The sequence below is a fragment of the Bufo bufo genome, chromosome 4 (genome assembly GCF_905171765.1).
Source record: "Bufo bufo chromosome 4, aBufBuf1.1, whole genome shotgun sequence".
Classification (NCBI taxonomy): Eukaryota; Metazoa; Chordata; class Amphibia; order Anura; family Bufonidae; genus Bufo; species Bufo bufo.
Genome location: NC_053392.1, coordinates 166,648,213 through 166,936,570, shown reverse-complemented (window position 1 = coordinate 166,936,570; position 288,358 = coordinate 166,648,213). Strand labels below are relative to the sequence as shown.

The following is a 288,358-nucleotide window of genomic DNA, read 5'->3' as shown; positions in this document are numbered from 1 at the left end:
GGTCTGAGGAAAGGGCAGGGCAGACACAATGCTTACCCTAAAACAGCCCTAAAAGACTGCTCAGCCCAGGGTAACCTCCTGATGGTGGGGGTTCCCTGTCCCCGAACCTAAGACTAACAAATCCCTAGATTGACCCTAGCCAGGGAAAAATAGATGGTATGCAAAAACAGTAATGGGGATAAATCGGGAATGGAGGGTGGTTCAAAATAAATGTGGTCACCACCTGCCCATTTCCGAAAATCAAAAATACAGGTTATACAGACAGTATCAGAGTGGAAGGGGGTCCAGATACTGAGGAGATCACCATTCCACTCCAAAATACAATACGCACGTTTTAAAATATGCACATCTTATTACATCCACCTCGACGCGTTTCACCTGTAAACAATCAGGCTCATCAGGAGGTAGGTAGAAATTTGGACTAGGTCCAGCTAAGATATAGATGTGATCGATGATACAAGGGCGATAGTATAAATAGAATGATACTTAGCTACAGATGTTCAGTAGGGAAGGCTTAGATACAGCATTACCAGAAGGCATGATGATTATAGCCACAATGGAGATACCTAAAACAATGTATATATAAAAAGAGGACACTTAGATATAGAGAAAAACTCATCACAGCTCAGGGGATAACAGTCACAATAAACAAAAAAAAATAAATTTTTTTTTTTTTTTCGAGACCTATAAAGACTTACATGATATTAATGCTGGCCATTAGCTCCCCCAGTAGCCTGTGTTGGGCCCAGGTGCAGAGCCAGTGGAAATTCAACCCATTTATAGGGTCAGATTCATGCGTCCGGGCGCCGGAAGAACACTTCCGGTTTCCTGGAACGCATGGTGGAACGCAATGGGGCTTCCGGCCTACGTCACTTCCGGCGCCGTGGAACGCATCGTGAACCGCATATGGCTCGATGCCGGCGCCGGAGGACAGCAGGGGCCATGCTGTTCAGGTGAATAGGAGCACAGGGGGTTTGTATATTGTTATTAAGAGCTATGAAAAACCATGTCCAGAATTCAAAAAAGTGCCAACCGATAAATGATGTAACCTGGGGGCACAGGAGACCCTCAGGAACAGCCCCCCAAAAGACAAATATGTATCACACAACGAACGATATATAATAATAGCAGATGTCAATCATGATACAGACTACATAGAAACCTGCCTCTAGAATAATATTGATAAGATTAAGAGGTGACAGGTAGTATTTAAAGATATGGGGAGTCAATTTTTTATACCCCATTAATAACATAGTGCTTTTCGCACTGATAGGCGCAGAAGCCATGGGTCACATACCAGTAATACTGAAAACTATTACTCAGGAACGTCAATATTAACACAGACAAGGAGGATATTAAATAAAACATGCAAAATTGAGTCTTTCATTGAGACCGAGGGGGGACTGGGATTGAAAACGATAAATCCAGGAGGACTCTTTTTGAAGAATCCTTCTGTCCCAGTCGCCCCTCCTCTCAGAAAAGGGGACCACCTCCAAAACCGAAAAACGAGCCAGCCTCACATCACCTTGGTGGCAACTATTAAAGTGATGGGCCACAGGAGTATCTTTGGATTTTTTAATATCATTTAGATGTTCACAGATTCTTCTCCGTAATTCCCTCTTAGTCTTGCCAATGTAGTCCAATGGGCAACTACACTGGCAAATATAGACTACGCCTTTGGTTTTGCAGTTGGCGAAGTCACGGATCGCAAAGGATCGTTGAGTCACCGAGCAAATTATTGATTTGGATGTGTTGATGGAATTGCAAGCTTTGCAGGAACCGCATTTGAAAACACTGAGGGGCCTACGGTCTAACCAAGTGCCTTCTCTCTTTGGGCCCTCATAATGGCTATGGACTAGCCGGTCTCGTAGGCTTCTCCCTTTACGGTAAGTTACCTGAGGATAACTCCTAATTACCTGTGTGAGGTCAGGGTCCATAGTTAAAATTGCCCAGTGCCTTCTAAGTATGGATACCACTTCCCCGTTCCCAGAGTCAAAGGTGGAGATGAGACGTATCAAATTATCATCCGTGTCTCTACTTCTTGGTATTAGAAGTTCTTCTCTTTTCTTTGACTCTGCGAACTGAAAGGAGTCCCTCAGGATCTTTGAGGGATAACCCCTTTCTCTCAATCTCTTCCTGAGTTTTCCTGACTCTTGATAAAAGTTACCTCCCGAGGAACAATTCCTACGAACCCGCAGGTATTGTCCCCTTGGGATCCCCTTTTTGACCGCGGTAGGGTGGTGGCTCTCCCAGTGGAGGATACTATTGGTTGCCGTGGGTTTCCGGAAAACCGAGGTGTTTAAGGTACCCTCCACTTTAGTCACCACCACGTCCAAAAAGGTGATCTGTTCTAGTTGGGTTTCATAGGTAAAACTCAGGCCGATGTCATTATGATTGAGGGTATCGATAAAGCTGTGAAAAGCTGGAATGCTTCCTTCCCAGATCAAAAAGACATCGTCAATATAACGAGTCCAAAAAGAGATGTTTTCACTCCACCAGGGGTGCTGATCTGGGAAGACGACGGTATCCTCCCACCAGCCCAGGAGGAGATTCGCATAGGTGGGGGCACAGGAATTCCCCATTGCGGTCCCCCTGAGCTGGTGGTAGAAGGAGCCGTTAAACAAAAAGAAATTATGAGTAAGGATATATTCCAGTAATTGCAAGATAAAACCATTATGTGCAATAAACTGGGTTCCTCTCGTATTTAAAAAGTAATTCACAGCTATGATTCCTTTATCGTGTGGAATCGAGGTATAAAGCGATTCCACATCGATGCTTGCCAAGATACTTTTCGGATTTATCGTGAGGGTTTCAATTTTACGGAGAAAATCCATGGTATCATGGGTGAACGATGGTAAACTAGAGACAAAGTCGCGGAGTACCTTATCAAGGTAGATTCCACCGTGATGTGTCAAAGAGTTGATGCCCGAAACGATGGGGCGGCCTTTCATGGGATGTATCCCCTTATGAATTTTGGGAAGGCAATAAAAAGTGGCCGTTTGGGGGGTTTTTGGAAGGAGGAAATCAAATTCAGTCTTACTGATGACACCCTGTTGAAGGCCCTGATTGAGGATTCCCGCAAGATCAATGAGGAATACCTCTGTAGGGTCCACAGGGATTTTTTTATAGTTGTTTTTGTCATTCAGTAATGTCAAACACATTAATTGATATTTGTGGTGGTCCAGAAGCACCAAATTGCCACCCTTATCTGATTGTTTGATAATCAAATCCTTGTTGTTTTCAAGGTTTCTCAGAGCCTGAAACTCTGGTGCCGAAAGATTTGAGTGAAGGGGCATACCCTGTATTTTCTCGATGTCGGCAATGACGAGACGTAAAAAGATATCAATATGTTCTGTACTAACAGGAGGTGGCAACCTGGTGCTTCGTGGCCGTAATTCAGTAAAAGGACCTTTTCCCGGGACCCTGGTTCCCTCTTTATAGAGATCCATCAGATTTTGAAGGTCTGGGAAATCATCTGGGCTGATTCCCAGCTCCAGACATGTTTTTTTATTATAATTTTTAAAGAATTTGTGCCATTTCAATTTTCTGGCGAATAAATTCAGGTCCTTTACCCAGGTAAAGGTGTCATATTTGGTTGTCGGCACAAAGGACAGGCCCTTCTGGAGTAAACTGGTCTCAGTGGGGGTCAGGTTGTACTCTGACAGATTAATTACCTGCAGCTGATCTGTTAGTTGTTTCGACTGCGGTCCCTTAGTTGGTAGGCGGCCTGGCCCTTGGCTAAAAAAGAAGCAGAGGAAGATGAAGAGGAAGATGAAGGAGGGTTGAGATCCACTATAGGGGCGACAACAGTTGCAGTATTGTTTGGAGGCAGGCCTTGATAGGAAATATATTGGGAGGGATTGTCCATTTGCGTACGATACTGAGGTCCTGGTGGTCCAGATCCTTTGTTTCCGGATCCCCGTCCCCCCCAGTAATTGCCTCTCTGCCCCCTTGGTCCTCTCCATCTTTGACCTGATCCTCTCCCTTTTGAATAACGACTTCCTCTAATAGTTCCTCGTGTATAGGATACACCGGTAGTCTCTGAATCAGAGAATTCCTGATCAGAGGATGATATCTCAGAATCAGTCACCGAGATTTTAGTGCTCAGAGTGGTGTAAGCTCTATTGTCTCTAAATTCACCTAGATCCTTGATAAACTGACGATGTTTCCTCTCCTTGATGAGGTTCTGGAACCTTTCAACAGCCGATTGCAGTGAGGATTCCCTTTTATCAAAATCGGGATCTGATTTGAGTTTTAACGCTGACTCAATGAGTCCCTTTAGTTTAGATGATGTACTATCAAAGATTAGTTTTTCCTCATCAAGGAGAAGTGACATCAGTCTTAGGGAGCTAATAGTGATCTCTTGTTCCCACTTGGATATAAATTCTGGAGACTGAACACGTTCTGCTGGTCTAAGGGGGATACGCAGGCCTCTCGGTACGATCTTATGCTCTAGATAGTTTTCTAGGGACTTGATTTCCCACCACGATTTAATGTTATCCTTATACCCCTGATAAAGGTCTTTAAACACAATTTTGCAACTGGCTGAGGAGGTCAGTCCAGCAACCTCCCTGTCTGAGAAAATGTCCTTGACTTCGTTAATCAGGTCCTCAGTAAAAATAGTACCCGTCAGGAAACTGGCCATACTTGATTTCAACCAATTGTCTTATAATTAGATTTTTGTTAGATTTTTTTATCACGTGGGTTTTATATAGATTGCTATTTAGAATTAGTGACTTTTAAAAATACCTTTATTAGTGATAAAGTGGGTATAGGTATGTATATACCAACAGAGTGTGCTACAATTTCAAAAGGATTAAATATAAATTTCTTTTGACAGGGGAGTAGTGACCCCTAAACAGAACATATATTAGTGATACAAAATGTCGGTAGACTTAGACAGTTCGAGGATCATATCAAAAAAGATGAGACAGGGTCTGAGGAAAGGGCAGGGCAGACACAATGCTTACCCTAAAACAGCCCTAAAAGACTGCTCAGCCCAGGGTAACCTCCTGATGGTGGGGGTTCCCTGTCCCCGAACCTAAGACTAACAAATCCCTAGATTGACCCTAGCCAGGGAAAAATAGATGGTATGCAAAAACAGTAATGGGGATAAATCGGGAATGGAGGGTGGTTCAAAATAAATGTGGTCACCACCTGCCCATTTCCGAAAATCAAAAATACAGGTTATACAGACAGTATCAGAGTGGAAGGGGGTCCAGATACTGAGGAGATCACCATTCCACTCCAAAATACAATACGCACGTTTTAAAATATGCACATCTTATTACATCCACCTCGACGCGTTTCACCTGTAAACAATCAGGCTCATCAGGAGGTAGGTAGAAATTTGGACTAGGTCCAGCTAAGATATAGATGTGATCGATGATACAAGGGCGATAGTATAAATAGAATGATACTTAGCTACAGATGTTCAGTAGGGAAGGCTTAGATACAGCATTACCAGAAGGCATGATGATTATAGCCACAATGGAGATACCTAAAACAATGTATATATAAAAAGAGGACACTTAGATATAGAGAAAAACTCATCACAGCTCAGGGGATAACAGTCACAATAAACAAAAAAAAAAATAATTTATTTTTTTTTCGAGACCTATAAAGACTTACATGATATTAATGCTGGCCATTAGCTCCCCCAGTAGCCTGTGTTGGGCCCAGGTGCAGAGCCAGTGGAAATTCAACCCATTTATAGGGTCAGATTCATGCGTCCGGGCGCCGGAAGAACACTTCCGGTTTCCTGGAACGCATGGTGGAACGCAATGGGGCTTCCGGCCTACGTCACTTCCGGCGCCGTGGAACGCATCGTGAACCGCATATGGCTCGATGCCGGCGCCGGAGGACAGCAGGGGCCATGCTGTTCAGGTGAATAGGAGCACAGGGGGTTTGTATATTGTTATTAAGAGCTATGAAAAACCATGTCCAGAATTCAAAAAAGTGCCAACCGATAAATGATGTAACCTGGGGGCACAGGAGACCCTCAGGAACAGCCCCCCAAAAGACAAATATGTATCACACAACGAACGATATATAATAATAGCAGATGTCAATCATGATACAGACTACATAGAAACCTGCCTCTAGAATAATATTGATAAGATTAAGAGGTGACAGGTAGTATTTAAAGATATGGGGAGTCAATTTTTTATACCCCATTAATAACATAGTGCTTTTCGCACTGATAGGCGCAGAAGCCATGGGTCACATACCAGTAATACTGAAAACTATTACTCAGGAACGTCAATATTAACACAGACAAGGAGGATATTAAATAAAACATGCAAAATTGAGTCTTTCATTGAGACCGAGGGGGGACTGGGATTGAAAACGATAAATCCAGGAGGACTCTTTTTGAAGAATCCTTCTGTCCCAGTCGCCCCTCCTCTCAGAAAAGGGGACCACCTCCAAAACCGAAAAACGAGCCAGCCTCACATCACCTTGGTGGCAACTATTAAAGTGATGGGCCACAGGAGTATCTTTGGATTTAAGGTATAATGGAAAGATTCGCACCTGTTCTGTGTTTCTAACTGCCTATCCTTGTCTGCAAAATGAACAAGAATAGGACAGGTTATACATTTTTTTTTTTGCGGACCATGGAACGGTGCTACGGATGCAGACAGCACACGGAGTGCTGTCTGCATCTTTTGCGGCCCCATTGAAGTGAATGGGTCTGCATCCAAGCCGCAAAAACAAAACAATGGCTGATCCTAGGGAGACCAGCTACAGAAAACACTGTGGAGCCTCATTTAAGAGTCTCGACACAGCAATCCAAAGTGCAAAGCTCCCTGGAAAACAGTAATATGCAAAATAATTGTGGAGCCCCAGTTATGGGTCTTCATCACAGTGAAAGCCAGATATCCCTAAAAGGAAGGAAAACCGAGCAAAGGGGTGTCCCCATTACAGAGATCACCAAATCCACCATATTAAGTGGCCCCTATGTCAAGATACCGCTCTTTTGCAAGCTTTAAGGATTGACGGGGAAGACCTAAGCCAGTTATCCATCCACAGACAGCTGTTTCGGGGTGTTGCCCCTCATCATTGTGGAGTAGGATTCTGGCTAACCGGGAGCAATGCCTTGGAGACTACTCAAACAAAACAATGGCTGATCTTAGGGAGACCAGCTACAGAAAACACTGTGGAGCCTCATTTAAAACTGGGGTCTCGGATGCAGACCAAAACAACGGTCGTGTGCATGAGGCCTTATCTAAAGTAAAGCTAATTGCCATAGCTAGCCACGTTCACTTTCCCACCCACTCTTCTAAACTGGAATGTGATGAAAAAAAGCTAAATTTTGCACAAGTGAGTCTAAAAAGTTGCTAAGCCCGTATTTTTCTAATTCTTTAAGCCAGATTCTTGAGTACAGGACGTGATAAATTCCCTCCAAAGTCTGTTACTCTATGCCTCTGTTATAGAAGGGGGTTAGAAGTTGTGACAGTTTCCCTTTAAAGGGCTTGTCTGACAGAATAAATTAAAATTCAGACAACCACTGCAAAGTGTTAAAATAAAAAATATATGTACTCACACAGGCTCGGACTGGCCCACCAGGGAGGTGGGGGATTCCTCGGTAGGTCCCCAGTCTCCTGCGCCCGGAGATAAGCCTACGTGCACACGAACGTTGTTTGTTTCCGTTCCTTTTTTTTGCGGATAGAATGTGGACCCATCATTTAATGGGTCCGCAAAAAATGTGGACTGCACACCGTGTGTGTCTGTTCCATTGCCCCGCAAAAAAAATTGTGCATGTCCTATTTTTTTCTAGTTTGCAGACAAGGATAGGCATTAATACAATGGATCCGCATAAAAACGGATCCACAAAAAAAAACGGATGCCATACGGAACATCATTCGTTTTTTTTGCAAAACACATACGGTCGTGTGCATGTAGCTTAAGACGGAGGAGTAATTATTTCTCTTGTTTCTCAGGAGATAATTATTGTAGCCACTAGGTGCCAGTATCGCACAGTGATGCAGCCTCCTAACAGTGTAAATTGTACAGGAAGCCCCACAGTATCTTCTAAACTTCCTGGGCTGCTGGCAGTGAAGGAGGAGAGAACATGTCTCGCCATCCTCCTGCCCTCCCTTCTGTCAGAAAACTGTGGCTGCTGGAGAAAAGGACTCCTCTGTGGTGCTGGGCTGATTTCTCAGGTGTGTGACAGTAGTGAGCTGTAGGAGACTGTAAGGGGGAAATAGGGGATTTGTTTATAGTAGACTCAGATCTGTGTATGTGTACTGCTCTCTGCAGAGTTCAGAGTGGCATTGGGGAGACTTTGCCCTAGGTCCCCTCCAATGCCTCTGCTTTAGGTGCACCCCCATTAGTGCCACAGCTCCAGATGCCCCCCAATGCTCCCACTCTAAATGCACCCCTAATATTGCCTTTTCTCCAGTTGCCCCCTAATACCTCTTCTGCAGAATCACTAATATTACCCTGCCTCAGATGACCCTAATACCTCTGCTTTAGGTGCACCCCCATAAATGCCCCAGCTCCAGATGCCCCCACTCTAAATGCACCGCTAATATTGCCTCTTCTCTAGTTACCCCTGCTCCAGGATCCCCACTATTACCCTGCCTCAGGTGACCCTAATGCCTCTGTTTCAGTTATGACCCTCCGTTTGTGCCCTTTGCTCATGTTGCTCCTATAGAACCTTTGCTTGGGCTTTGTTAAAGGTTATGATCTGCAAAGGGGGTTGGACTGACTGAAAAATTCTGCACTGTGCGTCACATTCTCCAGTATTGACATGTATGGTTTACATGGCGGTATTGATGATATTCAGTATTTACAGGCATCACTGCTGCCATGTAAAGGGATACTGGTGGTGGGGTGGTGGAGTGGTGGAGGATTTAAAGGGGTTGTCCAGGTTTTCAAGTTATCCTCTTCACACCATAGGGCATAACTATATGATTAGTGGGGTCCGATTCTGCGCCCCCCACTGATCCCAGGAACGCGTCCTGTTCCCCCTTTTTGATGGTGTGGCAAGCTACACATATGCCCTGCTGCTCCATTTATTCTCTTTGGGACCACTGGAAATAGCCAGTGCTGTATTCTGCCATCACCAGTGACCACATAGAGAATGGATGGACAGGCAGAGCATATGCTCGACCTGCCACTCAAACAAGAACGGGGATCAGTGGGGGCTCCAGCGTTCAGACCCCCACGGATCACTTAGTTATCCCTGATCCTGTGGATAGAGAATAACTATCAAAGAGGACACAGGTCCTTTAACAGGCGAGCATTTCTATTTTAGTTTGACACATATTTTGGGCCAGATTTTTTATTTTTATTTAATTTTTATTTTTTCACCCAAAGAAAACCTTTAAGGATAGGGAATGTGAAAAGGTCCAACAGCTATGACACGACAGGTGATAATTGTCTGATTGATGGGACCTGAGGTAGTTGGTTCACTAGGACGTGTGGCTGTGGCAAAACGGCTACGTCCTCTCCCAGCACCAGAGGGTCCACTAACACCACCACGACCATGTCCGCGTCCGCGTCCCTTACTAGATGTTTTCCTCATTGTTACCGTTCACCACAATAAGAAAAAAATTATTTGGCCCAATGTATTGAATTCAAATTCAGGCCTTTTTTTACAGGCACCTAACACTATCTGGCTATCTATTTAGGTACCATATTACACTAATACAGGCACAACAGTAACGACAGATTTAGCTGAATATAAATTTGAGGCCTATTATTTAGGCGCTGGGTGACAGGTATACGTTTACGGACAGAATTAGACTTGGATATGCACAATAGCGTGTGTGTGAAGTTATTGAGAATGACCCTATCAGCACCTTGAATCTAATATACCCTTTTAGGGATAGATTTAAAGTAGGCCTGATACAGCAGAAACCACTAATTTAGGAAATTGCTAGGTTGGGAATTGTATTTCAACCCAGAACAAAAACTGTGCTTTGACGGACACAAAATAACTTGACCAGCTACAGCAATAACCACAGATTTAGCTGAATATAAATTTGAGGCCTATTATTTAGGCGCTGGGTGACAGGTATACGTTTACGGACAGAATTAGACTTGGATATGCACAGTAGCGTGTGTGTGAAGTTATTGAGAATGACCCTATCAGCACCTTGAATCTAATATACCCTTTTAGGGATAGATTTAAAGTAGGCCTGATACAGCAGAAACCACTAATTTAGGAAATTGCTAGGTTGGGAATTGTATTTCAACCCAGAACAAAAACTGTGCTTTGACGGACACAAAATAACTTGACCAGCTACAGCAATAACCACAGATTTAGCTGAATATAAATTTGAGGCCTATTATTTAGGCGCTGGGTGACAGGTATACGTTTACAGACAGAATTAGACTTGGAAATGCACAGTAGCGTGTGTGAAGTTATTGAGAATGACCCTATCAGCACCTTGAATCTAATATACCCTTTTAATGAATAGATTTAAAGTAGCCCTGATACAGCAGAAACCACTAATTTAGGAAATTGCTAAGTTGGAAATTGTATTTCAACCCAGAACAAAAATATATTCTTTGCCAGACAGCAGACAGTATTACAATTGGCTGGCCACAGCTGAAACACCAGATTTAGGGTACTGCTATTTTGGCATTTGTATTTCACCCATCAATAAAATAGCAAGCACAGCCAAATAGGTGTAGGATATAGCAAAAAAAATAACCACACTATTGATGGTTAAATGGACTTGGTGGCAGCTTGCCCCTGATGTAGGATATAGCCAAAAAATAACCACACTATTGATGGTTAAATGGACTTGGTGACAGCTTGCCCCTGATGTAGGATATAGCAAAAAAATAACCACACTATTGATGGTTAAATGGACTTGGTGGCAGCTAGCCCCTGATGTAGGATATAGCCAAAAAATTACCACACTATTGATGGTTAAATGGACTTGGTGGCAGCTTGCCCCTGATGTAGGATATAGCCAAAAAATAACCACACTATTGATGGTTAAATGGACTTGGTGACAGCTTGCCCCTGATGTAGGATATAGCCAAAAAATAACCACACTATTGATGGTTAAATGGACTTGGTGACAGCTTGCCCCTGATGTAGGATATAGCAAAAAAATAACCACACTATTGATGGTTAAATGGACTTGGTGGCAGCTTGTGCTGGCGCACCACAAGCCACAAAATGGCCGCCGATCACCCCAGAAAAAAGTGACTGAAAAACGCTCTGGGCAGCCTAAAAACAGTGAGCAATTGAATAGCAGCAGTTCAATGATCCACAGCTGTAGATCGATCACTGACTTAAGTGTTTTGGAGGAGTTAATCACTGCCTAATCTCGCCCTAACGTCGCAGCTGCAACCTCTCTCTACACTAAGCACAGCAGAGTGACGTGCGGCGCTACGTGACTCCAGCTTAAATAGAGGCTGGGTCACATGCTGCACTGGCCAATCACAGCCATGCCAATAGTAGGCATGGCTGTGATGGCCTCGTGGGGCAAGTAGTATGACGCTTGTTGATTGGCTGCTTTGCAGCCTTTCAAAAAGCGCCAAGAAAACTACGAACACCGAACCCGAACCCGGACTTTTACTAAAATGTTCGGGTTCGGGTCCGTGTCACGGACACCCCAAAATTCGGTACAAACCCAAACTATACAGTTCGGGTTCGCTCATCCCTATTCATGGTCTGATCATGCACCAATTTCGTGCTCAATCACCCAAATTCTGCCTGTCAATACTCAAAAATCCTGGAGGAATAACACCTTTCTCCTGCGGCACCCCAAGTATAAACCACTCACAGAATACACCATAGTAGACTATTTCTCTTTCAATGATACTGAAAATATTAACACTTTTACTCTGTGGCAGGCTCATAAAGCCACCATTAGAGGAGAATTAATAAAACAAAGCTCACACTTCAAGAGAGCACGTGAGGCTAAGCTCTCAGCCCTTCTGGATGAAGAAGCTAGGCTAGAAGAGCGGGTCAGATCAGATCCTGTCAACATTGTGTTCATCACATCAGACTCCAAACTGTACAAGGGAGGAATGGATGGCCATCAAATCACTGAAAGATGACTCTACATGTATTATCAAACCTTCTGACAAGGGAGGTAATGTGGTGGTTATGAATCGGTTGGATTACGAAATTATGTGTCATCAAATCCTGAAGGACAAAGACAACTATGCTGTCTTGCCCTCGAATCCAACCGACTCATATCTGACCGAATTAAGAAAGATCCTTACAGAAGCTAAGAGTGACCGCTTGATCAGTGATGCTGAATATGACTTCCTCTTCCCTAGGTTCCCCATCATAGCGACATTCTACAGCCTTCCGAAGGTACATAAAGGGACCAAGCCACTGAAAGGTAGACCGATAGTGTCTGGAATAGGAAGTATCTGTCAGAATCTGGGCATTTATATAGACAAAATCCTTATGCCATTTGTCATCTCACTTCCTTCCTATGCAAGGGATACAACAGATCTGCTCAAAAGGCTAGAGGGTATCACTGTAGATGCAGACTCGTGGTTGGCCAGCATAGACGTAGAGGCCTTATATTCATCAATTCCCCATGAGGCAGGCCTAGGGGCGGTACAACATTTTCTGAGTATGAGGGGACAGCAGTATACTCAACACAATAACTTTGTTTTGAAACTGCTGCGATTTCTCCTCACAATAATTTTTTCCTCTATAGTGGAAGGATTTACCACCAGCTCAGGGGCACGGCAATGGGTTGCTCATGTGCGCCATCCTATGCCAATTTGTTCCTGGGCTGGTGGGAATCTACCACTGCTTTCTCTGAGGAGGGGTCGTCGAGTACCGGGAACATTTTACTATGGGCCCGGTACATCGACGACATCTTCATTATCTGGAATAACTCCAAGGAGGCATTTACTGAGTTTGTTGGTAGGCTAAACTGTAACTCTGTGGGCCTGAGATTCACCCACGAGATAGAACGGAGGTCATTACCATTCTTAGACGTATGTATATCTAGGGGGGAATCAGATGAAATACAGACCACGATTTACAGGAAGCCCACATCCACAAACTCAGTACTCCACTGGACTAGTGGACACCCCATACCGTTGAAAAAGGGTATCCCAGGTGGACAGTATTTGCGCCTGCGTCGCAATTGTTCTAATCATAATTAATTTGTTAGGCAGGCAAGAGACCTTAGACAGAGGTTTCTCTCTAGAGGTTATCCGGATAAGGTGCTGCGACAGGGCTACCAAAAAGCTATGGCAGTACCCCGTATTAATCTCCTGTCACCTAAAGAAAAAACAGCTGGAGATCATAAAATTCGTCTAATCGGGACGTTTGATAATATGTCACACAGTGTTAGGCAAGTACTACAGAAGCATTGGCCCATTCTTCTTATGGACCCGGACATCCGAGACAGTGTCCATGACTATCCGCAGATCACGTTCAGGAGGGGGCAAAGTTTGAGGGATGTTCTAGTCCACAGCCACCTCCAGCCTGTACCGGCAAAGGGTACCTGGTTAGACCGTAGACCTTTGGGTTGCTTCAGATGTGGTGGTGACTGTGTGGCATGTGGCACCCTCAAACCCAGTAAGACCTTTGAGAGCACAAACCTACAACGCTCCTTTGAAATACGTGACTTCATTAATTGCCGCAGCAGCGGTGTAATATACAAATTAACATGTACATGTAAAATGGAGTACATAGGGAAAACTAAAAGGGAGCTGCGTAGACGCATAGGGGAACATTTGGGAGATATAGCGAACAAGAGAGACACAGCAGTCTCGAGGCATATACATGAAGCCCACAATGGGAATTCCAAATGCCTGAGCGCCACAGGGATCGAACTGGTTAAACAACCATTAAGAGGAGGTGATTGGGATCGTTTACTGTTACAGCACGAGACCAGGTGGATCTTTAGGCTGCGGACGGTTTCACCAACCGGATTGAACGAACAACTCAATTTTAGTTGTTTTGTTTAAACATCCCAATCATCCTTCCAAAAATGAACCCTAAGCGGACGTCTCTGATTAACGCTTCTGATAATACATACACAAATGGATTAAGTGAATTTCTCCCCAATCATGTATGTGAAGCGCGTATCATCACAATTATTATCAGTTATCATAGTATACGCGCACACTCAGGTCACTGGACCAGTATTATAAACTTTATGTAGTAACATCTGTCTGTATCCATCCAATTGCTCGATTCTCATGGATCTGAGTTCTGAACTCCAGTCCCCTTATCCTTGTATCATTTACCCGTGATTAATATGCCGTAAATGCCTTTTTACCTATTGAGGTCTATATCACTAGACCGACCAGCGACTGGTTGCTGGGGACGCGCCCAGCTCCATGGCAACCAATCCCAGCTGACCGCCCTGTTACCACAGGACGAGAGGACGCGCTCACGTCATCTAGCTTGAGCGGCGCCCCACGTGACCACTGCCGAGCGGGACCAGAGCGCATGCACGGCCGGTATGACGCGCGAGTCTGATCCCCAGCCTTTGCGCATGCGCGTAGGTCCGAGCCGCGTCAGACGCATTGAACTAATGACGCGGCACGCTGGACAGGTGAGAGCCGTATCTGGCGTTTAAATTCTGGCGGAAATAGAGCGCGGGTGCGATTTACTGCCCGTGGCTTATCTAAGGATGCCCGTTTTTGAGGTGGAGCATTATCTAGTACTCCACAAAAAAGTCCATCTACGATCAACTGATGAGATTACCATTTACCATCACTGATCGTTAAAAGCCTTTAGAGTCCTATACATCTCCCCTGATGATGCTATCTTGCTGAAATGTGCATGTAGGGAGCGGGACTAGAGTAGGGCCATTCAGGGCCAGGCGACAGGGCAAGGTTCCGGACGGGGTCGCCCTTTTAAGGACGAGTGCCCTGTGGTCAGGCTGCTATCCCCCACTAGTATCAGGGCAAGCCATAGACCACTTTCATAGGGCAAACCAGGGCCATAGCTGCACCCGCCATCCTTACAGCAGAACAGCGTCTTCTTAGGAGTCAAACATCGTGACATCATCTGGACGCATTCTGCACCCTGGACGCAGACTACAGAGTGGTAGGAGCACGGGTTTTCTTTCTTGGGTGCCGCCGAGCATTCCCTCAATTATATTTTTATTGGGTGCCGCCGTGCACGACTACCTGTTATACCGCCGCTCTGGTTATTAATTGTCTATCTTTGTATTTTTGGGCCTATTATTCTAAATTACCTTTATTAAAAGTTATGTTTTAAACGTAATCAACAAATCACTAACCCTGTTATTCAGATCAGATCCTTCCTTATCTCTCCACAAGAATTTAATGTCCCTGAGACATGAAATCCACTCCACCCTACAAATGGATTACGACCGCCAATTAACATCTATGCGGCTTTCATACTACCAATCCTATAATAAACCGAGTAAGTTAATGGCGAGGAAAATAAAACCAATATCTCAAAAGATAAATATTCCCTACTTAATTGCACCTGACAAAATTTATATAATTACTCATCCAAATGAAATATCAGAAGCTTTTAGCCATTTTTACTCTAAGTTATACAATCTTAATAAAGATCCATCTACTTATCAACCATCCCTGGAAAAAATGAACTCCTTTCTTCAAAAAGTGCATCTTCCCTCTTTAAATAGTGAACAGGTTGATGAGTTAAACTCCCCAATTTTGGCTTCAGAAATTGAGGCTACAATCAGATCTCTTAAACCAAATAAATCACCTGGCCCTGATGGGTATTCCAATGAATACTACCAATTGTTTTCACCCCTGTTACAACCTCATCTTGTGCAACTTTTTAATAAGGTGTTAGTTGGAGAACAATTCCCTTCGGAAATGTTGCAGGCTACGATAGTTACCATACCGAAGCCAGGGAAACCGACCGACTCCCCTGCAAACTTTCGCCCGATTTCTCTCCTCAATTGTGACGTGAAGATCTATGCAAAATTGATTGCCCGTAAGCATTTGAAAATATTGCCTTTGTTAATACATACTGACCAGGTGGGCTTCACAAAGGGTAGGGAGGCACCGGATGGTACCCGTCGGATATTAGGTCTGTTGCAAAAGGCTGGGGGTTGAAGACGCCTTCTCTGCTTCTGACTTTAGATGCAGAGAAGGCGTTCGATCGTATACATTGGGGTTTTGCGTCAGTGGTTTTGGATAAATTCCGCTTCCGGAGCCCTATCAAAAATGCGATTCAAGCATTATATTCCACCCCATCAGCTAGGGTATTGGCTAATGGCTCCTTCTCTTCCCCTTTTTTAATTACCAACGGTACCCGTCAAGGTTGCCCTCTCTCCCCTTTCCTTTTCTTAATGGTAATGGAACCCTTCGCAGAAATGGTTCGGATGTCAGATTCGATTTGTGGCATTTCAGCAGGTAATAGACAACACAAGATAGGACTCTTTGCTGACGACGTCATTTTGACCGTAACTGACCCCTTGCCTTCACTGAGGGCTACATTGCAGATAATTAGGGAATTCGGAGAAGTTTCCTACTATAAAATAAACTAATTAAAATCCCAAATCCTAGCTGTTAAGGTTTCCCCATCTTTAAAGAGGGCATTGGAGAGTGAATTTCCCTTTCAATGGGCAGTAGACTCAATCACATATTTAGGCGTACAAATTTGCTTCCCCCTCTCACGGTTAATTAAAAGTAACTATGATGTTTTATATAACTCCCTCCAAACTGATATAGATCGTTACTCTAAACTGGACCTATCCTGGTTAGGGCGAATAGTAATATATAAAATGATGGTGCTTCCAAATATTATATACCTATTTCTTACTCTACCCATCCCAATACCCACCTCAGTCATAGCAAAATTTAAGTCTCAAATGCTTTCATTCATTTGGAAAAAAGGCCCTCACAGAATAGCGGCTTCAATACTCTACAACCATAGATCCCACGGAGGATTAGTAGTTCAGAATCTTCAGGGTTACTATGACTCCTTTGTCTTCAAACAACTGAGATATTGGTGTAGTCAGAAACAGACCCCAAGCTGGCAACAGATAGAAGTGGACCTTAACAAAGGGATTCCACTTTATTCTCTTCTTATATTACATGCTATAGATCCTAGCTTTCCGCTTCCCACAGCACAGACTCTGAAATCATCTATACAAACGTGGAAACTATTATTACAACGTATTGATCAGACATCTCCAAAAAGAATTGTTCAGGTTCCCATTGAGATCCTGCAATATTATATAGTAGATTTCTCGGTGAGTGGCTGGCGGAAAGCGGGGATACAGGTAATAAATTACTTTTACGTTAACGATGTTATGAAGTCGTTTTCCGACTTACAGGTTTCCTTTAAGATACCAGACTCTTACCAGTATAATTATTCTAGGATTGCTCACTTTTTATCGAATTGGCCCAACAGGGTTGTAATGCTTCCAGTTGTTCTTCTTAATTATTTGCTGTGCACGCAAGGGGTGTCGCAGATTCCCACAAATGCAATATACAAAACCGTGATAGGAGATGTACACTTGTCTGACAAAGCACACTTCTTGAACTGGGAGAGAGATTTACGGATCTCATTTCCGAAATCTAAATTGTTAACAGCGATCAAAATTACACACCACGCTACAAAATGCTCTAACTTATTGGAATGCTATCACAAACTACTCACTCGGTGGTATTTTACTCCCTCTAAACTGAGTAGATTTTACCCCAATGTTGAAAATGTGTGCTGGCGCTGTCAGAAATCTCCAGGTAATCTATTGCATATCTTCTGGGAATGTGTCACGCTCCAACCCTTCTGGACAGAAGTTGGAGACCTGATGAGAGAGGTGACAGGTCACAAAATTTCTCTATCCCCGGCTATGGCACTCCTCTCATTGGATCTCGACCTGATTCTAAGACAATTGAGTTTACTGATTTGCCATATATTACTAGCAGCTAAACTCTTAATTGCTAAAAAATTGAAAACATCCTCAATCCCCTCCAAGAATGACCTCATAGAAAAAATTTCTACCCATGCTATATTCGAACATCTCTGGGCTCAGCGGACAGACAGGATACGTTATTTCCATTCATATTGGTCTCCTTGGCTTGCAAAATTCCCTATGCCTAGTTAACTTAACCCTTCTTATCTGACCATAGAAAGGTTCTTCTACATGGATCCGGTTCTCTAATGCAACTAATTAGCTGACCATCCATTTTACCACTTTTATTTCCTTCTTTTCTTTCTTTCCTTCCTTTTCCTTAGTTTGTCATTGTGTGTCCTGACTTTCCTTCCCCCTGTGTTACCTTATCTTAAATGTCTCCATTCTACGTTGGCAGCACCCAAGCGGGTGCCGTAGGACAAGTTGTCTGTTTAATATTTGGAGTAAGGCAATTCATTAGTGGCTGCGCCCACTCTTTAATGGTTTGATGTATATGCATTTCACCATATGTGGCTGCGTCCACAAAGAAGCTGTTGTATTTCAATTATTGCCATTTTAACAATAAAACATTTTTGTGGAAAAAAAAAATGTCTTCCAATATAACCAACCAACAAGTTGAAGATCTTATCAATAGCAGTTGACGAGTCTTGTGACATAAATGACACAGCGCAAGTTTCACTTTTTGTAAGATTTATGTAAACTACAGGTCCTAAAGAAGAACTTTTAGGATTATTGCCACTGAAAGGTCAAACACGTGGAGAGGATATAGCAATTATAATTACATTGAAAAAAATCATATTCCACTCTATAAAATTGTCTCAATTGCAACAGACGGGGCAAAAAGTATGACCGGCATAAAAAAAGGTTTTGTTGCTATTATGAAAGAAAAAATTAGTCACAAGATACTTACATACCATTGCATCATACATCAAGAAGCACTTTGTGCGCAGACATTTCCAGAAGAAATGTGCAAAGTTATGGAATTGGTGATTAAGATGATCAACTCCATTATAGCTAAAGCTCTTAATCATCGCCAATTTAAAGAATTTTTAGTTGAAATGGAGACTGAGTACGCAGATCTTCTGCTGCATAACCAGGTATGTTTGTTATCTAGAGGAAACGTTTTGAAACGTTTTGCTTCCTTATTAACAGAAAAGCATTTTTCCTTGAGAAGGGTGTTCACTATCCAGAATTAACGAACGATCAGTGGATCCAAAAACTGTATTTCATGGTAGATATTACGTCCCATCTAAATCAGCTTAATCATAAACTACAGGGGAAAGGAAACACAATTTTTTCTATGTTAGAAGAAGTTATTTTATTTGAAAAGAAATGATCTGTTTTTGCTCATGATTTTGAAAGAGAAACTTTGATTCACTTTCCTGTTTCCAAGAAAATAATTCTGATATTGAAATTTGCTATTTTAAAACAGCACTTTTAAATATGAGGGAAGCTTTTCTCAACAGGTTTCAGGAATTCAGAAACAGCAAAGCGACGTTAGCCTTTGTTAAAAAACCTCTGGATGCTACTGTAACAGAATTAAATTTTTCGCTTTAATATTGACATTGGCAACTTTGAAATGCAATTGCTGGATTTAAAAAACAAAGAACTGTGGAGCTCGAAATTTGAACTGTGGAGCTCGAAATTTGAACGTCTTTGTGCTGATTTAGAAATATTGGAGAAAAACAAATGTGAACTTCGTTCACAGCACAAGTGGTCTGCTTTGAAAGCCTGAAGAAGGAAGATATGTTGATTTTTAACACCTGGAATAGTATTCCTGACTCATATAATCAACTGAAAAAACTAGCGTTTGCTGTTCTTTCCTTATTCGGGTCTACATATTTATGTGAACAATCATTTTCAAGCATGAACCTTATCAAGAGTAAATTGAGAAATCGTCTTATCGATGAGAACCTGGAATCGTGCCTAAAATTAAAAACAAAAACATACAAACCTGACTTACTCAAACTTTCCAAAGAGATGCAAGGCCATTGTTCACATTAGTGTTTGTCAGTCATTGTCAGGATTTAATTTTCTGTACATTGTAAGGCAAATTTTAAGGAATTTAACTTTATCGATAAATAATATTGTTATAAAGTCTTTGTTTTATTAGTTGTGTTATTTTAATCCTCCTATGTATACTTACATGCAGAATATTCTCAATAAAAACTTATTGAAACTAAAAACAATGTACCTTCCTATATATTTTATGGTTTAAAAATTTTGGTTTTGTTGATATATTTCTCAGTTGACTAAAAAGTTTGCCCACCACTGGTCTAGGAAGGGATTTAACATTTAGCACAATAAAAGTTAAGTTTTATTAAAGTGAAAATAGGCACATGTTAAAAGAAGGCAAATTAATAGTCAGTAGACTAATTGTAAAAATAGTGTTAAGGGTCCAAATTATGTAGAAAATGAATTCAGACTACTGTATATCACCAACGGCAAGTACCAGTTGTGTTTCGTACATTTTTTGGATTTGTTTTATGTCAGTGCGGGTTCGGTCTCAACTCAAAAATATTTGAGACAATTGAAAAAGGTCTTCCTGTAGGATCAACAAAACATTTTGACTTGGTACCTGAGAATCTCAGGATCGGAGTATTCTACATGCTTCTCAAAATACATAAACTGGATAATCCAGGGAGGCCAATCATCTCAGGTGTGGGAACCCTCACTGAAAAAAACTCTGAAGACATCCTCAAACCATTAGTGAGGAACACAACAAATTGTTTACATAACACCATAGACTTATTGAACAAACTGTCAGTCATTGGTCCCCTCCCTAAAGGCACAATATTGGCCACCATGGATGTGGAATCTTTGTATTCAAATATCCCACACGATGATGGATTAACTGCTTGCCAACTGTACCTACAGGCTAATAGGATTGTCTCAGAGTCTGTACTGCAACTCACCAAATTCATCCTCACCTACAACTATTTCACTTTTGGCAAGGAGATATATTTACAATGCAGTGGAACCACCATGGGCAGTAAAATGGCACAGCAATATGCAAATCTTTTCATCACAAAACTGGAAAAAGACTTCTTGTTATCCTGCCCCATAAAACCCTGACTCTGAACATGAACTGATAAAATGTCATGACCGATTCAATAAATTTTATCCCACCATAAACCTGACCCTCAGCTATTCAAATACAGAAATCAGCTTTTTAGACACCACCATAAAACTTCAGAACAGCTCAATACAGACATCCCTATATCAGAAACCTATGGATCAGCCTATGTACCTCAAATCAGACAGCTTCCACCCCAAACACATTAAAAAGTCTAACATCTATAGTCAGGCCATCACATATATCAAATCTGTTCCAGCCCATCATACAGGGATGAGCATTTACAACCCCTGAAAAGGACATTTTTACATCAGGGCAATCATCCTGCTTCAATTGAAGATCAGATCACAAGAGCAACCAAAATCCCCAGAAGTCAACTTCTACAATACAAGGAAAAGAGAGAGAACAAGCATGTACATCTGATAGTGACCTGTAACCCACAACTAAAGGTACTGAGAAAAGCTGCCCAAAATTTACATCATGTCCTACCGTACTTAATCACTTCACATCCGGGCCATTTGCCCCCTTCCTGACCAGGCCTAATTTTGCAAATCTGACATATCTCACTTTATGTGGTAATAATTTTGGAATGCTTTTACTTATCCAAGCCATTCAGAGAATATTTTCTCGTGACACATTGTACTTCATGATAGTCATAGATTTGAGTCAATATATTTCACCTTTATTTATAAAAAATCCCAAATTTACCAAAAATATTGAAATATTCACAATGTTCTAAATTTAAATTTCTCTGCTTTTAAAACAGAAAGTGATACCTCATAAAATATTTATTACTTAACATTCCCCATATGTCTACTTTATGTTGGCATCATTTGGAAATGTCATTTTATTTATTTAGGACGTTAGAAGGCTTAGAAGTTTAGAAGCAATTCTTAAAACTTTTAAGAAAATTGCCAAAAATTGCCAAAACCCACTTTTCGGAAGTCACTTTGTGGGGCTTACATAGTGAATACCCCCATAAATGACCCTACTGTAGAAACTACACCCTTCAAGTTACATAAAACTGATTTTACAAACTTTGTTAACCCTTTAGGCGTTCCACAAGAATTAAAGGAAAATGGAGATCAAATTTAAAAATTTCACTTTTTTGTCAGATTTTCCATTTTAATCAAATGTTTTCTTTCACACATCGAGGGTTAACAGCCAAACAAAATGTTATACTTATTACCCAGTTTCTGCGGTTTACAGAAACACCCCACATGTGGTTATAAACTAATTTATGGGCACACGGCAGGGCACAGAAGAAAAGGAGCGCCACATGGTTTTTGGAAGGCAGATTTTGCTGAAGTGGTTTTTAGATGCCATGTCCCATTTGAAGCCCCCCTGATGCACCCTTACAGTAGAAATTCCCAAAAAGTGACTCCATTTTGGAAACTAGGGGATAAGGTGCCAGTTTTATTGGTACTATGTTTGGGTATATAACAAAATAATAACAAAGACAGGTACACTCAAACTGATTTTAAAATTGAGAGATTAGCCAACATGTCCTACGGTGTAGGACATGTCTGAGCCCAAGCACCGCGCCAAGGTTTCTCAAGTAGCTCGGGGACCTAACACTCACCTACCTGTGCCATATGGCAATACCAGGAGCCAGTAGGCAAATTACAGGAGCATGAGGCCGACTCACAAACAACTCACCAGTTACCTCCAGCATGTAACCATGCTAGCAATGGGAGGAGGGAGGAGTCTGCGAGTCCCACTCAAGACTGGCTGATATGGCCCAGGCCTCACAGGTGCACCTAAATGTAGCCTGTTGATGGAAAGCAAGCACATTTAAATTGGAGTTTATACACCTCTAGACATCTATATATATACAAACTGAAAAGAATGGCGTGGTATTAAACAAGCAGGAAGTGCTGAAACCCACATGCAATTGTGCATATACACTCACCTAAAGAATTATTAGGAACACCTTTTCTATTTCTCATTAATGCAATTATCTAGTCAACCAATCACATGGCAGTTGCTTCAATGCATTTAGGGGTGTGGTCCTGGTCAAGACAATCTCCTGAACTCCAAACTGAATGTCAGAATGGGAAAGAAAGGTGATTTAAGCAATTTTGAGCGTGGCATGGTTGTTGGTGCCAGACGGGCCGGTCTGAGTATTTCACAATCTGCTCAGTTACTGGGATTTTTACGCACAACCATTTCTAGGGTTTACAAAGAATGGTGTGAAAAGGGAAAAACATCCAGTATGTGGCAGTCCTCTGGGCGAACAGCTTTGTGGATGCTAGAGGTCAGAGGAGAATGGGCCGACTGATTCAAGCTGATAGAAGAGCAACGTTGACTGAAATAACCACTCGTTACAACCGAGGTATGCAGCAAAGCATTTGTGAAGCCACAACACGCACAACCTTGAGGCGGATGGGCTACAACAGCAGAAGACCCCACCGGGTACCACTCATCTCCACTACAAATAGGAAAAAGAGGCTACAATTTGCACAAATTGGACTGTTCGAGACTGGAAAAATGTTGCCTGGTCTGATGAGTCTCGATTTCTGTTGAGACATTCAAATGGTAGAGTCCGAATTTGGCGTAAACAGAATGAGAACATGTATCCATCATGCCTTGTTACCACTGTGCAGGCTGCTGGTGGTGGTGTAATGGTGTGGGGGATGTTTTCTGGGCACACTTTAGGCCCCTTAGTGCCAATTGGGCATCGTTTAAATGCCACGGGCTACCTGAGCATTGTTTCTGACCATGTCCATCCCTTCATGACCACCATGTACCCATCCTCAGATGGCTACTTCCAGCAGGATAATGCACCATGTCACAAAGCTCGAATCATTTCAAATTGGTTTCTTGAACATGACAATGAGTTCACTGTACTAAAATGGCCCCCACAGTCACCAGATCTCAACCCAATAGAGCATCTTTGGGATGTGGTGGAACGGGAGCTTCGTGCCCTGGATGTGCATCCCTCAAATCTCCATCAACTGCAAGATGCTATCCTATCAATATGGGCCAACATTTCTAAAGAATGCTATCAGCACCTTGTTGAATCAATGCCACATAGAATTAAGGCAGTTCTGAAGGCAAAAGGGGGTCCAACACCGTATTAGTATGGTGTTCCTAATAATTCTTTAGGTGAGTGTATATAGGGGAGCAAATCCTACACTTGTGGCCCGTTGCTAATGACGATCCCCAGCAAAAATGCATACAGTGGAGGATGCCCGCAGCGAACCACAAGTACCACAATAAACATCCTACACAAGATAGCAATTATGTGGATGTGATAATTAATATAGCAATATAACAAAATAATAACAAAGACAGGTACACTTTGCGGTATTACTAAACCCTCAAACTGAGATGCCTGGAGGTGTATAAACTCCAATTTAAATGTGCCTGCTTTCCATCTACAGGTAACTGGTGAGTTGTTTGTGAGTCGGCCTCACGTTCCTGTAATTTGCCCACTGGCTCCTGGTATTGCCCATATGGCACAGGTAGGTGAGTGTTAGGTCCCTGAGCTACTTGAGAAACCTTGGCGCGGTGCTCGGGCTCAGACATGTCCTACACCGTAGGACATGTTCGCTAATCTCTCAATTTTAAAATCAGTTTGAGGGTTTAGTAAGACCGCAGAGTGCACCTGTTTTGTTATTATTTTGTTATATTGCTATATTGATTATCACATCCACATAATTGCTATCTTGTGTAGGATGTTTATTATTCTTTAGCATCCTCCCTTACTATGTTACCGACAACCTCTAAATCTGAGAAATATTCTAATCAGAAGTTCATTGCCATGTACCACACAAAAAGGAACTCACCCCTGTAATATAAAAAAGATGCGAAACCTTTCATTCATGTGTACTACATCCAATGTTATGTACCTGATTATCTGCACTAAATGTCCTGTTGGGTGTCTCTATGTTAAAAAATAAATAAAAAAAGGACAGAAACTTAATGCAAGGATGAGGTTGCACCGCCACAATATTAAAGAGAAAAAGGTGCATTTTCCTGCGGCAAGCATTTCTGTATCCCAGGACACACTGAAGAACAAATGAAAGTAGTCATATTAAAGGGCCAGACAAATTTGGAAATACACATTTATAACACTACTTGATACATTTAATATTGGACTGAATATGGCACATTCCAAAATCTAAAGAATCTTCTATAGACATAGTGGGGGCACCAGGTCTCTGAGATAACATCAATTTAGAGACCATAAAAATTTCCTACCGGCTTATCTGTAAGATAATTAAGGGCTCATTCTCATGATTTTTGATATTCTGTTGTTTTTCAAATGTCCATTCATTACACCATGTCTCTGTTCTTATTGTATATACTGTATTTTGATGTTTCTTCATACATTCTTGTAGTACCCCTAAATGAAGGGACTGATTTGGTCACGAAAGCTCGCTGTGTAACATCATTGCTTATATTTTCGCTTCCATTCAGAACTGCAATGAGAGCAGGCTTCTCTTAATGAGAACACTAAACTCGTTTTCTACTGGCTAACATGGTACTAGACCTTTTTTCCCCCCTTTTAACCATTAGTCAAACATGGCAGAGGATAGATGTAGGTTTAGGGGAGTATAACAATACCTGGAGTTGATAATTTTTTATTGAATGCATCATGACAACCCCTTTAGATTAAATTCACATGGGCGATGTTTCCATGTAGATTTGGTCTGTTTTGACTACAGCATCTATACTGAACAATGACATTCAAGGGTCCAGTAAAAAAAAGAAAAAAAACTGACAGCATGTGTTTGTCACCAGCAAAGCAAAGGTACCCAGATACAGTCCACTTTTTCCTGATGGTTAATAGAAAATGCTGTGTTTTATTCTTTAGTTTAGTATTCTTTATTCTTTAGCATGAAAAACACCATGCTAAATAAACATCCTGTGACAATCAGATCCAATCCGTACGGAAATAAATGGAAACACTGAATGCAGTCGTAGACAAAACTAAGTCATCCTGCATGCAAAATCATCCATTTTTTAAATCAAAACCTATCCTATTATACCCTAGAGTCCTACCATGGCAGTTATAATGGTATTCCTAGCATGACAACCGCTTGACATCCTGCCATTGGGTTCTCAGGGAACAGATGAACTGTCTGAGGGAGACCCCATAGCATCTCCAGTCATGGCCTCTCTAGGTGGGTGTCAGCTGTGTGATACAGATGGTACCCACTGTGTTTGCCGAGGATTCATCTCCTAAGGCTACTTTCACAGTAGCGTTTAGGTTTTCCGGTATTGAGTTCCGTCATAGGGGCTCATTACCGGAAATAAAAACGCTTCAGTTTTGTCACCATTCATTGTCAATGGGGACAAAACTAAACTGAACAGAACGGAATGCTCCAAAATGCATTCCGTTCCGTTTAGTTGCGTTCCAAGACCGGAGAGCAAACTGCAACATGTTGTATTTTGCTTTCCGTCCTAGTATGCGGAGCAAGACGGATCTGTCATGACCCCTAATGCAAGTCAATGGGGACGGATCCATTTTCTCTGACTCAATCTGACACTATAGAAAACAGATCCGTCCTCCATTGACTTTCAATGGAGTTCATGACGGATTCGTCTTGGCAATGTCAAAGATAATACAAACGGATCTGTTCATAACGGCTGCAGATGGTTGTATTATCAGTAACGGAAGCGCTTTTGCTGAACCCTGCCGGATCCAGCAAAAACGCTAGTGTGAAAGTAGCCTAAGCCGGCTCCATATGCTCCTTGTATATGTGCATGTAAGGGTTAAGTTTATGAAGAGAAATGATAGACCTAAAACCATCTATATAAAACATTCAATAGAAAATCTTATTTTCCCTTCCACTCCCAGCCAACATCTGGCTACCTAAATCTGTAACACTAGAAGAAGCAAGGAATGAACGCTGTTAGAGTGTGGTCACCACCTCTTTGATACACTAAGAACAATATAAGCAATGTCGAGTCATTATTCTGCGGAGTAGATCTGGGCACCGAGGCGACTCTGCTGATTTATTTTTTTCTCTTCTCAGTAAGTAAAAGCACGCCGTTCAAAAGCAGGATTTTGGTGGCATCTATTGAAAGGCTACATGGGATCTTTCAAACCCATACATTATTTCTTAAGTCCAGCTGTGAACAAAAGCTCTAATCCTCAGTGCATGCAGAGGAGGCGCTGAAAAGCTCAATGGGACCTGACAATAGCCTGCCGCACCATGTGAACGGTTTTCTTTTTCAAGTGCTGCCAAAGGTGCTGAGGTGGCGCAGCCCATGATTTAAGGACACATTTTGACAGACAGAGAAAAAAGTGTCCTTAAATGACTGGTACTGAGTCTAAATACGGGAGCGCATGAACCAATTAATAAAGTGAGGGCAGTCCTTTCAGTATCCATCCTCTATAGTCTGTGGCGCGAAGCGCGTAATGATATGCATGCCATTTTTCTTCAAACTGTAAGAACATACAGTGCAGGGTCTACAGGTCCGCTGCATTATCTCATCTCAAATTTATTCCCTCATAGACAAAGCTGCCATCTGCACTCAACCTACACAGCCCTCACTTGAACATTTTTAATCTGACTTGTATCATGGAAAAAATTTATAGAATTTACGTTAGCTGCATGTATTTATTAATGTATACCACTCAAAATAATAAAATCAGGTCATTTGGATTTAAACCTCTTTTATAAGTTCAAGCACATAAAAAATAAATATAATTGTATTCTTGCTTGCATGGCCAGCTGGATGATTTTGGGCCACTAATCTACAGTCTGAAGACCTTTAGATCTTGTCTTTGGATTTCTATTTCGTGCTTTTACCATTGCTTCTAGCCTTGCCACTTACTCAGTGCCCTTTGGCCCGGTGTGTCGAGGGAGCTTTAAGTATGCATATCAGTAATGCAGTACTGGTGACCTCTATATGGTCCGTCCATGCGATGGCATAATGACAACATATGTGAGACAGCAAGGTCACAGTGCCGGCACGGCCTTTATATGGACACAGACTGTTCAGATGGTAAAGACAAGTTGCCATGCTGGATACATGCCTGAAGGGCACTACTCTTTCCTGGGCCATTGCTCCTGGTAACCTGAAAGCCAGAAGTGAATTTAGTGACATTACCTCTAACTGCAGAGATAGATGCTTGACAGGGAGTTGTCATTCCTTGCAATCATGGACATTTTTTCTCATGTTCACCTCTTCATGCCCTGAACATCATTGAAAGTTTGCTACCCTTACCTCCCTCAACATTCTCTATATAACATTATCAGATAGGAATACCCCATTTACATGTTAGCATTTTAATATAACTAGATCATCTCCTTTGGATCTTGAGATTTACTTAGGATGCATATAGGAGGATTTATTGATACATGGATGCATTCAATACCAGGTACCAGGAAGGGGAAGAAAAACCTTTGTTATGTGAATTACTGTATGCAGCCCCTTTAAGTAAACGGCAAGGGGGCAGAAGCTATATTATTAGTGACACTTTATCCTAGACAGTAATGGTATCATTAGTTTTGAAGTTGATGACGGTACTTATGCTCACTAGAGCAATTGTGCCCCTCACAGTAGCAATTCCCTCAATGTGGCCTCTCACAGTAGTAATGCCCACATTTTGCCCTTTTGAGTAGTGCCCCCTCCATTAATAAAATAAAAAAAAAACACTGAATACTCACCTGTTTCTCTGATGATCTGATCACATCCAGCATTCCTCAATCCTCAGCAGCAGATATGATCACACGCACATCTTGCATGATAGGCTGTGTAGAAGGCTGATTCCCAGGCTGCACGCTCTTTTTACACAGCCCCTATGGTATAACCCATCCCAAAGGTATAACAGGGTAATCTAGGGCATTGCTTTCCCTTAGTGCTACCACACAGTAGTTATGTTCACATTGTGCACCATCACAGAAGTAATATCCACATTGTGCCCTCTCACAGTAGTTATGTCCACATTGTGCCCCTTCCACTAGTTATGCCTACATTGTGCCCACTCACAGTAGTTATGCCTACATTGTGCCCTGTCACAGTAGTTATGTCCACATCATGCCCCGTCACAGTAGTTATGCCCACATTATGACCCGTCACAGTAGTTATGTACTCATTTTGCCCCGTCACAGTAGTTATGTCAACATATTGTTTTGTAGAGAAAGAAGGCTCCATCACTCATGGTAAAAGTTTTTCGGTCCCGGTCTTTATTCCACCAAACTTATAGTGTACAAACACAGTGGCACTCCTCCCCACTCCCCCCCAGATTTACGCATTTCGAACACTTCTGTTCTTACTCATAATCCAATGTGTCTGTTCTCCCAATGAGTTTATATAGGCTGTGCTCCTATCCGGCCAAAGAAAAAGGGGGGAGGGGAGCTCAGACCTCATCATTAGCAACATGTCAGACACCTGTTCAAACATAGTACAAAATACACCCGTGATAGGTAAGGTAAGTTAAATTAAAATAATTCATATGGCTCCGTGCGAGAGAGTTAGCATCATGGATGTTGTGTCATTGTATCCATCCATCCCTCATGCAGTTGCCCTTTTAGCACTGGAGTATCATTTGCACAAATACAGTAAGCATTCCCACTTGTTCATTGATTATATTTTGGAAATAACTTCATATTTGTTGACACATAACTACTTTTTGTTTGATGGGGTCTTTTATGTTCAAACCGCAGGAGTGTCCATGGGGGCCAAATTTTCCCCTTCTCTAGCCAATCTCACTATGGCCTATTGGAAGGAGAGATACATATTCTCAGTGAACAATCCCTTTTCGGGATGTGTGGTCTGGTATGACAGATACATCGATGACCTGCTCTTTGTTTGGGGCGGCGATGTGTCTGCCATACCAGATTTCTTGACATATGTCAATGACAACTTGAGATTCGTTCATGCACAACATGCTGAGAGGATCAATTTTTTGGATTTAAAACTAATAGGGATCCCAGACCAAATAATCAACACCACAACATACAGAAAAGAGATATCAGGGAACACAATACTAAAAGCAAACAGTCATCACCCCACCCATACAATTAAAGGAATACCGGTGGGGGAATTTATACGTGCTCGTAGAAACTGTAGTTACTGATACAGCATTCAATGAAGAATGCAAGATTATTTGGAAACATTTAAAAACGAGAGGATATCCCCGGTGGAGGCTTTCTAGGGGTCTTCATATTGCTAAAAACAAGCTAAGATCTGTCCTATTAGGTCTAACATCAGACTATAATAAAAATCATAATAAGAAAAGAGTCAACAATACTGATAGGAATCAAATAAATACAAATACCAAACCCAATAAACCCCTCATGAAACAGAAAAGAGATCCTAAACTCACTCTTGTGCTAACATACAGGCGCCAATTCCCCACAATAAAGAAGATTGTTGAAAATTGTCTTCCAATTTTATATGAGGATGATACACTACGTGAGATATTAAGGGACGGATGCCAGATAGTGTCCAGAAGACCAAACACTCTGGGCACTACGCTGTCACCGTCCATGTATATTTCAGCACAAAAACAAACACCACCGACATGGGTGAAATATACAGGTTTTGCAAAATGTGGGAGTCATCCCTGCAAAACCTGTAATGTATCGTGCATGACTAAAAACTTTCATGATTCAACACATTCAGAAATTTTCCCCATTAAAAGTTACATTAACTGTAACACCACAGGAGTAATTTATATCATCCTGTGTACATCATGCGATCTGATGTATGTGGGCAGTACAAGTCGAAAATTTAAAGAGAGACTGAGGGAACATTTAAATTACATCTCTAACCCTATAGCTACTGGAATATGAAATGCAGCAAACCAAGACATTAATATACACAACCGTAACATCATTAGTTTCAGTACATTTGCTTTTGAAAGGGTTACAGTTCCAAGAAGGGGAGGGGATATTAAACAGAAAATCCTCTCACGTGAAGCCTTCTGGATCTGGAAACTAAATACCAGATATCCACGGGGTCTGAACATGAAAAAAGAACTGATGTATTTATATTGAAATTGTTTTATATTAGTTACAATCAAATTTCTTTTTTCTGTATTGCTTTTACATTGTTTTTATATATATTTTTGTTTGTTTGTTATTATATGACTATGACTCTGTGTGACCGAGTATCCATCATATCGCAGCATCACAGAGAAATAAATAGTGGCCGTATCTGTGCAACTGCACCTCTTCATACCATGTTCCCACCATGCGATTTATTATGAATCCACATAGCATTGGTATTATATGGGAGCAACAAATTGAATAGAGATTCACATAGGACAGCTCCTAGAATTATATTTCCGTGATGTGATTTATTATGGCTTACCCAAGATAGAATCTGTGAACTATACTATATTATTATATGATGCATCATGAGAGTTTTTATATGTGGATATAAATCACATGTTCTTACCTTGATTAACATGCTTATTATTATATTGTTATTTTTTATTTTTCTACCATCCCTGCCATGATGCTAACTCTCTTGCACGGAGCCATATGAATTATTTTAATTTAACTTACCTCACCTATCACAGGTGTATTTTGTACTATGTTTGAACAGGTGTCTGACATGTTGCTAATGATGAGGTCTGAGCTCCCCTCCCCCCTTTTTCTTTGGCCGGATGGGAGCACAGCCTATATAAACTCATTGGGAGAACAGACACATTGGATTATGAGTAAGAACAGAAGTGTTCGAAACGCGTAAATCTGGGGGGGGAGTGGGGAGGAGTGCCACTGTGTTTGTACACTATAAGTTTGGTGGAATAAAGACCGGGACCAAAAACTTTTACCACGAGTGATGGAGCCTTCTTTCTCTACAAAACACATGATGTCTGGACTGGCTTGGGTCTGTTCCGTGCACAGTGTCACAGGATGAATACAGGTGAGCTGGATCATTTCCAATTTCTATTTCAAGTCAACATAGTGCCCAGTCACAGTAGTTATGCCCACATTATGCCCCCTCACAGTAGTTATATCCACATCGTTACCCATCACAGTAGTTATACCCACATCGTGCCCCGTCACAGTAGTTATGTCCACATTATGTCCCAGGAAGAAGTACATCAGCGACTTAAAAAGATTAAATTAGAGAAATCGCCAGGACCGGATGGCACACACCCCCGTATCCTAAGGGAATTAAGTAATGTCATAGCCAGACCCTTATTTCTGATATTTGCAGACTCTATACTGACAGGGAATGTCCCACAGGATTGGCGCATGGCAAATGTGGTGCCAATATTCAAAAAGGGTCCAAAAACAGAGCCTGGAAACTATAGGCCGGTAAGTTTAACATCTATTGTGGGTAAACTGTCTGAAGGTTTTCTGAGAGATGCTATCTTAGAGCATCTCAACGGAAATAAGCAAATAACGCCATATCAGCATGGCTTCATGAGGGATCGATCATGCCAAACTAATTTAATCAGTTTCTATGAGGAGGTAAGTTCTAGACTTGACAGCGGCGAGTCAATGGATGTCGTATATCTGGACTTCTCCAAAGCATTTGACACTGTACCACATAAAAGGTTAGTATATAAAATGAGAATGCTCGGACTGGGAGAAAACGTTGTATGTGGGTAAGTAACTGGCTCAATGACAGAAAACAGAGGGTGGTTATTAATGGTACACACTCAGATTGGGTCACTGTCACTAGTGGGGTACCTCAGGGGTCAGTATTGGGCCCTATTCTCTTCAATATAATTATTAATGATCTTGTAGAAGGCTTGCATAGTAAAGTATCAATTTTCGCAGATGACACTAAACTGTGTAAAGTAATTTACACTGAAGAGGACAGTGTCTACTACAGAGGGATCTGGATAGATTGGAAGCTTGGGCAGATAAGTGGCAGATGAGGTTTAACACTGACAAATGTAAAGTTATGCACATGGGAAGGAATAATGCAAGTCACCCGTACATACTAAATGATAAAACACTCAGTAACACTGACATGGGAAAGGATCTAGGAATTTTAATAAACAGCAAACTAACCTGCAAAAACCAGTGTCAGGCAGCTGCTGCCAAGGCCAATAAGATAATGGGTTGCATCAGAAGGGGCATAGATGCCTGTGATAAGAACATAGTCCTACCACTTTACAAATCGCTAGTCAGACCACACATGGAGTACTGTGTACAGTTCTGGGCTCCTGTGAACAAGGCAGACATAGCAACTAAAGTAATAACTGGAATGGGTCATTTACAGTACCCTGAAAGATGATCAAAATTAGGGTAATTCACTTTAGAAAAAAGACGACTGAGGGGAGATCTAATTAATATGTATAAATATATCAGGGGTCAGTACAGAGATCTACTAATGCCCATTAGGACTGGATTACACCTATTGATCCTGCACCTACCAAATTAACTAAGACTTAACTTTTATTAATAATACTAATAATACTTTGGTGAATATCAAAATCATTAAAACTTCCAGCATTCACTGGCCTTGAAGTATCAGTTAAAGTGCCCTGTCAGGATGTCACCTGACCGGGTTTGTCTGCTACTATGTAGATACACACTAGTGCCTAACTGGCTGCGCGCTGACAATGTGTAATATGTAGGCACTGTGTGATTTCTTAACACTGTAATGATAGGCTGCAGCGATATGCTGTATTAAAATTAGAGCTTCACGCTGCCCCCCGACATGTTTCGCCGTGTACCAGCGTCTTCAGGGGTTAGGGCCTGCATATCGCTGCAGCCTATCATTACAGTGTTAAGAAATCACACAGTGCCTACATATTACACTGGCAGCGCGCAGCCAGTTAGGCACTAGTGTGTATCTACATAGTAGCAGACAAACCCGGTCAGGTGACATCCTGACAGGGCACTTTAACTGATACTTCAAGGCCAGTGAATGCTGGAAGTTTTAATGATTTTGATATTCACCAAAGTATTATTAGTATTATTAATAAAAGTTAAGTCTTAGTTAATTTGGTAGGTGCAGGATCAATAGGTGTAATCCAGTCCTAATGGGCATTAGTAGTAATGAATAGTGATGAGCTTGAGGTGCCATATTCGTTTTCGCGATATTTCGCGAATATTCGTTAGAATATTCGTATTCTATCCTCAGAAATCGAATATTCGTACGTTAGCTAATAATATGCGCATAATATGCGCATAGTTATATACGCGTAATATGCGCATATTATGCGAATTCGCAAATTTCTAAATGTCTTTAGTGTTCAGTGGTGTACTGTTCACTGTTCAAATTATACAATAAATGTTTTGAATATTCTCTATATTGCAATATAAAATCAGACTAGAACACAATGTTATTGCAATATAGCCTAGGCAATATTATTCATTTTCAATAGAAAGATTTCGAAACTACTAATGCCTTATATCCGCTTTGTTTTTTACGAATATTATAGATATTGTAATATATCATAGATTTCGAGTGATACGAATATTCTAAAACCTGATATATCATTAATTTTATCGAATATTCGTTAACATACAAATAGCTGAAACGGCACTGACATTTTCGTATCATTTTGCGCATGCGCGTGATTTGTTCAAAACCGGAAGTAAGCGCCGTTTTCAACCAGAATTCAACTTGCGTCAGTTTTGTGCGGTTGAAAAATTTATGCGCTCAGTTTTTACGATGGTGGCCAGCAAGTTCACTAAAGCTGAGGAGGAGCTGATCGTCATAGTAAGTATAATCTAATTGAACATTTGTTCGCATACACGCTTGTTTCGCATATCTTAGTAATATTCCTATGTAGGTTTATTGAATTGAATTTTTCGGATGTATTTGTTTAAACTATTTTCGCATGGCATTAAAATTCGGATAGTACATACTTTGATTACATATAAATGATAGTTTGAAACAAGTATTGTTGACATTCCAAAGTAATATATTTTTCAGATAATCATTAACATCTACTCATACTATATATAATGTGATTTTATCTATATTACTAAAATAAATAGTTAAGCATTTTTGATCTCATAAATGGTTTTAATGGTCTGCCATCAAAGCAGTATCTCACTGGCATCTGCTATATATTTATATGCTATTCATACATACATGTGGCCGACGTGTCATTATGTATGGATAGCAATGCATACAAATATATATATCAGATGCACATTGTACATCTAATTTCCTGCCTCAGACAATATACCCACACTGCATACCACCAAACCCCCCCTCAAACCCCCCCCCCCCACCTGACCTCCCCCAACACACAAACACACACACACAGTCTATTCAAACAGCGGTCCTCCAGTTGTTCTAAAACTACAACTCCCGTCCCATTATGTCCTTCTATAGGATGATAGCTGTAGGTTGTCATGGAATGATGTGAGTTTTATTTTTGCCACAGCCGGAGGGCCGCAGTTTGCAGGGGGGCCGCAGTGTGCGGACGGCTAGTCTAAATATTCAAATAAGTGTCCTGTTGGTCAGGAGAAGTAATTTTTTACATTATACAGTATATTTGCTGGTTCATTTAGCGTTACCCAGGGTGCACCACGTGGAGGCGGACCAGCTTTACACCCCAAACTATGCCGTCACTAGACAGGTACATCTCTCCTCAGATGGACAATATCTAATAGCTTATACCCCACACACATACAATTTCACCACAATTAGATTTTATACGGTTACGTTAAGTTAAATTGTAGTATTTGACTCGCAAATAATAATAATTTTTGGTTTGGTATTTGAGATAATGATGACATGTTGGTGGTCAGTTACTGCGGCATCAAGGCAGCGCACGGCGAGCGGTTCCGTGTAATTAAACTACAACATGCAGAGCTTTTAGTTAGACTGCCTCTGGCCGTGTGCTGACTTGCTGCTGCTGGAACGTTTCCCTCGACACCAGTGGTGTAGCTGCAGGCCCGGCAGCTGTTCCATCCGTTTTGTTAACTGTCTATACTGTCACTGTGTTACATAATTTCATTGTGTAATACTACCGAGGGGGCCATGACGAAATCTTTTAGTCCTCCTTTGTGGGATGGGCCTCTTCTGGGTCAGGGCCGCAAAGCAGACGCTTCTCCTGCTTCCCGGATAGTTACACCCCTGGCCGCCATTATTATAGTAAATGTTGACGTATCGTCATTCTTGTCGCTGTGGCGTATTTACAGGGCATGCTTGGGGGCCCTGACCCAGAAGGGGCAGATCCAGGAGGAGGAGGTCTAAAAGATTTTTTCAGGGCCCCCTCAACAGTATTACACAATAAAATTATATACAGTGACAGTATAGACAGTGTATAAAATGGATGGAACAGCTGCCGGGACTGGTGTGAGAGAGCAATCTTTACTAGCCACAGTTATGTGGGTGGCTTGAAAGTAATGCCTTTTTGAAAATTTGTGGGTGGTAGGTAGGTTGTCCCCATTAAAAAAAATTTGCTGTGGGGCCAAGTCATTTCTAACTACGCCACTGTCTGGGGGCATAAGTGAACTAGCGGCAGGAAGGATCTGACCGCTTGTTCAACTTCCTAGAATAGCCTGACGTACTCCACTTGTGCTAATGTTAAAGTTCCTTAATCTTAGTTTTATTAAATAATTTTTATAAAATGCTTCTTTTCTTAATCACGCAGCGCCTGTTAGAGCAAGGTTATGATGAACTACGCTCTAACAAATCAAAACACGCCATAGTAAGGGAGCTGAGGAAGGAGATGAGGAGGGTTCATGAGGGCAAACATGAAGCCTTGGCCATTTGCAAAAAGTGGTCGGACCTGAAGCGGAGACATATGGCCAGAATCCGCAAGATCCGTGACGAGCACTGTCCAGGTACAAACATTATTGAGTGTTGATGAAATAAACAAAAGTAACGTAATGGTGAGGTACATTTATTATTTGTGATTTTTATTTTTACATAAGTATTAATTTGTAATTATAGGGGCTCGCCTTCCGTCTGTAAAACACAGGCCTGCCAGCAGGGATTCCTGGGAGCTGTCGGCGTCTGAGGGGGAGCAGGAGCAGCAGGCAGGACCCTCAGGGACATCAAATGACCCACCACCACCACAGGAGGGGGAGTCAATGGTGGAGGAAGAGGCTGGACCAGCAGCCCTACCTGAGTTGCCCCCCCACATTTTTGAGGATGAGGAGCAGGAAGAGGAGGATGATGACGGGGTAGTCACCACCCCACACAAGGAGGGTAAATATGTGTGTAGTGGAGGGGTAGCACGATCCACAAGGTCTCCGCTGGGAGCCTGGAAACAGGAGCAAGCTCTTAAAAGAGCTTATACTCAGGGGAGTATTGTGATATAGCAATCCCCAAGAGTGTAGTTATTCCATCCCCCAAACAGGAGCCAAGACTTCATTAAGGAATAAAACAGGAACTCTTTATTGAGGGCTACCCCCCCTATGCAGCTCCCCATCTAGTGTACACGCCCCTAGTGGACAAGAAGCAAGACTGCTACACAGGACAGATATGCAGCAACTTAGGATACACAGACACAACACATCCCCACAATGCATCATGGTTTCATCCTCTCTGGCCTGGAGGGGAGAGGAGTAATCCAATTATCTTTCAGGACAAAGGGACATCGGCAATACACATGTGAGAACAACAGAACAGGAATCCCCACCCAAAAACACAATGTCACACCCTCCCAGCAACACAGACATTTAACATATTCCAAGATAGCTGAAGTCTGAGTGCATATCATTAGGTGAATGCCGCTCAGAATACACAAATACAATACAAATAGCTATCTGGGTGCCCTCACATAACAACATACAATTGCATCAATGCTGGCGGTTTTCATGCAGCCAGCCTAGGAACTTTACAGCCCACACGAACCATATTACACAAAACATCTATACGCTTGATTCTTTTAAGTGGCATACACATATGCAATAACGTCGTACATACAGGAATGACAATATACAGTGGCTGAGTTTGCCACCATGTGCTTTTGTTGTTTAAACTTATTCACACACACATGTATTAGTTTAGTTATATTGGATAACATAAAGTGCCAAACTTACAGTTCATTACAAGCAGGGTAAAAAGACAGTACTATCGAAACACACTACTGTCTGTCACCATTCTGGTTCCTTTCTTAGATTGTTCTGCGTTGGGATGGCCTGTCCACAATTTATCTTAAAATCCTTTTTAACAGCACCGTTATGAGAACATAGGATGGAGTACGGATGAGACATGTCCCACCCAATGTCTATGTTAACTATTTTAACCCCGTTCAAAAATCAATATTAAAGACAAAACTCCAGAAACAAAACAGGTGTGCTTATTCCCGACGTACAGATTAACGTAAATTTGTTTATCTTTTTCACACTTTTCAATCTTGTCGTTGCAATATTATTCAAAAATCTATTGATTATAAAAAGTATAATAATAATAAGAACCCTATCATTTATACCAATAAATATAAATTAATTATACAAATCAAATATCATATGTAAATTATGACCTCAATGACATAGACTATTCATGGACTAATGTTAGGTTAAAAAAAATTTTTTTTTAATTTTATATAGACGTTTAAAATGAAAAATATATTTTTCATATTTTTTTTCACCTACAATAGTCAATAGTGAACAACTTTATACAATATTCACTAAATTGCATTTAATGAGATGTCAAACAAATAAATACATATTTAAAATGTACTATATATATTATATATATATATATATATATATATATATATATTTAATTATATATTTTTTTCTTTTTAACAGTAATTAAATCCCTCAAGGAGAAGGTTCAAGTCCTTCAGAGGGACCATGTTTCTCTGTTGAGGAAGTGCCGGGAGCAGCACTGCCGCAAATTACGCCAGTTAAGGGTGCAGTACTCCCACCAAATGGCTGTCGTGGAGGAGCAGCACAACAAGGCGGTTGGGGAGATACTCAACATTATTAATGTTCTGAAGGCCTTGCCTTAAGGCCAATTTTACTTTTTTTTTGTTGTTATTTAAATATTATAAAAAATATTATTTTATTTGTTGATCTATATATTGTGTGTTTGTTTTTATTTTATTAATTGAAGTTTTGCAATTCATTTCAAAACATTTGTTTACAGTGAGGCCCCTATACTATACACAAACTCATCAGTACACTGACAAACATCAACCGGAATGTACATATAAAATTGGCATTTTTTGTCCCACCCAGAAGTTCAACGCATATTTATAATAGCAGTAGTCCTTGATAATCGTTGAGTATGTTGCCTACACATAATTATTAAGCAATTGGATAATATGAGCATTTATGGTTGTTGTAGGCCTTATAATCCACCGTTAATCTCTTATTTCGAACTAATTGTGTATACCCCACAAAAAAAAAAAAAAAAAAAGTAGATATAAGTAAAATGGTAAAGGCATGTTGTAAAAACTAAACAGCACGTATCCGTAATAGTGCACTTATTACAAAAAAATTTAAATGTCCTGGCATTGCTTCCGCCAAACAGACCAAAAAATGTGCTTACATGACTCAGAGTATAAGAATTCTCCAACAGTTGAGGAACATTATATAGTACGTATTTTTAAATTAAATTTTTTTAAAGCTGTGTCTATATATATTTAGCATGTGCAAATCATCATTACATTATTGTCAATATTTAAAAAAATAGATAAAAGTAAATATCCCTATATACATGTGTCATTCAGGCTTCATTATCAAAACCGGATTGTCACACGGATGAGTCTAACGCCAGTCAGACCCAACCATGTAGATAGGTCAACACGGAAGTCGGCCACCCCTCCCAGGACAACAGACACCACCATGTTAGAACCTTAATCCGTAGGGAAAAAATAAACTTAAATAAAATCAAATAAAATTGTTTCATTAGGTTCATCAATAAGTCGAGTACTATTTTTATTGCACAAGACCTTTTGACAAGGGAAAGCCACATGCGGTCCACAACTTGCTACATCGTGAACCACAACATTGGCCCCCCAAACCCAATTTTTTAAAATAAACCAAAGAAAATAAAATAAAGTTAAATAATTTAATTTTGTAAATGAAGCCAAACAACACTTTTTATTTTATTGTGTTATTGATATACTTTTTTCTTATTTTAAATATTGACAATACATAAGTGACACAGCACATGCATGAATATTAACAATCCAAAACAAGTTTTGAGAATTCTACACTCTAGACTTGTTATAGTGCAAAGTAGAAAAATTGATCCATGCTGGTTGCCTACGCACGATTAAGAACCTTCATGTTTTACAGTTAACACTGTAGTAAAATGCAGACTCCAAAGTTATGATTCATAACTCTGCAGAATAATTGAATTAAATAACGCTTAAGTAGACTGTTATTTAAAAAAAATATATAAGGTCTTAAAGGTCTCAAATAACTTGTTTGTACATGGATTTAAATTAGGTTTAATGCTCCCTGAACAAATAGTTCACATTTGATACAATATGCATGATGCTATTGTCTTATTCTAGACTGTTCATGGCATCACGGAAGAAAACATTAATTAATGTATTACTAACATGGTCAGTTGATCTGTTGATTTAGTCTTTTCAACTGATTCATTAAAAACATAATGTTGCTCAATGATGAACATAGACTGGGACAACTCTAGCAAAGGCAGAATATAGCACTGGACCAACAGGCTTGTACAGTAGACACTAGTCATAATGGGTGAATGACTTCATCTTCATCTTTTTTGGTTGAGCCTATCACTCGGGAACCTGTTAAATCTTGAATCATTCAAAATCAAAAAATTTTGACATAGCTCCAGATTACGATTTTTAAGCTCCTTAGCATGAACATTTTTTAGATATCAAAATAAAAACTATATTATATATGTTTTTTCATGAGGGTATTGTCAAAAAATGTTCAATAGCAGCAGCAGTAGATCCATTGTTTTAATCCACCTAGATGACTAGGATATATCAGGAGTCGTGACAGGTTGCATCATCCACCATAGGTTTTTTGAAAATGGTATTGAATGAGCCCCACATATAGCTAGGCCCAAATCAGCAGAACATGAAGCTGCAGCAGTAGATTGAGTGTTATAATGCCCCTAGATGACTAGGATAGATCAGGAGTCAGGACAGGTTGCATCATCCACCATAGGTTTTTTGAAAATGGTATTGAATGAGGCCCACATATAGCTAGGCCCAAATCAGCAGAACATGAAGCTGCAGCAGTAGATTGAGTGTTATAATGCCCCTAGATGACTAGGATAGATCAGGAGTCAGGACAGGTTGCATCATCCACCATAGGTTTTTTGAAAATGGTATTGAATGAGGCCCACATATAGCTAGGCCCAAATCAGCAGAACATGAAGCAGCAGCAGTAGATTGAGTGTTATAATGCCCCTAGATGACTAGGATAGATCAGGAGTCAGGACAGGTTGCATCATCCACCATAGGTTTTTTGAAAATGGTATTGAATGAGGCCCACATATAGCTAGGCCCAAATCAGCAGAACATGAAGCTGCAGCAGTAGATTGAGTGTTATAATGCCCCTAGATGACTAGGATAGATCAGGAGTCAGGACAGGTTGCATCATCCACCATAGGTTTTTTGAAAATGGTATTGAATGAGGCCCACATATAGCTAGGCCCAAATCAGCAGAACATGAAGCAGCAGTAGTCGATTGAGTGTTATAATGCCCCTAGATGACTAGGATAGATCAGTAGTCAGGACAGGTTGCATCATCCACCATAGGTTTTTTGAAAATGGTATTGAATGAGCCACACACAAGCAGAACATGAAGCAGCAGCAGTAGATTGAGTGTTATAATGCCCCTAGATGACTAGGATAGATCAGGAGTCAGGACAGGTTGCATCATCCACCATAGGTTTTTTGAAAATGGTATTGAATGAGCCACACACAAGCAGAACATGAAGCAGCAGCAGTAGATTGAGTGTTATAATGCCCCTAGATGACTAGGATAGATCAGGAGTCAGGACAGGTTGCATCATCCACCATAGGTTTTTTGAAAATGGTATTGAATGAGCCCCACACAAGCAGAACATGAAGCAGCAGCAGTAGATTGAGTGTTATAATGCCCCTAGATGACTAGGATAGATCAGGAGTCAGGACAGGTTGCATCATCCACCATAGGTTTTTTGAAAATGGTATTGAATGAGGCCCACATATAGCTAGGCCCAAATCAGCAGAACATGAAGCTGCAGCAGTAGATTGAGTGTTATAATGCCCCTAGATGACTAGGATAGATCAGGAGTCAGGACAGGTTGCATCATCCACCATAGGTTTTTTGAAAATGGTATTGAATGAGGCCCACATATAGCTAGGCCCAAATCAGCAGAACATGAAGCAGCAGTAGTCGATTGAGTGTTATAATGCCCCTAGATGACTAGGATAGATCAGTAGTCAGGACAGGTTGCATCATCCACCATAGGTTTTTTGAAAATGGTATTGAATGAGCCACACACAAGCAGAACATGAAGCAGCAGCAGTAGATTGAGTGTTATAATGCCCCTAGATGACTAGGATAGATCAGGAGTCAGGACAGGTTGCATCATCCACCATAGGTTTTTTGAAAATGGTATTGAATGAGCCCCACACAAGCAGAACATGAAGCAGCAGCAGTAGATTGAGTGTTATAATGCCCCTAGATGACTAGAATGGATCAGGAGTCAGGACAGGTTGCATCATCCACCATAGGTTTTTTGAAAATGGTATTGAATGAGCCCCACACAAGCAGAACATGAAGCAGCAGCAGTAGATTGAGTGTTATAATGCCCCTAGATGACTAGGATAGATCAGGAGTCAGGACAGGTTGCATCATCCACCATAGGTTTTTTCAAAATGGTATTGAATGAGGCCCACATATAGCTAGGCCCAAATCAGCAGAACATGAAGCTGCAGCAGTAGATTGAGTGTTATAATGCCCCTAGATGACTAGGATAGATCAGTAGTCAGGACAGGTTGCATCATCCACCATAGGTTTTTTGAAAATGGTATTGAATGAGGCCCACATATAGCTAGGCCCAAATCAGCAGAACATGAAGCAGCAGTAGTCGATTGAGTGTTATAATGCCCCTAGATGACTAGGATAGATCAGTAGTCAGGACAGGTTGCATCATCCACCATAGGTTTTTTGAAAATGGTATTGAATGAGCCACACACAAGCAGAACATGAAGCAGCAGCAGTAGATTGAGTGTTATAATGCCCCTAGATGACTAGGATAGATCAGGAGTCAGGACAGGTTGCATCATCCACCATAGGTTTTTTGAAAATGGTATTGAATGAGCCCCACACAAGCAGAACATGAAGCAGCAGCAGTAGATTGAGTGTTATAATGCCCCTAGATGACTAGGATAGATCAGGAGTCAGGACAGGTTGCATCATCCACCATAGGTTTTTTGAAAATGGTATTGAATGAGCCACACACAAGCAGAACATGAAGCAGCAGCAGTAGATTGAGTGTTATAATGCCCCTAGATGACTAGGATAGATCAGGAGTCAGGACAGGTTGCATCATCCACCATAGGTTTTTTGAAAATGGTATTGAATGAGCCCCACACAAGCAGAACATGAAGCAGCAGCAGTAGATTGAGTGTTATAATGCCCCTAGATGACTAGAATGGATCAGGAGTCAGGACAGGTTGCATCATCCACCATAGGTTTTTTGAAAATGGTATTGAATGAGCCCCACACAAGCAGAACATGAAGCAGCAGCAGTAGATTGAGTGTTATAATGCCCCTAGATGACTAGGATAGATCAGGAGTCAGGACAGGTTGCATCATCCACCATAGGTTTTTTGAAAATGGTATTGAATGAGGCCCACATATAGCTAGGCCCAAATCAGCAGAACATGAAGCTGCAGCAGTAGATTGAGTGTTATAATGCCCCTAGATGACTAGGATAGATCAGGAGTCAGGACAGGTTGCATCATCCACCATAGGTTTTTTGAAAATGGTATTGAATGAGGCCCACATATAGCTAGGCCCAAATCAGCAGAACATGAAGCAGCAGTAGTAGATTGAGTGTTATAATGCCCCTAGATGACTAGGATAGATCAGTAGTCAGGACAGGTTGCATCATCCACCATAGGTTTTTTGAAAATGGTATTGAATGAGGCCCACATATAGCTAGGCCCAAATCAGCAGAACATGAAGCTGCAGCAGTAGATTGAGTGTTATAATGCCCCTAGATGACTAGGATAGATCAGGAGTCAGGACAGGTTGCATCATCCACCATAGGTTTTTTGAAAATGGTATTGAATGAGGCCCACATATAGCTAGGCCCAAATAACTAATATGATAATAATTAAACAAATATTGATAAAATTATGGATTTTACATTAAAAACAATTAAAAAACAACGTATTGGAGGGAGAGCAAAGGAGAGGGATGAACAAGGGACCCTTCAGCGCCCTGAACCGACAGCGGGGGCCAAGAAGTCACTGCCGATCCAGGACTCATTCATTTTTATGAATGTTAGTCTGTCCACAGAGTCAGTGGACAGACGGGTCCTCTTGTCGGTGACCACCCCACCTGCCGCGCTGAAAGTCCGCTCAGACAGTACGCTGGAGGGGGGGCAAGAAAGTATCTCCAGCGCATACTGAGCGAGCTCGCGGCAGGTGTCCAGCCTGGCAACCCAGTACTCCATGGGGTCGTCGGTGCTCATGCTGTCGGAAGCACCAACGGACCCCATGTAGTCTGCCACCATGCGGGCCAGCCGCTGGTGGTTACTCATGCTGCTGCTGCTGGTACTGGGTCGCGCAGACTGGTAGAACAGCCTCATCTCACCCTCAAGGTCACCTGCTCGGCTGGTGCTGGTGGTTCCAGACACCTGCTGGGTGAGATGGGCGGGGAGAACTGGAGCGTGAGGCATAGGGTTTGCCTCCTCCAGCCGGTGGACCAGACAGGCCCGCAACTTTTCAATACGGGCCTGCCTCCGGCTGGCTGGTAGAAACTCCTCCAGTTTCCCCTTGCAGCGAGGGTCTAATAGGGTGGCCAACCAAAACTCATCCCTCTCCTTTATTTTGATGATCCGGGGGTCCCTCCTGAGGCATCGCAGCATGTGGGCAGCCATGGGGAAGAGCACAGCCCGCTGTGACTCTTCAGAGCTGCCAGAGACCATGACCTCTTGGTCCTCCTGCTGCCGATGCTGCTGCTCCCGGTCGGAGGTGCCCCACCCCCGGACTATAGGTGCCCCCAGCACCGGCTCTCCCTCCTGACCAAGCCCAGACTCATGGATGTCCACTAATTCATCCTCCTCCTCGTCCTGGGCCTGGTCCAGGTGGAGCATGGTTGACTCTTCATGCTCCACCAAGGCACTCTCCCCAGCTTCAAGCAGGCGATCTAGTGTCCTGTCCAGCAGGAACACTAATGGGAGCACATCGTTGAGGCCGACATGCTCCCTGCTAACCATCTTTGTCGCCTGCTCGAATGGGGCCAACACGTGGCAGACTTGCTGAATCTGCCCCCACTCCGCATTAGTGATGTAGGGGAGTGAGTGTGTTGGCCCTGCAGTGCCTAGCTCCAGCAGGTATTCCCTCACCGCCCGTCGCTGCTCCCACAACCTCTCCAGCATGTTGAGGGTGGAGTTCCACCGCGTCACACTGTCCATAATCAGCCTGTGGGTGGGCAGGCTGTTGTCCCGCTGCAGTTTGGACAGGGACGCGGTGGCGGTTGGGGATCGGCGGAAGTGGCCGGCAATCCTACGTACCCTTTGCACAATGTCACTCAACCCTGGGTAAGTGCGGAGGAATTTCTGCACCACAAGGTTGAGGACATGTGCCATGCAGGGCACGTGTGTAAGACTGCCAGCCTGAAGGGCGGCGAGTAGGTTGCTGCCGTTGTCACAGACAACCATACCTGCCTGGAGCCTTCGGGGTGTCAGCCACTTCTGGACCTGAGCCTGTAGTGCGGACAGAACATGAGGTCCAGTGTGTCTCCGTTCCCCCAAGCTAACAAGCTGGAGCACGGCCTGGCAGCGGACGTGCCCCACACTTGCGTAGCTACGGGGACGCTTGCTTGGGGGCTCAACAGCCGTGGAGACAGTGGCTTGCGGGAGAGGAGTAGTTCTCCCATGGACACCCCGGGGCGGCACCACAAACTCAGATGCCGCCGTTCCCTCCCCGGCGCCTCGGAGGGAAACCCAATGGGCTGTGAAACTTAGGTAGCGACCCTGCCCATGCCTGCTGGTCCAAGCATCCATTGTGAGATGCACCCTGTCGCTGACAGCATGATCCAGCGACAGGCATACATTCTGCACAAGGTGCTGGTGCAGGGCAGGGACACCAGTCCTGGCAAAGTAATGGCGGCTGGGGACACGCCATTTGGGTTGGGCCTGCTCCAACATCTGCCTAAATGGGTTGCTGTCAACCAGATTGTACGGAAGCAGATGTTGGGCAATAACCCTTGCCAGGAGCCCATTGAGTGAACGCACACGTCGATCCCCTGGGGCGTAGGGCACGGTACGTTCAAAAGCATCAGCAATTGTTGGCTGGCGCCGGACGGCAGAGGAGATAGAGGAGGGTGCACTGGTTGCAGAGGGATGGCTGCCGGTACCAATACCTCTACTAGAGGAAGCTGGTGGGTGGGAAACAGTAGTGGCAATATAGAGGGGGAGCTGCTGTACAGTGGCAGGAGCTGCTGTCCCCTGAACACTGGCGTTGCTGCTACTACCACTCTTACTGTGTTCCCACTCCCGCCAGTGGTTCAATCTCATGTGCTGGTTCAGGGCTGTGGTACCCAGCCGAGAAACTAACCTCCCTCTCCTCACCCTGGCATGGCAGAGGTTACAAACAGCAACAGTAACATCATCTGTTGCCAGGGTGAAGAAAGCCCAAACAGGAGACTTCCGCACCAACCTCCTGTCCGATGGCATGGTGCTGGCTTGCGCCTGTTGGGCCTCAGTGTGCACAGGCGGAGCATGCTGCTGCTGTTGCTGCCTGATCCTCTCGACAGTAGAGCCCCTGCCAATGGGCTCCCTGGAGACCTGCCGCACCGTTTCCCTCTGGTGCCTACCTACTTCAGTGCTGCTGGTACTTGACAAAATAGGTGGCACCCATTCGGCATCACCCTCCTCCTCATTTTCAACGTCAGACCCGGTGCCAAACTGTGGTGGACTGAGGGGAACAGCTAACATGGAGCCCCTGACTGTTCTCCGCTGTCCCCTTGCTGGCGCCTGGGTCTGACTAGATGCGGGAGTTGTGTGGCTCAAACCACCCGCACCTGTTGGAAGGGATTCCAAAGGCGTATTTATTGACGTTGCCCCCTCCTCCTCGTTATCACCCATCCCTTCCAAAAAGTACTGCCCATCTTGAGGGCTGAACTGTAAATCACCCTCCTGAATAGCCTCCCCCAGAATGTCCAGCTCTGTGTCCTCGTCTTCAAACATGAGCGGGGACAATTCTGTGGGAGTGGGGGTTGCTAGTACAGGAGGCGTAGATCTGCCGCTACTGCTGCTGCTATGAACTGGGGCTGAGGACTCCGTGTCATTCGAGTCAGCCACCAGAGCCATCACTGTCTCGGCGTCCTGGGAAAGTATGGCCCTTGGACGGCTGCTAAAATTAAAAAAATCACGGATCAGGCGGACACCACTGCCACTGGCACCTGCCTGTACATGACTGGAGGAGCGGCCCCGCGCTGTCGGCGGTCCAGCAACGGAACTGACTCCTCTATTTGCCCGACCGCGGCTGCCTGCACGGCCCGGTGCACTCATAATTTACGTACAAGTGATTGGGCCAAAGGTTTATTGTGGTAGGGACGTGTGTCAAAAAACAAAATAGATTTAACTTGTAATGTAAACCAAAAAAAATAATAAAAATAAATTAAAGTAATAAACGGAAAATAAATAAAACGCCTAACTTCAAAACGAGACTAATTTAGAGTAAGTATAATTTTTTTTTGATTTATTTATGAAAAAATAAGAAACACAGAAAACACGCACACAATCAGATGCAAAGACAAGACAGATGTAACAAATCTAAACACAAAACTAAACTTTTTTTGTTTTTTTTTTCTTTTTTCTAACTATAAAACAGAAAAACGCGGACAATCAGACGCAAAGACAAGACAGATGTAACAAATCTAAACACAAAACTAAACTTTTTTTGTTTTTTTTTCTTTTTTCTAACTATAAAACAGAAAAACGCGGACAATCAGACGCAAAGACAAGACAGATGTAACAAATCGAAAAACAAAACTAAACTTTTTTTTTTTTTTTTTTTTCTAACTATAAAACAGAAAAACGCGGACAATCAGACGCAAAGACAAGACAGATGTAACAAAACTGAAGTTTTAAATTAACTATAACACAGAAACACGCAATCAAACAGAAGTTTAAACAAGGACGGACAGACAGAAAATTACACTAAATCCCTAACTGACCTAACCTAAAATCTGTTCTAAATAGCCCTAAACACTAACCTAAACTATTAATCTATATCTAGAGGTCTTTTCAAGTCCCTAACTACCTATACCTAATGCCCTACACAGATCCCTGCACTAAAACCTATCAGCTAACTGTATCTTGTATCTTTTAACTAACTAATCTAACCTATCTAATAATTCAGACCCTAAAAGATATTCCCTAATCACTACCTAACACTAACTAGCTAAATGATAGAATAATTCAAAATTTCTGGATCAATAGAATAGCACAGCACAAAACAAGCAGCTCCTATCTCTCCAATAACTAAACCCACAAAATGGATACCGGGGAGTGCCTCGATTTATATAGTGAGAGGTAGACTACTTTCCTATTGGTTGCTAGGGATGTTGCTAAGCTGTGACAATGCCTTCCCATTGGCTATAAGCAAAAATAGGGAGGGGTGAACAATAACCTCACATGGAAAACAAGGAAAAAAAAATGCGAATAGGCAGTCACGAATAATTCGCAATAATATACAATTCGCAGAAGCAGAATCCATAGTCGAATGGCCTTATAGGAATAGATTTATGCGAATTTTTGAAATGTCCGCTTTTTTTCGCATTACAGGAACCGTTGTAAAATAGGCTACATTAAATGGTATTTCAAGGGTCAATCAGTAAGTACACGATAGGATGTCTGGTAATATTTAGGTGCCCATTATTCTCTCAATAAAGGCTATATGTGAAATACTCAATAACACTAGTTTAGGCGGGCGGGAAAAACATAACACGAAAAGTATTTTTTTGCGAATGTTATGGCAGCGGATTTTCGCATACAATATAATATATTGAAAGTGTTACAATTAAATGAGTAAGGATCCTGAACGGTTTTGGACATGTCAAGTAACTTCTGGGCTAGATTGCTTGTCATGGAACATAATTTAGGATTGGCGAAAAACCGTATTTACAATATGCGAGTAGATCGGATCGCATACAAGCTGTAAGGAAAAAACAGCTAACAGTGGTTGGGATATTATATGCGAAAATTCGCTAACATTAAATGCGTAAAACAATTCGGTTCGTGTAATGGTAACTAACCATTACGCGAACAGAATTTTTTTGCGCATTTAATGTTAGCGAAATTTCGCATGTAATATAAGAAAGTTAAAATTAAATGAGTAACTGAACGCTTTTGACATGATTGTCAAGTGAATTCTCAGCACGGTTGCTAGTCATGGAACATAACCTAGCCTTTGCGAAAAAAAAAAAGTCTTTAGAACATGCGATCCGCACACAAGCTTTAAGCATTAGCAATAAGCATAGTAATACTTGACTGATGGAATGACTCGAAATTTTTCGAAAATAGTGCTATATAAGAAAATCTAGAATATAGCACTATATTCGAAAACTACGGAATTCCGCATTTTTCAAATATAGTGGCATATTCTGGATTTTCGTATATAGCACTATTTTCGTAAATTTACGAGTTATTTCATGAGTCAAGTATATGCTTATTGCTATGCTGCTAATGCATTGATTGCATATATATTATATGCGAAAATATTAAATGCGTAAAAAAAATTCTGTTCGTGTAATGGTTAGATGGCTCTTTCCAAGTTGTGAAGAGCCATCTAACCATTACACGAACAGAATTTTTTTACGCAATTAATATTTTCGCATATAATATATATGCATTAGCATAGCAATAAGCAGCATATACTTGTCCTTGACTGATGAAATGACTCGAAATTTTTCGAAAATATTACTATATACGAAAATCAAGAATATAGCACTATATTCGAAAAATACGGCATTCCGTATTTTTCGAATATAGTGCTATATTCTTGATTTTCGTATATAGCATTTTTTTAGAAAAATTTCGAGTCATTTCATCAGTCAAGTATTACTATGCTTATTGCTAATGCTTAAAGCTTGTGTGCGGATCGCATGTTGTAAAGACGTTTTTTTTCGCAAAGGCTAGCAACCGTGCCGAGAATTCACTTGACATGTCAGAAGCGTTCAGTTACTCATATGGTTTTGACTTTCTTATATTTTATGCGAAAATTCGCTAACATTAAATGCGCAAAAAAAATTCTGTTCGTGTAATGGTTAGCTGGCTCATCCAAACTACTGTTAGTTAGCTGCTTTTGCTTACAGCTTGTGTGGAATTTATAAATATGTGAGTTGTTCTAAATGCATTGGGACTAATCAATTATATTTCTATTGTTTTATTAGCTTAAAAGGAAACGAAATTTCGTTTTAACGAATATAGAGGCAAATATTCTAATTGTTCGCGAATTCTCGAAGTTACGATATTCGCAATAAAAATTCGCAAAACGGATATTCGCGCTCAACACTAGTAATGAATTGTTGTATAACACACCACATCCTTGCACTTAAAGGGAAAGTATAGTATTTGAAGTACAGAGATCTATCCCATCATCTATTTATCCCCAGGACTGTGACTGTGACGAGGGGACATCCTCTCCGTCTGGAGGAAAGAAGTTTTTTACACAAACATAGAAAAGGATTCTTTACGGTAAGAGCAGTGAGACTATGGAACTCTCTGCCTGAGGAGGTGGTGATGGTGAGTACAATAAAGGAATTCAAGAGGGGCCTGGATGTATTTCTGGAGTGTAATAATATTACAGGCTATAGCTACTAGAGAGGGGTCGTTGATCCAGGGAGTTATTCTGATTGGAGTCGGGAAGGAATTTTTTATTCCCCTAAAGTGGGGAAAATTGGCTTCTACCTCACATATTTCTTTTTTTGCCTTCCTCTGGATCAACTTGCAGGATAACAGGCCGAACTGGATGGACAGATGTCTTTTTTCGGCCTTATGTACTATGTTACTATGTTATTGTGACCATTCACAGTAATTATGTCCTCATTGTGCCCCGTCGCAGTAGTTATGTCCTCATTGTGCCCCGTTGCAGTAGTTATGTCCTCATTGTGCCCTGTCGCAGTAGTTATGTCCTCATTGTGCCCCGTCGCAGTAGTTATGCCCACATTTTGTCTCCTCACAATACGATACACTTTATTGATCCCGAAGGAAGTTTCAGTATCACAGCAGCACAACATAGACATGGATCACAGTAGACAATTGACAGTATAATCCCATATATTATCATTCATGACAGGCCAGTACATAGCACCATTGGTATAACAATAACACAACACAGTCACTTGAAGGATTTCACCCTTAGGTAGTTGTTATACATTCCCATAGCAGTCGGCACAAATTATTTCCTGTATCTTTCTTTTTTACACCTTAGTAGGATTAGGGTACTTTCACACTAGCGTTATTCTTTTCCGGCATTGAGTTCCGTCCTAGTGGCTCAATAATGGAAAAGAACTGATCAGTTTTATCCTAATGCATTCTGAATGGAGAGCATTTTATCTCCGTACAAAATTCCGGAACACTTGCCGGAATGCCGGATCAGGCATTTTTTCCCATTGACATGCATTAATGCTGGATCCGGCCCCAAGTGTTCCAGCAAAACAGATCCGGCATTGCGGCAAGGGGAAAAAAATAAAGTCCGGATCCATTTTTCCGGATGACACCGGAGAGACGGATCCGGCATTTCAATGCATTTGACATACAGATCAGGATCCTGATCCGTATGACAAATGCCATCAGTTATGAAGCGTTTTGATGGATCCGGGCAGGCAGTTCCGGTGACGGAACTGCCTGCCGGAATCCTCTGCTGCAAGTGTAAAAGTACCCTTAGACGGTTTGCTGAAGTTCACTGTAGTTATGCCCACATTGTGCCCCTCTGACGGTAGTAATGCCCACATTTTGCCGCTTTCAGTACTGCCCCTACCATTAACCCCTTAGTGACCACCCATACGCCTTCTTACGGCGGTCACTAAGGGGCCTTGGGCTGGGCTGCTGCCTTTTCACTTCGGCCGATCTAAGTGCTGCTTGGGACCCCCATGCAGCGGAGAACGGGGGTTCGGCTCTCATATGAAAGCTGTGCTCCTGCTCTAACGGCCTGGACTGGCACGAGTGAGGATCCAGGCTGTTTAACCCCTCACATGCCGTGTGCTATGGTGCCTGTCACGAGTAAGCGGTGACAGAGGAAGCAATCACATTTGCGGGGTGCCGACGTGTGTTTAGGCTGGCTAGGACCTGGTGGACGCCCCAAGCCTGCCTTGAGTGTTCCCCAGCAGGCTGCCCAGAGAGTCCATTAAAAGGCATTGCACTATAGGAAATTGGAATAGTGCATTGTATTTTAAAAGTAATCAAAAGATTGCCTGTTATAGTCCCCTTGCGGGACTATTAAGTAGTTAAAAAAAGTTTTAAAAAATAACATTTATCAAATAAAAAAAAATCCAATTAAAAAAATGCTTTTTTTCCCTTTTAAAATACACTTTTCAATAAAATAAATAGCAAAAATAAAATCTCCCCCACATGTTTGGTATCAAGCCCGAATGCTTTGGGGGTGTTTTTCAGCCAATGGACCAGGGAACCTAATCACAGTAAACGGCACCATTAAAAAAGAGCAATACATGAGGATTCTCAACGACAACATCAGGCAGTCTGCAGAGAAACTTGGCCTTGGGCACCAGTGGACATTTCAGCATGACAATGACCCAAAACACACAGCAAAAGTGGTGAAGAAATGGTTAGCAGACAACAACATTAACGTTTTGGAGTGGCCCAGCCAAAGTCCAGACTTTAATCCAATTGAGAATCTGTGGAGGGAGCTAAAGGTCAGGGTAATGGCAAGAAGACCCTCCAACCTGAAAGATTTGGAGCTCATTGCTAAAGATGAATGGGCAAAAATACCTGTGGAGACATGCAAAAAGCTGGTCTGCAATTATAGGAAGTGTTTGATTGCTGTAATAGCCAATAAAGGCTTTTCTATTGATTATTGAGAAGGTATGAATAATTTTGGACTGGACACTTTTTGCTCAAATGTAAATAAAAGCTGAGAAATGTTTTTTTTCCACAATAATGCCTCTTGTACATCGTCTTATTATCTTTTGGGAGACACCTGTGTCATTTCCCATCAAAAAATTACTTGCTGGTTGAATAAAAGTAACTTGAAGTAAAAATTTGCCAGGGGTATGAATAATTATGGGCAGCACTGTACATAGAGGTAAGAATAAAAAAGTTATAGCTCTTGGAAGCGACGATGAAAAAAGGAAGAAAAACGCTTGGTAGGTAAGGCCCAAAACAGGCTGGTCACTAAAGGGTTAATAAAGTTAAAAAAACAAACTCAAACCCATAAAATACTCACCTGTTTCCCCAATGATCGGGCACATCTGGCTATCCCCAGCAGCAGCACAATGCGGTCACACACACACACATCTCGCATGCTGGGCTGTTCAGGAAGAGGCTAATTCGAGCATCGCAATGTGTGGAGCAGCACAGCTGAGCTGAACGGAGAAGCTTCATCATCTAAATTAACTTCCCGAGCGCCTCCTCAGCCCTCTGTGCCTAGGTCACATGCCCCACTTGCCCCCTTCTCGCATATCTGTTACTTGTATGACTCTGTCAGCGTGATCCATGTCCTGATGGCCTTGTATTTGATGGTAATGATGTGGCAGCCAGGAAAACATAGGGATGACTAAGCTGCTCTCTGAAATGCTTTTATTTTATACTGTTTCTTGGATGAGTTTTGCTGTCTTCCTGTGGGGTTGTCTCTTTTTCTGTATACCACTTTTTCTGATTATTCTTATAAGAAGGTCACAGTGTTCTCTTCAGAAATATGGATTTTGGAAAAACTGAAACTGGGAAAAGGAATACAAAGTTAGCGTACTGCATAAATTAGTAGCTGGTCTGCATTGATACATACATCTAGCCAATGTAATGCAGCAGGTGTGGACCCGCTGTTTCACTTAATGAATCTGTGCGCTCCGTGTTTTTCACCCTCTCTCCACTATACAGGGATCTAGTCTACACTACAGGAAACCACCTGGCCGCTGCCTCTAGGACAGGGGTCTCTATCTTAGGATATATGGGCTGCACACAGAATTTTTTTTTTTAGTTGACGGGCCTTGATACAATACATTATTATTGTTACCACATACCTATTACATCCAATGACATCTCTTCTGATGTAGGCGTTCTCTTTCCTCATCTTCTCCATTCAGATCCGACCGCCCATAATGACTTCTTTCTGATTTCTGCAGAGTTTGACACACAGCTGTCAAGATTCCTCACTTTTATATCTTCATCCCCTTCCTGGTGATCCAACATTGTCATTCTGCTGCTACCCCCAATACTGTGCCCACTGTGCTCACCAATTCCCACAAATACTAGACAGATATCTCCCAAAATATCCCCCCAAAAGTAATAGTATGCTCCTATACTGTCCTCAATAATAATAGTGTCCCCTACAGTACCCCCCCCCCAATAGCGATAATACTCCCCAAGAGTAGCAATGCCCTCCATTGGGTGCCTAATTATAATGCCCCTACAGTACCCCAGTAGAAATAATGCCACCACAGTGCCTGAACAGTAACAAGGCCCCTATCTAAGGCACCCCTATAGAACCCACAGTAGTAATAAAGCCCCTTGTCTCCAGTTTAATTTCCCCCCTTTAGTGAACTCAGTATTTATTATGCCCCCTGTAGTATCTCTAGTATTATAAAATTATAATTTCCCCCCTAAAGTTCTAATGCCCTCTTCTAGTGATAACCCCTCTCTAGTGACCACTATATTATTATGCCCCCTATAGCGCCAGTATGTATAATGCCCCATTGTAGTATCCCCTGTAATGCTCTGGCCTATATTAATGCTCTCATCCTTGTAGTGTCCCTTGTATTGTAATATACACCTGCAATGCTCTGGCCCCTATTATTGTCTCCTGTGGTACTCTGACAAATATTAATGCCCCGCTTGTAGTGTCCTCTGTATTATAATGCCCTAACCCGCCGTAGTAGCAACATGCCTCCAATTCGCCGTCTGCAAAGCAGGCCACGGGCTGGAAGAGTTGCCTCGTCCCAATGCAGGTGGTTGTGATGACATCACCTCAACTGCCTGCATCGGGTCTCATGCGATGACGTGATCACGTGAGACCCGGCGCAGGAGGTCATTGTGATGTCATACTAATAAGGGGGTAGATAGTGTGGATAGAGAGTGGGATATAGGAGGGGACAGTGGGGATTTAGTGGGGGCTGGGGTTAGTAAGGAAAGTAGGGAGAAGACTGGGCAGAACTATACACCAATGAAAAATAGAACTGATGGCAACAAGAACCTGTTGCATACAAACATCAACCAAGGTAACCAAAAAATCCCGGATATTCACTTTACAGGTAATAGTAATTTAAAATGTATTTTCACAAATGCCAGAAGTCTAGCAAGCAAAATGGGGGAGCTGGAGGCTATGGTACTAGAAGAACACATAGATGTAGTTGGTGTGGCTGAGACATGGTTGGACTCTTTGCATGACTGGGCTGTTAATATTAAGGGTTTTATACTATTTAGGGTACTTTCACACTAGCGTTTTTCTTTTCCGGCATAGAGTTCCGTCCTAGGGGCTCTATAGCGGAAAAGACTGATCAGTTTTATCCCCATGCATTCTGAATGGAGAGCAATCTATTCAGGATGCATCAGGATGTCTTCAGTTCAGTCTTTTTGACTGATCAGGCAAAAGATAAAACCGCAGCATGCTACGGTTTTATCTCTGGCCAAAAAAACTGAAGACTTGCCCCATAGGAATGTATTAGTGCCGGATCCGGCAATCAAAATACTGGAATTCCAGATCCGCAGGCGCAGACCGGTAAAAATGTTTAAAAAAATAAAAGACGTATCCGTCTGTCCGCATGAGAAGCGGAGAGACGGATCCGTTCTTGCAATGCATTTGCTGTCCGCATCTGCATTACCGGAACGCAGCCCTGAATTTCCGGTCCGCGGCTCGGAAAAAAATAGAACATGTCCTACTCTTCTCCGCAATTGCGGACAAGAATAGGCAGTTCTATGGGGGTGCCGGCCGGGTGTATTGCGGATCAGCAATTTGCGGATCCGCAATACACTACGGATGTGTGAATGGACCCTAAGGCCTCATGCACACGACCGTTGTTCTAGTCCTCATCCGAGCTGCAGTTTTTGTGGCTCGGGTGCGGACCCATTCACTTCAATGGGGCCGCAAAAGATGCGGACAGAACTCCGTTTCAAAAATGATATTATTGTGTAAAACTTAAATAAATAAAATAAATCATACATATTAGGTATTGCCACATCCGTAACGACCTGCTCTATAAAAATATCACATGACCTAACCCCTCAGATGAACACTGTAAAAAAAAAAAAAAGTGTCAAAAAAGCAATTTTTTTGTCACCTTACATCACAAAAACTGTAATACCAAGCGATCAAATAGTCATACGCACCTCAAAATAGTACCAAACAAACCGTCATCTCTTTCCACAGAAAATTAGAACCTAACTTAGACAATCGCCCAAACATAAAAAAAACTAGGGCTCTCAGAATATGGAGACACTGAAACATGATTTTTTTTATTTAAAAAATGCTGTTATTGTGTAAAACTTAATTAAATAAAAAAAGTATACATATTAGGTATTGCCACGTCCGAAAGAACCTGCTGTATATATATGTAAATATCACATGAACTAACCCCTCAGGTGAACACCGTAAAAAATTAAAAGTGAAAAGTAAGTAAAAAAAAGCCATTTTTTGTCCCCTTACATTACAAAAAGTGTAATACCAAGCGATTAAAAAGTCATACGCACTCTAAAATAGTACCAATCAAACCGTCATCTCATACTGAAAAAAATTAGACCCTACATATGGAGACACTAAAAAAAAAATTATTTTCAAAAATGCTTTATTATGTAACACTGAAACAAACATAGTCATATTTGGTATTGTCGCGTCTGTAACAACCTGCTCTATAAAAATAGCACATGAACTAACCTGTCAGATGAACGTTGTAAATAACAAAAAATAAAAACGGTGCCAAAACTGAAATTTCTTGCTACCTTGCCCCACAAAAAGTGTAATATAGAGCAACCAAAAATCATATGTACCCTAAAATAGTACCAACAAAACTGCCACCTTATCCCGCAGTTTCCAAAAAGGTGTAATTTTTTGGGAGTTTCTACTCTAGGGGTGCATCAGGGGGTCTTCAAATGTGACATGGCAGCTTAAAATTATACCAGTGAAATCTTCCTTCCAAAAACCATATGGCGTTCCTTTCCTTCTGCGCCCTGCCGTGTGCCCGTACAGCAGTTTACGACCACATATGGGGTGTTTCTGCAAACTACAAAATCAGGGCAATAAATATTGAGTTTTGCTTGGCTGTTAACCCTTCCTTTGTTAGTGGAAAAAAATGGATAAAAATTTAAAATCTGCCAAAAAAGTGAAATTCTGAAATTTCATGTCCATTTTCAATTCTTGTGTAACACGTAAAGGGTTAACAAAGTTTGTAAAATCAGTTTTGAATACCTTGAGGGGTGTAGTTTCTAAAATAGGGTCACTTTTTTGACGTTTCTACTCTAGGGGTGCATCAAATGTGACATGGCAGCTTAAAATTATCCCAGTGAAATCTGCTTTCCAAAAACCATATGGCTTTCCTTTCCTTCTGCGCAATGCTGTGTGGCAATACAGCAGTTTATGACCACATATGGGGTGTTTCTGTAAACTACAGAATCAGTGCCATAAATATTGAGTTTTGTTTGGCTGTTAACCCTTGCTTTGTTAGCGGGAAAAAAATTGATTAAAATGGAAAATCTGCCAAAAAAGTGAAATTCTGAAATTTCATCTCCAATTTCCATTAATTCTTGAGGAACACCTAAAGGGTTAACAAAGTTTTTAAAATCAGTTTTGAATACCTTGAGTGGTGTAGTTTCTAAAATGGGATTATTTTGGGTGCTTTCTATTATGTAAGCCCTCACAAAGTTACTTCAGACCTGAACTGGTCCTTAAAAAGTGGGTTTTGGAAATTTTCAGAAAAATTTCAAGATTTGCTTCTAAACTTCTAAGCCTTCTAACGTCCCCAAAAAATAAAATGGCATTCACAAAATTATCCAAACATGAAGCAGACATATGGGAAATGTAAAGTAATAACTATTTTTTGAGTTAATACTATCTATTATAAAAGTAGAGAAATTGACATTTGGAAATTTGCTAATTTTTTCACACTGTCTTGAAGTACAATATGTGATGAGAAAACAATCTCACAATGGCTCGGATAAGTAAAAGCATTTTAAAGTTATCACCACATAAAGTGACACATGTCAGATTTGTTAAAAATGGCCTGGTCCTTAAAGGGGTTGTCCGGGATTGGGGACATTGCTCTAATAGTATAAGTGTGGCATACACATTACATACAAGCAGGTAATACCTTTGTCACAGATTTCTGCAGCCCCGTTTTCATCTTTGAAATTCATGGCCGGAAGTTACTGTTTTCTTCTCCTCAGTGACGTACCGGGTCCCTTGCAGGCAAGCAAAGCTTCCTCTTCCGCTGCTCAGGGAGCCCGGTGATGTCACTGGCAGCAAATGAATCGAGGTGAATATTGATGAGGGGCGGAGTTACAGCGGCTGGCCGACATCCCACTCAGCCCCGCCCCTCCAGTCCGGTGAGCTTCAGAATGAATTGAGGTGAATATTGATGAGGGGGCGGTGTTACAGCGGAGCAGAGAGACAGCTGTAACCACCTGATGCTGCGCTGCCCCAGGACCCACAGGGCCAGTGGCGTAACTACCGGGGAAGGGGGCCCGGCGTCCCGGCAGCGTGTGTGACAGTTTATTTACAAGTTCGTTAAATATCGATGTCTTGCTGTTCAGGGCCCCTTCACAGCAGCTGACCAGGCCCCCTCGCTAATGTGATCTAATCTTACTGTCTCCTAAAGTCTTCTGATGTGTCTGGGATTCGAACCCTCAACCTCCAAAGTCTGAGTGTATCAGAGGCAAAGCATTTACCCTCACAACCATAAAGGCTGCATTACTGACTGCATTACTGACTGCATTACTGACTGCATTACTGACTGCATTACTGACTGCATTACTGATTGAAAAAATATGAGACTTCTACTGTTATAGCTGGCTAAGTGTACATCTATACACATGACAGCAGCCCCAACACACCCAGCACTGCTATATCTCTATATGACAGCTGTCCCAGCACACTCAGCTCTGCTATATCTCTATAAATGAGCAGCTGTCATGTGTATAGATGTACACTTAGCCAGCTTTTTTTCAACCAGCAGCAAGGCATCTCTTATGGTCTAGAGGTTAGGTGCTTTGCCTCTGATACAGAAGGTCGTGGGTTCGAATCCCAGCAGAAACCTTTTCTGAAATACAAGCACTGACTCCATATATGGACATACAGGGCGGGACACAGGAAGAGGCTGCATCGCATCGCTGACATGGAGGTAAGTAGAAGTGTTTATTATTTTTTTTTAATACCCGACTGTTACTGCCATGGGGGGAGCGGGGGGCACTTGATACTGGCACATGGGGGGGGGTTCGGGGAGAGGCACCTGATACTGGCATATGATACTGGCACATGGGGGGGAGGGGTTGGCACCTGATACTGGCACCTGGGGGGGAGGGGGGGAGGGTTGGCACCTGATACTGGCACATGGGCGGGGGGGAGGGGTTGGCACCTGATACTGGTACCTTGGGGGGGGGGGGGGGGGGTTGGCACCTGATACTGGCACCTGGGGGGGGGTTGGCACCTGATACTGGCACATGGGGGGGGGGAGAGGCACCTGATACTGGCACCTGGGGGGGGAGAGAGGCACCTGATACTGGCACATGGGGGGGAGAGGGGTTGGCACCTGATACTGGCACCTGGGGGGGGAGGGGGGGTTGGCACCTGATACTGGCACATGGGGGGAGGCACCTGATACTGGCACCTGGGGGGGAGGGGGGGTTGGCACCTGATACTGGCACATGGGGGGGGAGAGAGGCACCTGATACTGGCACATGGGGGGGGAGAGGGGTTGGCACCTGATACTGGCACATGGGGGGGGGGAGGGAGAGAGGCACTTGATACTGGCACTTTTTTTGTGGGGGGGGGAGATGGCACTATGATACTGGGACATGGGGGGGAGGAGAGAGGCACTTGATACTGACACCTGGGGGGGAGGGGGGGTTGACACCTGATACTGGCACATGGGGGGGGAGAGAGGCACCTGATACTGGCACCTGGGGGGGGAGGGGGGTTGGCACCTGATACTGGCACCTGGGGGGGGGGGTTGGCACCTGATACTGGCACATGGGGGGGGGGAGAGGCACCTGATACTGGCACCTGGGGGGGGAGAGAGGCACCTGATACTGGCACATGGGGGGAGAGGGGTTGGCACCTGATACTGGCACCTGGGGGGGAGGGGGGGTTGGCACCTGATACTGGCACATGGGGGGGGAGAGGCACCTGATACTGGCACATGGGGGGGAGAGGGGTTGGCACCTGATACTGGCACCTGGGGGAGGGGGGGTTGGCACCTGATACTGGCACATGGGGGGAGGCACCTGATACTGGCACCTGGGGGGGCGGGGGGGTTGGCACCTGATACTGGCACATGGGGGGGAGAGAGGCACCTGATACTGGCACATGGGGGGGAGAGGGGTTGGCACCTGATACTGGCACCTGGGGGGGGAGGGGGGGGGGGTTGGCACCTGATACTGGCACATGAGGGGGGGGGGAGAGGCACTTGATACTGGCACTTTTTTTGTGGGGGGGGGGTGGAACTATGATACTGGGACATGTGGGGGGGGGGGGAGGAGAGAGGCACTTGATACTGGCACATGATGGGGGGGCATTATGGGGGACACTAGGCCGGCAGCCTATCAGAGGCCGGACACTGAGGGGCATCTACTGGGGCACTATATATGGGGCATTTTATACTGGTACATTATGGGGGGCACTAGCAGGAAGGGGGGAGAGGAGCACTATGGGGGAATTTACTGGGGGCACTATATAGGGGTATTTTATACTGGGACATTATGGGGGCACTATGGGGACATCAGCTCAACTGGGGGCATTACAAGGGGGTATTTTTGCACAGTCACATTATAAGGAGAATTATTACTACTGGGGGGGGGGGGGCATTATGGTGGGCTTTATTATTCCCCCATGGTATAACCCCCTAGTAGCAGCACCAGCCTCCCCCTGCTCTGCGACCCCACTGCCCCTTCTCCAAATACTTATTATGAAATCTTTCTCATTAGGATAAAGCACAACATCAGCTCCGCCGAGCCCCCGGCCAAAGTGTTGAAGTGGCGTCCGAGATCCCCAAGGGCCGAGCCAAGTAACTGTAAGTTTTCATGTGAAATATGTTTATGTTATACACATATAGCATCCACTGTGCCCCACAATATACAGTATACCGCTACACTGTGCCAAAGGAGTGGGGTTTACACAGGAGGAGGGAGGTGCGAAGCGCGCTGGGGGGGGGGCCCTTACAAATATTTGCTGTGGGGCCCAGTCACTTCTAGTTACGCCCCTGCACAGGGCAGTGCAGCCGGAAGTCAGGTAAAGATAAACAGATATATAAACAATGAGTGGGGGACCGTTGGAGCCACATAGAAGTGGCAAAAATAGCTGAAAATGTTTGGAGGCCTTTACTTAGATGTACATTGTGAGTAAACGTGTTTTTTTTTAAAAAACATTTGGTCCCGGACAACCCCTTTAAGGTGAAAAAGGCTGGGTCCTTAAGGTGTTAAAGAGCTCAGTTCAATCATTGATGTGTGATTGAGGGACTATATACAGGAGTATGTGACTGTAAATAATATTATAAGTGATAACCAACATGGGTTTACCAAGGACAGAAGTTGTCAGACTAAGGGCTCGTTCACACAAATGTGTGAAGCCCATGCTGTGGACCGCAATATGCAGGCACGTGGGGATCGCAGACGCATTCACTTGAATGGGTCCGCGATCCTTCCGTTCCTCAAAAAGATAGAGCAAGTTATATCTTTTTGCGGTGCGGAAGCACGGAACGGAACCCCAGAAAGCACTCTGTATTGCTTCCGTAGTGTTCCGTTCTTTCGTTCCGCATCTCCGGATTTGCGGACCCATTGAAATTAATGGGTCTGCATCCGTGATGCGGAATGGCCACGGAACGGTGCCCGTGTATTGCGGATCCGCAAATGTGGTCAGCAATACGGCAACGGGCATCACAGGTTCGTGTGAATGAGCCCTAACCTGATTTGTCTTTATGAGGAGGTAAGTAGTAGCCTGGACAGAGGGGCGGCTGTGGATGTAGTGTTTCTGGATCTTGCAAAGGCTTTTGATACTGTCCCTCATAGACTTTTAATAGGTAAAATAAGGTCTATAGGCTTGAAAAGTATAGTTTGTAATTGGATTGAAAACTGGCTGAAGGACCGTGTCCAGAGAGTTGTGGTCAAGGATTCCTATTCAGAACGGTTCCAGGTTATAAGTGGTGTTCCCCAAGGTTCAGTGCTGGGTCCTCTATTATTTAATTTATTTAATAATGATATCAAGGACGGAATTAAAAGCACCATTTCTATTTTTGCAGATGATACTAAGCTGTGTAGTACTGTACAGTCTATGGAAGATGTCCATAAAATACAAGCTGACTTGAACACTGAGTGATTTGGCATCAACTTGGCAAATGAGGTTCAATGTGGATAAATGTAAAGTTATGCATCTTTGTAGTAATAATATCCGTGCATCATATGTCCTAGGGCATGTAACACTGGGAGAGTCACTTATAGAGAAGGATGTGGGTGACCTTGTAGATGGTAGATTAAATAACAGCATACAATGTCAATCAGCTGCTTCTAAGGCTACCAGGATATTGTCATCCATTAAACGAGGCATGTACTCGCGGGGCAGGGATGTAATATTACCACTTTACAAAGCGTTGGTGCCGCCTCATCTGGAATATGCAGTTCAGTTCTGGGCACCAGTCCATAGAAAGGACGCATTGAAACTGGAAAAAGTACAGAGGAGAGCAACTAAACTGATAAGGGGCATGGAGGGTCTTAGTTATGAAGAAAGATTAAAAGAATTAAAATTATTTAGTCTTGAGAAGAGACGTCTAAGGGGGGACATGATTAACCTAAAGAAATATATGAATGAGTTATACAAAAAATACGGTAAAAAACTGTTCCATGTCAAATGCCCTCAAAAGACAAGGGGGCACTGCCTCTTACTGGAGAAGAAAAAGTTCAGAAGCGTCAAAGCTTCTTTACTGTAAGAACTGTGAATGTGTGGAATAGATTTCCTCAGGACGTGATCACAGCACAAACAGTGGACAGTTTTAAAAAGGGTTTAGATGAATTATTAAAAGTAAATGACATTAATGCTTATGAAAACGTGTAGAAATCTAAGTTTCACCTCCTTCTGGGATTCGCATCCCCACCTATCCCTTGGTTGAACTTAATGGACTAATCTATTTTTATAACCGTATTAACTATGTAACTATTGCAATCTCCTGTGCAGTTCTACTGCCTCATAGGCACTTCAGGCCCAGTGGCTTGTGGCCTATGAGACAGAAGCCATAGGCTCCCATAGCCTGCTGTAGACTGAGGGGGTCACAGGCCGCAGATACAGTAGGTGCCTCAGGGACCGCATGGAGCCCAGCCCATGGCCTTGTTTTTGAGACCCCTGCTATAGGAGTAGTGTCAGCTGCTTACCCAAGAAGGTCGAGAGCAATCGATGTGAAGCTCCAAGGGTGAATGTAGTAGTTCATTCAATTTAGTAAGCAGGTAATGGGTCACGGTGGGCAGCCCAGGTTCAGTACGTTCAACAGGCAGAGATCATAGTGGGTGGAACCAGTTCAACAAGATAAATAGGCAGTGGTCAGGCAAACGAGTTCAATTTAGACTAGTCCTTTAAGATCTAAGGAGAGGGTGCACCTGCACCCAACAGGAACATAGGAACATAGCAGGTAGACAGTCCATAAGAGGCCTATAGGGGTGAGTCGGCAGAACTCCTCTGGCCATGCCCACTAGGAGGAGAGTGCTGTACGTAGGTGAGCATAGAATGCTGCCATACCATTCTGGTGGCAATGCCTGCCGGGAGATGACAGTGGGTACAAACCTACAGCTTTACAGCCAACTGCTAAATGAAGAAAATTTTTTAAAATGAAACAAGCAAGAAACGTCTTTCAAGTTCATCAAACTGACACACATAATGGGTCTTATAATGGGTCTTATAAGTAAATCTGAGTAGCACGTTTTCCGACACTTACTAAGTGCTGGTAAAAAGAAGCTGTGATATGTCTATAACTAAAGATTTATTCAGTTGAGTAAGCTAAACTGTTATTTAGTTTTGGCTATATATCTCATGAATACACACCTGCCATACGTTTAGAATGCAACAAAATAGTTTTACATAAATTCCTTCTAAATGTGCCCTTGACAGTCCATGACAAGCATCATAAGTTCTTCTAATCTTTTTGTAATAATAAAATGCTAATATGTAAAAGGGCTCTTCAGGGGCGGATTGTCCATAGACCTTATGTCACACACACAGGGAGTGGGGAAGTGACCACTGAGCTCAACCCGCACCCCTGTCCCTGCCTACTTGCCTCGCAAGTCCTAGTGACAAGTGACAACTGGTCGACAAACCCTCAACTAGGATAAGTGCAGGGAAGACGGACAAAACACACAACAGAGCAGTCAAACGAGCCGAGTCATTAACCAGGAGAGCAGCAAAGTACTAGAGCAAACAAAGGATCGTCAGGAGGAAGCCGAAGTCAGAACCAGGAGGAAACGTCAAGACCAAGGGATGAGACGGATGGGAAGTATAACACGAGCAGGAGAACAACAAACCAGGTAAGTAATCGCAGGAAGGACCTCAATAACAGGCAATCTGTGGCCATCAGATTGCCTGTTTAAAGGGATTCTGTCATTATTAACACACACAGACACTACACACAGGCAGCCAGGCAGTGGCGTAACTACCAGGGAAGCAGGTGCTTCGGGGCCCGGCGCCCCGGCACCGTGTGTGACAGTTTATTTTCAAGTTAGTTAAATATCGATTCTTGTCTTAATGTTCAGGGCCCCTTCACAGCAGCGGCAGCATTTACCCACACAGCCATAAAGGCTGCATTACAACTGATTGAAAAAAATATGAGACTTCTACTGTTATAGCTGGCTAAGTGTACATCTATACACAGGACAGCTGCCCCAACACACCCAGCACTGCTATATCTCTATATGACAGCTGTCCCAGCACACTCAGCTCTGCTATATCTCTATATATGAGCAGCTGTCATGTGTATAGATGTACACTTAGCCAGCTATAACAGTAGAAGTCTCATATTTTTTCAGTCAGCAGCAAGGCAGCTGTTATGGTCTTGTGGTTAAGTGCTTTGCCTCTGATACAGAAGGTCGTGGGTTCGAATACCAGCAGAAACTTTTCTGAAATACAAGCACTGACTCCATATATGGACATACAGGGCGGGACACAGGAAGAGGCTGCATCGCATCGCTGACATGGAGGTAAGTAGAAGTGTTTATTATTATTTTTTAATACCCGACTGTTATTGCCATGGGGGGAGCGGGGGGAGCACTTGATACTGGCACATGGGGGGAGGGGGGTTGGCACCTGATACTGGCACCTGGGGGGAGGGAGAGAGGCCCTTGATACTGGCACATGGGGGGAGGGGGGTTGGCACCTGATACTGGCACCTGGGGGAGGGAGAGAGGCAGCTGATACTGGCACATGGGGGGGGGAGAGGGGTTGGCACCTGATACTGGCACATGGTGGGGGGGGGAGGGAGAGAGGCACTTGATACTGGCACTTTTTTTTGTGGGGGGGGGGAGATGGCACTATGATACTGGGACATGGGGGGAGGGAGGAGAGAGGCACTTGATACTGACACCTGGGGGGGAGGGGGGGTTGACACCTGATACTGGCACATGGGGGGGGGGGAGAGAGGCACCTGATACTGGCACCTAGGGGGAGGGGGGTTGGCACCTGATACTGGCACCTGGGGGGGGGAGAGACACCTGATACTGGCACATGGGGGGAGAGAGGCACCTGATACTGGCACCTGGGGGGGAGGGGGGTTGGCACCTGATACTGGCACCTGGGGGGGGAGAGGCAACTGATACTGGCACATGGGGGGGGAGAGGGGTTGGCACCTGATACTGGCACATGGGGGGGGGGGGGGGAGAGAGCCACTTGATACTGGCACTTTTTTGTGGGGGGGGGAGAGATGGCACTATGATACTGGGACATGGGGGGGGTTGGCACTTGATACTGGCATGTGGGGGGGGGTTGGCACTTGATACTGGCACATGGGTGGGTTTGGCACTATGATACTGGCACATGGGGGGGAGAGAGGCACTTGATACTGGCACTTTTTTGGGTGGGAGGAGATGGCACTATGATACTGGGACATGGGGGGAAGAGAGAGGCACTTGATACTGGCACATGGGGGGGTTTGGCACTATGATACTGGCACATGGGGGGTGGGAAGGAGAGAGGCACTTGATACTGGCACATTGGGGGGGGGAGATGGCACTATGATACTGGGACATGTGGGGGGGGGAGGAGAGAGGCACTTGATACTGGCACATGATGGGGGGGCATCTATGGGGACACTTACTGGCACGTTATTGGGGGGCATTATGGGGGACACTAGGCCGGCAGCCTATCAGAGGCCGGACACTGAGGGGCATCTACTGGGGCACTATATATGGGGCATTTTATACTGGTACATTATGGGGGGCACTAGCAGGAAGGGGGGAGAGGAGCACTATGGGGGAATTTACTGGGGGCACTATATAGGGGTATTTTATACTGGGACATTATGGGGGCACTATGGGGGCACTATGGGGACATTAGCTCAACTGGAGGCATTACAAGGGGGTATTTTTGCACTGTCACATTATAAGGAGAATTATTACTACTGGGGGGGGGGCATTATAGTGGGCTTTATTACTCCCCCATGGTATGACCCCCTAGTAGCAGCACCAGCCTCTCCCTGCTCTGCTATCCCTCTGCCCCTTCTCCAAATCCTTATTATGAAATCTTTCTCATTAGGATAAAGCCCAACATCAGCTCCGCCGAGCCCCCGGCCAAGTGTTGAAGTGGTGTCCGAGATCCCCAAGGGTCAAGTAACTGTAAGTTTTCATATGAAATATGTTTATGTTATACACATATAGCATCCATTGTGCCACACAATATACAGTATACCGCTACACTGTGCCAAAGGAGTGGGGTTTACACAGGAGGAGGGAGGTGCGAAGCGCGCTGGAGGGGCCCTTACAAATATTTGCTGTGGGGCCCAGTCACTTCTAGTTACGCCCCTGGTCACCAGGATTAACGATATAGCGATATTCATATGTGCCCATTAGTCTCCATGCAGTGTTTAAAATGATCCCACTGTTTATGCTCTGTGTGTGTTAGATTCTTATAAAAACCGATCTTATTGATATGTAAATTACCTCTGTCAGGAGCCCAAGGGCTTGTCCCACGATATGTTGGAGCCCAGCTGCGCCCATCGATCCGGAGCCCAGCACCGCCTACCACTTAATTTATTCATTTCACTATCCCTGATGTCAGTTCTTCTCAGTGCCGTAATCTCGCGCAGGCGCAGTGGACACTGTAGTCTGCGCCTGTGCGGACTACTGGCACCGGCTTCGACGAGTCAACTGCGCGAGATTACGGCACTAAGAAGAACTGACGTCAGGGATAGTGGAGTGAATAAATTAAGTGATAGGCGGTGCTGGGCTCCGGATCGATGGGCGCGGCTGGGCGCCAACATATCGTGGGACAACACCTTGGGATCCTGACAGAGGTAATTTACATATCAATAAGATCGTTTTTTATAAGAATCTAACACACACAGAGCATAAACAGTGGGATCATTTTAAACACTGCATGGAGACTAATGGGCACATATAAATATCGCTATATCGTTAATACTGGTGACAGAATCCCTTTAAATAGGGCGCCAGTGGAGTCATGTGATGCGGCCAGCGCCACATGACTCCTGAGTTCCAATCCCACCGAGCGACGAGTGAGCTCACTCGGTGCTCAGCCCTATTGCGGTTACCACGGGAACGGGCGATGCTGGGTGCGCTGATGACGCAAGCGTGCCCCGGCCATCCCCGCCTCCTGGAACCCCGCACAGAGCTCACCGAGACAGTACCCCCTTTTACGCGGGGCCACCGGACCCAAGGCCCAAGGCGACAGCTTCTCAGGATGTTCCACATGAAATTTTTTAACAAGTCTAGAGGCATGAACATCCTTAGCTGGTACCCAGGACCTTTCCATAGCCTTTCCAGTGCACCAGGACTCTCCTAATATCCAATATCTTGGAAACCACAAACTCTATGGAATCATTTACCAGTACCGGCGGCGGAGCGGACTGTGAAGGAACAACAGGTGCAACATGTCTCTTAAGCAGAGATTTGTGGAAGACGTCATGAATGTGGAAAGACTCGGGCAGTTTCAACCTAAAAGATACTGGGTTAATTACCTCTGTAATCTCGTACGGACCTATAAAGCGAGGTGCAAACTTTTTGGAGGCCACCTTAAGAGGCAAATTTTTATAAGATAGCCACACCTTCTCCCTAACCTGAAAATCCATCCCCTTAGAACGTTTCTTTTTAGCTTTGATTTTAATACTGTTTTGAGCTTTTTCTAGGTTCGACTTAACCCGAGCCCAAACTGTGCACAGTTCTGACAAGACCTTATCCGCCTGGGGGTTAGACGAGGAGACGGATGATCCAGAATGAAAATGAGGATGGAAACTGTAATTACAAAAGAATGGGGAGACACCAGCGGAGGAATTAACATGGTTGTTTATAGCAAATTCTGCCAAAGGAAGGTACTTAACCCATAATTGTTGATCATCGGAGACGTATGACCTGAGAAACTGTTCCACAGACTGATTAAGTCGTTCAGTCTGGCTGTTACTATCAGGATGATAGGCAGACGAGAAAGACAATGAAATTTGGCACCTCTGACAGAAGGCTCTCCAAAATCTAGACACAAACTGGACCCCCCTATCAGATACAATGTTCTCAGGAATACCGTGCAAAAGTACAATTTGTTCTACAAATAAAGAGGCCAGAGTCTTAGCATTGGGAAGCTTAGGAAGAGGAACCACTACCCAAACCACAGTTTTACCCTTCGCAGGTGGCAGGTCCGTGATGAAATCCATAGAAATATGGGACCAGGGTTTACTGGGAACGGGTAGGGGTCGCAACTCACCAGCAAGGCGAGTTCTAGGGGTTTTAGACTTGGCACAAACCTTGCAGGCTGACACATAGGCCTTGACATCCTTGAATAGGGTGGGCCACCAGTAAGACCTTAATACCAGTTCTTTAGTATTCTCGATACAAGGATGTCAGAATCATGACACTCACCCAACAGCTGGAGACGGAATTGTTCGGGGACAAACAACTTATCTGTTGGTGTGGGTGCCGGGGCCAGATGTTGTTCTGCCTTAATAAGAGCCGTAAGATCTTGGGACAAGGCTGCTAAAAAGACATTAGCTGGCAGTATGGTTTCAAGCGGTGCGTCCGTAGGCTGAAACGCACAAAAACTCTGATATAAGGCATCGGCCTTCACGTTCTTACTTCCTGGCCTGAAAGTGATGGAGAAATTAAAACGTGTAAAAAAACAACGCCTATCTGGCTTGACAGGGATTCAACCTCTTAGCAGACTCAAGAAACATTAGATGTTTGTGGTCGGTGACAACGGTGCCACAATGCTTAGCCCCTTCAAGAAAATGCCTTCACTTCTCAAACGCCCATTTAATGGCTAGCAATTCCAGATTCCCCACATCATATATTTCTCTATATTTATCTAAATTTTCTGGAAAAAAAGGAGCAAGGTCTTAAATTGGTAAGAGTAGAGGGGCCTTGTGAGAGGACCGCCCCTACTCCGTCCTCGGAGGCATCCACCTCCACAATGAAAGGTCTCTCTTGGTCCGGCTGAATCAAAACAGGAGCGCTACTGAAGGCCTTTTTAAGAGTTTCAAATGCTTCAGTAGCTTCAACAGACCAGTTATCCAGGTCTGACCCTTTTTTGGTGAGGTCAGTCAAGGGTCTAGCAATCACCGAAAAATTATTTATAAATCTACGGTAATAATTAGCGAACCCCAAAAAACGTTGTAAGGCCTTTAAGGACGATGGCCTTACCCAATCCATAATTGCTAATACCCTGCTAGGATCCATTTTAAAGGTGTGAGGAGTGAGAACATACCCGAGATATAATATCTCTTGTACCCCAAAAATACATTTCTCCTGTTTGGCTGCCAAATGATTTTTCCTCAAAATCTCCAACACTTGTTTAACATGAAACACATGACTCTCAAGATCAGGGGAAAAAAATCAACACATCATCAAGGTAAACAATCACAAATTTACCCAAGAATTCTCTGAAAATATTATTGGAACACCGCTGGCACATTGCTGAGTCCAAAAGGCATTACAAGATATTCGAAGTGTCCAGCTGGAGTATTAAAAGCTGTTTTCCACTCGTCTCCCTCCTTGATTCGAATTAAGTTATATGCCCCCTTCAAATAAATTTTAGAGAACCAGGAAGCCCACTGTACTTGATTAAACAAATCGAGAATCAACGGGAGGGAGTATTGATTCTTAATCGTAATCTTATTTAATTCCCGATAATCGATACAAGGTCTGAGGCCTCCATCCTTCTTTTTGACAAAGCAAAATCCCGTCCCCATAGGAGATACAGAAGGCCTAATGTGCTCTTTACTGAAACTCTCTTTAACATAATCCTCCATGGCTTTGTGTTCAGGCCTAGAAAGATTATAGATTATAGGAAAACCTGGCACCCTCTACCAAATTAATGGCGCAATCGTAAGACCTATGGGGTGGTAGAGACTCTGGGTCAGATGAGGAGAACACATCCATATATTCCTTAATGACTAGAGGCAATGTATCGGATTCTGCTGAGACCCCAGTTTGCACCACAGACAAGCACGAGTCGCATTTAACCCCCCATTTCACCAGTTCTCCCTTGGTCCAGTCAACCTCTACTGGTAAGTTTTCAAGAACTAACAAGGAGCATATTTCGGAGTGACACTTCCCCACAGTCAAGGATATCTCAGAGGTGAAATACTTCACGGTACCACCCACCAGGGGGGTGGAATCGATCGCCATAATGTGGATGGGAGTGGGTAGTGTCAAAATCAGAATGCCCAACCCTAGTGCAAATTTATGATCAATAAAGTTGGTAGCAGAACCAGAGTCGATAAAAGCATTACCAGAACATTTGTTATTACCCATGGAGATAGTAATAAGTACTAATACCTTACTTTTGACCACGTTTGGATATACCTGGTTTTTAGGCTCCCCTGTCTTGGTCGATTTACCGGAGGAAGGCTTCTTGGAGCACTGGTTAATCCAATGGTCTGAGTCTCTACAATAGAAACAAGCCCCATGTCGGCGACGCTGATCTCTACGAGTCATCCCAACCTGCATGGGTTCCTCAGAAGAGATATCGGCTCTGCTCATAGGACAGACCTCTGGCTGGACTGTCTCCTGGGGAAAAAGCAAACGTTCCTGCCGCCTCTCCCTAACACGTCTGTCAAGTCGAACAGCGAGTGTCATAGTCTCCTCCAATGTCTCAGGAAGCTGATAGTTTACTAATAGGTCTTTAAGATTCTCGGTCAACCCTGACCTGAACTGGCTTTTAAAGGGAACCTGTCACCTGGATTTTGGGTACAGAGCTGAGGACATAGGTTGCTAGATGGCCGCTAGCACATCCGCAATATCCAGTCCCCATAGCTCCGTGTGCTTTTATTGTGTAAAAAAAACCTATTTGATACATATGCAAATTAACCTGAGATGAGTCCTGTACGTGACTCATCTCAGGGACAGGACTCATCTCAGGTTAATTTGCATATCTATCAAATCTTTTTTTTACACAATAAAAACACACAGAGCTATGGGGACTGGATATTGCGGATGTGCTAGAGGCCATTTAACAACCCATGTCCTCAACTCTATACACAAAATCCCCGTGACAGGTTCCCTTTAAGGGCTGGTTCATTCCAGCTAGAGGGAACACACAACCTTCTGAACTGGGTGCAATACTCTTCTGCAGGTTGATCTCCCTGAACCAGAGCTTCAAGAGAGGTTTCAGCTACCATGGCCCTGTCAGGTTCATCATACAAGGTTCCCAGGGCCTGAAAGAACCCCTCGACGGAACTGAGACAACTAGCATCGGAAGGCAAGGAAAAAGCCCAATCCTGGGGGTCCCCCTGTAGTCGGGAGATAACTATGCCCACTCATTGGCTCTCAGAGGCGGATGACAAGGGGCGTAAACTGAAGTAAAGCTTACAGTTCTCTTTGAAGGAAAGAAACTTTTTACGCTCACCAGAAAATGGTTCCGGAAGCTTAATCTGGGGCTCCATATAATGACTAGGTGAATGCAGAGTGGAGGCACTCTGTCTGACTCATGTAAACAGAGTTTCTCTCCCAATTCCTGAACCATCTGAGTCAAATTAGAAACATGCTCCGTCAGGGTAACCAAAGGATTCATGGTAACAGTGGTAATTTGGGCCTGTTATTCTGTCACACACACAGGGAGTGGGGAAGTGGGCAAGTGACCACTGAGCTCAACCCGCATTCCTGTCCCTGCCTACTTGCCTCGCAAGTCCTTTTGACAAGGGACAACTGGTCGAAAAACCCTCAACTAGGATAAGTGCAGGGAAGACGGACAAAACACAAAACAGAGCAGTCAAACGAGCCGAGTCATTAACCAGGAGAGCAGCAAAGTACCAGGGGAGCAAACAGAGGATCGTCAGGAGGAAGCCGAAGTCAGAACCAGGAGGGAACGCCAAGACCAAGGGATGAGACAGACGGGAAGTATAACACGAGCAGGAGAACAACAAACCAGGTAAGTAATCGCAGGAAGGACCTCAATAACAGGCAATCTGTGGCCATCAGATTGCCTGTTTAAATAGGGTGCCAGTGGTGTCATGTGACGTGGCCAGCGCCACATGACTCCTGAGTTCCAATCCAGCCGAGCGCCGAGTGAGCAGCTCGGCGCTCAGCCCTATTGTGGTTGCTACGGGAACAGGTGACGATCCCCACACAGAGCACAACGTGACACCTTACAGGGGAATTTCTTGGTGGGCTGATGCCAATAGGGCCATCCTAGCCCTCTTCTCTGCTGGTGGCCAGGTACATAATGAGCTCTCAGCAGTAATTAACGTTGTGAGAATCAGGTACTCATGTACCTGACCAGCGACCGCACATGCCCTCCTGAATTCAGCTGCTGTGGCCCATATCTCACATCCTAAGCTTCCTGCTCGATATCTTAATCAGAGACGACTGGAGGAGGAGGACAGAAAATGGCATCTATTGATAGCCACCACAGAGGGGCAGCTTTTGGGGCAGTAGATTGTGCTGCACTGTGGTATATGGTTCTGTTTGGATGGGATTTTGCACTATGGTATTGCTGACCCTGGCTGCTTGTGTTTGCCCAGCCTTCTGTCAATGTTGACCCCTCTACACCATGGGGCCACTTTTAGTTTTTTTTTTCCCAGGGCAATTTTAAGTTCCCAGTCCGCCCCTGGGGCATTCGACATTCAGAGCACCTTGTAGGGGTTGTGCAGTCAATAAAATAAATGGAGCTTTAAAACTGTCCTCATGTTACACAAGTTACTGCCTAAATACACTCAAATTTCAGTTTGGGCTGTGACTCCACATTTGCAGTAGCAGTCATGTGACATGAAGATTCTGGCTTTCACCATTGCAGCAAGATGTCCCATCTGCTGATCATAAGATCGCTGTTGCCCTGGCCACATAAACTGCCTGCTAATTATAACAGCACAAGTGTACTGTATGTCCCAGCACTGCTCTGCTCCCATCAATGTTCATGGCTCGCATTCTCTTAGGGCGCAACAGAGATCACATGATCAGCAGATGAGAAGTTTTGCTGCAATGTTAAAATCCAGAATCTTCATGTTATATGACCACTGATTAGAACAGGGAGATGCAGCCCAATTTGAAACAAGAGTGTATTTAGTAAGCTACTTGTTTTGAGGATAATTTTAAAGCTTTGTTTTTTTTTATTGATTGCACAACCCCTTTAAATGGGTGCCTGGTTCAGATAATCCTTGTTAAATAGTATTGTGATGAATACCACCCCTCGTGCCCGCTGACGTCAACCACGTCGAGCTCACGAGACCTGGTATGATCACAGGGTTTACCAAAAACGTGAAGTTACGCCCTCCAGGGGAGCACGTAAGGTCAGGTTGGTATAGCTTACACACACCTTCTGTCCACGCGGGCACAGAGAGGCAACAAGCTGAGAGAGCCTGGTCACTGCCGCAGTGAAACAGCGACTCCTCAGCCTGGGTATCTGCCACCAGTTCTAGTTTGATATAAACCCGGTCCACTAACGGGATTATATAGGGTCAGAAACCAACCCGCGGTAGCTTATAACTAGGCCAAAACACGGACGTGGGGATTCGTGATCGAGATACAAGATAACACAAGATTAAATTATAGATTTAATCGCCGTATGGGCACACTAGATAATACACAATATACACAGACAATATATACAGTGGTCTGAGGTTACAGATTACAGGTTATATGGTTACAACAGGGTTAAGCAGGGTAAAAGTCAGTTACCAAGTATGATGAAAGTTCCTTGGAGATGTTCTTTGCTGCAGTCCACATGAAGGGCCATGAACTCAGCTATTTCCTGGGTCCCTCTAAACACATGTGTAGGATGTGACCCCTCTTCAGAGAAAGACGCGCCTACTTGCTGGCACCAGACTTTTAACCTGTAGCCGGCCCCTCCCCTCCCGGCCTCAGGGAGGGGTCCACTCCCCCTCTTCTGGGCTGGCAGCAAATGACCCACAAAACCCTCTAGGGTTCACAGCTCCAGACCAGAGGGTCATAGGGAGATGGTTCTGGGACCAATGGACCTGCCTGGGTTCCAGCTACAAGTAGAGCCCAAACATGGTACCGTCATGTGGTTTCTATGGGGAGATATGGATATCTCTCTACCCTGACCTCGTCTCATTAAACAAAGACATTGGGAACGTACCTCGTGGCCACCGGGACACAAATATGTATCCGGTTTGCGCCTGCGATGGCCAGGCGGTTCATAATTCCTTATGAAAGGTAGGTGCCACCATGTCTGGGAGGTCTCATTGATCCTGGGCAAAGGCAGATACCACCTGCTGGGGGTTTTCCTGCAATATTCTGTTGGCTCCAAACTGGTGGAGATGAGGTGTGACCTTCTCCTTGAAGCCTGGACCCCCTGCTATCTGTCAGCACATGGGGGTGTGAGGACATGGCTGACAGTAAATATTAATCCATATTCCTCACACCTCCCCCTTTTAGAGGGCGCCAGGGGGCAGCACATTCCTGTGTTCCCCCGTGCGCCCATCCGCACCCTCTCCTTGTCGGGATAGCCCATCGGCGTTCCCGTGGTCACGGCCCCTTTTGTGGCGAATGGTCAAGTGATACTGCTGGAGAGCTAGGCTCCAGCGTAGCAGCCTCCCATTCGTCCCGGATACAGTGTTTAACCAGCTGAGGGGGTTGTGGTCGGTCTCCACCGTGAAGCGGCGCCCGTATAAATACCGCTGCAACCGTTGCAGGGCCCAGACAATTGCCAGGCACTCCTTCTCCATAGTGGAGTACGCCACCTCCCTCGGCAGGAGCTTCCGACTCAGGTACAGAACGGGGTGTTCCTGGCCCGTAGTGTCAACCTGGCTGAGTACGGCACCGAGGCCAAAATCACTGGCGTCGGTCTGCACTATAAACGGCAGCGTGAAGTCGGCCGCCTGTAGTACAGGGAAGCTCGAGAGGGCGGCCTTCAGCGCTCGGAAGGCCGTCTCGCAGTCGTTCGTCCAATCGACTGCGGAGGGCAGCTTCTTCTTGGTGAGGTCCGTCAAGGGCTTCGCCAGGCTACTATAGTGGGGGACGAACCTCCTATAGTACCCGGCGGTGCCCAGGAAGGACATCACCTGCTTCTTGGTCCTGGGGGTGGGCCAGGATGCGATAGCATCCACTTTCCCCGGCTCTGGCTTAAGGGTCCCCCCGCCTACCCAGTGCCCCAGGTAGTGGACCTCGCTCATGCCCAGCTGGCACTTTTCCGGCTTGATGGTCAAGCCTGCCTGTTGGATCCGCCCCAGCACCTGCGTCAGGTGCTGTAGGTGATCCTCCCAGGTGGGACTGAAGACAGCAATGTCATCCAGGTACGCGGCCGCGTACTCTTCAAGTCCCTTAAGCATGTTGACCATCCGCTGAAAAGTGGCAGGGGCATTCTTCATGCCGAACGGCATCACTGTGGATTCGTACAATCCAAAGGGAGTGATAAAGGCAGAGCGTTCCCGCGCCTCCTGGGTCAGGGGAATCTGCCAGTACCCCCTGCTCAGATCCATGATGGTCAGGTACCGGGCCCCGGCCAACTGATCGAGCAGGTCATCGATGCGTGGCATAGGGTACGCATCGGTGACCGAGACAGCGTTGAGTCCCCTGTAGTCCACGCAGAACCGGGTGGTCCGGTCCTTCTTTGGGACGAGGACCACAGGCGAGGCCCAAGCGCTGTTGGATGCCTGGATGACCCCCAGCTTCAGCATCTCGTCAATCTCCTGGCGCATGTGTTGCTGCACCTCCAAGGAAACCCGATATGCTGAACGCCGGATTGGGGGGTGATCCCTAGTGTCCACGTGATGGACGGCCAACTCAGTCCTTCCGGGCTTGTTGCTAAACAACTCCCAGAAGGGGTGAAGGGTGGCCCATAGCTGGGACCGTTGGTCCTTCAAGAGCTGTTGGCCCACCTCCACATCCTCGATGGACCCACCCGCCTTCACCTGGGTGAGCATGTCCAGGAGGGTTTCCTCCTCCCCCTCTTCGGGGAGGTTGCAGACAGGGAGGGCACATGCCTCCCTCTCATGATGAGCCTTCATCATGTTCATGTGGAAGGCCTTCTGCCTTCCTCGGGCGTGGTCCAGGGTGACCAGGTACGTCACGGCATTGAGGCGCTGATGCACGAGGTACGGGCCTTCCCAGGCTGCCTGAAGCTTGTCCTGAGGTACGGGGACCAGTACCCATACCTTCTGACCCACCTGGTAGGTCCTCTCACAAGCATTCTGGTCATACCATCGCTTCTGGTCGGCCTGGGCCCGCTCCATATTATCGTGCACCAGCTGCGACAAGGCCTGCATCTTGTTCCGGAAGCGCATGACATACTCGACGACCGACACTCCAGGGGTGGCTACCTCTCCCTCCCAGGCCTCTTTCACCAGAGCCAGGGGCCCCCGCACACGTCGCCCGTACAGGAGCTCGAAGGGGGAGAACCCCGTGGAGGCCTGTGGGACCTCTCGGTAGGCAAACAGTAGATGTGGGAGGTACCGCTCCCAGTCACGCCCGTGGGAGTCGACCAACATCTTAAGCATCTGCTTTAAGGTGCCGTTAAATCGTTCACACAGGCCGTTGGTCTGTGGGTGGTACGGGCTGGTCACCAGATGTTGCACCTGTGCTTGCCTACAGAGGGACTCCATCAATTACCGCCTCCGGGTACCGGGTGGCATAGTCTACTACCGTCAATATGAAGCGTTTCCCGGAGCTGCTGGGAATGGACAGCGGTCCAATGAGATCCACAGCCACCCTCCTGAAAGGCTCTTCAATTATGGGCAGCGTTACCAGTGGGGCTTTGGGGCGCCGCCCCGCCTTCCCCACCCGCTGGCAGGTGTCACATGAACGGCAGTAGGCAACCACATCAGCCCCCATCTTTGGACAGTAGAAATGCTGGGCTAATCTGGACCTTGTTTTAGCGATCCCTAGGTGTCCAGCCATCGGAATCTCATGCGCAACCTGCAACAACTCCGTCCTGAACTGATAGGGTACCACTAGCTGTCGGTCCCTAGGCCACGCCTCCCGTGAGCCCGGCTGGACCGTGACCCGGTACAGCCGTCCTTGGTCCCAGACCATCCGCTCAAGGTCTGAGTCCGAAGGGGGCTGTTCCGCTTGCTCCTTGAGAGCGCTCAGGCTGGCGTCAGCCGCTAACGCTGCCTGAAACTCCTGACTGGACGTGGCCAGAATAGACGAGACTGCCACGTCCCCTGTCAGGTCCCCGGGACCTGTCTCCTGGCCTCCCTCTGACTCGGCAGCCACTTGGTCGGAAGGGGGAAAGCCATCAGACCCCTGAGGGGCCCCTAGGGCCCCAGCACTCCCACTGCGCGTGACAGCAGCTATGGCCGCTGCCACTGCTGGTAGTGCCTGCTTTCCCTTGGCTCCCGACCAAGTCGCCAGTCCAGACGAACTAACCTGGCCCTCGGACATCCCAGTGGGGGAGGAACCCTGCACTGAGGCTTCACCTGGCAGCCCTACTTCTCCTGGGACAGCCCTGACCTCATTTGCATCCTCTTCCCCCGCAGCTGTCTGCCCCCTGCTTGTCCCCTCAGTCACCACACTGGAGGACAACAGGGTCCAGCAGACTTGCTGGCCACAGCCTGGGGTTTCAGCCCAGCTGGCAGCAATGACCCCCTGACCACTAAGGGGAGAGGCACTCATTACAGCCCCCACCCCCACATCCTCAAAAACAGGCATGATAGGTACATTCACAGTATCATCAGGAGGGGGCATTACAGGTACATCACATTGTGGGGAATCGGACATCGGGGGGTCAGCGGCCACATACTTAGACACAAGCCGCCCCAGGTCTGTCCCCAGCAAAACACTGGCGGGGATATTTGCGGATACCCCCACCTCCCTTACTCCTCGACCGGCGCCCCAGTCCAAATAGACCTTGGCGACGGGCAGTGCCGGTTCTACTCCTCCAATCCCGGAGACAATGAGGGATCTCCCGGGCAGTAAATCATGGGGTGCCACCAGTTCAGGCCGTACCAGTGTCATTTCAGCGCCGGTGTCTCTAAGTCCCATGGCCACGGCCTGGCCCACGGTGACCGGTTGAACATTGTCAAGGGACCTCCCACCACCCCCACCCACACACAACACAGTGGACGGTTTCCGGGTTGATGACTGGGACGGATCCCTCGGGCGCTGGGGACACATGGCTTTGAAGTGTCCGGGCTGCTTACACAGGTGACACAGGCGGGGTTCCCCCACCGACGTGGAAAATGCAGCAGGGGCCGGTGCCCACTTGGGCCTAGGGGCAGGGGTAGCAGGTGCAGTGTGCGTCTTACCCCCTCTCCAGCCGACCGGTTTCCGGGCCTCTGAAGTCCTGTTGTTGGTGTATTCATCGGCCAGGGCTGCTGTTGCGGAGGCCCCCTTTGGCTTCCGGTCACGGAGGTACTGCTGGAGATCCTCTGGGCAGTTCCACAAGAACTGTTCTGTGGCGATGAGCTCTTTCAGCTGCTGGACGGTGGAGAGCTCCAACCCGGTGGTCCATTGGTCGATCGCTCTCAGCAAGGCCCGCATGTGATCGGCCCAGCTCTGGGTAGAACCCCGCTGCAAATTCCTGAGCCTTTTCCGGTACGACTCAGGGGTTAAGTTATACTGCCTGACCAGAGCCTGCTTGATGTCCTCATAGCTCAGGAGGGTCTCGCTGGGCAGGTACCCGAAGATTTCAAGGGCTTTTCCCCTGAGCCGTGGCGTGAGGAATCTGACCCACTGGTCCTCTGGCAGCTGGTATTGATGGCAGGCTGTCTCAAATGCCAACAAAAAGGTGTCCAAGTCCCCATCTTTGTCCAGTAGGGGAAAGTCCTCCGCCCGCAGTTTGGGAATCCGGACCTCTGGAGATTCAGCTTGGGCTGGGGAGGGCTGCTGGAATTGAAGCTTCAGCTGGAGCATTTGTAGCTGGTGCTCACGCTCGGCCTGTGCTTGCTCGCGACGCTCTGCAGCCTCTGCTCGCTCGCGACGCTCTGCAGCCTCTGCTCGCTCGCGACGCTCTGCAGCCTCTGCTTGCTCGCGACGCTCCGCAGCCTCTGCTTGCTCGCGACGCCCTGCAGCCTCTGCTTGCTCTCGACGCTCTGCAGCCTCTGCTTGCTCGCGACGCTCCGCAGCCTCTGCTTGCTCGCGACGCTCCGCAGCCGCGAGGAGGAGCTCAGAGGCTGCCTGGTCTCCAGCCTGAAGACGGTCCATGGCAGCTTGTAGGAGAGCAGCTGAGCCAGCTTGGCTGGGGGGATGGGCAGGTGGAGTGAGGTCCACCGCGGACCTCACCTCTGGCGACTGGCTCCTTGGGGGGCTTTGGCTGTGCTCCCCCTCGCCTTCCACCTCCTCTCCGCCACCATTCAAAGCATCGGCCATCTCCCTCGCTTTTCTCCTTGTGATACTGGCCGTCATGCAACCTGATGCCCACACACCTTATTGTATCTGCACTCAGACTGTCTAGTGTTGAGCTGATCTTAAGACTCCAGCGGCAAGAGCTACTGCTGGTTGTCTTTAGTGTCTGGGAGTATGGGTCTCACACTCACACACACACTAGTATCTCGATCCCACTTTGCTGCCACCAATATGTGATGAATACCACCCCTCGTGCCCGCTGACGTCAACCACGTCGAGCTCACGAGACCTGGTATGATCACAGGGTTTACCAAAAACGTGAAGTTACGCCCTCCAGGGGAGCACGTAAGGTCAGGTTGGTATAGCTTACACACACCTTCTGTCCACGCGGGCACAGAGAGGCAACAAGCTGAGAGAGCCTGGTCACTGCCGCAGTGAAACAGCGACTCCTCAGCCTGGGTATCTGCCACCAGTTCTAGTTTGATATAAACCCGGTCCACTAACGGGATTATATAGGGTCAGAAACCAACCCGCGGTAGCTTATAACTAGGCCAAAACACGGACGTGGGGATTCGTGATCGAGATACAAGATAGCACAAGATTAAATTATAGATTTAATCGCCGTATGGGCACACTAGATAATACACAATATACACAGACAATATATACAGTGGTCTGAGGTTACAGATTACAGGTTATATGGTTACAACAGGGTTAAGCAGGGTAAAAGTCAGTTACCAAGTATGATGAAAGTTCCTTGGAGATGTTCTTTGCTGCAGTCCACATGAAGGGCCATGAACTCAGCTATTTCCTGGGTCCCTCTAAACACATGTGTAGGATGTGACCCCTCTTCAGAGAAAGACGCGCCTACTTGCTGGCACCAGACTTTTAACCTGTAGCCGGCCCCTCCCCTCCCGGCCTCAGGGAGGGGTCCACTCCCCCTCTTCTGGGCTGGCAGCAAATGACCCACAAAACCCTCTAGGGTTCACAGCTCCAGACCAGAGGGTCATAGGGAGATGGTTCTGGGAGCAATGGACCTGCCTGGGTTCCGGCTACAAGTAGAGCCCAAACATAGTACCGTCATGTGGTTTCTATGGGGAGATATGGATATCTCTCTACCCTGACCTCGTCTCATTAAACAAAGACATTGGGAACGTACCTCGTGGCCACCGGGACACAAATATGTATCCGGTTTGCGCCTGCGATGGCCAGGCGGTTCATAATTCCTTATGAAAGGTAGGTGCCACCATGTCTGGGAGGTCTCATTGATCCTGGGCAAAGGCAGATACCCCCTGCTGGGGGTTTTCCTGCAATATTCTGTTGGCTCCAAACTGGTGGAGATGAGGTGTGACCTTCTCCTTGAAGCCTGGACCCCCTGCGGGGGGTGGAAACAAATTTTGCATGTACACTGAGTATGCCAAGAGGCCTGGGGCTTTGAAGCAGGGAAGCAGGGCCCTCCTGTGGAGTTCACTCCCTCTGCTATCTGTCAGCACATGGGGGTGTGAGGACATGGCTGACAGTAAATATTAATCCATATTCCTTACAAGTATATATATGGATTATGAGATAACTAAAGGCTGTATTACACTGGCTGACATTTCGGCCGATAATCGTAGAGATCATCTTATGGTATAATACTGCTTCCGATTGCATGCTTAAAAATTAGTGCTTGCCGGCGGCAGATTGTCCTGTCTAATATAGATTTTATCTTCCACTGGCAAACCACTAGACAGTATGGGGACGAGCGATGGCATAGCGATTGCTCCTCCCCATGCTGTGGAGGAAGTCGCTGCATGTAATAGCAGCGGTCTCCTCCGCTAGCTAGCAAGCGATTGCCAGGAGGGAATACTTCCTCCCGACAATCGCATGCTGAACTGCCTGTAAAGTACAGGCTTAAAGGGGTTGTCCGGGTTCAGAGCTGAACCCGGACATATGCCCATTTACACACAGGCAGCCCCCTGACAATACCATCGGAGCAGTTCAAAGGCATTTTCTGGAATTCCGGTGACCTACCGGGCTCTCCATAGGGCTGCCAGGCGGAGGCTTCCGTCCAGCAGTGAGCCTGGTGATGTCACCGGCACTGATGGGCAGGCTTTAGCACTGCCCTAGCCTGTTAAACGGAAGCCTCCGCCAGGCAGTGTGTTATTGTAAATAAAAGTGCCCTTGCCCTGCGCGATCCAGAGCAGGGCAAAGGAGAGCATCGGAGCATGAAATGCTCCGCTGCTAACATCAGGGGGGCTGCCTGGGTGAAATTATGGGTATGTCCTGGTTCAGCTCTGAACCCGGACCACCCCTCTAAGAGGGAGATGGTCCCTTGTATTTACATCAATTAACTGGAGTGAATATTGGTTACAAACAGTGCTTCTCTCTGGACTCAGTAGCCAAACATTTCATGGATGGTCCATTTATTTCTCTTGGTGGTAGCACAAGAACTGAACATTTGATGATGGAGTTTACTGCATATTACTTCTGAGGCAAAGGTGAGCACAGCATTGGATAATGACAGTAGTATTCAAATAGGTCATGCAGAAAGTAAAAAAAATCTAAACAAATAAGTACTGTCTTAGCCGTATTATATAGCATGTGAAGTATGCTTGGTCATGAATATTGTACATGACGTTTTAAGTGAATGCACATAATAAAGTGGTCTCCTACTATTTTCAAAAAATTTTGTAAGGCACAGTCAAGAGATATTAAATTTGGATCTTGTCTAGTGTATGAATTAATTTTGGCTTCTGAATTAATTTAGGGTCTGGACTGAATTAATTTGAGGGTATAGATTTATTTAGGGCCTGGTCTGGATTTGCAGTGGCCAGGTTTGGGGTGGCCCCAACGCTACACCAAGTGTTGCTGCTCTCCAGAAGGGATGGTAAGGCGTGGTGCACCCCAATGGGAAATATGTCCAGAGGGTCAGGGTCTACAGTAACCAGGGTGCTTCTTTACTGGAGGGATTCAGGTGCAAAACAATACAGGCCAGGCATAAGGCTGGCTTCTCCAGTCTTCTCCTTGGCAGAAGGGTTTGATGCTGAGGAAAGGCTTGACCTAGCTGTCACCCTCTCTCTTCAGAAGGATGGTACCCTGATGCAAGGCTGGTGATCCAGGGTCTGTGGCAGAGTATCCCCGTCTCAGCATCTTCTTCTGGTCACTCAATAGTAAACATAGAAACATAGAATGTGTCGCCAGATAAGAATCATTTGGCCCATCTAGTCTGCCCAATATACTGAATACTATTAATAGACCTTGGCGCTATCTTATATGAAGGATGACCTTATGCCTATCCCATGCATGCTTAAACTCCTTCACTGTATTTGCAGATACCACTTCTGCAGGAAGGCTATTCCATGCATCCACTACTCTCTCAGTAAAGTAATACTTCCTGATATTACTTTTAAACCTTTGCCCCTCTAATTTAAAACTATGTCCTCTTGTAGCAGTTTTTCTTCTTTTAAATATTCTCTCCTCTTTTAGGCTACTTTCACACTAGCGTTCTGCTGTCCGCTCAAATGCCAACAAAAAGGTGTCCAAGTCCCCATCTTTGTCCAGTAGGGGAAAGTCCTCCGCCCGCAGTTTGGGAATCCGGACCTCTGGAGATTCAGCTTGGGCTGGGGAGGGCTGCTGGAATTGAAGCTTCAGCTGGAGCATTTGTAGCTGGTGCTCACGCTCGGCCTGTGCTTGCTCGCGACGCTCTGCAGCCTCTGCTCGCTCGCGACGCTCTGCAGCCTCTGCTCGCTCGCGACGCTCTGCAGCCTCTGCTTGCTCGCGACGCTCCGCAGCCTCTGCTTGCTCGCGACGCTCTGCAGCCTCTGCTTGCTCGCGACGCTCTGCAGCCTCTGCTTGCTCGCGACGCTCCGCAGCCTCTGCTTGCTCGCGACGCTCCGCAGCCGCGAGGAGGAGCTCAGAGGCTGCCTGGTCTCCAGCCTGAAGACGGTCCATGGCAGCTTGTAGGAGAGCAGCTGAGCCAGCTTGGCTGGGGGGATGGGCAGGTGGAGTGAGGTCCACCGCGGACCTCACCTCTGGCGACTGGCTCCTTGGGGGGCTTTGGCTGTGCTCCCCCTCGCCTTCCACCTCCTCTCCGCCACCATTCAAAGCATCGGCCATCTCCCTCGCTTTTCTCCTTGTGATACTGGCCGTCATGCAACCTGATGCCCACACACCTTATTGTATCTGCACTCAGACTGTCTAGTGTTGAGCTGATCTTAAGACTCCAGCGGCAAGAGCTACTGCTGGTTGTCTTTAGTGTCTGGGAGTATGGGTCTCACACTCACACACACACTAGTATCTCGATCCCACTTTGCTGCCACCAATATGTGATGAATACCACCCCTCGTGCCCGCTGACGTCAACCACGTCGAGCTCACGAGACCTGGTATGATCACAGGGTTTACCAAAAACGTGAAGTTACGCCCTCCAGGGGAGCACGTAAGGTCAGGTTGGTATAGCTTACACACACCTTCTGTCCACGCGGGCACAGAGAGGCAACAAGCTGAGAGAGCCTGGTCACTGCCGCAGTGAAACAGCGACTCCTCAGCCTGGGTATCTGCCACCAGTTCTAGTTTGATATAAACCCGGTCCACTAACGGGATTATATAGGGTCAGAAACCAACCCGCGGTAGCTTATAACTAGGCCAAAACACGGACGTGGGGATTCGTGATCGAGATACAAGATAGCACAAGATTAAATTATAGATTTAATCGCCGTATGGGCACACTAGATAATACACAATATACACAGACAATATATACAGTGGTCTGAGGTTACAGATTACAGGTTATATGGTTACAACAGGGTTAAGCAGGGTAAAAGTCAGTTACCAAGTATGATGAAAGTTCCTTGGAGATGTTCTTTGCTGCAGTCCACATGAAGGGCCATGAACTCAGCTATTTCCTGGGTCCCTCTAAACACATGTGTAGGATGTGACCCCTCTTCAGAGAAAGACGCGCCTACTTGCTGGCACCAGACTTTTAACCTGTAGCCGGCCCCTCCCCTCCCGGCCTCAGGGAGGGGTCCACTCCCCCTCTTCTGGGCTGGCAGCAAATGACCCACAAAACCCTCTAGGGTTCACAGCTCCAGACCAGAGGGTCATAGGGAGATGGTTCTGGGAGCAATGGACCTGCCTGGGTTCCGGCTACAAGTAGAGCCCAAACATGGTACCGTCATGTGGTTTCTATGGGGAGATATGGATATCTCTCTACCCTGACCTCGTCTCATTAAACAAAGACATTGGGAACGTACCTCGTGGCCACCGGGACACAAATATGTATCCGGTTTGCGCCTGCGATGGCCAGGCGGTTCATAATTCCTTATGAAAGGTAGGTGCCACCATGTCTGGGAGGTCTCATTGATCCTGGGCAAAGGCAGATACCCCCTGCTGGGGGTTTTCCTGCAATATTCTGTTGGCTCCAAACTGGTGGAGATGAGGTGTGACCTTCTCCTTGAAGCCTGGACCCCCTGCGGGGGGTGGAAACAAATTTTGCATGTACACTGAGTATGCCAAGAGGCCTGGGGCTTTGAAGCAGGGAAGCAGGGCCCTCCTGTGGAGTTCACTCCCTCTGCTATCTGTCAGCACATGGGGGTGTGAGGACATGGCTGACAGTAAATATTAATCCATATTCCTTACAAGTATATATATGGATTATGAGATAACTAAAGGCTGTATTACACTGGCTGACATTTCGGCCGATAATCGTAGAGATCATCTTATGGTATAATACTGCTTCCGATTGCATGCTTAAAAATTAGTGCTTGCCGGCGGCAGATTGTCCTGTCTAATATAGATTTTATCTTCCACTGGCAAACCACTAGACAGTATGGGGACGAGCGATGGCATAGCGATTGCTCCTCCCCATGCTGTGGAGGAAGTCGCTGCATGTAATAGCAGCGGTCTCCTCCGCTAGCTAGCAAGCGATTGCCAGGAGGGAATACTTCCTCCCGACAATCGCATGCTGAACTGCCTGTAAAGTACAGGCTTAAAGGGGTTGTCCGGGTTCAGAGCTGAACCCGGACATATGCCCATTTACACACAGGCAGCCCCCTGACAATACCATCGGAGCAGTTCAAAGGCATTTTCTGGAATTCCGGTGACCTACCGGGCTCTCCATAGGGCTGCCAGGCGGAGGCTTCCGTCCAGCAGTGAGCCTGGTGATGTCACCGGCACTGATGGGCAGGCTTTAGCACTGCCCTAGCCTGTTAAACGGAAGCCTCCGCCAGGCAGTGTGTTATTGTAAATAAAAGTGCCCTTGCCCTGCGCGATCCAGAGCAGGGCAAAGGAGAGCATCGGAGCATGAAATGCTCCGCTGCTAACATCAGGGGGGCTGCCTGGGTGAAATTATGGGTATGTCCTGGTTCAGCTCTGAACCCGGACCACCCCTCTAAGAGGGAGATGGTCCCTTGTATTTACATCAATTAACTGGAGTGAATATTGGTTACAAACAGTGCTTCTCTCTGGACTCAGTAGCCAAACATTTCATGGATGGTCCATTTATTTCTCTTGGTGGTAGCACAAGAACTGAACATTTGATGATGGAGTTTACTGCATATTACTTCTGAGGCAAAGGTGAGCACAGCATTGGATAATGACAGTAGTATTCAAATAGGTCATGCAGAAAGTAAAAAAAATCTAAACAAATAAGTACTGTCTTAGCCGTATTATATAGCATGTGAAGTATGCTTGGTCATGAATATTGTACATGACGTTTTAAGTGAATGCACATAATAAAGTGGTCTCCTACTATTTTCAAAAAATTTTGTAAGGCACAGTCAAGAGATATTAAATTTGGATCTTGTCTAGTGTATGAATTAATTTTGGCTTCTGAATTAATTTAGGGTCTGGACTGAATTAATTTGAGGGTATAGATTTATTTAGGGCCTGGTCTGGATTTGCAGTGGCCAGGTTTGGGGTGGCCCCAACGCTACACCAAGTGTTGCTGCTCTCCAGAAGGGATGGTAAGGCGTGGTGCACCCCAATGGGAAATATGTCCAGAGGGTCAGGGTCTACAGTAACCAGGGTGCTTCTTTACTGGAGGGATTCAGGTGCAAAACAATACAGGCCAGGCATAAGGCTGGCTTCTCCAGTCTTCTCCTTGGCAGAAGGGTTTGATGCTGAGGAAAGGCTTGACCTAGCTGTCACCCTCTCTCTTCAGAAGGATGGTACCCTGATGCAAGGCTGGTGATCCAGGGTCTGTGGCAGAGTATCCCCGTCTCAGCATCTTCTTCTGGTCACTCAATAGTAAACATAGAAACATAGAATGTGTCGCCAGATAAGAATCATTTGGCCCATCTAGTCTGCCCAATATACTGAATACTATTAATAGACCTTGGCGCTATCTTATATGAAGGATGACCTTATGCCTATCCCATGCATGCTTAAACTCCTTCACTGTATTTGCAGATACCACTTCTGCAGGAAGGCTATTCCATGCATCCACTACTCTCTCAGTAAAGTAATACTTCCTGATATTACTTTTAAACCTTTGCCCCTCTAATTTAAAACTATGTCCTCTTGTAGCAGTTTTTCTTCTTTTAAATATTCTCTCCTCTTTTAGGCTACTTTCACACTAGCGTTCTGCTGTCCGCTCAAATGCCAACAAAAAGGTGTCCAAGTCCCCATCTTTGTCCAGTAGGGGAAAGTCCTCCGCCCGCAGTTTGGGAATCCGGACCTCTGGAGATTCAGCTTGGGCTGGGGAGGGCTGCTGGAATTGAAGCTTCAGCTGGAGCATTTGTAGCTGGTGCTCACGCTCGGCCTGTGCTTGCTCGCGACGCTCTGCAGCCTCTGCTCGCTCGCGACGCTCTGCAGCCTCTGCTCGCTCGCGACGCTCTGCAGCCTCTGCTTGCTCGCGACGCTCCGCAGCCTCTGCTTGCTCGCGACGCTCCGCAGCCTCTGCTTGCTCGCGACGCTCTGCAGCCTCTGCTTGCTCGCGACGCTCCGCAGCCTCTGCTTGCTCGCGACGCTCCGCAGCCGCGAGGAGGAGCTCAGAGGCTGCCTGGTCTCCAGCCTGAAGACGGTCCATGGCAGCTTGTAGGAGAGCAGCTGAGCCAGCTTGGCTGGGGGGATGGGCAGGTGGAGTGAGGTCCACCGCGGACCTCACCTCTGGCGACTGGCTCCTTGGGGGGCTTTGGCTGTGCTCCCCCTCGCCTTCCACCTCCTCTCCGCCACCATTCAAAGCATCGGCCATCTCCCTCGCTTTTCTCCTTGTGATACTGGCCGTCATGCAACCTGATGCCCACACACCTTATTGTATCTGCACTCAGACTGTCTAGTGTTGAGCTGATCTTAAGACTCCAGCGGCAAGAGCTACTGCTGGTTGTCTTTAGTGTCTGGGAGTATGGGTCTCACACTCACACACACACTAGTATCTCGATCCCACTTTGCTGCCACCAATATGTGATGAATACCACCCCTCGTGCCCGCTGACGTCAACCACGTCGAGCTCACGAGACCTGGTATGATCACAGGGTTTACCAAAAACGTGAAGTTACGCCCTCCAGGGGAGCACGTAAGGTCAGGTTGGTATAGCTTACACACACCTTCTGTCCACGCGGGCACAGAGAGGCAACAAGCTGAGAGAGCCTGGTCACTGCCGCAGTGAAACAGCGACTCCTCAGCCTGGGTATCTGCCACCAGTTCTAGTTTGATATAAACCCGGTCCACTAACGGGATTATATAGGGTCAGAAACCAACCCGCGGTAGCTTATAACTAGGCCAAAACACGGACGTGGGGATTCGTGATCGAGATACAAGATAGCACAAGATTAAATTATAGATTTAATCGCCGTATGGGCACACTAGATAATACACAATATACACAGACAATATATACAGTGGTCTGAGGTTACAGATTACAGGTTATATGGTTACAACAGGGTTAAGCAGGGTAAAAGTCAGTTACCAAGTATGATGAAAGTTCCTTGGAGATGTTCTTTGCTGCAGTCCACATGAAGGGCCATGAACTCAGCTATTTCCTGGGTCCCTCTAAACACATGTGTAGGATGTGACCCCTCTTCAGAGAAAGACGCGCCTACTTGCTGGCACCAGACTTTTAACCTGTAGCCGGCCCCTCCCCTCCCGGCCTCAGGGAGGGGTCCACTCCCCCTCTTCTGGGCTGGCAGCAAATGACCCACAAAACCCTCTAGGGTTCACAGCTCCAGACCAGAGGGTCATAGGGAGATGGTTCTGGGAGCAATGGACCTGCCTGGGTTCCGGCTACAAGTAGAGCCCAAACATGGTACCGTCATGTGGTTTCTATGGGGAGATATGGATATCTCTCTACCCTGACCTCGTCTCATTAAACAAAGACATTGGGAACGTACCTCGTGGCCACCGGGACACAAATATGTATCCGGTTTGCGCCTGCGATGGCCAGGCGGTTCATAATTCCTTATGAAAGGTAGGTGCCACCATGTCTGGGAGGTCTCATTGATCCTGGGCAAAGGCAGATACCCCCTGCTGGGGGTTTTCCTGCAATATTCTGTTGGCTCCAAACTGGTGGAGATGAGGTGTGACCTTCTCCTTGAAGCCTGGACCCCCTGCGGGGGGTGGAAACAAATTTTGCATGTACACTGAGTATGCCAAGAGGCCTGGGGCTTTGAAGCAGGGAAGCAGGGCCCTCCTGTGGAGTTCACTCCCTCTGCTATCTGTCAGCACATGGGGGTGTGAGGACATGGCTGACAGTAAATATTAATCCATATTCCTTACAAGTATATATATGGATTATGAGATAACTAAAGGCTGTATTACACTGGCTGACATTTCGGCCGATAATCGTAGAGATCATCTTATGGTATAATACTGCTTCCGATTGCATGCTTAAAAATTAGTGCTTGCCGGCGGCAGATTGTCCTGTCTAATATAGATTTTATCTTCCACTGGCAAACCACTAGACAGTATGGGGACGAGCGATGGCATAGCGATTGCTCCTCCCCATGCTGTGGAGGAAGTCGCTGCATGTAATAGCAGCGGTCTCCTCCGCTAGCTAGCAAGCGATTGCCAGGAGGGAATACTTCCTCCCGACAATCGCATGCTGAACTGCCTGTAAAGTACAGGCTTAAAGGGGTTGTCCGGGTTCAGAGCTGAACCCGGACATATGCCCATTTACACACAGGCAGCCCCCTGACAATACCATCGGAGCAGTTCAAAGGCATTTTCTGGAATTCCGGTGACCTACCGGGCTCTCCATAGGGCTGCCAGGCGGAGGCTTCCGTCCAGCAGTGAGCCTGGTGATGTCACCGGCACTGATGGGCAGGCTTTAGCACTGCCCTAGCCTGTTAAACGGAAGCCTCCGCCAGGCAGTGTGTTATTGTAAATAAAAGTGCCCTTGCCCTGCGCGATCCAGAGCAGGGCAAAGGAGAGCATCGGAGCATGAAATGCTCCGCTGCTAACATCAGGGGGGCTGCCTGGGTGAAATTATGGGTATGTCCTGGTTCAGCTCTGAACCCGGACCACCCCTCTAAGAGGGAGATGGTCCCTTGTATTTACATCAATTAACTGGAGTGAATATTGGTTACAAACAGTGCTTCTCTCTGGACTCAGTAGCCAAACATTTCATGGATGGTCCATTTATTTCTCTTGGTGGTAGCACAAGAACTGAACATTTGATGATGGAGTTTACTGCATATTACTTCTGAGGCAAAGGTGAGCACAGCATTGGATAATGACAGTAGTATTCAAATAGGTCATGCAGAAAGTAAAAAAAATCTAAACAAATAAGTACTGTCTTAGCCGTATTATATAGCATGTGAAGTATGCTTGGTCATGAATATTGTACATGACGTTTTAAGTGAATGCACATAATAAAGTGGTCTCCTACTATTTTCAAAAAATTTTGTAAGGCACAGTCAAGAGATATTAAATTTGGATCTTGTCTAGTGTATGAATTAATTTTGGCTTCTGAATTAATTTAGGGTCTGGACTGAATTAATTTGAGGGTATAGATTTATTTAGGGCCTGGTCTGGATTTGCAGTGGCCAGGTTTGGGGTGGCCCCAACGCTACACCAAGTGTTGCTGCTCTCCAGAAGGGATGGTAAGGCGTGGTGCACCCCAATGGGAAATATGTCCAGAGGGTCAGGGTCTACAGTAACCAGGGTGCTTCTTTACTGGAGGGATTCAGGTGCAAAACAATACAGGCCAGGCATAAGGCTGGCTTCTCCAGTCTTCTCCTTGGCAGAAGGGTTTGATGCTGAGGAAAGGCTTGACCTAGCTGTCACCCTCTCTCTTCAGAAGGATGGTACCCTGATGCAAGGCTGGTGATCCAGGGTCTGTGGCAGAGTATCCCCGTCTCAGCATCTTCTTCTGGTCACTCAATAGTAAACATAGAAACATAGAATGTGTCGCCAGATAAGAATCATTTGGCCCATCTAGTCTGCCCAATATACTGAATACTATTAATAGACCTTGGCGCTATCTTATATGAAGGATGACCTTATGCCTATCCCATGCATGCTTAAACTCCTTCACTGTATTTGCAGATACCACTTCTGCAGGAAGGCTATTCCATGCATCCACTACTCTCTCAGTAAAGTAATACTTCCTGATATTACTTTTAAACCTTTGCCCCTCTAATTTAAAACTATGTCCTCTTGTAGCAGTTTTTCTTCTTTTAAATATTCTCTCCTCTTTTAGGCTACTTTCACACTAGCGTTCTGCTGTCCGCTCAAATGCCAACAAAAAGGTGTCCAAGTCCCCATCTTTGTCCAGTAGGGGAAAGTCCTCCGCCCGCAGTTTGGGAATCCGGACCTCTGGAGATTCAGCTTGGGCTGGGGAGGGCTGCTGGAATTGAAGCTTCAGCTGGAGCATTTGTAGCTGGTGCTCACGCTCGGCCTGTGCTTGCTCGCGACGCTCTGCAGCCTCTGCTCGCTCGCGACGCTCTGCAGCCTCTGCTCGCTCGCGACGCTCTGCAGCCTCTGCTTGCTCGCGACGCTCCGCAGCCTCTGCTTGCTCACGACGCTCTGCAGCCTCTGCTTGCTCGCGACGCTCTGCAGCCTCTGCTTGCTCGCGACGCTCCGCAGCCTCTGCTTGCTCGCGACGCTCCGCAGCCGCGAGGAGGAGCTCAGAGGCTGCCTGGTCTCCAGCCTGAAGACGGTCCATGGCAGCTTGTAGGAGAGCAGCTGAGCCAGCTTGGCTGGGGGGATGGGCAGGTGGAGTGAGGTCCACCGCGGACCTCACCTCTGGCGACTGGCTCCTTGGGGGGCTTTGGCTGTGCTCCCCCTCGCCTTCCACCTCCTCTCCGCCACCATTCAAAGCATCGGCCATCTCCCTCGCTTTTCTCCTTGTGATACTGGCCGTCATGCAACCTGATGCCCACACACCTTATTGTATCTGCACTCAGACTGTCTAGTGTTGAGCTGATCTTAAGACTCCAGCGGCAAGAGCTACTGCTGGTTGTCTTTAGTGTCTGGGAGTATGGGTCTCACACTCACACACACACTAGTATCTCGATCCCACTTTGCTGCCACCAATATGTGATGAATACCACCCCTCGTGCCCGCTGACGTCAACCACGTCGAGCTCACGAGACCTGGTATGATCACAGGGTTTACCAAAAACGTGAAGTTACGCCCTCCAGGGGAGCACGTAAGGTCAGGTTGGTATAGCTTACACACACCTTCTGTCCACGCGGGCACAGAGAGGCAACAAGCTGAGAGAGCCTGGTCACTGCCGCAGTGAAACAGCGACTCCTCAGCCTGGGTATCTGCCACCAGTTCTAGTTTGATATAAACCCGGTCCACTAACGGGATTATATAGGGTCAGAAACCAACCCGCGGTAGCTTATAACTAGGCCAAAACACGGACGTGGGGATTCGTGATCGAGATACAAGATAGCACAAGATTAAATTATAGATTTAATCGCCGTATGGGCACACTAGATAATACACAATATACACAGACAATATATACAGTGGTCTGAGGTTACAGATTACAGGTTATATGGTTACAACAGGGTTAAGCAGGGTAAAAGTCAGTTACCAAGTATGATGAAAGTTCCTTGGAGATGTTCTTTGCTGCAGTCCACATGAAGGGCCATGAACTCAGCTATTTCCTGGGTCCCTCTAAACACATGTGTAGGATGTGACCCCTCTTCAGAGAAAGACGCGCCTACTTGCTGGCACCAGACTTTTAACCTGTAGCCGGCCCCTCCCCTCCCGGCCTCAGGGAGGGGTCCACTCCCCCTCTTCTGGGCTGGCAGCAAATGACCCACAAAACCCTCTAGGGTTCACAGCTCCAGACCAGAGGGTCATAGGGAGATGGTTCTGGGAGCAATGGACCTGCCTGGGTTCCGGCTACAAGTAGAGCCCAAACATAGTACCGTCATGTGGTTTCTATGGGGAGATATGGATATCTCTCTACCCTGACCTCGTCTCATTAAACAAAGACATTGGGAACGTACCTCGTGGCCACCGGGACACAAATATGTATCCGGTTTGCGCCTGCGATGGCCAGGCGGTTCATAATTCCTTATGAAAGGTAGGTGCCACCATGTCTGGGAGGTCTCATTGATCCTGGGCAAAGGCAGATACCCCCTGCTGGGGGTTTTCCTGCAATATTCTGTTGGCTCCAAACTGGTGGAGATGAGGTGTGACCTTCTCCTTGAAGCCTGGACCCCCTGCGGGGGGTGGAAACAAATTTTGCATGTACACTGAGTATGCCAAGAGGCCTGGGGCTTTGAAGCAGGGAAGCAGGGCCCTCCTGTGGAGTTCACTCCCTCTGCTATCTGTCAGCACATGGGGGTGTGAGGACATGGCTGACAGTAAATATTAATCCATATTCCTTACAAGTATATATATGGATTATGAGATAACTAAAGGCTGTATTACACTGGCTGACATTTCGGCCGATAATCGTAGAGATCATCTTATGGTATAATACTGCTTCCGATTGCATGCTTAAAAATTAGTGCTTGCCGGCGGCAGATTGTCCTGTCTAATATAGATTTTATCTTCCACTGGCAAACCACTAGACAGTATGGGGACGAGCGATGGCATAGCGATTGCTCCTCCCCATGCTGTGGAGGAAGTCGCTGCATGTAATAGCAGCGGTCTCCTCCGCTAGCTAGCAAGCGATTGCCAGGAGGGAATACTTCCTCCCGACAATCGCATGCTGAACTGCCTGTAAAGTACAGGCTTAAAGGGGTTGTCCGGGTTCAGAGCTGAACCCGGACATATGCCCATTTACACACAGGCAGCCCCCTGACAATACCATCGGAGCAGTTCAAAGGCATTTTCTGGAATTCCGGTGACCTACCGGGCTCTCCATAGGGCTGCCAGGCGGAGGCTTCCGTCCAGCAGTGAGCCTGGTGATGTCACCGGCACTGATGGGCAGGCTTTAGCACTGCCCTAGCCTGTTAAACGGAAGCCTCCGCCAGGCAGTGTGTTATTGTAAATAAAAGTGCCCTTGCCCTGCGCGATCCAGAGCAGGGCAAAGGAGAGCATCGGAGCATGAAATGCTCCGCTGCTAACATCAGGGGGGCTGCCTGGGTGAAATTATGGGTATGTCCTGGTTCAGCTCTGAACCCGGACCACCCCTCTAAGAGGGAGATGGTCCCTTGTATTTACATCAATTAACTGGAGTGAATATTGGTTACAAACAGTGCTTCTCTCTGGACTCAGTAGCCAAACATTTCATGGATGGTCCATTTATTTCTCTTGGTGGTAGCACAAGAACTGAACATTTGATGATGGAGTTTACTGCATATTACTTCTGAGGCAAAGGTGAGCACAGCATTGGATAATGACAGTAGTATTCAAATAGGTCATGCAGAAAGTAAAAAAAATCTAAACAAATAAGTACTGTCTTAGCCGTATTATATAGCATGTGAAGTATGCTTGGTCATGAATATTGTACATGACGTTTTAAGTGAATGCACATAATAAAGTGGTCTCCTACTATTTTCAAAAAATTTTGTAAGGCACAGTCAAGAGATATTAAATTTGGATCTTGTCTAGTGTATGAATTAATTTTGGCTTCTGAATTAATTTAGGGTCTGGACTGAATTAATTTGAGGGTATAGATTTATTTAGGGCCTGGTCTGGATTTGCAGTGGCCAGGTTTGGGGTGGCCCCAACGCTACACCAAGTGTTGCTGCTCTCCAGAAGGGATGGTAAGGCGTGGTGCACCCCAATGGGAAATATGTCCAGAGGGTCAGGGTCTACAGTAACCAGGGTGCTTCTTTACTGGAGGGATTCAGGTGCAAAACAATACAGGCCAGGCATAAGGCTGGCTTCTCCAGTCTTCTCCTTGGCAGAAGGGTTTGATGCTGAGGAAAGGCTTGACCTAGCTGTCACCCTCTCTCTTCAGAAGGATGGTACCCTGATGCAAGGCTGGTGATCCAGGGTCTGTGGCAGAGTATCCCCGTCTCAGCATCTTCTTCTGGTCACTCAATAGTAAACATAGAAACATAGAATGTGTCGCCAGATAAGAATCATTTGGCCCATCTAGTCTGCCCAATATACTGAATACTATTAATAGACCTTGGCGCTATCTTATATGAAGGATGACCTTATGCCTATCCCATGCATGCTTAAACTCCTTCACTGTATTTGCAGATACCACTTCTGCAGGAAGGCTATTCCATGCATCCACTACTCTCTCAGTAAAGTAATACTTCCTGATATTACTTTTAAACCTTTGCCCCTCTAATTTAAAACTATGTCCTCTTGTAGCAGTTTTTCTTCTTTTAAATATTCTCTCCTCTTTTAGGCTACTTTCACACTAGCGTTCTGCTGTCCGCTCAAATGCCAACAAAAAGGTGTCCAAGTCCCCATCTTTGTCCAGTAGGGGAAAGTCCTCCGCCCGCAGTTTGGGAATCCGGACCTCTGGAGATTCAGCTTGGGCTGGGGAGGGCTGCTGGAATTGAAGCTTCAACTGGAGCATTTGTAGCTGGTGCTCACGCTCGGCCTGTGCTTGCTCGCGACGCTCTGCAGCCTCTGCTCGCTCGCGACGCTCTGCAGCCTCTGCTCGCTCGCGACGCTCTGCAGCCTCTGCTTGCTCGCGACGCTCCGCAGCCTCTGCTTGCTCGCGACGCTCTGCAGCCTCTGCTTGCTCGCGACGCTCTGCAGCCTCTGCTTGCTCGCGACGCTCCGCAGCCTCTGCTTGCTCGCGACGCTCCGCAGCCGCGAGGAGGAGCTCAGAGGCTGCCTGGTCTCCAGCCTGAAGACGGTCCATGGCAGCTTGTAGGAGAGCAGCTGAGCCAGCTTGGCTGGGGGGATGGGCAGGTGGAGTGAGGTCCACCGCGGACCTCACCTCTGGCGACTGGCTCCTTGGGGGGCTTTGGCTGTGCTCCCCCTCGCCTTCCACCTCCTCTCCGCCACCATTCAAAGCATCGGCCATCTCCCTCGCTTTTCTCCTTGTGATACTGGCCGTCATGCAACCTGATGCCCACACACCTTATTGTATCTGCACTCAGACTGTCTAGTGTTGAGCTGATCTTAAGACTCCAGCGGCAAGAGCTACTGCTGGTTGTCTTTAGTGTCTGGGAGTATGGGTCTCACACTCACACACACACTAGTATCTCGATCCCACTTTGCTGCCACCAATATGTGATGAATACCACCCCTCGTGCCCGCTGACGTCAACCACGTCGAGCTCACGAGACCTGGTATGATCACAGGGTTTACCAAAAACGTGAAGTTACGCCCTCCAGGGGAGCACGTAAGGTCAGGTTGGTATAGCTTACACACACCTTCTGTCCACGCGGGCACAGAGAGGCAACAAGCTGAGAGAGCCTGGTCACTGCCGCAGTGAAACAGCGACTCCTCAGCCTGGGTATCTGCCACCAGTTCTAGTTTGATATAAACCCGGTCCACTAACGGGATTATATAGGGTCAGAAACCAACCCGCGGTAGCTTATAACTAGGCCAAAACACGGACGTGGGGATTCGTGATCGAGATACAAGATAGCACAAGATTAAATTATAGATTTAATCGCCGTATGGGCACACTAGATAATACACAATATACACAGACAATATATACAGTGGTCTGAGGTTACAGATTACAGGTTATATGGTTACAACAGGGTTAAGCAGGGTAAAAGTCAGTTACCAAGTATGATGAAAGTTCCTTGGAGATGTTCTTTGCTGCAGTCCACATGAAGGGCCATGAACTCAGCTATTTCCTGGGTCCCTCTAAACACATGTGTAGGATGTGACCCCTCTTCAGAGAAAGACGCGCCTACTTGCTGGCACCAGACTTTTAACCTGTAGCCGGCCCCTCCCCTCCCGGCCTCAGGGAGGGGTCCACTCCCCCTCTTCTGGGCTGGCAGCAAATGACCCACAAAACCCTCTAGGGTTCACAGCTCCAGACCAGAGGGTCATAGGGAGATGGTTCTGGGAGCAATGGACCTGCCTGGGTTCCGGCTACAAGTAGAGCCCAAACATGGTACCGTCATGTGGTTTCTATGGGGAGATAAGGATATCTCTCTACCCTGACCTCGTCTCATTAAACAAAGACATTGGGAACGTACCTCGTGGCCACCGGGACACAAATATGTATCCGGTTTGCGCCTGCGATGGCCAGGCGGTTCATAATTCCTTATGAAAGGTAGGTGCCACCATGTCTGGGAGGTCTCATTGATCCTGGGCAAAGGCAGATACCCCCTGCTGGGGGTTTTCCTGCAATATTCTGTTGGCTCCAAACTGGTGGAGATGAGGTGTGACCTTCTCCTTGAAGCCTGGACCCCCTGCGGGGGGTGGAAACAAATTTTGCATGTACACTGAGTATGCCAAGAGGCCTGGGGCTTTGAAGCAGGGAAGCAGGGCCCTCCTGTGGAGTTCACTCCCTCTGCTATCTGTCAGCACATGGGGGTGTGAGGACATGGCTGACAGTAAATATTAATCCATATTCCTTACAAGTATATATATGGATTATGAGATAACTAAAGGCTGTATTACACTGGCTGACATTTCGGCCGATAATCGTAGAGATCATCTTATGGTATAATACTGCTTCCGATTGCATGCTTAAAAATTAGTGCTTGCCGGCGGCAGATTGTCCTGTCTAATATAGATTTTATCTTCCACTGGCAAACCACTAGACAGTATGGGGACGAGCGATGGCATAGCGATTGCTCCTCCCCATGCTGTGGAGGAAGTCGCTGCATGTAATAGCAGCGGTCTCCTCCGCTAGCTAGCAAGCGATTGCCAGGAGGGAATACTTCCTCCCGACAATCGCATGCTGAACTGCCTGTAAAGTACAGGCTTAAAGGGGTTGTCCGGGTTCAGAGCTGAACCCGGACATATGCCCATTTACACACAGGCAGCCCCCTGACAATACCATCGGAGCAGTTCAAAGGCATTTTCTGGAATTCCGGTGACCTACCGGGCTCTCCATAGGGCTGCCAGGCGGAGGCTTCCGTCCAGCAGTGAGCCTGGTGATGTCACCGGCACTGATGGGCAGGCTTTAGCACTGCCCTAGCCTGTTAAACGGAAGCCTCCGCCAGGCAGTGTGTTATTGTAAATAAAAGTGCCCTTGCCCTGCGCGATCCAGAGCAGGGCAAAGGAGAGCATCGGAGCATGAAATGCTCCGCTGCTAACATCAGGGGGGCTGCCTGGGTGAAATTATGGGTATGTCCTGGTTCAGCTCTGAACCCGGACCACCCCTCTAAGAGGGAGATGGTCCCTTGTATTTACATCAATTAACTGGAGTGAATATTGGTTACAAACAGTGCTTCTCTCTGGACTCAGTAGCCAAACATTTCATGGATGGTCCATTTATTTCTCTTGGTGGTAGCACAAGAACTGAACATTTGATGATGGAGTTTACTGCATATTACTTCTGAGGCAAAGGTGAGCACAGCATTGGATAATGACAGTAGTATTCAAATAGGTCATGCAGAAAGTAAAAAAAATCTAAACAAATAAGTACTGTCTTAGCCGTATTATATAGCATGTGAAGTATGCTTGGTCATGAATATTGTACATGACGTTTTAAGTGAATGCACATAATAAAGTGGTCTCCTACTATTTTCAAAAAATTTTGTAAGGCACAGTCAAGAGATATTAAATTTGGATCTTGTCTAGTGTATGAATTAATTTTGGCTTCTGAATTAATTTAGGGTCTGGACTGAATTAATTTGAGGGTATAGATTTATTTAGGGCCTGGTCTGGATTTGCAGTGGCCAGGTTTGGGGTGGCCCCAACGCTACACCAAGTGTTGCTGCTCTCCAGAAGGGATGGTAAGGCGTGGTGCACCCCAATGGGAAATATGTCCAGAGGGTCAGGGTCTACAGTAACCAGGGTGCTTCTTTACTGGAGGGATTCAGGTGCAAAACAATACAGGCCAGGCATAAGGCTGGCTTCTCCAGTCTTCTCCTTGGCAGAAGGGTTTGATGCTGAGGAAAGGCTTGACCTAGCTGTCACCCTCTCTCTTCAGAAGGATGGTACCCTGATGCAAGGCTGGTGATCCAGGGTCTGTGGCAGAGTATCCCCGTCTCAGCATCTTCTTCTGGTCACTCAATAGTAAACATAGAAACATAGAATGTGTCGCCAGATAAGAATCATTTGGCCCATCTAGTCTGCCCAATATACTGAATACTATTAATAGACCTTGGCACTATCTTATATGAAGGATGACCTTATGCCTATCCCATGCATGCTTAAACTCCTTCACTGTATTTGCAGATACCACTTCTGCAGGAAGGCTATTCCATGCATCCACTACTCTCTCAGTAAAGTAATACTTCCTGATATTACTTTTAAACCTTTGCCCCTCTAATTTAAAACTATGTCCTCTTGTAGCAGTTTTTCTTCTTTTAAATATTCTCTCCTCTTTTAGGCTACTTTCACACTAGCGTTCTGCTGTCCGCTCGTGAGCTCCGTTTGAAGGGGCTCACGAGCGGAGCAGAACGCTTCCGTCCAGCCCTGATGCAGTCTGAATGGATGCGGATCCGCTCAGACTGCATCAGTCTGGCGGCGTTCAGCCTCCGCTCTGCTCGCCTCCGCACGGCCAGGCGAACAGCTGAACGCTGCTTGCAGCGTTCGGGTGTCCGCCTGGCCGTGCGGAGGCGTGCGGATCCGTCCAGACTTACAATGTAAGTCAATGGGAACGGATCCGCTTGAAGATGACACCATATGGCTCAATCTTCAAGCGGATCCGTCCCCCATTGACTTTACATTGAAAGTCTGAACGGATCCGCTCAGGCTACTTTCGCACTTCGAAATTTTTCTAAGTTATTAATGCAGACGGATCCGTACTGAACGGAGCCTCCGTCTGCATTAATATGATCGGATCCGTTCAGAACGGATCCGATCAAGCGCAAGTGTGAAAGTAGCCTTACCTTGTTGATTCCCTTTATGTATTTAAAAGTTTCTATCATATCCCCTCTGTCTCGTCTTTCTTCCAAGCTATACATGTTAAGGTCCTTTAATCTTTCCTGGTAAGTTTTATCCTGCAATCCATGTACTAGTTTAGTAGCTCTTCTCTGAACTCTCTCCAAAGTATCGATATCCTTCTGGAGATATGGTCTCCAGTACTGAGCACAATACTCCAAATGAGGTCTCACTAGTGCTCTGTAGAGCGGCATGAGCACCTCCCTCTTTCTACTGGTAATGCCTCTCCCTTTATACCCAAGCATTATTCTAGCATTTCCTGCTGCTCTATGACATTGTCTGCCTACATTTAAGTCTTCTGAAATAATGACCCCTAAATTCCTTTCCTCAGATACTGAGGTTAGGACTGTATCACTGATTTTATATTCTGCTCTTGGGTTTTTACGCCCCAGGTGCATTATCTTGCACTTATCCACATTACATTTTAGTTGCCAGATTTTTGACCATTCCTCTATGTAACAATGGCAGCTGGCAGCCGCCAGCGTGCAGCACATCCTGCTATGTACCTCAGTCGAACTGCATACAAGGCTCCTCTTCTCCGCTGCAGGCTCCGGACCTGCTTTCCTGCACTGTCGCGGGCGGCAACAGCTTTAGTTGCACCTTGTAGGAGCCACACGCGTCCTGTTTTTTTAAGGGTTCATGCACGCCCCTGATTCCGCCTTCTCTCCAATCCCGGCCAGGCACCACCTTTATAAGGGTGCTTCCCCCTTCCTGTGATGCCTGAGCAATATTGTCGTTTTCTACAGCGAAGGTTCCAGCTTGTTGTTCCTGTGTTGATATCCTGCTTACGACCTTAGCGATTGGCTGACACCCATATATAAACCATGTCTCCCAGTGATGACGCTACCCCCAGACGAAGGTACGCTGAAACGCGCGTTGGGGTTGGCGCCATCCTGGAGGAGACACAGTATGGGTAATTGTCCTATATTCCTGTTTTCCATTTATGAATTTTTGCATATGCACTTTAGTGAATAATCATGTTGGATGAACAAGGACTTGTATCCACTGTATGTTTCCTCCAGTGATGTCGTTTTTTATCTCCTGCACCAATTTCTTTTAATTATGTATGTAATTAATTGTGATTTTTTGTAATAAAGGATTTAATATAGTACAAGCGGTCTGGCATTTTCTATGTAGGTTGTGTATCCTGACCTCGTCTCTGCCTGATCCTCCTGTACCTCGCTGCTCTCAAGTGTATGATTCGGATTGTCGACCACGCCTCTGTCTGCTGTTCAGCTTGTTACACCAGCTGCACCTGAGCTACTCAGCTTTGCTTCATCTGACTCTCCTTCCATCCAGTGACAGCTCGCTCCACCTGCCTGTATCCCCAGTGCTTGCACTGGGGCGCTCTAGTCTGCTTGGCCAGCTGCCACTGAACCGGGACCACTCTTGCGGTAGCGACCTGGTGTCTCCCCTGCAGCTAAGATGAGCTTCCGCATCTTGGAGCGGGATAAAGGGTGAAAACCATGGGAACACTTAGATTCTGCTCGCAAGTTTGGCCCAAAGTCAAACCGGTAAGTGGCACAGCGGGTCCACGCCCGTTGGAGCGTTACACTCTAGTTTTCCTAAATCCTTTTCCCTCCAGAAACATCAACCCTGTTACAAATCTTTGTGTCATCAGCAAAAAGACACAACAATATGGGTCCCAGAACAGATCTCTGAGGTACCCCACTGGTAACAAGACCATGGTCTGAATATACTCCATTGACTACAACCCTCTGTTGTCTGTCCCAGCCACTGCCTAATCCATTCAACAATATGGGAGTCCAAGCTCAAAGACTGCAGTTTATTGATAAGCTTTCTATGTGGGACAGTATCAAAAGTCTTACTAAAATCTAGATAAGTGATGTCTACTGCACCTCTGCCATCTATTATTTCAGTCACCCAATCAAAATAAAATCAATAAGATCAGTTTGACATGATCTCCCTGAAGTAAACCCATGCTGTTTTTCATCTTTCAATCCATGGGATTTTAGATGTTCCACAATCCTCTCCTTAAGTATGGTTTCCAATAATTTCCCCACTATTGATGTCAGGCTTACTGGTCTATAGTTGCCCGATTCCTCCCTACTACCTTTCTTGTGAATGGGCACAACATTTGCTAATTTTCAATCTTCTAGGATGACTCCTGTTACCAGTGATTGGTTAAATAAATCTGTTAATGGTTTTGCTAGTACACCGCTAAGCTCTTTTAATAGCTTTGGGTGTACCCCATCAGGCCCCTGAACTTATTTGTATTAATTTTAGACAGCTGACTTAGAACCTCTTCCTCTGTAAAGACACATGCATCAAAAGATTCATTAGTCTTCCTTCCTAACTGAGGTCCTTTTCCTTCATTTTCCTTTGTAAAAACTGAACAGAAGTATTCATTGTGCAGTCAGCTAGTTCTTTATCTTCTTCCATATACCTTCCTTCTTTTGTTTTTAATTTGGTAATTCCTTGTTTTAATTTCCTTTTTTCATTTATGAATCTGAAGAATGTCTTATCATCCTTTTTCACTGACTGAGCTAATTTCTCTTCTGCCTGTGTTTTAGAAGCCCTTATAACTTGCTTGGCCTCTTTCTGCCTAATCTTATAAATGTCCCTGTCATCCTCATTTAGTTTTTTATAAAGGCTAAATGCTATCTTTTTGTTTTTAATGATTCTCGCAGAGTCTCCTCTTCCAAGCACTGTTCCCTAACTGCAGCACACTAGGGGCTCTGAATGTTCTCCTTATATACAGTTTTACCTAGACTAGAACCTTTTAGTGGGAGGGGTGGGGTGGAGAAGCTCAGTACAAACAGATACATTGTAACACTTTCTGTCTCTCATAGACTTACATTAGAGCTTCAGTGATACTCAATGGCAATGACACAGCAGTTCTTCCAGACAAAAACAAGTTTCCAGACATATCGTATTTTTCGCACTATAAGACACCCCCCCCCCAAAAGTGGGAGGAAAATGGCAGTGCGTCTTATGGGGCGAAGGCTGCCATTTTTACACTGATACACCACCGACCGCAAGCTGCACAGCGCGGCCGGCGTGTGTATCAGAGAGGAGGGGCTGGGGGCCGGCATTTAGTTTTGTAATGGCAGCGAGGCCCGGTGCAGTCACTGTATTCTATTGCACCGGGCCCCGCTCACTGTACTAATGGTATCTACTGTAATGGCAAGCATGCAATGGTTAACTATAGATATGTTCGATCCAGCACTGAGCAGCCTGTACTTACGATCATAGCAGGCTGGAGGCAGGAGGCTGGGCGGGCGGGCACTGGCAGCGTAACTTCCTACGCCATGTGCCTGCTCCGCCCACTTTATGAATGAAGCAGGCGGCGCAGGCACAGACCCCCATAATAGTGTCATCCATAGACGCCCATAATAGTGTCATCCACAGACCCCCATAATAGTGTCATTCACAGGCTACCATAAGTTCAAAGCCCACCAAAAGCACACCTTTTGGTTAAAAAAAAAATTCTTCTTATTTTCCTCCTCAAAAACCTAGGTGCGTCTTATGGGCCGGTGCGTCTTATAGGGCGAAAAATACGGTAACAACATGGCTAAAACCAGACATTCAAAAGGTCTGACTGTCTGCTTTTGGTGGTAAACAACGTCTGGCTTTTTCCCTCCAAAACATGGTCTTCTTTAACTCCTTAGTGACCAGACTGTTTTTGGCCTTACCGACCAAGGGTTTTTCTTCCTTTTCTCATCGTCACGTTCCAAGAGCTGTAACTTTTTTATTTTTCTGTCTATATAGCTGTATGAGGGCTTGTGTATTGTGGGAAAAGTTGTAGTTTTTAATGTAGCCATTTTGGGGTACACAAAACTTTCTCATTAACTTTTATTAACTCTTTCTGGGAGGCAGATGGGAAAAACAGCAATTCTGCCACTGCATTTTTGTTATAAATTGTACAGCGTTCATTTTTCGGTATAAATAACAATATCTTTATTCTCTGGGTCAGTACAATTACAATGATACCAAATACATATAGTTTTCTTACATTTTTACTACTTCCCCCCCCCAAAAAAACTTATTTTAAAGGAAATAAAATGTTTTTGCAACGTTGCTTCCCAAGAACCATAACAGTTTTTTTTTTTTTTTTATGGAGTTGTGTGAGGGCTTGATTTTTGCAGGACGACTTGTATTTTTCATTGGTATCATTTTGGAGTAAATGACGCTTTTTGAACGCTCGTTATTAAGTTTTTTTTGGTGGCAACTAAGAATAAATTAGCAATTCTGTAAACATTTTTATGGCATTCACCGTTGGGAATAATTTACATGATATTTATGTAGTCCTGGTTGTTATGGATGCAGCAATACCAAACATATGGGGGATTTTTTTTGCAGTTTTTTTCATTGAAAAGCGCATTTTTCAATGGAAAAAAAGCATATTTTTTATGGAATTTTTTTATTTAATAAACGTGTTTTTTCTTCTTCTTTTTTTAACCACTTAATAGTCCCACAAGGGGACTATAACAGACAGTATTTTTCTGCTTTTAAAATGCAATGCACTATCCCTATAGTGCATTGTATTTTAATGGCAATGCTATTCTGACATTGACCAGCAGGAAATTACTCAAGGTTGGTCTGGGGCCTATAACAGGCTCCAGCCAACATTCACACAAATTGGCACCCCACGATCGCATTTGCGGGGTGCCGATGGAAGACAGAGGGAGTTTGCTTACTCTGTCGGCACTTTACATGCGGCGGGCGCCATTGCCCGCGGCATGTAAAGTGTTAAACAGCATGGATCAGGACTCCTGTCGGTCCGGGCTGTTAGAGCAGGGCCGCGGCTCTGTGAAAGCCAGGCCCCCGCTCCCCGCTGCACGGGCGGTCCAGCCTAAGGCCCCTTAGTGAACGCCGTAAAAACACGTATGGGTGGTCATTAAGGGGTTAAACTCTATGGCAGCTGTGGAAAATTACCAGCTTCTAATTCAAAATTCTAAAAGTCTCTCAATGTTCCCTAACCCTTCCCACAGAGCCTTGCAAATACAGTGCAAATTAACAGGATATATCACAACATACATATAAAATACAGTAACACAGTAATAAACAGTATAAGTTACCTTTCCAAGAGAAATAAAGTAAGAAGTTTTAACCTAGCGTAGGGGAAATAGGCAAATGTAGACAAATGTCCAAATGTCAAAGTACCCCCTGCTTAAGAGAACTACAGGTTCTCATGAATTGATTTAAGGGTTTTGTTTCGGGTCCCTCACTGTCTTAATTCATTTTAGGTCTGAATTTGTGTTCCTATAGAGGCTAGAGCTAGTTGTAGAGGTAAAGAGCCAAAGATGTCTGGGAATTTTTTTCAGTGGTCAGGAGAAGTTGTAATAGCAGTCTGGCCTGGCTGAAGAAGAAAAAGAGAATATCTACACTCAGAGGTGTCCTGCAGTGCTGGGGTCCTGAAGTCTAATCTGATCAGGGACAACATCTGTATGTTCTCCCTGTGGGAGGAAACTGGGTAATTGGTTTCCTCCCACACTCCAAAAATATGCAAATTGGTTTCCTATGAAATTGATCCTAGTGAGTGTTGTGCGTTGGGGTTTGGGAGCATCTTTTCTGTATTGTGCTACGTTATTTCTCCTTGAAATGTATGAATGGTAGCCTGGGCTACATGAAGACTTTTTGTAGCCCAATTGATTTGTGCAACTACAGCTGTAGGAAAACATACATGTAAATCTTGTGGATTTCAGCTGTCATATTTTGTGGCTTCATCTGTAACATACTTACCTAGAAATCATCCAGCAGCATCTATCCATGGTGTTTTTCCCCTAAAGAGAAGGTGTTGGCAAAATACCAAAACTGCAGGAGCAAACAAACGCTGGTGAATCCTGTGTTTCATATTTCCCATAGACCTTGAGCTAACATCTGAATCTGACCTATTTAGAGCAGAAAACACAGGTGCAAAAATGCCACTAAAAAGTATGTGTGAATGCACCCTAAGGAATGTACAAATATATCCAAACACAAGAAAATAATGGTTTGTCCCGACTGCACTGTATATACCTCATATATGTCATAGTAGACAAAAACAGGACTAATTTAGAATTTTATTTCATTGTGAATAAAAACAAACAAACAGGGTTTATACAAGAACATAGTAACATAGTAACATAGTACATAAGGCCGAAAAAAGACATTTCTCCATCCAGTTTGGCCTGTAGATGGAGTTGATCCAGAGGAAGGCAAAAAAAACCAACAAAAAAACAAAAACCCTGTGAGGTAGAAGCCAATTTCCCCCACTTTAGGGGAATAAAAAATTCCTTCCCGCTATTCTTTTCTTAAACAGCAATTGGATGAAAGACTGAAAAAGGAGAATGATGAGACTTAGATTCTGGTTTCAGAGAATAAACTTTATTCCTTGTGTAAAAATGTTATACCTTTTTCCAATATTCTCAATTTATCAATTTCTAATGATTTTCAAGATCCCTGTTTGAAGTTATTCAATATGAGCCTTCGTTGCTTACTGTCCTGATCATATGATGGACACATAGTTGCATGGCTTGTTACAGTTACAGTAGAGTTAGTGTCTAGAAACAAATACAGATTTCCATCCCCTGGAAATAAAAATTGAAGTTTTTATTGAATTACAACAAACAGAGATTCGGAAAGCCAAGGAGAATTGATACAGAAAGTACAGGATATTGGAAAACTGTAGAACTTTTCTATGTAATGGGGTGGGTTTTTATAGCACTGGATGTATTATGGGGAAAGAAAATGCAATTGGTTTTCATTAAACATTTTGCTCTGTTGGTCTACTGAAGCTTGTATGTGATCTCAGACATTGCAGGCTGCTCAGTCCCATTCACTGTGATATCCATCAGAGGAGTTCTCTGATGGAGACATCTGTAAGCTGCTCTCTTGAACTCCATTAAAACTGACATCCCTTTTGATTCAAATTTATGTTATTTGGTTGCAAAGATGTCAGCTTAGATTTGTGCTCAAGACAGTAAAGAGAGAGCTATATACTGAGCCGTAAGACACAAACTAAGGGAACATTCACATGACATGGCTGTTAAAAGCTGACACTATCAGTTTTTCATGGCCATTTTTCATCCATTCGTGCATCCATTTTCTGGCTGTCTGTCTGATTTTAAAGAGGTTGTCCGTTATTTTTATTGATGACCTATCCTGCTGATGAGCTGGTTGAAGAGAAGGCGTGTGCCGTGCCAGCGCTGCCTTCTCTTCATTATTTACCTGCTGCAATAGCAGCGGTGAGCAGGTATACTGTAACTACAAAAAGTAGTACCATTCACTTCAATGGGATGGCTCATTCCTATACACTTGAGAAGGCAGCGCTGGCACGGCGTGCACCTTCTCTTCAACCAGCTTATCAGCGGGATTTCTGGGTGTCAGACCGCTACTGATCTGATATTGATGACCCATCCTAAAGATAGGTCATCAATAAAAATAACTTGGACAACCCCTTTAAAGTTATTTTTTTGTTCTTTGTATGTATCTAACTTGGCAAATGTAAGGACTTTACCATGCACTTACTGCATCTCCAGTTGCTGCTTTCTCAGATTTCACTGAGGGTCACATGACCTGTGATGTTTCGTGCACAAGCCTGAGAGAGCAGATATGTGCCTGTACACGAGAGATGACTGTGCTGGCCACAGCCCCCTGCACTGCTACTTATTGCACTCTCCCTGGATTCTTGAGGAAAAACATTAACCCCTTCAGCTGCACAGACTCAGGGCTAAAGGCTTTACTGAGTAGCTGCAGGCAGTGAACAGACAAATGCTGTGCACAAGAGCTGAGAGAGGAGTTCTGCAGAGCATTGCACAAGAATAGGTAGGGGGAAGATCCTGTGTGTATCAGCAGTGTCATTGTACAGCTGGGACTTGTAGTCCTACAAATACAACATGCTGCTGAGAATCCCAGCAGGCAGACATGTAACTCAGGGCAGTACTTGTATTCACTCCCTTTGCAGAGCAGGGGGAGGGGCAGAGATTGTTGTTATTGCAGGTAAACAAAGGGCCAGAAGAGAACCAGGGAAATTAGGAAATATATATATTTTTTGCCTAAAACTTGCTTAGCTCAGTTATATATTGCTGCCCATTAGATTTACAGTGCTATATATTTTTTTTCATAACTCGGACAACCCCTTTAATGGCAGTTTTGTATTCTTTTTTCATGTCTGTTAAAAATGGATGAATTTAATTGGCTTTTAAAAAAGAAATTATTTCCAATCCCTGCAGTATACATAATGTCCCCCTAGTGGTAATAATGTCCCCCATAGTGGCCCCCAGTGGTAATAATGTCCCCCATAGTGACCCCCAGCAGTAATATGTCTCCCATAGAGGCCCATATTGTCATCCATTAGTGGCCCCCATGGTCCCCCATAGTGGTCCTCAGCTGTAATGTTTCTTTTTAAGCCCAAAAAAATTACTCACCTTATCCACTTGCATGCGCAGTTGCATAGCTCCTCTTTTGATTCTGAAGGACCTGTGCTGAAGCGTGATGATGCCACCAGGATGTCCTATTTTTTGACAGCCATGTAAATGGCCATGTAAATAGCCCTTTAAATAGACTGCAATGGTTCTGAAAAAAGGCCGTGTGACGGCCATTACAGAGCTGTTTTTCACAGTTGTGTGAATGTAGCATGAAGGGACTGAGCAGGGACACTGAACAGGACTGAGCTGCATGTAATGTATGAGAATTCATGTACTATAGGCTTCAAAGGACAAATAGAGAAACATTTTTAATAAAAAATAATTGCAAATATGTTTTTTTCTAATAATACAGCAAATTCAATAAAAAAAATCACCACAAAGATGTCCACAGCCTTTGAGCTCTGCTCTCCAGTTATCCACAAAGTTATTCACATCAACAAATCTGACAAACGTTACTATAACTTAAAGGGGCTGGCCCACCTGGTACACTAGGATAACCTATCAGTGTCAGAAAGGGGCAGGTCCCACCTCTGGGATCCACTTCTATCTAGGGAATGTGGCCCCGAAAGTGAAAAAGAACACACAGCACATACACAGTGTGCTCTCCATTCATGGTTTAGGGAGTTCCCACAATAGCTGAGCGAGTGCGCTCGGCTATTTTCAGAAGTCCCATAGTGGTGAATGGAAAGCGCACCGCGCAAGTACAACCACCTCTCTGTTCACTGCTATGGTACGGTCATTTCAGAACTTTCAAAGCGGTGAATGGAAAGTGGCTGTGCATGCGCAGCTGTTCTCTGTTCACTTCAGGGGTTCCGTTCTGGAGATAGGAGCAGGTCCTAGATGTGGAACCTGCACCTATCTGACATTGATGGTATATCCTAGCGATATGCCATCAATGTCCCAGATGGGAATACCATTTTAACACAAATTCTGTTGGGTCACTACTAAGAGACACTTTTACACCATAAGTCTTGGCAAGATGCTCACTAGGTTCCTTTTTTTAACCCATATAAAAAGTCTGCATAAAAAAGCAAAAACAATGTCCATAAAGAAAGCAAAGCGGACACACATTTCGTTTTATTTTACTAGGTAGAAAATGCTTGAAATAGGATCATTGAGCATAAATCCCACAATGTGCAGGATTTATTCATCTGTGGCTAATGGTGTGTGATAAATGTACACATCTCACTGAGGATAGTTTACATTTTACATTTACCAGATCTTTAGAAATCAGTTTTAAAATCTGTTCAATCTTCGTCTTCTGATTTCCTCCAAGGATGGCTCCCGTGGCGCCCCACGACCTGAAATAGATAGGAAAACACATTTTACTGTTAATAAAAACAAAAATATACATAATGTTCCCAATTTATATGGCATATTGATTTGTCACAGAGATGCTTCCATACTACGGTAACGGTACCACGGAATGCGGACTACAAAGCTTCCAGAGGACTAGGTATTAAAAGGTTGTTTAACGTTACTAGAAATAGGCTTTTATCTAAGTGTCCACATTAGAAAGAAATGCTATTTAATAAGCCAAGTAGCTCTGTGGTGCATGCAGAATTGTTTCAAAGGGTGGGGTTTACACAGGGAAAGTGCAGCCTGAAATACATGGACATGAAAAAAAAAATTGTACATGGAAAAAATATAGACGCTGATTTACAAATCCTGTCTAGAATCTAGACAGCATAAACTTAGGCAGTCTAAAGGTGCACCAAATGTATCACTGTGGCTTACTCCGTATGTTATATCTGGTGTATAGTTAGAACTTTTGCATCTAAAAGGGATTGTCCTGCCCTTTTATATTAATGGCCTATCCTCAGGATAGGTCATAAACATCTGATTGTTAAAGGTCTAAAACCCAACTGACCAGCTTTTCTACGGTAGCTGCGGCCAGAAGCACTGCTTTAATTTTCTTCAATGGTAGCAGTGCTGCAGTAACCAGCTCCGTTCACTACACTACACAATGGATGGGGCTATTTAGTTCCAGCACTGGAACTGGCCAGGAGTTTGCAAGATGTTGGACCCCTACTGATCAGATATTGATGGCCTATCCTGAGGATACGTCATCCACATATAAGTACTGGGTAACCTACTTAACTGCTTACCGACCGCCTAACGAAGGGATGCGTCCTGGCGGCGGTCGATTCATTCCTCCTAGACGCATATACGCGTCATCTCGCGAGACGCGAGATTTCCTGTGAACAGGCGCGCGCTTTCACAGGAACCGAAGCTAAGTGAGTGGATCTGCAGCCTGCCAGCGGCGATCGTTCGCTGGCAGGCTGTAGATGCGATTTTTTTAACCCCTAACAATGAATGGAGCCTTACAGGGGGGTGATCAATGACAGGGGGGTGATCAATGACAGGGGGGTGATCACCCCATATAGACTCCCTGATCACCCCCCTGTCATTGATCACCCCCCTGTAAGGCTCCATTCAGACGTCCGTATGTGTTTTACGGATCCACAGATCGGATCCGCAAAACCCATATGGACGTCTGAATGGAGCCTTACAGGGGGGTGATCAATGACAGGGGGGTGATCACCCCATATAGACTCCCTGGTCATCCCATATAGACTCACTGATCACTCCCCTATAAGGCGCCATTCAGACTTTTTTTGGCACAAGTTTGTGGAAATTGATTTTTTTTTTGTTTGTTTTTTGTTTTTTCTTACAAAGTCTCATATTCCACTTACTTGTGACAAAAAATAAAATCTCACATGAACTCCCCATACCCCTCACGGAATCCAAATGCGTAAAATTTATATTCCAGACTTCTTCTCACGCTTTAGGGCCCCTAAAATGCCAGGGCAGTATAAATACCCCACATGTGACCCCATTTCGGAAAGAAGACACCCCAAGGTATTCGCTGAGGGGCATATTGAGTCCATGAAAGATTGAAATTTTTGTCCCAAGTTAGCGGAAAGGGAGACTTTGTGAGAAAAAACAACAAAAAAATCAATTTCCGCTAACTTGTGCCAAAAAAAATAATTTCTATGAACTCGCTATGCCCTTCATTGAATACCTTGGGGTGTCTTCTTTCCAAAATGGGGTCACATGTGGGGTATTTATACTGCCCTGGCATTTTAGGGGCCCTAAAGCGTGAGAAGAAGTCTGGGATCCAAATGTCTAAAAATGCCCTCCTAAAAGGAATTTGGGCCCCTTTGCGCATCTAGGCTGCAAAAAAGTGTCACACATGTGGTATCGCCGTACTCAGGAGAAGTTGGGGAATGTGGTTTGGGGTGTCATTTTACATATACCCATGCTGGGTGAGATAAATATCTTGGTCAAATGCCAACTTTGCATAAAAAAACTTTGTTTTTATTAACAGTAAAATGTGTTTTCCTATCTATTTCAGGTCGTGGGGTGCCACGGGAGCCATCCTTGGAGGAAATCAGAAGACGAAGATTGAACAGATTTTAAAACTGATTTCTAAAGATCTGGTAAATGTAAAATGTAAACTATCCTCAGTGAGATGTGTACATTTATCACACATCATTAGCCACAGATGAATAAATCCTGCACATTGTGGGATTTATGCTCAATGATCCTATTTCAAGCATTTTCTACCTAGTAAAATAAAACAAAATGTGTGTCCGCTTTGCTTTCTTTATGGACATTGTTTTTGCTTTTTTATGCAGACTTTTTATATGGGTTAAAAAAAGGAACCTAGTGAGCATCTTGCCAAGACTTATGGTGTAAAAGTGTCTCTTAGTAGTGACCCAACAGAATTTGTGTTAAAATGGTATTCCCATCTGGGACATTGATGGCATATCGCTAGGATATACCATCAATGTCAGATAGGTGCAGGTTCCACATCTAGGACCTGCCCCTATCTCCAGAACGGGACCCCTGAAGTGAACAGAGAACAGCTGCGCATGCACAGCCACTTTCCATTCACCGCTTTGAAAGTTCTGAAATGACCGTACCATAGCAGTGAACAGAGAGGTGGTTGTACTTGCGCGGTGCGCTTTCCATTCACCACTATGGGACTTCTGAAAATAGCCGAGCGCACTCGCTCAGCTATTGTGGGAACTCCCTAAACCATGAATGAAGAGCACACTGTGTATGTGCTGTGTGTTCTTTTTCACTTTCGGGGCCACATTCCCTAGATAGAAGTGGAGGGGCATGGCGAGTTCCTAGAATTTTTTTATTTTTTGGCACAAGTTAGCGGAAAATGATGATTATTTTTTCTTTTTTTATTTTTTTCTTACAAAGTCTCATATTCCACTAACTTGTGACAAAAAATAAAAACTTCCATGAACTCACTATGCCCATCACGGAATACCTTGGGGTGTCTTCTTTCCAAAATGGGGTCATTTGTGGGGTAGTTATACTGCCCTGGCATTTTAGGGGCCCTAATGTGTCAGAAGTAGTTTGAAATCAAAATGTGTAAAAAATGCCCTGTGAAATCCGAAAGGTGCTCTTTGGAATGTGGGCCCATTTGCCCACCTAGGCTGCAAAAAAGTGTCACACATCTGGTATCGCCGTACTCAGAAGAAGTAGGGCAATGTGTTTTGCGGTGTCTTTTTACATATACCCATGCTGGGTGAGAGAAATATCTCGGCAAAAGACAACTTTTCCCATTTTTTTATACAAAGTTGGCATTTGACCGAGATATTTATCTCACCCAGCATGGGTATATGTAAAATGACACCCCAAAACAAATTGCCCAACTTCTCCTGAGTACGGCGATACCAGATGTGTGACACTTTTTTGCAGCCTAGGTGGGCAAAGGGGCCCACATTCCAAAGACCACCTTTAGGATTTCACAGGGCATTTTTTACACATTTTGATTTCAAACTCCTTCCCACACATTAGGGCCCCTAAAATGCCAGGGCAGTATAACTACCCTACAAGTGACCCCATTTTGGAAAGAAGACACCCCAAGGTATTTCGTGATGGGCATAGTGAGTTCATGGAAGTATTTATTTTTTGTCACAAGTTAGTGGAATATGAGACTTTGTAAGGGAAATTTTTTTAAAAAAAAAATTGAAATAAAAAAATCATCATTTTCCGCTAACTTGTGACAAAAAATAAAAAAGTTCTATGAACTCACTATGCCCATCAGCGAATACCTTAGGGTGTCTACTTTCCGAAATGGGGTTATTTGTGGGGTTTTTCTACTGTCTGGGCATTGTAGAACGTCAGGAAACATGACAGGTGCTCAGAAAGTCAGAGCTGCTTAAAAAAGCGGAAATTCACATTTTTGTACCATAGTTTGTAAACGCTATAACTTTTACCCAAACCATTTTTTTTTTTTTACCCAAACATTTTTTTTTTATCAAAGACATGTAGAACAATAAATTTTGAGAAAAATTGATATATAGATGTCGTTTTTTTTGAAAAATTTTACAACTGAAAGTGAAAAATGACATTTTTTTGCAAAAATTTCGGTAAATTTCGATTAATAACAAAAAAAGTAAAAATGTCAGCAGCAATGAAATACCACCAAATGAAATCTCTATTAGTGAGAAGAAAAGGAGGTACAATTCATTTGGGTGGTAAGTTGCAATACACCGTGAAAGTAGTGTAGTGCAGAATTGTAAAAAGTGGTCTGGTCATTAAGGGTGTTTAAGCTAGGGGGGCTGAGGTGGTTAAAGAGGCTATCCCATGACTTATGTAAAAAATGAAAATCAGACATCATATAGGACATGGCAACCTCTTTCTAACAAAGCTAGAACCAGCCCTGCACCTCACATGGATCCAGAGATCTCCCCATTCATTGTTCTGCTAGATTTATATTAAGCTGGCAACTCAAAGTGTCACGGTAGGTGAGGAAAGGGAGGAGAACCAAATACAACAGTAACAAAAACACCAGGCTAGGCCCCAATCCCTGCGCCTTTCCCTGACTGCTGACAGCATGAGCAAATCCTAAAGGTGGAAGTGCTCATGCGCTGGAACCTAAGCCCTGCTGACACTGAAACAAACCCTCAGCTAGGGAGCTGGAGATAAGACAACCGGTTCCTTGCTCTTGTGAAGGAACCAGCGTCTCACTGAGGCCTAGCCAGAACACACAACAAAAGGGAAAGAAGGAGGACTTAGCTTTAGATGGACGGGGAGCAGGAAATCCACCAAACACTAGCTGAGAACTCCAGGAGCAAATATAAACCGCAAGGGCTATAGTGAGAGACGGGTATAAATAGCACCACTAAATAGCTAATGAGCAGAACCTGTGGGGAGGTGGGATCCTGCCCAAAACACACAACAAAGAGAAACAGACAATCTGTCAGATAGACTCACGTGCAGCAAGTCTGTCAGATCTTCTCAGGCCTCTCACAGGGCAGGGTATGACAGTACCCCCCCCCCCCCTTCTACGGGTGACCCCTGGGCACCCAGGACCAACCTTATCCGGGTGTGACCTGTGAAAGGCCTTCACAAGGCAACTAGCATTGACATCGGTAGCCGGAACCCACATTCTTTCCTCAGGGCCGTATCCTCTCCAATGCACAAGGTACTGAAGGGAGCCACGAAAAACACGCTAGTTGAGTATTCTGGAGATCTAAAACTCCAGATTACCATCTAGCAAGACAGGGGGAGGTGGCAAAGGAGATGGTTCAGCAGGTTCAACATACTTCTTCGACAAAGACCTGTGAAACACATTATAGATCTTCCAGGCCTGCGGAAGTTCCAGACGAAACGCAACCGGATTAACAATGGCCGAGATTTTGTAAGGACCAATAAATCTTGGGCCCAACTTCCAAGAAGGTACTTTCAACTTAATGTTCTTAGTAGAAAACCACACCAAATCACTCACACACAGGTCCAGACCAGTCATACGTCTCTTGTCAGCCATCCGTTTATATATTTCACCCATTTTTTTCAAATTAGTTTGAATCTTCCGCCAGATAGAAGACAACGAAGAAGAGAATCTCTCCTCTTCAGATATACCAGAAGATTCAGTCCCAGAAAAAGTACCAAACTGAGGGTGAAAACCATATGCATATTCAGTGAGTTTTTGTCTTTATGTATATGGGATGTGCCACTTCATTTTGTTGGTAACATTCTTTTGCACCTGGTAGCTTCTGTGTCACATGGTCTGTTGTGGGTGCGTCTCACAGCTTTATTTTATTTCACCTCACAATGCATTGGTGATATCACTATAGAGGCACGTGAGAGCCTGGCTGTGAGTTAATTTCTAGCATTGTTCAGACCCTGTTCACACACCACAGGCGTTTTAGTGATAGGACCCCATGCGTGCTGAGACACCATGACGTGGTGCATGAGGGGCTCCGATATGTTCCTGACTGGAAGATATTGGCAAAGTTCTCAGCTTTTAACATTGGCTTGAGGAATTAGCTAGTATTGTCAGTTGCGTATCATTTTGGTGCATTTTCTGCAGTGATTTGTGAAAACCATATGTGCGAAAAAATGCTGACTTATCAGTGGACTCCTGTCTACGGTTATTCAAGGCAAACTCAGCCAAAGACAAAAACGAAGACCACTCTTCCTGATTCTCGGCGACAAAACACCTCAAATAAGTCTCCAGGTTCTGGTTAGTGCGCTCAGTTTGTCCATTCGACTGAGGATGGAAAGCCGAAGAGAAAGACAACTGAATACCCAGATGAGTACAGAACGCCTTCCAAAACCTGGAAACAAATTGTGTCCCCCTATCAGACACCACATCAGAGGGGATGCAGTGTAATTTCACAATGTTATAAATAAATACTTGAGCGAGATTTTAGCATTGGGCAAACCTGATAATGGTATAAAGTGAGCCATCTTACTAAAGCGGTCCACCACCACCAAAATTACAGTCTTCCCAGAGGAACTTGGTAAATCAGTGATGAAGTCCATGGACAAATGCGTCCAAGGACGAGATGGGATGGACAAAGGAAGAAGAGATCCTGAAGGCTGAGTATGAGCCACCTTAGCACGTACACAGGTCTCACAAGCTGCCACATAGCCCTCAACACATTTACGCAAACCTGGCCACCAGAATCTCTGGGAAATAAGATCCACAGTGGATCTACTCCCAGGGTGTCTTGCAAGGACAGTATCATGATGTTCCTTGAACACCTTGTGTCAAAATCCTAAAGGAAAAGGAAAAAACAACTTCCCTGTAGGACAGGAATAAGGAGCCTTACCTTGAGCCCCCAACACTTTCGCCTCCAGTTCAGGATAAAGAGCGGATACCACCACCCCATCAGCCAAAATCAGAGCGGGATCCTCCGAATCCCCCCCCCCCCCCCCCCCGGAAAGCTACGGGACAAAGCATACGCTTTGACGTTTTTGGCCCCAGGGCGATAAGTGACCACAAAATTAAATCTGGTAAAAAAAACAATGACCATCTGACCTGCCTAGGGTTCAGACGCTTTGCCGGTTGCAGGTAAGCCAGATTTTTATGGTCAGTAATTACCGTAATCGGATGAATCGCTCCTTCTAGCCAATGACGCCATTCCTCATAGGCCAATTTAATGGCCAGCAACTCTCTATTCCCAACATCATAATTTCTTTCGTCAGCAGATGTAAGAGGTGGACCCGAGGGAGTCCGTTGGGATACAGTGAACCACACAAGAATTAAGGCACGGACAGTGAGCTGTGTGAACCAAAATAATTTTACTGACTTTAGAAGAGAAAACTATATACAATATAATGTACACCGTGATCCAACCGGACCACACGGAGTGAGGTATGCTCTGGTGTACTGAAGTGGTGATACAACCTCTCTGGGTTGTTAGCAACCCAAGATTGTCCACAGTGGGACCCCAGCCGGGAATTCCCTAATTTAGGTACTGTACCTTTAAATATTCATATTTTGCCTAAATGCCACTAAATATGGCAGGATTTCCTAACCGACTCTCTGTCCTCCTGCCACTTCCTTTCCCCAGCCCCTGTAGCTTTTCTCAGGAAGTTAGGACATGGCAACAAAATAACAAAATGCACAAAATAAATAAGAAGCTATTTTTTACAGTCTATTTCAATAAGAAAGCCAATCAGGTGTAGCTATAAGATTACTTTTCTTTTTATATATTAATTGTCAACATCTCGCTCCATTAGTTCTAAGGGGGCTGTCCGACTAAAGGCCTCTAGTGGCCAGTCACACAAACTTCATGTTATATCACTATAGCTTATTCAATGTAGTCACAGATGTATCCAATTGGAGTATCATATGTTTCATCTTGGGGCCCCCAGACTGTGACCCCCTCACACAGAGAGTTTCTTTGAAAAAAAAGCACAAGGGCACCATTTGCCAGGAGAGGGACTCTGCGACAAAACTGCTCCGACTCCCACTTCTGACGCGTCAACCTCCACAATGAACGGTTGAAACACAGGGTTGCACCAGAATTGGAGCGGAAGCAAAACATTCCTTTATTGCACAAAAAACCTGTAATGCCTCTTCCGACCAGAATGAGAAGTCCACACCCTTCCTAGTCATATCAGTCAAAGCCTTGACAATAGTGTAATAATTCAGGATACATTTTCTGTAGTATATAGTAAATCCCCAAAACCGCATCAGAGCTTTCTGATTCTCCGGTTGATCCCATTCCAGTACCGCACGGACCTTTTCGGGATCCATGCGAAAAACCTGAGGCAGAGAGTAAGTAACCCATAAAATGCAGCTCCTGAACAGCAAACACACATTTTTCCAACTTAGCATACAATTTATTCTCCAAAAGGATCAATAATACTTGTCTTAAATGATCCTGATGAGTCTCCATATCGGGTGAGTAAATTAGTATGTTATCGAGGTAAATAACAACAAACCTCCCCACTAAATGATGAAAAATGTCATTGATAAAGTGCTGGAAGATAGCCGGGGCATTAGTCAAACCAAAGGGCATGACCAAGTTCTCGAAGTGGACCTCAGGGACATTGAAGTCTGTCTTCCATTCATCCCCTTCCCTGATTCTTATCAGATTATAAGCCCCTCTTAAATCCAACTTAGAAAACACCTTGGCTCCGACAATCTGATCAAACAAATCCGGGATCAAGGGAAGGGGATAAGGATCATGGACAGTAATAAGATTCAGTTCCCGGAAATCTAAACACTGTCTAAGGTTCCCATCTTTTTTTTTTTTAACAAAAAAGAAGCCAGCAGCCATAGGTGACTTTGATGGTCTAATATATCCTTTTGCCAAACTCTCGGCAATATACTCCCGCATAGCTACTCTTTCGGGTTGGGAAAGATTATATAACCGACATTTTGGCAATTTAGCTCCGGGAATAAGATTGATCGGACAATCATACTCTCGGTGAGGGGGCAACCCCTGATTTCCACCCTCAGAGAATACGTCCGAAAAATCAGAAAGAAACAGAGGTAACACCTTAGTGGATACCACAGAAATAGATGAGCCGAGACAGTTGTCCATACAAAAATCACTCCAATAACTGATCTGTCTAGTTTGCCAGTCAATCGTAGGATTACGTTTGATCAACCATGGTAAACCTAGTACCAGAGGAGCAGGCAAACCCTTCAGTACAAAACAAGAAATGGACTCAACATGAGAATCAACCACCCTTAAATGAATTTCTTGCACAATATGAGTTAGACACTTTTTGAGTTAGAGAGGAGCAGAATCAATAGCAAACACCGATATCCCTTTGCTTAATGCGCTTCTTTTAAAACCATGACTCTGAACAAATTGATAATCAATAAGGTTAACCCCTGCACCACTGTCAACAAATACTTCTAACTCAATATTTTCAGAGTCTAGCGCTACCATGGCAGGCAGGAGAAATCGGGTACTGCAGGTAAAAGACAAATATACATTTTCTGACTACCCATTCACGCTACCAAGAGTAAGGGAACTCGATTTTTTGGAAAGAACCCCTTTTTTCCTTTCTTTTCCATCTTGAGGCTTAATAAAAGGACAAACATTAATTAAATCTCCTTCTTTACCACAGAAGAAACAAAGTCTTCTCTGAACTCTAAAGTTCCTTTTACCAGGGCAAGGAGAGACTTGACCCAACTGCATAGGGTCATCACCAGACACTGGCTCAAGTGTCTCTATGCCCCGAGGGACAGAAGGGATAGTTTCCCCACATGATAGTGCATCCTGGTTGAGGGGAACCTTGCACCTCTCTCAGAGGCGTCAATCCGTACGGCTAGGGACATGGCCGCCTCCAAAGAATCAGGGTTTTTATGAAACGCAAGGGCGTCTTTTAGTCTCTCAGACAGCCCATGACAGAACTGACTATGGAGTGCTGGGTCATTCCACTCAGAGTCAGTCGCCCATCTTCTAAATTCTGAACAATATGACTCAGCAGAACGTTCTCCCTGACTCAAGCTATGTAGCTTAGATTCGGCCAGAGAGACCCAGTCTGGATCATGATAAATCAGGCCCAGGGCTCTGAAAAATTAATCCACCGATCGGAGGGACTGGGAACCGATCGGTAGAGAAAAGGCCCAAGACTGAGCATCACCTTTTAGCAGAGAAATGATAATCCCCACTCTTTGATTTTCGTCTCCAGATGAGATCGGACGCAGACGAAAATACAATTTACAAGATTCTCTGAACTGAACAAAGTTATCACTTCCCCTAGAGAACCTATCTGAGAGAGCGACCTTATGTTCAAGGCTGACTTGGTTCCCACGAGCGGAACCAGACGCCAGAGATCTCTGACACAGTGCAACCGAATTACGGAGGTCAACTACCTCCAAAGACAATCCCTGCATGCGATCCACCAGTTCATCAACAGCTTCCATTTCGCACAGAGCAAGGGGAAACAAAAATAAAGGTATGGGCGGTTTATAATGTCACGGTAGGTGAGGGAAGGGAAGAGAACCAAATACAACAACAGTAAAAAAAACACCAGGCTAGGCCCCAAAGCTAGGGAAGAGGGAAAGGTCACCACCTGACAATCCCTGAGGCTTTCCCTGACTGCTGACAGCATGAGCAAATCCTAAAGGTGGAAATGCTCATGCGCTGGAACCTAAGCCCTGCTGACACTGAAACAAACCCTCAGCTAGGGAGCTGGAGATAAGACAACCGGTTCCTTGTTCTTGTGAAAGAACCAGCGTCTTACTGAGGCCTAGCCAGAACACACAACAAAAGGGAAGGAAGGAGGACTTAGCTTTAGACGGGCGGGGAGCAGGAAATCCACCAAACACTAGCTGAGAACTCCAGGAGCAAATATAAAACGCAAGGGCTATAGTGAGAGGCGGGTATAAATAGAACCACTAAATAGCTAATGAGCAGAACCTGTGGGGAGGTGGGATGCTGCCCAAAACCACAACAAAGAGAAACAGACAATCTGTCAGATAGACTCACGTGCAGAAAGTCTGTCAGATCTTCTCAGGCCTCTCATAGGGCAGGGCGTGACACAAAGGGAGTGTCTTTTCTGCGGCAGCTAAGGGGGCGTTTCTCATCTCTCCCCATCACAGCTCAGGGGGCAGTTGAAGGATGAAACTGAGCATGTGCGGAGATCTCAATGAGCAGGACAAAGAAATAAGGAAAATGAACAAACAGCAGGTGGCGCTATACAGATATATTTTATTGAATAACTCAGTGGCTATGCTAAATTTTTAATTACATGCAATTACAAAAGTATTTAGGTCCTGGTTTGAAAACTGTAGAATATTTTTTGTCGGACAACCCCTTTAAGCTATGTCCCCTTTAAGCTGGAAAACCAAAACGGCGGAGCTGGTGGATGATTCTTTTAGATGAAGTCAATTAAGAAAATCATCTAAAACTGACATTGACATTGTATGACATCAATGCTCATGAACTGGGTGCAAAATACAACATAATTAATTCATAATAGTAAATGTGCTCCACAATATGAGCATGTCCAGTATAGAGAGATAAATACAGACAATGTATCCATAGTCCATGTCCTTATTTAACTCCGTATTTTAATAATGGTGGGTTATGTTAGAGGGCTTGTCCGGTTTACAAAACCCATTTTCATATACTCTAATAGGGAATTTTAGTTTCTAAAGGAGGGATCCTCTGTTTAGCATTTCTTGGCCAGAGTGGACATTGGTTGCAAAGAGCAATGATCTGTCCTGTCCTACATTACACAGTAATGCCTCATTTACATGTCAGTGTTTTGATCAGTGATTTCCATCAGTGATTGGGAGCCAAAACTTGGATGGAAGCGTCCACAGACATAGGGTATAAGGGAAAGATCTGCACCTGTTCTGTGTTTAGAGCTGCACCTGGTTTTGGATCAAAATCACGGATGGAAATCACTGACCGAACACTGATGTGTGAATGAGGCATAACCCATTAATTTGAATGAGCCCAGTGTAACGCCTTATTTTCCCTGTGGTAGCACTGTAGGGAAACTGAGCTCTTAGGGCTCGTGCACACGAGTGTGTGTGCCCCATGCTGCGGACCGCAAAAAGTGGTCCGCAATGCACGGGCACTGTCTGTGTGCACACTGTTGACGGATGCGGACCCATTGATTTGAATGGGTCCACGATCCGCAAGAGACGGTCTGCACCTCTAAAAAATAGGACGTGTTCTATTTTTTGGCGTTGCGGAGACACGGACTGAAATCCCACAGAAGCTCTTCTTAGCTTAACCCCTTTGGTTATTCCCTTTTTACTAGAATGGTTTCCACAAAAAACAGCTATTTCCAGAGATTTCTGCTTCAGGGAGTCCTGGTAAGAGCATGATTACGTAGATAATTACACATCTGCAAGGGAAAATCACAGCAAGTGTACACCGATGCATCACATGGTAATGAATATAATTAATCAAATTAGCATAAATTTGCCTGGTCCTTCTGAGCAACAGCCACTCTCTACTCTTCCCTCTGTGAAAGGGGTTAAACAATTTCTCAAAACCCCCCTACATTGTTGTGCATTTTCATACGTATACAATATTATCTAATGACATTATAATCAAAATGAATGCTCATCTCATTGCCTTTAAGAATAACATCAGCCTGAACCAAAGTTCTATTATGTGGCTGAAAAAGCCAAGATGAGTTCATGGCAAGTTCAGTTTATATAAAAAAATTATTGTGAACATAAACGGACATTGTATTTAAAAGTTATTGCTAAAGATATGGGACCATCTGTAAGGAGTAAGTCAACTCCCTAAGACATGTCTGTCTGGAGGGAACAAGGTTACTTGATAAGGACTCATATCCTTGAGGCACACCTGCTGTATGAGGTTCAATTTATATATTCATAATTATATTATATATATATCTCTGCATGGTATATTTAGTTTACAACATATGTTAATCAATAATTCATATAATGTGTTATCTATGTGTAACAATGTATCGATTTATATATATGTCATACCATGTATTTACCATTTAGAAGGTATTGTAGAAGGTACAGAAACAAGTGAGTTTATGTTAATTGGGATATAAAAATGCTATTTCAAAACAATAGTTATTCATGGAGTAGATAAGTGAAATGTACAAGTTCCGATGCCAAGCATCAAAGCCGCTATATGAAATTTTCATCAAGTCAACCTATATTTCAAAAAGATAGGAGAAGACAGTCAACTCCAACAAGTCCAGGATATATAGGTAATTAAAAGTGTCAGGGAAAGACCTTCCTCAATGATTTATATAAAAAGGTCAACGAAGTCATGAGAAAGTATTATTAGATATTTAATTTTAATGCTTAAAAGTTGTGATGTTCATCTACAATACCGCAGTGCCACCTGGAGGCAGATGGAAAATATTATATTATTTCATTATTTGTTCTATACCATATTAGGAGTGGATATGACATCATGATGTTATTAGCATGCGAATACACCCACCTTACCTGATTGGGAATCCCTAATCTAAAGGGGATGATTCTTAGATAAGGGGGGGAATAATTACTCGTGTGCGGAGTAGCATGAAAAGGAGAGCTAGAGGGAGAGATCCAAAGATCCAAAAAAGCCATAAAGATCCATATATCCATTGATCCATCCATTCATTCAATCAATCAAAAAGAAAAACTTTACCAGAAGAAACTTGGATTATTCTTTTTTGATTACTAGGAAAGTTCTTCAGAACTGGTCCCATCTGAACTCTGTCTACCTTTGACCCGGTAACGTATATTTAGTTTACTACTCATGATATTAATAAGTTATTTCTCTCGGTATATAGCCAAGAGTCCCCATACTGTGGGAATATATATATATATAGTGTTAGGCGCCTCCATAATGCTGATTACTCTCTTAGCAAAGATGCATATTGTTAACGGAAGATCTGACATTATTTGAAAAGAGGACTAAACCCTTGGAAAGTTATTTTCCTTAGTCTGATTGCCGAGCTGAATATTTTATCATATTAATATCATATATTTTTGATTGTCATAGGAAAACAGAGTCAAGGGATAACAGTTAATTTCCTGTATAATTCGTGTTTTATTGTTATAGCCTGTTTAATAACAGAAGATCCTAAGTTTCTCTTGGTATATGAGTCCATTTGTTAAAAATATGACACTGGTTGTCATAAATCAATAAATCATACTGTGCTGATCAGATAGGGGTGTGTTAACACCACCGTGTGGTACATTTTGGATGTTAAGTTGTAACTTCATCATTTGTTTTGCAATTGTATTGTTTTATATTCTTTGTTTTTATAATAAACGATTATATATTTTTGCATATACAATTGTCCCATTGTTTCACTGCTTGCACAAATCAAATTAAGAAACTTGATAAAAAGAACTTAGAGGCGTTTTTTATGTCCGCCTGAAGGATAATATAATTTTTATATTTTTTATCCTCTCTTTTATATGAAGATTCTATTTCATATAGAAGATATATGACAACATGTGCCGGGCCAATCACCGGTAATATACTTACCCCGCTCCTGGCGCCGCTCCTGGTCCCCGTACCACCGCTGCTGGAGTGGCGCCGGGAGAAGGGTAAGTATATTACCGGTGAGGGGCTCGGCACATGTGGGGGGGGGGGGGGGGTTTGAGAAATTAGATAACCACTTTAACTTGAATGCTCCCTTCTTCTAAACCAGACAACCTCTATAAGGGAGCTTCATTTTCCCTCATGCACATAGCCGTATTGCGGCCCGCATACAGCAGGTTCACAATACACGGGCACCGGCCTTGTGCACCCCACACCACGGATGCTGACCCATTCACTTGAATGGGTCCGCAATCCGGGAGATGCGGTGCGTAACGGAGACAGGGATCAGAGGCCCACGGAAGTACTACGGAGTGCTTTCATGGGTTTTCTGTCCATGCCTCTGCACTGCAAAAAAGTAGTGCACGCACCACTTTTTTGCGGTGCAGACCGTTGGATGCGGATCACGGACCCCATTCAAATGAATGGGTCCACGATCCGCATGCGGATGCCCCACAGTTGGTGCCCTTGCATTGCGGACCGCAGCACGGGCCCAGCCAGCACACGGTTGTGTGCATAAGCCCTAACGGTATGGCTCAGGTAGTAGATCCTAACAAAAAGGACAATATAAAGAAACTCCGTATGTTCCTTTTTTTTTATCCTATCTCAGTTTTGAAAGCAAAAAACCTATAAAAACTGCACTGCGTGACCCTAGCATAAAAATATCTTCCATCTTGAAGCCAGTGTTTAGTCACGGCTAGGTCATAAATTGTCAACCACTGCCCTTGTGCTGCTTGGCCCATCTGCTTGATACAGATATGACAGATCTCACATACTCTCTGCACTAGGTCTACTATTGCATAAATGACGAATGGGTGGACAGCCATCTGCAGGCTAATGCCACTCAGTCAGCAGTTTTCAGGCCGTTTATCTAGAAACTCCTGTTAAGTACTTGGATTTGGCTTAATGCAGGTCAGCCAGAGGAAGCACTTTATTAATGAGCCACTTAGACTAAAGTAGCATAACAGCTTTAAGTAAACTGTAATTAACTTGTATTACAGCCCAGGCTCCAGCAGGTGGCAGCACAGTTGTTTGTAGTTAACACTGGCACCAGAACTAGGACAAATGCCAGTCAGCAAAGCTTTTCACATAGTAAGCAGAATTAGGCTTATTTTGAAACAGATGGGCTCTACAGAAGCCGCTGTACTGAATGTTATGGAGTTGTTTATTGTCTGGCTGGTTTCAAAATCAGGGATTACGCTGCAGCATCGAGCAGTTTCTGTGCCACATCAGGGTTCAAACAGTGAGTGAAAGCTCTCGGGATACCCACACTCTCGTTTTATTTTCCAATTAACCCTGTGTGGTTTCAATTTAAACTCGTATATCACCCACATTGAAAGAACAAATAAACAAATATACAGAAGATTGCTCATCCCCCCACTACGTCCATGTGCAGACAATACACCACTGTGCATTAAAAGACATTTATTTTCCTGGCACATTTAATTCTGTCAAAAACCATTAACAAGACCTGGAAGATTATTAAAATGTAACTTTTACTTATGACGATTAAAATAAATAAAGAAAATATACTAAATAAGTGCGGTGAAAATACATTTTCAGTAAAATGGTATAACTATACCGTACACCCCTGGTAGTAGGAAATTGTTATGTCTGATAGCAGCAGCAGGAATCAAGACTATTCTCCACACGTGGATCGACCCCACACCCCCACAGTTTAAAGGGAATCTGTCACCTATTTTGAACATATAAAACCGTTAAAATAGCAATGTGCAATAAAGTACCTTCTTACCTACGTGTGTCTTCTTTCTTTTATTCAACTTTTCATTCTTATAAAAAAAGCGATTTTTCTGATATGTAAATGAGGTTCCAAGGTGCCCAGAGGGGTGTTATTACTCTGCTCTAGTGCCCAGTAACGCCCCCCTGCAGTGCCCAGCCCGCCTTTCTTCCAAGCCCAGCACGCCTCCTCATAAATAAATGTCCTCCCACATACTTGCCGAATGGCGCCGCCCCCTCCCCACCACGTCATTTAATTTATTCATTGCACCATCGAGCTTCCTCCTCTCTTGGCCTACGGCGGCGCCCCCTCCCGATTACGTCATTTAATTTATTCACTTCATCGGGCGTTCCTTCCTCCTCTCTTGTCCTCCGAAATCCCGCGCAGGCGCAGTATCGGTGAGTATCGGTTATGTCACTGGGCTCGGCGCATGCCCAGTGACAATATTGAGGCTGTTGCCCTCTGGAACAGGAGAATCGTGCAGGCGCAGGCACTCACCGATTTTTTTTTTAATAGCGTTTATTTAACACTTTTGCATTTAGTACAACAATCCCAAAGGGAAAAACAATCACTCGCATAAGCAAGTCCATCATTAACATATTTCCTGACAGTAAAAGACATAAATGTGACTTTAATACAAAGCATCACTGTCATCGCTAAGTTGCGTCTAGAACTCACTCAATCCACATTCACACTCTCATACACACACTTGGGTGGTACAGTCTCCACCGCCGATAACCCTCAAGTCGTACCTTCAGCCTGCACCCATAGGCCCCAGATTTTGTCAAATCGATCAGGCACTCCCCTTGCTTCATATGTCAATTTGTACATCTGAAGGTCTTTATTTATAAAGGTGCACCCATTGGTCCACTGTAGGACACTTGGGCGGTTTCCAGTTCAAAAGTATATTCTTCCTCCCATAGAACATCAACAGTCGTAACAATATTCTATTGTATTTGGAAGGAGTCGCCTCAGAAACTAACCCTAATATACATACTACCGGGTCACAAATCCCTGGGAGCCCCAACTTAACGTTAATAAAGTTGCATATTCCCTTCCAATATACCTGCATTACCGGGCACAGCCAAACCATATGGAGAGCCCCTAGCCTCTCCACATCTGTCACATCCCGGATTCGGTATTTGCCGCATCTGATAAAGACATTGCTATTTTAACGGTTTTATATGGTCAAAATAGGTGACAGATTCCCTTTAAGCTATTTCTTGAGAAAGTCTCCTTCTTAATGAAGATGGACTGGATAGAGGCGTCTTCCAGGAAGGAGATCCATGTGAAGCAATTCTTTGCATGCTGGGAGAGCTTCATAGATATACTGCCCCTCCAGGTTAGAAGATGCATCCAGGAATGTTTTCAACTCACTTCCTGGTCTCAGATGCGTGTCTTACTAAACAATCCGCCAATCTCAGGGATATGATCCTACTTGAGGGCTCAGCGGGGGTTCCTGCGCGCCACGTGCTTACTTGGATTCTAATTCCACTAACTGTGGAGGAGAGGTGAACATGTTGGGCTACTGTTATGTTCTATTCACCTTGCGGTTTGCAAGGAGTCAAGTTATGGTTTTTGTGCTACTAATTCCGTATAACTCATCCTTTCCCCTTCCCCTCTCCTTTCCCCCTCACCCCCCTTCTAAAAACAGACTGGTGTCGGAAGGTTGACGTAATAGCTCCTATATACTACCCTGATTGTCTATGTTGGGACGTTTACCGAAGATTTGCTGTAAATGATGCTGTAAAGTACTACTTATCATATCACACTGCATATACTCCTTTATTGTGTCAACCTGAAATAAAAACATTTGAAAATATAACTATACCGTATGCACCTTTACACAATAGTTCCCGGAGACACAATGGAATGATCTTACCAAATCCAGAAACGCAGACTGTAGCTTTTAGTCTATTGCAGTGCCGTACTTGGGTAATGATGAAGAGGCGGATGCTTATATCAGCGTGGCTTGCTCGGGGACTGAAACTACGGGACCCTAGATGTTAACCCTACCTAGCAATGGGTGGGGGGCTAGTAGTCCCTGCCTAGCAGTATACAGAGCACCCTCCCCGATAGGGGCGACCCCATCAGGAACCTGCCCCTAAATGGGGCCTAAACCCTAATTATGTCCCTCACTTATGTCCCGACATGCCATGTTTCATCCCTGAACGGGACTCCTCAGGTGATATACAGGTGAAGAGGGAAATATAAATAACCCAATGTAAGATAGGCTGTCAAGAAAGACAGCCTATCTGTTAGCTCAGTAGTCTCAATAAATGTTATGTCGTGAACTGAGTGTACCTTGTGAGATAAAATAATACGTAACTTTTATTAATCTCTTTAAAATAAGTGAGACAGTGTTACTAAAATTCTTACACACGCACTTTGGTGCGTATGGCTCTTTGCTAGGAAAGGGGTATACGGTCTTTTGCCCTAGTGAGGGCTTGGTGGTTTGTGGTGGGGGTTGCTTCTAGGCGAGATCTGCAGATATTGCTCAGTATTGAATATACAGCTAAGCCTACTTGTCTCTGACCCTGACTGTAGTCTTGAGTGGGGAGATAGGCTAACTGGCTGTAGTCGGAGCACTCGCCCTGAAAAGAGCGACCCCCAGCCGCTGGAACCTTGGGCCTGACCTACATATCTGTTCCTTGTATTATGGCGAAACGCGTCGGTTAGAACTTACAGTCAGCTATTAGAGGAAGGGATATTTAGGTCAGGCCCAAGGTTCCAGCGGCTGGGGGTCGCTCTTTTCAGGGCGAGTGCTCCGACTACAGCCAGTTAGCCTATCTCCCCACTCAAGACTACAGTCAGGGTCAGAGACAAGTAGGCTGAGCTGTATATTCAATACTGAGCAATATCTGCAGATCTCGCCTAGAAGCAACCCCCACCACAAAAGCCCTCACTAGGGCAAAAGAACGTATACCCCTTTTCTAGCAAAGAGCCATACACACCAAAGTGCGTGTGTAAGAATTTTAGTAACACTGTCTCACTTATTTTGAAGAGGGAAATATACTTCAAAAAGAAAAACAATAAAATGGCATAAATGTGCCTAGTTGGGCAAAAATTAGACACTTTTCCGTTTTTATCCTAAAGAGTCAGAAAAGTGTGAGTTAGAGGTGGGTGCCTAAGTAAATCGCACACCTCTCAGCAAAAAAAACATTACAGGCGCAATGAGGACAGTAGTCAATGTCCAAGTAAAGGCCCCTCAGGACAGTGGTCCATGCCTTAATGAATGGAGAGTGGGGAAGTGTCCCCACCTTTCCTTAATATCACCGCTGGTCAATATAGAAAATAAGGGAGGAAGGTGCTATCTTTAGCGCCAAACTCCCTTTTAAATGCTCCCTGGTCATGCCCTGACTAAGCCCCGACTCATACTGCCCGTCTCTGGAACGCATGTGAAACGCACGCCGAGAGCGCGCGCCTCACAGCAGAAGATGCGGTGGAAGTCACGTGAGCGGTGGGGCAGGCGGAGGCATAACCGAGCGGAGACTGGACTTGACATGTTGCTAAGCAACCGGAAGATGCTCGGATCTGTTCAATACAATGCTACTGATGCCCTGTAGCTGATATAAAAGAGGGCTATATAGCCAATAAACAACAGATTTACAGCAGACTAGAGAAAGGAACCCTCTGACAAACTGACAATCAAAATAAAATGGTTGTGAGCATAATGATATCAAAACTAAATAAGCAAACAAAAAAGATGATAATGCATATGCACCTAAACTGCAATGCACATATTGGATCAATATCTAAAACAGGCTATGGGCATTGTAATTTATCATCTACAGTCACATGCTACTCGGATCGCACTTTACTATTTGGGTGTTATATAAAACAACTATTATTAAGTTGTTCGTTGAGGTTATTGGGATGCTTCACGTTGCAGGATTCTCTTGTCCCAATTTCCTCTTCTCCCTGACTATTTGATCAAATCAATGTCCATAAAATTAAGGCACCCTGTCCTCCCTTCATGTACATTACTCACATGCCGTGATACCGAAGTATATCTTTGGTTAGTTATGTCTCCAATATGCTCCCCAATCCTCCGTCTGTCTCAGCTCCCTGGTGGTCTTCCCAATGTATTCTTTACAGCAAATACATGTTATCTTATAGATAACACCTTTGGATTTGCAATAATCATGTCCCTGATCTCATACACTCTGTTCCTAACATTACTTTTAAATGACTTACCGGAGGACATGTATTTCCAAGGAAAACAACCACCACATCTGAAGCATCCCGTGATAGGTTTATTAAGCCAGGTTTTAGTTGCAGGTGGTGTTACAAAGTGGCTTTTCACAACCCTATCACAGATGTTCATGCCCCTTCTGTAAGTGATACTTGGATAATCTCTGATCACTGTACAGATATCCGGGTCCATCCGCAAAATGTGACAATATTTAGAGATGATGTCTCTCACACAAGGAGCAGCCTCATCAAACGTAACTATGAGGCGAATCTCTCTTTTATTCACATTATTGTCACTATCTGCGGATGTGTTCTGTTTCTTGGGTGTCAGAAGGGATACTTGATCATGTGAGAGTGCTGAATGGAAGGCTGGTTTCAGCGACTGTTGTGAGCAGTTTCTCCTGATACGAAGGTACTGTCCTCGCGGGATTCCCCTTTTAAGGGGAAAGGGGTGACTGCTTTCCCAGTGTAAAAGGGAATTTGTGGAGGTGGGATTTCTGCAAATGGATGTCACGAGGGTGTCAAGAGCCACGCCTGACTCCGTTATACCCGGGGTCAGGAAGTCGCAGCGGGTGGCTGCGCGCTCTATGTATAAAGATAGTGCTGATTCTTAATGGTAGCTTTCTGGGTTTGCCTTGCAACCCTTTTTGCCTCACTCAGGGATCCGTAGCTCCTTCTCCTCAGCTGTTTCTTGTCCAGCACTCCCAATCTCCTTATATTCCTCTCTCCCACTTCTCTGGTTGCCAGATATAGAGCTTCCTGCCTGGACTTCTATACTGACCCACTGGAGCTGTGTAGCTGTGTTCCCTGGTTGTTGTTCCAGAACGTTACCCTCCGGATCCCTGTTGGACTTTTGTTGTCTGCTGTTGTCGTCCACCTGGGATTATATGTTTTGTCTGTATTGTCTGTCCTCTCCTTGGTGTTTTCCTTTTAGTGTCAGTGGTGCGGACTAGTGTTCCCACCGCCCCGTTCACTACGTAGGGCTCATCTTAGGGAAAGCCAGGGTTTAGGCACGTGATCGGCGTACGGGTGAGGAACCGTCTAGGGACGTCAGGGCAGTCAGGTGCCAGCCTCAAGGTGAGTCAGGGGTCACCACCTTTCCCTCTCCCTTGGACAGGGCCTTCCCATTTCCCTCCCTTTGCGTGACGCCGGTCATGACAATGGAAGTATCAAAAGTGCCATTAGAATTTTTAGTTATACATATATCGAGAAAAGGTCATTTTGTCTCGTGGCATTCAGAGGTAAATCGAAGGCCAATAGTGTTGTTATTTAAGCCCTTGACTCAGCTGGTAAATGTCTCCATACTCCCTTTCCAGATAACAAAAACATCATTGATAAATCGCGCCCACATATGAATGCTCTTTGTCTCCGCTGTTGGTACATCCCCAAAAATGCAGGTACCCTCCCACCAGCCCAGGAACAGATTTGCATACGATGAGGCACAAGAGCTCCCCATTGCGGTGCCCCTCAGCTGGTGGTAGAACCTCCCATTAAAGAGGAAATAATTTTTAGTGAGAGAAAACTGAAGGAGCTGGAGAACAAACCGATTATGCGCAGTAAATTGACATCCCCTTGTGGAGAGAAAATATTTCACTGCACGTAAATCAAATTAATGAGGGATAGACGAATACACTGCCTCCACATCAATACTCCCCAAAATAGACCCCTCTTCCAGATGGATACCTTCAAGTTGTTTAAGAAGGTCACCTGTATCACGTACATAAGAGGGCAAAGCAATCACAAATAGTGAAAGTATTTTGTCAATATAAACACCAAGATTTTGGCAAAGGCTACCTGCCCCCAAAACAATGGGACGTCCCTTTAAAGGTGCGTACTCCTTGTGCACTTTCGTAAGGCAGTAGAACGTGGCCATTTGGGGGTATTTGGGAAGTAGGAAATCGTATTCCTCCTGATTGATCAATTTATTAACTTTTGCATTGTCCAGGGTTCCTGTTTATATTGATTAGTGGGATCTCCAACTAGCAATCCCTAGGTGCCAAAAGGGTTTCACACATACAGTGGGGCAAAAAAGTATTTAGTCATCCACCAATTGTGCAAGTTCTCCCACTTAAAAGATGAGAGAGGCCTGCAATTTTCATCATAGGTATACTTCAACTATGAGAGACATAATGAGAAAAAAAAAATCCAGAAAGAATTTATTTGCAAATTATGGTGGAAATAAGTATTTGGTCAATAACAAAAGTTCAACTCAATACTTTGTTATATATGTTTTGTTGGCAATGACAGAGGTCAAACGTTTTCTGTAAGTCTTCACAAGTCTTCACAAGCTTTACACACACGGTTGCTGGTATTTTGGCCCATTCTTCCATGCAGATCTCCTCTAGAGCAGTGATGTTTTGGGGCTCTTGCTGGGCAACACGGACTTTCAACTCCCTCCAAAGGTTTTCTATGGGGTTGAGATCTGGAGACTGGCTAGGCCACTCCAGGACATTAAAATCCACTCCTTCGTTGCCGGGGCGGTGTGTTTGGGATCACTGTCATGCTGAAAGACCCAGCCACCTTTCATCTTCAATGCCTTTGCTGATGGAAGGAGCTTTTCACTCAAAATCTCACGATACATGGCTTCATTCATTCTTTCCTTTACATGGATCAGTCCTCCTGGTCCCTTTGCAGAAAAACAGCCCCAAAGCATGATGTTTCCACCCCCATGCTTCACAGTAGGTGTGGTGTTCTTTGGATGGAACTCAGCATTTTTTTCCTCCAAACACGACGAGTTGAGTTTTTACCAAAAAGTTCTACTTTGGTTTCATCTGACCATATGACATTCTCCCAATCCTCTTCTGGATCATCCAAATGCTCTCTAGCAAACTTCAGACGGGCCCGGACATGTACTAGCTTAAGCAGGGGGACACGTCTGGCACTGCAGGATTTGAGTCTCTGGTGGCGTAGTGTGTTACTGATGGTAGCCTTTGTTACTTTGGTCCCAGCTCTCTGCAGGTCATTCACTAGGTCACCCCGTGTGGTTCTGGGATTTTTGCTCACCGTTCTTGTGATCATTTTGACCCGACAGGGTGAGATCTTGCGTGGAGCCCCAGATTGAGGGAGATTATCAGTGGTCTTGTATGTCTTCCATTTTCTAATAATTGCTCCCACAGTTGATTTCTTCACACCAAGCTGCGTGCCTATTGCAGATTCAGTCTTCCCAGCCTGGTGCAGGTCTACAATTTTGTTTCTGGTGTCCAGCTCTTTGGTCTTGACCATAGTGGAGTTTGGAGTGTGACTGTTTGAGGTTGTGGACAGGTGTCTTTTATACTGATAACAAGTTCAAACAGGTGCCATTAATACAGGTAATGAGTGGAGGACAGAGGAGCCTCTTAAAGAAGAAGTTACAGGTCTGTGAGAGCCAGAAATCTTGCTTGTTTGTAGGTGACCAAATACTTATTTTACCGAGGAATTTACTAATTAAGTCATTAGAAATCCTACAATGTGATTTCCTGTATTCTTTCCCCCATTCTATCTCTCATAGTTGAAGTGTACCTATGATGAAAATTACAGGCCTCTCTTATCTTTTTGACTAAATACCTCACTGTAGATTTATACACAGTAGTGTCCAGAATGACCGTATTACCACCCTTATCAGAAGGTTTAATGATTATGTTCTTATCTTTTTCCAGATTATTTAAAGCTATCATATCATCTTTACTGCAATTGGGTGGAGTAAAATGTAAAAACGTTGATTCTAGGTCATTGCTGACTGAATTTAAGAAAACATCAATGCAATTGGTATCGTCGCTAGGTGGAGTTTTGTTACTCTTGTTTTTAAGAGATTTAAAAGGGCCTTCTCCTATGAGAGGTCCCCCCTGAGAAGATAAGTCATACAACAATCTGACATCCTCAAGTATCTCAGTAGGAACACCCAACTCAAGGCTTTGTTTTTTTATCAATGTTAGAGAAATGCTTGAACCATCTCAGTTTGCGTACAAATAAATTAATGTCCACAATAATTCTAAACAATTTAAACTTCGCTGTTGGAACGAATAAGAGTCCCTTTTCTAAAATACTTATTTCGGAGGCCTTGAGGGAATGAGTGGACAAATTAATTATTTTTGGGCCGGAATTACACCCGAGTACTGTTGGGAGCAATTCCGTAATGGATATGATGGAGCCTGGGTTAAAAAAGAGGAGGAGTTACCTCTACCCTGTGTGTTCCCCCTGTGATTCCTTTTTCCTCTACCTCTGCCACGTATTGGATTTCTATTACTTCCAATATTTTGTTCTTTCTCGGAATCTGACTGTTCAGTTTCAGTGGAGGACAGGTCCGTGTCTTGGACAGGTACTCTGCTCCTTTCACTGATTAGGATATAAGCTTTGTGTGGCAAAACTAACCTCGCCACTGGGTTTTGGAGGGGCCTGGTTGCCAGCCTCTTGCCCAAGGATTATGGGCCCTCTCACCAGCCATGCTTCCTTTGTTCACAGAGGACTTTTACTAACTTTTGAACCCCTGGTCTAATTCGTGCCATTTTGGGATATGTTAAATGTCTATGTTACTGTAATGGGTGGGACATTGTATGTTTGAGTGGTGATGTCTGTCCTATTGTCTCCACATGTGTATTGGCGATTTCCCTTTGTCCTGAGAGATAATTGAATTACTCCTCGGTTGTCTCCAGGACAGAGGACATTGTGTATTCTCCTGCCTGTGATAATTACATCAACCCATTGTACCATAATTATATCACAGGCAGAGGGGAGGATTTTGTGTGGGAGTGTTTTACTGTATTGTACGTGGTTATTGGTTGTTTTTACAAAACCCTGTGGGTGGTACTGATGTGTACCAATGTCATATAAGATCAATAAAACGCACAGCTCTGGGTGACCACTGCTTGACACTCAACACGGAGCCTCGTCTCATTCTTGGGGAGATTCACTGTATGCTGTTAGAGACTGATTGCTAGGAGTGTAAGCCGCTTGGGTGCGTTTCCTATTCGTCTGCTATTCGTGAGGTTCGGTTCTGAGTTTGGAGCATTGCATTGTATGCCTTTACATTGGTGGTAAGCGGCGGGATCGTTCCCACAGCCAGAAGGACAGCTACAGGATACACCATGCCATGGATTTTACAATTTGAGGGCAACGCATGTCCTAGTACAGCGACCCTGACAGCACCAGAATGGAAACAGCAGTGGTGTACGATGAGGGTGTCATGGATGACCGAGATGCAGTCCACAAAGGCATCTGGTACCAGGCACTGGGTATTGTGGAGTATCTGCGGGACGAGAGACTCCCCACGGAAGACCAGCGGTTGTAGAAGCGAGTAGCCCTGCAGATGCCCTTCCTGGAAGAGCAGCCTCGGGAGGAATGTGTAAAGGAATTGGAACTCCTAGCATGGCAGGAGCTGTGGCTGGAAGATGCCTACCAGGTGCTCTGGTGGTATGGGGCACAGTACCTACCCAGGACAGCTGAGCATGACAAGCCAGAGGGAGAGGAGTTTGATGGTCCTGGCTTGTTATGGGAGACTTTTTCAGAGCTGGAGTTTGGGAGCCCTACACAAGCCCGTTTCCGTGATCTCTTGGAATGGAGGGAGAGCAAGTATGACTGGGACGACACTCATGAGATTGAGCAGGACCTGGTCCACCTGGTGACCCGGGAGATGGAGCTGGAACAGGGCTACCAGCAGCTGTTCCACTCCAGTGAGAAGGCTTAGCAAGAGAGCAGAGTGTCAGACCCAGGTCCAGAGCCCTTCAGCTGGGAGGATATTGTGGATGTTTACTGGGAAGAACCCCAGGTGGCCGGTGGAGATGGGACCGAGGTCTCTTCACTGCTCCTGCAGGGAATTGGGAGCCCAGTCTCCATTCCCCAGCGGCAGGCTGAGTTACAGGGGGCAGAGACAGTCAGTCCTGTCCCCCAGCGGCAGAGTGTTCTACAGGGAATAGAGAGCCCAGTCTCCTTTCCCCAGCAACAGGACACTGTATTGGGAGCGGAAACAGTCGGTCTCCCTCCCCAGAGGCTGGAAGTATGTATGGGAGAGGAGCTTGTTACCTCCTCTCCCTATTGGTAGTGTGAATTGCAGGGAATAGGGAGCCCAGTCTCCATTCCCCAGCGGCCGTGTGATTTATTGGGAATTGAGAGCCCAGTCTCCATTCCCCAGCGGCAGGCTGAGTTACAGGGGGCAGAGACAGTCGGTCCTGTCCCCCAGCAGCAGATTGAGTTGTTGGGAATTGGGAGCCCAGTCTCCATCCCACAGCAACAGAAGGATTTTTTGGGAATTGGGAGCCTAGTCTCCATTCCCCAGAGGCAGCTTAACTTACCAGGGGGACACAGTAAGTCCCACAACTGTGCAGATGGGACCGTGGTCTCTGCACTTACAGCACAGGGGGTAGGGACAGTAGGTCCTGTCCCCCCAGCAACAGGGCTGTTTAGCCAAAGGGGAGACAGTCGGTCTCCCCCTCCAACAACCAGGCTCCAACCAGGCTTCTTCCGTGGTAGCGCTGGCACCAGGGCAGAGTACCGCTGATCCCTGCCCACAAAGCAACCTCCACTGCAAGCCAGGGAGCAACACAGAGACCGGGAGTACCAGTTACCAACATAACCTTGGTGGACTCACTGGACAGAGACAGGCTACCAAATTCAACAGGTCCAGTATTTGGTTGTGGATGGACTGCCAGACTAACTCAGGTACCGACCGGCGTGAGGTCAGGTATCTGGTTAGTCTTCCCTGGGAGGGGGAGATGTGTAGCGAAACCAACCTCGCCACTGGGTTTTAGAGGGGCCTGTTTGCCAGCCTCTTGCCTCAGGATTATGGCCCATACTAACTTTGAAGGAGAAGACAGACTGGCCGCTCAGATTAAATCTGTGGAACTGTTTTGGGCAGGAAAGCCATGCTTGCGACCGGACAAATGTAACTTCCATGGAATTCGGGAACCCCTGCTCGGATCTGGGTGATTTTTGGATATGTTGTTCACCCAGATCAGAGCTATCCATGGATGTATACATTATGAGGATATGTGAGGTTTTGAGGTGTTTTCTGTGTTTTGGGGAAAATGTGTGGTTTCTGTCTGTGAGTGATTAAGTTAGCCCATTATGCTTGGTAATTGTATTACAGACAGAGCCCAATGTGTTTTGGTAATTGTATTTTGTTGATTGCGTCTCAGACAATGCCAGTGTGTTAGTTAATTGCGTCTCAGACAATGCCAGTGTGTTTGTTGAATAGGGTTAGTTTTGTGTTTAAACTGTACAGGATTGGCTGCTATGTCATATCCTCAGTATGTCATGTGCATATAAGTCAATGCTGTGTGTTCAATAAAGAGTTTCTGTTTTACATTCAACATAGAGCCTCGTCTCATGTGTGTGGGGATTGCTATACGTGTATACTCCCCTGGCTATTACTTCTAGCTCTTGTAAGAGCTATTCCTGTTCCTGGTTCCTGTGGTGGTATCGGTGTCGAATGGAGTGCTTGGAGTCCTCGGGAGGCACTGGGAGCATCCATCAACGGACGTACCCGGTTGGGGTGTCAGGAGATCCTTTACACTTTGCTCTCTCTAAAGTCAGCAAGATCGCGTACAAACTGTTTATGTTTTCTCTCCTTAAGATGATATTGGAAACATTCCAATGTGGACTGTAATTGGTTTCTTTAGTGTTAAATTCTGGTTCTTGAACAAAGGACTGTGTAATACTAATTTGTTCCTTGAGTTTGGTGTTCAAATCATCTAGTAAAATGGGCTATTGTTCTAACAATATATGCATAAAACGGAGTGGGCTATTTGTTGTGTTAAACACTTCACATCCGGGCCATTCCCCCCTTCCTGACAGAGCCTAATTTTGCAAATCTGACATGTGTCACGTTATGTGGTAATAACTTTGGAACGCTTTTACTTATCCAAGCCATTCTGAGACTGTTTTCTCATGACACATTGTACTTCATGACAGTGGTAAATTTGAGTTGATATATTTCATCTTTATAAAAGAATCCCAAATTTACCAAAAATGTTGAAAAATTTGCAATTTTCAAAATTTTTTATTTCTCTGCTTTTAAAACAGAAAGTGATACCTCATAAAATATTTATTACTTAACATTCCCCATATGTCTACTTTATGTTGGCATAATTTTGGAAATGTAATTTTATATTTTTAGGACATTAGAAGGCTTAGAATTGTAGAAGCAATTTCGTAAAAAATTTTAAGAAAATTTCCAAAAGCCCCTGTTGTACCTGATGTCACTCAATTATTATCTGCCATTCCAGAAGACGCTGTTTGGTTCAGTGTGATAGATCTGAATGCATTCTTTTCTATCCCAGTTGATAAGATAAACAGACTACTTTTTGCTTTTTCCTTTGAGGGACGTTAACTGACCTGGTGCAGAATGCCCCAGGGATATGCTGATTCACCTGTAGTGTACAGCATAGTCCTCCAAGCCAGGTTAAAACCATGGTACCCCCCCAAGGTTCTGTGCTGCTGCAATATGTCGATGATCTGTTACTGTGTAGCATGTCAGCGGAGGCCAGCATTCAGCATGGTTTATCACTGTTACAATGGTTGTCAGGATGTGGCCACAAGGTGGCACTCAAGAAAATGCAATGGTGTAAAATGCAGGTTGAATACTTGGGCTTTGTCCTCACAAAAGGTGAAAGGAGAATCAGCATAGAAAGAGTCCAGTCTATTGCGGGTCTGGTCACCCCGCACACCAAGAAAGAAATGTTATCTTTCCTTGGGATGATAAACTACTGTAGACAATGGATTCCTGATTGCTCCTATTATGACAATGTTTTGAGGCAAGCCTCTCTGGATGAAAATCCAGATTTGATTAAATGGTCTTCTGAAACGTACAATGCATTTGATTATCTGACATGTTCACTCATGTCGAGTCCAGGGCTGGGCCTCCCTGACTATAATATGCCTTTCCACATGTTTGCACGCCAAAATTGTAAAACCATAGCGGGTGTACTGACACAAGAAAACGGAGGCAAGTTGCGTCCTTGTGTATTTTTTCTCAAAGGTAATGCCCACCTCTGTTCAAGGGATGCCGGCATGTCTGTGTTCTCTTGCAGCCTGTGCTATGATGGTAGAGTTGGCAACTCATTTCACAATGTGACATTACACCATTTTGCATACCACTCATGATGTTGTAGGCCTACTCAAGGGCATCCACACTCAACACAGCAGGTAGCTGAGCTCATTGCACTCACTAGAGCATGTATTCTACATGCTGACAGACCTGTCACCATCTATACTGAGAGTAGGTACGCACATGGGGTAGTGTGGGACCATAGTATAATTTGGCCGAGGAGAGGATTCACGGCAGCAGATGGTAAGGATCATGTCTCACAGGGCAATGCGCTGGCAGATAAGGTGGCGAAACGAGTGGCCAAATGCAACCCCACAGGTCCGTGTAACCATTGGGAGATGCCATGTCTGGCACCTCCAACCCCTGAGATGTTGCAAATGCTTACTGATCTTCAAAGGTATGCCTAAAACAGGATTAGTCTGCGAAGAGGGGAAGCTATGCATTCCACAACACAGTGCTTCCATCTTAATAGCATATTTCCACGGAGTAGGACATAACAGCATTGAGATACTCATGGGAAGGCTTTTCCCCACCCCCTGGGCCAGACGCCCAATGATAGTGCAGGGAGGAGACCTTGATTTAATAAGGGAAGAATATGTCACCAAATTGATACAGGTACTTAACAAAACTGAGGAAAAAGTTGCTTGTAAGTCTCCCTCTCTTCCACAGGAACCCACACACCCATACAGGGTGGGGGATGAGGTGGTGGTCGAAACACTGAAGAAAGGAAGAGCTCAAGGTGATTTCGTATATGGCCCACCTACTACCGTGGTTGCAGTAACCAGAACAGTGTGGTGACTGAACAATCTCCAATTTGGATCCACGCCACCAGAGTGAAGCTTGTGAGAGAAAGAGAAGGGGTACTAACGGAGGCAGACAGCCTTGATCTCAAAGAAGAAAAGAGAGGTACTAACGGAGGCAGACAGCCTTGACCCCCAACGAGATGACGCATTCAGGAAATTCCTCGAGATGGCTGAGATGCAGTGCCTTAATAATTGCAATTTTGTGTCTCCTACTCACTGTCCCACGGCTGTGGAACAGACAGACATAACTGAAAACGGAATGCAGGGGGGAAGACAATCTGTGGAAGACAAAGGAGAACTTATGGCTGTACCTGGCCAAAACTGAACTTAACTGATTTCTGTCTCCGAACCACTTTATCTGCATCTAACATTTTGGAGACATGTCTGGTAGCAGTCCCCACACCAGTAGATGTATGGACGGGGCTCCTACGTTCCCAATGGAATGACACTGATTTGCAGGATCATGATGTTAAATATGGATATGTAAATCCATATCATGCTTGTTATAACTGTCCTACATATGAGACTCTGCAAAATAATATGATATAAATAATTACAGGTCTTGTTACAGCAGCAGAAATATGTTATAAGTTCACCTGTGATGAGGAACTATTGCCTCCCTGCATACAAGCAAAAATGCAGAACAAGACTAAGCCTAATATTTGCGACAGAAATCTAAGTAGCTGTAAAAAAAATAGTATCAGGAAAGAATATGCAATGTAACATTACAAAAACAGTACCATCCCTAGACAAACATGTACCTCTACCAACAGGATGGGTATTGGCCTGTGGAAATACTAGTTACACATACAGTACAGACCAAAAGTTTGGACACCTTCTCATTCAAAGAGTTTTCTTTATTTTCATGACTATGAAGGCATCAAAACTATGAATTAACACATGTGGAATTATATACAGTGGGATGCGAAAGTTTGGGCAACCTTGTTAATCGTCATGATTTTCCTGTATAAATCGTTGGTTGTTACGATAAAAAATGGCAGTTAAATATATCATTAAGGAGACACACACAGTGATATTTGAGAAGTGAAATGAAGTTTATTGGATTTACAGAAAGTGTGCTATAATTGTTTAAACAAAATTAGGCAGGTGCATAAATTTGGGCGCTGTTGTCATTTTATTGATTCCAAAACCTTTAGAACTAATTATTGGAACTCAAATTGGCTTGGTAAGCTCAGTGACCCCTGACCTACATACACAGGTGAATTCAATTATGAGAAAGAGTATTTAAGGGGGTCAATTGTAAGTTTCCCTCCTCTTTTAATTTTCTCTGAAGAGTAGCAACATGGGGGTTTCAAAACAACTCTCAAATGACCTGAAGACAAAGATTGTTCACCATCATGGTTTAGGGGAAGGATACAGAAAAGCTGTCTCAGAGATTTCAGCTGTCTGTTTCCACAGTTAGGAACTTATTGAGGAAATGGAAGACCACAGGCTCAGTTCAAGTTAAGGCTCGAAGTGGCAGACCAAGAAAAATCTCGGATAGACAGAAGCGACGAATGGTGAGAACAGTCAGAGTCAACCCACAGACCAGCACCAAAGACCTACAACATCATCTTGCTGCAGATGGAGTCACTGTCCATCGTTCAACCATTCGGCGCACTTTACACAAGCAGATGCTGTATGCGAGAGTGATGCAGAGGAAGCCTTTTCTCCGCCCACAGCACAAAAAGTGCCGCTTGGTGAGCTAAAGCACATTTGGACAAGCCAGCTTCATTTTGGAATCAGGTGCTGTGGACTGATGAAACTAAAATTTAGTTATTTGGCCATAACAAGGGGCGTTATGCATGGAGGAAAAAGAACACAACATTCCAAGAAAAACACCTGCTACCTACAGTAAAATATGGTGGTGGTTCCATCATGCTGTGGGGCTGTGGGGCCAGTGCAGGGACTGGGAATCTTGTCAAAGTTGAGGGATGCATGGATTCCACTCAGTATCAGCAGATTCTGGATACCAATGTCCAGGAATCAGTGACAAAGCTGAAGCTGCGCCGGGGCTGGATCTTTCAACAAGACAACGACCCTAAACACTGCTCAAAATCCACTAAGGCATTTATGCAGAGGAACAATTACAACTTTCTGGAATGGCCATCTCAGTCCCCAGACCTGAATATAAAGAGGATGGACCAGAGGATGGTCCATGCTCGGAAGCCATCAAACCTTAATGAACTAAAGATGTTTTGTAAAGAGGAATGGTTCAAAATACCTTCAACCAGAATCCAGACTCTCATTGGAACCTACAGGAAGCATTTAGAGGCTGTAATTTCTGCAAAAGGAGGATCTACAAAATATTGATTTCATTTCTTTGTGGTGCCCAAATTTATGCACCTGCCTAATTTTGTTTAAACAATTATAGCACACTTTCTGTAAATCCAATAAAGTTCATTTGACTTCTCAAATATCACATATTTTCAGTTGTTTCACACTTGTTTGTGATGTATATAATTCCACATGTGTTAATTCGTAGTTTTGATGCCTTCAGTGTGAATCTACAATTTTCATAGTCATGAAAATAAAGAAAACTCTTTGAATGACAAGGTGTGTCCAAACTTTTGGTCTGTACTGTACATACCAGCCAATATTACAGAGGGACCCTGTACAATAGCTAGGTTGACATTAGCAATGATACCACTATTCCCAGCAATGCAGACACGACACACGAGAGACACTTCCCTACAGCCACCAGAAAATTGTGATTATAATGTGAATCTCCTCTCTAGATCAGAATACATGAGTTTAGGGATGTCTTTGATAGGGGTACCAGGGTTGGCCATATATAACCACAGGACAATATCAAAACTTGCCTGTTTTATGGTAAAACAGATAAATGTCACTAGTGCAATTCTGCAAGATATGCTGCTGGATATACAATCATATAAAAAAGCTATCTTGCAGAATAGGGCAACTATTGACTATGTATTGCTTCAACATGGTATAGGATGCTCAGCGTTCGCAGGGATGTGTTGTTTCAATTTATCAGACCAATCCCGTGGAATAAAAGATAAAATAGGCCAACTAGAAGAGATGATAAAACATATAAAACAAGATGCTGACCAAAGGATGGTGGGACTGGCTTTTTGGCTAGATACCTGACTTTGGTCAAGTAAGGTATGTCTTAGGAGTGGCACTCGATTCTTGCCATATGTCAAAAAGTGGCCGAAAGTAGGGTACACTCAACATTCCTCTATACTGCGGTAGAGGTAGAAGAGGCAAACATAACCTCAACAAAGCCTGAGGATTATACTCCTGAAGGGTATATGGAATATCTAAAGGCTTACAAGCAAACTAAGGGAGAACAGAGAAAGAACCATATAGTATAAGATATATAAGGTTCTAAGAGGGGATTGAAGGGGTATAAGTAACTCCATTTTGTCTGTTTTAAGAATGTGTATTACGATTACATCTAGTTCATGCACAGTTTCAAGGTTCTCCCATTTGTGGGATCTGAGAAACTTCCTGTCCAGTTTCAAGAGACCCATACATTCCTTAGTTTAAACAGTCATACCTTATATGGTCATCCTGGTTCAATGCATACTAGCCCATATGTGTCTATACCTGATTGGTTAATGCTGTTACTATGAGTCATCTATTATGTTAATGCAAAGCTTATGTGTAACTACATTATAGGTTAAGACAAATGCTAACATATGATTGGATGTTAAGGAAGTTCAACCCCCCCTATATCAAGATTTTACATGCTGTTAATAAACAGAGTGAATTGGAACAAGACACGTGTTTGGTGTTAAATCTAATTCATCCTCCTGGCGCCAGAAAAGATTTAATTCAAGCTTACCACCGAAAGTCTGGTGTCAGGGACACCATAGGCAAAGAGTCCAAATTGCCTAACACATATAATTTTGAATTGCTCTATATAAAAAATTTTGTGAGGCAAGGTAAGCCCAGAAAATCGCTATTTTGGCACTGTTTTTATTTTTTACAACATTTATCTGACAGGGTAGATAAGATCATGTGCTATTTTTATAGATCAAGTAGTTACGGACGCAATGATATCAAATATGTCTACTTTCTTCGTTTGTTTGTTTGTTTCAGTTTTACATAATAAAGCATTTTTGAAAAAAATATGTTTTTGTGTCTCCATTTTCTGAACGCCATATTTTTTTTATTTTTCTGCCGATCGTCTGACTTTTGCCGATTATTGACTTTTAGACATACGAGATAATCATCAATAAGCGGTAACACAGTCAGCACTTCACATAGCCACATTGGCAGCGCCAACTCCACCGCATTACAGGTACATCAATGAATAGTCAAACAGACAAAATAATAAACAACGAACATTCAGTACATTCATGGGATAGGTACATATATAGATATTAGAAACAGAAAAAAGGGAGTGAGCACTCACAACACTCGGACCACAGGATATCAGGATCAATAATATATTTGTTAGGACCTGCTGGATCCAATCACATACATATAAAATCACTAAAATAGACTAAAAGATACAAATAATTGGTACCAATGTATAAATAAACTGGCAAGGGGTGAATAACACAGTTCAGCAAACAATTGAATAAACTCCTGGTACTCATAGTACCACGAACTATGTCAGAGAGTGTCCAAATGTATGAGCAAAGTCCACCTGTAAACCTTATATTGCCGCAAGCCGCTTCTCAGATAACCGTATCCAAAAAGTAATTGTAACGGACAGTTTCCAACCAGTCTATATCAATATAGTGGATACAATGTCCCATAGAGCACTCCGTAATTGTTTATAAATGATATAGTGCTCCGTACCGGTTTGTAAGTGGTAATGCAGCCGCTCGAAGTAGTATGTTGGAACTACTTATATCCAACTCGGAGATGAAGGTTCCTACCTGATTCCTGATGTTCGCTCCCGCTACCGCGTCTCAGAGTCCTCCACGAGAGGCGAGCTGCGCCGGCTGCTTCGGCGTCTCGCGTCAGCCGTCTCGTACTGATGAGGTCACACTATCGCGGGATTCAGCAGGCAGTGATGATACCTTGATAATATCCAGAGTTGTGTAGTAGAGCGGTCTTTATGAAGATGTTTCTCCTTTTTTAAGTTCTTATCGCATGGCCATGCAATGGAGATCCAAGAGATTAGGTGGGCACTTCTCTCCTTAACACCAGACGCGTTTCGGGGCGTCTGCACCCCTTCCTCAGTGGTTGAAGCGCCACTCATACCTCTCCACCTTTTATAGTCCACTAGGTGATCCAAAAATTCCGGATCCTGGATTCATTTTGGCAAAATTTCATCAATGCGGTTATCATGCGGTTCAGTTGCGGTTTTTCAATTCAGATGCGTTTTCTCTAATAATACACCCAGCACATTGCAAGGTTATGCCATATTACATTACAAAATAAACCTGGTTAAAAAATCACATTTTAATACATAAAATCTCAAATATGTTAAAAATGTTTAAAAATATTAAGAATATAAATACATATAAATCTTCATTGTGATTAAAAATCCCCTTCTGATCCATTGGCTGAGAAATTTTTGTTCCTTTTTGATAAATCTGTGACTGTGATTTGATAGGGAGAATCGGGACAGATTGGGGTTCAGATGTTATGGGTGGTAGGGGGCTGCGATCAGCTACAATTAACCCCTCATGTACCGCACCTTAAGGGTTAACTCAACTGCAGCTGATCGCAGCTCCCTGTCACAGAGGTCGGGTGCCGGCTATTTGATTCCAGCACCCGCCTCCTGTATTTGTATTACAGGTCAGTTTTCTTCATTGGTGGCGCAGTGGCCACAGCCCCTCCCCTCCTCCTCCTGCCTCTTCTTATTGGCAGCGGCGGGGACAGCAGCAGCACAGGGGGGAGGGAGAGACTCCTCCTGCGCTGCTGAGAACGATCATCTCCTGTGCCCCGCCGCTGTATTGAGCAGAGCTGCCAGAGTGTGCAGGAGGAGGAGCGCTTACATGTGGAGGAAGCCCTGTCTCACTGCGCTGTGGGACAGGTGGAAGTGCGCCGGTAAGCTCCTCCTCCTGCACGGCACAGTGTGCAGGAGAGGAGCAGCGCTCTGAAGGATGGCCGGGGTCCGGACAACTGGCGGCCGCGGTCCGTATTTGGACCGCGGTCCGCCAGTTGAGTACCCCTGCACTATATTGATATAGACTGGTTGGAAACTGTCCGTTACAATTACTTTTTGGATACGGTTATCTGAGAAGCGTCTTGCGGCAATATAAGGTTTACAGGTGGACTTTGCTCATACATTTGGACACTCTCTGACATAGTTCGTGGTACTACGAGTACCAGGAGTTTATTCAATTGTTTGCTGAACTGTGTTATTCACCCCTTGCCAGTTTATTTATACATTGGTACCAATTATTTGTATCTTTTAGTCTATTTTAGTGATTTTAGTGATTGGATCCAGCAGGTCCTAACAAATATATTATTGATCCTGATATCCTGTGGTCCGAGTGTTGTGAGTGCTCACTCCCTTTTTTCTGTTTCTATTTGCCTTTTTGGGTCGGGCACCCAAGTCGAGTTAGTAGCACCCGTCATAGCCACCAACTGTGAGCCAACCACCTATCTATATTTCTACATATATAGATATTGCCTTGTACGGCAGGCACTTATTAGGTATTTAGACCAGGATTAGTCAGGGGATTGTAATGCAAGCAGGGAGAAACTCCAGGAACTCCATTCCCTCTCAAACGCTGTGGATGAGTGTCCAGCTCTACATATGATTTTTTGATCATTCATTATTTAATTTTATGGGGCAAGGTGACCAAAAATTGGTTGTTTTAGCACACTTTTTATTTATTTATTTTTACAGTGTTCATCTGAGGGGTTAGGTCATGTGACATTTTTATAGAGCAGATCGTTACGGACGTGGCAATATCTAAATATGTATACTTTTTTTTATTTATTTAGATTTTACACAATAATAGCATTTTTGAAAGTCATAGCTTTTTTATTTTTTGACCTTAGTTAGGGTCCCACTTTTTGCAGGATCAGGTGACGGTTTGATTGCTACTATTCTGGTGGCATACGCCTTTTTGATAGCTTGGTCTTGCAATTTTTGTGATGTAAGGTGACAAAAAATGGCTTTTTTTGGCACTGTTTTTATTTTTTATGGTGTTCACCTGAAGGGTTAGGTTATGTGATATTTTTATAGAGCTGGTTGTTACAGACGTGGCTATACCTAATATGTATACTTTTTTTTATTTATTTAAAAAAATGATGTTTTAATGTCTCCATGTTTTGAGAGCTATAGTTTTTTTTATTTTTTGAGCGATTTTCTTATGTAGGGGCTCATTTTTTTCGGGATGAGGTGATGGTTTTATTGGTATTTTGTGGGATATATGCCTTTTTGATCACTTGGAGTTGCACTTTTTGTGATGTAAGGTGACAAAAATGGCTTTTTTTGCCAGTTTTTTTTTTTATGGTGTTTATCGGATGGGGTGGATCATGTGATATATTTATAGAGCCGTTTGTTACGGATGCGGCAATACCAAATATGTCTATTTTATAAATTTTTTCTATTTAAAAAAATAATTATTACTTAATTGGGGAAATTTTTTTTTTTACATGTGAAACCTTTTTTTTATAAACACTTTATTGTTTTATTTTTTATTTTACACTTTGAGTCATACAGGACCCCTGGGGGACATTTACCTTCAGGTTTTTTTTTCACCCGACAGCTCCTGCACTCTTCCGGCCCTGGCAGTCACATGACCACCGGGCCGGGACAGGAAGCGCATAGCGCTTCCTGAGCGCTGTGTACAGTCGTGGCCAAAAGTTTTGAGAATTACATAAATATTGGAAATTGGAAAAGTTGCTGCTTAAGTTTTTATAATAGCAATTTGCATATACTACAGAATGTTATGAAGAGTGATGAGATGAATTGCATAGTCCTTTTTTGCCATGAAAATTAACTTAATCCCAAAAAAACCTTTCCACTGCATTTCATTGCTGTCATTAAAGGACCTGCTGAGATCATTTCAGTAATTGTCTTGTTAACTCAGGTGAGAATGTTGACGAGCACAAGGCTGGAGATCATTATGTCAGGCTGATTGGGTTAAAGTGGCAGACTTGACATGTTAAAAGGACGGTGATGCTTGAAATCATTGTTCTTCCATTGTTAACCATGGTGACCTGCAAAGAAACGCGTGCAGCCATCATTGCGTTGCATAAAAATGGCTTCACAGGCAAGGATATTGTGGCTACTAAGATTGCACCTCAATCAACAATTTATAGGATCATCTAGAACTTCAAAGAAAGAGCTTCAATTCTTGTTAAGAAGGCTTCAGGGCGTCCAAGAAAGTCTAGCAAGCGCCAGGATCGTCTCCTAAAGAGGATTCAGCTGCGGGATCGGAGTGCCACCAGTCCAGAGCTTGCTCAGGAATGGCAGCAGGCAGGTGTGAGCGCATCTGCACGCACAGTGAGGTGAAGGCTTTTGGAGGATGGCCTGGTGTCAAGAAGGCCAGCAAAGAAGCCACTTCTCTCCAAAAAAAACATCAGGGACAGATTGATCTTCTGCAGAAAGTATGGTGAATGGACTGCTGAGGACTGGGGCAAAGTCATATTCTCCGATGAAGCCTCTTTCCGATTGTTTGGGGCATCTGAAAAAAGGCTTGTCAGGAGAAGAAAAGGTGAGCGCTACCATCAGTCCTGTGTCATGCCAACAATAAAGCATCCTGAGACCATTCATGTGTGGGGTTGCTTCTCATCCAAGGGAGTGGGCTCACTCACAATTTTGCCCAAAAACACAGCCATGAATAAAGAATGGTACCAAAACACCCTCCAACAGCAACTTCTTCCAACAATCCAACAACAGTTTGGTGAAGAACAATGCATTTTCCAGCACGATGGAGCACCGTGCCATAAGGCAAAAGTGATAACTAAGTGGCTCGGGGACCAAAACGTTGACATTTTGGGTCTATGGCCTGGAAACTCCCCAGATCTTAATCCCATTGAGAACTTGTGGTCAATCCTCAAGAGGCGGGTGGACAAACAAAAACCCGCTAATTCTGACAAACTCCAAGAAGTGATTATGAAAGAATGGGTTGCTATCAGTCAGGAATTGGCCAGGAAGTTGATTGAGAGCATGCCCAGTCGAATTGCAGAGGTCCTGAAAAAGAAGGGCCAACACTGCAAATACTGACTCTTTGCATAAATGTCATGTAATTGTCGATAAAAGCCTTTGAAACGTATGAAGTGCGTGTAATTATATTTCACTACATCACAGAAACAACTGAAACAAAGATCTAAAAGCAGTTAAGCAGCAAACTTTGTAAAAACTAATATTTGTGTCATTCTCAAAACTTTTGGCCACGACTGTATGCAGTGATTTAGAAGGCAGGGACACCTGGGAACTGTCCCTGCATTCTCTCTGGGCTGCCCTGCGTTCACTGACAGCAGGTCCCCCGCTCGGCAGCTGCACGATTAGCGTGCAGCTGCCATCTCTGAATGGACGTTCCAGAACGTCCATTCAGAGAGAAATATCCATCCGTTTATTCAGAGAGAAACTCCCTTTTAAATGCTCCCTGGTCATGCCCTGCCTCATCCTGCCAGTCTGTGGAACGCATGTGAAACGCACGCCGAGAGCGCGTGCCTCACAGCAGAAGAGGAGGAGGAAGTCATGTGAGCGGTGGGGCAGGCGGAGGCATAACCGAGTGGAGATCAGGCATGACATGTTGCTAAGCAATCGGAAGACACTCGGATCTGTTCTATACAATGCTACTGTTGCCCTGTAGCACATTTAATTTTGTTAAAGGAAATCTGTCACCTGGTTTGAGCATATTAAGGTGTTACTATTGCCATGTACAATAAAATACCTTATTGCTGTAGTCTTTATTTTTTGTTTCATGGTATCATTAACGATAAAATTCACTTTTTATGTTATGCAAATTAGTGTCCAAGGTGCCCAGAGGGGCGTTATTATCCTTCTCTGGAGCCCAGTAACTCCCCCGTACAGTGCCCAGCCCGCCTTCCCTAGAATTGAACTTTGTGTGCTGGACCAAAGTCATTGGAAATCAGCATAGGAGAAAAAATGTCTATGTATCAGGAGCAATCAGTGAAGAATTGTTCCTGCCACAAAATTGATGCACGATCCCTAAGAAGGGGATAGATTGTAGGGTACATACCTTGAGGAGATCCTAGAAAATCTGTGAAGGTAGACAATAAAAAGAATGCAGAAAAACAGAGGGAATCCTTCTTGAAAAACACCATGCAGGCTGCAAGAGAACTGCATCTTGGGAGAAAGCTTATTTTCAAGCAAAATAATGATATTTATCAATAAAGATCATTCCAATCCTGTGGACCTAGAATTTAACTTTGACCCCCTAAGGAGGGGATAGACTGTAGGGTACACACCTTGGGTCATGGAGGCACATTCCTGAGGAGACCCTGGAAGGCTTGTGAAGATAGATAATAAAATAAATATAGAAAAGCATAAGGAATCCCTCTGAAAAACCTGCTGACTCTGCAAGAGAACTGCAACTTGGGAGAAAGCTTACATTAAAGCTATTCAATGACCCTTAACCAATGTCTGGTTGTAAGTGCCATTTTAAGTACCGGTAGATGGATAGTTACACATTCAGATATTTTGCGTTTAATAAATAATGAATTTAGTTGACTTTAAATGGTCTTTTGTGTGCATTGAATTATAAAACACCAATGTCATACATATCATATGCAGCTTATGCAGTTGCTATGGGGTGTGACACAGTGAGGGGTTGTGTCCCAGCATGTGCGGTTGGGCTGGTTTCCAGCCAGGTGAGGTCAAATACCGGACCAGAGTTTAAGTGCCGGTCCGGGTTTTGGCAGCACCTTGCTATCCTTAAATAGGCAGATGGGCTCAGCAGAGATGCCTCTGTTTTTGGAATCTGAGGCTTTGTTCCGTGCCTGAGCGCTGAGAGCCGCACGCTGGGGAAACAGGCCCCCTAAAGCCTGCTGTGGACTACTGGAGGAAGAACTGCCAGCAAGGTGACTTGTGTTATATGAACTTTCCATTGTGGTGTGAATTAACATTAAGACTGCAAAGTTACGTGCTCTTTTGTGCAATTGCCTCAAGTGTGAATAAACACTGACATTTTGAGTTAAGAACTTGTATTTTGCCTCTGTACTGTGCCCGCTTACCATATCTACCAGAGCGAAACCCCACAGGGGGCACATGAAGAAGGGGTGCCTAAATTATCTCTATGCTCACAGGTGTATGAACTAAGGGGCTCTCCTTTTGAACAGGTACTGCAATATTAGCAAATACTAACCAGTCCCATGCCACCCTTTTCTCCAAAAGAGGATCAGAAGGAGGGGATGAACAAGGACTGGTCTCTTTTACATTGAGCTGGTTGAGGCACACCATTCAGATTCGTCTGCCACACAGTGAATAGCTTCAATAAATACATTATTTATTTCAATATTTTACACACCATGATTTAGTTATTTCAGCTAATCTTCATATGGCCTATTTATAAGATTTTTAGCCAGATTAACAGCCTAAGGGCTTGTTTACACGGCCGTTGTGTGTCCGTGGCCATATTGCGTCCCGCATACGGCGGGTCCGCAGTACACGGGCACCGACCCGTGTGCACTCTGCATCATAGATGCGGACCCATTCACTTGAATGGGTCCGCAATCACGGAGATGCGGAACGGAAGTATGGATCGGAACCCCACGGAAGCACTACGAAGTCCCCAAATATCATAATTTACCAAAACTGCCTTATTCTACAGTTATTAGCCGACCATTGCACCCTGTGGCAAATCTGTTCTGATATTCAGTTGCTGTAGACTACGTCCTGCATTGGAGCCTATCCAAGGAGGAATAGGAGATAGAGTAATTGATGAAAATACACTTTAGAGTGAAAATGAGTTTATGCCATCATTTTATAGACAATCATCTTGGCTATCTCATACATAAATTGGACTTGTAACTATTTAGCATATGATTAGTTATGCAGATTCTTGTCATGTAACTGCATTGTTACTGTTTTTCTCCTAAAATTCTAAACGTAAACTTTTATTATTTTGTTAGTATTTTGTAAATCCATATTTGGCTTTAAACACTGCCTGAATCTTTCTGGGCATGCTCTCAATCAGATTTAAGCATGGTTTGACCTACCGTAAATCTGTTCCCAGGTCTCTTCTACACGTTCCCAATGTTGGTGCATACTTGGATACGAATACAGTTTTTCTTCAATTATACCCCCAAGTGTTTGGTTGGGTTGAGGTCTGGGGACTGTGGGTGCCAATCCAGCACTTCTACTTCATTGTCATTGAACCATTTCTTCGCCAATCTCAAAGTATGCTTTGGGTCGTTGTCCTGCTGAAACACTATGTTGTCCTTTTCATACCCATAGTACTCGAGTGTACAAAGTACGTCATCTTGTAGGATACTCACATATAGCTCAGCATTGAGACCACCATCGATCCTGGTCAAGTATCCAACGCCTTTGGCTGTGAAACAACCCCATATCATTAGACTTCCTCCACCGAACTTGACAGTTCCTTCAATTTCTTGATCCGTTAGCCCCGTTTTCCCTAGTTTCTTCCAGACCCATTTGCACCCATCAGAGCCCAGTCAATTGACTTTCGTCTCCTCGATCCAAATCACCTGTTTCCAATCTTCTACTATACACTGTTCGTAGTTTTTTGCAAACTCGAGCCGCCGCTTATATCGATATTGTAGCCGAGGCTTCTTCACCTTTTTTTGGGCCACCATTCCAGACTTGTGTAATGCGCATGGCATTGTGCTTGCATGGCATCTGTGATCTCACTATTACGAAGCATATGAGCCACCTCCACTGCCATGTTTGTTGCGTCAGAACTGATAGACCTTGTGATGAGCCGACTTGTTGACTTTGATAGAAGGTCCCTCAAATATGATAAAATAATAAAGAACATATACTCACCACTTAGTCAATCAGTGTTTCCAGAACTGCAGTTTCAGTCCTCACTTCTGGTTTTTGTTTACAGGTTGAAGTAGTGGTATAGCAGTATATGGCACAACCACTGAGACCAGTGATTGGCTGCAGTGCCCATGTGCCTTTTACTGCTTTAGTGCAAACAGAACCAGAAGTGAGGACCAGAGCTGAGTGAAAACGTTGAGGGACTATGTAGTAAGTATATATCCTTTATTATTTTATCAAATTTGAGGACATTGGGGGAGTTTTCTTAGAATTTGGACAACCCTTTGAATATTCAGTCACTCTGGGGACATGCTGTAGCTATGGGGGCCCTTCTCTGACAGTGTTTAACATTTGCACGAGTAGAACAAAAACCTTGTGCAACCAAGAATTCGGCAGATGTGCTGCTGTCAGTATTTAGAGGTAAATATTTTGCAGGTGTGTAAGGGGGTTTTATTTGCCTTCACCAAGTGTCTTGATGCATTTCTATAGAATATTTTTTATTTTACTTATAAGAGAAGGTCTTATTTGTGTCTTGGCACACAATACATAAATTATATTCATACATTACAAGCTGTGCCTCTTGACATCCCATCTGGGATGTTGGCAAATTACCCAGATGGATTCACTTTTAAGTTAAGTAACCGATAAGCAGCACACTCGACACAGGAACACAGTGGACGGCATTTATCGGAGGGTACATTGCTTAGATATTGCTCCTCTATGTTTAGTGCAATAGAGCTGGACAAATCTTTTACATACAAGTATGCCACATATGAAGCCTCTTAGCTGTACTAGAAAAGTCTGGTGCCGTGTTAGCCACAGAGTGGTGGCTGGAGTGACAAACCATGCTTTAGTATCCAGCAGATTGATAAAAGGAGATATGAGCAGAAGGTTTCCGATAGCATAGTGCCGACTGTAGAAATAAACAGGGGAAATAACAGGTTAAGTCCTCATGCACACGAACGTTGTTTGTTTCTGTGTCCGTTCCTGGACAGCACACTGTAAGACATTATTTTTTTTTACTTGACTTTTTTTTGTCTATGTTGCCGTGAGAAGGCTTTACTTTTTGTATGGGATTAGATTACATTTTCATTGGTACTATTTTGGGGTACAGCTTCTTAATCCTTTTTTTTGGTAGGTGGAATAAACAAAAAAAATAAATTTTTTTAAACTTTCTACTGCATTCACCGCGTGGGTTAAATAATATAATAATAGTATGGGTTGTAATAGATGCGGCAATACCATTGTATGTTTTTTCGACGTAATAAAACATTTTTAAAGGTGTTTTCTGGGATTTTAATATTGATGACCTATCCTCCGACATCTGGGACTCCCGCCAATCAGCTGGTTGAAGAGAAGGACGCGCTCCATTTTCTCCATTTGAGCGCAGCCTTACCTTCTTTGTTTACCTGCTCACCACCTAGTTGACGTGGTTTCTATTGAATGTGGCATGTAAGGGACTAATTTTTTTCATATTCGGCCACGCCTCTAACTCCTCCCAAAACATAACTATACACACCTAATCCCACGCTGTCCCCGTAATGCCAGCACACAGTTATTATTCCTCCTTTATGCCACTACACAGTAGTTATGCCAACATTGTGACCCCTTCACCATAGTCATGCCAACATGTGCCCTCTTCATAGTAGTGAGGCCCAGATATGTGCCCCCTTCACAGTAGTTATGCCCAAATGTACCTCTTTCACAGTACCTATGCCCAGATGTGTTCCCTTTACAGTACTTATGCCCGGATACTTGCCCCCTCACAGTAGTTATATCCGGATATGTGCCCCCTCAGAGTAGTTATGTCAGATATATGCACCCTCACAGTAGTTATATGTGCCCCCTCGCAGTAGTTTTGCCCTGATGTGTGCCCCCTCGCAATAGTTTTGCCCTGATATGTGCCCCCTCCCAGTAGGATTGCCCTGATATGTGGCCCCTCCCAGTAGAATTGCCCTGATATGTGCCCCCTCCCAGTAGGATTGCCCTGATATGTGCCCCCTCACAGTAATTTTGCCCTGATATATGCCCCCTCTCAAGTAGTTTTGCCAAGGTATGTGCCCCCTTCACAGGAAGTGAAAAAAAACTAACTGTACATACTCATCTGGTTCCTCCGATGATCTGCGCTCCACAGCAGCAGGCAGGATACACATCACATTGTGCTTCTCTGGGCTGTGTAGGAGGAGGAGAACAGCTGACTTACCCCGGCCCTCCTGCACAGACTAGCAGCGTGGAGGGGGGCTAGAATGGTGAAGTGGGGAGACCCCTGCTTCATCATTACAGGCAACTATCTCTGTGTCCTATGGATGCAAAGACAGGTGCCTGAGAGTGGTACATACCTCACCTGTTCCGGGACTGTGGGGTAGCCACTGAAATCGGGGACTGTGCGGCGGTATGGTATGCAGAGTTACAATAGAGGCCGCCTGTACCTCTGCACAATACAACTGTGTGCTTGAGCCCTTAAAGGGGTTGTCTCACTTCAGCAAATGACATTTATCACATAGAAAAAAGTTAATACAAGCCACTTACTAATGTACTGTGTTTGTCCGTATTGCCTCCTTTGCTGGATGGATTCATTTTTCCATCACATTATACACTGCTCGTTTCCAGTGGTTACAGCCACTGCTGCAGCGCAAATGTGAGGTGACCGGGACGAGAGCTGCTGCACATGCGCTACACTACCACAGTACCAGCCACCAGAGAGGCAGTGCTTTTTCCTACAGTGTGCAGGCACGACCACCGCTGGATTGTAGGATGGTCATAAGCAGTGGATAATGTGACGGAAGCATGAATCCAGCCAGTAAAAGAGGCAATATGAACAATCATTATATATTAGTTAGTGCCTTGTATTAACTTAAAAGCTGAAGTGAGACAACCCCTTTAATGTGTAAAGGGAGAAGGAAAAGAGTATAGAAGTAAAAAAAAAGTTTCATACAAATACTACAATTCCTTAAAGGGGTTGTCCGGTGTTGCGGAGCTTCACGGTATACCCTCAATATCTTCACTTAAATCCCCTTGTAGCTGAAGAAGCAGGTCAATAACCAAGAGACAATTTCCCCAGTGACTGGACGACACACAGTTTGGGAGTCAACTGACTTTACTAGGCATGCGCACCTGGTTTCAAACTGCCAACAGCCTCATTTACATACAATACATAGATTACTATGGTACAAGGAGAAGTGGGGTCAGACAATAGCAAGGGCTGATGGGAGGTTGAGGGGGGACACTGCAGCTAGTTTACACAGGTCTCCCAGTGTCCCTGAGACAACACCCTGCTGGGGAAACAATGGGACAGGAAAAGGGGGGAGGTGAAGAGGTACAGACAAGAAAGACATTCTGTAAGTGGCTAGGTTTGCCACAATGCTCCCCCAGAACCAAGCCGGCATACACAGTCTGATCCCAACGGATCGGCTTGGGGATGTCCGAAGGAGCGCTCACAGATCACTTTTCAAGTTCAGTTTGTCTGGATAACCCGTCGGCGTTGCCATTTTGCTTCCCAGGGCGGTAGTGGATGGTAAAGTCAAAAGGCTGCAGCGCCAAACTCCAGCGCAGCAGCCGGGCATTGTCTCCAGACACCCTGTTCAGCCACACCAACGGGTTGTGATCTGTGAGTAAGGAAAAGGGTTGTCCGTACAAATAGGGCTGCAGCTTTTTAAGGGCCCACACCACGGCCAGGCATTCTTTTTCTATGGCGGCGTAGCTTACTTCCCGGGGTAAAAGTTTTCTGCTTAAGTAAGCCACTGGATGCTCGCCGCCATCTTCTCCGACTTGGCTCAGTACTGCCCCCAATCCAAACATAGAAGCGTCTGTGTGGACGAGAAAGCGTTTAGTTGGATCAGGGGCGGCAAGTACAGGTGAATTCACAAGAGCCGTTTTTAGTTGCTGGAATGCCTGCTCACACTCTGGGGTCCAGACTACTATCTTAGGGAGATTCTTGCGGGTCGGTGAGGGGTTTGGCCAGGGTACTGTAGTTGGGTACAAATTTACGGTAGTATCCTGCGGTACCTAGGAATGCCAGTACTTGAGTTTTGGTACGAGGGGTTGGCCATTTGGCTACAGCCTCTACCTTAGCCGGTTCGGGTTTTTGTTGGCCGCTCCCTACCCGGTGTCCTAGGTATTGGACTTCTGCCATCCCTATATGGCACTTACTGGGCTTCAGAGTTAATTCTGCCTCCCTAATACGGTCTAGTACGGCTCCTATGTGGGTCAGGTGTTCAGTCCAGGAGTGGCTGAAGATCGCTATATCATCTAGATAGGCGCAAGCGTACTCCTGGAACCCATCCAATAGCCGATCCACCATCCTCTGAAAAGTAGCCAGAGCATTTTTCATCCCGAATGGCATGACCTTAAACTGGTACAGGCCAAACGGGGTGACAAACGCCGACTTAGGGATGGCGTCTTCGGCTAGGGGAATCTGCCAATACCCCTTACAAAGATCTATTGTGGTGAGGTATTGGCCCCTGGCTATTTTGTCCAGGAGCTCGTCTATCCGGGGCATGGGGTAGGCATCAGATACGGTCTTATCATTAAGCCTCCGGTAGTCTACGCAGAAGCGGGTAGTCCCATCCCGCTTCGGCACCAGAACTACTGGGGAGGCCCAAGGGCTTTCAGAGTGCTCTATGACTCCTAGTTGTAGCATTTCTTCAATTTCCTTGCGCATATTATCCTTTACGGATTCAGGTATGCGGTAAGGAGGTTGGCGAATAGGGGTCTGCCCTGGTGTTTCTACTCTGTGGGTGGCTAACGGGGTGTACCCGGGGAGATTAGAAAAAGTGGTTCCCTTTTACCTTATTAGACTATGAGCCTGCGCCCTTTCCTGGGGACTCAGCCGTTCACCTAACTGAACCTCTTCCAGGTCCTCTTTCTGGCCCTCTTTCTCTAGGAGATCTGGGAGAGGTAAATTGTCAAAGTCCTCTGCGGCAGAGGCACAAATAGCGGTCACCTCTTCTATGCGCTCGTAGTAGGGCTTCAGCATGTTCACATGGAGCATGCGTCTGCCCCCTGCTCCAGCGCACGGGCCGATCACATAGGTGGTATCGCAGATTTGCTCCACCACCTTGTATGGGCCCTGCCAGGAGGCCTGCAGCTTGTCATTAGGGACTGGCCGTAGGATTAACACCTTCTGCCCGACCTGAAAGCTGCGGTCCCTGGCCCCCTTATCGTACCATCTGCGCTGTCGTTGTTGGGCCGCTTGGAGGTTAACACGTGCCGTCTGGGTCAGAGCCTCCAAGCGTTCCCTAAACTCCAGCACGTATGGGACAATAGGGGTACCATTCGTAGTTACCCCTCCCTCCCAGTGTTCTCTGATAAGGTCTAAGGGACCCCTCACTCTCCTCCCGAACAATAATTCAAAAGGGGAGAATCCTGTGGATTCTTGGGGTACTTCCCTATAGGCAAAGAGCAAGTGGGGCAAAAACCGTTCCCAGTCTTTTTGAGTGTCTATGAACGTGCGGATCATCTGTTTAAGTGTTCCGTTAAACCGTTCACAGAGCCCGTTGGACTGGGGGTGGTAGGCGGAGTTTAAGATCGGTTTCACCCCACACACTTTCCAGAGTTGGTGGGTGACCTCTGCAGTGAACTGGGTGCCCCTATCCGAAATAATCTCCTGGGGAAATCCCATACGGGAGAATATTGGCATAAGGGCATCGGCTATAGTCTCTGCATGTACATTGGTCAACGCCACTGCCTCTGGGTATCTAGTGGCGTAGTCCACGACGGTCAAGATGTATTTCTTGCCAGAGGGACTGGGTTTCGCTAGGGGTCCTATTATGTCTACAGCTACTCGACTGAAGGGTTCTTTAATTATGGGCAGGGATCTGAGTTTGGCTTTATAGCGATCCCCTCTCTTCCCTACCCTCTGGCAGGTATCGCACGTTTGACAGTATTGTCTAATATCCTTTGAGATACCTGGCCAGAAGAAGTTCTGCGTCAGCCGATGTTTCGTTCGGCTGATTCCTAAATGTCCTGATAATGGTATATCGTGCGCGATGCGCAGCAACTCTTGTCTATACTTTCGGGGTACCACTAACTGCTTAGTGGGCACGGGTATGGACCCTGCTACTACCTTCTCTGCATAGCGGTATATGAGACCTTTGTCCCAAGCATATCTCTCTCCCTCCAACCCTCCTTGGTCCTTGTTTATCCTATCTTTACAGGGAGTGCAGAATTATTAGGCAAGTTGTATTTTTGAGGATTAATTTTATTATTGAACAACAACCATGTTCTCAATGAACCCAAAAAACTCATTAATATCAAAGCTGAATATTTTTGGAAGTAGTTTTTAGTTTGTTTTTAGTTTTAGCTATTTTAGGGGGATATCTGTATGTGCAGGTGACTATTACTGTGCATAATTATTAGGCAACTTAACAAAAAACAAATATATACCCATTTCAATTATTTATTTTTACCAGTGAAACCAATATAACATCTCAACATTCACAAATATACATTTCTGACATTCAAAAACAAAACAAAAACAAATCACTGACCAATATAGCCACCTTTCTTTGCAAGGACACTCAAAAGCCTGCCATCCATGGATTCTGTCAGTGTTTTGATCTGTTCACCATCAATATTGCGTGCAGCAGCAACCACAGCCTCCCAGACACTGTTCAGAGAGGTGTACTGTTTTCCCTTCTTGTAAATCTCACATTTGATGATGGACCACAGGTTCTCAATGGGGTTCAGATCAGGTGAACAAGGAGGCCATGTCATTAGATTTTCTTCTTTTATACCCTTTCTTGCCAGCCACGCTGTGGAGTACTTGGACGCGTGTGATGGAGCATTGTCCTGCATGAAAATCATGTTTTTCTTGAAGGATGCAGACTTCTTCCTGTACCACTGCTTGAAGAAGGTGTCTTCCAGAAACTGGCAGTAGGACTGGGAGTTGAGCTTGACTCCATCCTCAACCTGAAAAGGCCCCACAAGCTCATCTTTGATGATACCAGCCCAAACCAGTACTCCACCTCCACCTTGCTGGCATCTGAGTCGGACTGGAGCTCTCTGCCCTTTACCAATCCAGCCACAGGCCCATCCATCTGGCCCATCAAGAGTCACTCTCATTTCATCAGTCCATAAAACCTTAGAAAAATCAGTCTTGAGATATTTCTTGGCCCAGTCTTGACGTTTCAGCTTGTGTGTCTTGTTCAGTGGTGGTCGTCTTTCAGCCTTTCTTACCTTGGCCATGTCTCTGAGTATTGCACACCTTGTGCTTTTGGGCACTCCAGTGATGTTGCAGCTCTGAAATATGGCCAAACTGGTGGCAAGTGGCATCTTGGCAGCTGCACGCTTGACTTTTCTCAGTTCATGGGCAGTTATTTTACGCCTTGGTTTTTCCACACGCTTCTTGCGACCCTGTTGACTATTTTGAATAAAACGCTTGATTGTTCGATGATCACGCTTCAGAAGCTTTGCAATTTTAAGAGTGCTGCATCCCTCTGCAAGATATCTCACTATTTTTGACTTTTCTGAGCCTGTCAAGTCCTTCTTTTGACCCATTTTGCCAAAGGAAAGGAAGTTGCCTAATAATTATGCACACCTAATATAGGGTGTTGATGTCATTAGACCACACCCCTTCTCATTACAGAGATGCACATCACCTAATATGCTTAATTGGTAGTAGGCTTTCGAGCCTATACAGCTTGGAGTAAGACAACATGCATAAAGAGGATGATGTGGCCAAAATACTCATTTGCCTAATAATTCTGCATGCAGTGTATATACCTGCAGGGAGGGATCTAGGGCCACCTCACTGCCAAATTCCAGGGGGGCATCCCAGGGGAGAATAGGAGGGGTGTGTGGCATATTGTTTACCTGAGCCTCAGTGTGATCGGATGGAGCCGTGGTGCGTGTTTGCTGCCGGGTAACAACCGGGTAGGCCTCTTGGATAGTTGGTTGAGGGACAAAAGCAGAGGTGAGCTCCCCCAAGTCGTTGCCCAAAATAACATCAGCGGGCAAATCCTGCATAATTCCCACCTCCACGTTTCCATGCCCTGCCCCCCAATTCAAATGCACCTTGGCAGTGGGAACTTTGTAAATTGCTCCCCCTGCCACCCGTACAGCTACACAGTCTCCGGTGAGGGTGTGCTTAGGCACCAAATGATTTTGGACCAGGGTTAACGTGGCCCCAGAGTCACGTAATCCTTGTATACTCTTGCCCTCCATGTGTACCACCTGGCGGTGCCCCTGGCGGTTGTCTGAGGCGGCTTGTATGGGGTTTACCTCGTGTAGGATCCCCAGAGGCTCTTCTTTTGAGGTGACTGTGGATGTTGGGAGCACAGATTCTCTTTGGCAGCAGTGTACTGCAGCCCGATTGGGGGGAGAAGGACCCTGGTGGTTCCAGTTCTGGCGAGGTCGGTTACGTGGGCAGTCTCTCTGGATGTGCCCCTGTTGGTTGCAGGTGTGGCAGCGGATCGGTGGTCGGGTATTGTACCTAGCAGGGTACGGGTTGTGGCTCGCGGCTGGTCGTGGGTGAGCCAAGGTAGTCACTGCTGGCAGAGGGGTGGTAGATCCAAACGTGGTCCAGTGTGGTGTGCGTTGATCTCGCCTGGTGTCTTGGAACTCGTCAGCTAGCTTGGCTGCCTCTGGTAGGGTACGGGGTTTGCGATCTCGTACCCAATTTTGAAGTTCTGTGGTTAGTCCATTAAAAAACTGCTCCATTACTATTAACTGGAACATCTCTTCCATAGTGGTGACCCGTGCCGCTTCCATCCACCCCTTGGCGGCTCGTTGTAGTCGGTGTGCCCATTCAGTGTGTGAGTCTTTTGTTTGTTTCTTGATGTCCCGGAATTTGAGTCGGTATGCCTCAGAGGTAATGGCATACCGTGCTAGGATGGCTTGTTTGACTTTGGGATAATTCCTGATGTCTTCGTCTGGGACGGTCCGGTATGCCTCTGCGGCGCGGCCTGACAATCTACCTGCCAGCAGGGGTACTTGGTCGGCTGGGCTGATGTCGTGTAGCTGGCACAACCTTTCGAAATCCTGTAGGTATTCGTCAATATCACTTTCTCCTTCTGTGTACTTTTTAAAAGCTTGGTAGGGAATCTTAGCTTTTCCCTGGGTAGTGCTGGTGGGCGCTGGGGCTCCTTCCCTGACTCGCTGAATAGCATTTTGCTTCGCTACAATGTACTCGTGTACATCTGCTATCAGTCTTTCCAGTGTCTCCATGGAGGGGGTGTTTGGGTAAAAAGCTAACCTGCTATTGAGCTCTCTTGTAAATTCTGTTGGCTCTGTCTCCTGTGGAGCTGCCGCAGTGGTCGCTCTGTCCCCCTCCATGAGTTCGGCCACCAGAGTAGCTTTGGTTTTGTTGCTGGCTATTCTTCCCCTTGCTTCCAATAATTCTTTTAACGTAGTACGTTTCAATGTTGCATAATTCGTCTCCATTCACCGTTCGTTCGAATGACTGCACATATTCTCGAACTCCGGTATATCCGAATGGCTGTTTTAACAAACTGCTGCTTTGCTGTGCTGCAAGGCTTGTATCCCACCGCTGCCACCAATTGTTGCGGAGCTTCACGGTATACCCTCAATATCTTCACTTAAATCCCCTTGTAGCTGAAGAAGCAGGTCAATAACCAAGAGACAATTTCCCCAGTGACTGGACGACACACAGTTTGGGAGTCAACTGACTTTACTAGGCATGCGCACCTGGTTTCAAACTGCCAACAGCCTCATTTACATACAATACATAGATTACTATGGTACAAGGAAAGGTGGGGTCAGACAATAGCAAGGGCTGATGGGAGGTTGAGGGGGGACACTGCAGCTAGTTTACACAGGTCTCCCAGTGTCCCTGAGACAACACCCTGCTGGGGAAACAATGGGACAGGAAAAGGGGGGAGGTGAAGAGGTACAGACAAGAAAGACATTCTGTAAGTGGCTAGGTTTGCCACATCCGGGTTCACAGCTGAACCCGGACATATCTCCATTTTCACCCCGGCAACCCCCCTGACATGAGGATCGGAGCAGGGAAACGTACAGGGGCTCTCCATGAGGCTCCCAGGAACCCTGGTGACGCCACCGGCACTAATGATCGGGATTTAGCGCTGCCCTAGCCAGTAAAACGGATAGGGCAGCGCTAAAGCCCGCCCATCAGAGTCGGTGACGTCACCGAACACACTGCCGGGCGGAAGTTTCCGCCCGGCAGTGTGTTATTGAAAACAAAATAGACCTTGCCCTGCGCGATCTAGCGCAGGGCAAGGGAGCGCATCGGAGCATGAGATGCTTCGATGCTAGCCTCAGGGGGGCTGCCTGGGTGAAAATAAGGGTATGTCCGGGTTCAGCTCTGAACCCGGACAACCCCTTTAAGAGGGATACTATATGCACAATTGTAACATTGTGCTGCTTTGTAAACCTAATGAGGACCTGTGAGTTCTGGCATGCCTCTTTTGATAAATACTTGCATTACCTCCAAAAATAATTCTAGAGCATCTTTTCTTAGTACTATGCACCTCTTGCAAACATAGGGCTAATTATTTCTCTTGCAAAGATAGGGATAGTGTCAAACAGTGTAGGGACATAACCCTATGGGCAAAGGGAATGGAAACACCCAGCTGTTAATTAATTCAAACATTTCCTGGAGGAATAACAGAGGAGCGGCACAACGCAAAGTTCTAGAAAAAGATACCCCAAATAATTTTTTCTTTATTTACTATTAAAGGGGTTATCCAACGTCTCCAACAGCCCCCCATGTGCCGGGCCCCTCACAGGTAATATACTTACACTGCTCCCCACGCCGCTCCTGGTCCCCTAGTATCGCGGGTGATGCTAGGGAGGCTCGTCCCTGTCACTGCCTGCCATTGGCGGGAGAAGCAGCAGCGGCGATGCGGGGACCAGGAGCGGCGCAGGGAGCGGGGTAAGTAAATTAGTTGTGAGAGGCCCGACACATGGGGGGAGGGGGGGTGGGGGTTGGAGACGTTGGATAATCCCTTTAAGTATTTACTAAAAAGCATGTTGAGAGCTTCTCTCCAATCTGCTGCCTATCAGTGCCCCAGGATTCAGTGTATTTAGTGAATTACCCTGCAATAGTTCTTTCCTCCCACCTGAATATTGGTGCTTCTAATAGTCTAGGGAGTGGATCACGCTGTTTTTCCCTGAAATCACTCTGAACTCGCTCTAATGCCGAGTCCTGCTACCAATAAAAGGCAGATTCATGTTTAATACTATAAAATCCATTAAGTGGGAGAGTGCACGTTAACGAAAATATGAGAAGGACAGCAACACAGTTATGAAAACAGACGGCTAATAAAGGGCATGTTTGATATTTCCAGGAATTAAAATATTTCTCCTGGGTGTTAATGAAGGTAAAAAGAGATTCATTTAATGCGGCCCCCAAACGTTTCACGACTTGGATGTGGAAAAATGTTGTTATTGGAATTAAGACAAAACATGCATTCATAGAGACGGCCTTTATTTTCTTAAGTTACAAGAGTTGCCAAAATTCAACGCGAAGAAAAAAAATTATTAGTCAGTGTGGCATGGTCAGCGGCTGTGAAAATGCATGTTATCATCTGGGAGAGCATTAAATCATGATGGAGCCCCGGCCAATAACAACAATGTTTCAGCGCAGCGTGATCCGGGTTTTATCCTAATGTCATTTACTGTAAGAGTTTACAATATTTTAGTCTTTGTGAGAAACTGCACCGTGTTATTTACTGATGTGCTATATAAGCCACTTATAGGTATACTATACGTATATAGTATTGTTCATTTTCGATCAAAGTCTCGCCTATAAATGGGCAAATACAGATAATAAAATGTATAACTCAGAATGAGATACTATTCCAACTTAGCCTTCTCTTGGACACATTCTGATAGCTGTATACTAGTGGATGGGTTCTCTGGCTTTGTAGAAAATGTATTACACAGAGCACAGGACATGTTCACAGTTTGGGTTACAATTACTTCCCAAATTCCAGGCTATGGGGCTACATGGAACAGAGAGTGTGGGTTGAAAATACTTAAATAACTCTCTATATACACATTCCTGCAATTTGTCGACCCTACACACCTTTTGCACTGAATGGACACTGGCAGAGGGTGTAAAGATCCCACTGATAAGCGTAATGGTAACACCTCTTTTCTTTATCCATTTACAGAAGGAATAACAGAGGGATGGTACAACACAGCATTCTAAGAAAATATGCTCCAATTTTATTTTATTTTTTAAGGAGAATGTAAATATTTAGTAGGACAGAGATGTCAGGAGTTCTGACAGATTCTCTTTATGGCCCCAAGGATTCACACTATACCAACCCCTTAAAGGGGCTGTCCGGGTTCGGAGCTGAACCCGGACAAACCTCAATTTTTTTACCCAGGCAGGCCCCCTGACTTGAGCATCGGAGCAGTTCATGCTCTGATTGCTCTCCTTTGCGCGCCGCTAAATCGCTCAGGGCAAAGGCTCTTTTGTTTACAATAACACACTGCCGGGTGGAGGCTCCCGCCGGGCAGTGTGTTCGGTGACGTCAACTGCTCTAATGGGCGGGCTTTAGCGCTGCCCTAGCTGTTTTACTGGCTACAGCAGTGCTAAAGCCCGCCCATCAGTGCCGGTGAGGTCACCGGGCTCCCTGAGCAGCCAGAAGAAGAGGCTTCAGCGCTCCTGCAAGGGACCCGGTACGTCACCGAGTCTAAGAAAAGTTCACTTCCGGCGAAGAATTTCCTATAAGAAAACAGGGTTTGAGAAATATGTGGAAAAGGTAGAACATGGATATATGTTATATGTTTGTCTGTCTTGTACTAATGTAACAAAGTCCTCAATCCCGGACAACCCCTTTAACACTGGCCAGAAGGGAGTGCTACCCACCCTGTAAACTAATGTAAAAAAAAACAAAAAACAAATTTAAACAAAAAAGGAGAGTGAGCACTCACAACATTCGGACCACAGGATATCAGGATCAATGGGATATTTATTAGGACCTAATAGGCCCAATCACATATAAAATCACTAAAATTAGCTAAAAAGTTGGTACCAATAAATATACTGACGAAGGGTATTCAATATTAATATCACAATTCAACAGACATATATGGAACACTAAAGTTGCTGGAGTGCACTCCTGGTGCTTGTAGTGCAACAAACTATATCAGAAAGTGTCCAACAGATTAGAAGAGGCCACCTGTGGACCTTGTATTGCCACAAACCGCTTCTCAAATGATCATATCCGGTGATCCTTTCAGCGGGTCTATTTCCAAACAGTCTGAATGCTGAAAGTTATAAGTTTGATGACTGTAATTTTAATGAAGTTGCAGAGAATAATACCATGACAGAGAGTTTTAGGAATCTTGAACAATTGTTGCATAAACAGCTGAGGCAACATTGGGAGATCCGCTCCCTACGGTATTATGTAGAGGAAACTAAGATCCCAAAAGGATTATTAATTATTAAAAGTCCAGCTCAGGACCTCATTAGTGACAAATTTTCCAGGGAGTGGAGTGACTTATTGACTAGTCAGTCGATTGCCCTGATGGGATTGATCAATAAGAGAAGAACAGAGATACTGGGGCACTTGAATATAAAAATTGGGAAGTTAAGGGAACACATAGACAAATACCCAAAGAACACAGAATTTAATATGTGGCAGGATAGACTGTGCAAAAGCATAGATAGGTTGGAGGTAGATATTATTAATAGGAAAAGTAAAAAATATATAGAGGTTTATAAGAATAAACAACAGGTGAGATCAGTAGAGATTCCGGAAGATGTTAACAATTCTCACCAGGGACCGTTAGATATGGAGCTGGGTAGAGAGGAAAGGATTAGCACCTATAATGTACCAGTTAGCAATAGGTACGAAGAATTGGCAGGACAACCTTTTTTAGACCTTACCCCGGCACATCACAGGACACGCACAAGACACAGAGATCAGACACCACCACGACACAGATCACCATACAATTTGAGACACATGAACACCAGGCACCAACAAGCAACAGGGAAATACTCTCAGTCCAATTACCAAACACGGAATCAGCACATGCACTATCACAACAACACAAATCACCAACAGCACTACCACCAGGAAAAGAAAGACAAGGAGAAGCAAAAGAAAGGGAACCACGGCACCGGAGACACTCACATACTAAATTTAATTAATTAATTTGAGTTCTAAACCCCTCACCATTTCACAAATTAATTTATTAAATAAGGGGTTGAAATTTGCCCCGTCCAATACCATGGATAAATTTTCGACTTATATTGGTGTTCAAAAATTCATTAGAAACCTTTGCCTTAAAAAATATTACATAAAAAATCCCCAGATCAGGGACTGTCCCGATAGGAGACCAATAGAGTCAATTAAATATACCTCTCTGAAAAATAAATCTAAAATGTTCCCGCGGAACGAGATTAGCAGGGAAATTGCCACATTTCAGAAGTGTGTAGAAGATGACCTTAGAAAGATTAAAGCTAGACCCCCCAATAATAACAATCTAACAAAACGGGAGATTCAGGCCATCAAAACACTTCAGAAAGATAACAGTGTCACTATACGCCCGGCCGATAAGGGCGGTGCGACAGTAGTTTTAGACACTGATCAATACAACAAAGAATGTCTGAGACAATTGGCTGATAAGAAGATATATATGAAGCTCAAGGGTGACCCAATAGTAAAGTTTAACCAGGGTTTGGAAGATCTGTGTAAGAAAGGGTTGGAACAAGGGATTCTCCTGAAACAGGAATCAGAATTTATTTTGGGGACAGAAAGAAGACTACCTACCTTCTACTGTCTACCAAAGGTCCATAAAAGCTTGATAGATCCCCCGGGACGCCCTATAGTGTCCGGGATAGGATCTATTACATCCAACCTATCGAGATATATAGACACTCAATTACAACCTCTGGTTAAAAACATCAAGTCCTATTTGAGGGATACCACACAGATTATCCAGATCCTAGAAGGACTAATAATTGAACCAGATTGGATTATAGGGACTTTAGATATCCAATCCCTATATACAGTTATAGATCATCAACAGGGATTGGAGGCAGTTAAACAGCAATTGATAAAAAGTGGCACATTTGAAGACCCCTTAAATTCAATTAATACTGGAAGGGATCCAATATATTTTGCGACAATTATTTTTATTTTGAGGGGGAATACTTTCTGCAGCAGTGTGGCACCGCCATGGGGACCAGGTTCGCTCCGAGTTACGCCAATTTATTTTTGGCAGAATGGGAATCTATTGTCATCGAGCCCAGACTTGGGGCGGACCTGGTCCTATGGCGGCGCTACATCGATGATGTAATATTTATTTGGAGGAAAGGAGAGGCAGATCTATTTGAATTCTTGGAAGGGATTAATAAGAATGATTTGAATTTAGTTTTCACATCCAATATTAAGGAGGAAACAGAATTTTTGGATATATTAATAAAAAGAGAGGAGGACCGTTATTTGTGTAGCACATATCAAAAACCGTCTGCCAAGAATGGTTTTATTCTCTTTAATAGCTGCCACCTACCTAGGTGGTTACTAAATGTTCCCCTGGGACAATTCCGGAGGATCAAAAGGAATTGTACGAATTCGGATAAATTTGAGGAAGAGGCAGCCAAAATGAAACTCCAATTTTTGGATAAACAATACCCAGTCAGTGTTTTAGATGATTCTTTAAATAAAGTGAGGGAATTAGAAAGAAAATCCTTTTTTGAAGATAAAGGGGCAAGTGGAGCATCTGAAGAATCCAAGATGGATATTAAGATGATCCTTCCCTTCAATAGCAACTATAAAAAGATTAAAAATATCATTAGCAAACACTGGTATCATATATTAAGTGACAAAGTAATAGGTCCACAATTACCCAACCTACCGAAAATAGTATATACTAAGGCCTCTAGTCTGAAACTTAGAGTAGCCCCGTTGGTAAAAGAAAAAAGAACTACAACAAATTTGGGCTCTTTTCTAAGTTTGAAAGGGTTCTATAAATGTGGGAGGTGTATGGGATGTAGGATGAGCCTACAAGAAAGAAAAATAGATACAATACACTCAGCACATAACTCTTTTACTTGGGAGATTAGTGATTGCCTTACGTGTAACTCATCCGGAGTCATTTATCTGATACAGTGTCCTTGCAAGCGCCAGTATATTGGCAGAACAAAAAGATTGCTAAAAACTAGGATCAGCGAACATATTTCGAACATCAAAAAGGGATATGCGAAACACTCACTTTCTAAGCATTACGACGAGGTACATGGCAGGGACCCGTCTAAATTATTTTTTGTAGCGCTAGAAAAAATCAATAAACACTGGAGAGGGGGTGATTTTATTAAGAGGATGTCCAGAGCTGAATCGAAACATATATATGAATTTGGCTGCTTATTGCCAGCAGGCCTGAATTCAGATCTGGAGATTTTTGGTTTTCTATAGGGTGGTGTTCCCGTTTCTGATGGAGGATCCCATGTTTTTGCCGTTTCCTGGCACTGGGATCCCCTCTCGGAGAAGGGATCACCACCCATAACATCTGAATCCCATTATCTGTCCTGATTCTCCCTATCAACCTACAGTTACAAACTTTTAGAATAGGAATAGAGTTTTCAGCCAAGGGATTATAATGGGAATGTTTTAATTATAATGAAGATTTATGTGTATTTATATTTTTATATTTTTAGTGTATTTGAGATTTTACATATTAAAATGTGATTTTTTAACTTGTGTCACTTTGAAATTTAATACAGCACAACTCTGTAATACGTTAGTTATATTATTAGATAAAACGCAATTGAGTTGAAAAAACCGCAACTAAACCGCATTACAACCGCAATGGTGAAATTGTATCAAAATGAATCCAGGATCCGGAGTTTATGGATCACCCAATGGACTATAAAAGGTGGAGAAGTATGAGTGGCGCTTCAACCACTGAGGAAGGGGTGTAGACGCCCCGAAACGCGTCTGGTGTTAAGGAGAGAAGCGCCCACCTAATCTTCTGGATCTACATTGCATGGCCATGCGATAATAACTCAAAAAAAGGAGAAACATCTTTGCATCTACAAGGACCGCTCCAGTATACAACTACGGACATCACGATCAAGGTACCGCCACTGCCTGTGTAATCCCGCGATAGTGTGACGTCATCAGTGCGAGACGGCTGACGCGAGACGCCGAAGCGGCCGGCGCAGCTCGCCTCTCGTGGAAGACTCTGAGATGCGGCAGCGGGAGCAAACATCAGGGACCAGGTAGGAACCTTACCCCCAAGTTGGACATATAAGTAGTTCTCATATACTACTTTGAGCGGCCGTACTGTTATCCACAAATAAGTACAGAGTGTTCTATAGGACATTGAGCACATTTTGTCTATATAGACTGTTTGGAAATAGACCCGCTGAAAGGATCTCCGGATATGATCATTTGAGAAGCGGTTTGCGGCAATACAAGGTCCACAGGTGGCCTCTTCTAATCTGTTGGACACTTTCTGATATAGTTTGTTGCACTACAAGCACCAGGAGTGCACTCCAGCAACTTTAGTGTTCCATATATGTCTGTTGAATTGTGATATTAATATTGAATACCCTTCGTCAGTATATTTATTGGTACCAACTTTTTAGCTAATTTTAGTGATTTTATATGTGATTGGGCCTATTAGGTCCTAATAAATATCCCATTGATCCTGATATCCTGTGGTCCGAATGTTGTGAGTGCTCACTCTCCTTTTTTGTTTCTATTTGCCTTTTTTGGGTCGGGCACCCAAGTCGAGTTAGTAGCACCCGTCATAGCCACTAGTTGTGAGCCAACCATCCATCTATAAAAAACAAATTTAACCTCACACATATGACATAAGGGGATGGAAAATATGGATAAGGGCATCATAAAAAAAAATATAAATATAAATATAAATGTTATGCTTCAAAGGTATTTCCAGATAAGCAAAGCAAAGGACCATTGTCGCTATTGCAACGTGCCACCCCCCAGTGTTTAGGAATGCGGAGTGGTATGTTGTGGCCTTAATAGTTTGTGTCACGGTGCTCCTACCTGGATACCATCACTCCCTAGGGTTAGGCCCCGCAGCAACAAAGGAGCTGCAGTTGGTGGAGTAAGCAGACTCCAGACTTGGTGAAGCGTAACGACTTTAACTTTATCTTGGCTCCAGCAGGATAAGAGTAAACTGGCAGGTGAACTTGAATACTTTGCTTAATCCCTCTGCTGTGATAGTTAGATGTAGGAATGCTAGTGCCCCCTCTAGGGTACTATACTTTGGTCCCTCCTCTGTATTATGACTTGAACGGGTTTGGCTGCAGTATCAAGCACAGCCACACATGTAGGGTGCTGCAGTAAAGGATCATTTGTTCTGCTAACTGGCTAGGGCCTCAGGGGTTGGAAAGGTAATTCATGTAAAATATTGTTCAGGCCTTTGGTATTAAGTTGACTTGTAACACAGGAAGATTGTTCATTCTGGTAAAATGAACTGAGGTTCTGGCTTATCAGGATACATTAAAGGAGACCTAAGCCTGTACTGAAAACACGGATGGTGCTGCCACACTTTCGGGCTTGCATTGGCTATGCTTTGCCAGCATGCAGAGTATGGATACATCGAAAGTATATAGCATCCATACTCCGCATGCTGGAAAAGCAGGGCAGAGCCAATGCAAGCTGTAAGTGCTCTGAGAAGTGCTGCTGTGTCTGTACTTTCAGGAAAGGTTTAAGTTCCCTTTAATACTTTCTTAAAGGGGTTCTTTGGTACGATTATTAAAAGACCTGTAAAAGTAAGCTGGTTTGGGCAGTGCTTAGGCTACTTTCACACTAGCGTTTTATTTTCTCAGTATTGAGATCCGTCATAGGGGCTCAATACCGGAAAAAAATGGGGACAAAACTGAACTGAATGCTCCAAAATGCATTCCGTTCCGTTTAGTTGCGTTCCCATACTGAAGAGCAAACCGCAACATGTTGTAGTTTGCTCTCCGTCCTGGGATGAGGAGCAAGATGGATCCGGCATGACCCCCAATACAAGTCAATGGGGACGGATCCGTTTTCTCTGCAACAATAGAAAACGGATCCATCCTCCATTGACGTTCATGACGGATTCGTCTTGGCAATGTTAAAGATAATACAACCGTATCCGTTCATAACGGATGCAGATGGCTGTATTATCAGTAACGGAAGCGTTTTTGCTGAACCCTGCCGGATCCAGCAAAAACGCTAGTGTGAAAGTAGCCTTACTCTTCCATCGCGCTGCCAATTCCACACTATACCTTATAGTCACATGATGGCCCCCGGATGGATTTGGCTGCTTCTGCTGACATCCCGATCTGGATGCTGTCTTCCCTCTTCCCAGTCGCTGCAATGTATGATCGTCATTGCGGACGTCACTATACATTGCAGCCAGGACGTTTTCTGTGAGAAGTGTCACTTGGAAGACACATGTGCACTATGATTCCACCACTGTGACTGCGTTTCGGCACTGTCTGTCTGTCTAGGTGTGTGCATGCTCTAAGGGATCTGGACATTTAAATGGATCATGGGGATGGTTAGCAAACCCAACAGGAAACAGTAAGTAATCCATGTAAGCATCCTTCCAGGAAGTACTGATGTCAACCACAAGGGATGGAAAGTGCTGATATGAGGGGGAAAAAAAGGTACATGGGCAGTGTTGGGGGTACTCTAGATACATAAAAAATCATTATGGAATCAGAGAACCCCTTTAATTACAACCCTGAGTTATTAGAATAATATGGACTCCAGTTGCCAAACCTCTGCTGGCAAATGTACGAAATCTAGTGTACAGAAATAAGTGCTTCAGATAACAGAAGTCACCTCGGACATTCCTGAGTACATCATACAGAATACATAAATGAATATTGTAAAACCCAAGGCACAATAATGCTGTAACTTCATATAAATAAAGACATCATTAGTTGTACCCCTGGATGCTGTTCAGTTCATCATTATCCTTTTGCTTCTGATACTTGCCAAGTACATTCAATTACAAGAACTTCATGCCTTCTAATCTTGAAACACATTTACTATTTAACATGTGTTTTCCCAACTAATTTAAATCAGCCAAGTCATAAAATCCATACCTGGGCCATTAAGACTCTCCCTTATGGCTTGCTGCAGCTGTTCTTCTTCATTAAGCCCTCCAGTGTACACATTATAGGCCCCCGGAGCACGGTTTCCTTGGAACTGGTACTCTGGATACCTGGCATACCCTATTTGAAAAACGTTTACTGTTTAGGTTTAACACTTTTACATTACTTTTAAAGTGTAACTGCCATGTTTTCATTTAAAAAAAAATCTATTTTAGCATATGTTACTGCATAAAGCAATCTTTAGTTTCTTCACATACCACTGTTTTCTTTGAGTTTTTCCCTTAGTTACGACTGTTTTAACCTCTACAATATGAGGATCTTCTCAAGATGGCCCCTCTGCCAGTTCTCTGAGGCCAAAACTGCTTTCCCTTACTTCCCATACACACTTGCTTTAGCCAGCAGCTCCCTGCCAGCCAATCAGGTTAGATTACTGAGAGACACGCCTCCTCACTCTGAAGCCTAATGCAGGCATGCAGTGTGGAGGACCGCCCCTACGTCATCCAGCCGGGCGCTCCTCCTACTGGTAAGTGAAAGGTCTATGCTATAAGTAATGCGCCGCACAGACCTTTCACTTACCAGTAGGAGGAGCTCACGGCCGGCCACAGACAGCGGAGGTAAGTATAATGCTTCTAAAATTGCTAAGTAACCATGGCAGCCAGGACTGCAGTAGCGTCTTGGCTGCCATGGTAACCGATCGGAGCCCCAGCGATTAAACTGGGACTCCGATGGGAACTCTCCGCTGCCACCAATGATGGGGGGAGGGTGATTTTAATTAGGGGTGGGGGGAGAGGAGGCCGCACTGGCCACCAATGAATATAATACTGGGGAGGGAGGGAGGGGGGCCGCACTGGCCACTAATGAATTTAATACTGGGGAGGGAGGGAGGGAGGGGGGCACCGCACTGGCCCCCAATGAATATAATACTGGGAAGGAAGGGAGGGGGGCACTGGCCACCAATGAATTTAATACTGGGGAGGGAGGGGGGACCACACTGGCCACATATTGCTTTTAATACTGGGGAGGGAGGGGGGGGCTGCACTGGCCACATATTGCTTTTTATACTGGGGAGGGAGGGAGCCGCACTGGCCACCAATGCTTTTAATACTGGGGAGGGAAAGGGGGGGGGCCGCACTGGCCACAAATGCTTTTAATACTGGGGAGGGAGGGGGAGGGCGCACTGGCCACCAATGCTTTTAATACTGGGGAGGGAGGGAGGGAGACGGGGCCGCACTGGCCACCAATGCTTTTAATACTAGGGAGGGAGGGGGGAGCCGCACTGGCCACCAATGCTTTTAAAACTGGGGAGGGGGGGGGGGCCGCACTGGCCACCAATACTTTTTATACTGGGGAGGGAGGGAGGGAGGGCGGGCCGCACTGGCCACCAATGCTTTTAATACTGGGGAGGGAGGGGGGGGGCCCGCACTGGCCACCAATGCTTTCAAATACTGGGTGCGGCACCTGAGAGGTTAATTGTGTGGATCACAGCCCCCTGTAAGAGATCGGGTGCTGCCAGGCAGCAGGGGGCAGTTATATACACAGTTCTTAGTATATTCTAACTTGAAGCGTCCCCATCACCATGGGAACGCCCGTGTTAGAATATACTGTCGGATCTGAGTTTTCACGATAGTGAAAACTCAGATCTGAAAAAGCTGTTATGCAGACGGATCCGCACTGAACGGATACCATCGTTTGCATTTATAGGAGCGGATCCGTCTGTGCAGATACCAGACGGATCCGCACCTAGCGCAGGTGTGAAAGTAGCCTAAAATAGGGACTCCTGACTTTACATTGAAAGTCAATGGGGGACGGATCCGTTTACAATTGCACCAATATTGTGTCAATGTAAAGGGATCCGTCCCCATTGACTTACATTGTAAGTCAGGATGGATCCGTTCGGCTCCGCACCGCCAGGCGGACACCAAAACGCGCCAGCAGTCTCAGCACCACGTGGCACTGCCAGTCGTCTCAGCACCACCAGTCAGTCCTAGCAGTCAGTGCCAGCTGTATCAGCCACCAGTCAAGGTGACAGCAGTCTCAGCACCACCAGTCAGTGCCAAGCGTATTAGCCACCAGTCACAGTGACAGTGGTTTCAGCACCACCAGTTAGTGCCAGCTTTATCAGCCACCAGTCACAGTGCCAGTGGTCTCAGCACCACCAGTCAGTGCCAGCCGTATCAGCCACCAGTCACAGTGACAGCAGTCTCAGCACCACGTGGCACTGCCAGTCGTCTCAGCCACCAGTAAGTGCCAGCTGTTTCAGCCATCAGCTGCAGTCTCAGCACCACCAGTCCGTGCCAGCCATCTCAGGCACCAGTCACAGTGCCCACAGGCTCAGCACCACCAGTCAGTGCCAGCAGTCAGTGCCAGCAGTATAAGCCACCAGTCACAGTGCCAGTGCTCTCAGCACCACCAGTCAGTGACAGCTGTATCAGTCTCCAGTCACAGTGCAAGTGGTCTGAGCACTACCAGTCATATCAGCCACCAGTCACAGTGCCTGCAGTCTCAGCCAAAAGTCAGTGCCAGTGACGCATATTACAGCTACATATAAGTCAGTATTACACTAAGAGAAAATATTATCTATACTAATAAAAGCCCTGTGTACGTGCTCAGGGCTGGTGTCCGTGCGTGTGTGCCGATTATAGAAGTGCGCATGCGCAGCGGACGGACACACACAGAGGCCCATCCAGGTGGCAGAGCCGGGCTCGGGGGCACAGCGGCGGGACAGAAGCGCTCAGAGAGGAGGACGCCGGGAGCCGGGCACAGCGGCTTTCAGAGTTATACTCTGCCCGGAGCACACGGGACATCGCAGCCGTCACAGATCCCGGGGAGCCGTCCACACTGAGATCCGGCTATCTTACTCATTATGCCGCACTGCGCATGCGCCCGCTTCCCCACACGTGCAGTGCGGCCAGACGCCGCTCCATCGCCACACACTCCACGGACACTACATGTGCAGCATCCTATTGTAATGGCAGAGGGGGCAGTCACTGTATTGCACCTGCCCCGCTCACTTACTACATGGTGAGGCAGGAGGCCTGGTGGGCGGCCAGGCACTGGTAACGTAACTCACTAAGTGACGCCCCTGATCCGCCCACTGCATGAATGAAGCAGTCGGCGCAGGGGCATGACGTAGTGAGTTACGCTGCCAGTGCCTGGCCGCCCGCCCGGCCTCCTGCCTCACCATGTAGCAAGTGAAGAAGTGAAGATCGTTATTATTATTATTACAGTTTGTGGCGAAACCAATCTCGCCACTGTGTTTTGGAGGGGCCTGGCTACCAGCCTCTAGTTATTCAAAGTATTACTACTCTGGGCGGGGCCGGTGCAATACAGTGACTTCACCGGGCCCCGCTGCCATTACATTCACACTAAACAGCGACACTGTTATGGGGGGATCTGTGGATGACACCCACAGACCCCAATAAATGTCAGCCACAGACCAGCCCGATAACAGTGTCATCCACAGATACCCCCATAACAGTGTCAGCCACATATACCCCCATAACAGTGTCAGCCACAGACCAGCCCCATAACAGTGTCAGCCACAGCGCCCCCATAAGAATGCCATCCACAGATCCCCCATAACAGTGTCATCCACAGATCCCCCCATAACAATGCCATCCACAGATCCCCCATCACAGTGCCATCCACAGATCCCCCCATAACAGTGCTATACACAGATCCCCCATCACAGTGCCAGCACTACTGTTCTAGCGCCCGTTATTGTAACGGGCTTAATGTCTAGTAAAAAAATATGACAGTTACACTTTAAGGTATGCTATGGTGTTTGTAAACTGAAGAGTCTTAGATACAAAATGACTAAAAGCATACAAGAGGAGTATGCACAATGACCAGTTATAAGTATATAATGAAAAGTACAAGTCAAATATGAACAATGGTCATGTACGATACAGATTATGTAGGTCCAGAGTTAAATCAGATCAGCCTCTCAATGTAAACCTAACATTACGATGGATGGATATGAGCAAAATGGTGGCCCAACAAAATGTTTATGGGGCTCAGAAGCTCGCCAACAAGATTATAATATGCTCATAAATATTAACAATATAGTCTCAGATTGTAAGTGCAGCTTGGCCTTAAATGAGATGGGTCAGACTCTCAAATCCAAGCAAATAGAAACTAGAACCTTGCAACTCTGCAAAAGTGTATTGAAACCACAGTGGAAATGGATAAAAAATGTCTCACTGCAGACTAAGTGCCCTCTATTGGTATCCTCTCAATACAGTATGGTGGCTCAGTGGTTAGCACTAGTGCCTTGCAGCGCTGGGGTTCTAGGTTTGAATCCAACCAAGGACAACATCTGCATGGAGTTTTTATGTTCTTCCCATGTTTGTGGAGGTTTCCTCCGGTTACTCTAATTTTCATCACACACTCCACATATTGATAGGGAACTTACATTGTGAGCCCCACTGGGAACAGAAAGTGATGATAACGTCTGTAATGCGCTGCGGAATATGTCAGCGCTATACAAGTGCATAAAATAAATTTTAAAAATTAATAAATATGAACAAGGCTCTCAACTGTTGAATCCAACCATGGTTGACGTCATCTGCTTTTCCTTCCTTATAGTACAGCTGCTTCATGATCCCTATGTAAGGAAAAATGGCGAGACGCCCAAAGTATGAGATGGCAACAGCCTCTCCGTGAGCAAATGTATGAGGTGAGTAAGTTTTTTATTTTTTTACCGCTATTTAAAGAAAAATAGATTAATTACCACGAAGCGTGAGGAATTTCGGCTTTGTGGCAAATCAGATTTTTCCTGAAATTCGGATCGAAGTCAATTTGACTTTGATTTGCTCAATACTACAGCATATCATAAAACCACCATGTGGCTAATGGGCCAAAAAATATAGAACGCTTCATGAATGTGCTTCGGCAGCACATATACTAAAACTGGAACGACACAGAGAAGATTAGCATGGCCCCTGTGCGATGACACGCAAATGTGTCAAGTGTTCCATATTTTTAAAAGTTTTTTTTTTAGACATTTTGTATCCATTTTCTGTGTGGTTTAAATACACTTTTGTGGAGTTGCGACGTCCTATTTTATAGTTGCTCGTAAATATTATCATACAAGATTATGATATGGAAATTAAAACTTCATACCAGAATTGTAGTAACTCTGTTGTCTTGCTGGACGGTCATTGGTGAAAAATGATACTAAAAAAAATAAATAAATTCTGTTAAATCCGATTGACAGGCTCAACATATATTTCTTCATAACTTCCTTCCCCAGCCTTCAATCATTACTGCCCCTCTTCACCTAAAACAGGGCTAACCAAACTTTTTATACTGGGGCCTCAGCAGACAGACCAAGATTATGCATGGGCCCTACCATCTGTAATGGAAGTTTATGCTTAAATCATAAGCCATGGAGCCATAGAATGGGACTGTGTAGGTCATAATTGCTTCTGTGAAAACTGCCTCACCACCTACGCCTCCCAAACAACTAGGGGTGCCTCTTTGGTGATGTCCACCTCATAGGTTGAGACGCAGTGATCTAAACTTCTACTCATTTAAAATTACCTGTTTACATTGGATCCAATTTATGCCAGCCTTAAAAGATAACTGTCATATTTTTTTTTATTTGCTAGTTTATTAGAGCTAGGCATGTATACTTGAGTTAGTCTGTCAATGATTGCCAAAAGATCTGTAATTACCTTATAATAACAGCTTTCATTAATGTCTCATGTCCCTTTCCACTGCTCCCTTAAAAGATCGCTGCTATGGCTCATCTGTCTCCGGCTAGGAAAACAGAGGGGCGGTCCTTCACACTGCATGCCTGCATTAGGCTTCAGAGTGAGGAGGCGTGTCTCTCAGTAATCCAATCTGATTGGCTGGCAGGAAGCTGCTGGCTACAGCAAGTTTGTATGTGACCTGACGGAATGCAGTTTTGTCCTCAGAGAACTGGCAGAGGAGCCATCTTAAGAAGATCCTCATAATGTAGGATTCAAAACAGTCGTAACTAAGGGGAAAACTCAAGGAAAACAGTGGTAAGTGAAGAAACTAAAGATTGCTTTATGCATAATGCTGCTGCAGCAGTAAAATATACTAAAATTGATTTCTTGATGAAAATATGACAGTTATCCTTTAAAATTATATTAATTACGGATTCACTGCAAAGTTTTATAAAGTTAATTATATTCATCTTATCTGATAACTCTTTGCGTCTGCAGATTCCATACTTCTCAATCCAACACTGTCATGGATTCTCTCTTTTTGCCAACTCATTCTAACCTTACATTCCCTTTATCTGTTGGGGTGCCCTGGGGACTACCTCTAACTTGTCTTTGTTTAATGTCCTTTTGTTGCATGTCTGTTCCTTTGCCAAATGTAGCAATCACTATACACAGCAATAAATACAATAAAGCAATTAATCACTATACACAGCAATAAATACAATAAAGCAATTAATCACTACACACAGCAAAAAATACCATATAGCAATTAAAGAAGCAATGAGTTTTTTATTTTAGATATATTCTTAACTCATCACCAGTATTCTAGCAGTGTGATTTATCTCACCCTAAGGCTACATTCACACGAACGTTGTGTTTTGCAGATCCACAAAACACAGATACCGGCCCATGTGCATTCCGCAATTTGCGGACCGCACATGTCGCGGCCATCATTGAAAATGCCTATTCTACAATTGCGGACAAAAATAAAACATGTCCTTCTTTGTTTGCGGGGCCTCGGAGCGGAGCAACGGATGCGGACAGACTACATTCACACGGCCGTATGAATGAGTCCGCATCCGTTCCGCAATTTTGCAGAACAGGTGCGGACCCATTCATTTCTATGGGGCCGCAAAAGATGCGGACAGAACACTGTGTGCTAACAGCATGCGTTGTTCCGTGCTGCGGCCCCGAAAAAAAAAAATAGAACGCGTCCTTTTCTTGTCCGCAATTGTGGACAAGAATAGGCATTTTCTATGATAGCAGCGACATGTGCGGTCCACAAATTGCAGAACGCACATGGGCCGGTATCTGTGTTTTGAGGATCCGCATAATGCAGATCCGCAAAACACAACGTTTGTGTGAATGTAGCCTAACTAAGCTGCATCCATACATTTTAAACCTTTTCATTATGGGAACCTGGTGATGTGACCTAATGTGCAAGCAGGAACTCAGTCTCTCCCTGTGGCTGACTTCCAGTGAACTACATGATGATATAATCACCAATCAAATCCCTCCTGGTACCTCTCATCAGTGATGGCCAGTTCGCATTGTTCGGCAGCGAACATATGCGGGCTGCCATCTTAACTCACAAGTCCGGCGATGCACAGGTAAGCCCTTACCTGTGCCACGAGCCCGTCTGAAACAAATGCGGTCACCGGGAGCAGGCAGTTCCGAGAACAGCCGCTGGGGGCCTTCATCTGGCTGTTCTCGGAACGGCCTTCTCCCGGTGACCGCATTTGTTTCAGACCGGCTCGCGGCACAGGTAAGGTCTTACCTGTGCATCACTGGACTTGTGAGTTAAGATGGCAGCCCGCATATGTTCGCTGGCGAACAATGCGAACTGGCCATCACTGCCTCTCATGTCCCAGGTTGGTGTGGATTTCAGTGTTCTTCTATGCCAGAAAACTTGCATAGAAGATGTGAGCCCCATCCTCGCCACACTCCCTTTTCGGGAAAGTGGTGAGACAAGTGGTGAGACAAGTGGAGTATTGTTTATTGCTACTTGTGCAAAAATTGCATAAAAGTGCATAGATTTTGCAACTTTTTTCATGCCCAAAAGTGGTGTAGTTTAGATAAATGTGGCCCATAATAGTGTCTCCCCTATCTAAAGCATAAGGAGTGCAGATATATAGTAGGTGAGTGTATAAACCTCCTGACTCACACTACCTGTACTATCTGTGTATGGTGACTCTCCAGTGTATTTCCTGCCTCCTGCATGTAAGCGCTCACAAGTGAGAGAGAGAAGACAGGGCACAGAAGGGAGACATATTCAAGCTGCATCACATAGGAAAACATGGACACCATACAGTGTGAGGGGACAGCAGCTGGCTGTCACTAATCTGTCATGGCTGCAATTACACAGTGCAGTTTGCCATGATAGGAAATGTAGGATTCATTAGGAAAACTATATCTGAATGGTGAAGGAATCAAGATGGCAGACAGCTCACAATTTACACATCAAGTAAAACAGGTACACACAAGGGATACACAACAGTCTCTATTATATTATTTAATAATGGCCTATACTGGGAAAGTAAATAAATCTTTTAAACACTATTTACAGCATTCCAGTCTTTTAACTTCTTTTACCTTTACCCTAACGCTTAAAGTCATCTGTCATTTCATGTGATTTTTCAAAATAAGCTAAGATCGTGTTAGAAATCCAACAGCACTCAATTCGTAGCTCGCATTGCACAGGAAGGAGCATTCCTCTCTAACAACGTGAAAGTAAACCCAGCAAGCGTTTCTCAATTCAGCAAAGTGTATTCTTTATTCCAGCATATAAATCAAAGTTTTCAGGATGCGTTCCATCCCGTCCAGCATTTCTCAACTGATCAGTTGAGAATGGCTGGACAAGCCGAAACGCATCCTGAAAACTTTGATTTGTCTGTTTTCCCTGAGCTAGTGAGTGAAAACTAGTACCTATGATGTCTCCAATACACTGCACACAGAGAAGAGGAGATCCTTTTCCCCCATCCCTTTGTAGCAGTAGCGACATGGAGAACACTATACAGCCAAACCCTGCATTTAGGGACTCTCTATTCAACACTAGATTGAAAGAGGTAAGATCGAGAGTTGGCTGCACATGAGTGTTTCTCTATTGTAGTTTATGGGAGTGTGGAATGTCTTTCTCTAACTTCCATTAACTGTAAAATAGAAAGCCATGATTATCCACGGCAGCCTCGTCATTTCCTCTCTAGAGTTCTGGTGAGATGAGCAAGGGACTCAAATTCTCCCGATAAGAAGGTCCCAGAAGTATAAACTGTCACATATGAGACGTCTATGGAGTATACTGTCATAAATATTTCAACTGGGAATACACTGTTAAGGTCTCTTGCGGTACTTGGGAGTGATCGATGGACCACACCTGGATGGATGTGTCTTCACATTCCACGCAAGGTAACTAATGTAACAAAATGTTTTCCTCAATAAAATGTTATTGCAGCGCACGTGTCTCCTCCATGACTTCTTGCACATATAGTTTATTGAAGAATTGCCAGCCATATGTCTCTCATCACTGACTGAATAAAAGATTCTCAGAGCTTTATTCATTGACTGTAGACTCTGTAATTTATTTCCACTTAAACCATTATGTTCCTTAAACCATGTTCAGGTTTATTGTTTCTTTTATTATTGATTCATCATGCCAATCACTTTGTGTGCCCACAAGGTAAGCTCTGTATTCATGAGTAGAGAGGGAAAAAAATTCATTTTACTTAGAAATGGCTTGTGATGAATGACAACCACATCAGTTAACTCACAGGTGTGGTTTCTAAAAGAAAAGACTATTGACTTGTGGATCGCCCTCATGTTTGAGAACACAGTGTCATTACCTGCAGTTCCCAGAATCGTCCCCAAAGGTCCATGTGTGTACAGCAAGCCAACCAGGATCCCCGAGAGGTGTCCAATGAAAGACGTCCTAGTAGAAAAAAAAAAATGGATTGCAACATACAGTATACATTAAAGAGATATTCCAGCGCACATGCTGTATAAAAAAAATAAAAAAATCACTTCACTAATCTCATCACCCTTCTGGGTTCCTACTGCACTCCACATCCTGCTCCTGTCTTGACACAGCAGGAAATGGTTGTGAATGTTGCTTAGCCAATCACTGATGATCCACCTCAGCTAATGATTGGCTGAGAGGCAAGCCGTTTCTTACCGTGTCGAGAAGAACCGTAAAAGTTTATTTATGCCTTTAGTATACTTAAAGGTTTCAATCGTGTCGCCCTTTCCCTTCTTTCCTCAAGCCTATGTGCAGGCAGTATATATTGATGACCTATCCTCAGGATAGGTCATCGATGTGTGATCGGTGGGGGTTTGACACCTGGCAACCACACCGATCAGCTGTTTAAAGAGGAGACGGCGCTCCATGGAGCACTACTTCCTCTTCATTACACTCCATGTTGTCTCGAAATGGAGTGAGTACTTGTAATTACACTACACCGCCGCTGCAAGGGAGGCAACATACAGTGCAATAAAGAGGAAGCATGGAACGCCTCCTTCTATTCAAACAGATGTTCAGCGGGGTGCCCAGTATTGGACCCACACTGTTTAGATACTGATGACCTATCAGCAGGACAGGTAATGAATATACACTGCCCGCACAACCCCTTTAAGTCTCCCCTGATATGTTTTATGTTTTAGACCCTCCACCAGTTTTATAGCTCTCTTTTGTACTCTATCCTACTTGCTTTCCCTGCCACCTGTCCACATTGTTCACTTCTTTTGAAGCTGTCTGATATCAGAACCCCTACAGCCTTCTCTTCTGAAGTCTAGGCTCACCCAGAACTGAGGGTTCCTTCTCCCCAAGTGCATTATTTTACATTTGGACACACTGAACTGCAGTCTCCATTGTTAGGACCATTTGTCCAGAGAAGCTAAATCTTTTTCCATGTTCTTTCAGAAATATCAACCCTGTTACAAACTTTTGTGTTATCAGCACAATTGAGGCAGCAAAGGATACAGAAGATATAGCAAGACTTGAGACGATTCCCAAACAATTTTGTGAGTACCATAACAGTGATAGTTCTGGTCTTAGATTTATTGGGATAGACCGGGTTTTGACATCTAAGGCTACTTTCACAATAGCGTTTCTATTTTCTGGTATTGAGATTCGTCATAAGGTCTCAATACCAGAGAAAAACGCTTCCGTTTTGTCGCCATTCATTGTCATTAGGGACAAAACATAACTGAACAGAACGGAATGCTCCAAAAAGCATTTCGTACCGTTTGGTTGCGTTCTCAGACCGCAGAACAAACCACAGCATGCTGCGGTTTTCTTTCCATCATGAGAACTCTGACACAATCTGAACAATAGAAAACAGATCCGTCCCTCGTTGACTTTCAATGGAGTTCATGACGGAACCGTCTTGGCCACGTTAAAGATAATATAACCGGATCCATTCATAACGGATGCAGATGGTTGTATTATCAGTAACGGAAGCATTTTTGCTGATCCCTGCCGGATTCAGCAAAAACGCTAGTGTGAAAGTAGCCTAAGGCTCCATTCACACGTCCGTTTTTTCTTTCCTGATCTGTTCCGTTTTTTCAGGAACAGATCAGGACCAGATCTGGACCCATTCATTTTCAATGGGTCCTGAAAAAAATCTGACATTGAGCTGTCCGTTTTTTTCCAGGACCCATTGAAAATGAATGGGTCCAGATCTGGTCCAGATCTGTTCAGCAAAAAACGGAACAGATCAGGAAAGAAAAAACGGACGTGTGAATGGAGCCTAAAAGGGGAAGAGATTGGAAGAAATTACTCTCCCATATCTACATCTCAGTAAATTAACTGATTAGTTTATATTTGGTCCGGAGTAGAAAGAGTCTTCTTTGCACTGGTTTTATTTATTTTAATTGCTGTGATTTTAATGCTGTTGTTTGTCTATATACCCTAGGTTTTCCATTTATATATATTGTCCAGTTTGAAGGCTGTCTGATTAATGTGCTTGTTTGAATTGAAGCATCTGCACTTTATCATTTTCTCCATCTAAAGATGTTGCCCTGGTTGAAGAAGATTTGATGAATGGGCTATGTGTGATGCATTGACACTTTTTTTTAAATGTGATTTTATTATTTTATTGGTAGTAACTATGAATTAATATTGGTCTGATTTTAATTAGATAGATTATAATCATGCTGCACGGTTTCTTATTGGAATCATGCATTCACTATTGTTGTGTTTTTCACTTACAATTATTGCCTATATTTAATATATTTGCTTTTTCACTCTATGTGTTCACCTTCATCGTACTCAGCACTTTCCTTACCGCGCATGCGCCTACATTTGGCATTTCTTCAATGTTACACTTCCGCCAGTACGCCGTGATGAGGCGTCCATCATGTGATGATGGTGTCATCATGAGGATGCTACACTATTCCATGGTGCCATCGGCAGTTTATTCAGCAGGGCTATGATTAATCCTCACATGAGTTCATTAAGGTAACTTGATATAACTGTGCAGATATGATTCTGATTGGGTCTTGGCATTTTTAATGAGTGTTTGGACCCTCATGATGCTGTCTTCCTGAGGCAGCAATGCGAAACACATGTTAGGGAATATGTGTGTGCCTTATTTGGGTCTGTATTTGATATATGTATATTGTGGAGCAGGCAGTTACTTTGCTTTGTGCTTGTACTTACAGCTTAATTATTTATAGAATTGACAGTTCTGACAAATTCCTGTCAGGGGGTCCAAATAATAATAGTGGTGAACAGTATAACTGTATAATTATTCACAGACAGCCACCATTAAGACCTAGCCTTTATTAGATATATTAAAACATACCATAAAGTGGCCTCTAAAAATAAGGCTCAGGGTACAGGGAAGAAAATCTGAACCCTGATGTTTCCCTATTCTTTATACCCTGCCTAGAAATGGAATGGTCGCCCCGATAAGGGTGATCCCGTATCAGGAACCTCCTATATGCTCTAAGAAAGCCCTGACGTCAGGATAGAACCCACCACCGTTATTTATAGTCTGTTCTCCCTTTTGTGATTTGCAATTATACCTACCGGAACATGTATTAATTTGTCTAGCCAATTATGTGCATTTTATTAAAATGTTTTCTAATAAAGAGGATCAGATTTTTTATGAAATCAAGGCAATGTACGATTGTTTTTGGGATTAGTATTGTTAGCAAACAGGCAAACCTTGCCTACCAAACCTTCTCCTATGTCACCTACAAAAATATTAAAAAGAATAGAACCCAGGATGGATCTTTGAGGTACACCACTTGTAACTTGCCTCTCCTCAGAATGCACACCATCAGCAACACTCTGATATCTATCCAACAGCCCACCGTGGATCCACTACTATCCAGTAAATCCAATCTTCAATAATTTATCTATCAGCTATTTATGTGGCACTGTATCAAAGGCTTTGCTGAAGGCAAATCCATGGTGCCACCTTCGTCCAACACTTTGGTGACAAAGTCAAAGAAATCAATGAGATCAGTGTGATGTGATCTGCCCTCATGAAGCCATGCTGTTTTGGATGCAACAGGATGCTGGCTTTTATTTGGTCAACTATCTTTCTTCCAAAAGGGTTTCCATTATTTTACTACTACTGAGGCCAAGGGAACTGGTCTGTAGTTTCCAGCCTTTTCTCTGCTACTTTTCTTGTGGATACGTACAACCATTCTGGCCATTCTAGTTCTTCAAATTGTTTGTCCATAGTTAAATTTTACATATCTGGTATATCTGATTAACACCAACAGTCCTGTATTTATTTGTAGACATAACATTCACTCAAGTAAATTCATAAGACCCAGGATAGATATCAGTGGTAAAAGGTCCAGAACTTCATAGATAACCTAAGCATTCATCTATGAGTGTGAATAGCATGTACGTTTTCAATGGAAACTATTGCTACAGCTCTAACCATACAAGATATGATCTGGCCCTGACTCGGAGATGTAAGTGGTCCTCCCTGTGGGGTCACCAATTATTTGGGCATTGTGCCATACTAGTGTTCTTATCTTTTTGCTGCAATACAGAGCTGCAAAAGAGTAGCATCCACATAGTAATTAAGAATTCTCCCTAAACTCTGCACAATATATAACTTTCCATAGCATTCACATCTCCTGCCTACTGTATAGCTCCATGTAAAGACACTAAACTATAAAGCAGATAGGAAAGGTCTCATGAGCCTAAGCTTGGCAGCCAAGCTACTGAAGCCTCAATCATAGTGTCAGCTTGTTGACATCAGCACTTGGTGGCCTTTCTGCTATCTATCTAAAAGAACAGGCAAGCACAACATAAAAGAAACAATGTGAATCTAGTAGGCAAGAGCAGCTGCTCAAATATGTTTTATTGTGCTCTTTTAATTCCAACCTCAAAAGAAAATTGGTATTATAATATGGATGAAGAAAATTAGTGTTCATACAAGTATTACATGTGCAGCATATAATAGACGCCATAGCTGTGGTCACTAGTAGTGGCATTGTCAAGTTTGGGCATGGGAGGGAAACACCACACCGAACATTGAAGGGAAAGGGGTGAGGGAATAAGGCATGGAAACTAGGGAAAGGAGATGGACACCTCCTAGTAAAACCCTAATCAAAGCCCTGACTAACTACCAGTATGAACAGACCTCAGGAGGTAGGTGAGTTCATACATAGGAATACCTAATGTCCTAACTCACCCTATAGGACCCTGGTACTAATGTCAGGACTGAGACAACCTGTTCCTCCAAAAGGAAGGACGAACAGGAGTCTCCCTCATGCCTTAATACAAATGACAGGGAAATGCAACACACAAAATAACCCAGACAAAATACAAAAGGGAAAGAAAACACTTAACTTTAAGTGGCTATGGCCGCACCAGGAACTCAGCCTAGATCAACACACCAGCTATCAACAACTTAAACTGAAGCTATAAACCGCATAGGATAGTGGGAGAAACAACAATAAATATAGATGGTTATATGACCACAATAGCCACACCTGGGGAAAGAAGGTGTGGCAAGCACCAGTAACAACACAGACGTCATTTGATCCAAACGGAAAACATGTCAGATCAAACCAAGTGTTGCCAGTCTCACCGATCTCCTGCCACCTGTCGCGGGAACGTCCGTGACAGGCAGTAAGGGTATTTCCTATGAAAACTCACATGTGGCTTATGAGAGTACTAGCATATGTCATGGACCTTCAGGAATTCAGTTCTAGTTTTAGGTCTCCTGCACACAACCGTTTCGTGGTTCATAAATTGCGGGACCCACTATAAAAAAAACAAAAAAAAACTATTCTTTCCTGCAAAACGGACAAGAATTAGGACTGGTGAATTTTTTTTAGTAATGAATGGGTCTATGTGTGATCCGCCAAAAATGCAGATCAGACACGGACCAAAATATGGTCCTGTGCATGAGGTCTAAAAGAGGACACCAGATGGGCTCTACTATATTCAAGTAAGTGAAGCTTTGGGGGCAGGAAGAGCTCCATTACTGGATTTTCAGCCTGGAGTTATCCAACAAGCAATGGGTAAAATATTATTTCTTTGACTATTGCACAAATTTTACTACTGTTGTTTTGACGGCCAAACAAGATGTTCCCCATTAGTACAGCTGCTCCTAAACAGCGTCTTCTTACAATCCAGATGTTAATTTCTTAAGTAATGAGCTAACCACAGTGTACTTACACATTGCGAGCCTATCGTACAGTGATAATTACACATTCACCCTCTGTACTTCAGCTTGCACTGGCCATTTGGTTTCAATCATTATTCAATCTCTGCAGTATTTTTTAATGTGCTGCTTCACATGGGAAATACAATACATGCAATTTAATTTGCTCCATCATTAATTAAAATAAATGCACTCCAGACTTTCACCTTAAACGTAATTGAGCACTTAAAGTAACTGTAGCAATGAAAATCACAGAATAATCACGACAGAGATATCTAGTTTGAAGGTGCACTTTGTAGAGACAATGTCCTGGAAAATTTATAAAAAAATAAAATAAAACAAAAAAAAGCACAAAACAAAAAGTGAAGAAGTGAAGTGAGTACAATTCAGTTTTAAGGGGTTCTCCACGACCAGGAACCCATAGTCAGAGGGCCAGGCAGGGTGCAGCAGTAAAAGAAAAACATGGCAGACAGTTATTTCCAAAAGTAAAAAAGTTTTACCTGTCAGGAGTGCTCCGAGTTCAATGTCAGCTCTAGTCTCCACGGTCTCCATTTTGCACTGCTAGGAAGTGTCACTACTGCCAGCCAATCTATAGTGTCAGTGGTGACCTGTACAAGAATGGGCACGTGACCGCTAAGGCTCACCGGTCACATGCAATTCCTGATTCATCACCGCTGAGGCCACTGACTGTAGGGCAGTGGTGATGTGCATGTGGACATATGGTAATTACTGTTCCAGATACAGTGGAGCTGCTGTCCAGTCACCGGCCACTGTCTACAAGCCCACTGCTCACATAACTCTTGCCACCACTCCCTATATCATACTCTTACCTAAATAGGTTGTCCAAGATTAATAGATACCTCAGACAATCTTAAAATTAAAATTAAATCCTCCTATACAGAATCCTCTCTCCAGCGCCATTCTCTGTGGAGTTGGCCCAGTACTCCTGCTTACTTACAAACCTGCAATGGGAACATGCTGGTATACAGCATGTGACCGCTGCAGCAAATCACTGAACTCAGCAGTCTAACATGGAAAAAGAACCTACTTCACCCCAGGATCAAAGCTGTAAGGATGGGGTTTTAATATTCAACCAAACAGTTTTCTGTATTTGTCTGGAGACTGACCGAGACATCTGTGAGGCAGAGTATAAAGGGGCCCATACACCTTCAGTTCAGCTGTTGGCCGAATGCTCGTTTGGTCAACAGCTATCACCCTTCTTGACTTCCGCTTGGCTAAGAGTGTATGTGTTGTCAATGGAGAGAGAGAGGTGAAAGCCGCTGCCAAACACTTCTGATGGTGGCTTATCTTTCAAAAGAAAAAAAAAGGTTCATACATTGAAATTCAACACGTCATCTTTTTTGGGTAGAGCTGGGAGCTCCCCATACACGGTGGGTTCGGACGACAATAGCTTAATGTGTATAGGGTTCTTTATATAGCAGACAGACTTCCTATGATGTGGCTACTCAAAGGGTGGTGACCCAAACAGGAATCTGATGGATAACCAAATGTGCCTCAACCTACAGAATACAATAAAGTGGAGATTATGGTAGAATAATAAACCTGGTTCAAGAGAATGGGGCTGAGCTGCTAACCCAAGCACAGCCGATATACAACGCACAACTGATCGGCGGGGGTCTCAGGTGTCAGACCCCCACCGATCAAATACTGATGACCTATCCAGAGGATAGGTCATCAGTATTAAAGTCTTAGAAAACACCTTTAATATTATTTGTGGGACTAGTAAAACAGCCTGTAAGTGTAACAGCGTCCTCGGTGCGACACTGTCCCCCTCCTCGCCGCCATGGCTCTGGGCGCCGTGCTCTCCTGTGATCATGATCTGTGCTTCCCTGTCTCTGCTGCTGCTCTGGAGATTCGACTCCGCAGCTTCCAGTCTACCTGAACGCTGCTTGAGCTTGGCTGCTGTACGCATCACTCCTTGGGCGGGGCTGTGTTGTGTCAGGTGATTGGTGATTCCATTGACCTACCCTGGCTCTCCCGGAGGTATTTAAGTGGCTCAGCCCTCTATGGTGCAGGCGCAGCACTATGAAGTTCCTTTTGCGCTGTGGCATTAGAAAAATTTTGGTATCTCTGACTTTTAGTCTAACCAGACTGTCTATTACTCTAATTCCTCTAGCGCCGTTCTATGGAAACAGTAGGTTTAAAGAGCACACCAAATGCTTCAAATAACTTCTTTATTAACTTCAACTTTTCTTCATATATAACACTGCCGCCTCCGCAGCAGATAGTCCATGTACATAACACGTGTTGAAAAGATATCACAAAATGGCGGTATGATTAAGATGGTGGTTCAATCTTGTCATTCAACATAAAATGGTGGATATATTTCACTCTTCAATATCTGTACGGTCACTTTAAGTTATTTAAGCACTTTATGATCTCTCTGAAAGGTATATCTGAGATTTAACAGTTCTACTGGCTAAACTTGGTTTGCAGTATGCAGTTAGCAGTAACTATTTGCAGATTGGTTGAGTATGATCTGGTATGGTTGCAATTTGTATGGATTGTTAAGTAGTTCACAGTTTGCAACTGTAGCTTGCAATTTGGTGGAAAACACACATATAACTTGGTTCAGTATACAGTTCTAATCACAATACTAACAATATGAACATTATATAACTTTTCTAAATACCTATTTTGGCCTCTTGTTCCCATAAAACTGGACTCTCAGTGGAGTGAATGTCTCTTCAGCTCCTGTCTCTGGTGAATAATGATTTTAGCAGCAGGAGTTGGGGGAATTCCCAGACAGGCTGTGTGTGAGGCTGGCTGTTATTGATGAAAACTCTTGCTGTGTGAGAAGCTGGCTGTGATTGGTCTAGACTTCTGCCCAGCAACAACAGATTAACATTATGCTTTTTGTTGTTTCTGCTGTGTCACTGAGCTTACCTTACATTACAAAATTAATCTTAACCCCTTAAGGACTCAGCCCTATTTCACCTTAAGGACTTGGCCATTTTTTGCAAATCTGACCAATGTCACTAAGTGCTGATAACTTTAAAACACTTTGACTTATCCAGGCCATTCCGAGATTGTTTTTTCGTCACATATTGTACTTCATGACACTGGTAAAATGAAGTAAAAAAAAATCTTTTTTATTTATAAAAAAAATACCAAATTTACCAATTTTTTTTAAAAAAATTGCAAATTTCCAAGTTTCAATTTCTCTACTTCTATAATACATAGTAATACCTCCAAAAATAGTTATTACTTTTTACATTCCCCATATGTCTACTTCATGTTTGGATCATTTTGGGAATGATATTTTATTTTTTGGGGATGTTACAAAGCTTAGAAGTTTAGAAGTAAATCTTGAAATTTTTCAGAAATTTTCAAAAACCCAATTTTTAGGGACCAGTTCAGGTCTGAAGTCACTTTGCGAGGCTTACATAATAGAAACCACCCCAAAATGACCCCATTCTATAAACTACACCCCTCAAGGTATTCAAAACTGATTTTACAAACTTTGTTCCACAAGAATTAATGGAAAATAGAGATAGAATTTAAAAATTTCACTTTTTTGGCAGATTTTCCATTTTAATAATTTTTTTCCAGTTAAAAAGCAAGGGTTAACAGCCAAACCAAACTCAAAATATTTATGGCCCTGATTCTGTAGTTTACAGAAACACCCCATATGTGGTCGTAAACCACTGTACGGGCACACGGCAGGGCGCAGAAGGAAAGGAATGCCATACGGTTTTTGGAAGGCAGGTTTTGCTGGACTATTTCTTTTGACACCCATGTCCCATTTGAAGCCCCCTGATGCACCCCTAGAGCAGAAACTCCATAAAAGTGACCCCATCTAAGAAACTACACCCCTCAAGGTATACAAAACTGATTTTACAAACGTCGTTAACCCTTTAGGTGTTCCACAAGACTTAATGAAAAATAAAGATATAATTTCAAAATTTCTCTTTTTTGGCAGATTTTCCATTTTAATAATTTTTTTCCGGTTACAAAGCAAGGGTTAACAGCCAAACCAAACTCATTATTTATGGCCCTGATTCTGTAGTTTACAGAAACACCCCATATGTTGTCGTAAACAGCTGTACGGTCACACGGCAGGGCGCAGAAGGAAAGGAATGCCATACGGTTTTTGGAAGGCAGATTTTGCTGGACTGGTTTTTTTGACACCATGTCCGATTTGAAGCCCCCCTGATGCACCCTTAGAGTAGAAACTCCAAAAAAGTGGACCCATTTTAGAAACTACGGGATAGGGTGGTAGTATTGTTGGTACTACACTGCTCAAAAAAATAAAGGGAACTCTTAAACAACACAATGCAACTCCAAGTCAATCACACTTCTGTGAAATCAAACTGTCCACTTAGGAAGCAACACTGAGTGACAATCAATTTCACATGCTGTTGTGCAAATGGGATAGACAACAGGTGGAAATTATAGGCAATTAGCAAGACACCCCCAATAAAGGAGTGATTCTGCAGGTGGTGACCTGACCACTTTTCAGTTCCTATGCTTCCTGGCTGATGTTTTGGTCACTTTTGAATGCTGCCGTTGCTTTCACTCTAGTGGTAGCATGAGACGGAGTCTACAACCCACACAAGTGGCTCAGGTAGTGCAGCTTATCCAGGATGGCACATCAATGCGAGCTGTGGCAAGAAGGTTTGCTGTGTCTGTCAGCGTAGTGTCCAGAGCATGGAGGCGCTACCAGGAGACAGGCCAGTACATCAGGAGACGTGGAGGAGGCCGTAGGAGGGCAACAACCCAGCAGCAGGACCGCTACCTCCGCCTTTGTGCAATGAGGAACAGGAGGAGCACTGCCAGAGCCCTGCAAAATGACCTCCAGCAGGCCACAAATGTGTATGTGTCTGCTCAAACGGTCAGAAACAGACTCCATGAGGGTGATATGAGGGCCCGACGTCCACAGGTGGGGGTTCTGCTTACAGCCCAACACCGTGCAGGACGTTTGGCATTTGTCAGAAAACACCAAGATTGGCAAATTCGCCACTGGCGCCCTGTGCTCTTCACAGATGAAAGCAGGTTCACACTGAGCACATGTGACAGACGTGACAGAGTCTGGAGACGCTGTGGAGAACGTTCTGCTGCCTGCAAAATCCTCCAGCATGACCGGTTTGGCATTAGGTCAGTAATAGTGTGGGGTGGCATTTCTTTGGAGGGCCGCACAGCCCTCCATGTGCTCGCCAGAGGTAGCCTGACTGCCATTAGGTACTGAGATGAGATCCTCAGACCCCTTGTGAGCCCATATGCTGGTGCGGTTGGCCCTGGGTTCCTCCTAATGCAAGACAATGCTAGACCTCATGTGGCTGGAGTGTGTCAGCAGTTCCTGCAAGACGAAGGCATTGATGCTATGGACTGGCCCGCCCGTTCCCCAGACCTGAATCCAATTGAGCACATCTGGGACATCACGTCTCGCTCTATCCACCAATGTCACGTTGCACAATAGACTGTCCAGGAGTTGGCAGATGCTTTAGTCCAGGTCTGGGAGGAGATCCTTCAGGAGACCGTCCGCCACCTCATCAGGAGCATGCACAGGCGTTGTAGGGAGGTCATACAGGCACGTGGAGGCCACACACACTACTGAGCCTCATTTTGACTTGTTTTAAGGACATTACATCAAAGTTGGATCAGCCTGTAGTGTGTTTTTCCACTTTAATTTTGAGGGTGACTCCAAATCCAGACCTCCATGGGATAAAAAATTTGATTTCCATATTTTTTTTTTTGTGTGATTTTGTTGTCAGCACATTCAACTATGTAAAGAACAAAGTATTTCAGAAGAATATTTAATTAATTCAGATCTAGGATGTGTTATCTTTGTGTTCCCTTTATTTTTTTAAGCAGTGTAGTTTAGGGTACATATGATTTTTGGTTGCTCTATATTACACTTTTTGTGAGGCAAGATAACAAGAAATAGCTGTTTTGGCACAGTTTTTATTTTTTGTTATTTACAAAATTAATCTGTCACTCCAAATATCACATGATCTAACCGCGCCACCTCGTCTGGCGCCTTCATTTCAGAGGCCGGTCCTTCCAATAGCATCCATTCCTCCTGAAGAGCCCATGCAGATTTGTCTAACTGACCAGGAGCGTCTACGTCGCAAGGCAGAGAATCTATGTCTATATTGTGGAGGCAAGGCCCATTTTGTGCGTAACTGTCCCCAGAGGTCGGGAAACGCCATTGTCTAGGATCAGTTGGAGAGGTGGTTCTAGACTAGGAGAAGTCCTCTCCGAAACTTTCCGTTCCAGTGACTCTCTCTCACAAGGGAGTTACGCTATCAGTGCCGCCATTCATGGACTCTGGGTCAACTGGTAACTTAATTCAACAAGCTCTGGTTAATCAGTATCGGCTTCCCACCATCCGGCTGGAGAGGCCTTTGTCAGTGGTTTCAGTAAATGGAATAACGCTTCCAGAACCAATACTCACTGTTACTGTGCCCCTCAAACTACAAATTAGGGTTCTCCACTCGGAGCTGATCTCTTTCTATGTCCTGCCAGTCTCTGTGAATCTCATTATTCTTGGGCTACCCTGGCTACGTCTTCATTCACCAATTGTTGACTGGCACTCCAGTGAGATTCTGCGATGGGGATCATCTTGTCACTCCACCTGCTTAGTGGAGATCCGACCGGCCTCCCCGCCTACGGTACCAGCAGACCTGCCTGGACTACCGCAGCAATATGCCAGCTACACGGACGTCTTTAGAAAAAAGGATGCTGAGACTCTGCCTCCTCATCGTCCATATGACTGTCCGATCGATCTTCCGCCCCGATGCTACCCCTCCTCGTGGTCGAGTCTACCCACTCTCACTCCCAGAGACTCAGGCAATGACAGACTACATCAAGGAGAATCTTGAGAGGGTTTATTCGTAAGTCCACTTCACAAGCCGAGGCCGTTTTTTTCTTCGTGCAGAAGAAAGATGGGTCCTTGCAGCCCTATATCGATTATCGAGGTCTGAATAAGATCACAGTGAAAAAATGATATCCTCTTCCATTGATCTCCGAACTTTTTGACAGGATCCAGAGGGCTAGAGTCTTCACCAAACTCGACCTGCGCGGTGCATATAATCTGGTCTGCATTCGAAAAGGTGATGAGTGGAAGATCACTTTCAACACTCGTGATGGACACTACAAGTACCTGGTCATGCCCTTCGGTCTATGCAATGCTCCTGCGGTATTCCAAGAGCTAGTTAATGATGTCTTTTGGGACCTGCTCTATACCTGCGTGATTGTGTATCTGGATGATATACTGGTCTCCTCTCCATACCTTACAGCGCCTGAAGGAGAACAGACTCTATGCCAAACTCGAGAAATGCACCTTCGAGAAAATGACAGTACCATTTCTCGGATACATCATCTCAGATGCTGGATTACAGATGGATCCTGAAAAACTGAATGCGCTAAAGAACTGGCCTCATCCACAGGGGCTGCCCAGGTACGCCCTGTGTCCTTAAGTACCAGGACATCAGGGCGTACCTGTACGTCCTGTGTCCTAAAGAGGCTAAACCAGGTACCCCCTGCTCTGAAGAGGGAAGGGTGCCTGGCTCATAGAAAAATGGTTCTGGAACAGCATGGGGAGGATGTCTGGATGCATCTTGTATTCGCAGGTCGCTGCTGGGAACGATGTTGTCCGAATAGTACGCCACTTTTACAGACTGACAACAATACGCACAAAACCAAAAGAAAAAATAATAATTTTTGAGGAAAAATTGATAGGAAACATTCTTTCCTGTATATTTACTTGTATATAAAGTGCAAGTGCTGCCAAAAATTACAAGGAAGAGGCACTCCGATACAACCTGTATATCACATAAAGGAGGGCCTCGTTCACATTGTGGTACAATTGTTCATGTAGCAGAACTCCTACACTCATAAAGCCTATGCACTAAGTGAAAGGGCTGCCAAAAATTACAAGGAACCGGTACTCCAATACACCCTTCGTTACATATGAAGGAGGGCATCATACACAGCCTTGAAAAATTATGATTGATGGCCTGCTGGTGACCCTCAAAAACATTTGGAGCCAGGGCCTGCTGATCTGACCATCTAAAACATTATGGGCAAGGGCCTGCTGCCGTTTTGGTAAATCTAGATAACCTGGGGACGATCGCACGTTCCCTTGACGGTGACGATCCATTCGGATGTCTGCCCTATCAACTTTAGATTATTAAAGCCCAAACCATGTAGACCATGGGTAACGGGGGAATCATGGTTCAATTCCGGAGAGGGAGCCTGAGAAACAGCTACAGCTACCACATCCAAGCAAGGCAGCATGTGCGCAAATTACATATTAGGTATAATTAGGTGAGGGCCTGCAGGTGAGCTGACCCTATAAAATATTTTAGGTGCGGGCCTGCTGGTGAGCTGACCATGTAAAATATTTTAGATGCAGGCCTGCTGGTGAGCTGACCATGTAAAAGATTTTAGGTGCGGGCCTGCTGGTGAGCTGACCCTCTAAAACATTATATGCGAGGGCCTTCAGGTGAGCTGACCCTGTAAAAGATTTGAGGTGTGGGCCTGAGAGATCAATGAGGATGCTGACACGGTCTGCTATGTACTCCTTCACCATCTTCCAAAATTTTCACTCCTTGTGACACTAGGCCACGCATCAGGGTGAGGGTGCTGGAGGGGTGTCATGAAATTGTCCCAGGCTTTGGAGAGTGTTGCGCTGCCTCTGTTGGAACTGCTGTGTGTTCCCCTTGTCTCCCCGGTTGGCCAAGGAACTACGGACTCTGCCGCAAGCATTGTCAGATGGAAATTTTTGGAGTAATTTTTCAACAAGGATCTTCTGGTATTGCACCGTTTGGCTCATCCTCTCCAGCAAAGGAATGAGAGATGAAAAGTTCTCTTTGTAGTGGGCGTCGAAAAGGGTGAACAACCAGTAATCCATGTTGTCTAAAATGCGTATAACGCGCGCGTCGCAGAAAAGGCAGCCTAACATAAAGTCAGCCATGTGTGCCAGAGTACCAACAGGTAAGACTTCGCTGTCGTCATCAGAAGGATCACTCTAAATCTCCTCATCTTCTTCTGCCCACCCACGCAGAACAGATGGAATAAAACTTCCATGGGTACTACCCTCTAGCGGAGGCAACTGTCTCCTGCTCCTCCTTTTCATTGTCCAATTTGCGCTGAGAAGACGAACTGAGGGTGGTCGGTTATCACCCTGTGTAATGTCTTCCCACATTTCCACCTCTTCCACATGCAAAGCGTCGTTCTTAATTGTGAGCAGCGAGCGTTTGAGTAGACACAGAAGTGGGATGGTTACGCTAATAGCGTTATTGCCGCTCACCATCTGTGTTGATTCATCAAAGTTTCTTAAAACCTCACAGAGGTCAGACATCCATGCCCGCTCCTCGCTTGTGAATAGCGGAAGCTGACTGGAAAGGCGACGACCATGTTGCAGCTGGTATTCCACTACTGCCCTCTGCTGCTCACAAATGCTGGCCAACATGTGGAACGTGAAGTTCCAGCGCGTGCTCACGTCGCACAACAGCCGGTGAGATGGCAATTTCAAGTGCTGCTGCAGCGTTGACAGACCGGCTGAAGCGGTCGGTGACTTGCGGAAATGTGCACACACGCGGCACACCTTCACCAGTATCTCAGGCAAATTGGGGTAGGTTTTGAGAAACCGCTGAACCACAAGGTTGAAGACGTGGGCTAGGCATGGGATGTGTCTGAGCTTGCCAAGCTCCAAAGCCGCCACCAAGTTACGGCCATTATCAGAAACAACCATGCCTGGTTCTAGGATGAGTGGCAAGAGCCACAGCTCAGTCTGGTCTCTTATCCCCTGCCATAGCTCTGAGGCGGTGTGCTGTTTGTCCCTTAAGCATATCAGCTTCAGCGCCTGTTACCGCTTCCCCACTGCAGTGCTACACTGCTTCCAACTACCAACTGATGACTGACTGGTCCTGCACGCGGATAATTCAGAGGTGGAAGTGGAGGAGGCGGAGGAGAAGTGGGGAATGGAGCCACTAACGTAGGTGCTGACGGAAACCCTGATCGACGTAGGGCCCGCAATCCTTGGCGTCGGTAGCACCTGTGCCATCCCAGGGTACGACTCGCTCCCAGCCTCCACAACGTTCACCTAGTGTACAGTCAGGTAAATGTAGTGTCCCTGGCCGAAAGCAATTGTCCATGTGTCCGTGGACCTTCCCACTAACTGCGTTGGTCAGGGCACGTGTGATGTTACGGGACACATGTTGGTGTAAGGCGGGCACAGCTGAATAACAGAAAACCTACCAACCAGGCTCTGGGCGAGAGACAGGGGAAGGGTCACCTCCTAGCTAATCCCTGACCTCTTTCCCTGCACTGCTCAGCCCAGCTTTAAAGGTAGGTATGAGGTGTCCCCGTGCCTGGGCTGACAAAACCCTAACTTCCCTGAGATGGTGAAGAGGGGAAATAGGAGCAGCCTGCTCGCACAGAACCTGGATAGAAAAGATGACATAAAATAACTAAACCAGAAATCACACTTATCTCTCTGAGCTGGAACAGACAGAGAACCTTCCTTCCTAGCTTCCAAGACCACAATGATTTGTATAATCCGCTCAGAGCACTGGGCTGGTGAGCCCTTTAAACGAATGACCCCACCCAGTGCACCTGATGAGAGGCGGATCCAGCACGGCTCCAAAACAAACACTAAACTCGTGCTGCAATCCTGGCCGACCTCCGCACATCGTCAGAGTGGGGCATAACAGTACCCCCCCTTCTACGGGTGACCTCCGCACACCCCGTACCAACCGTATCCGGATGGGACCTATGAAAAGCCCTCACCAGTCGGCTGGCGTTGACATCCACCGCCGGAACCCACATCCACTCCTCAGGACCGTATCCCCTCCAGTGCACCAGGTAATGAAGGGAACCCCGAAGAACTCTCGAGTCGAGAATCCTGGAGATGTTAGGTACCCGAGCTACTTGAGAAACCTTGGCACGGTGCTCGGGCTCAGACATGTCCTACACCATAGGATATGTTGGCTAATCTCTCAATTTTAAAATCAGTTTGAGGGTTTAGTAAGACCGCAGAGTGCACCTGTCTTTGCTATTATTTTGCTATATTGCTATATTGATTATCACATCCACATAATTGCTATCTTGTGTAGGATGTCTATTGTGGTACTTGTGGTTCGCTGCGGGCATCCTCCACTGTATGCATTTTTGCTGGGGATCGTCATTAGCAACGGGCCACGAGTGCAGGATTTGCTCCCCTATATATATGCAGAACTGCATGTGGGTTTGAGCACTTCCTACTTGTTTAATACCACGCCATTCTTTTCAGTTTCCCATTTGAAGCCCCCTGATGCACCCCTAGAGTAGAAACTCCATAAAAGTGACCCCATCTAAGAAACTACACCCCTCAAGGTATTCAAAACTGATTTTACAAACGTCGTTAACCCTTTAGGTGTTCCACAAGAATTAATGGAAAATAGAGATACAATTTCAAAATTTCACTTTTTGGGCAGATTTTCCATTTTAATTTTTTTTTTACTTTTACAAAAGCAAGGGTTAACAGCCAAACAAACTCAATATTTATGGCCCTGATTCTGTAGTTTACAGAAACACCCCATATGTGGTCGTATACTACTGTACGGGCACTTGGCAGGGCACAGAAAGAAAGGAATGCCATATGGTTTTTGGAAGGCAGATTTTGCTGGACTGGTTTTTTGGACACCATGTCCCATTTGAAGCCCCCCTGATGCACCCCTAGAGTAGAAATTCAAAAAAGGGATCCCATTTTAGAAACTACGGGATAGGGTGGAAGTTTTGTTGGTACTAGTTTAGGGTACATATGATTTTTGGTTGCTCTATATTACACTTTTTGAGAGGCAAGATAACAAGAAATAGCTGTTTTGGCACGGTTTTTATTTTTTGTTATTTACAACATTCATCTGACAGGTTAGGTCATGTGGTATTTTTATAGACCAGGTTGTCACGGACGCGGCGATACCTAATATGTATACTTTTTTTTTATTTATGTAAGTTTTACACATTAATATTTTTGAAACAAAAAATAAAAATCATGGTTTTAGTGTCTCCATAGTCTGAGAGCCATAGTGTTTTATGTTTTTGGGCGATTATCTTAGGTAGGGTCTTATTTTTTGCGGGATGAGATGACGGTTTGATTGGCACTATTTTGGGGTGGATATGACTTTTTGATCGCTTGCTATTACACTTTTTGTGATGTAAGGTGACAAAAAATGGTTTATTTAGCACAGTTTTTATTTTTTATGGTGTTCATCTGAGGGGTTAGGTCATGTGATATTTTTATAGAGCGGCGACGCGGCGATACCTAATATGTATCCTTTTTTTTATTTATGTACGTTTTACACAATAATATCATTTTTGAAACAAAAAAAATTATGTTTTAGTGTCTCCATATTCTGAGCCATAGTTTTTTTATTTTTTGGGCGATTGTCTCAGGTAGGGGCTCATTTTTTGCGGGATGAGGTGACAGTTAGATTGGTACTATTTTGGTGGGCAAACGCCTTTTTGATTGCTTGCTGTTGTACTTTTTGTGATGTAAGGTAACAAAAAAATTGTTTATTTAGCACAGTTTTTATTTTTTATTTTTTACAGTGTTCATCTGAGGGGTTAGGTCATGTGATATGTTTATAGAGCCGGTCGATATGGACGCGGTGATACCTAATATGTATACTTTTTTTTTTTCCCTATTTTGTACCAATTTCTTTTAACTTTATTTGGGGAAAATGACATTTTTGTTTATTTTTACTTGAAACTTTACATTTTTGGGGGGGGAAACTTTATTTTTCAACTTTTTTTTTCACTTAATTTTTTGTCCCACTTTGGGACTTGAACTTTGGGGGGTATATGCCTTTACAATGCATTCCAATACTTTTGTATTGGAATGCATTGGCTGTATGAGTAATACTGTGTGTATTACTCATACAGCTTCCGGGGCCTGTGAGATCCAGGGGGCTGGATCTCACAGGCTAGTCACCGGAAGGCAGCGCGATGCCTTCCTTAGACATCGCGCTGCCTTCCATGCCATCGGGTCCTCCCTACAGCCGCATGGGGACCCGATGGCACCGCCACACGCCACCAACGCAATAGGTAAAGGCCGCAAACCGCAGGTTTAGCCGAAGTGCCTGCGCGGCGGTGATCAGAAATACACAGGGCGTACAGGTACGCCCTGTGTCCTTAAGTACCAGGACATAAGGGCGTACCTGTACGCCCTGTGTCTGTCACGAGGGTATCAAGAGCCACGTCTGACTCCGTTATACCCGGGGTCAGGAAGTCGCAGCGGGTGGCTGCGCGCTCTATATCTAAAGATCATGGTGTTTCTTAGTTATTGTTTTCTGTGTTTGCCTTGCTATCCTTTTTGTCTCTCTCAGGGATCCGTAGCTTCTCCTCCTCAGCTGTTTCGTGTCTGCCACTCCCTACCTCCTTATATTCTCCCCTCACACTTCTCTAGTTGCCAGTTATAGAGCTTCCTGCCTGGACATCTATACTGACCCACTGTAGTGGTTAATCCTGGTTGTTGTTCCTGTGTGCTACCCTCCGGATCCCTGTTTGGCTTATTGTTGTCTCCTGTTGTCGCCCACCTGGGAATATATGTAGAGTCTGTGTTGTCTGTCCTCCCCTTGGTGTTTTCCCTTAGAGTTAGTGGTGCGGACTAGTGTTCCCATCACCCTGTTCACTACCTAGGGCTCAGCTCAGGGAAAGCCAGGGCTTTAGGCACGTGATCGGCGTACGGGTGAGGAACCCGTCTAGGGACGTCAGGGCAGCCAGGTGCCAGCCGCCAGGTGAGTCAGGGGTCACCATCTTCCCTCTCACTTGGGCAGGGCCTTCCTCGTTCCCTCCCTCTGTGTCACGTATGTGATAGCCACGCCGACCGTGATATTATAACTGGCCCTTACTTTTTGAGAAAAAAAAATAAAATTTATTTTTTGTTTGTTGTTTTTTTTTCTCTCTCTACTTAAAATCCAATATGGATCCTATTGATGCCTTGGCAGAACAGCTTCAAGGCCTGTCTTTGGAGGTGGCAGGATTGAAGTCGTCTGTCCTCCAACAACAGCAGCAAATGCAGCAGACCGCACCCCCAGCGGTTGCTATGGGTAACCAGGTTGTCACTGAACCCAAGGTTGCTCTTCCCGACAGATTTTCTGGGGGAAGGGACAAATTTGCAACGTTCCGTGAGGCCTGCAAATTATATTTTAAGTTGCGCCCTTACTCCTCAGGTCATGAAGAACAGCGGGTTGGGATTGTCATTTCCCTGCTTCAGGGGGATCCGCAATCCTGGGCGTTCTCGTTACCCCCTGGTTCTCAGGCTCTTCGGTCAGTGGAGGGATTTTTTGGGGCTTTGGGTCTCATATATGATGACCCTGACCGAGTCACCCTGGCTGAGTCGAAGTTCCGGAGACTCCTACAGGGAGATCGGTCAGCAGATGAATATTGCTCAGAGTTCCGTAGGTGGGCTACGGATACTCAGTGGAACGACCCGGCTCTCAGGAGTCAGTTCTGCTCTGGGTTATCTGAAAGGGTTAAGGATGCACTGGCGCTGTATGAGACCCCCCTTTCCCTTGATGCTGTTATGTCCCTCTCTATCAGAATAGATAGACGTCTTAGGGAGAGATCGAAAATTCCGGAGCAATTGGTTACCTCTCCCAAGCAACAGTCAGCCTGTACTGACTTAGATGAGCCTATGCAGCTAGGCGGAACTTCTCGTCAGGTCCGTCCTCCCGAGATTCGCCGTAGGGGGGGGGCTTGTTTTTTCTGTGGGGGGAGGGGTCATTTCATTAACCACCTCCGGACCGCCTAACGCAGGATCGCGTTCCGGAGGTGGCAGCCCTGCGCAGAGTCACGCATATATGCGTCATCTCGCGATGGCTGAGATTTCCTATGAACGCGCGCACACCGGCGCGCGCGCTCACAGGAACGGAAGGTAAGAGAGTTGATCTCCAGCCTGCCAGCGGCGATCGTTCGCTGGCAGGCTGGAGATGTGTTTTTTTTAACCCCTAACAGGTATATTAGACGCTGTTTTGATAACAGCGTCTAATATACCTGCTACCTGGTCCTCTGGTGGTCCCATTTGTTTGGATCGACCACCAGAGGACACAGGTAGCTCAGTAAAGTCCCACCAAGCACCACTACACTACACTACACCCCCCCCCCCCGTCACTTATTAACCCCTTATTAGCCCCTGATCACCCCTGATCACCCCATATAGACTCCCTGATCACCCCCCTGTCATTGATTACCCCCCTGTAAAGCTCCATTCAGATGTCCGCATGATTTTTACGGATCCACTGATAGATGGATCGGATCCGCAAAACGCATCCGGACGTCTGAATGAAGCCTTACAGGGGCGTGATCAATGACTGTGGTTATCACCCCATATAGACTCCCTGATCACCCCCCTGTCATTGATTACACCCCTGTCATTGATCAACCCCCTGTAAAGCTCCATTCAGACGTCCGCATGATTTTTACGGATGCACTGATAGATGGATCCGATCCGCAAAACGCATCCGGACGTCTGAATAAAGCCTTACAGGGGCATGATCAATGACTGTGGTGATCACCCCATATAGACTCCCTGATCACCCCCCTGTCATTGATCACCCCCCTGTAAAGCTCCATTCAGATGTCCGCATGATTTTTACGGATGCACTGATAGATGGATCCGATCCGCAAAACGCATCCGGACGTCTGAATGAAGCCTTACAGGGGCATGATCAATGACTGTGGTGATCACCCCATATAGACTCCCTGATCACCCCCCTGTAAAGCTCCATTCAGATGTCCGCATGATTTTTACGGATGCACTGATAGATGGATCCGATCCGCAAAACGCATCCGGACGTCTGAATGAAGCCTTACAGGGGCATGATCAATGACTGTGGTGATCACCCCATATAGACTCCCTGATCACCCCCCTGTAAAGCTCCATTCAGATGTCCGCATGATTTTTACGGATGCACTGATAGATGGATCCGATCCGCAAAACGCATCCGGACGTCTGAATGAAGCCTTACAGGGGCATGATCAATGACTGTGGTGATCACCCCATATAGACTCCCTGATCACCCCCCTGTAAAGCTCCATTCAGATGTCCGCATGATTTTTACGGATGCACTGATAGATGGATCGGATCCGCAAAACGCATCCGGACGTCTGAATGAAGCCTTACAGGGGAGTGATCAATGACTGTGGTGATCACCCCATATAGACTCCCTGATCACCCCCCTGTCATTGATTACCCCCCTGTAAAGCTCCATTCAGATGTCCGCATGATTTTTACGGATGCACTGATAGATGGATCGGATCCGCAAAACGCATCCGGACGTCTGAATGAAGCCTTACAGGGGCGTGATCAATGACTGTGGTGATCACCCCATATAGACTCCCTGATTACCCCCCTGTCATTGATTACCCCCCTGTCATTGATTACCCCCCTGTAAAGCTCCATTCAGACGTCCGCATGATTTTTACGGATCCACTGATAGATGGATCGGATCCGCAAAACGCATCCGGACGTCTGAATGAAGCCTTACAGGGGCGTGATCAATGACTGTGGTGATCACCCCATATAGACTCCCTGATCACCCCCCCTGTCATTGATCAACCCCCCTGTCATTGATCAACCCCCCTGTCATTGATCACCCCCCTGTCATTGATCACCCCTCTGTAAGGCTCCATTCAGATATTTTTTTGGCCCAAGTTAGCAGAATATTTTTTTTTTTTTCTTACAAAGTCTCATATTCCACTAACTTGTGTCAAAAAATAAAATCTCACATGAACTCACCATACCCCTCACGGAATCCAAATGCGTAAAATTTTTTAAACATTTATATTCCAGACTTCTTCTCACGCTTTAGGGCCCCTAGAATGCCAGGGCAGTATAAATACCCCACATGTGACCCCATTTCGGAAAGAAGACACCCCCAGGTATTCCGTGAGGGGCATATTGAGTCCATGAAAGATTGAAATTTTTGTCCCAAGTTAGCGGAACGGGAGACTTTGTGAGAAAAAAATTAAAAATATCAATTTCCGCTAACTTGTGCCAAAAAAAAAAAAATTCTATGAACTCGCCATGCCCCTCATTGAATACCTTGGGGTGTCTTCTTTCCAAAATGGGGTCACATGTGGGGTATTTATACTGCTCTGGCATTCTAGGGGCCCCAAAGCGTGAGAAGAAGTCTGGTATCCAAATGTCTAAAAATGCCCTCCTAAAAGGAATTTGGGCACCTTTGCGCATCTAGGCTGCAAAAAAGTGTCACACATCTGGTATCGCCGTACTCAGGAGAAGTTGGGGAATGTGTTTTGGGGTGTCATTTTACATATACCCATGCTGGGTGAGAGAAATATCTTGGTCAAATGCCAACTTTGTATAAAAAAATGGGAAAAGTTGTCTTTTGCCAAGATATTTCTCTCACCCAGCATGGGTATATGTAAAATGACACCCCAAAACACATTCCCCAACTTCTCCTGAATACGGCGATACCACATGTGTGACACTTTTTTGCAGCCTAGGTGGGCAAAGGGGCCCATATTCCAAAGAGCACCTTTAGGATTTCACAGGTCATTTACCTACTTACCACACATTAGGGCCCCTGGAAAATGCCAGGGCAGTATAACTACCCCACAAGTGACCCCATTTTGGAAAGAAGACACCCCAAGGTATTCCGTGAGGGGCATGGCGAGTTCCTAGAATTTTTTATTTTTTGTCACAAGTTAGTGGAAAATGCTTATTTTTTTTTTTATTTTTTTTTTCATACAAAGTCTCATATTCCACTAACTTGTGACAAAAAATAAAAAGTTCCATGAACTCACTATGCCCATCAGCGAATACCTTGGGGTCTCTTCTTTCCAAAATGGGGTCACTTGTGGGGTAGTTATACTGCCCTGGCATTCTAGGGGCCCAAATGTGTGGTAAGGAGTTTGAAATCAAATTCTGTAAAAAATGACCTGTGAAATCCGAAAGGTGCTCTTTTGAATATGGGCCCCTTTGCCCACCTAGGCTGCAAAAAAGTGTCACACATCTGGTATCTCCGTAATCGGGAGAAGTTGGGGAATGTGTTTTGGGGTGTCATTTTACATATACCCATGCTGGGTGAGAGAAATATCTTGGCAAAAGACAACTTTTCCCATTTTTTTATACAAAGTTGGCATTTGACCAAGATATTAATCTCACCCAGCATGGGTATATGTAAAAAGACACCCCAAAACACATTCCTCAACTTCTCCTGAATACAGAGATACCAGATGTGTGACACTTTTTTGCAGCCTAGGTGGGCAAAGGGGCCCACATTCCAAAGAGCACCTTTCGGATTTCACAGGTCATTTACCTACTTACCACACATTTGGGCCCCTAGAATGCCAGGGCAGTATAACTACCCCACAAGTGACCCCATTTTGGAAAGAAGAGACCCCAAGGTATTCGCTGATGGGCATAGTGAGTTCATGGAAGTTTTTATTTTTTGTCACAAGTTAGTGGAATATGAGACTTTGTAAGAAAAAAAAAAAAAAAAAAAAATCATCATTTTCCACTAACTTGTGACAAAAAATAAAAAATTCTAGGAACTCGCCATGCCCCTCACGGAATACCTTGGGGTGTCTTCTTTCCAAAATGGGGTCACTTGTGGGGTAGTTATACTGCCCTGGTATTCTAGGGGCCCAAATGTGTGGTAAGAAGTTTGAAATCAAATTCAGGAAAAAATGAGGAGTGAAATCCGAAAGGTGCTCTTTGGAATATGGGCCCCTTTGCCCACCTAGGCTGCAAAAAAGTGTCACACATCTGGTATCCCCGTACTCAGGAGAAGTTGAGGAATGTGTTTTGGGGTGTCTTTTTACATATACCCATGCTGGGTGAGATAAATATCTTGGTCAAATGACAACTTTGTATAAAAAAATGGGAAAAGTTGTCTTTTGCCAAGATATTTCTCTCACCCAGCATGGGTATATATAAAATGACACCCCAAAACACATTCCCCACCTTCTCCTGAGTACGGAGATACCAGATGTGTGACACTTTTTTGCAGCCTAGGTGGGCAAAGGGGCCCATATTCCAAAGAGCACCTTTCGGATTTCACAGGTCATTTTTTACAGAATTTGATTTCAAACTCCTTACCACACATTTGGGCCCCTAGAATGCCAGGGCAGTATAACTACCCCACAAGTGACCCCATTTTGGAAAGAAGAGACCCCAAGGTATTCGCTGATGGGCATAGTGAGTTCATAGAACTTTTTATTTTTTGTCACAAGTTAGTGGAATATGAGACTTTGTAAGAAAAAAAAAAAAAAAAAAATCATAATTTTCCGCTAACTTGTGACAAAAAATAAAAAGTTCTATGAACTCACTATGCCCATCAGCGAATACCTTAGGGTGTGTACTTTCAGAAATGGGGTCATTTGTGGGGTGTTTGTACTGTCTGGCCATTGTAGAACCTCAGGAAACATGACAGGTGCTCAGAAAGTCAGAGCTGCTTCAAAAAGTGGAAATTCACATTTTTGTACCATAGTTTGTAAACGCTATAACTTTTACCCAAACCATTTTTTTTTTACCCAAACATTTTTTTTTTATCAAAGACATGTAGAACTATAAATTTAGAGCAAAATTTCTATATGGATGTCGTTTTTTTTTGCAAAATTTTACAACTGAAAGTGAAAAATGTCATTTTTTTGCAAAAAAATCGTTAAATTTCGATTAATAACAAAAAAAGTAAAAATGTCAGCAGCAATGAAATACCACCAAATGAAAGCTCTATTAGTGAGAAGAAAAGGAGGTAAAATTCATTTGGGTGGTAAGTTGCATGACCGAGCAATAAACGGTGAAAGTAGTGTAGGTCAGAAGTGTAAAAAGTGGCCTGGTCTTTCAGGGTGTTTAAGCACTGGGGGCTGAAGTGGTTAATGTCTGTCCCTCCTTTCTCAAAAACAAAAGACCGTCGAAAAACTACTAACCCCGGGCTGTGCGGAGGATGTCAGCCGGGGTGTATACGTTTTCTCCATACGAACATCTCAATTTGTGTTACCAGCGGTCATTGTTTTTGGTGTTAAGACGGAGTCTATTTCTGTTTTTCTAGGCAGTGGAGCAGGGGTAAACTTGATTGATGCCCATTTTGCCCGCACTATGGGTTTGTCTCTCTGTACGCTGCAGAGACCTATTCCCGTATTCGCTATAGATTCTGCTCCTCTGTCTCAGAGAAACCTCACCCACATTGTTCGTAATTTACACCTTCGGGTAGGGGACCACCATAATGAGTGTCTTTCATGTTACGTTCTGGAGGGCCTTCCCTCTCCGGTGGTATTGGGTCTTCCCTGGTTGGTAGCGCACAATCCAGTGGTGGATTGGCAGGCCAGGGAGATATTGGAGTGGAGTGAGCATTGCAGAGAGAATTGCTTAAATAACAATTGCTTAATCGCCTCCATAGCTTCCCTACCTACATTTATTTCGGACTTTGAGGACGTTTTTTCTGAAAAGGGTTGTCAGAAACTACCACCTCATCGTCCTTATGATTGCCCGGTTAACCTGATTCCCGGGGCAAAATTACCCAAGTCCAGGTTGTATAATCTTTCGGGTCCCGAGAGACAAGCCATGAAAGATTATATCTCCGAGAGTCTGGCTAAGGGACACATCAGACCCTCTTCTTCACCTGTGGCTGCAGGGTTTTTCTTTGTTAAAAAGAAAGATGGGGGCCTGCGTCCTTGCTTAGATTTCCGTGAGTTAAACCAGATAACCATCCATGACCCATACCCTCTTCCTCTCATTCCTGACCTTTTTAATCAGATTGCGGGTGCTAAGTGGTTCTCCAAACTTGATCTTAGGGGGGCCTACAATCTGATTCGTATCAGGGAAGGGGATGAGTGGAAGACAGCTTTTAACACCCCTGAGGGGCATTATGAAAATCTTGTTATGCCTTTCGGTCTGACCAATGCCCCTGCTGTCTTCCAACATTTCGTTAATGATATTTTTAGTCATCTCATCGGCAGGTTTGTAGTCATATACCTAGATGATATCTTAATTTATTCGGCTGATCTGAAAACACATGAGGTGCATGTCGGGCAAGTACTGCAGGTCCTACGGACGAATAAATTATATGCGAAAATTGAAAAATGTGTCTTCGCTGTTCAGGAATTACAGTTCCTGGGATATCTATTATCTGCTTCAGGTTTCCGCATGGATCCTGGGAAGGTCCAGGCAATTTTAGATTGGGATCTTCCTGAGAACCTTAAAGCCCTACAACGGTTTTTGGGTTTCGCTAATTTCTATAGAAAGCTCATTAAAAATTATTCAGTGATCGTTAAACCCCTTACCGACATGACTAGGAAGGGGACGGATTTTTCCAAATGGTCTGACGCCGCTAAAGATGCATTTTCCTCTCTAAAGGAGAGGTTTACCTCGGCACCTGTTCTAATTCAACCTGATGTCTCCCAGCCTTTTATTGTCGAGGTAGATGCGTCAAAGGTGGGAGTGGGAGCTGTATTGTCTCAGGGTCCGTCTCCTGGCAAATGGCGTCCTTGCGCTTTCTTTTCCAAAAAATTATCTTCTGCAGAGAAGAATTATGATATTGGAAATAGGGAACTGTTGGCGATTAAACTGGCGCTTGAAGAGTGGCGTCACTTCTTAGAGGGAGCAATCCACCCCGTCACAGTGATTACGGATCACAAGAACCTTCTGTACCTAGAATCGGCTAAACGTCTCACCCCTAGACAAGCTAGGTGGTCGCTATTCTTTACCAGATTTAACTTTGTAATCACCTATCGTCCTGGGGCAAAAAATACCAAGGCAGACGCATTATCTCGTAGTTTCCCTGGAGGGGGTAATGTTTGTGATCCGGTACCTATTTTACAAAGAGGAGTGGTTGTCTCTGCTGTACACTCTGTTCTAGAGGGAAAGGTGTTAGAGGCTCAGGGGGACGCCCCGGCCTCTTGCCCCTCAGAGAAATTGTTTGTACCGTTAAACCTGCATCTTGAATTATTAAAAGAACATCATAATTCGGCACTTGCTGGACACCCGGGTAGTAAAGCAACCTTGGAGCTTTTATCTCGTCGTTTTTGGTGGCCAAGGTTGCGTCAGGATGTAATGGATTTCGTGTCTACTTGTTCTACTTGTGCACGCGCGAAAGTCTCTCATACACGTCCAGCAGGGTCTTTATTGCCACTTTTCATTCCCAATAGGCCATGGACACATCTGTCTATGGATTTCATCACTGACTTACCGTTGTCGGCGGGTAAAACAGTTATCTTGGTAGTAGTAGACAGGTTTAGCAAAATGGTACACTTTATTGCGCTACCCGCACTTCCTAATGCTAAAACTCTCGCTCAGGTGTTTATCAGTGAAATCGTGAAGCTTCACGGGGTCCCTTCCGATGTGGTTTCGGATCGGGGAACCCAGTTTATTTCTAAGTTTTGGAAAGCTTTTTGTTCCCGTTTGGGGGTTCACTTGTCCTTTTCCTCAGCTTTCCATCCTCAGTCGAATGGACAGACTGAGCGTACCAACCAAAACCTAGAAACATATTTAAGGTGTTTTGTGTCTGAAAACCAAGAGTTGTGGTCATCATACTTACCGTTAGCTGAGTTTGCCATAAATAATCATTATCAGGAGTCCACTGGCAAGTCACCATTCCTTGGTGCATACGGTTTTCATCCCCAATTTTGTACTTTCAAAGAGGGGGGGTCTTCTGGGGTTCCCGAAGAGGAAAGGTTTTCTTCATCTCTTTCATCGGTATGGCAGAAGGTGCAAGTTAACTTGAAAAAGTGTGTAAATATAAATGCATGGCCGATAAGAAACGGTCGCCAGGTCCGGACCTAGGAGTGAATGACTATGTGTGGTTGTCTACTAGGAATATTAAGTTGAAGGTTCCTTCTTGGAAACTGGGTCCTAGGTTCATTGGTCCCTATAAAATAGTAGCCCTCATTAACCCTGTGGCTTTTCGCCTGGAGCTACCTCAGACTTTTAAGATCCATAACGTCTTCCATAAATCGTTACTCAAGAAGTATGTTCCACCTCTAGAACCATCGCCGCTGCCACCTCCTCCTGTTATTGTGGATGGTAATCTGGAGTTTCAAATAGCCAGAATTGTTGATTCTCGTCGGGTCCGCCGCTCTCTTCAGTATCTTGTGCATTGGAGGGGTTACGGTCCCGAGGAAAGAATGTGGGTTCCAGCGTCAGAGGTAAACGCCAACAGGTTAATTCAGACTTTCCATGCCTCTCATCCGGAGAGACCTGGTCCTGAGTGTCCGGAGGCCCCTCGTGAAAGGGGGGGTACTGTCACGAGGGTATCAAGAGCCACGTCTGACTCCGTTATACCCGGGGTCAGGAAGTCGCAGCGGGTGGCTGCGCGCTCTATATCTAAAGATCATGGTGTTTCTTAGTTATTGTTTTCTGTGTTTGCCTTGCTATCCTTTTTGTCTCTCTCAGGGATCCGTAGCTTCTCCTCCTCAGCTGTTTCGTGTCTGCCACTCCCTACCTCCTTATATTCTCCCCTCACACTTCTCTAGTTGCCAGTTATAGAGCTTCCTGCCTGGACATCTATACTGACCCACTGGAGTGGTTAATCCTGGTTGTTGTTCCTGTGTGCTACCCTCCGGATCCCTGTTTGGCTTATTGTTGTCTCCTGTTGTCGCCCACCTGGGAATATATGTTGAGTCTGTGTTGTCTGTCCTCCCCTTGGTGTTTTCCCTTAGAATTAGTGGTGCGGACTAGTGTTCCTATCGCCCTGTTCACTACCTAGGGCTCAGCTCAGGGAAAGCCAGGGCTTTAGGCACGTGATCGGTGTACGGGTGAGGAACCCGTCTAGGGACGTCAGGGCAGCCAGGTGCCAGCCGCCAGGTGAGTCAGGGGTCACCATCTTCCCTCTCACTTGGGCAGGGCCTTCCTCGTTCCCTCCCTCTGTGTCACGTATGTGATAGCCACGCCGACCGTGATAGTGTCCTGAAGAGGTTAAAAGGACTTTTGGGTCTCTGAAAAGTTTTTTGTAGAAAAATCTTCCTATTACACTCCCTACACTGTCTGTACCTTCCTATGCACAGCTCTCTCTAATACTGAGCAATTTAGCGCAGATTGCGATACAAACATATATTGCTGCTGTCACACACAATAGTCGTTACAAGGACTTTTGGGTCTCTGAAACATTTTGTATAGAAATAATATTCAATTACACGCCCTACACTGTCTGTCCCTTCCTATGCTCAGCTCTCCCTGACTTAGAATGAGCCGAACACGCGTCATTGGGTGCTATATAGCACCCAATGACGCGTTCCGGCCAGCCAATATCTGTAATGCCAGTACATTACAGTGAGGGCAGTAGTTACCTGCACGTTTATTGGCTGCTTAGCAGACGCGAAAAGTGCGGGGAGGAGACTCGAGCATTGCGCTCGAGCACATGCGGTACTCGGCCGAGGACCGCCATGTGCCGAGCATAGCGATGCTCGAGCCAAACTGGTATTCAGCTGAGCATGCCCGCTCAACACTAATAATTTGTCCAAAGGAGCATTGCCTGAAAACGAAGGGAAAAATCCCTCATTTACCCCTACGTGAGTTCCCTGGCATAAAATGTTGTAAACTCCATGTTTGCAACTTTTTGAATGCCATTACAACTAAATCTAGGCACAAGTGGCATTTCTACACCACCTTTGCCACTTTCTGAGAAGTGGCAAGGGTGTTGACGAAGGGGAGGGAGCTTGGCCAGCAGGGTCGGCACATTTATCTTCTTTTATGCCAAGTTTCTGGTGTAAAAGAAGACGGAATTCTACAATAGTTCCAAGCTGTCGCAAATATCAGTTTAAGCACGCGGACTGCCGTAGGATGCACCAAATTTATGACCAGGGCTGCACCTCGCCATAAATTAAGTGCAGGGGATATCATAGGCCACTGTGCTTTTACTATTGTACTTTCAGCTACATGGCAATCGTTTGATTTTACAGGATGTGCTAACATTTTCTGTTGCAGTATGGTATGCATTAGGAAGTGTGGAGGCCTCCATCTTGGTCATGCGCTCCTAACACTGCCATCTTTTCCACAGGCTGTTTTTAATTAGTGCAGTATATAGATGGCACAAGGGGAGGTATCATGAAGAGTAGATTCAGTATATACCATATGTGGAATCTGCTCTCCCTAAATCCATTTGAGGCCAGCTGGGAAAAGGAGAGGTATCATATAGAGTAGTTTACCATCTAAAATGAGGTCACCTTGCCGTGGTGGGAGGGCACAGAAGATTTTGATTAACATATATTTGGTAAGTACTTTATATTCATTCTATATAGTGAATATAGCATTAGTTTATTTAGTCCATGGGGGACATTTATCAAAAGGAAAACTGGATGAGTTACCCATAGCAACTATTCAGATTCCAGCTTTCATTTTTCAGAGCTCCTTTGGAAAATGAAAGGTGGAATCTGATTGGTTGCTATGGGCAAACTAGGCCAGTTTTCCTCTGCACCACTTTTGATAAATCTCACCTTATGTTTGCAGAGTGCTGTTACATTGTGTGTGCCTTTACTATAATGGATGCCCTTATCAGACAGGAAAGCTATACACCTGATTAGAGACTCCTAAAGTCTAGAACTGGCAGCTACATGTCTCCTGAGATTTAGAATATGCCTGTTACGTGCACATACATAATAATATACATATGGGTATCTTATAGATATTCATTTAAAGTTTATATAACCATATAGATTATGACAAGCAGACAAATATTTCCCTCTCATGTTTGGTGCAGACAAAGTATGACATTCCTGTGGAAAAATGTACATCTTCAATGTTGCTGCCTGTGGCAATGTTTGTTCTTCAACCCTTAACACTGAGCAAGATTGATGGTTTTACTGTATTCACACATGTAGCATGAATCACAAGTTTGCTTTTCAGTGAGACAAAAACGAGTCAGCCTTTCACACAGGAGTGGGAAAATGGCTCCAACAATCAATTTCACGTCCCCCACACACACTTAATAAGCGTAACCCCTTTTTAAAGCTTAAAGGGAACCAGTGATCATGACAATGCTAAATAATTTGCAGGCAGCATGTTATAGAGCAGGAGGAAGATTCAGTAAAAATTGTATGTCATTCATTCATATTCCTGTTCCTTTTGGACTTAGGAGTCAGGGAGGCGGTCCTATCAGTGACTGACAGCCTTCCCTCTATGACTGTGTATACAGAGAGAGCTGTCAATCACTGATCGGACCTTCTTGACTTCAAAGTCCAGAATAAGCAGGAATTTAAATGTATAAAATACAAGTTTTACTGAATCTTTTCCCATCAAACTTTATATAATCTGCTCAGCTCCTCCTGCTCTATAACATGCTGCCTGCAGATTAGTTTGCATTTTCATGGTGAAAGGTTCTTTAAAAGGGTTTTTTGATTTTTATACTCTGGATAGGTCATCAGTATCTGATCAGTGGGGGCCCAACAGCTGGGGCCCCCGCTGATCAGCTGTTTGAGAAGGAACCGTTACTCCTGTGAGCGCCGTAGCCTTCTCTCTGCTTTTCCTAGGCCAAGTGACGACACGCTCATGTGCCTAGGAGCAGCTCAGCCCCATTCAAGTGAATGGGGCTGAGCATGATACCAAGCACAGCCACTATACAATGTGCAATGCTGTGCTTGGTGAGTTTCAAAACAGCTTGGTGTTGGACTCCCACCGATCAGATACTGATGACCTATCCAGAATATAAAACTCCAGGAGAACCCTTTTAAAGGGGCTGTCTGAGTGTCTAATAATAATGGCCTATCCTGAGGATAGGTCTGGCAGATGTCTAACTCCTGGCATCCCCACTGATCAGCTGTTTGAGGAGGCCATGGCACCCTGGAGAGCCTTGCAACCCACTCGTAGCTTACTAAGCACAGCACCGTACATTGTATAGCGGCTGTGCTTGGTATTGCAGCTCAGCTCCATTCACTTGAATGGGACTAAACTATGCCTAGGGCCTGTGACCAATAAATGTGACGTCACAGACCCATCAAGAGACCGCAGCACTTACTGGAGAGCTGTGGCCTCTTCAAACAGCAAGAGTCAGACCCCTGCCAGAATGATACTGATCACGGATACGTCATCAATATAAAAATCTCAACCCCCTTTATTATATACCAGTCTTTATTATCAAATTGATTAAAAAGATACGTTGGTTAGCTGAGGTTATGGGATCCAAACATTGGGACCCCCATGGTCTTAAGAACGGGGCCCCCGTACCTCAAAATGAATGGAGTGTCAGGTCAAGCGTGCATACTACGGCTTCGCTCATTCTTTATGGGACCTGCCCAGAGATAGACCAGTGCAGCGCTCGGCTATTTCTTTCAATCGCAACAAGATGAACGGTGTGGCTGTGCGCACGCTCAATCTGTAACTCCATTCATTTCTGTCGCATCTATTTCATACAACTGTTTGCTGTGCCATCCCTCTATTATTCCTACTATAAGTTTATGTGTGACTTGGCAGCAGTCTTCAATAAAGGTCCAACTGGGTGTTACCAATTAGGGGTGTACCTGCACGCTGTCAGACTGTCCAAGGACACCCCCCCCCCCTCCCAACTGATAACATCCAGTTGGAACTTTATTGCAGATTACTGGTAATTCATTCATAAACCTAGATAACAAAGAAATCCTACATGTGAAAAGATGATCCAGAATTGTTATTACATGGAGAATGCAAGTAGTTACTAAAACAGACATGTCAGGAGGAGTGACTGGTCCTCTATAAATAATGACATTTTGGCTGCCTGCAGTCACCACTAGGGGGAGAAAATGTCTCAGTGTAGACCAACAGTATGTAGCAAGCTTAAACAAGTGGTGACTGTGGGCATTTAGAATTTCTATATATAAGGAAAGAAAATCAGGGAAATTACTACTGCACAGAGATCTGGCCCATGTAAATATATTATGAAATGATTTAGTCGCGATACATAGAGCACAGAGCTGTACCCAAAGGGGTTGTCCGCCGGGAAGTGGTCGGGACTGTGTCTCATCTCGCCTTAGTAACGATGAGGTGAAAAAATTCCTTTAACTACTTAGCCCTAAAACTGAATTGTCTCTGTTAAGGTCTTTTTACATGGACTGATAATCAGGCCAATTATCGGGGATGAGCGTTTGCAGAAATGCTTGTTCCCAATAAACGCCTGTGTAAAAGGTGTCAGCGATCACCTAGGGCAGTGTTGGCGAACCTATGGCACGGGTGCCAGAGGCGGCACTCGGAGACCTCTCTGTGGGCACCCACACCCTGGAAAAAGTCTATGGCACACTAATATGACTTAGATTTTTCCTGCCCTTCATCAGCGCAGGGCTCGCTATGAACAGCACAGGCAGCGCACTGAGTGTAGCAGGCTATTATAGCTAAATGATAGAGTACATGGAAGATAGACTATGTTTGACTGTAGAATTCAGGTTAAATTACCGTGTTGGCACTTTGCAATAAATAAGTGGGCTTTGGGTTGAAGTTTGGGCACTCAGTCTCTAAAAGGTTCACCATCACTGACCTAGGGAATGAGCAAATACTTGTTGATCGTGTGATAGTGTTTTTCAGGCGGCACAAAAAAAAAATCATCATTCCTGTGCAGCAGCTATTAACAGTGATCTTCTGCCCAGGAACAATGACTTTCTATGTGGACAAGCGGTCACTGTATCAATTGCTCATCCCCATACAGTGGGGCGATTGCTGCATGTATATACAGATCTAATCTCCGCTGACGAGTAGGTAGTTATCAGGAACATTTAGTTTATTCCCAATAATTGCTTGATATATTGGTCCATGTAAAAGGACCTTTACCCAATAAAAAGTAACTGGCAAGTATTTAAATGGCTCCTGGCCCATGTAGACTGTTTATTCCTCACTGGTGCTAGTCTCAGTAAAGCCGTAAGATCCCAAATACGACACCTAGGAAGGCTCTTCCACAGAGCTCCATAATTTAAACGCTTTAAACAAATATACTAAAAAAAAAAATCTAAAAATCACAAAATTTAGTTCGTTTTCTCAACAATATACCTTCACCTTTCTACCTCTTTCACCTTTGATTTCTCCCAATCGGCATCCTATTTCATATGCCCTGGGGTTCCTCACAGGTAAATGCCTTCAGGTAAGAAATCACAGCACATTTCTATATCAATTTGGTCGTGAACATGTATGTGATAGTAACTTGGCAGTATCAAATGTATTACTTAATCACAAATTCTCAGAAATTGTTATAACAAGTTTCTTACAAGATAGAAAAAGAGGCTACATGAGCTGTATGTGAAATGTAAAAAATGTGATTAGTCTCTGCAAGATTTCCATATCCTACCATAATATAATAAAACCATGATAGAACTCTGCTCCCTGACACTACAGACTTCCCAGCACCTACCGAGAGCAGTTCGCCACTGCAGTTTTACCTTTGGTCCGGTAATATGTCACAAAAAGGACTACAACAGCAGCAACTTACCCCGGTGACAGCATGTGGATCGCTACCAGCTCAGCCCAGCAGGCGTACTTGTTAGAAACTTGGAGGCCAAATAAACTGGTGGATCCTCCAGGGTAATAATGATTCGTAAGGACTTTCAAGGCAAACAGAACCCCTAGAAATAAGCAAATAAACGATTAAGATACAATAAAAAAAAGTACATACCACATTCACATATATAAAATCATTGAATACCAGAACATATAACATATGTTATATGAGAGGGTCATACAGGTGAAAAATAATGCTAAGCAGCCGCTCACACTCACCATTCAGATAACCATGTGACTGAGACATGGTCTATTCATGCACTGTGGTCATGTTAAGCGCATGCTGCGTTTTGTAAAAAATCTTGGCCAAAAAAACAAAAAACTGTAGAAACCATTGAAACCTGATCTGTGTGTAATAACAACCCTAAGTATCCACCCCATCCTGCCTGGTAGAAGTGTTTTCCACCTCTATGACCTACCTTGTGTGGTGCTATGGATTTTCTGCATCCTGCTGGGAACTAGTACTTAACCGGCCCTTGTATAAGTACAGTATGGCGATGAAGATATGGCGCCAGATGCAAACTGACTCCATGAGAAACTATAGGATAAGTTTCCCTCTGCCTTGTTTCTGCTAGCTGCAGGGGAAAAAATGGGATGCCAAACATATGCGAATGGGCTCTTGGAAATTTTTGCTATATGACATCTTCAAAACGAACAATTGTATAAAGGGGTTTTCCCGAAGTTTAATATTGATGGGCTATCCTCGGGGTAGGCCATCAACATCTGATCGTTGGGGTCGGACTCCTGGCTGATCAGCTGTTTGAAGAGGCCACAATGCACCTGTGAGCACCTGTGAAAACCCCTTTAATATTCTCAACCAGGTTTTTGGCACAAAATATTAATGTAAAGTATGCCAGTCCTAAGGTGGTGTAAGGATGTGAAAAGTGCACTGAATTTATCATTATGAGTGTGGCATTCTAATGAAGCTGGCTCAGTTTCAGCCTATCTGGTCTAGCTTTATCCTGTGTAACTTTACTACTGTCATGGCAGTGCTCTACGCATGCCACCATCCTGCTATCCAGGCCAGATACGGGCACCATTTAACTCATCCCCCTGATGCTGCCCAGTGGCCGGTCCCTGCCAGCCCTCCTTAGGTCCCTAGCTGACTCTTAAAGGGCCAGCGCAAATGTTCTGCATTATTCCCAGCCAATGGCAGGACATCTGTGTGTTCTTAAGGCTCATTTTCACAGGGAGAGGTGCCTGAGCAAAAGGTTTCCTGGTTCACTAGTTACCAGTAAAGGTGTGCTATTCCGACCATCTGCCCATGTACCGAACCTCTACCTGTGTTACCGATTCTGACCATCTGCTGCCTGTCCTTACTTCAGCCTGTTTCTCGTATTGATACATTGCTGCCTGCTCTGACCTCTGACTAGTCTCTCGAATACACATGAACTCTCCCTTCCCTGACCTCGGTCTCCTATCCGACTATAAATACTGCCTGACCCCTCAGTGCTTTGCACCAATGTCTTTGACCCCCATTGGTCAGTTGCCAACTACACTGGGAATATCCCAGTGCAAATTATAGTAAATCCAGTGGGTCATAGAGGCTCCACTCCCTTCCGTTAAGCAAAAAGTTCAAAAAGTGGCAAATTATGGTGTGCGCCATAATTTGTGACTTTTTAATGCTACAAACAAGTGATTAATCTCCCCAACAAGTCTCATCTCATCAATTTTGCTATTTTCCTAAAGCACAGTCACAAAGGGTCCTCTTTAAACAATGAAAACCAAAAACACAAATATCCCCCTCATATAGTATACTAACCCAAATTGTTAAAAACCAAAAGTATATGGGAGAAAAGATCCAAACTTATTAAATCAAGCCACCACAAATGATCATGGTGCAACAATTCATTTTACTTATCATCAAAAGTTCGAACAGATTGACAAGACACAATGTAAAAAATATAAAAAGTCTCCTGTGGTGGGGCTGGTCTGGAGGCAGGATTGGTCAGTGCTAGTGCAATAATAGTAGGTCTATAGTATAAATGATATACAATGAATTCAGATCAATGACATGATTGGAAGTCAATATAATATAACATTAATTTAGGAATATGTAAATCAGTAATGAAAGTAGTAAGAAAAGAAAATGTGGAAAATACAAAACAGAAATCAACCAGCAATAGTGATCCTGCTATGATCTAGACCACCGCCAATCACTGACATACGTTTCACCGTCAGCTTACTCACAACCCCATGCGCGTCAGCGAGTGGCGATGGTATAGAGTTAGACCATAGCAGGCTCACTATTGCTGGTTGGTTTCGGTTTTGTATTTTCCACTAGAATATTATTTTTACTTCAGAACTTTCCAATCATGCTATAGGTTATTCACTAATCATGTTATATGGTCGATTTATTTTCTTACAACCTTCATCACTGATCTACATATTGTTAAAATCATGTTCTAGTTATTATATTGACTTCCAATCATGTTAATAATCTGAATTTAATGACTCCAAATACCATTTACATATACCATCTATAGACCTACTATTATTGCTCTAGCACTGTCTGACCAATCCTGCCTCCAGACCACCAGAGATCTTTTTATATTTTTAACATTGTGTCTTGTCAATCTGTTTGAACTTTTGATGATAAATCAAATGACTTGTTGCACATTTGTGGTGGTTTGAGTTAATAAGTTTGGATCTTGATCCCATATACTTTGACTGTTTGTTTAAATAATGACCTATAAAATGGAGCTTCTCTTAGTAACTATAAAGCGTCCATACGTATTTAATAGCTGTTGGCCGAATGATCGTTCAGCCGACAGCCATCTCTCCCGACTCCTTCCTGGCTTCCTCATGCACATTCCTATTGGCCAAATGTGTATTCTATGGGGAGAGCGGAGAAGGCAGCTGCCAGATGCTTGTGGCGAAAATAATAATTTCGCCGTCCCTGCCTTGTCTCCCTGACATAATCTGGAGTGTCTGCCGGAACTGCCATTCTCGTTCGGCCAACAAAAGACTAGTGTGTATGGCCAGGTTTGGAGAGTGGCATGGGCAGATGACACATTACCAAAACTTCCACCTCAAGAGTTTCTGTACAGAAGATGGTTGTTAATGTCCAGCACTGAAGAACAAAAGAAAACAAATGTATACGGCTGGCTCACAGAATATTATTACATTTAATGTTCATCTAAAACATACACCATTCAAAACATAATATAATCACATATTAATATTTCTACAGTCTTGGGCCCCCTACATGTGTAATTTAAAACTGGCGGCTTTTGTGACTGTTATCTCGCTCTCATTTAGTGTATTAACTCCTGTATTTTATACCAGTTCACACCTATATGGATGTAGTTTATAGAGATTTAGATGTATAAAATACAGGAGTTAATACACTAAGGCCTCTTGCACACGAACGTTTTCTTTCCCCGTTTACGTTCCGTATTCGGACCATATACGGAACCATTTATTTCAATGGATCAGCAAAAAAACGGAAGGCACTCTGTATGCCTTCCATTTTCATATTTCCGTTCCGTTCAAAGATAGAAAATGTCCTATTATTGTTCGCATAACAGACAAGGATAGTACTGTTCTATTAGGGGCCAGCTGTTCCGTTCCGCAAAAAATCGGAATGCACACAGACTCCATCTGTATTTTTTGCGGACCACAAAATACTAAAAAAGCCATACGGTCGTGTGCAAGAGGCCTAAATGAGAGCAAGCTAACAGTCACAAAAGCCGCCAGTTTTAAATTATACATGCGCGAGTTCCGCATGTAAGGGCATTAAGATAAAAGGGACTAAGACTATAGAAATATTAATATATGATTATATTATGTTTTTAATGGTGCATGTTTTTAGATGAACATTAAATGTATTAATATTCTGTGAGCCAGCAGTATACATTTGTTTGCATTTATCTCAGTGTCCGAAGGTAGTAGGCAGGCAGTTCTCCAGATAGTTAGGATCTGGTGAGCATACCCATATTAATTATATATTGTATAACATTCAAGAACAAAAGACACTTTTTGATTTCTTTTACGCATAACATTTAGATCTGCACTGGAGCTTAACTACAAAAAAATGACATCTCCAACATACAGATGTGTCATTCCTTACCTTTCCTCTTAGCTCGAGACAAGTGGTGCAAGACAACCAGCTCACAGCATCTGACAGAGTAAGGCTATTTTCACACTAGCGTTATTGCTGGACCCAGCAGGGTTCAGCAAAAACGCTTCCGTTACTGATAATACGTTATGAACGGATCTGGTTGTATTATCTGTAACATAGCAAGGACGGATCCGTCATGAACTCCATTGAAAGTCAATAGGGGACGGATCCGTTTTCTATTGTGTCAGAGAAAACGGATCCGTCCCCATTGGCTTGCATTGTGGGTCATGACAGATCCGTCTTGCTCCGCATCCCAGGACGGAAAGCGAACCGCAGCATGCTGCGGTTTGCTCTCCGGTATGAGAACGTAACGGAATACATTTTGGAGCATTCCATTCTGTTCAGTTACGTATTGTCCCCAGTGACGGATCTCAATACCGGAAAATATTAACGCTAGTACATTTTTTTCAAAACTGGTCATCTCACTCAAGCTCATCTTGGGATGTCTCAAGCCAAGAGAAAAGTTATGGAACTACTCGTGCCCTGTACTGATGACAGGTCACCAGAACTTCCACCCCATAGAGTTGTCCAGGGGACATGATATGTAAATTGGATATATTAACTACATACCAGAGAATCCCACAGCACATTGCATCCTGTAAGATGGGTCATCCATGGTCTCAGCTAGGAGTAATTCCAGGAGAACATAAACCACTCCGATGAGCTGAGAGAAGACAGCAATTATCAGTGCAAACTGAACACTTCCCAGCCTTTGCTCTAGCTTGGTGCCCTTCCATAAGAGAGACACCATGTTAAAGTACAGGTGCCAGTCATCGGCATGGTGAAATGGAGATAGGAGCAGGCGCTGCCAGTCTCCTCGGTGGTAGCCCTCATGTACGCTAATACAAACATAATGCAGATGCTTTACAGGGTTTAGAAAAAGATAGACATTCAGTCCAAGTGTCGCCAACGTCACGGGGGGGATGTTGTTGAGTCCAAATTGATAAATTTGGGCAAATAGTAGTAGAAGCCCAGTGTTAGCTCTTCTTTGCTGTCTGTGCATAGTGAAGTTTCATCCAGTTTAAAGCAAAGGAAAATAAACATCACCGGGATTTGCTGATCCTCATCTGAAAGACAAAATGTGATGAAATGGTTTAGAATAAATTAAGGAAAAAAATCTATGAAGAAAGCAGCTAAACTACAGTTATGACTATCACTGAATTTTGTTTCTGTAATCCGGGGCATTGAGAGGTATTATCCGTACTGAACTGCACATCCCAATATAAAGGATGTCCAAAAATAGACAACCCTATAAAAACGTCATGTGAACCCAGCCTTAGGCCACTTTCACACTGGCGTTTTGGCTTTCCGTTTGTGATCCGTTCAGGGCTCTCACAAGCGGTCCAAAACGGATCAGTTTTGTCCTAATACATTCTGAATGGAAAAGGATCCGCTCAGAATGTATCAGTTTGCCTCCGATCAGTCACCATTCCACTCTGGAGGCGGACACCAAAACGCTGCCTGCAGCGCTTTGCTGTCCGCTTGACGAAACTGAGCCAAACTGATCCGTCCTGGCACACAATGTAAGTCAATGGGGACGGATCCGTTTTCTCTGACACAATCTGGCACAATAGAAAACGAATCCGTCTCCCATTGACTTTTAATGGAGTTCATGACGGATCCGTATTGGCTATGTTACAGATAATACAAACAGATCCGTTCATGACAGGATGCATGCGGCTGTATTATTGTAACGGATCCGTTTTTGCTAATCCATGACGGATCCGTCCAAAACGCGAGTGTGAAAGTAGCCTTATTTCAGCCTGGTCATGTCCTTCCTGCTACAACTTCTAACAGGACATATGGCCGGTGACAGTTGAAGAGTTAACCTGACTGCATGCGACCACCTCAGTGAGGTGGACAAGAAATAAGGAAAAGAACAAACAGCAGGTGGAGCAATACAGACAGATGTTATTGAATTCTCAGTGGTTATACTACATTTTTAAATCATGCAATTACAAAAGTGTTCAGATCCAGGTGCTGGTATGAAAAATATAGAATCTTTTTCGTAGCACAACCATTCTAAGGACACAGCCAATTTTGGCCTTAGAGGGGTTATACAATATTAGAAAATAAACAGCCCCTTTTCCAGAAAGAGCACCACATCGGTCCTTGTGTAGGGTACAGCAGTATAGCCAAATTCAAATAAATGGGTATAAGCAAAAATACTAGATACAACCCACAGACACGTTGTGCTGTTTTTGGGATAAAAAAAAGTTTTTTCTATTTCAACCCCTGTAAGTTGAATTTGTTTAATCTTGGTCTGATCATATTTCAACAGCTGCATCACTTTTCGTGTCGGCGTAGCTGTATGAGGCTTTATGGGACAAGTGGTAGTTTTGTGCAGATATGCTAAAGTGTTGAATTTATATGTATTTTTTTATTAGGGAAGAAATTCATAACAAAAATTACAAAAAGTACAACACCTATGGTGGAATACTATGGTATTACATCAATGATTATAGTATGCAGGATTCAATTGTGAAATAAAACCACTAAAGACAGGGACGGTGTGCAGGTTTATCTACAGGTATTCTGTATCAAAATGATAAAACTTCTTGGCAACGTGTTCCTATAAAAGATAAAAATGTCACCCCTTGTATTAACATGTTTAACAAATGCAAGGAGTTCAGTGTGGGCAAAGGTGTCGGGAGTGATGTACCCTGCCTCTCTCTGGAATTTGGATCTGGCACAGGAAGAAACACATGTTCCAGAGTCTCGATCGGGGATCTGGAGGTTTACGAAGTGCACTTACTGTTGAGCACAATAGCTGCAGCCTTAGGGCTCATGCACACAAACGTTTTTGCGTTCCGTATACGGGCCGTATTTTAATTCCGTATACGGAACCATTCATTTCAATGGGTCCGCAAAAGATGCGGACAGCACTCTGTGTGCTGTCCGCATCCGTTGCTCCGTTCCGTTTTTTTCCGGTATTGAGCTCCTGGAAAAGAAAAACACTAGTGTGAATGTCCCCTTAGTTACAGGGGTTGTCCCATCACAACAACATAGCAACTATCTACAGGATAATGGATAAAGTGTCTGAATGGCAGACGTCTGACCGCTGGGGCCTCCACTGATCACGTGAACAGGGGCCTGTGTTCCCCCGTTTGAATGGAGCAGCAGACATGCATGTCCTCTGCTCCGTTCAGCGTTAGAGGACTACTAGCTTTATGGGGAGGCGTTGGCTCAGTGGTTAGCACTAGGTTCAAACCAAGGACAACATCTGCATGTATATTAGACTTTGTATGTTTGCCTCGTGTTTGTGTGGGTTTTCTCTGGTTGAATAAAGTGGCGGTGAGCATGCTTGTCCTCCGCTCCGTTCAAATGGAGGAACAGGGGCCCCTATTCTAATGTTTAGTGGGGGCTCCAGCCAGCATCTCACTGGCCCACCAGAGTACCAGAGAATCTGATACCAGTGCTAACCAAAGTTCAAAGAGAAAAAAAAACATTTGGAATTAAAGGATAACCGTCACATTTAGACCCTAATTTAAATTTTCATATATGTAGTTACTAATAACATGATATTCCAGAATCAGTTACTATTAGACTGACTTACCCTATATTTAATAAGATTCAGCCCTTAGCAACCAGTCTGCATAAAACTGCAATTTCACTATTCAGTTAAGATGGCCGCCACTGCCCTCACCCTGAGGCTAATACCGCCTGCCCTCACTAGCCAGTAACAATAGCCCCCCAAAAGTGTCAGTAACCATAGCCCTCCCCCTAAAGGGTTAATCTCCTGCAGCACAAAGGGGTCCTCTGACCACATGTTGCTTTCATTTCTACACTGAGCAGATGGCAGATCTCCCTTCCCTGTTGTGCGCTGCTTCAACTCTGCATTCTCCAGCTCTGCTGAGTGAGGGAGCGTCTGCCAAGCGCAGGGACAGGGAGAAGTGCACACAGCCCAGGCACTGTTATCAGCTGCTGGGGAGGACCTGGCTTTAATCATTTACTTACAGTCCCTGGCTGTCAGTAATGTGACCTTGCTCACAGCCTGCTTCTGCGTCCTCCGTCCTTCAACAGATAGACGGACAATGCCTAGCAACCCTATTTTAAGCACAGGTAAAAGTAGGCAGTACAGGGAACAAAACTGTGGAATTAAGGGGTAATTGAATACACAGTGAAAAGTTGAAATAGCGCCACCAAGGAGATAATAATCACCACAATCCAATACTCCAAAAAAAAAAAAATACGACAGTTATACTTTAAATATTTGCCATTAGGGTTTGCTTTTTTGAATCAAAACTTACCAGACTTTATTGATGGTATTGGGCTTGGGCCCAGAGAATAATTTCCTTTGCTGGGCCCAGGGAATCCCATTCCATCACTGGCCACAGCATTAGGACCATAGCAGATCAGACCCTCAAGTCCTATCTTGTTGGGGATAAGTTGTTGTAATGGGACAACCTCTTTAAACCCCTTTTGTGTAAGACACCATTCACACAACCATATAGAAATTCCATATGGCAACTATAGAAATATATGGAGCCCTATTGCACCCCATACACCTGTATGACTCCAACTAAAATAAAGTTGTGGGGTATGCCATCGGATGCCATATTATGGAGGCTCTCTTCCCTAGGAGCATTACCAATGACCTTTGGTATGAATTGCAATATATGAAAAAATATGGATGTCTTGGTCTTTTTACACTGTGTAAACATCGTGCTCAGAGGCTTCTGTCATCAGAAAACCTAGGACAGAGGCATTTAAGAGATGACACTGAGTGGCTTCCATCACTCATAGGCACTCGTTAAATGATGTACAACGGACTGCCTCTATAAAATCATGTAGTCTGCTGCGCTAAACCATACACTAAAAATTGGCATGCTTGCACCGGGCACTTTCCAGTAGGTGTACACTCCAGGGGCAGTGTGACAAATGCTTAAAGAAGATCACCAGGAGGTTTAGGACACCATTTTTTGTTCTGATCCGTCAGAAAAACTGAAAAAAAAAACAAAAAACTGATCGGTTATGATTAGAGATGAGCGAATTTCATATTTTGAAATTCGTTCACGCTTCGTTTACTGGTAAAAAGGTGAATTGCGTTATGGACCATAACGCAATTCTATGACGGAATGCATAACAGAATATTCATTCCGTCATAATAGAAGTCTATGGGCTGCAAAACGGATCCGTTTCATTTCCGTTATGCAGGGGAGTCCTCTCCTGCATAACAGAAACGGGACGGATCTCTAAAGGCATTCCGTTATACATTCCGTCATAGAATTGCATTATGGTCCGTGGTAACGGAATCCATAACGCAATTCACCTTTTACCAGTAAACGAAGCGTGAACGAATTTCATAACCTGAAATTTGCTCATCTCTAGTTATAATTCTTCAGAGATCAGTTATTTTTGACGGGAAAAAGGACTTTTTGCAGGACTTTTTCTCCTTTCAAAAATAACATCTCTGACGGACGTGACGGAAAGTGATCATAACTGATTCTTAAAATAATGGATCCGTTTTTGTTTTTTCTATTCTTCTGACGGATCAGAAGAACTGAAAGCTAAATGGTGATGTGGAACCTGGCTGGTAAACGTGGTCCACCAGACGCTGCTGATATTCATTGTGTGACAGATTTGGCAGGGCATTGCTGCTTCCGTTATAAATGTAAAACACAGCCTAATAATAAGAATGAGTAAATGCTTGCAGCTAGCGGGATCTCTGTAAAAAGCTGTTTATTTCTGGTTTAGGAACCAACTGGCACTCAAGGAGCTATTGAACTCTTGCCCCTAAAGGAGTGGAGGCTACAAACTATCCTCTGTTGGCTACGTGAAAGGGAGATTTGGGCCTCCTTGCCATATCCTATTCTCCACGTTACACAGCAGACAGATTTTAGTTAACTGCTCAGGCAAGCAGTGCTAGGAGAAGCAGCAGTAGAGAGGAGATGGGACATTGGGGTTATACTACAGAACCGAACATCTGGTATTTGTGCGAGACAAGAGCTGCTGACATTGCTTCATAAAAATTCTATGTGCATCCCTGGTGGGAGCGACACGGGAGTCTGTGCCATTTAGCGGCACTGTACTACAAGTCAAAGAAAACAGCTTTTGTTCTGATGTGTTCAATGCACAGAAACTCACATTCTTTCATTCACAAAAACAACCGCTACCAGAGAACTGGATATTTGTTTATCTGCCCACCACAAATGGAACAAAAGTGACCAGTGTATAGTGCTGCCCAGGGTCAAGGGCACGGCCGTCGCTTTTTACAGTCATTTTATGTAGCACGATATACAAAACTGAGGAGCGGACTCTTACACCGATCCTAATAAACTGATGTATGGCGGACACACATCTAGCCAACTTTCCTGTCCTCCAAAAGAAAATCTACCTGGAAGATTAATTCTCTGATGTACAGTAAAGCCACATAAAGCAGGCTTTGGGCAGCCAAGATGTGGCAGCGCACTCTCACCGCGCTCTGTAATACTGCGCCGCAATTCGGAGCATGCGCAGTTCATCTGCCCTGCCGAAAAGACTTTTAGGTCCTTAATAACCTCTATAGCTGGCAGTAGATCCGCCGCAGTTATGTAAAGGCGCAGGCCTCTTCATAACTTCAGCGCATCCAGCGCCAGTCTAAATGTAAGCTAGCTTCCGAGATGTCTTACATTTAGACCATTTTCTACACCTAAAACAGGCATAGAAAATGATGAATGAGATGGGCCTACCAGCCCATCCCCTTCCCCGCTTACTCCATGCCCACTTCTTTTAGACCTGGCGTGAGCGGGGAAAAGTCGCAGTTTGTGGCGCAACTAACGGTTCTGCCACAATCTGCGCCAGAAATAATCCTAATATAGGGTAATTTCACACTAGCGATTCCGGCAGGCAGTTCCGGCAACGTATACAAACGGAAAGCTTTTTTTTTCCAGATCCGTTAAACGGATCTCGTGAAATACCGGATCCGTCTCATCCGGAATAACAGATCCGGTATTTAATTTTTTTCCAAAGATCAAAAGTGAAACCCGCTCCTCCTATGTCCCGGCGCATGCGCAGACCGGAAAACCAGATCCGGCGATGCGGCAATTTCCGGAACACTTGGTACCAGATCCGGCATTACTACATCTCTACGGAAATTAATGCCGGATCCGGCAAGTGCGGTATTGTTCCGGGATTTTGGCCAGAAAAAATACCGCAGCATGCTGCGGCATTTCGTCCGGTCAAATACTGTACAAGGGACGGAACGGAAGACATCCTGATGCATACTGAACTAATTGCTTTCCATTCAGAATGCATTGGGACAAAACTGATGCGTTTTTTTCTGGTATTGAGACCCTTTACCGGATTTCAATACTGGAATAACGCTAGTGTAAAAGTACCCCTAGGCACATATCTGAATAAAAAATGACCCCCTTAATGCACATGTGCCGAATTGTGGCGCGGTATTACAGGGCGAGTTGAGAGTGGTAAACAGATCAAGCTAAGGATTACAAGGCTAGGCAAAAGGATGCTGATGACAACTGACCCTGTCAGTCATGGGAATGGGGTGGTGGTCACAGCTTGAAAGCAGAGGAGCTAGGGGCACTAAGGCGCTAGGACCAGCTCCTTGGTGAATAAAACAAAAAGGAGAGATTTCTAAAAGGTCAGTGGGTTAAGCCCTACCAGTCATTATGCCTGGTTTAAAAGGGTTGATCCTGCTGAAAGATGCTCAGGAAAGACTACGCTGTCTAACTCATTGAAAATCTGGGCCAATGCATGCGACTAAGGCCTCTTTCACACTGGCGTGTGCGGGCCGTTGCCGTATTGCGGGCCGCAATACACGGGCACAGTCCGTGGGGCAGCCGCAACCACTTGAATGGGTCCGCGATCCGGCCGTTCCGCAAAAAGATAGGACATGTTCTATCTTTTTGCAGAACGGAAGTACGGGACGAAACACTCCGTAGTGCTTCCGTTCCGTGGTTCCGTTCCGCACCATTCCGCATCTCCAGATTTGCGGACCCATTTAACTGCTTACTGCTCTGCCTGTGCAAATTTTCTGTACATATTTTGTGAAAATCCTGCAAGTACATTAGTTGTCCAGACTACCAAAACTGAGAGGTCAACTTACATCGAACAAGGGCAAATATTGAAGGAAAACTGATCTTAGTTGCCCATAGCAACCAATCAGATTCCACCTTTCATTTTTCAGAGCTCCTTTGTTAAATGAAAGGTGAAATCTGATTGGTTGCTATGGGCAACTAAGCCAGTTTTCTTTTACACCAGTTTTGATAAATCTGCCCCTATATCTAGCATCCCTTTCGCCCACTGAATCCATGTCCTGCAGTGGGTACAAGCCGCACACGTGAAGACACGAAGAACAATACACTCATTTTAGGCTACTGAAAAACCGAATTTTTTTTATGCAGCACAAGGTTCCATTGAGACACAAGAGACATTCTTCTCTAATACAGCACAATGAATTTCAGAACTGTGTTTCTGCCTCCAAAATGTACAAATGTTAAGGTCAAGCTTAGAGTGGCTGCTTGTGAGTAACCTCACATTTTTTATACGCCCGCTCAACACAAATGGAAGAGAAAGACTGCGGCCTTATAACAACAAAGTGCTCGACTGCTCCTCCCAAAGGCCACTTAAAAAGGCTTTTCCCAACTCAGACAATTGGGCGCATATCTCTAGGATATGTCCCCATTGTCTGATAGGTGTGGGACCCGCACCTATACTTAGAACGTAGGCCCGAAAGTTGTGGCGGACGCACTGCGCATGCGCAGCCGCCCTCCGTTCATTTCTATGGAGCCGGTGAAATAGCTCGGCTATTTCAGTTGGCCTCATAGAAATCAATAGGAGCGGTGGCCGCGCAAGCGTGGTGCATTCCCGTTTAGTACTATGAGGAGAACACTTGGTGGTGAAAACCCAGGGCCCTCTGGCCACCACCTTCCCGATGTAGGTGCGGGACCCACACCTATCTGACAATGGGGGCATATCCTAGAGATATGCCCCCATTGTCTCAGAGGGGAATACCCCTTTAAGGCCTCATGCACACCAGCATATGTATCATGTTTTGCGGCCCACATGGTGCACTGTCCGCAATTTTTGCAGCCCCATCGAAATGAATGGGGCCCGCGTCCAATCCGCAAAACAAATCGATTGAATGCAGACCAAAAATATGGTTATGTGAATGAGGCCTACATCTCAGTTCCCATATTGTTCTCTAGCAAATGATCTCAGTTTATGGCACTGGATCGGAAGCTGCTAGAACTTAAACCCATGGAAAAGATGTGACATACAGGCTGTTTTCTGACTAATGACTAGAATCAGAGAAGCTTTTTAAAATGAATTTGAATAGACGTTCTTTTATCAGTCTCAGGGTACAGTAAAAGAGGAGCTGCATGTGGAAAATCCGCCAAGTTTACAGCAGTAGATGGGACGTAAAAAAAAAATCTGCAGCATGTCAACTTATGCATTGCAAAGGGTGAAATGTGCAGCAAATATGTAGCATTAACACTGAAATTCAGACAATTTGGTGAAGATTTTGCTGCTGTAGATTTCGACCGGATCTTCTGTGACCTTTCCACAGCTGAAGATGCAGTGGACCCACCACATGTGGCCATACTCTAAATGGCAGTACTGTATTCTTTCTGTGTTGAAGTAGATGGGGACGGAATAACACAAAGCTTATTCTGCAAATGAGTTGCTCACAGCAAGCAGAGTATTTTAGGAACGGTAACAACTGGATGCTACAGTATTTGGCACAATGTGATCCATAACCAGAGAGGTTTTTCTAAAGGGGGTCTGTCAGCAGATTTGTACCTACGACACTGTCTGACCTGTTACATGTCTCCTTGGCAGCTGAAGACATCTGTGTTGGTCTCATGTTCATATGTACCTGCATTGCTGAGAAAAATGAAGTTTTAATACATGCAAATGAGTCTCTAGGAGCAATGGGGGCGTTTTTGTTGCACCTAGAGGCTCTCTCTGCAACTGCTGCACCCTCTGCACTTTGATTGACAGAGCCAGGCTGTGCAGAGGGTGAGGCAGTTGCAGAGATAGCAGAGCCTCTAGTTGTAACAGTAACGCCCCCATTGCTCCCTAGAGGCTCATTTCCATATACATAAAACATATTTCTCAGCAATGCGGACACATATGAACATGGGACCGACACAGATGTCCTCAGCTGCCGAGTGCACATGTAACAGGTCAGCCAGTGTCATAGATACAAATCTGCTGACAGACGCCCCGTAATAACTGTCAAAATTATGGAACAACTCCCCAAACTTCCAGTGGTGATCACACGCTGCAATAAAGGAAAGCTTAGGGGTAGCACATAAATCACTGGTTCTTTTTATGCTGCTTCTTCCAATCTCCTCCTTATTCTTTCTCCTTCGCAGCTTCTTAGTCTCTGAACCAACGAGCCGTAGTGGGTATGCTTCTCACGCAAAATCGTAATCTTGAACATCACATAGAACATATGATAAAGCCCGACCCGGGCTTCGCTCCTGCTTCGTCTGGGGCGTTTCAGTTTAACTTTCGGGTATGGGCGATATTTGTCACCACGTCACATCCTCTCACTCTTTATCTCATTGCTAAGAATGCCCTTATACCATTTCCTCGTTATTATGGGCCTGTTTTCAGTATTGCTCAATCATTTGAATGCTCATATGCATATATGTAAAACACTCATAAATAAAATAAAATAGAACAACGATCAAAACTTCCTCTTCATTTACATGTTCACCTGACTATGTTCAAAAATAGCAGTTCCGTGCGAAGCGATACTCCTGAACGGATCAATATCCACATAATTGCCCCCCATGGGCTACACGTGGATTCCTGGATACCAAGTATCCTGTAGGAAAAATGAACACTCGTATAGGCTACATCAATCCCATCAATACAACAAGGTCCCGCATCCCGCACCATTCCTCACACAGAGAGACTCCACGTGTTCTCACCGCGATCCATGTCATCTTTTCACAGGACAACGCCCTGTATGCTAAGTCTTAGGCTCAGTTCAGACCTAAGCGTTCTGAAAGGAGCGCTCTGTATGCGCGATTGTACGGGCGTTTACAATTGCGCATACAGAGACAAGTGTACACACAGTGTCGCGCGTTCCCGAAAGTCTATGTACGGGAACGGGCAACAAGCGCCCAAAAAAACGCTCCTGTACTTGTTTGAGCGTCGGGCGTTTTACAGCGCGATCGTACGCGCTGTAAAACGCCCAGGTGAGAACCATTCCCATAGGGAAGCATTGGTTTCTCCTTGTTGAGCGTTTTACAGCGCGTAGGAACGCGCTGTAAAACGCTCAGGTCTGAACTGAGCCTTAGGGCCCTTACACATGACCATATGCCCTGCGAGATATAAGGTCCGTGAGCGGGCCATATATCCCGGAGCGGCATTGATCGTGCGCACAGGAGCGCGCAGCATCATAGATTACAATGATGCTGTGGATGTCGGGCCACCCGCGGGGCTATTGTCCCACACTCATATGATCAACTGGTTAAACAATAGTTATAAGGAGGATTCCAAGTGTCGCTTTACAAATGGGCAATGCCTAGAAATACTGATAGGTAACATGAAACAGTTAAATGACATATTCAGCTCATGTGACATGTTCAGCTCTGCGGCCCTTTTACCTTGGTCTGTTGTCACTTACCAGACCATGGCTGTTCAGTGGCCAGTTCTGAAAAGCAAAATCTGCTATTAGCAGAATAGGTGAATGACGCATTTGCCAACATTCCTGAGATTTTTGTCCCAATAATCCTAAAATTACAAAAAGTGTTTTACTTGTCACTCAGATCAATGATCCGAGTGTAGGGCGACCGTCTGAACCCTGCAACGCTCAGTCGACAAATCTGTCCTTGCAGATTAAAAAAAAAATCCTTAGAGTGTGAGCAATGAATAATACCTACTCTAATACTTAAAGGGGTTATCTGGGTTGCGCCGTGATCCCATGTGGCGGCCACTTCCAGGATCGCATGCTGTACGCTGGGGCCGTGATCTTAGCCTGTTGTTAGAACCTGCAGAGCATGCGCGAGTCTGAATCTCTGGCTCACACTGTGGTGGGAGATTCAGACTCACGCATGCGCTGCAGGTACCAACCCCAGGCTAGGATTACGTGCTCAATGTACGGCACGTGATCCAGGAAGTGGCCGCCGCATGGGATTGTGGCGCAACACGGATAACCCCTTTAAGCTGGCCATTAGATTAAAGGGGTTTTCCAAGCTCCACATTTTGATGAGCAATCCTCAGGATAGGTCACCAACAGCTCTGTGACATATGGACACCCCTAGCGGTCAGTTCAAAGTCTAGTGGCCATGCATGGTTACTGCAGCTCAGCTACTATTTACTTGAATTGGAGCAGAGTTGCAGGAACCCGGCACGGCTACTACACTATTCAAACTGCTAGATCTGGTGCGGCAGCTGCAGGGAGAAGCTGATCTGTGGGGGAGCCAGGTGTAGGACCCCACCCATGACCTCTCTGAGGGATAGATCATCAATATGTCAGTGGGACTGGCTGACCATCCAATGTGAATGGTCAATTCCCAACTCTCCCCCAATGGCAGATACCGAGAAAGAGGATTGGGCGGCTGGATTTCAACTTGTCCAACCCTTTTGTTCTCCGGGAGATGTCTGGCAGCCGCCTACTTCACTTTCGTCATTAAAAACAAGTACACACTCGGAGGAGCTTAGCATAAATGTGTATTAGGGAGTCGGGACACAGCTGTAGGCTGACATCTAAAATGGATGACAAGCTTTAGTTCTCTATTCTCCTGGGCATAGTAATGGCAAAAATTAGAAATGAGCAAATCGATTAAAATTTGTCAAAATCAGCCTTATGGAGCAGTGAGGGGCTGACCACACTGCTCCAGAGACTCCCCTCTGCCCTTGATTGACGAGCCTAAACATCTCACCTGACCCTGTCAATCCTAGCACCTCTACCAATGCAGAGGATCTGCTACAGTTACATGAGCAGCACAGATACCACCTGCGCACGCTCCTCTGACATCTACAGTCGTGGCCAAAAGTTTTGAGAATTACATAAATATTGGAAATTGGAAAAGTTGCTGCTTATATTTTTTATAATAGCAATTTGCAAATACTCCAGAATGTTATGAAGAGTTATCAGATGAATTGCATAGTCCTTCTTTGCCATAAAAATTAACTTAATCCCAAAAAAAAATTCCCACTGCATTTCATTGCTGTCATTAAAGGACCTGCTGAGATCATTTCAGAAATCGTCTTGTTAACTCAGGTGAGAATGTTGACGAGCACAAGGCTGGAGATCATTATGTCAGGCTGATTGGGTTAAAATGGCAGACTTGACATGTTAAAAGGAGGGTGATGCTTGAAATCATTGTTCTTCCATTGTTAACCATGGTGACCTGCAAAGAAACGCGTGCAGCCATCATTGCGTTGCATAAAAATGGCTTCACAGGCAAGGATATTGTGGCTACTAAGATTGCACCTCAATCAACAATTTATAGGATCCTCAAGAACTTCAAGGAAAGAGGTTCAATTCTTGTTAAGAAGGCTTCAGGGCGTCCAAGAAAGTCCAGCAAGCACCAGGATCGTCTCCTAAAGAGGATTCAGCTGCGGGATCGGAGTGCCACCAGTGCAGAGCTTGCTCAGGAATGGCAGCAGGCAGGTGTGAGCGCATCTGCACGCACAGTGAGGCGAAGACTTTTGGAAGATGGCCTGGTGTCATGAAGGGCAGCAAGGAAGACACTTCTCTCCAACAAAAACATCAGGGACAGATTGATCTTCTGCAGAAAGTATGGTGAATGGATTGCTGAGGACTGGGGCAAAGTCATATTCTCTGATGAAGCCTCTTTCCGATTGTTTGGGGCATCTGGAAAAAGGCTTGTCCGGAGAAGAAAAGGTGAGCACTACCATCAGTCCTGTGTCATGCCAACAGTAAAGCATCCTGAGACCATTCATGTGTGGGGTTGCTTCTCATCCAAGGGAGTGGGCTCACTCACAATTTTGCCCAAAAACACAGCCATGAATAAAGAATGGTACCAAAACACCCTCCAACAGCAACTTCTTCCAACAATCCAACAACAGTTTGGTGAAGAACAATGCATTTTCCAGCACGATGGAGCACAGTGCCATAAGGCAAAAGTGGCTTGGGGACCAAAACGTTGACATTTTGGGTCCATGGCCTGGAAACTCCCCAGATCTTAATCCCATTGAGAACTTGTGGTCAATCCTCAAGAGGCGGGTGGACAAACAAAAACCCACTAATTCTGACAAACTCCAAGAAGTGATTATGAAAGAATGGGTTGCTATCAGTCAGGAATTGGCCCAGAAGTTGATTGAGAGCATGCCCAGTCGAATTGCAGAGGTCCTGAAAAAGAAGGGCCAACACTGCAAATACTGACTCTTTGCATAAATGTCATGTAATTGTCGATAAAAGCCTTTGAAACGTATGAAGTGCGTGTAATTATATTTCACTACATCACAGAAACAACTGAAACAAAGATCTAAAAGCAGTTTAGCAGCAAACTTTGTGAAAACTAATATTTGTGTCATTCTCAAAACTTTTGGCCACGACTGTAGGTACACTTGGAAATGGATGTGGTGCTCCTTCGTCCTAAGCCACCACCTCCACTTCTGGGTGTGCACAGCGGGAGATGCACAGTCATCATCTGCGCTGCTCAGGTAGCAGCAGCAAATCCTCTGCGCTTGCGCTGATACTTGGAGCAACAGCACAGGTGCAAGATTGACAGGACCAGGCGAGATGTCTGAATCTGACAATCATGGGGATGGGTAATCTCTTGAGCAGCGAGGCGTTAGAATCAATTTGCTTATCTCTACCATAAATGTGTATATTGTGTCTATGTTCACATGTGTACTGTGCTTTCATCCAATGGAAGCCATAGTACTTTAGAAGATTTGTGATACTACGTATACCAGGGACACATTACGGACCCCACTGACTTATAATGGGGTTCATTAGGTTCCTCTGAGGTGTCTGTCATTTACACTGGAAAAATAGCCCTGCGCGTACAGTTATTTTTCTCATCAAATGTGATGGATTCTGTGACGGAGGCTCCAAATGGAGCTTCCAACGTACATGTGAGTAGCGCCTAACCTCATTATAGTATTAAGAAGAAGGGGGAATTTTCTGATACACAAAAGCCATAGGAGAGATTTATCAAACTGGTGTAAAGGAACACTGGCTTAGTTGACTACATTTTCACAGCCCCTTTGAAAAATTAAAGGTGGAATCTGATTGGTTGCTATAGGCAAATAAGTCAGTTTTGAAAAATCTTGCCAATAAAGTTTTGAGAATTATTTTACACAAAAAAATTCAACTTTTTTCAATTCAATTCAATTTCAAGAGAATTTAGTAGTTTAGAAAAGGGGCAGCGACTCCCATGGCCTGACAGAATTACTATAATTTATGCTAGAAACTGGTGTAAATTTGTTTTTCCGGTGCACAGACTGAAGATTAATAACTGAAATAAAGTGGCCTAAATGGGAGGAAATGCTCAACCCCAAACACTGTAGCGTGTTTATAACCGGGGGAGCAATTCCTCCGCAAGTGATCCGTTGCAAATGGCAATCTTCAGCAAAAATGCATACAATGGAGGATGCTGGCAGCGGACCACATGCACCACAAAGGCATCCTACACAAGATGGGATAATGTGTGGAGGCAAAAATAAGAATACAAAAATCACTGCGAAAAGGTGCACCACAATGATATGCGACTGGCCATATTGGCTAGACCCCCACAGTGATGTTAAGAACTGAGACTTTAGCCGATGTATTCCAGTCAGGAACATATCGGAGCCCTGCACACCCCGTCAAGGTATCTCAGTGTGGTGTGGGTCCTACCACTAAACTACCTATCGTGTGTGAACACAGTCTGATAGGTGCTAAGGACAAACTCACAGCCAAGCTCCCATACACCTCCATAGTGAGATCCCTAATACAATGGGAGGGAGGAGGAGGCTGCGAGCCCCACCTATAACAGGCCATGTGACACAGGCTACCAGCAGTACGCAATGGCACATTCTAAACATATCAAGAAATCATACATTTTATAAATTTCGTAGTGATTTATGTACAGATTGAAGATGCATCTTAGTCCTATTGCACACGACCGTATGGCTCTTTTTTAAAATTTTGCAGTCCGCAAAAAAACGGATCCGCAAAAAATATGGATGACGTCCATGTGCATTCCGTTTTTTGCGGAACGGAACAGCTGGCCCCTGATAGAACAGTACTATCCTTGTCCGTTATGCGGACAATAATAGGACATGTTCTATCTTTGAACGGAACGGAGTACATTCTGTTTTTTCTGCAGACCCATTGAAATGAATGGTTCCGTATACGGAAGGCAAAAAACGGAACGTAAATGGAAAAAAAAAACGTTCATGTGCAAGAGGCCTTACTCTAGTGCACTTCTTCTCAAAACTGGTTTATGAAACACTAGTCTTAGGGCTCGTTCCGTTGTCATTCCGCATCACGGATGCGGACCCATTCATTTCAATGGGTCCGCAAATCCGGAGATGTGGAACGGTGCGGAACGGAACACTATGGGGTGCTTTCTGGGGTTCCGTAGCGTCCCTCTACACCACAAAAAGATAGAACATGCTCTATCTTTTTGCGGAACGGAGAGATCGCGGACCCATTCAAGTGAATGGGTCTGCGACCCCCATGCGCCTGCCCCCCGGAAGGTGCCCGAGCATTGTGGACCGCAATTTGCAGCACAGGCACGGGACACCAACGGTCGTGTAAACAAGCCCATAAAGGGGTTGTTGGCTTGAACGATACATCACAGCTGTGACATATCACTCAAGCCTATGTGACCTCTGACAACGTGCGACTGGCAGCAGGTGGCATACACAGGAAAGGAACAGCAGTGGGACCGTGGACAGGTAAGACCTCGTTCACATCTCCATCAGGAGATCCTGCAGCCCGTCAGATCCTCTGCTTCACCATCGAATCCCCACTGACGGCAATGAGGTCCATTGCATGCACCATTTTTCTGTCGGGTCGACAGCTGGAATTTGCGCCGGATCAGGCAGCCAGATCTCCTAAACGGAGATGTGAAGGTGGCTTAACTGATTTTTTTTTTGTTACGGACCCAAGCTTGGAACCATAGGTGTTGTCAGCTCCAAGACAGGACAACCCTTCCAATAAACTCCTCCCTATTTTAGTTTTCTGCCTCTTCACATAGGTGATAATCACGCAGGTACACATAGCATTTGGTGAAGACAGAGCAGATAGGGCTAACAGACGCTGGCATTATTCATGCAGAACTGATGCAAGTCATGCATATGGTTACATAAAGATATGCACTTTTTGCAGGAAGTGGCTTTTTAATTATTTTTTAAAAATTATTATTTTTTATTTATGCTATATAATATTTGGAGAACCATTTTAGCGATAGTGTGATGCAAGCCAGCCACTGGCATGCATTCTACGGTCAATGGCTGTAGCCTCATGTCTTGTTGCCGTGGCAACAAAGAATGGGTGGGGGAATCACTGTGTTTTTTGTAATGTATGGAAAATTTGGTCTGATGTTTTTTGATCTCAAAAAACTGAAATAGAAAGTGCTTGTGTTTTTTTACATACCTCATGTGGTTTTTATGGCTTTTTTTTTTATAGGTGTTTCAATTCTAAACAACTGTGTGACCAAAAGCTTCAAAGTGCTGCATTAAAAAAAAGTCAAAACAATGCCACCTAATTAACAAAAATGGCAGTGACCAAAAAAACAAACAAAAGCCAACCCTAAACACGCTTTCAACAGCCAGTATTTTATTTGAACTGGCAACCCCTTTAAATGTCATGTTAGTGCATTGCACATGACTGTATGTATTCTGCGGAACGGAACAGCTGGCCCCTAAGGCTGGGTTCAGACCTGAGCGTTTTACAGCGCGTTCTTATGCGCTGTAAAACGCTCAACAGGCAAGAACCAATGTTTCCCTATGGGAATGGTTCTCACCTGAGCGTTTCACAGCGCGTACGATCGCGCTGTAAAACGCCCGACGCCCCAAGAAGTACAGGAGCACCTTTGGGGCGTCTTGTCGCGCGTTCCCGTACATAGACTGACGGGAAAGCGCGACAATGGGCGTTCGCTTGTTCCGGAGCCGCGTCCGTAAACGCGCATAAAATCGCGCATACAGAGCGCTCCATCCCGTACGCTCAGGTCTGAACGCAGCGTAATACAACAGTCCTATTCTTGTCCGCAATGCGGAAAATAATAGGACATGTTCTATTTTTTTGTGGAACGGAAATATGGACATACGGAAACAGAATGCACATGGAGTAACTTCCATTTCTTTTTGCAGACCCATTGAAATGAATGGTTCCGCATACTGTCCGCAAAAAAACCCCCAAAAAACGGAACGGAAATTGAAAGAAAATACGTTTATGTGCATGAGCCCTAAGGCTAAATGCACACTATCAGGATTGCATGCGGATTTTCTGCACGGATTTAGATCATGTACATTGTATTCTATGAGAATTTGAAATTCTCATGCACACGATGCAGATTTTTTCAGTGTGAATTTTGACTTACGGTGCGGATCTTAAAATCCGCAGCATATGAATTTTATTTTTCGTCTCCGGATTTTCTCCATTCACTTCAATGGGGACAGTAAAATCCGCACCAATTGATGCAGATTGACCGCTCATATCTCCCTGCGAACACCTGCAGATTTCAGTGCGGATTGTCCACACATAAATCCTGAACGTGTGCATTTACCCCAATACTGCAGGAGTACGGGTACTTTCACACTTGCGGCAGAGGATTCCGGCAATCCAGATGCATTTGTGAGACGGATCCGGATCTGTCTCACAAATGCACTGCAATACCGGATCCGTCTCGCCGGTTGTCATCCGGAAAAACGGATCCAGTAAAAGAATAACGCTAGTGTGAAAGTACCCTACCATGACTGCAAGCAAGTTGCAAGGGATGGATTTGTTGTGATGGCCACACAGTGGCTTGTATAATGTCATAAGGAAACACCATTTTATTGTGACTCGTTGCTACATCATGTACACCCAGGCCTGGGACAACTGTCCGAGCTGTGCTGGTTGTAATGCTTTTCTATCCATTATACAGATACAATGTTACATTGCACTAAAGAGAATAATAGAACCAAGCAGAAAACATGTTAAACTAAGGAGATGCTTCCTAATAATGACATGTTGTGGCCTCAAGCAGAAACTGTTTTTTCTTTCACTTGTTGTGATGTGCAATGGGGAAAAGGTTGACCATACTGACCCTTTAGAGTCGCAGGACTGGTTAGTCTGGTTTTCCACAGCTCCCATTGTACTGACAATAACAACCTGTGTAGAAGGATTTCCACCAAAAATGCCCATAATGTACATAATGCACATTTGGCAGTGGTTGCAGCATTTAGTCTTTTTAGGTATGAAGTCACAAGCTGTGCACACCTGGATTTGGGGATTTTCTGCCATACTTCTCTGTAGATCCTCTGAAGCTCTTTCAGATTGGATGGTGACCTTCGGTGGACAGCCGTTTTCTGGTCTCTCCATGATGTTCAGTCCATTCGAAGGTCAAGAGCGCGCTGCATCAGGTTTTCATTAAAGGGAGTCTGTCACCACTATATGACCATATACAGCACTTACATGGCGCTGTAGCACATCTATACATGATTCTAATGGTACCTTTGTTATATTCTTTAGACATCCAGAAGCAGGAAAAACAACGTTTATTTCATATGCAAATGAGCACTCGCAAGTGCCCAGGGGGGGTGTTCAGTGTGTAGGTCCCCAGGCTGCTCTGCCTTTTTAACCGTTACTCCTCCCCAGCCTCTTCCTTTGCCCGCCCTCCTATTCCCTTGTGTCATCCCTAGGTCCGGCCGAGATCCCGCGCCTGCGCACTGCTTCGCCGGCTGGCGCATGCGCACTAGTTGAATTGATGCCGTACCTAAAACGGGCATTGCAGTGTGCATGCCCCGGCCCGGCGAAGCAGTGCGCAGGCGCGGGATCTTGACCGGACCTAGGGATGATACAAGGGAATAGGAGGGCGGGCAAAGGAAGAGGCTGGGGGAGGAGTAACGGTTAAAAAGGCAGAGCAGCCTGGGGACCTACACACTGAACACCGCCCCTGGGCACTTGCGAGTGCTCATTTGCATATGAAATAAACGTTGTTTTTCCTTCTTTTCCTTCTGTCTGTGGGGTCAAAGTAGTCAGTAGACCCCTTAATAAATTCCTTGAGGGGTGTAGTTTCCAAAATGTGGTCACTTTTTGGATGTTCTACTGTAGGGGTATCTTAATGTGCCTTCAAATGCGACATGGCACCCAAAATCTATTCCAGCAAAATCTGCTCTCCAAAAATCATATGGCGCTCCTTCCTTTCTGCGCCCTGCTGTGTGCCCATAGAGCAGTTTATGACCACATATGGGGTGTTTCTGTAAACTGCAGAATCAGGGTAAGGCCCCTTTCACACGAGCGAGTATTCTGCACGGGTGCAATGCGTGACGTGAACACATAGCACCCGCACTGAATTCATTTCAATGGGTCTGTGTACATGAGCATTTTTTTTCACACATCAGTTCTGCGTTGCGTGAAAAATGCAGCATGTTCTATACTCTGCATTTTTCTTGCAACCCTGGCCCCACAGAAGTGAATGAGGCTTCAGTAAAAAAATGCATTGCATCCGCAAGCAAGTGGTGTGAGATAGTGACAGATCTCACCTGAGAGGCAAGGAAGGGGTGGATAGTGCGGTCCACACCCGTATTCAACCACAGGTGAGACCAGCTGGAGGTGCTCGGGCTGGCATAAAAACACACACACACACGCACGCACGCACGCACACGCGCATGTAATGCAATGCATTTTTCACTGATGGTTGCTAAGAGATGTTGTTTGCAAAACTTCAGTTTGTTTTTTTTAATCACGTGCGTGAAAAATGCATCAAACCACATTGCACGTGCTTTTCCGTGCGGAAAAAAACTGAACGCAATCGCAGAGAAAACTGACTGAACTTGCTTGCAAAATGGTGCGAGTTTCACTGGTCGCACCCTGAACGCATCCGGAGCCAATCCGTCATGCTCGTGTGAAAGAGGCCTAATAAATTTTCAGGTTTGTTTTGCTGTTAACCATTGCTGCTTTACAGGGGGAAAAAATGATTAAAATGTAAAATGTGCAAAAAAAAAGGAACTTTCCCTTCCATTTTTCTTTAATTCTTGTGAAACAGGTAAAGGTTAAGAAAGTTTGTAAAATCAGTTTTCAATAACTTGAGGGGTGTAGTTTCTAAAATGAGGTAATTTATGGGTGGTTTCTCGTAAAAGACTAATGCACGCAGTTTGCGGGTGCAGACCCACTGACTTGAATGGGTTCTTGATCTGCAAGAGCCTGTCCTCCCTGCAAAAAAATAGGACATGTTCTAATTTTTTTGCGGCTGAGACCGAAATCCCACAGAAGCATTTTGTAGTGTTTCTGTGGGCTTTCAATCTGTGTCTCCTCTCTGTATCTTGAGGATTGCAGACCCGCCGCTGCCGCCCGTATATTCCCTGTCCACAATACGGGCATGGGACACACACGCTTGTGTGCATGAGCCCTAGGTTCCGCAAAGTGACTTCAAACCTGAATTGGTCCTTAAAGTGGATTTTGGAACTTTTCCTTAATTTTTTTATTTGCTTCTAAAATGCTAAACTTTCTAATGTCCTAAAAAAAATAACATTTACAAAATGATGCCAACATAAAGTAGACACATGGTGAATGTTAAGTAATAACTATTTTATGAGGTATCAGTATCCGTGTAAGGCTAAGTTCACACGAACGTGTGTGATCTGTGGCCGTATTGCAGCCCACAAATCGCGGGCCGCAATACACGGCCACAGTTCCGTGTGAATTCCGCATCACGGATGCGGACCCATTCACTTCAATGGGTCCGCAAATCCAGAATCGCGGAACGGCCGCACGGGACGGGACCCCTCGGAAGCACTACGGAGTGCCTCCGTGGGGTTGCAGCCCGTACTTCGGTTCCGCTAAAAGATAGAACAAGTCCTATCTTTTAGCGGAACGGCCGGATCGCGGACCCATTAAAGTGAATGAGTCCGCGATCCGATGCGGCTGACCTACGGCCGGCGATCGTGCATTGCGGCCCGCTATTTGCGGGCCGCAGCATAGGCACGGGTCACACACGTTCGTGTGAACTCGGCCTAAGACTTCATGCCCATGACCGTAACAGGTCCGTGCCCATATTGCGGCCCGCAAATAGACTTGACTTTAATGGGTCCACAATCCGGATGATACCATGTATTGCGGAACGGAGGCACGGATCGGAAGCACCATGGAGCGCATGCACTACTTTTTTGCAGTCCAGACCGTCTGATGTGGATCGTGGACCCCATTCAATGAATGGTCCGCGTCCGCAGGCACGGTTGTGCATTGAATTGCACGGGCACATGGTCATGAAGCCTTAAAAGCTCAGGATTATTATTCATTTCAAAGTTTTTACCACATATAGTGACACACTCAGATTTGCAAAAAATGGGCCCTGAAGGGGTTAATGCCCAGTATCTTGTCCTAATTTGAGACTATTGCACAACATTCACTATAAACCACACTGACACTGCTCTACTATGTATCCCTGGAGTAAATATCATTATTCCCAAAATAATATATATAAACATTATCATAAAGAAATTTCATTTCATCATAATAGAAAACATACAGCAAGGGTAGGCAACATCCAGCACTCGTGAAACTACAACTCCCAGCATGCATACTTGCTCTGCTCTTCTAAGAACTCTCATAGAACTGAATGAAGCATGCTGGGAACTGTAGTTTCACAACAGCTGCAGTGCCGCAGTTTGCTGACCCCCCTAACATACAGCATTGTATTAAAGACAAGAGAATTGTTTGCAGCCACAGCTCTGATCACATGACTGATGACATAAGTCCTGTCACTAGCACCATATTGGAAATGGGAAAGATGTTAGAGGTCCTCCGGGCTTTAAATATTGATGACATATCTTCAGCATAGGTCATCAATATCGGATTGGTGGGGGTCCAATACCCGGCACCCCCGCGATCAGCTGTATGAGGAGACGGCACGTGCCGTCTCCCTTCTCTCTTCCTGCTCTGCTGCGGCTGTCTATGGCAAAGTGGACATTAAAGTGGACATTTCACTAAAATAAAAAATGTAAACTAAGTATACAGACATGGAGAGCGGCGCCCAGGGATCCCCCTGCACTTACTGTTATACCTGGGCGCCGCTACGTTCTCCCTTTATAGCCTCCGGTATCTTCATAGTTAGGCTCCACCCAGTTGAGCCTGCCGGCGTCTCCTTCTCCCAGGCTGTAGCGCTGGCCAATCGCAGCGCTCAGCTCATAGCCTGATTTATTTATTTTTTCCTCTCAGGCTATGAGCTGAGCGCTGCGATTGGCCAGCGCTACAGCCTGGGAGAAGGAGATGCCGTCAGGCTCCTCCCAGTTGAGTCGAACATATGAAGATACCGGAGGCTATACCGGGAGAACGGAGCGGCGCCCAGGTATAACAGTAAGTGCAGGGAGATCCCTGGGCGCCGCTCTCCATGTCTGTATACTTAGTTTAGATTTTTTATTCTAGTGAAAGGTCCTCTTTAAGTATACACTGCACGCGCCGTCCCCTCATACAGCTGACTGGTGGGAGTCGGACCCCTGCCAATCTGATATTGATGACCTATCCTGAGGAGAGGTCATCAATATTGAAAGCCCGGAGGACCCCTTTAAACACTAGATTCCCCACTGCATAACTATAGGGAAGAAAGGGTTGAGAAGGAAAGCAAGAGTTAACTATGGGCGAGGGAGAGGTTGACTGTGTAACCCTGTTGGGCAGGAGACGGTCAATGTTGGTGAAAGGAAGGCGTTAACATAGAGGCATCAGGGTAAGGAAAGTGTACTTTGGGAGAAAGGAAGGGGTTAAACAGAGTAGTTGCTCCTATGCAGATATGAGAGCGGACAGCTTAGGAAGGAAAGAGTTTAAGTGGTGGGGTCGCTGGGTGCACCTGATGGCGGCTCCGTTTACTTTGCCAAGTTTCAGCACTGGGAGTTGCACGATGATTCCAGGGAATGGTTCTGTGATCTGCTAGTCAGGTCTAGCTGTCAGGCAGAATGAGAAGATCCTTGTTCCAGGGGAGGATTCTTGCTCTGTGCAGGGAGTCTACAGAGTAGTACAGCAGTTACACCTCAGTGTTTGATTAGTGATTTCCATCAGTGCATGCCTCTCAGGTGTCCCTATTCTGGAGGGACAGTCCCTCTGTCCTTCTTTCATTCTTAAATGTCCCTATTTCTGACCTGAAGAATTAATGCATAAATGTGCATTCATAAATTTAGTAAATTGCTCCTTAGGCTACTTTCACACTTGCGTTAGAGGATTCTGGCTGGCAGTTCCGTTTCCGGATGCGTATCCGTCTGACAAATGCATTGAAATACCGGATCCGGATCTCCGGTGTCATCAGGAAGAACAGTATTTATTTTTTTCCGCATTTTTGAAGGTCTGCACATGCACAGACCGGGAAACCGTATGCGGTTTTCCAGAACACTTGGTACCGGATCCGGCATTAATACATTTCAATGGAAATTAATGCCGGATCTGGCATTCCGACAAGTGTATCGGTATTTTGGCCGGAGAAAATACCGTAGCATGCTGCAGTAATACGGTAAGAGGGACTGAACTGAAGACATTCTAATGCATACTGAACGGATTGCTCTCCATTCAGAAAGCATTAGGATATAACTGAATTATTATTTTTTTTCGGTATTGAGCCCCTATGACGGAACTCAATACCGAAAAAACTTTAACGCTAGTGTGAAAGTACCCTTACTCAACTATCAGTATGGTTTTTAGGCTACTTTCACACTAGCGTTGTTTAAATCCGGCATTCAATTCCGACACCGGAACTGCCCGCCGGATCCGGAAAAACATGTGAAAACGGACTACATTTGAATTTGAAAAAATGCATTGGAAAAAACGGATCCGCCATTTATGGACTTTAACTTTTTTTTTCACATTTTTCGGGTTTAACATGCAAAAGCCGGATCCGGTTTGACTGAACACACGGTGCCGGATCCGGCGTTAATGCAAGTCAATGGGAAAAAGACCGGATCCGGCGTTCAGTCAAAGTGTTCAGGATTTTTGGCCGGAGGTAAAAATACAACATGCTACGGTTTTCTGAAAAGCCTGATCAGTCAAAAAGACTGAACTGAAGACATCCTGATGCATCCTGAACGGATTGCTCTCCATTCAGAATGCACTGGGATAAAACTGATCAGTTCTTTTCCGGATTTGAGCCTCTATGACGGAACTCGGCGCCGGAAAAGAAAAACGCTAGTGTGAAAGTACCCTTACCTGTGTATTAGACCATAACTTAATTATTTGGTGCAATTTGGATCTGAAAATATCAATAATCCGATGATTTTTATGCTAATATTTAAATGGATATTGAAGCAGAAAAAAATAAAAAATTGTCCCATAGGCTCCACATGTAAAAAATAATGGCACTTACACGCACCTAACCGATCCCCAGCTGCCGCAGTTCTGACGGAGCAGCCTAGTATGAAAAAATTGCCGTGATGCTCACCGAACAGTGGCACACTAGCAGTGAGATGGTGTGCCACTGGAGAGCGCCGGCAGCTGAACAGTGAAATGTGGAGCAGACGACTCTGTGCTTCACCACTACAGGCAACTATGGGCAGAGAGAAAGCTGAGAGTGGGACATACCTCAGCCATTCCGGAACTGCGGGACAGCCAGTGAAATCCAGGACTGTCCCGCTGGATCTGGGATGGTTGGGAGGTATGCCTTAACGACCTGTGCCATACATGTTTGCCCGATTAGGGCAGAGGCCTGGCTGTTACTGACATCCTGCCCCCTGCTTTAACTGGAGATAACTTTGATGTCAGCGGTTTAACCTCTTAGATGCAGCGGTTAATGCTGACCATAATATCTAAGTAGTTTACAGAGGGAGCTCCCGCTCTGACCCCATCGGCTCCCCGTTATGCTATATGATGGTTGCTTACAAAGGCCTCTGAGTTTGCCAGCTACAGAATGGTCTCATAGGCGAACTGTCAGTGTGAATTTGACAGATACAATGCATTACAAATTGTACCAGCGATCAGACCCCCAAATGTTTAAATCTAGTTGGACTAATAAAAATAAGTTTCAAGTAAAAGAAAACCCTTTTCATCCCATGAAGTGTTTTGCTACTGTAAAAAAAAAAATCTTTAAAATGTACATGTATCGCTGCATATGTAACAACCTGCTCTATAAAAATACCACATGATCTACACTGAGATGAACAATGGAATAAAAAAAAAACTATACCAGAACAGACATATTTTGGTCACCTTGCCTCTCAAACATAATATCAAGCAGTCAAAAAGTGTAACTCAAAATAGTACCAATGAAATTGTCACCTTAGGCTACTTTCACACCTGCGTTCAGGTGTCCGCTCGTGCGCACCGTTTGAAGGGGCTCACGAGCGGCCCCGAACGCATCCGTCTGGCCCCAATGCATTCTCAGTGGAGGCGGATCCGCTCAGAATGCATCCGCCTGCCAGCGTTCAGCCTCCGCTCCGCTCAGCGAGCGGACACCTGAACGCTGCTTGCAGCGTTCGGGTGTCCGCCTGGCTGTGCGGAGGCGAGCGGATCCGTCCAGACTTATAATGGAAGTCAATGGGGACGGATCCGTTTGAAGATGACACAATATGGCTCAATCTTCAAGCGGATCCGTCCCCCATTGACTTTCAATGTAAAGTCTGAACGGATCTGCTCAGGCTACTTTTACACTTAGAAATTTTTCTAAGTTATAATGCAGACGGATCCGTACTGAACGGATGTAAACGTCTGCATTATAGGAGCGGATCCGTCTGATGAAACATCAGATGGATCCGCTCCGAACGCTAGTGTGAAAGTAGCCTGTTATACCGGGAAAAAAACAAGTTGTCCCCCCCCCCCCCCCCCCCCCCCTACAAAACCATTGACAGAAAAATTAATTGTTCCATCTAAAGCATTACTCGAAGCGGTGTATGTGACAATGCCCGTAGCCAGCCGGATGTAAACAGCATGGAGACTGGAAGAAGTAGACAGCGGGGGCAGCAGTGAGCAGATAAGGCTTCTTTCACACTAGCAGCAGCCTTCTCCGGCAGGCAGTTCTGGCAGGGGAACAGCCTGCCGGATCCGTGCTGCCGCTAGTGCACCGTGCCGCCGGAAGTCCGCTCTGGCCCTATTGACTATAATGGGGGCGGGCCGGGGGGCCGGCGGCAGCTTGGCAAACATGCCGAGAGGCTGCCGGAATAAAACTACGACATGCATGGATCCGGCAGGCTGTTCCCCCACCGGAACAGCCTGCTGGAGAAGGCTGCCGCTAGTGTGAAAGTAGCCTAAGACCCCTTTCACACGGGCGAGTATTCCACGCGGGTGCAATGCATGAGGTGAACGCATTGCACACACACACTGAATCCTGATCCATTCATTTCAATGTGCAGATGAGTGATGTTTTTCACGCATCACTTGTGCGTTGCGTGAAAATAGCAGCATGTTCTATTGTGAGGAAAATGGATTATTATTTACTGGCAGCCCTGATTGTCATTTGATTCACCTTTTGGCATGTATATCAGTATACATGCAAAATAAGTTCCCGCCCCCCAGCCATCTGATTGTCAGCTGGCAAGGAAGAAAGCCCCCAGGGGTACAGGCTTCAAGGAAGCCCCAGGTGCAGAATGTCACACCTCCATCAGCCAGTTTGGAGGCAAGCTAAATCCTGCAGGAAACCCCCCCCCCCCCAGCAGGAGATATCAGCTCTTGCCAGGATCAAGGCTACCTCGCAGACATGTTGGCCACTACATTTCATAAGGAATTATGAAATGTGGTGAGCGCGGTAATGTCAGCACAGGTCCTGCTGAATGAAGATGGAAGGTCCTTCTATCTTCATTCATCAGGACTCGCGATGATGTCGGAGACGGTCCTTTTGCAGGTCCTGCAAGACGAACAAAGAGGAGGATCCCGACTGCGCGATCAAGTGGATGAGGTGAGTAATGTGTTTATTTATTTTTTTAACCCTCAATTTGCATTCTGTATTAAAGAATGCTATTTTTTTTCCATTATAACCATGTTATAATGGAAAATAAAAATCTAGAGAACCCCAAACCTGAACTTCAGTGAAGAGGTTTGGGTCTGGGTACCACATTCAGTTTTTTCTCACGTGCGTGCAAAACGCATTGCACTCGTGCAGAAAAGACTGAGCAACGGAACGCAATCTCAGCCAAAACTGACTGAACTTGCCTACTCTCACGGGTTTCCCGCAATGCACCCTGAACGCATACTGCCCTCACCCGCGACGGCCGTGTGCAAGAGGCCTAAGGCCTCTTGCACACGGCTGTTGTGGGTCCGTTTCGTGCATTGGTCCCCAATGCACGGGTCGGGCTGAATCGAGACCCATTCAACTTCAATGGGTCCGTGATCTGTCCGCACCGCAAAACTCCTGCAGAGGATGGCGCTCACTGCTTGTTGCCACCTTCTGCCCCTAGTTTTAGGTGCCCTGCAACAACCAGTAAGCACTTTTCCTTACTAGCGGGGAAAGTGATATTTTATTTTTTTGGTAACCCTTTAATAACCAGGCTTGAAAAGGCCTTAGGCCTAGTTCACACGAATGTGTGGCTTTTAGAGTTTTTTGCGGTCCGTTGTTCCGTTTTTGAGTTCCGTTGTGTTTCCGTTTCCGTTCTGTTTTTCCGTTCCGTTGTTCAGTATGGCATATACAGTAATTACATAGAAAAAATTTGGCTGGCCATAACATTTTCAATAGATGGTTCCGCAAAAACGGAACGGATACGGAAGACATACGGATGCATTTCCGTATGTGTTCCGTTTTGCTTTGCGGACCCATTGACTTGAATGGAGCCATGGAACGTGATTTGCGGGCATTAATAGGACATGTTCTATCTTTAAACAGAAATACGGAATGCTTACGGAACACATTCCGTCTGTAATGCGGAACCATTGAAATGAATGGTTCCATATACGGAACACAAAAAAACGGCCCGTACACTCGCAAAAAAAACGATCGTGTGAACTAGGCCTTAATGACCAGACACTTTTTTTGTGATTTAGCGCATATGGTGGTTCAAACGATTGTAACGTATTCATGTGTTGGATTACCAAAATCATTTTTGCAACATTTAAAAAATATTTTTAACATATTTTTTTTCTTTTTTAGTTTTATGTGGTGGAAATGGTGCAACATAATACATCCACCAAGAGGTCATAAACAGACCTCAGGGGGACATTAACGCTTGTTTTTATTTTTAAACTTTTTCCTTTTATTTGTATTTTATCATTTTATTTATTTTATAATAAAACATTTTTTTTTACTCGTTTTTTTTATACATGTATCTTTTTGCAGTCTATTGATCTGATTTGAAATAAAGTGACTAATGCATATGAGTAAACCACATCTAAAGTTCGTCAATACCTGTGTTTGTGGGCGTTATAGATGGGGGTGCCGCTCCTCGACGCGCGTTTCGTCGTCTTTGACTTCCTCAGGAGGAGTGAGGAAGTCAAAGACGACGAAACGCGCGTCGAGGAGCGGCACCCCCATCTATAACTCCCACAAACACAGGTATTGACGAACTTTAGATGTGGTTTACTCATATGCATTAGTCACTTTATTTCAAATCAGATCAATAGACTGACATTAGTGCGGTTGAACACAGCAAGGATTCCATATCCTGCAGTTTCATAGTCAGGCACATAGCATGTCCATTTGATACCAATACATGATTGTTGTAGTTTCATTGCTATAGTAATTGAGCGTCATAGATGTGGCACATTTTGGATATTCTCACTATATATACTGTTTGCATTAGTGTCATGTACACTTTTTAAACAAATTTCATTAAATATATTTTATTCAAGGAATCACACATACTCTCTTGGTTGTTGTTGAATTGTTGAGTATTTATTCCGGTCACGTTAGATCCGTCTAATTGCAGACCCTGTTGTGTAATAATTTATGAAATGGCACACAGTAATAATGAATTTGGCGCAAGTGCAATGTGGTTTGGCCACTGTCAGTGAAAGTACAGGAGATGCGACTTTTTAAAATGCTGCGCGTTCTAATCTGTAATTTTGACCAACTTTTCACTCCACCTTTTGAAAGTGGCAACGCTGATCAAATATCACACATTTTCACACAAGTCACAAAAAATGCACAAAAAAAAGGTGTCAGAGATTTGAGATATATCCCCCAAAATGTGCACATAAAGCAGTATCACTCATAACATGGATGGATAGGTATGAGGTGGTACCACTCACCTTAACTAGTGCTAGGGGCAAAACATCCAAAAATGCCAGAAGTACAGTACTATGGATGGGAAGCTGCTGCCTCGTCCAGCCGGAGAGGAGGTCCAGAATGCAAGGTTGACAGATCCCAAAAATGGACTAATATCGGCGCTGCTGTTCCAATAGAGCCCAGATACTTTGGCAGGTTTAGTCCATTGTAATAATGTGTGGGCTCTTCACCCATCTGAGCCAGATTGCCTAGATGAGAGAAATAAAAGGAATCCAGAAGGCTGTATGATTTCAGCAAACTGGTAAACCAGTAATTTATACACTTATGGCCTCATGCACACAACCGTTTTTTTTTGCGGTCCGCAAAACGGATTTTCGTTGTTCCGTGACCGTTTTTTCTTCCGTTGGTCTTCCTTGGTTTTTGGAGGGTCCACGGACATGAAGGAAAAAGTCATTTTGGTGTCCACCTGGCCGTGCGGAGCCAAACGGATCCGTCCTGACTTACAATGCAAGTCAATGGGGACGGATCAGTTTGACGTTGACACAATATGGTGCAATTGCCAACTGATCCGTCCCCCATTGACTTTCAATGTAAAGTCAGGAGTCTGTCACGAGGGTGTCAAGAACCACGCCTGACTCTGTTATACCCGGGGTCAGGAAGTCGCAGCGGTTGGCTGCGCGCTCTATGTAAGATAGGGCTGTTTCCTTATGGTAGCTTTCTGGGTTTGCTGAGCTCCTTCTCCTCAGCTGTTCCTTGTCCAGCACTCCCAAACCTCCTTATATTCCCCTCTCACACTTCTCTGGTTGCCAGATATAGAGCTTCCTGCCTGGACATCTATTCTGACCCTCTGGAGCTGTATTGCTGCGTTCTCTGGTCGTTGGTCCAGAACGCTACCCTCCGGATCCCTGTTGGACCTTTGTGGTCTGCTGTGGTCGCCCACCTGGGTGTATGTGTTTGTCTGTATTGTCTGTCCTCTCCCTGGTGTTTCCCTCTTAGTGTCAGTGGTGCGGACTAGCGATCCCACCGGCCCGTTCACTATCTAGGGCTCATTTCAGGGAAAGCCAGGGTTTAGGCACGTGATTGCCGCACGGGTGAGGAACCCGTCTAGGGACGTCAGGTGCCAGCTGCAAGGTGAGTCAGGGGTCACCACCTTACCCTCTCCCTTGGGCAGGGCTTTCCCTTTTCCCTCCCTGTGCATGACGCAGGTCATTACAGAGTCCCTATTATACCATCGGATCGGAGTTTTCTCCAATCCGATTGTATATTTTAACTTGAAGCGTCCCCATCACCATGGGAACGCCTTTATGTTAGAATATACCATCGGATTTGAGTTAGATCGTGAAACTCAGATCCAACAGTATATTCTAACACAGAGGCGTTCCCATAGTGATAGGGACACTTCAAGTTAGAATATACTGAGAACTGTGTAATAACTGCCCCCTGCTGCCTGGCAGCACCCGATCTCTTACAGGGGGCTGTGATCCGCCCAATTAACCCCTCAGGTGCCGCACCTGAGGGGTTAATTGTGCGTGTCATAGCCCCCTGTAAGAGATCAGGTGCTGCCAGGCAGGAGGGGGCAGACCCCCTCCCTCCCCAGTTTTAAATTCATTGGTGGCCAGTGCGGCCCCCCTCCCTCCCCTGTATTTAACTCATTGGTGGCCAGTGCGGCCCCCCTCCCTCCCCAGTATTATATTCATTGGTGGCCAGTGCGGCCTCCCCTCCCCCCCCTAATTAAAATCACCTTCCCCCATCATTGGTGGCCAGTGCGGCCTCCCCTCTCCCCCCCCCCCCCCTAATTAAAATCACCTTCCCCCATCATTGGTGGCAGCGGAGAGTTCCGATCGGAGTCCCAGTTTAATCGCTGGGGCTCCGATCGGTTACCATGGCAGCCAAGATGCTACTGCAGTCCTGGCTGCCATGGTTACTTAGCAATAGAAGCATTATACTTACCTGCGATGTCTGTGACCGGCCGGGCGCTCCTCCTACTGGTAAGTGACAGGTCTGTGTGGCGCATTGCTTATAGCACAAACCTGTCACTTACCAGTAGGAGGAGCGCCCGGCCGGTCACAGACATCATAGGTAAGTATAATGCTTCTATTGCTAAGTAACCATGGCAGCCAGGACTGCAGTAGCGTCTTGGCTGCCATGGTAACCAATCGGAGCCCCAGCGATTAAACTGGGACTCCGATCGGAACTCTCCGCTGCCACCAATGATGGGGGAAGGTGATTTTAATTAGGGGGGGGGAAGGGGAGGCCGCACTGGCCACCAATGATGGGGGAAGGTGATTTTAATTAGGGGGGGAGAGGGGAGGCCGCGCTGGCCACCAATGATGGGGGAAGGTGATTTTAATTAGGGGGGGAGAGGGGAGGCAGCACTGGCCACCAATGATGGGGGAAGGTGATTTTAATTAGGGGGGGGAGAGGGGAGGCCGCACTGGCCACCAATGAATATAATACTGGGGGGGAGGGAGGGGGGCCGCACTGGCCACCATTGAGTTAAATACAGGGGAGGGAGGGGGGGCCGCACTGGCCACCAATGAATTTAAAACTGGGGAGGGAGGGGGTCTGCCCCCTCCTGCCTGGCAGCACCTGATCTCTTACAGGGGGCTATGATACGCACAATTAACCCCTCAGGTGCGGCACCTGAGGGGTTAATTGTGCGGATCAAAACCTGCTGTAAGAGATCGGGTGCTGCCAGGCAGCAGGGGGCAGTCATGTACACAGTTCGTAGTATATTCTAGCTTGAAGCGTCCCCATCACTATGGGAACGCCTCTGTGTTAGAATATACTGTCGGATCTGAGTTTTCACGAAGTGAAAACTCGGATCTAAAAAGCTTTTATGCAGACGGATCAGCGGATCCGTCTGTGTGAAAGTAGCCTACGGACACGGATGACAATCTTGTGTGAATCCGTGTTTTTTCACGGACCTATTGACTTGAATGGGTCCGTGAACCGTTGTCCGTCAAAAAAATAGGACAGGTCATATTTTTTTGACGGACAGGAAACACGGATCACGGACGCGGATGTACAACGGTGCATTTTCAGAGTTTTCAACGGACCCATTGAAAGTCAATGGGTCCGCAGAAAATCACGGAAAACGGAACAACGGACACGGATGCACACAACGGTCGTGTGCATGAGGCCTTTCTCTGCTTTTTGCAGCCCTGTAAAAAGCTATTGGTACAGGGAGGATGTGTTATCAGTGACTGATGGCATTGTGTGTATGAGAGATAGCTGTCAGTCACTGATATAACCCTCCCTCCTGTACCGATAGTTTTTTAAAGGGCTGCAAAAAAGCAAAGATATAAATTGCAGGTTTTACTGAATCTTTATCCACAAAAATATATATTAGGGTACTTTCACACTTGCATTGTGCCGGAACCGGAAATCCGTATGCAAACGGATATCATTTGTAGACGGATCCGTCTGACAAATGCATTGAAATTCTGGATCCGTCTCTCCGGTGTCATCCGGAAAAACGTATCCGGTATTTATTCTTTCGCATTTTTAAAGGTCTGTGCATGCACAGTTTCCGGAAAACTTGGTACCGGATCCGGCATTAATACATTTCAATGGAAATTAATGCCGAATCCGGTATTCCGGCAAGTGTTACGGAATTTTGGCCGGAGAAAATACCGCAGTATGCTTCGGTATTTTCTCCGGCCAAATACCGTAAGATGGACTGAACTGAAGACATCCTGATGCATACTGAACAGATTGCTCCCCATTCAGAATGCATTAGGATAAAACTGAAGCATTTTATTCCGGTATTGAGCCCCTAGGACGGAACTCATTACCGGAAAAGAATAACGCTAGTGTGAAAGTAGTCAGTCTGCTCAGTAAATCCTGCTCTAACATGTCACTTTCAGATTGCATTGCATTTTGTGGTGACAGGTCCTGACAGTGGCACAGATATACACTATGAATTGTAAGGGATTGCTCTCTCTCAAGGGGTCATCATCACAAATTTCCATGTCCAAGCATTGCTTTTATTTGGCAGTCTTCACATTATATCTCTGAGTTTTGTCATCACTCGGCACTTTGAAGTCGCAGCTTCAACTCCCACATCAACACAATAAACACTCGCCCGGCTAGGCACTCCCTAAACAGAGGTTTCCCTAACTCGCCTCTAAGACGCAATTCACATTGTACGGTATTCACTTCAGTCCGACAGCCTCTCTGCTGTCAACCAATGCAAACCACCAGTCTTCGTGGTGGAAGCAGTGAAATACCTTGGGGGGGCTTGGATCCAGCAGTCCTCCTGACTCTCACCTTGTGACACCACTCTTCCTTAGGCATCGCGGGTGCCCCCCAAATTCAGGCTTCCTCAGCCTTGCTGGAGCTACACAGAGCCTCTGCAGTCCTCTGTTCCAAAAATCCCCTCCTCCTCTCACTGAGGATCGTTTTATCCCCATGCAGGGGCATAACGATCGCGTTCGCAGAGGGTGCGACCGTGCCCCGCGGGAGGGGGGGGGCCCGCAGCCCTGCAAGTGCTTTTAATGGCCAGTCGCTATCGGGGCCTACTTAATTTGCTGGCTGCGCTACTGCGCACATCCCCCAACTAAATCCATACCCTCTCTGCTCGGTGCTGCGCCACCAGACTCCCACACACTGTCAATTCATTCTGTGACCGTGCGAGGCCCGGCGCTGAGGTCATGGGTCTCGCGGCATCGCAGAGGACATGTAGTGGTGTTCCAGCTCTATATACTGTTTGTTTAGTTCTGGAACCAGAGCTGCTGCTATCAGCTGATCAGTAGGGGTGCCGGGTGTCAGGTCATCACTATGTTGATCCCAGGAAACTAATTTAATAAGTCCCATTTTATTACATGGGTGTTTTCAATAATTAGGCCATTTGCTGACCTATGCACCACATATAGTGTTTTTTAAACCAATTCCATAATCGCACTCCTTGGAGAGTTTGGTAGTGGACGGTGGTAAGAACCTTTCAGAGATGAGCTGCCTATTTCTAGAAGGCACCAAATTAATATAGTAAATTACAAGTCTGTGAGTGCAAGGTCTTTCTATAAAGCGAAGTTTGGGGGAGCTCTCTGTACTTCAAGGAATGTAATCGAGAACAGAATGTTGTGGTGTTTTGTAGTGAGTGTGGGTATTTCAGTCAATTTAAGGAATTTGAGTGGCCTTATCTGATGGTGACTCATACGCTCGAAGATTGGATAATAAAATGACATCAGTGTCTATAACCCATAATTCTCAAGATATGACAGCAGCCACAGTGGTGCTTGAAAGTTTGTGAACCCTTAGGAGTTCTCAATATTTCTTCATAAATTTCACGTAAAAATAAATCAGATTTTCACAAAAGTAGATCAAGATAACCAAGTCAAATGAGTCAAAAATATTAGATATTTACTGAGAGAGGATACAATATCACATGTCTGTGAGTGGGAAAAAGTATGTGAACCATTGCTTTCTGGTGTGACCTACTTGTGCTGCAATAACTACAACTTAGACGTCTCCCGCAATTGTTGATTAGTCCTGCTCGTCGGCTTGGAAGAATTTTAGTCCATTTCTCTATGCAAAAACTGCTTCAACTCTGGTATGTTGGTGGGTTTACTTCCATACCCTGCTCACTTCAGGTCTTTCCATAACATGTGACCCAGTGACATGACGCACGGTTGACACTTAACCACAATGTGACCTTCATCAAACCAGATGTTAATGTGGGGAGACCCAAGACCCACAGCAGCAGTGGTGGAGCGATGGAGCCGGAACCCAACAGAGGGGATCAGGGCAGTATGATTCCCACTGTGGGTCTGGCCACGCTGCAGAAAAGGTCCTGTGGAATGAACAACTCCTTTAGGCTGGGTTCAGACCTGAGCGTTTTACAGCGCGTTCCTACGCGCTGTAAAACGCTCAACAAGGAGAAACCAATGCTTCCCTATGGGAATGGTTCTCACCTGGGCGTTTTACAGCGCGTACGATCGCGCTGTAAAACGCCCGACGCTCAAAAAAGTTCTTGAGCTTCTTTGGGGCGTTTTGTCGCGCATTCCCATACATAGACTTTCAGGAACGCGCGACAATGGGCGTTCGCTTGTCTCTGTATGCGCGATTGTAAACGCCGGTACAATCACGCATACAGAGCGCTCCATCGCGAACGCTCAGGTCTGAACCCAGCCTAAAAAAGGTTTCCCATCTATAGTTACACAGTTACATAGTAAATATGGTAGAAAAAAACACGTAAATCCATCAAGTTCAACCAAGGGGTAGGTGGGGAACCGAATTTTTAAAAAAAGGAGAGACCCAGATTACTACAAATTTTCATAACCATTAATTTAATGTCCTTTCCTTAAAACTGCCCACTGTTCCTGCTGTGACCATGTCTTAAGGTAGACTATTCCACAGATTCACAGTTCTTACAGTAAAGAATCCTTGATGCCTCTGGAGACAAATTATTATTTTTTTCTCCAGACGGGGGAAGTGCCCCCTTGTCTTTTGAGGGGATTTTACATAAAAAAAGCTTTTTGCCATTTTGCTTTTTTTTTTGTATGGCCCGTTTATGTATTTGTATAGGTTAATCATGTCCGCCCTTAGACATCTCTTCTCAAGACTAAGTAAATTCAATTCTTTTTGACTCTATAATGACAGGGAGCGTTCCACAGTATTGGCGCCAATGTGGTGTCAATATTTAAAAAAAAGTCCAAAAGCAGAGCCCGGAAACTAAAGGACGGTGAGTTTGTCGTAGGTACCAAAAAAAAGCCACATGGCACAAGAAAACCGCAATAATGTGCACATCCAATAAATGTAAAAGCAACATAGCAATTTTATTAGACTACAAAGCCATACAGACATTGTTTAAAAATTGTATACAATAAGGCCTCCTGCACACGAACGTATTTTTTTGCGGTCCGCAAAAACGGGTCCCGTTTTTCCGTGATCCGTGACCGTTTTTTCGTCCGTGGGTCATCCTTGATTTTTGGAGGATCCACGGACATGAAAAAAAAGTCGTTTTGGTGTCCGCCTGGCCGTGCGGAGCCAAACGGATCCGTCCTGAATTACAATGCAAGTCAATGGGGACGGATCCGTTTGACGTTGACACAATATGGTGCCATTTCAAACGGATCCGTCCCCATTGACTTTCAATGTAAAGTCTGGAGTCCCATACCATCGGATCGGAGTTTTCTCCAATCCGATGGTATATTTTAACTTGAAGCGTCCCCATCACCATGGGAACGCCTCTATGTTAGAATATACTGTCGGATATGAGTTAGATCGTGAAACCTCATTTCCGACAGTATATTCTAACACAGAGGCGTTCCCATGGTGATGGGGACGCTTCTAGTTAGAATATACTACAAACTGTGTACATGACTGCCCCCTGCTGCCTAGCAGCATCCGATCTGTTACAGGGGGCTGTGATCAGCACAATTAACCCTTCAGGTGCCGCACCTGAAGGGGTTAATTGTGCTATCATATCCCCCTGTAAGAGATCAGGGCTGCCAGGCAGCAGGGGGCAGACCCCCCCCCTCCCCAGTTTGAATATCATTGGTGGCCTGTGCGGCCCCTCCCCCCCCCCCCTTCCTCCCTCTATTGTAATAAATCGTTGGTGGCACAGTGTGCGCCCCCCCCGCCCCCCCCCCTTCCTCCCTCTATTGTAATAAATCGTTGGTGGCACAGTGTGCGCCCCCCCGCCCCCCCCCCCCCCCTTCCTCCCTCTATTGTAATAAATCGTTGGTGGCACAGTGTGCGCCCCCCCGCCCCCCCCCCCCCCTTCCTCCCTCTATTGTAATAAATCGTTGGTGGCACAGTGTGCGCCCCCCATCGGCCCCCCCCCTCCCTCTATAGCATTAACAACATTGGTGGCCAGTGTGCGGCCTCCCATCTCCCCCCCCCCCCCCCCCCCGATCATTGGTGGCAGCGGGTTACTAGCAATAGTACAATAGTAAGAGATTCATACTTACCTGGGATCTGCGATGTTCGTGTCCGGCCGGGAGCTCCTCCTACTGGTAAGTGACAGTTCATTTAGCAATGCGCCGCACAGACCTGAGGCTGTCACTTACCAGTAGGTGGAGCTCCCGGCCGGACACGAACATCGCAGCAGCCGGTAAGTATGAATCTTCTACTATTGTACTATTGCTATGTAACCATGGCAACCAGGACTGTAGTAGCGTCCTGGTTGCCATGGTTACCGATCGGAGCCCCAGCGATTAAACTGGGACTCCGATCGGAACTCCGCTGCCACCAATGATGATGGGGGGGGGGGGGGAGATGGGAGGCCGCACACTGGCCACCAATGTTGTTAATGCTATAGAGGGAGGGGGGGCCGATGGGGGGCGCACACTGTGCCACCAACGAATTATTACAATAGAGGGAGGGAGGGGGGGGCGCACACTGTGCCACCAACGAATAATTACAATAGAGGGGGGGGGGGGGGGCCGCACTGGCCATCAATGATATTCAAACTGGGGAGGGGGGGGGGTCTGCCCCCTGCTGCCTGGCAGCCCTGATCTCTTACAGGGGGATATGATAGTACAATTAACCCTTTCAGGTGCCGCACCTGAAGGGGTTAATTGTGCTGATCACGGCCCCCTGTAAGAGATCGGGGCTGCCAGGCAGCAGGGGGCAGACCCCCCCCCCCCCCCCAGTTTGAATATCATTGATGGCCAGTGCGGCCCCCCCTCTATTGTAATTATTCGTTGGTGGCACAGTGTGGGGGCAGTCTTGTACACAGTTTGGGGGCAGTCTTGTACACAGCAGGGGGCAGTCTTGTACACAGTTTGTAGTGTATTCTAACTAGAAGCGTCCCCATCACCATGGGAACGCTTCTGTGTTAGAATATACTGTCGGTTCTGAGTTTTCACGAAGTGAAAACTCAGCTTTGAAAAAGCTTTATGCAGACGGATCTTCGGATCCGTCTGTATAAAAACTAACCTACGGCCACGGATCACGGACACGGATGCCAATCTTGTGTGCATCCGTGTTCTTTCACGGACCCATTGACTTGAATGGGTCCGTGAACCGTTGGCCGTGAAAAAAAATAGGACAGGTCATATTTTTTTCACGGCCATGAAACACGGATCACGGATGCGGCTGCAAAACGGTGCATTTTCCGTTTTTTCCACGGACCCATTGAAAGTCAATGGGTCCGCGAAAAAAAACGGAAAACGGCACAACGGCCACGGGTGCACACAACGGTCGTGTGCAGGAGGCCTAAGTCATGTGCTGGTACAAGACCAAGCAAAAACACAGCATCCACCAGGGTCCACAAATGAGGACACAATGGGCCAGATTCATCATTAGCTCAGGTCAGAATAATGGAGTGAAAAAGTCCCAAAAAAAGTCCCAAACGCTAAAACTGCGCACAAATTTGCGACTTTTTCCTGCTCTGCACTATGCTCGCCAGTTTTCTGAAAGTGGGCGTGTTTTCTCATGTAAATGAATCTCTAGACAGATTTACTATTGGGACTATTTAAAAAAGTCGCAAAAAAGTCGCAATTTCACTCCAGTGAGGACCATGCTTATCTTATGAGACTTTTTAATAGAACATGCGACTTTTTCATAAAAACGTGCGACTTTTTCGTAAAGATGTGCGACTTTTGTAAAGCTGCTTACTGACGGATAAACTGCTATCGTCAAACCACATTTATTAGTCTTAAAGGGCCGATCATAAATCTGACTTGGCTAAAACTGACTTTAGCCATATGTGAAAGTGGAGTGAGCTGTCAGAGACCTGATAAATCTGGCCCAATGTGTATAGTCCAAGACAAAATAGCAAGCAATACACATCCAAACAGAAAAATCTGCAATAAATGAGTGATAATGTGACCTCAAAGTACCATAACTAGAATATTTTTTTTTTTTTACTCCTTTCAGGTATCAATTCTAGTTACTTTGATGTCACATTATCACTTTTATTGCAAATTTTTCTGTTTGGTTGTGTATTGCTTGCTATTTTGTCTTGGACTAGGGTCACTAGTGGGGTGACAGGGGGAGCAGGGTCACTAGGGGGGACGGAGGAGGGGCGAGCAGGGTTACTAGTGTGGTGACAGGAGGAGGGGGAGCAGGGTCACTAGTGGGGGGGACAGGAGGAGGAGGGGGAAGCAGGGTCACTAGTGGGGGGGACAGGAGGAGGAGGGAGAAGCAGGGTCACTAGTGGGGGGGACAGGAGGAGGAGGGAGAAGCAGGGTCACTAGTGGGGGGGACAGGAGGAGGGGGATACAGGGTCACTAGTGGGGGGGACAGGAGGAGGAGGAGGGGAAAGCAGGGTCACTAGTGGGGGGGACAGGAGGAGGAGGAGGGGAAAGCAGGGTCACTAGTGGGGGGACAGGAGGAGGAGGGAAAGCAGGGTCACTAGTGGGGTGACAGGAGGAGGGGGGAGCAGGGTCACTAGTGGGGTGACAGGAGGAGGGGGGAGCAGAGAACTGTAACTGTGAGACTGGACGGAACCATGATTGGGGGAGGGGGGAAATCACTTACTTGAAGACTGACAGGCCGGGCTTTTCACTGCCACAACAACACGGCCCGGGGGGGGGGGGGGGGGGAGTCACAGGCCCAGGGTCAACATGAGTCTGTGGCTCCCCAGGGTCCTTGGGCAGCGTGCCCAGCTCTCCAGGGTCCTTGGGCAGCGTGCCCAGCTCTCCTTAATACAGCCACTTCCGGGAGCCAGCCGTTCCTCCTCCCAGCTCCCGCCGGCTTCCCCTGCCTTACCCGACCTGTATTGCCAAATACCCAACCAATAACAAAGCTCCTTGCTCACTGCGCTGATGAATGTGGGGGACTTTTAGGGAGTAAAATTTATTATTTAGTAAAAGTTATGGCGTTTGCGACCACTGGCTGCAGGAGTGAGCAGGCCCCCTAATGGCCGCTGGCCCTCGGTCCATGCCAGAGTGCCCGAATGGTCAGTCCGCCCCTGGATTGGTCATGTCAAACTAATTTAATAAGTTTCTATGCGGAGGTGAGTTCTAGACTTGACTGCGGTAAGTCAATAGAAGTCATATACTGTATCTTGACTTCTCCAAAGCATTTGACACTGTACCACATAAAAGGTTAGTATATAAAATGTGAATGCTTCGACTGGGAGAAAACGTCTGTATGTGGGTAAGTAACTGGCTGAGGGATAGAAAACAGAGGTTAGTTATTAACGGTACACACTCAGATTGGGTCACTGTCACTAGTGGAGTACCTCAGGGGTCAGTATTGGGCTCGGAGGGGAGGGAGGGCACAGGGAGATGAGCGCTTCCATTGCGCTCATCTCCATAGTCATATGTATCGCCGTCCTCAGGACATCGATACAGATGCCTGTGCTAGTGCGGCGGGGCAGGGGAGTGAGAGGCATGTCCCTTCCCTTTCCTCTGATAGGCTGCAGGCACTAAGCCGGCAGCCTATCAGAGGCCGGCGCGATGACGTCATCACACCGCCTGAGCCATACAGCGCAGGACACAGGCCGGAAGAGGCCTGCATCGCTGACATGGAGGTAAGTATAAGGGTTTATTTTTATTTTTTTATATGTACAATAGTTTTACAGGCACATTAGGGGGGCTCTTGTTACTGGCATATTAGGGGGCTCTAAGCTCTTGTTACTGGGCTGGCACATGATGGGGGGCTCTTGTTACTGGCACATGATGGGGGGCTCTTGTTACTGGCACGTGATGGGGGCTGGGCTCTTATTACTGGCACATTATTGGGGGCACTTATTACTGGCACATTATTGCTGGGCACTATAGGGGCATCTACTGAGGCCACAAAGAAGGGGTATTTTATATGGGGGGGGGCTCTGTACAGTTGTATTTTATACTGGGACACATTATGGTGGGTACTATGAGGGGGGAGAACTATGGAGTCATCTACGGGGGGCATTAAGAAGGGGTATTTTATACCTGCAAATTATGGGGGACACTGAGGGCATCTACTGGGGCACTATATATGGGACATTTTATACTGGTACATTATGGGGGCACTAGGAGGAAGGGGGGAGAGGAGCACTATGGGGGCATTTACTGGGGGCACTATATAGGGGTATTTTAGACTGGCACATTATGGGGACATTAGCTCAACTGGGGGCATTACAAGGGGGTATTTTTTGCACTGTCACATTATAAGGAGAATTATTTCTACTGGGGGGGGGGGGCATTATGGTGGGCTTTATTACTCCCCCATGGTATGAACCCCTAGTAGCAGCACCAGCCTCTCCCTGCTCTGCTATCCCTCTGCCCCTTCTCCAAATCCTTATTATGAAATCTTTCTCATTAGGATAAAACACAACATCCGCTCCGACGAGCCCCCGGCCAAAGTGTTGAAGTGGTGTCCGAGATCCCCAAGGGCCAAGCCAAAGTTTTCATATGAAATATGTTTGTTATACACATATAGCATACACTTTGCCACACAATATACAGTATACCTCTACACTTGTGTAGTCTGTTCTATAAGCACCATTGTTTTGTGGCGGCAGACAGAAAATAATCTGGAAGTGCCCCTCCCGAGACCAGGCTCTGGATCCGCCACTGGACCGCTCACAGGAGTGTACATTTCTTCTAAACTGTAATCCGTATCCTCTGACCTGCAGAAATCATCGCTCGCTCGATAACCACTAACAGGCAGTGCCTGTAGGCTGTAGCCTGGCCCTGTTACCGAAGCTAGCTGAGTGGTGTAAGGTTAAGGTACTAGTAGAGATGAGCGGCCGCTGAATCCTGATTTAAAGTTACTGCAGGATATGGATTAGTTTAGAAATGTCAAATGTACACTCCTGTGAGCGGCGGGGAGGGGGATCTGTGGATGAGGCCTCATGCACACGACCGTTGTTGGGTTCCGTGTCCGTTGTTCCGTTTTCCGTGATTTTCTGCGGACACATTGACTTTCAATGGGTCCGTTGAAAACTCAGAAAATGCACCGTTTGTCATACGCGTCCGTGATCCGTGTTTCCAGTCCGTCAAAAAAATAGGACCTGTCCTATTTTTTTCACTGACAACGGTTCGCGGACCCATTTAAGTCAATGGGTCCGTGAAAAAACACGGAGGCACACAAGATTGTCATCCGCGTCCGTGATCCGTGTCAGTTTTTTTCCTATCATTTTCAAGGCAAACTTGACTTAGATTTTTTTTTCACTTTTCATGTCTGGTGATCCTCCAAAAATCAAGGAAGACACACGGGAAAAAAACTGACACGGAACAACAGAACCCCGTTTTGCGGACCGTGAAAAAATACTGTCGTGTGCATGAGGCCTGACACTGTTATAGGGAGGGGGATCTGTGGATGACACTGTTATAGGGAGGGGGATCTGTGGATGACACTGTTATAGGGAGGGGGATCTGTGGATGACACATATAATGCTATATATGGATGACACATAAGATGCTATATAGTAACATATGAAAAGACGAAAACATGCAATGCGACAATTCACTACAATATAGAGTACAAAATTGCATAAAAATTACAAGTGCTACACTCCTGGCGCCATGGCTTCAGTGAGTGACATAGTACATAAGGCCAAAAAAGAACATTTATCCATCCAGTTAGGCCTGTCATCTTGCAAGTTGATCCAGAGGAAGGCAAAAAAAACCCTGTGAGGTAGAAGCCAATTTTCCTCACTTTAGGGGATAAAAAATTCCTTCCCGACTCCAATCAGGCAATCAGAATAACTCCCTGGATCAACGACCCCTCTCTAGTAGCTATAGCCTGTAATATTATTACGCTCTAGAAACACATCCAGGCCCCTCTTGAATTCCTTTATTGTATTCACCATCACCACCTCCTCAGGCAGAGAGTTCCATAGTCTCACTGCTCTTACCGTAAAGAATCCTCTTCTATGTTTGTGTACAAACCTTCTTTCCTCCAGACGCAGAGGATGTCCCCTCGTCACAGTCACAGTCCTGGGGATAAATAGATGATGGGATAGATCTCTGTACTGCCCCCTGATATATTTATACATATTAATTAGATCTCCCCTCAGTCGTCTTTTTTCTAAAGTGAATAACCCTAATTTTGTTACTAGAGATAGGTCGTTGATCCAGGGGGTTATTATGATTGCCTGATTGGAGTTGGGAAGGATTTTCTTTTTCCCCTAAAGTGAGCAAAATTGGTTTCTACCTCAGTTTTTTTTGCCTTCCTCTGGATCAACTTGCAGGATAAGGCTACTTTCACATCTGTATTGTGCTGTCCAGTTTTGAGATCCAGCACAGGGTCTCAAAACTGCTACACAATGCTTCAGTTTTGTCCCTATTCATTGTCAATTGGGACAGAATGCATTCTGTTCCAGTTTGTTGCATTCCCATGCCAGACACAAAACCGCTGCAAGCAGTGTTTTTGTGTGCGGCATGGGAAACTGAAGAAACCATGTAAGTCAATAGTGCTGGAGCCGTTTTTTTTGGACATAAAAAAAAACGAATCCGGTGCCATTGACTTACAATGGTTTTAGTGCTGGATCCGGTTAATAAATTTTTGATATAACACAACCGGATCCGCTCTGAATGGATGCAACTGTTGTATTATTATAACAGAAGCGTTTTGCTGTGGTTTTAAGATCCCATGCCGGATATCAGCCAAACAGGCTGAACTGGATGGACAGATATATTTTTTTCAGTCTTACATACTATTTAACTAAGACCCTTCATGCCCCAGATTAGTTGCTCTCCTTTATACTTTTTCTAGGTACAGATCATCCTTGCTATGGACTGGTTCCCAGAACTGAACTGCATATTCCAGATGAGGCCGCACCAAAGCTTTGTAAAGTGGTAATATTACATCCCTGTCCCGCAAGTCCATGCCTCATTTAATATATGAGAATATCCTACCACCCTTAGGCCTCATGCACACGACAGTATTTTTTCACGGTCCGCAAAACGGGGTTCCGTTGGTCCGTGACCGTTTTTTCGTCCGTGGGTCTTCCTTGATTTTTGGAGGATCCACGGACATGATAAAAAAGTCGTTTTGGTGTCCGCCTGGCCATGAGGAGCCAAACGGATCCGTCCTGACTTACAATGCAAGTCAATGTGGACGGATTCGTTTGACGTTGACACAATATGGTGCAATTGCAAAGGATCCGTCCCCCATTGACTTTCAATGTAAAGTCAGGAGTTAATATACCATAGGATCAGAGTTTTCTCCAATCCGATGGTATATTTTAACTTGAAGCGTCCCCATCACCATAGGAACGCCTCTATGTTAGAATATACCATCGGATTTAAGTTAGATCGTGAAACTCATATCCGACAGTATATTCTAACACAGAGGCGTTCCCATAGTGATAGGGACGCTTCAAGTTAGAATATCCTACGAACTGTGTACATGACTGCCCCCTGCTGCTTGGCAGCACCCGATCTTTTACAGGGGGCTGTGATATGCACAATTAACCCCTCAGGTGCCGCACCTAAAGGGTTAATTGTGCGTATCATAGCCCCCTGTAAGAGATCAGGTGCTGCCAGGGAGGAGGGGGCAGACCCCCTCCCTTCCCAATATTATATTCATTGGTGGCCAGTGCGGCCTCCCCTCTCCCCCCCCCCCCCAGTTAAAATCACGTTCCGAATCCCCCATCATTGGTGGCCAGTGCGGCCTCACCTCTCCCCCCCCCCCCCCCCCTAGTTAAAATCACATTCCGAATCCCCCATCATTGGTGGCCAGTGCGGCGTCACATCTCCCCCCCCCCCCCTGTTAAAATCACGTTCCGAATCCCCCATCATTGGTGGCAAGTGCGGCCTCACATCTCCCCCCCCCCCCCAGTTAAAATCACGTTCCCCCATCATTGGTGGCATTGTAGAGTTCCGATCGGAGTCCCAGTTTAATCGCTGGGGCTCCGATCGGTAACCATGGCAACCAGGATGCTACTGCAGTCTTGGTTGCCATGGTTACTTAGCAATTTTTAGAAGCATTATACTTACCTGCGAGCTGCGATGTCTGTGACCGGCCGGGCGCTCCTCCTACTGGTAAGTGAAAGGTCTGTGCGGCGCATTGCCTATAGCACAGAGGAGCGCCCGGCCGGTCACAGACATCGCAGCTTGCAGGTAAGTATAATGCTTCTAAAAATTGCTAAGTAACCATGGCAACCAAGACTGCAGTAGCGTCCTGGTTGCCATGGTTACCGATCGGAGCCCCAGCGATTAAACTGGGACTCCGATCTGAACTCTTCGCTGCCACCAATGATGGGGGAATGTGCTTTTAACTAGGGGGGGGGGAGATGTGAGGCCACACTGGCCACCAATGAATATAGGGGGTCTAGGTGTGGCACCTGGGGGGTTAATTGTGCGGATCACAGCCCCTTGTAAAAGATCGGGTGCTGCCAGGCAGCAGGGGGCAGTCATGTACACAGTTCTCAGTATATTCTAACTTGAAGCGTCCCCATCACTATGGGAACGCCTCTGTGTTAGAATATACTGTCGGATATGAGTTTTCACGAAGTGAAAAAGCTTTTATGCAGACGGATCTGTGATCCGTCTGTGTAAAAAGTTGCCAACGGCCACGGATCACGGACGCGGATGCCAATCTTGTGTGCATCCGTGTTTTTTCACGGACCCATTGACTTGAATGGGTCTGTGGACCGTTGTCCGTCAAAAAAATAGGACAGGTCTTATTTTTTTGACGGACAGGAAACACGGATCACGGCCGCGGATGAACAACGGTGCATTCTTCGAGTTTTCAACGGACCCATTGAAAGTCAATGGGTTCGCAGAAAATCACGGAAAACGGAACACCGGCCACGGATGCACACAACGGTCGTGTGCATGAGGCCTTATAAACAGCTGATTGACATTGTATGCTGTTATTTAATCTATGATCTACAAGGACACCCAGATCCTTCTCTATAAGTGAATCTTCCAGTGATACATCCCCTAGGACATATGATGCACATAGATTAATACTACTCAGATACTCAGGCTTTACATTTATCCACACTGGACCTCATTTGCCAAGTTGATGCCCAAACACTCAAAGTGCCCAAGTCAGCTTGTACAAACTGGATTCCAAAAAAGTTGGGACACTATACAAATCGTGAATAAAAACTGAATGCAATGATGTGGAGGTGCCAACTTCTAATATTTTATTCAGAATAGAACATAAATCACGGCACAAAAGTTTAAACTGAGAAAATGTACCATTTTAAGGGAAAAATATGTTGAATCAGAATTTCATGGTGTCAACAAATCCCCAAAAAGTTGGGACAAGGCCATTTTCATCACTGTGTGGCATCTCCCCTTCTTCTTCTTACAACACTCAACAGACATCTGGGGACCGAGGAGACCAGTTTCTCAAGTTTAGAAATAGGAATTCTCTCCCATTCTTGTCTAATACAGGCCTCTAACTGTTCAATCGTCTTGGGTCTTTGTTGCACCTTCCTCTTTATGATGCGCCAAATGTTCTCTATAGGTGAAAGATCTGGACTGCAGACTGGCCATTTCAGTACCCGGATCCTTCTCCTACGCAGCCATGATGTTGTAATTGATGCAGAATGTGGTCTGGCATTATCTTGTTGAAAAATGCAGGGTCTTCCCTGAAAGAGATGACGTCTGGATGGGAGCATATGTTGTTCTAGAACCTGAATATATTTTTCTGCATTGATGGTGCCTTTCCAGACATGCAAGCTGCCCATGCCACACGCACTCATGCAACCCCATACCATCAGAGATGCAGGCTTCTGAACTGAGCGTTGATAACACATTGGGTTGTCCTTGTCATCTTTGGTCCGGATGACATGGCGTCCCAGATTTCCAAAATGGGGAGTAGTCACCCACCCAGCACTTTGACTACTCCCAGTAGGAGTAGTCCTGGATCCGCTATACAGCCATACTAACTATTAAGGTGTCAAACAGCAACTGCTGCTGACACACAAAAAAGTCTCTTACTCCATTGAGGCCAGGAACCTTGGTGATATGTACCTATCATCCACGAAGATTCCTTGTACCTTCTTACAAACTCAATATCCCACCCCCATTCTCTTACATAGGACCAAACCTGTTTGTAGATGCAGGGTTATGATTGAGGTAAAATAGTAAACTCACTGCTGTTTTTGCATTAATCATACCATACTAATGTGACTATGGCACAATACCTGGACTTTAACAAGAAGGATCGGTAGAAAATCCTTGCCTTGGGCTTGTCCACAACCATCAATTCTTGAAATGCAGTTTGGTTTATATAGTTTATACCACATTTCGGAATTGCATTGCTAGACTGTTCAGTAAAATGGAGTAAAACGCACAGGGGTGAAATATGGCCACATGCCAGCACTGAGATGTGCAGAGTAGTCAAACAATGTTGAGAATGTAGTGGAAACAATTTATACTTAGGCCCTCATTGTACAATTAGAATTGTCTTTGTGACATACTCTTCCTATAGTGTAAATGAGTGTTATGACATTTTATATATTTATTAAAGCTGCACGTTTGGAAGAAGCTAGCAATCTAAAAGGTTTCCAGAAGGGGATTTTCTGAAGAACTAGTTTTATTGCCTCTATTAGGTAATTTAATGGTCTTAGTAGTTCATTGCATGTGTAATATTCTCTCTATTAGCTACTTAAACACTATAAATGGGAGCCTGGAAAGTATCATTTTTATTACAGTAACTGCTGCAATTAAAGAATATATTTCTTTTTTCTAGGAAGTATAAAATAGCAGTAGAGAACTGATTAAAAGGGTTATCTGAGGAAAAGCATTACTATGCAAAGAAAAGGACATTTCAATGAAGTATTATTGTAATGCGCAAGCAATAAATAATATTGTTAGATTTTCTTTTAATGTATTTTACATTTTCTGCTCTGGTAGTGCCCCCTGCTGTTTCTCCTGTGGCCAAAATTCCGGTCCACCTTTGCCTGCATTCACTAGTGGACTGACCTGCTCAGTAGTTTTGCTGCTCCCTTCCTCCGTGCCGCCATTGTGATCTCATATTGAAGAAGCTGAAACGACTGAGACACCTCCAAATTCATAGCAATATATAACTAGATCTTCTAGAGAGTGGAGGAGTAAATTTGGGAACGAGGGAGCATAGTACCATAGTGTTTTTGTTTTTTTTTGCATTTACATAGTTTAAAAAATTGTGTGCCTTTTTCATGATTGAATTAAATTATATTTTCTAAACTTGAAAAAAGGTAGTGTGAAAAAATTTGACAACAGCATAGAGTAAATGTAGCTGAAACGGGTTGTCGAAGATAATAAAACTCTCAAACAAGCCTAAATAAAAAATCATCTTATACGTCTGCATTTCTTCACCGTCCTCCTGCCACTGCTTGTTTATGAACTGCATCAGTGATGTGCCGGTATACAGCCCATGACCACTGCATCCAACCACACAATGAATGGCTGCAGCGGTGCTTCAGTGTACCTGCAGGTCGCTGACACTGTAATGGTCACCATTGTAGCCAGTCACTGTCCTCAGCCTTAGGCCTCTTCCACACGTCTGTGTCCGTGATGACATCTATGACAAGATGGTCATTCCGATGTCTGTTAAGAATCCATGTTTGGTTTGTGTGTCTGTTTTTTGCTTTCTGTGCCATTAGTTTTCAATGGACACTGCTGAGCAACTCCTATGACTGGTCTGTGAAAACCACAGACTATTAGAATATAATGTGTGTGAGGAATCCGTGATCATGGACAAAATAGGGCGTGCTTCTGTGGTGTCACCATGGACTAACAGTCTTTGGAAAACCACTGATGTGTGAATACACAGGCCACGGACAGCACACGGGATTCACTGACGTGTGAAAGATCGCTGAGGGCAGTGATTGGCTGCAGCAGTCGCATGTTGTTACCGGCATATTCCTGTTGGCGTTTGTAAACAAGCAGGGTAGGAAGACCGAACCAGTGTCGCAGAAAACATTGCTGGAGAAAGAGGTGAGAATAAAGGCTGGTGTTTTTCGGTCTGCAGATTACGGATCCGCAAAACACGCATACCGGCCATGTTCATTCCGCATTTTGCCGAAGGGAACGGTTGGCCCATAATAGAACAGTCCTATCCTTGCCCGTAATGTGGACATTAATAGGACATGTTTTATTTTTTTGCGGAACGGCCAGGTGGACATATGGACACGGAACGCAAATAGAGTCATTTCCTTTTTTGTGGCCCCATTGAGGTGAATGGTTTTGCATACGGCCCACAAAAACTGTGAATGAGCCCTAAGATGATTTTTTTTCTTTCTTAGGCTATAGCCTATACCTGTAGGGCTTGTCCAGGATTTGTAATTATCTCGGTCAACCCCTTTAAGTAAGTAAATAGCATGTTCCCATGTGGTGTAAGTGATTTGATGTTCTGGATTTATGTGCATACGGTAGTTCATTTGCAACAAAGTGGATGAGATTTTAAAAAAATGTGTCCTGCAGCAGAAAATCTGCAGCGGCAAAAAATTGTGCAGATTCTGCATTCTGGAAATGCTGTGAATTTGCCGCAAATATCACCCACTGAACTGCAAAGCGTGCAGTCATATCCACAACATCAATTGCCATGTTCTAAATTTAAAATCTGCACCAAATGTCGAGTTATATGTGGATTCTGGTCTGGACACATTTATTTTTAAATCTCATCCACTTTGTTCCAAATGAACGATGCACAAAAATCCAGAACCTGAAATCACTTACACCACATAGGAACATGCTATTTCCGTATTCTGGCTCTGGATTATGCACGGATGCCTGATGATATACCGTCAGTATTGCTTTGGGATTTCATCAGGATTTACTTGCGTATTCTTTCCTCCCTGCATTTTTTATGGACTCCCATAGACTGTAAAACAAGGACATGCTGCGGATTTCAAAAACTGACGGAAATTATACGTTCATGTGGATTATTGCTCTATTCAGTAACATTAGCAGCGGATTCCAGTAAATAAAACCTGGGCCATAGACTGATTGCAAATACGCTCATCTCCTATGAAAGAGGCCAAAGGAGATGGTTTTGAAGTGAATTTTCAGCTGAGCAGTGTCCATAGAATCCAGATGATACCTGGTGTATATACGCTGGCTTATGAATGGCCAGTATTTGTGCAATAAAATGAAAATAACATAATATATAACAAAAACCTGGCTCTATCATACACAGGTATAAACCTAATATGCATTCTTTGCAACAAGCTTCACTTTCTCAAGTCATAAGGAACATAAGGAGTGCTTGGGGTGTATTCTTTATGAAGATCATTCAGTACAAGGCGAAACTGTGAGTCATAAAGAGAAGGTGTCGGTGAGAACAGGCAGAATTTTCCCATACAGCAGTGCAAACCATTGTGTGGGAGTATAGGAACTGCAGGAAAAATGCATCTCTCCTTTCTTTATATGGTATGTCAGTGACAGTATATTTTGGCAGAGGCTACTGTATGTTACTATGGGTGTGAGAAAGACATCTGGATACCTGACACAGCCGATGTGTAAGGTCTGGAGGTAGTTGTGAAAATACACTAAAGTTCTTTGCAGTAACCTATGATTTGTCATCCCAGCTAGTGAAGCGTAATGTCAAAATAGTCATAATGTCATCTGTGCACAGGGCCAAGCCATATAATTAGTGCCCGGACTGGATCCCATCCCGTCTGTGGCACTAACGACATGCTACTCAGCCTTCTTTACACATCTGTTTTAGTACATACTTGTAACCTCCATATATTGCAACACCTTATCTTAGAACTCTGTTTGTCGTTGTTCCTCTTTTATTACTCTTAGAAATCTATCACCTTGTAATTGGTGTTTATCCTTACACACTGTGACACTATCCAATTACCGACAATTTCAGATTTGTAGGGTCACAGCCTATGGACTAGGGCAGGGATCAGCAACCTTCGGCACTCCAGCTGTCGTGAAACTACGACGCACAGCATTCACACTTGCTTGGTTGTTCTCATAACTCCCAAAAAAGTGAATGGAGCATGCTGGGAGTTTCACAACAGCTGGAGTGCTGGAGGGTACTGACCCCTGGACTAGTGGGATGGAAACGCCCGGTTGACTGTATACATTCATCCTGTTATTCCTTCTAGAAAAGTATCAGCACAATGCAGAATTCTAAGTAAAGGTCCGATGGAGAAAAGTATGCAATTAAGCTGCAATGTGGGTTTTGTATTGGATTTAACTAGTATTTGTGCTCGGATCGGCTCATGCTGAGAGGGTCCCCTACCTACGCCTATACTCCACCCCCCCAACCTAGAAGCAGCAGAGTTATGCCGGAACTGCTTATCGAAGGGTAGCCTAAAGGGGGCTACCCCAATAATGAGACCTGAAAGAAGGGAGGGCTCCTGGGTGGGTTGAAATAGTTCGAACCGACAAGTGGGGGGAGGAGGGCCAGGTTTAAATAGTGAACGCCCCGCCTCCCCTCACACAAATACGGCACTCTTAATTGCCTACCACTTATACACATCCGTGAACTATTTTTGTCATAAAAACAGCACCTAATGAAAGGATTGTGCAGGATCAGAAAAAAACAACAACTTTTTTTCCCCAGAAACGGTGCCACATATATCCATGGACTATGTCTGGTATTACATCTCATCCCCAGCTGAATAAGACTAAGCTGCAACACCAGCCATGGCCCTTTGTACAAGAGTAGCACTGTTTTTGAAAAACGAAGCAAACCATTTGTCTTTGATACTGGACAGCCGCTTTAAGGCTAGAGCTACACGACGACATGTGTCGCGTGACAATAAATTGCGCGACACATAGGCCACAACTACACTGCAACATCTGTTGCCGCACCAATATCGCGCGACAATTTTTATAATCATAGTCTATGGTGTCGCACTGCGACATATTGCAACACGACAGTCGCAGAAAAATCAATTTCGAATGGATTTTTTGCTACTGTCGCAGTTGCAGCATGTCGCAGTGCGACACCATAGACTATGATTTTAAAAATTGTCGCGTGACAAATGTCATTGTGTAGCCCTAGCCTAATGGTGCTCTTTCCCTTCTGCACCCTGCCAAGTATCCATACAGCAGTTTACGACCACATATATGTGGTGTTTCTGTAAACTACAGAATCAGGGTAATAAATATTAAGGTTTGTTTGGCTTTTAACCCTTGCCATGTTACAGTAAAAATTTATTAAAATGGAAAATCTGCAAAAAAAAGTGAAACTTTGAAATTTCACCTCCATTTTCCTTTAACAACCTCACATCCGCCCATAGGATATAAACGTCCTATGGGTGGATGTTTACCTCTGAATGGACGTTCTGGAACGTCCATTCAGAGATCACAGCTGCACGCAGCAGGGCAACCCAGAGAGAAGGCAGGGACAGTTCCCATATGTCCCTGCCTTCTAGATCGCTATGCTGCTTCCTGTCCCGGCCTGGTGGTCATGTGACCGCCGGGGTCTGGAGAGTGCAGGAGCTTGTTGGGTCTTTCACAGACCTCGATCAGCCCAGCACTGCGGCTGTACAGCCCTGTATTGTGCCATACAGCCTCACTAGGGGCATACTATGTCAGCCCCAGTTATAGGAGAAATCAATAGTGAATAAAATAAAATGTCAAAGTCAAATGTCCCCCATAGGTCTTGTATGACCTTATGGGGGACACAAAGTGTAAAATAAAAAAAATTGTGTTTTATAAAAAAAAGTTTCACTTGTAAAAAAGAAAATCCCCAATTAAATAATTAAAAATAAAAAAAATAGGAAAATTTTTATAAAATAGACATATTTAGTATTGCCGCGTCTGACAGCAGGCTCTATAAATATATCACATGATCCACCCTGTCCGATAAACCCCATAAAAAATAAAAACTGTGTCAAAAAAGCCACCTTACATCACAAAAAGTGCAACACCAAGTGATCAAAAACAAAATGGTACCAATAAAACAGTCGCCTCATTCTGCAAAAAATTAGCCCCTACATAAGAAAATCAAACAAAATATAAGAAGTTCTCAGAACATGGAGACATCAAAACATCATTTTTTGTTTCAAAATGCTATTATTGTGTTAAAGTGAAATAAAAAAAAGTAGACATATTGGGTATCGCCGCGTCCGTAACAACCAGCTCTATAAAAATATCACATGACCCAACCACCTAAGGTGAACGCCGTAAAAAAATAAATAGAAATAGTGCCACAAAAAAGTCGCCTTGCATCTCAAAAAGAGTAATAGCAAGCGATCAAAAAGTCATATGCACCCCAAAATATTGCCAAACAGTCCTCTCATCCCGCAAAAAATGAGATCCTACCTAAGACAATCGCCCAAAAAATATAAAAACTATGACTCTCAGACCATGGAGACACTAAAACATGATTTTTTTGGTTTCAAAAATGATATTATTGTGTAAAACTTAAATAAATAAAACAAGTATACATATTAGGTATCGCCGTGTCCGAAAGAACCTTATCTATAAAAATACCACATGACCTAACCCCTCAGGTGCACACCGCAAATCATTTTTAAACAAAAACGATGTCAAAAGCCATTTTCTGTCACCTTACATCACAAAGCGTAATAGCAAGCGATCAAAAAGTCATATGCACCCCAAAATAGTGCCACTCAAAGCGTCATCTCATCCCACAAAAAATATACCCTTCCTAAGACAATCGCCCAAAAAATTTAAAAAAACTATGACTCTCAGACTATGGAGACACTAAAACATGATTTTTTTTTTTTTTTTTTTTGTTTCAAAAATATTATTATGTAAAACTTAAATAAATAAAAGAAAGTATACATATTGGGTATTGCCATGTCCGTAACGACTGGCTCTATAAAGATATCACATGACTTAACCCCTCAGATCAACACCGTCAAAGAATTTAAATAAAAACTGTGCTAAAAAAACAACTCTTTTTGTCGCCTTACATCACTAAAAGTGCAACACCAAGCAATCAAAAAGACGTATGCCCCCCAAAATTGTACCAATCTAACGGTCACCTCATCCCGCAAAAAATGAGCTCCTACCTAAGACAATCGCCTAAAAACTATAAAAACTATAGGTCTCAGAAGACACACTAAAATATCATTTTTTTTTTTCTTTCAAAAATGCTGTTATTGTGTAAAAGTTAAGTAAATAAAAAAAGTATACATATTAGGTATCGCCGCATCCGTAAGAACCTGCTCTATAAAAATATCACATGACCTAACCTCTCAGGTGAACACTGTAAAAAAAATTTTAAAAAAATTTTGGGCACCTTACATCACACAAAGTGTAATAGCAAGCGATCAAAAAGTCATACGCACCCCAAACTCATACCAATCAAACCGTCATCTCATCCCGCAAAAATTATACCCTACCTAAGACAATCGCCCAGAAAATAAAAAAAAACTATGGCTCTCAGACTATGGAGATACTAAAATGAATTTTTGATTTCAAAAATGATATTATTGTAACATAGTAAAACTAAAATAAATAAATAAAAAGTATAGATATTAGGTATCGCCGCGTCCTTAAGAACCTGCTGTATAAAAATATCACATTGCCTAACCCCTGAGGTAAACACCGTAAAAAAATAAGTGTCAAAAAAGCCTTTTTTTCTCACCTCACAAAAAGTGTAATACCAAGCGATCAAAAAGTCATATGCATCCGAAAATAGTAACAATCAAACTGTCTTCTCATACCGAAAAAAATTAGAACAAAAAAAAAACTATGACTTTCAGAATGTGGAGACACTAAAAAAAAATTTTTTTTTCAAAAATGCTTTATTATGTAAAACTAAGGCCTCTTTCAGACGGGCATTGCGGGAACATGGGCGATTTTTCCGCGCGAGTGCACAGAAGTTCGGGCTTGGGATCGGTGTTCTGTAGATTGTATTATTTTCCCTTTACAAGATGGTTATAAGGGAAAATAATAGCATTCTGAATACAGAATGCATAGTAAAATAGCGATGGAGGGGTTAAAAAAATAAAAAATAAAATTTAACTCACCTTAATCCACTTGATTGCGAAGCCGGCATCTCTTCTAACTTCTTTCTTTGCTGTGTGCAGCAACAGGACCTGTGGTGTCGTCACTCCGGTCAACACATGGTCCATCACATGATCCATCACCATGGTAAAAGATCATGTGATGACCGGAGTGATGTCACCACAGGTCCTGTTGCTGCACACAGCAAAGAAAGAAGTCAGAAGAGATGCCGGCTTCGCGATCAAGTGGATTAAGGTGAGTTAAATTATTTTTCTTTTTTTAACCCCTCCAGCGCTATTTTACTATGCATTCTGTATTCAGAATGCTATTATTTCCCCTTATAACTATGTTATAAGGGAAAATAATAATGATCGGGTCTCCATCCCGATCGTCTCATCGCAACCGTGCGTGAAAATCGAACCGCATCCGCACTTGCTTGCGGATGCTTGCGATTTTCACGCAACCCCATTCATTTCTATGAAAAACGCACAAAATAGAGCATGCTGCGATTTTCACGCAACGCACAAGTAATGCGTGAAAATCACCGCTCATGTGAACAGCCCCATAGAAATGAATGGGTCGGTATTCAGTGCGGGTGCAATGTGTTCAACTCACGCATCGCATCCGCGCGGAATACTCGCCCGTGTGAAAGGGGCCTAAAACACACAACCAAAAAAAGTTGTCATATTTGGTATTGTCGTGTCCGTAACAACCTGTTTCATAAAAATAGCACATAATCTAACCTGTCAGATGAACATTGTATATAACAAAAAATAAAAACTGTGCCAAAACAGCTATTTTTTGTTACCTTGCCTCACAAAAAGTGTAATATAGAGCAACTAACTAAAAATCATATGTACCCTAAAATAGTACCAACAAAATTGCCATCTTATCCCGTAGTTTCCAAAATGGGGTCACTTTTTTGGAGTTTCTACTCAAGGGGTGCATCAGGGAGTCTTCAAATGTGACATGGTGTCAAAAAACCAGTCCAGCAAAATCTGCCTTCCAAAAACCACATGGCGCTCCTTTCCTTCTGCGCTTTGCTGTGTGCCCGTACAGCAGTTTATGACCACATATGGGGTGTTTCTGTAAACTACAGAATCAGGGCAATAAATATTTAGTTTTGTTTGGCTGTTAACCCTTGCTTTATTACCGGAAAAAAAGGATTCAAATGGAAATTTTGCCAAAAAATGGGTGTTTTGGCAGCGTTTTTATTTTATATTTTTAACGCTGTTCATCCGAGGGGTTTGGTCAAATGTTGTTTTTATAGGGCAGATTCTTACGGACGTGGCGATACCTAATATGTCTACATTTTCACATTTATTTAGATTTTACACTATTATCATTTTAGGAACCCAAAAAAATAATTTTTGTATCTCCATAGCCTGTGAGCTACAGTTTTTTTTTTTTTTTTTTTTTTTCTGCTGTTCATCCGGTGGTGGGGGGTGGGTTACATGTTATTTTTATAGAGAAGATTTTTACAGACGCGGCGATGCCCAATATGTATGGCTCTCAGACTTTGGAGACACTAAGCAGGCATCCTCAAACTGCGGCCCTCCAGATGTTGTAAAACTACAATTCCCACCATGCCCTGCTGATGGCTGTAGGTTGTCTGGGCATGCTGGGAGTTATAGTTTTACAACATCTGGAGGGCCGCAGTTTGAGGATGCCTGCACTAAAACTAATATTTTTGGAAATAAAAAAAATTGTTTCCGTGTCTCCAAAGTCTGAGAGACATAGTTTTTTATGTTCTCTAGGGGACTGTTGGGGATTATAAAAATGTAGTACTCCATGGAAGTGTGATACTCCCTGAAGCAATCGATAACGCAGAGGCCCGGATGATCAGGGCAAGTGTCACATTGAGTGGTGGTGTCCTTCCGTATCCCCCTCTTGTTACACACTCTGCATCTTTTTTGGGTTCGTCCCTTCTTTCCAGTATGGGGGACCACACCTAGAAAATGTTGGCCAGGGACGATCCGGGCGCCTCCAATTCCTGAGGTACTCCAGCCTGCTCTTTCCCGGTCTGAAAAAAATCAGGTCCTTGAGGACTGCCTCATAGAATTGGAGGAATGTCCCTGTGCTGCCAGCGCTTCGGGATCATACAAGGCAACCTATACCAAGTAGACCGCAACTTTTTTGTACCATGCCCGGGTTTTGCGCATGGTGTTATAGGGCTTGAGGACTTTATCAGAGAGATCAACTCCTCCCATATACCAATTGTAGTCGACGATACAATCGGGCTTGAGGACCGTTGCCGCGGTACCTCGCACAGAGACGGGGGTGGTGCTGTTACCGTGGATTGTGGACAGTACAAGGACATCCCTCTTGTCCTTATAACTGACCAGCAACAGGTTTCCACTGGTAAGGGCACGGGTCTCACCTCTGGGGATAGGAACCTGGAGGGGGTGGGCAGGGAGGCCGCGCTGATTTTTCCGCACAAGTGGTAACCCATATCTAGCAGTGGGTGCATAAGGTCCCACACGAGTTTCCCGCTAACACCCAGAGTGGGGGGACATTCTGGGGGTTGAATACGGGAATCTCGCCCCTCGTACACCCTGAGGTACTCTCACTAATTTTGTACAGCTTCACGCCATACCTCGCCCGCTTAGTTGGAATGTATTGGCAGAAACGGAGTCTCCCCTTGAACGCAACGAGAGACTTATCAACCGCGACCTCCCTTCCAGGTACGTAGGCCTGCGCAAATCTGGCTCCGAAGTGATCGATGACCGGCCGTATACAGACGGTCATGGGCAGGATCACCTCGGGGGGGACATGCTGCATTATCTGAATAATGCAGACATTTCTGGATGGACTCAAACCGGGGACGTGTCATGACCATACTGTAGAGTGGGGTCTGGTAGAGGATGTCCCCACTCCAGTATTGCCTGACACTGGGTTTTTGCACTAGACCCATGTGCAGCACGAGGCCCCAAAATGTCCTCATCTCGGCTGCACTGACCGGCGTCCAGCCACCGGGTCTAGCCAAAAAGGAGCCCGGGTGCTGAGCAACGAACTGTTGGGCATACAGGTTTGTCTGCTCCACTATCAGATTCACAAATGGGTCACTGAAAAAAAAAAATCAAAAAGTCAATTTCAGTAAACCCCACTGTGGGAATCTGGATTCCTGGATTGCCAACAAAATCCAGAATCTCGGGCTCAAAATCCACTGGGGGACACCAGCTAGGGTGGGCCACAGGGTCCCTAGCATGTGGGGCCCCTGGCTCCGCCTGGCGGCGTCTCTGCCGCCTTGGGGGCTCATCGTCAGGTGGTGGGGGGGCAAGTGGCAGGGGGGGTCTAGGGTCTCAAAGCTAGAAAATAATAAGTTTAGATAGTTGTTGTGTGTGTTTTTTTTTTTTTTATAACTTTTCCCTTCTATCCCTGCCTAATGGTGCCTCTCCCTCACTGACCCTAACCTACCTGGAGGGTGATGGGTGCCGATGGGGGGGGATCGCAGGAGCCTGGTGAGGACGGTGCTGGACGGTGCAGGAAGTGGAGGGGAGAGAGGAGCGCTGGAAGTTTGAATCTCGCGTCCATGGAACACGGTCCGTGAGATACTGGACTGGCATTGCAAGAACGCACGGCCTCATTGGTTCCAAATTATGATGACTGCACCTGTTGTACGTGTGGTTGACCGCACATAAAACATACCCACTGCTTGTTGCTGAGAACATCGGCTATACAGTTGATCAGACAGTGCAGTGTATGTTTAATATATTTCATGACATGTATCAGTATTTGTAGTTAATCATAATGTGAAGAACCATAAAAATTCACAGCATTTCAAACAACAGTCCATAACCAATCACAGACAAAAAAAAACACACCCTAACAGTTTGATTATCCATTTATTAACTGCATGTGGTCAGCCGCATGCATTCTCTAACCGCAACACGACCGTTCAGTAGTACGATGAGATGGGCCAGGAAAATGCTACGTGTTTTTCTGCTATATTTAATTTATATAAAACCACCCTTTAAAAGGTCAAGACCCCAAAATGGACATTCTTTGCACAAACATTTGTAAAAAAAATTTTGAAGCCCTTAACCTCTTCCCTACCACCTAACGAATATATATGTTGGAGGTCTGGTATTTAAAGATGGCATAATGCGCAGCAGGCACTATAGCTGTTGGTTGTCTGCTGTGTTAAACAGCAGGCACCTGGGGCTAATGTAAGCTATCCTGGATATTCTACATCCTACAACAGGGATCAGCAACCTCCAGCACTCCAGGTGTTGTGAAACTACATTTCCCAGCATGCATACTTGCTTGGCTGTTCTCTGAACTCCCACAGACATGAAATGAGCATGCGGAGAGTTGTAGTTTCACAACAGATGGAGTGCCGAAGGTTGCTGATCCCTGCCCTCCAATAACCTTTTATCTCACAAAAACGGTTCAATTGCGAATGAAAACAGCAGATGCATCCTTACAAACAACCTAACCCATAAAATAAAATCATTCCCTTTTTAAAATCTATCCAAAACCCCCCAGAGATACTTCCACTCAACACAACGATTGTGTCGAGTGAAAGAACTCCAAAATCTTGCAACCCCACCTGCAGGTGTGAGATTGTGAAACAGCTATTTCTGCATAATGTTTGTACTGAAACTGTCATTTGGCATTCCGGGCACTAGAGGCCACTGTTTTGTAGCTACAGCCAGCACACTCTGGGATTTGAATATGCAAAACGGATGATGACTCATGCTGATGACTCATGCTGTGTGTGCCAGACAGAGCAGGAAGTGGTGATCTGACATGGTGGAAGGATTGTGCTGTGAGGGACTGAATCCGATTCCATCCTGGCTTGCAGATGGCCGGCAGTTAATGGACACTCAAAAGAAGGAGAGTAACTGTTATACCCTTACTGAATCCAGCTCTTTTGAAAGAGAGGTTGTCCCAGGAAGACCAGTTCAGTGTGTGGACAGAAGGCCTCATCAAGCAAGGCCGCACGGTTGCTGAGAGGTTGGTGGCCATCCCTGGTAGGCTGCATCCTCGGGCCCAGAACGGACGCAGGTCAGTGCACCCGGTTACGGATTGTAATACACTGCTCAAAAAAATAAAGGGAACACAAAAATAACACATCCTAGATCTGAATTAATTAAATATTCTTCTGAAATACTTTGTTCTTTACATAGTTGAATGTGCTGACAACAAAATCACACAAAAATTAAAAAATGGAAATCAAAATTTTCAACCCATGGAGGTCTGGATTTGGAGTCACACTCAAAATTAAAGTGGAAAAACACACTACAGGCTGATCCAACTTTGATGTAATGTCCTTAAAACAAGTCAAAATGAGTCTCAGTAGTGTGTGTGGCCTCCACGTGCCTGTATGACCTCCCTACAATGCCTGTGCATGCTCCTGATGAGGTGGCGGACGGTCTCCTGAGGGATCTCCTCCCAGACCTAGACTAAAGCATCTGCCAACTCCTGGACAGTCTGCGGTGCAACGTGACGTTGGTGGATAGAGCGAGACATGATGTTCCAGATGTGCTCAATTGGATTCAGGTCTGGGGAACGGGCGGGACAGTCCATAGCATCAATGCCTTCGTCTTGCAGGAACTGCTGACACACTCCAGCCACATGAGGTCTAGCATTGTCTTGCATTAGGAGGAACCCAGGGCCAACCGCACCAGCATATGGTCTCACAAGGGGTCTGAGGATCTCATCTCGGTACCTAATGGCAGTCAGGCTACCTCTGGCGAGCACATGGAGGGCTGTGCGGCCCTCCAAAGGAATGCCACCCCACTCCATTACTGACCCAATGCCAAACCGGTCATGCTGGAGGATGTTGCAGGCAGCAGAACGTTCTCCACGGCGTCTCCAGACTCTGTCACGTCTGTCACATGTGCTCAGTGTGAACCTGCTTTCATCTGTGAAGAGCACAGGGCGCCAGTGGCGAATTTGCCAATCTTGGTGTTCTCTGGCAAATGCCAAACGTCCTGCACGGTGTTGGGCTGTAAGCACAACCCCCACCTGTGGACGTCGGGCCCTCATATCACCCTCATGGAGTCTGTTTCTGACCGTTTCAGCAGACACATGCACATTTGTGGCCTGCTGGAGGTCATTTTTCAGGGCTCTGGCAGTGCTCCTCCTGTTCCTCCTTGCACAAAGGTGGAGGTAGCGGTCCTGCTGCTGGGTTGTTGCCCTCCTACGGCCTCCTCCACGTCTCCTGATGTACTGGCCTGTCTCCTGGTAGCGCCTCCATGCTCTGGACACTACGCTGACAGACACAGCAAACCTTCTTGCCACAGCTTGCATTGATGTGCCATCCTGGATAAGCTGCACTACCTGAGCCACTTGTGTGGGTTGTAGACTCCGTCTCATGCTACCACTAGAGTGAAAGCACCGCCAGCATTTAAAAGTGACCAAAACATCAGCCAGGAAGCATAGGAACAGAGAAGTGGTCTGTGGTCACCACCTTCAGAACCACTCCTTTATTGGGGGTGTCTTGCTAATTGCCTATAATTTCCACCTGTTGTCTATCCCATTTGCACAACAGCATGTGAAATTGATTGTCACTCAGTGTTGCTTCCTAAGTGGACAGTTTGATTTCACAGAAGTGTGATTGACTTGGAGTTACATTGTGTTGTTTAAGTGTTCCCTTTATTTTTTTGAGCAGTGTATATTGTGTGGTGCCTGAAGTAACAGAGACTAGCCTAGGCCTCGCGTTAGTTAGTTAGGATTATATCGTTTTGCTAGGCTTTTCTGTACTGGACTTCAGCGCAGTTATTGACTTGCAGGCTCTGCTGCGTCTGCTAGGGGTGTCCTCTGTAGCTGCACAGCACGACTTGCAGGCTCTGCTGTGTCCGCCATCGGCTAGGCCTGTCCAGTGGGCAGGGACATTGACTGTGGGTCCGGGATATAGCGTTTTTCTATGCATGTTTGCATTATGTTTGTGATATTACTTTTTGCATAAGTAAAGTTTCTGTTCTTGCATATTAAGCTGGTGTCAGTGTCGCTTTCCTTGTCTGTGACTTCGCTGTATCCTGGGGAGCCCACCCCGGTACACGGCTTACACAGGCACTGCAATCTTAAAAATAATCTCCTTATATTATGGGCAGAGGTCTTACCTGAGACAAATCCCGCCTAGTCCAGGTAAATGATTGTCTAAATCAGGGCTGGCCAACCTGCGGCTCTCCAGCTGTTGTAAAACTACAATTCCCACCTTGTCCTGCTGTAGGCTGATAGCTGTAGGCAGTCTGGGCATGCTGGGAGTTGCAAAACTGCAACATCTGGAGAGCCACAGGTTGGCCATCCCTGGTCTAAATTATCTTAACCAATCTAGTGGCAAGAATCCTTGTTACAATTTTATAAACTATATTTAACAGGGATGTTGGGTGATAACATTCCTCCTGGGAATTTTTTTTTTAACCAAAAGGTGTGTTTTTGGTGTGTTTTGAACTAATGGTGGTCTGTGGATGACACACTGTTATGGGATGATCTGTGGATGACATTGTTATGGGGTATCTGTGAATGACATTGTTATGGGGGATCTGTAGATGATACACAGTTATGGGGAGATCTGTGGAGGACACTGTTATGGGGGGATCTGTGGATGACGCACTGTTATGGGGGATGTGGCGATGATACACTGCTATGGGGGATGTGTGGATGATACTCATTCCCTGCACTTTCCTTACAATGTCCCTAGAGCCTTCTGACGTCTCTCCCTGCACTAAGATGCTGTGAAATAATTCCTCCCTATCCTTTCCCTGCACTTATAAATCCTTTTTTCCTTTTTCAGTTTTCACACGTCTGTCCCTGAACGCTGGAAAATGGCAGAATCTAAAATGGCTGCTGTATTGGCTGCATGCAGGCATGTCAATCTGGGTGATCCCGCCTTCCTAGAGTTCCTTGCCCCATGTCCTCAGTCCTCACACGTGTAGCCCCATTTTAGGAAAATTGTGAGGAAATTCACATTTGTTGCGAATCAAAGTTTTACTGAAATTCGGATCGAATTCCACTTCGTCAGCTTCGATTCGTTTATCTCTAATTATAACAAGTATTAATATCTGAATTACCACCAGCAGAGAATTCCATTAACAGGAATATGGGTATCACAGTGGAAACAAATGTAGATATAGGGAAAAAATGTCCGTTATGATGTCCCAAGAAATATGGTTGAACACTTTGCAAAATATCCCTTTAATATCTCAAATCTAATAGAATTATTTTTGCTTTATAACGTACTGTATATTAGACTCCTCCTAAACCGTTGAAACAGATGGATATAAGTAAGTAGTACTTTTGTCCTAGATGTAAAAATGTGAATGCAGATTTGATTCATATGATGTGGTGATGTCCCAAGCTTCATACCTACTGGTCCAGGGTTATTGGAGAAATCAGGAGTAATTGTTGTAATTTCCCTTCATCCGATTAACACTATTATTGGAAATAACATTTTCATAATAGGGAAAAAGGAGAACATGATCATGGGGTTAAAAACTCTTCAGATTGCTAGGAGATTGATTACTAAAAATTTGAAGAACCATGAACCATCTTGTTTTAAAGCTTTGTGCAGTATCGGGAATATGTTACTGAGAAGTTGGAATTTCTCCCAGATATTATTGATACAAGTGTTATGGTGGAAATGGGTGGGGAAACACATTAAGTAGTAGGGTTGTTCTTTTCTTCCTTTACTTTTTTTTTTCTCTCTGAGTTGGCTTGGGAATGGGAAGGGTGAGGGATGGAAATTGTGATTTTTGTTTTTCTTTATTTCTATTTTCTATGGTTTATTTTACTCCTAAACCCCTTTACTCCTTTATTTTACTCAAAACTCCAATTTTGTAAAATAAATATGCAATTTTAAAAAACTGCACTGAGTGTGGGCCCAAGCCACTCTCTGCACCCTTACTCTTCCCGCCTCTTCTGCCAGCCCCTTTAAATCCCGAATTTTTAGTTGTAATGAATTAGGGTACTTTCTCATGTGGTGGCAGTGAGGCGATAGAGAGCAGCAAAAGCTTCAGACCAGAATCTTAGGAAAACAGTAGCAAAACCGTAAATCTCTTGGTTTTCTGGGAGTCTGATAAAGAAAAAAACATGAATGGTTTCAGCATACAGTGAATTAACAAATAACAGTGCCATACAGAGTCAAAAACACACTACTAGCCACAAGGGCTTATTACCAAACTTGCCCCAGATAATGTATTGGTACTGAAATAAAATATAACTTTTAATAGTGTCTTAAAATCACTGTGAGCAAACGAACACGTTTAAAATAAACTGTTCCCTGCCTATAATGTCTTATTATTTTGATGGACCTTGCCTATGGTGGAGATGTGCATGGGGGGGGCGCAGTTTCAGTTTTCGCCTCAGGCAGCAGAAAGGCTAGGTGCACCCCTGTTTTGGACTTAGTTATGCGTATGTTGCACTCCATTTGAATTAGGGTCTTTAGTGTATGCAATTCCCTCCTTTTTCTTGTTGTTAATGCTACACTATACTTCCCAGTGGTTAGCTCTTCACTAAACAGCACTGTGCTACCAGCCATATATACTTGTGGTCAGTTGACTCACTATAAGTTCTGGGCTTGTTATCTTGCGCTAACTAACATTCTGGTAGAAAAGACCAAGACAAGGTGAACAGAAACTTAAAAACTAGAACTGCCCCCCGACATGTTTCCCCAGAGACCTGGCTTTCTCAGGGGTAACGGGCAGAATACAGAGTCAAAGTCACAGTCTTAAAAAAATAATCAATTAAAAAGCCTGACTTGAGGCAGATATCTTCTCTTTCCATCTGGTCTAGACCTTTCATGTCCTTCCATCTATGACTCAGCTCTCCAGCTTTGGCTTCTTTCTGAAAGTACAAGTAGTACATATCAGTATATGCCACAAGCTTTTCTACTTTACAGTTCAAAGCAACTTAATGAACATATTCTGCTCTTTTATATTTTTGTAGTATTTTTCCCCATCGACGGATAATTGCACATGAATGTGCAGCACAGAGCATTCAGTATATGAGCACAGGGTCAGCAGAGTCATTCTTGTTATATAAAACTAGCATGTACTCCTCAGAATATCATACTGGAAGAAAGGTCATTGTCTGACACGAGAATAGGAGCAAGAAGTGCTGACCTTAATCACAGGCTTTATATATATTGCAAGTCAGCACAGCCAATATTGGATTTAGCTCCAGAATCAGGAAGACCTGCATTAAAATTCTCAGCCATATCTGTAAGTTAATGATGGTGTCAACACTTTAGTGACATGGGCTTGTTATATGGGCTTAGATGAAGATTACAATGGCTGGCTTGTCATGTTCTCTGGACAGGCAATCTCTTTTACAACAATATTGCTTTCTTATGTTATGTTAGGGTGAATATACTCATAGGAAACTGTAATATAT

General features: G+C 44.7%; 1 protein-coding gene and 1 pseudogene across 2 annotated transcripts; one reads left to right on the top strand and one right to left on the bottom strand.

Annotated features, from left to right (window-relative positions):
- Nucleotides 1-108,924: 108,924 nt before the first annotated feature.
- RHBDD1 (rhomboid domain containing 1) lies at nt 108,925-246,132 on the bottom strand. Of its 2 annotated transcripts, none has more exons than XM_040428075.1 (7): nt 246,021-246,132; nt 222,679-223,175; nt 217,918-218,050; nt 182,777-182,862; nt 178,369-178,422; nt 173,236-173,364; nt 108,925-110,154 (listed from the first exon to the last, which is right to left on the bottom strand). In XM_040428075.1, the coding sequence occupies exons 2-7, from the start codon at nt 223,109-223,111 to the stop codon at nt 110,090-110,092; spliced, it is 900 nt and encodes a 299-aa protein (XP_040284009.1). In that variant the 5' UTR covers nt 223,112-223,175; nt 246,021-246,132; the 3' UTR covers nt 108,925-110,089. The 2 variants fall into 2 exon arrangements, with proteins under 2 accessions (XP_040284009.1, XP_040284010.1); XM_040428076.1 differs by having other exon boundaries at nt 246,041-246,120.
- LOC121000175 lies at nt 178,130-178,229 on the top strand (annotated as a pseudogene).
- Nucleotides 246,133-288,358: the final 42,226 nt, after the last annotated feature.

What these genes read in the sequence shown, in the direction of transcription:
- RHBDD1 (XM_040428075.1), bottom strand. Translation starts at nt 223,111, where the DNA reads ATGCACAGACAGCAAAGAAGAGCTAACACTGGGCTTCTACTACTATTT. An exon ending in ATCCACATGCTGTCACCGGG is followed by an intron (nt 182,863 to 217,917) that starts GTAAGTTGCTGC and finishes TTTTTCTACTAG; the next exon opens with GACGTCTTTCATTGGACACC. An exon ending in GGAGAGTCTTAATGGCCCAG is followed by an intron (nt 110,155 to 173,235) that starts GTATGGATTTTA and finishes TATCTATTTCAG; the next exon opens with GTCGTGGGGCGCCACGGGAG.